Source organism: Homalodisca vitripennis, chromosome 4, assembly GCF_021130785.1.
Source record: "Homalodisca vitripennis isolate AUS2020 chromosome 4, UT_GWSS_2.1, whole genome shotgun sequence".
Lineage (NCBI taxonomy): Eukaryota > Metazoa > Arthropoda > Insecta > Hemiptera > Cicadellidae > Homalodisca > Homalodisca vitripennis.
Window position 1 is genome coordinate 76,103,106 of NC_060210.1, and position 281,343 is coordinate 76,384,448.

At 33.2% G+C, this 281,343-nt stretch overlaps 3 protein-coding genes across 8 annotated transcripts; 1 reads left to right on the plus strand and 2 right to left on the minus strand.

Annotated features, from left to right (window-relative positions):
• Positions 1-381: 381 nt before the first annotated feature.
• Positions 382-12,353, plus strand: LOC124359547 (1-acyl-sn-glycerol-3-phosphate acyltransferase alpha). Of its 2 annotated transcripts, XM_046812378.1 has the most exons (5): positions 382-866; positions 5,951-6,084; positions 6,791-6,972; positions 9,134-9,299; positions 12,164-12,353. In XM_046812378.1, the coding sequence occupies exons 1-5, from the start codon at positions 685-687 to the stop codon at positions 12,325-12,327; spliced, it is 828 nt and encodes a 275-aa protein (XP_046668334.1). In that variant the 5' UTR covers positions 382-684; the 3' UTR covers positions 12,328-12,353. The 2 variants fall into 2 exon arrangements, with proteins under 2 accessions (XP_046668334.1, XP_046668335.1); XM_046812379.1 differs by lacking the exon at positions 5,951-6,084 and having other exon boundaries at positions 712-866.
• A 5,416-nt stretch (positions 12,354-17,769) lies between these two features.
• Positions 17,770-129,607, minus strand: LOC124359548 (serine/threonine-protein kinase mig-15). 5 transcript variants are annotated; one of them, XM_046812382.1, is made up of 26 exons: positions 129,311-129,607; positions 119,511-119,576; positions 105,961-106,017; positions 104,662-104,706; positions 95,615-95,897; positions 94,132-94,281; positions 88,813-88,944; positions 86,722-86,880; positions 84,594-84,721; positions 84,299-84,425; positions 83,341-83,477; positions 79,351-79,371; positions 76,719-76,939; positions 76,259-76,302; positions 70,882-70,973; positions 69,624-70,208; positions 60,226-60,324; positions 57,212-57,268; positions 49,046-49,259; positions 48,733-48,953; positions 44,940-45,107; positions 37,100-37,249; positions 36,235-36,345; positions 32,787-32,975; positions 30,455-30,548; positions 17,770-20,600 (listed from the first exon to the last, which is right to left on the minus strand). In XM_046812382.1, the coding sequence occupies exons 1-25, from the start codon at positions 129,377-129,379 to the stop codon at positions 30,465-30,467; spliced, it is 3,609 nt and encodes a 1,202-aa protein (XP_046668338.1). In that variant the 5' UTR covers positions 129,380-129,607; the 3' UTR covers positions 17,770-20,600; positions 30,455-30,464. The 5 variants fall into 5 exon arrangements, with proteins under 5 accessions (XP_046668338.1, XP_046668337.1, XP_046668339.1 ...); XM_046812381.1 differs by having other exon boundaries at positions 69,624-70,202; positions 76,259-76,323; XM_046812383.1 differs by having other exon boundaries at positions 49,046-49,217; positions 76,259-76,323.
• Positions 129,608-199,085: 69,478 nt separating this feature from the next.
• Positions 199,086-209,385, minus strand: LOC124359549 (protein hunchback-like). Its single transcript, XM_046812385.1, has 4 exons — positions 209,274-209,385; positions 203,241-203,381; positions 202,489-203,114; positions 199,086-202,241 (listed from the first exon to the last, which is right to left on the minus strand). The coding sequence occupies exons 2-4, from the start codon at positions 203,376-203,378 to the stop codon at positions 200,645-200,647; spliced, it is 2,361 nt and encodes a 786-aa protein (XP_046668341.1). The 5' UTR covers positions 203,379-203,381; positions 209,274-209,385; the 3' UTR covers positions 199,086-200,644.
• Between the last annotated feature and the right edge of the window lie 71,958 nt (positions 209,386-281,343).

The following is a 281,343-nucleotide window of genomic DNA, read 5'->3' on the forward strand; positions in this document are numbered from 1 at the left end:
TCTCTCGAACTCTTTCACAGTTTTGTGTCTTCCAATATTCTTTCAAAACCCACTTTCGTTGATCGTTGGTCATGTAACCAGCCATGATGACAGAAGTGTAATAATAACAACAGTAACAATGAGAAAACATTGCCAGCTGTTAGTAGAAACGTATTACACAGCTGATCAGGTGGCTAACTTGGGTATTACCAACCAACTAAAACTGTATACCTACTTTTGCACCCCTCTGTATAAGATCAATTTTCCAGTTATTCCACATCTTAGCTATTTATAATTTAAATTTTATAACTTGAAATTAGTCAGTACATTGTAATTTTTTAGTGTTATAAACTATAATCAAGATTAGCAATGTTGGTAATATAAGCTAAAATCGCTTTATCGTTTCCACTTTGATGTGTATACATTATTACAAAATACGAATCCTGGACTTAAACTTGCGGTTCATTATTTAGACGCAAGCTGGCAACACTGCTTAGTACACAGTCAAAATGTCAGTGTAAATCAAATAATCAAAACAAAACCAAACACAGGACAGCAGATAACACACGGATTTTTGGCATAGTGACGAAATTTGTGCATAATTTAATTTATTCTACAAAAAACTCAGCTAGTAGTTTTAGAGTTCAATTTCTAGAGTTCTGTTTAAAATACTAAATGCACAAATAGTTTTCTGAAGAATCGGATATGTCATTAGTGGGAGAGAGTTTGACAATATTAATTTTTCTGATTGTTCCCGTTATGTATGAACTGAGCAGAGGGTTTAAATATTATTTTAAATTCTTCGTATATTATTTTATAATAATGTTAACATCTGTTGTAGTAATTCCAATTATGATGTGGAAACCAAAGGATGTCAAAAACCTCATGTAAGTCTGACATATAATTTTTTAGCATGATAATATTACAAATTTTATACCAAATGATAATTTTAAGAATACACCTTCTCCACGTACTACAACCAACCTTATTTGTGATACACTGTTTTAAGTTAGAACTCATTTAAAAAATCGGTATCAATTTACAATAACGTGACCATGGAAAGGTATGTTCATTTTTTTCCCCTGAAAACTACAATTTTTCCTGAAAACAATAGTGAAGAAAAAATTCGTCGGCAACGAAAATCAAAGGAGTTACGATTTTTTGAAAACTCTGTTTTTGACAGTATCTCTGGCAATTTTACTGAAATGATGCTGACAAGTACGTTAATTCTGTCAACGATGCCTGCCCGCTGCGCAGTGCTGCGCACTGCTTGCTCTTTTAGAAAAAAAATTAACTCGAGCTTGCAAAAGTCGAATCCCAGATCACGTGATGCCCCTGATCCTTAACCCTCCAAGTGTTGTTCGACAAAATTTTGTTGGTTATTTTCCATTTTTAACGCAATAATGCCCGAAAGGCATCAATATAATACAATAATATACTTTCCCCCCAGTTTATATGCACCTGTGATAATAATACTTGGCTATAAATGCCCAACCCATGAAAAAAAGTCCATTTTTCATGGTCACGGTATTGTAAATAAATACCAAAAAATCTAAGACTATAAAGCCTATATCTCTCCAAATACCTATAAGATCTTGGTAGCCTAGTATTGGTTATTTATGCTAGCTTGTCACAGGCTATCATCATCAACCGAAGAGTTGGCACTTATAAGTATATAATTAATCCTTTGGAGGTCTATAGGCATAGTATGGTAAATGCCGGTCACTCGAATGATCGATAATATCAAATCATGATTAGAACGATTTAATGCTATACTACACTGCTCAAACTTAGTATTAACAAAATTGTATTATTTTATATAATTTAAAATGGGTGTATTTCTCTGACATTAAAATATAACTTCACTATAATAAAATCTTAGGTATCAATTTACAATAACGTGATCATGGAAAGGTATGTTCATTTTTTTTTTCCTGAAAACAATAGTGAAGAAAATATTTGTCGGCAAGAAAATCAAAGGAGTTACGATTTTTTGAAATCCTCTGAAAACTCTGTTTTTGACAGTATCTCTGGCAACACTATCCATATTTGACAGTTTGGTATTACTCCGCGGCTCTCTCAAATAAAGAAGGGATGCCATTTTGAACTATTTTGTTCCTCCGTGTCTATTCTTAACCTCCTAGTTCAGTAGTGGTAATGGCACACCTTTGTGTTGGATGTTCATTAAGGAAGTGATAAGTTACTGAAATGATGCTGACTAGTACGTTAATCCTGTCAACGATGCCTGCCCGCTGCGCAGTTCTGTGCACTGCTTGCTCTTTTAGAAAAAAAATTAACTCGAGCTTGCAAAAGTCGAATCCCAGATCACGTGATGCCCCTGCTCCTTAATGCAATAATGCCGGAAAGGCATCAATATAATACAAATAATATACTTTCCCCCCCAGTTTATATGCACCTGTGATAATAATACTTGGCTATAAATGCCCAACCCATGAAAAAAAAGTCCATTTTCCATGGTCACGCTATTGTAAATAAATACCAATATTTCCATTCCTAGCCTCATTATTTGCATGAAATGGCCTCAGCTGTTACTGGTTACTGAGTAACCTAACCAGAAAGTTTGTTATGAAAACACCAAATCATTCAGCCCAGCTGTTATTGAAATAACAGTAGCCCAATAATAGGTTACCACTTAATTACCTGTTACTGAGACTAATACCGCCATCTGTAATGGTAGCACGTACAATGTTTATGTACACTACATGTTTTATTTGTGTCCGACATGTTTATCGTTCAAAATAGTATAAAGTAAGTAAATGTTACACTGTTTTGTTTATGTTTTATAATAACAAATAGCCCAGATTGTATTTTATTCACTATAATATTATTACTTTTTATACTGGAATTTGAAATACCTATAATATAAGTTAGTTATGTAGTTATATCGAAGATTCTTTACTTCTTTTTTGTTGATTTTAATATTATCGATCATTTGAGTATTGAACGCTTATTATACAGTAGCCCTTTTAAGTATGGGAGCAAAAAAAGTATAGTATTTACTTTGGCCATGTTACCTAAAACGATCCAAACCACTTTTAACCATTTCTTAAAACAGTACATATAATTTCATTTGAAGAAAAAATATTAGACAATGACAAACCATATATTGTAAAATACATGTAACATGTTTCTCATGGTTGAAATATGTTAGAACTATATCTTAAGTAGTCCATCGATATAGGGGAATAGGGATTCAGAGTTAGTATGTGGCGGAGGCGGGGCGGGAAGGATTTTAAAACAAAGAAGGAGAGGTATAAGAAGAGAGGGTAACGGTATTTCAACATTCACTTGAAATAAAAGAACAGGGGATTTTGTAGTTCTACATACCGTGATTGGGAGTAATTGAAGTGTTTTTCAGCTCACCTGTTTTTCATAATCTTGGCCACATTCTATACCTTTATGGTGAGGTTATTTATCACATTTTTCTTTCTTATTTTGGTCTTGTTTGCTATTGTACCACTTCTTTGGACATCTTGTGTTGATTTAATTTCTGCATAAATCCTGATTTGTTACATATTATTGCATAGTTAATTTTAAGAGGTAGGTGCTGTTCTTCCCCTTTTTCAATTTATGGTGTTAGTGTGATGTATATCTGCATATTCAATATACTGTACCATACTATAGTTTTGTGCCATGAGTGCACTTTAAAGTAGACTAACTTATTATTGTTGTGTCAGAATGGACATAAAAGATGTTTTTTATAGTTTGCAATGGGAATTTAAATTCTTTGTGTATTTCAAGTATGGCAGCCTGCATAGAATAATATGATTAAGTAAGTAATATTTTTTGTGCAATTTTTATATTTTACTGATTGGTCTTATCGTAAGGGATGTTTTTTATTCGCTGTGGGGCAGCACTGGAGGCGGCTAGAGGCATTACTGTCAGCCTGTTCAACTTCTAGTTCCTTTTATAAAGGAAAAGAAAAGAAAATTTCAAGCTGTATAAAACTTATTAACTAATTTTTGTTGTTGAATTCATTTTCCTTCACAAAGAACAAGAAATAATATAAAGTGGCTAAAGTAATTATTAGGCAAGCCTATTAGAAATAAGTGACAAAAATTGAATTAGGCCCTTTGTAGAGAATTGACTTTCTGAAAGTTACCAACCTACATATGAATAAAGATATAGAAGACAAAACGCAATATGTGGATCCAGTTCTTATATTGCTTAGTTTAATATATTTTATATCTAATATACTGAATAACACAAATACTATTGGTTCTTATCAATCATTAACAACTACATTAACTTAACATATATGTCTTTTGTCTCCAGGAGGATGCAAAAATGTTTTTTTTGTCTGTCCAAAAAACATGTCTAGAATGGAATAAGCTATAAAGTTGGAATTTTATATTCCTCAGCGAAACCTGTTACACAACACATGGTGTGGTGGAATTGTATTTTTTTCAAGTTAACCCAATAGTTCATGATGATAAGGAGTACTTAAGAAATTGTTTGAAGTAAAATCATAAATTCTGCAAAACGTAACATGAAAATCTTCCTAAAAACAATATAACCTCAAATCACAACTTATCTCCTGAAGTATATTTGAAAAATTAAATAGGTATTGTAATGGTGTATGGATTAACCCTTGATCGCTAACATCTGATTGATCGGACCGTTGAGGTTCATGTGAAAACAGCAAATGTTCAATTTAGAACAAAATTATTTTTAACTTTATTTAGTAGCTTATAGAGTTTGTTTTGAATGATTTAGATTTGTTTTGAACTAATAAGGACTACTTCTATCAATTTTAAAAGTTTGTAACACTGATGACCGGGACACTGCTGATTGTTTTAGTTATTATATAGTTTATACTTAATCATAAAAATTTATTGTCAATCTATTTAAAAAATATGTTCTATAATTTTGTAATAAATATAAGGTGTAACCACGTAATCAATAAAGAAAAAAAGAAAAATCTCATAGATAAAAATTTTTTTACACATTTTTTGGCCTAAAGTGATTATTTCTTGTAAATTTCATTTTTGATAGTGGACTTTTAATTTAAACACATAATGCACTTTTAATTTATGTTAATCAATACATAATTTAAAAGCTACAAAACAAAAAGAAATCTTTCAATTTACACTTGACATGTTAAGGCATACAAAGGGTTAATATAGCAAAACAAAATGCACATTTTTAGCATATTTTGGATTATTTTATTTAAAAAAAAACTGGTAAACATCTTATCAGATTCAGAAAACCTTACTTCACGTATGAGTCTTCTGCATGGTTTCCAGAGTGACAAGATATAGACATAGGGTGGTGGATTGGGGCACCTCCGATATACCATGGTACAGTCACAATGATGAGGAAAAAAGTGGGCTATATCAGCCACTGAAAAAAGTGGAGGTTTTGTCTTTTTACTCTCCATACTGTCGGATTTCTGTTATTGGTCTGACTTAGCTACATTACTGCATTTTCCCAACAAACAGTAAAAAATAACGCATATTTGTTTGTTATTTAATAAATTTCAAAGTCATACGATTAATTTGTTTTAAATATATTTTTTGTGTTGTTGGAATGTAAACAAGCTACACTGGAGACCCCAGTTTTTCATACTAATTTATAAAAGAAGTGACTTTAAACTAGTATTTCAATGACAAGAAAGTATGAAATATTATTTTTTTCTTCTCAACTACTTATAAATTGTGTTAAGTCGGAAGTTTTTACATTGTAGCAAATAAACTGAAATTTAAAATTGGAAAGAACTGCTCTTTAATTTATGTAAAAAAAAGGTAGATTTGGTAGGCTACTTAGTTACTATAAAAAAGACTTAATTATTTTTGCCCTGTACTACATCAATAATTATTAACGAATAGTGTTTTGAAAATTAACAGATAAATGTCATTTGTTCCAAGTTAAATTTTAAAAAATTAGGTGTTTTTTCTATCTAGCTTGTATAGAAAACGTGTTTCAAAATCTGAGTTTCTGAAATTTGTAGTTTAGCATCCATGTTATGCAAACATATTTCACGTATACTGGGCCTTCACTGGGAACTCCATGGAAAGGAGTATCTGGAGAAGGATGAAGCTTGTGTTATTGTGGCTAACCATCAGAGTTCTCTTGACATTCTGGGTAAGTTATACTCAATGTTTTCTATTATAAAATAACGATCTATTGTACAAAAAGAAACTATCTTTCTTTCAATCCTTTAAAATAGACTTTTATTTAACCAAGTCTGCATAAAATATCTAATAAATGATTTGGTGGTTTGTGAGGTGTAATTTATGTATGTATTTATTACAGCCCGCAAATCATCTGTTCTTAGTTGTCTGCTCCTGCCTCATTTGTTACATAAAGATTAGTATGTTACTTTAAATATTATTAATATTAAAAGAAAATGTAACTTATTTTAATAAATAAACTACTTTAAAAAGGCAAATGTCTTCTAGTAAGTATGGCATTTAGTTATCTTCAATTTTCAAAGAAAAATTATAAAATATTAACAATTATGAGACTGAGTACTCACTTATTCCCATCAAATGAAGCAAAGCGATCAGACGGGTCTTGTGACTTCATAGTGTCAGGACTTCGGCTGTCCTAAAGGCAGTACATGTCTGATGTTGCAGATATGTCAACATGTATTGCATGTGTCATGTTGCTAGTCCAGAAGGACCATTATTCACCACATTATTTAAAAGTTCAAAGTTTTATAACGGCATGATATGAGAAAAATGAAATACAAAAATGTTACACATTGGAAAACATTAAAATTTACCTTTATAATTATATGAAGAAGTAGTTGGACCGTTAAACTTAAAATATTATAAATGTTGTTCAGGTATGTTTGAGTTGTGGCCAGTGATGCGCAAGTGTACAGTTGTAGCCAAGAAAGAACTGTTCTACGCTTGGCCTTTTGGTCTAGCGGCTTGGCTCTGCGGTCTCATATTCATTGACAGGCTCAACTCGGAGACCTCAAGACAGGCAATTAATAGTTCAATTGACCAGTTGAAGAAAGATAAGGTAATTTTGTACTAATTGAAAGTCCATTAAAGCGTTATTAATTTGATTTCTAGTCATAAGTTCAAGATCATACAGATTGTAGTAAAACACTCATTTAAATAATATATCCTTCATAACTTTTATATAACAGAATGGTAAGTAATAAATATTCTTTACCTATCCTGACCAGTTTTTATTATGATCCTAGATTATTTTTTGTTTAAAGTGTAGTTAAAACCTTATATTTTTGTGTATACTATTTAAATACATATTGGTTGCTCAGTTCTGAATAACTTCTTTGCATTATTCTAGAAGTTGGTGCTAAGTTAGTGTTTGTTATTTGTATTAGTTTTAATTTCATTCTGTTGATTTATTAAGTTTATTTTATTTTATGCATGCTATTTTCTTTTCAGAAGGTCTCCCATAGCTGCTCACTTAGTCGGTCCCTTTCCTTCCTATTAGGGTAGGTATTACGTTACATTTTCTTTAAATTAAAACTAATGTATTGTTTTATTTTTTATATATTTTAAATTTTTTATGAGTTGTATAACTTGTAAAGGGAGTATAAATTAGACATCCTTGTTGTTTTCTTTGAAGATGCGAAAAATTTGACTCAACCCATAGTGGATCAAGTTATTTGAGTGTGTGCATCATACCACTTACAGTGGTATGCATTACCATTACCACTCCACTTACCATTAAAATAAAGTAAATTTTGGTTTAAAATATGTACACCTTTATATTATAAAATGTTACGAATATGTTTTTTTCTAAATTTAAGGAAAGTAACAAATGAGGTAATGTTACCAAGTAATAAATATTTTAAACTCAACCTACATGCTATCCAACTTGAACATGCTTGTGTGATCTGTAAGGTAATAATGTAACATTAAGAAATTATTATACCTATGGAAATAACTGTAGAACCAGTACACTATGAGAAAAGGTGGATTTACACATAGCCTGCCATCACCCTGCTGTGCCCTTTTAGTCGAATTAGTTATTTTGGATTTGCCATTTAGTTTACATGAGACAGTAGATTCACGATTTATACATAGCCTGCCATGCCCCTGCCTTGCCTCTTCGGTTTTCATCCGATCGCTTGCGAGGGCGATCCGTAGCAGGTAACCTGTTGGGCACCCAGGCGGCACTCAGCCGACGCCTTACCGGTTGTTTTGTCACTCTGACAGCCATTCGGCAATCTTTGGTTGTCATGGAAACAATCGAAGGAACCACGTGTTGCTCACTAAAGTTTATTCCTCGTTGGAGTTTGCACGTCTTTGTTTGCTTTGCTTGACATTTGTTAAGAAATGGATGAAAAACTAGTGATTTTGGTCCAGGGCTATCCAGCTCTCTATGACATTTCCCACAAACACTATGATAACATATGTGGAAAGAAATAGTGGCGTCACAAAACAAAATGGGTAACGTTAAAATACATTAAGTCCGTGTCCATTTTAACAACTGTGGCACGGCAGCGACCGGTCATCGGTTGTCAAAATTGCACGGCAGAGACATAGCACGGGTACAGCAGGCTATGTGTAAAAACCCACATAAACTGAGCTGCAAGGCTCAGCCACTGTGTGACGAGATATCTCATCAGTAGTCTAGAATTCCTAATTTAGTGAATAGTGAACATTTATTGTCTTAAAGCAATCAGTACTATCAACAAACTTAGGAATATTGTACAAACATGTATGTAATAAACATACTATTACACACTACATAGTAACAGTGTTCTAACACTTTCCACTGATTCGTAAAGAAGTCAATAAAACAAAATAATTTCATTTCATTTAAGAAGTGATAAAATTTTAATAAAATCCAAATTATTACAAAGTGATTGTAATGAATAGTTAAGATTTCATCCCCTATTAAACTGAAAGATCTTCTTGAGAAAAATAAAATATTTTTAAAAGTAAGGTAAAAATCTTTACTCTTACTCTTTATTTTGTGCATTTTTAAACAAAAGAAAATTTGACCCAGAGTTTTGAACATTTTCTTTATGAAAACCATAAACATAGCAATGTAGTTGGCAACTCCGTTATATGTATCACAATAGTAGGGATATAAAGGTGTTTCTAATAAATGAATTTAGAATATCTCGACTAATGGCATTTCAATTTACATGCAAAATTTAATTTAATTTAACGAGTTAATATTGTAGGATTGGTGTACACAGGTGAAGCTCTGGATATTCCCTGAGGGCACACGCAAAAATACTGGAGAAATCCACACGTTCAAGAAGGGAGCATTCCATGCAGCTGTGAGTGCCCAGATGCCCTTACTGCCCATCGTCTTCACGCAGTTCTACTTCATGGAGAGCAGCCAAAAACTGCTGGATGTTGGTCAGCAACATGTAGTACATTTATGTCATAGTTATTGTAGTGAATTTATTGTTAGGCATCTCTTCTGAATGGGATTAGGATAAATCTCCCAGTACAATTTTTAGAGTAGACAACAATCCAAAATTTTTATGTAACTGGTGTTGAACGTTACACATTTTTTTACAGTATATTTAGTTTAAGTGCATTAGTAAAAGATCTAAAATCTTTTATCCTTTGACACATAAACAAGGTATTCCAGAAATGACTTTAGTTATTCTGTTCCTGTATAAAGGACTGTACTATACAATTATACTCTCTCAGTAATCTGGTAGATATCGGACCAGTGTTTTGCTGGATTACTGAAAACACATTCTGGCACAGTAAACTTTATTATAGTTCAAAGCAAAATTTAGTACAGTACAGGTAAATAAAGTCTTTATTTCAAGTTGTTTCTGTACTAAAATGTCACTTGTGAAATGTCACAATATTTTCTTCTGCCCAGGTAATGAATTTAGCAAAAGAACCCATGATGCATTGTGTGATACTGTTTAACACTTATCATCCTCTACTATGGCATCATTTGTCAGAAACTGTTCATCACCAGTGAGCCACTTGCTTATGTCATCTGTTTTGGAGCATTCTTAGGTGTATCGACAACATCTTCTAACTGATTTATTTTTTTTTAATTTGCTGTTCTATTTGGTCTATTCTTTTTGTATGTTCTAACATTGAGGTTTATCCCAGCATTCATAAGTGAGTTAGGATTTGATCACATTGTTGTTTTTACCCAAAACTGATTACAGGAGGCTCTTCTTTTACTGCATTATATTTGCTTCAATGGCATTCTGGTTTATAGGTTTCCTGAGAGTTACTATTTTGGGAGGAAGGAACATTACATGGACAAGTTTTGAATTCCTCTTATCTGGGTGTCCAGGACAATTTTTGTGCTAATTTTTGTTTTTTGAGAAAGTTTTTACGGAGATGAAATACTTGATAAATTGATCATGACACCAGTTGATAAATATGGGCTTAAAGTCATCCACTTCTTTAGCTTTTGTAATTGACAGAATTACCCATTTAAGAAAGGTTAACATTCTTAAATGGGTTTTTGTGTGTATAATCAAGTCTGACCTGACATTTATTAGTTTTTGTCTAGGAGCGCTACCTTCAGCGTGAATACAAGGGTCACTGTGAAAATTCTGACATACTGGAAAGCAGTGCATTGTGTAATAATCTTCAGTACCTGACAGCAAGATGGGTTTATCAGTGTACTTGACTAAAAAAATTTTTTAGTAATCCACTGTCACTAAAAAAATAATGTTGATTGGTTGCGCAGTGTGATCCGCAAGGACAGACACTACACTTACGATTTAATGATTGGAAGTTCCCCAGGGATTAGATCCACAGCAGTGCGAATAGTATTGCACAAGTTTTAAGTCAGAAAAAATGTTTCGTGATGGGTACCTCACGATTTGAAAGATGAGCTAAAAGATGAGTGTGTGAGAATCAGTAATTGTCACTAGTAGTAAGACCCACATAGCATTTTATGACGTTCAAACTCCAGGAGAGTCGCGCATGGGCAATTGAAGACAAGCCATCCCCCAAAATTATCAAGAAATAACAATCTGTGACGAAAATGAATGTACATTGTTTTCCTCAGGAGTAGAAGACTGGTGAAGGCTAATAAGCTGGAGGGTCAAGGGACTATCACAGAAAGTTGGTACACTGAACAATGCTTGCCAGAAGTTCTTCAGGTCTTGAACATTAAGGATTTAGTTTTGCACTGCAGTAATGCCTCTTCTCACACTACTGTAAAAGCTTTTGGCCAAAAATGCATCAAAATGATAGAGCATCAATCAACTATTCTTCAATGTGAAGAAACAGTTGCACGGTCGTTGCTTTTCTTTGGAAGCCAAAATTGATGATGTGATTAATATATTGACTCCATTTAAAAGTTAAGGTACTGGGTGCTTCCAACAAGTGTAGATCCAATGTAAAAAGTGCATTGATGCTGGAGAAAATTACTTTGAACACACGTAACATTTGTTAAGTCTAGCACAAAAACTCTTCATATATCTTAAAAATTTTAGGTGACCTTGATATAAGTTTTTTTAGGTAAAAGCTGCCAATACAAATCACTCACAAGTGCAATTTAACAACCCCCACAATGCCACTTTTCTTTATTAAGATAACTAAAATGTATATAATTTTTGTATTGTTAAGATGAGTTATTCTGTTACATATGTACTACTTGATCAAATTTTAAAGCCTTTTTATTTATGAATATCAGAGTATAAATTTGTTGATGTGTACTATTGCCTCTTTCCATAATTAAGAAATTTCAGATTTTACTGTAACTATTGTATCTTAAACATATATCATTGTAGCTTTTATGTGAAAATGACTTAGGAGTTAAACAAGCAACCTTGATTGATGTGATATTGGCCATATGCAGTTCTTATGGCCTTCTTCTTTATGCAGTTCATGGATGATCATGGTAAAGTGAGCTTCTATTTTTCTTATCTGACGTTTTTGTCCCAAGCGATTTTAGACCCGTAAATCTCGTGCACTCTTGAGCATGTGCTAAGAGCAATCATTTATAACAACAGGCCTGGGTTAATCTATTTGATTGACTACTCAACATAACTGGGACCAGTTCTGGACATTCCACATCCATAAATATTACATTTGTAAATTATACTAGTTTAACACTTGGAATGTGGCAGTCGACCTTATGGTAATCTTATTATGTTTATATTATGTAGTGTCTGGGCTCTAATTGTTACAAACTTAAAACACATGCCATCATAAAAATAAATTGAATGACAATAGTCTGTTATTTAGCAGCCTTGAAGTGTGAGTATATTGTTGGATGCTATGTTTAGGTCGGATAGTGATGACAGTGCTTCCTCCTGTAAACACGGAAGGTCTAACAGCAGCTGACATTCCTCAACTAATGTCTAACACTCGAGCCTCCATGATCTCCACCTTCCAAGCCACCAGTAGTCATCTCAAGGCTCAGATGCTTGCTGACAAAAAGGCTAATTAGTACTCCTCTACATCTTCTGACTGGATTAGAAAAATTTATCCTAATTTTAAGGTTGAAAATCAGAAAAAAGAGTTTGTTTGGGATTTTTTAATGCCAATGACTCAAAGGTGCTAGACTTTGAGATCGATCTTGACTGTGTAACAAAATTCTACCTTTAACTACAAAATTTTGTATTATTACCATCCACCATATTTTATTTTGTCTGTATACTTTACTCTATTTCATATGACCCTTGGACAAGCCCACAATGATGGAGACAAAAAATGTCATTATTTATGTAGTTTCAAAAAATTTAAGATTATTCCAGTGTCATGATCAAGTGGCACAATACTTTAATCTTGGTATCATGTTATGAAATATGATGTACACATACACAGTATCAATTCAGTAACTGTTTTAATATTAATTTTATTTTATGGATCTGAAATTATGTTTATAGAAATAGCGATAATGTAATGTAATTTTAATACAATGTTAACTAAAATTATGAATATTCATTAAAGTTTACAATACTGTAAAATAAAAAATGTGTAAAGAAACTGATTTCATATTTATTTGTGTCCAATTTCTAATTTTCTTTGAATTACAGTAGAACCTTGTTTATTCAGATCAGTTTTACAAAGAGGATGGTTTTTTTGAATAATAAAAGTGAATTTCAATGTAATTTTTTTTAGACATTCATTGTTTAGGATAGTGTATAACAACACGCATAGATCAGACAAATTGATTGCGAGACCTGACATTGAATTTCTCGAAGGTCAAGTTAAGACACATAATGGTACGGACATGATTACAATTGTGTGACATTGCATACTAAGTCAGTAGTTGCATACCATAAGTAGGTGGACCAACATTAGGGACGGCACTATCTAGTAGGGTCATTTCATACCACTTCATTTAGATCTTATCAACCATGACTTTAGATATGGTTGAATTTTTTTTTTAATTTGCTTATTTGACCCTCCTACTAACCTTTGCCTAGTCTTAAAAAGTATCATATAGTTTCTATAGTTTTTTAAATTCAGCAAAATAGAGTTAAAATGGCATTTTTTAGTGTAACTTTCAGTTACGTTATTATACAGGGTGTCCAAAAAGTCCTGGGTCGGTTAAATATTTAAAATTGAGCTACAAAACCTTACACAAAGTTACTGGACATTAAAATCTATTTTATCACATATTCAGTGATCCGCTACTTCCTCAGGGGGGCGGCCCGCTAGGAGTTTTAGTCCTGTTTCCTCACGTTCCAAACAACCACTTTCTTGTAAGATCCTGTTCCTCAATTCTTCCAAATCCCGTGGTTTTCTTTTATACACTCTATCTTTAAGATAACCCCAGAAAAAGAAATCCAAATGAGTTAAGTCGGGGGAACGAGCGGGCCATTCAATGGCACCTCTCGTACATAGGTTGGTATGTATATCAAATAAAAGGTGTTTATTAGTAGAATACAGAGCCGCAAACCCGACCTCAAACGGATAACCGAGTCAAAAATGACAGCCGTTCTAAGATGGCTAGAGTTTGGGTCCAAAAAGTCCCGGGTCGGTTAAATATTTTTCAAAATATTTAAAATAGAGCTACAAAACCTTACACACAGTTACTGGACATAAAAATCTATTTTATCACATATTCAGTGATCAGCTATTTCCTCAGGGGGGCGGCCCGCTAGGAGTCAGAAGAAAATCTTAAATGTAAGCATAGGTTGATATGTATATCAAATAAAAGGTCTTTATTAGTAGAATACAGAGCCGCAAACCCAACCTCAAACGGATAACCTAGTCAAAAATTACAGCCGTTCAAAGATGGCTAGAGTTTGGGCCCAAAAAGTCCCGGGACGGTTAAATATTTTTCAAAATATTTAAAATAGAGCTACAAAACCTTACACACAGTTACTGGACATAAAAATCTATTTTATCACATATTCAGTGATCAGCTACTTCCTCAGGGGGGCGGCCCACTAAGGAGTTGTAGTCCTGTTTCCTCACGTTCCAAACAACCACTTTCTTGTAAGATCCTGTTCCTCAATTCTTCCAAATCCGGTGGTTTTCTTTTATACACTCTATCTTTAAGATAACCCCAGAAAAAGAAATCCAAATGAGTTAAGTCGGGGGAACGAGCGGGCCATTCAATGGCACCTCTCCTTGCGATCCATCTTTGAAGGAACATAACATTTAACCCTTTATAGGTTGCCTAAAATATGTTTAATTCCCTTAACGCTCACTGGTCGAAATATCGACCACTTGGAACACTTCCTTGTGCACACCCAAAAATGCATTCAGTTTCGTTTACGCACGGTGGTTGATATTTCAACCACTTTCAATTAAGGTAAGTTTGGCTCATACGGATGGGCGAATATAGTCCTTGTCAGCACTAGCCATTCTTGGAATTCCACCTGACATGTTGGGATATGAAATAGACGTGAACGGAACTTGTACTGCACTCTATCGAGATAAACAAAAAAAAGTGGCTCATTCTGCGACCAGCGTGCGTCTAGGAATAGTGACATCAGAGAAAATCCTGTTTGCTATTACGTTTTTAACTGCAGCTATGTAAAGATGAGATTTTAATACATTTAAATTATTTAGCATTGGTCGTGATATATGAGACTTTACATTATGCTTTGTTTTTAAATTATATTAGCCATATAGACTCTTAAAACAAATTAAATATCACACTAAAAGAATTTTGTCCTAAATTATGGTAATTTTATAATAATTATAAAAAGTTTATCTTTATAGATTTTGAATTGGTGTTATACACTTTTAATGTGGATATTCTCCTCTAGAAGACAAAGTTATCAGATAAGACGAATATCTTTGGGCATGCAAGTTATAAACAAAAAATAATGACTTTGCTTGAAAGTTTACATGACATTTTAGAGATAATTTTGTAGTATAAACAAATCATGTTATGGAATAGCCCAGAAATCAAGAAAATAATGGTTAAAAATCTTTTATTTTCTTTTAGAATCTGTCATAGTCAACTCATTTATTTTGTATAAGTATATTTCAACTGAAAATAGAAAAAAACCAATGACACAACTACTTTTTTGTGAAAAGCTGGCAGCAGAACTCATTGGGAATTTCCGTAGCAGAACACCAAAAGCTAATATCTCAGTAACTGCAAACAAAGTAACTGATAGAAAGGTAACGAATTTAGACCTTAATAATGTTGGAGAACATTTTACAATTCCCACTTCTTCTCGTAGATGTGCAAGATGTAATACGAAGGAAAAATGTAAGCGCACAAGTATTGGCTGTGAGAAATGTGATGCAGCCCTGTGTCTAGCCTGCTTCGCCCCATTCCACAAGCCCTGAGCTATAATTTATATTCATTACTTCTTTTTAAGATATTTAAGTTTTTAATTAGTTAGATTAAATATGTTTTTCATTTCCAAATGACTACGTATTGATTAGGCCTATAAATATTTTGTTTCTTCTGAATATGGTTAAATCAAAATATGTTTTGATTTAATATGTACAGTATAATTATTTGGAGTTAAGTAGATTCAGTTTTTTCTATGATAGTTTATATTATTATTAACTTGTAATTTTCTCTTAGCAAAAATTGTTAAAATGTAACATTGTTTACATTTAAAATTTATAATTTTTACCATTGAAATAAATACTTTTCGTTATAATAGTTAGTTTGAATTAAGCTTTTTTTTATATATATATATATATATATATATATATATATATATATATATATATATGTATATATTAATTTTTTTGCTTTAAATAATTAAGGTTTTATGATAATCTTGGTTTATATTGGTTTGGATTACTGTTTTGCTTTAATAATTGATGTTTTTTTTTATAACAATTATGTTTAAAATGAAACTAAGTTTCTGTTTAATGCGATTAACTTTTTGGGTTTAAATAAATAATGTTTATTCATTATTATTTGTACATTTTCAACCCTATTCATAAGTGGTTGAAATTTTAACCAGTGAGCATGAGGTATTATACATATACCTGAAAGGTCACTGGTCGAAATATCAACCATAGCCTAAAATATATCAAATAAAAGAAAGGATTTTTTAAATTATTTTTCCAAGTCTAGATACAACCCCAGTATTAAGTTAAATCAATAAAACATGTTAAATTTGCAAATTTTAGGGGTGTGCACAGAAAGAATTTCGGTGTGGTTGAAATTTCATATTATATTCAGTTTATATTATTATTAACTTGTAATTTTCTCTTAGCAAAAATTGTTAAAATGTAACATTGTTTACATTTAAAATTTATAATTTTTACCATTGAAATAAATACTTTTCGTTATAATAGTTAGTTTGAATTAAGCTGTTTTATATATATATATATATATATATATATATATATAAATTTTTTTGCTTTAAATAATTAAGGTTTTATGATAATCTTGGTTTATATTGGTTTGGATTACTGTTTTGCTTTAATAATTGATGTTTTTTTTTATAACAATTATGTTTAAAATGAAACTAAGTTTCTGTTTAATGCGATTAACTTTTTGGGTTTAAATAAATAATGTTTATTCATTATTATTTGTACATTTTCAACCCTATTCATAAGTGGTTGAAATTTTAACCAGTGAGCATGAGGTATTATACATATACCTGAAAGGTCACTGGTCGAAATATCAACCATAGCCTAAAATATATCAAATAAAAGAAAGGATTTTTTAAATTATTTTTCCAAGTCTAGATACAACCCCAGTATTAAGTTAAATCAATAAAACATGTTAAATTTGCAAATTTTAGGGGTGTGCACAGAAAGAATTTCGGTGTGGTTGAAATTTCAACCACCGTGCGTCTAGGGATTACATATAAAAATAAAGCGTGCACAGAGCAAATAATGAGGTGGTTGAAATATCGACCAGTGAGCGTTAAAGGGTTAAGTAATCCCTTACAATATTCCTGTAGTGCGCGGGTGCTCCGTCTTGTTGAAACCAGATTTGAACCATGTTTTCACCAACAATATTTCGAAGAGCTGGTATTGCGGAGTTGGGCGTTTCAACTGTTTCAGACTGAGTGAAATATAAGCCTAAATTTATAGAGCAAGCTTTGAAAACGTGGTTTATACTATAAAGAGAAAATGGCATACCATTGTCAGGCCTAATACTGCCAGGATAAAGCTAAAATATTAGTAGAGAATTAGGTTAAGAAGGAAAAGATTTTTGTGCAAGCTATGGATGGCTTGATATGTTTAATGGACACACTGATACAAATTTACCTCACCTTTGTTTCAGTTATATACAAATTGTTTTAATTTTTACTGATTGATAAATAAATATAGTTGTAAGGAGAGTTTATACAGTATCTTTTGTTAACACATTGATGGCGGCAGAATCACAGTGAGCGTACTCAAGACACTCAGTATAGAGTTGCCCGGAGTGAAAGTTTTGCTCCACTACAGCAAAGTTCTAATAGTTAAAAAGACATAACAAGGAAAATTAAGAAGACTACAATTCAGTTTCATATTTTAATAGGTATAAAAAGCAACAGTAAATTTATCATGACTAAATGTCCCTTAATGATGTCAATAATGGAAGTAACACAACATGTACAACTGTTTATATGCCATATGCAGTACTGCCACCTGTTCAAGAAACAGTTTACAGAAAGTGTGATAGATTTTTGTAAAATCTAAAGTACGAGTTGAATACAAAGCCAGTAAAATAATTAAGACTAGAACGTTTTGTTCCAAATATAATAAAGTTTGGATATTTTTAACTGATTCAGTCTATATATTGTTTCTCGGTGAAGCTAAGTAAATTATTAGACACCTGTTATTAAAAGTTAAATAATTAAGTTTCATACGTCCTTTTCATTTTAGGATTGAACACAATTTAACACAAACAGATAACATTTGGCAACTCTCGAAGTAAGATTTTGAGCATGAAACCGCGCACAGAAGCACAAAATGTTGTCGAGTCAATAACTAATTCTAAGTTAAATCTCTTGACTATAAAACCTAAAATAATTTACAAATTAAATATATAGTTAATACATTTAAACTATACTGGTATTATCAATTATAACGTAATGAGTATAGACAAAGTTGAAAATCTTTATACAAAAGATGAAGAACTGTACAAAAAAACTGTTGGAAATTACATATTTACAAAATTATTAATTTTGATTTAATGGGAAGGTATATAAAAGTTTTGTTTTCCAAAAACATGACATGTGGTTTAAAACCTATAGAAAAAAAGGAAAACTTGCTTTAAAGTCTTTCAAATAGTGGAATGAAGAGGCAAGATAGTTGCTTGGCAGTCTGAGCTTTAACATAACTACAAAAAATCAGACATAAAAATTAAAAAGCAAGGATAAATATGTCATGCATAAATATATTATTACTAACAATGATAAATGAATATGAGGATAACAAAACATACATTTGAAATTATATAGAAACTCTAAAGGATATTTACAGTAATAAGTAAATATATATTTGATGGAAAGACTAACATATTAAACAACAATGGCTAAAAACACAAACTTAGTAGTTTAACTAAAATTGACAAAAATTACTATTGGAGATTAAAAACTACTTTTGTGTTTTTAACCAATGCCCACAGTCCTTTATGAGTGGCATACCATTATAAATTTTTTGTTTTGTTTTTACATATCTGAATTATTATATTTGTTGTTGGAATATTGTTTGGAATCACTAAAATAATTGTAAATTTAATGTATTATTATATTTGTACGAGAGTAACACAGATTTGTCCAATTCATCCAGGTTATGACAAACAAAGCGTTATAAAACAAATAACGAAAAGTGATTCTATTCAATATCAATTTAGTAAAAAGTCACATTTAAATTACCAAACAAGATTCCAAAAACGAGAGATCTTAATCTATACAGCCATGTGTAAATGCTAAAAAAACTAAACAGCTATTTGTAAAATTGCACCATCAAAATCTGTGACAAGATTGAGTGCTACAGTTGTATCACAAAGGTAAGGTAATCAGAATGACAAGTATTTAGAAATGGCGTCCGAGTGGGTGGTGCTGACAAGTCTTGGTGTTAAAACAAAATGTTTACCTGAAAACAATCGGCATAATACGTCTTGACATATACTGAATACTTTTAACATTGAGATAGGGAAAAGCAGATTAGAGAAAAGAAAACAATCAATTATAAATATTGTTGATTGATATGAATATCCTTTGCACTTTGAGATTGCAATAAAATAGCAAAGCAACATAACACTCTTGAAGTATTTTGTAAAAAAAAACACTAAGAATGAATGTGATAGAAAAACTGAAATCTTAGATCCAATGGTTCATCGTAGCACTTTCACCAAAATATAAATAATGGCATATAAAAATGAGAAGAACCTTTTAGTTGTTGAGATCTTTACAAACTTAGAGAGTGCACTGAAATGTTCACAGTATATATTTTCATGACTACCTCATTATAAGTTATTTGCTTCATTAAACTAATCTGTGAAGTGTGAAATGAAGACAAACAAGAGAAACTGCTGAAAGCAATACAATGTTGATGTAACCTACTTATGGTCGGATTGAACAAATAGATGACAAGAATATTCAGCCACCTTACGTGACTCTACCGATGAACATTTCAGAACCAATCAATCATACTTTGACACCTTGACTATTCTTTAGCCATCAAGATCAAGGGTGTAATCTAGCAGTGTTGTGTCATTTACTTGATACAATACTTCCAATATTTATGAAGAATCATTAGAGTTTTATTGTTGGGAAAATAATTGTTATTAATACCAGTATTGTTACATTTTGCCTTAATTTGACATGGGAATGGGAAGTTTTATGCTATTTTATGTTTGTGTGTGTGTGTGTTTTTTGGGTGGTAAAGATGCTCAGTAAAAGTTACCTGAGAACAGAGATGATTGTATAATTTAATTAAATTGGATGCAATGTAACAATTATGAAAAACAAAGCAGTAAGAGATTGTAATAAGAACTGCTAAAAAGTAACAAATCTGGCACAGCAGTGCTGATAGAATTTTTTTAAGAAAACAAAATTTTAAACCGACTTTAACTTAATTCATTGATTATTCTGTGAGTTTATTCGTATGATACATTTTGAACTAGAGCCAGTAGGAAATAATCAGTTGTTGCCAAACAACCAATAAAGATAAGCTCAAGTGGTGAGTGGCCAATTGACTAGGATATGTTAAAACAGTTCATAGTGTATAACAAATTATTAACAAACAAAACACTTAACAAACACAGTACAAGACTTGATGGCGACTGCTTTGTTCTCGCACCACTGCAGATGACTGTCGTATTTCACTCGTCAAACTCACCTGTAACACACAACAAGTTGCATTTCTTACTTCATCACACTTTTTATAATATACTTCACACAATTCTCCAAATTATCAGTTTGTATAACATAATATTTTTACTTGGGTAATGTTTAGAGATTTAGATTTAACAGTTAATTTTGCACTGAAAATAAAAGATTAACTTACACTGAGTATAACAAGAAGTTAATTGTACATTTTATTTCTTTTAGTTACCGTACTTATTACGAGTGCCTGTCAGTATAGCGATGTCTGACATCAACCTCTCCCAAGCTGAAAAAAACTTGGTAACAGATTTGAAAGAAAATAGATTTTCTACTGTATAATAGCATAGGACACTTGGGGCTAAAAGTGTTAAGTGACATTAGCTCATGAAATAACTCGGATATTCTTGTGTCACATTCATTTCCATTTGACAGAAGGGTCTCTAATTTCTTACATTTAAACACCATGTCATTTCTGTTGAATAAAGCAGCTTTTCATGAATAAAGATTAATTGAACTTTTTGATATTCTGGTTTTAAGTTTTTTGAATCTTTCTTCTATAGCCATGCACCCAGTGTCTATAAGTCTTATGAGAGGTCAATAGGTCATTCATCATCGGCCTTACAAGGCTTCTTTATACTTTTAACTCACATTGTTTTGACTTTTGCTTTGACTTCTAACTTGCTCAGCCAACTCTTTGGCTTTAGAAATGTAAATGTCATTATCATGAACCTTCTTCACATGGAGCTGAGAGGGTTAACATTGTGTACGAGGCATGTTCAGAAAGTAAGTACCATAAAAAAAGTAAAAAATTTAGTTTCACCACAATTTTATTTCTACATGAAAGACTAAACTTTTAACTATTTTTCAATATAAGTTTCCACCGATGTTCAATTCCCGCCAACGAATGTAGCTACGATTCCACAACAGTTTTCACTTCAACGTCGGTTTCAATATGTTGGAAGCCCAGGTCGCGCTTTATGTGCAGGAATAAGTGGTAGTCAGTGCAAAGTAGAGCTGGCGAGTTATAGAGCGGGTGATCGAACTGCTCTCAACGAAATTGTTGAACCAATTTTTTAGTGTCACCAGCTATATGGTGCCGAGCATTGTCATGAAGAAACACAATTCCGTTACTGAGCATTCCTCTCAGTTTGTTTTGAATTGCCCGCCTTAGTTTTCTTAAGGTTTCGTAATACCTTGCTGCATTAATGGTTTCACCTCTTGGGAGAAAATCAATCAGCAAATCAATCTTGAATTTTTGTTTCTTCGGGGAATGCGTGTATTGCCACTTCATTGAATGCTGTTTGGATTTCGGTGTGACATGACGGAAGTTTTATCACCTGTCACATTTGTTTAAAAATTCTTCACCATCATCACTGTACCATATGAGAAAAGCCAAAGAACTTCTGAGTTTCTTAGTTTTGTGCACTTCAGTGAGCATTTAAGGAACCCAACGGAAACACAGCTTAAATAACCTAAGCGGTTGGTAACAATTGGGATTACTAATTGTCTTAAACATTTTTAACCTTCAGAGAAAACTGAAAACACAACGTAGAACAACTATAATCGCGTGAGTTGATAGCCAGTGAACAAGGACGACTAGTGTGCATGCGTGGAACACTGATTGCATCACTACAGCGTAGAATGAAATGGTATTTACTTTCTGAACATGCCTCGTACTTTAACTGCAGTAAATCTTAAAGGCGTCGTCTATGTTACTCTACAGAATATTTATCAAATAGAATCCCTAAACCAAAGTTTCATACTATGTTTACTATTATGTAATTAAGTTTGTTTACTCCAATTACAAAATATCAGTTTCCGCCTTCACACACAATTTTCAAAATTTAAATCCTTATAGTATTTAGTAAAAGCACTTATTATGTAATATAAATGATAGTCGTGTGAATTTTTTCTAACATATGTATGTAGGCATACACCAGGTACATATTATTATTCATAAAACAGTGACTGATGCTTCGTAGTGGTTTATATCGAATGGTTTTCTACTAAATATAGAACAAACTAAAAAATATACTGTTAAGCTTAAGACTAGTGGATGTGGATGATGAGGATTTTGTAAGTAAAGTAAAGTTTTTAGGGGTTTTCCTTGATAAAAAATTGAGTTGGGATTTTATAACTTCAAAATTGCCGAGAACACCTTGTTTAGCAAGACGTCTTGTGTTTTTTGCCCCTAAAAACTATGTAAGAACTGCTTATTTCTTCTACTTCCAGTTCAATATAAGATATGGTCTTATACTATGATGTAATTGAATTAGGAAAAATGAACTTTAAATTGCTCAAAAGCTGTAAGGATTATTTTAGGGTGAAATCCCTTAGACCACTGTAGGCTCCTTTTCGTAACTCAGGAAATATCTATACTAATCAAATTGTATAGTTTTGATTTGGTATTGTACATTGTGAAAAATCCAGGTGAATTAGACTTCAGATCCAACATTCATAACCACAATACCAGGAATCAAAATAATGTAGTACTTGAATTTAACCGTCTTAGTAAAACCATGAACAGTTACAAAGTAATTTCATTAAACATTTTCAATAAATTAATGCCATTGGTTGATAAATAACCTGACTTAAATTTTAGGAAGAAGCTTTATAGGTTACTGGTTAATGGTTTTTACAACCATCAAGAGTTTTATGAAGTTGGTCAAATTGCTTTTTGAGAATTGTTTACTCAAATGAGAATGTTTTTTGTCTCAACTCTTTACTAGTTGGTGTTTCCTTGTTATTTTAACCTTTCCAGCGTTATTGACGCGGATCCGCGGAGGGCCACTACAAGCTCAAAACGTCATTGCCGTGGATCCGCGTTTTTGCATTCTTTATTTTCTTACTGCTATGTTAGTTGAATATTTTGCTGCTAGATGGTTCTAGTAGTCATGCGACATACAGACGGGTTGCCCCGCCTCGAATTCTGTTACAATGGGAGTGGCATTTGCTTCTAATTGGCCAAACACTGTCTAGCGGGCGTGGCCCCACGGTATTCACAAAGTCATTGACGGGAGCTCCCGTCAAGGCATCTAGCCAGTTAGTTAGTGGGAAGCGTCCGGTACACGCATATGTATTTTGGTTATCGCTAATTTTCTGTTGTGTCCTATTCTTTTTAAAGTAAACTATTCGTATTATATACAGCAGTTTCCAGTATTTATTTAGTGTTTTTTACCATTATTCATGTGAATGGTGAATCCAGACGATTCGGAATTTAAAGATTCGGAAATTTTGAGCAATTACTTGGTCAACCCCAAACTTTTTCATATTTTACTACGGTCATAAGGATGTTATCAGAAAGCAAGAAACATAATTCAAGCCCCGCAAGGCTGTCCTACAGGTTGCCGAGCGATAAGAAGGTTCAAAGTCCACGCGATAACAGTGGCTTGCGGGAGACGCGCGGAATGTCAGTTGTGACAGCCCGCCACCAAATAAACACTCTTTGTCTACTTTTGTATTTTTCTAATTTTATTGGTTTGTAATATAGTATATGTTTATCTATAAAACTGTGTTTCATTCCCATACTTACTGAATAAATAAAAAAATATTGGTGACAACTACACTGCTATTCTACAATATTATCAAAAGTTAAAAATTAGCCTAGGAAATCCAAAAAGGGCTGAACAAATTTTATTCACCGTTAAATAACTCTATTTTGACATACAGAAACGAAAAAAAATTTAACTTTACACATTTGAAATTAAAAAAAATTGTAACTTTATCAAAGATCAGGTCTAATTTTTCATGACGCTTAAAGGGTTAATTAGTTTATAACCTCTAGTTGTTATTTAGTGGATATTATTATTAGTTTATTTATAAATATTTTATTAATTATTGAATTTTAGTTTTGTTGATTAATGCCATTGTTTTAAATCTTTTAATTGTCATTTAATTGAAGTAATTTATCTCATCTAATTGATGGAATTGTTTTAGCAACGCTTTTTACACCTTAACATACACCAAAGTATAGAAAAGAATGAATTTTAAATGTAATCGTTTATCTGTAATTTAGAGTTATAAGTATATCAAGACTTGGCGTTGTGCTGCAATACTGACATTGTTAATACGTGTAAAAAGTCTTATAACAATAAATTGATTGTATGATTATATATATATATATCGTATGGGGGACAAAGGCAGCTATCCATAAATAAATAAATTAAAAATTACAATTATTAAAAAGTACGTAAGAACAAAGTTCTTGAGTCATAAATTAAAAATAATATTAAAATCTCCCGTCACAAAGCTAAATCCAAATTACTGAGCCAGTTTAGAGACCCTGGCTCTAACAATATCAATCATTACATTGTATGATTGATATTGCGGTATTCATGGTTAGAGTTTAACCTTACTCTTATATCATGTTTTGCACATGTAAGCAGAGTGACCAGACACAGATTTCTAAAAGGAGGTTTTTGGGAGTTGAAAAGGAGGATATTAAAGCATAAAGGTGGACGGTATTAAATATCCTTATAAACCTTGCGAAAAACATTCACTAATACATTAATTAAAAAATGCACATTATAAATTAGCACTTTATTTGAGCATATTATAAAGCAAAATAAAAAACTCAAATTGGATTTGTTTTGACATAACAATAAAAAAGGAAATATTACTAAAAAATATATTGATGGAAAAGTATTATTTGAGGCTATTATTGTGTACGTGGTATAAGATTGAATTAATTATTGTTAGATTTTGTTTTCATTAATTTATAGAATTATATTAACAATACATTTTGTGACATTATTGGAATCAATTCATTGCATTGATTTATTATACTATTAGTAAGCTATATCAATAGACATATACATAAGATATTATCATTATATAACATGAAATATATAATGTATTTTAACAATATTAACACATAATACATAAATAGGAAATCAAGGGGTAGTAGCACCAGTGCAGTTGAACGGATAGAAGCAAAAGTGTGTCAGTGACACTATAAACAACTCAACATACAACTGAATCCAACAGCAGTTCACATGTCATGGCATTACGTGTGCACTGCAATTACTTTTAATGGTCTATCTTCGCTCTTCGGAAGAATTTTAATGTGATTATACTATTTTAGAACATTTAAGCGTTTGCCAAAAAGCCGGACATATTACATTTTTAAAAGCCCGGAAGACAGGAGGATATACATTAAGGACATGTCCTCCTAAAGTAAAACAATGTATTACTTTAAATTCACATACTGATTGCTTAAACATGTATTAGTCATACTATTAAATTGTAATTAAAATATTTGTAGGACTTTAAACTTCTATCATTGCTCACTTAACCTCAGAATAACAAATAATTATCTATGGTTTCCTTATAAACCCTTCTACGAGGGGGTACCCAAAAAAAACCGGAATTATTTTATAAAAATTATATATTATCAAATTTTTTACAATACGACCTTATCTCCTTCAAAATAATCTCCATTACAACTAATACACTTGTCCCAACGGTATTTCCATTGATCAAAACATTTTTTGTAGTCATCTTTAGAAATGGCTGCAAGCTCGAGCTTCGTTTTTTTCTTAACCTCTTCAACGCTGTCAAATCGTTGACCTTTCAAGCCTCTTTTCATGTGTGGAAATAAAAAAAAGTCGCATGGAGCGAGGTCAGGTGAGTAAGGTGCGTGGGGCAGCGGAACCATGCCGTTTTTGGCTAAAAACTGCCTAACTGAGATGGCTGTGTGTGCCGGTGCGTTGTCGTGGTGGAAGAACCAGTCTCCAGTCTGCCACAAATCGGGTCTTTTCTGGCGAACACTGTTGCGCAATCTTCTTAAAATATCCAAATAAAATGTTTGGTTGACAGTCTGACCTGGAGGAACAAACTCAGAATGAACAATGCCTTTAGCATCAAAAAAGCAAATCAACATGGTTTTGATGTTTGATTTGACTTGCCGACATTTTTTTGGACGAGGTGAAGATGGCGACTTCCATTGGCTTGACTGTTGCTTCGTTTCTGGGTCATAACCATAGCACCATGACTCATCACCATTGATTACCTTTTCCAGAAAATCGGGATCATTTTCGAGATGTTCTTTCAGAAGGCGGCAAGTTTCAACTCGATGTGCCTTTTGATGGTCAGTCAGAAGTCGAGGAACAAATTTGGCAGCAACCCTTTTCAGTCCTAAATCTCCTGTTAAAATTCGCTGAACCGAGCTCCAAGTTAACCCACTACTCTCTTATAGTTCCTCAATTGTCTGTCGACGGTCGGTGAGCACAAGTTCACGAATTTTCTCAACATTTTCGTCCGTTCGAGAGGTTGATGGACGTCCAGAACGAGGTTTGTCTTCAATCGACATGTCGCCATTTTTAAATTGAGCGAACCACTCGTAGACCTGAGTTTTCCCCATAGCATCATCTTTGTAAGCTGTATTCAACATTAAAATAGTTTCTGCAGCATTTTTACCAAGTAAAAAACAAAATTTCACAGCCGCACGTTGTTCACTTAAACTTGCCATGACAAAAAACGAAACAAGAACAAAACAGGGTTAGCGAAAACAGTCACTACGAACGAACAGAATGCACTAAGACAACGGAACTGGGGTCACTGAGCTCGCAATGGGATGCGCGACACGCGCCTAGCGGCAGGAATGTGTACTACACGCTGCCGGCTGCCAGCAATACAATTCCGGTTACTTTTGGGTACCCCCTCGTATTGACATATAGTCCCCCAACATTTATTTTTTATGAAAAAACTACAGTTTGAAATAGTAATAATCAGACCATATTTGACTATTTAAATTTTTATTCATACCATAATTGTATATTCTACTAATTTATACAGGGTGTATATTATGTCTGGAAACACCCAAATATATCCTTTAATAATTTAAATATAAATTTGAAACCTCTTACAATCGTGATAGAGATTGGGCATCTACTTTTTGGAACAATGTTTTGTTATGTCACACCAACGGGGGACGTCCTGCCGAGGGTATCGTGAATATTCTTAATGGAAGCCTATACCTTGTGATACATAATTTTAAAGGTAATAGCTTACTGAATTGAATGCCACAAACCGCATCTCAAAGGAATTATTCTATCAGAAAATAGAGCATTTTTAGTATTGAAAATTTACTGATGTTCAACAATGTAATTTTAAACATGGTTCTTGCCACAAAATGTGTTACAACTAATTTTTTTAGCATTTTTTTAAATGTTCAATTAAATAAAACAAAAATTTCATTTTAAGCTGGTTCTATTAGCACAAATTTGCCAGTTTTTATACAGTACAATTATGGAAATACTTATGTTATTGATTTCTTATTACAAATAAAAAATAATGTATGCTGTTAGAAAAGTCTTACAACAAACGTTTTACCTGCACTTGGTGTCAAAGCAATTGTTCGAACTGTGTTCCTTCTCTACGGTTTGACAATGAGCCAATCTTGTGTAAAATGATTTCGACAGAGTTGCCTAACATTTCTTCAGTTATCAAAGCAATCTCCTCTATAATCCTGTTTCTTAGGTCTTCCAAATTATGAGGCTTTCTTCTATAAACATTGGATTTTAAATGACCCCCCATAGGAAAATAATCGATTGGTGACAAATCCGAGAATCTTGGAGGCCATTCGATTTCTCCTCTTCGGCCAATCCATTTATGAGGAAACCTTAAATCCAAATACTCTCTTACCTGTCTCCCATAATGGGGTGGAGCACCATCCTGCTGAAAACCATACATTATCAAAGTATTCTCCTGATGCAATTTGAATAGCTGGGATTTATTTCATTTTGGAGCATATTGTAGTAAAAGTTCGGCATTTTAAATTTCCATTGATGAAAAAAGGGTCCAACAATTTTTGTTACCTAAAATTCCACACCATACTTTTTCAGTTTTTTGTGGTTGCTGTGAATGGGACTAGTAATCCAATGTGGGTTTTCACTAGCCCAGTAACGGCAATTGTGCCTGTTAACATTGCCATTTAGGAAAAAAGTTGCCTCATCAGAAAATAGTATGTTGGTCAGAAAATCTCTATTGTCATCACATTTGCGCATCACAAGTTCACAAAACTCAACTCTTCTGTCGTAATCAATCCTCACTTAACTGATGGACTAAATTGAACTTTAAATGGTTTGTATTTATTAATTTTCAAAATCTTACTCACAGACATAGGGTGCATATCATGTTGCTGTGCAGCTTTTCTGAGCGATGTATGTGGGTCTTCAATAAATGTTTGCAAAACATCTAGTGCATGTTCTTCATCTGTATCCTACCCGACTTTGGCCGATTACGTACACTCCCTGTCATTTCAAAAAACGCTCAATAGTTTTTTGATATTGTTGAAACACTTATGGGATTCCTTTCTGGGAAAGTGTCATTAAACAAATTACAAACTTCCCGATAAGATCTTTGACGATCCGCCATATCCTCGCATCATCAACAGAGTAATTCGTTCTCTTTCAGACAATTCCATTAAAATGCCAAATAAAAACTGAACTACTGTAATTAGATAACTTGTTGACAGCAATGCTTCAGAGACACTGATTAACTCGACAGGAATGATATGACCTTTGTCCATTTGTAATTCCCAAGCTTAGACCTGTCTAGTGAAAGCTCCATGCTCAACAAACTGAAACCTGTAGACCAGATGATTAATAACACAATAATGTTTTCTCATAGGCTAGTGAACCTTTGTCTCTTTAAACCTTCCTGCTGACTGGAAAACACCAAGTACAGATTCATAAGTAATCAGAGAAAGTTGACTCATAAGTTTTATTCATTGTAATAAAAACTGGTAAATTTGTACTAATGAAACCAGCTTAAAAATAAATTGTTTATTTTATTTTAATTGAACATTTTAAAAAATGCTAAAAAATTAGTGTAACACAATTTTTGTGGCAAGAACCATGTTAAAATTACATTGTTGAACATCAGTAAATTTTTCAATACTAAAAATGCTCTATTTTCTGATAGAATAATTCCTTTGAGATGCGGTTTGTGGCATTCAATTCAGTAAGCTATTACCTTTAAAATTATGTATCACAAGGTATAGGCTTCCATTAAGAATATTCACGATACCCTCGGCAGGACGTCCCCCGTTGGTGTGACATAACAAAACATTGTTCCAAAAAGTAGATGCCCAATCTCTATCACGAGATTGTAAGAGGTTTCAAATTTATATTTAAATTATTAAAGGATATATTTGGGTGTTTCCAGACATAATATACACCCTGTATACTGTTAGTTTATCCTTGCAGTGTTTGTGTTTGCATACAATAATTCTTACAGAAAATTACTTTTATGTGTTTAGAGAAATTTTCATTTTTATATTCCTTATTGGGAAATTTTTATACATTTTGGATTTTGTGACTCTGCAAAAATATTGCTTGAATAGAATTTTTATGCAAAATTTGAAAGCTTCTTTTATCTTGCATAATATTTTTTTAAGACTTATTTATTACCTTTATTATTATTTTAATTAACATTGTAGTAATCTATATTTTTTAGAAAGAGAACAATATGAATAAAGGATGTAACAATATACAATTAAATCTTGTAGGTGTTGGTGAAAAAACTAAGCTAGCAATGTGCTGAAAATGGGTGACCATTTACCATTGCATAAATCAAGTGTTAAAACTAAAATATTGATTAAGTTGATATAGCTCAATATTCTATAATCAAAAGTTTTAATATTGAAATTGTCAAACTTAAATCCATGCTCAATCTACAATGTATTTAATTTGAAGTACTATAAACTATTTGTAATTTAATTTATACATATAAATGTAATTTGTCTCACAGATTGTTGTTATTTAGTTACATGGCTATAATTACACCCGTAGTAAAGTATATTATATTCAAATCTGCATTGATAGCTTACTTATCATTTCTTGTAGTTGAGACAATAATACTTACAATCATGGTATCACCAGTTGGCCATACCAGGCTTGTTGAGAGTCATAAAATATATCTGGCAGGATGAGCCACCTTTTGCTGATGAGAAGAAAACCTGAAAACAGAAAAACACCTAAATGATTGTCTGTACAGTCAAAATTTTACAATAAAAAACTTGGCTGCAAGAAACGGAGGGGGGCAAGGGGATTGTAAGGCTCTTTTAGGGAATATAAATTCAAGACGATTAGGTGAGTCATACGATTACTTAAATTTAAGTCTAAAACTGATTTTATTATATTTAAGTAATTAATAGAAATACAATTCTATCTTAAAAATATTGCTATTTATTTCACATACATATATAACATAGTGACATGTAAGTTCTAACTAAAATCTTATCACTACAATAAGCCTTCAATATTAATATAGGAGGCGTGTTTAGAAAGTAAGTACAGTTTCATTCTACTGCCAGCGTAGCGCTGCAATCAGTGTTTCATGCACACTAGTCATCCTTGTTCACTGGCTATCAACTCACACCATTTTAGTTGGTCTTTGCTGTATTTTCAGCAAATAATTTGCTCTGAACGTTTAAAATGTTTAAGACAATTAGTGATCCCATCGATTGTGAGATTTGTTCTGTAATAAAATTTTTGAACGTATGGAATGTGAAAGCGGCTGAAATTTATTGTCAAGATGTTTATGGGGAAGAATTTTAAATTATTTAATGATGCGAAAGTGGTTTAGAATGTTCAATGGGGGTCGAACAAATGTGCATGATGAGAATCAAGAGCGGTTAGCCTTCTCTCGTCACCGATGATCTGGTAAGAGCATTTGACGAAAAAATCCAAGAGAAGAGACGTTTCATTATGACAAAGCTATCTGACGATTTCCAACAAATTTCACGCACTCTTTTGTACGAAATTGTTACGGACCACTGAGGTTACTTAATCTGTGTTCCCGACGGGTTTCCATAAATGCTCACTGAAGTGCACAAAACCAAGAAACTTGTGACAGGTGATGAAACTTAGGTCTGTCATGTCACACACCGAAATCCAAACAGCAGTCAATGGAGTGGCAACACACGCAATCCCCGAAGAAAAAAAAATTCAAGATGACAATGTTGGCACAAAATGTGCAGTCTTTGGGATCGGAAAGGTGTTTTGCTTATTGATTTTCTCCCAAGAGGTGAAACCATTAATGTGGCAAGCTATTGCAAAATCTTAAGAAAATTAAGGGGAGGGGGGCAATTCAAAACAAACAGAGAGGAATGCTCAGTAACGGAATTGTGTTGCTCCATGACAATGTTCGGCTCTATACCGCTGGTGACACTAAAAAATTAGTTTGACAATTTCGTTGGAAGCAGTTAGATCACCCTCCCTACAGCCCGGACTTTGCACCACCTGACTACCACTTGTTCCTGCACATGAAACGTGAGCTAGGTGGCCAACGCTTTGAAATCAACAATAAAGTGAAAAGTGTCATAGAGTCACGGTTACATTCATTGGTGGGAACCTTCTACGAAGAGGGTATAGACAAATTGATTACCTGCTACAAGTGTTCGAACATGAGTGAAAACTATGTTTAAAAATAGTTTAAGGTTGGGCTTTCATGTCGGAATAAAATTGTGTTGGAAAAAAATTCTTTTACTTGTTTTTTAAACGGTACTTACTTTTTGAATACGCCTCGTACCACAAAAAGTTAAAATACAGAAGTTTAAACTGATAAAATATATTTTTTAATATGTTTGATTCCTTGTTGTATCCTTTTATAAATGTTTCAAAAATAGAAGACAATAGAAGGAATTTAAAACATTGCCTGAATATTTTTGGGAAGTACTAGTGTAAAGACAATTTTACTACTCTTAATCCTGATTATAAAGTGAGGTTATCACACTCAGTATTACTACTCTACGTTGAGGGTGGTACTTAAACCATGCAAGGATTTATATGTTAAATTACTTTTTTAGTATTATGATATTTCTTATCTGTTGCATATTTTATGAAGGATACTTGTGAGATTCACTATGGAAAAGTTGAGAAAGCAACAGGTTTTATAATACTTAAACTTTATTTTGAAAATCCGGTAATTTATTTTGATTAAAAAACCTTACTGCTGTCATTTCAACGAAAGAAAAGCACCACATCAGACTGCGGTTGATCGCGTGATAACACATTTTAGGTGTTAGCGATCACATATCCTGTTCGCCAGCCATAACTTTCCCTTCCGGTTAAGTTTAATGTAGGGTCGGAGTAGGATGGATGTTGTCAATGCAGATTCAAAAAGGTACTAACTCTACAGTCCAACATTGCAATCAGTTCAAAAGTAAGTAATTCCAAAACTCGATATAACTTACCTTATCATTACGTTCACAAAGAAATTTAAGCCTTTGTGCTTTTTTGTGCATGAAAACTCCATCTAGATGTCCAGTCTCCACACTTCGTATTTCTATAGCCTTGTTACCCCAGCCCATGATTTGGCCAGTCCCGATGTATGCAACACTCGTGGGCATCTCACCCCATTGCAGTACTATGTTCTTAGACACCTGTTACATACAAATCAATAAAAAAAATAAAAATAGTTTTAGAAATTTCATACCTATATCTATTGAGACTAACATCAGTGTATGGCTACTTTGAAAGATGAACCATACAAAAATGTATATACAGTTTAACAAGTAATTTGGTTTAAAATAAAATATTTATCATATTAAATGGTATCAGAAGAGAAATGACAGCATCGTTATACATCAACTTGTTTCACAGGCATTAAAAAGAAATGTACAAGAAACAAATAACTCTTGATTTATGTCTATATAACTATTTTTGACATGTTTTTTACAATTTGCACTGCCTACAAAGAAATAAATTATTTTACATATGACATTTTATACAGCACTCATCTCTCTGTTACCATAAATATGGTATAAATCACTTAGAAATACAGGGGTGCTGAAAAGTCCCGGGACGGTCTAATAAATTTTGAACTAATTACAATATAAGAACCAAAATTTACATCAAGCTTTTGCTCATATAAAACTATTATTTTATGTATTTCACCATGATATCCTGCTTATGGGGGACGTCCCGCTAGGGGTTGGTGAAAATTCTTAAATAGAAGCATAGGTCGAGTCGTACATCAAATTAAAGCTCTTTTTAATTGAAACATTTTGGCGAAAACCTGACGTAAAACAGTTGACGCATTACAAAATGGCGGACACTCAAAGATTATAAAATACAGAATTTTTCAAATGCAAACATTCTGGTTGTTAGAGAAAACTGAGACACTTAATCTTTTATTTTACTTCTTTTACTTCAAATCACTTACCAAAACAGTTATAACAAATGTTCAAAGTGTTTGCCTTCAGTTTGATGACAATATCCCAATCGATTGTAGAACGCTGATATCGCATTGTTTATCTGGAAATTCCTTATCAGCAGGTAAGGTTATTACCTTCCTTATCTGGGAAAAGTATCATTAAACAGATGCCTTACCTCATCACATGATCTAATACGGTCACCAAACCCGCGCATCATTAATAAAGTTATTCTTTCTCTCTCGGAAAGCGCCATAGCAAAATAAACTAGCACTACTGAAACTACTTGCAAAATTAGGGCTTGAAGACTTCTAAGTGACTGAGTTGATAAAACAACTGTATCTGTCAGCTGGCAATTTCATTGTTGTCTTTTTGGTCTTGTTTGCTCCAGCTGATTACCTTCCAGATAAGGAATTTCCAGATAAACAATGCGATATCAGCGTTTTACAATCGATTGGGATATTGTCATCAAACTGAAGGCAAACACTTTGAACATTTGTTATAACTGTTTTGGTAAGTGATTTGAAGTAAAAGAAGTAAAATAAAAGATTAAGTGTCTCAGTTTTCTCTAACAACCAGAATGTTTGCATTTGAAAAATTCTGTATTTTATAATCTTTGAGTGTCTGCCATTTTGTAATGCGTCAACTGTTTTACGTCAGATTTTCGCCAAAATGTTTCAATTAAAAAGAGCTTTAATTTGATGTACGACTCGACCTATGCTTCTATTTATGAATTTTCACCAACCCCTAGCGGGACGTCCCCCATAAGCAGGATATCATGGTGAAATACATAAAATAATAGTTTTATATGAGCAAAAGCTTGATGTAAATTTTGGTTCTTATATTGTAATTAGTTCAAAAGCTATTAGACCGTCCCGGGACTTTTCAGCACCCCTGTATAATAACTTATATGTAGTATAGTCACTATAGTTATCTATATTAACTACATATAGTAGGTATGCCATGAGTAAGCGGCGAGGAACTGTACTTTTTTCTGGATGCTTTAATTGGTTAAGCTAAGAGTGCACCCTCTGTTGTGTATTACTCGATTTCTTCCAAAATTATTATAAGTTTAAATTTTGTAAGAAAGAAATTTTCAATAAAAACAACCAACTAGTCAATTCACTAGGTAAACTGGTAAATCAATCATATTTTTATTGCTTCCAAACAATTTTACATTGCACTTGCAAACGTCAATAAATAAGGCTTGCAGTTTACTATTCTAAGATTCATTAATTGCATGAATACATACATTAAATTAAATTCTCTCTCTCATTCATACATGACTTCAGTATCGGTACTTATTACTAAACTGTGTGACTTGAAATTTTATTTGTTTTAATTAAGTTGGTCAAATCTGTTTTTGATTGAATATCTGTTTAGTTTACAGTCACAGCCCTTTAAGATACCTGAAGACAGGAAAAAACAATTTTTTTAATAATTCAATAATGCATTATAAACATTATAGGAGGTAATTTTAGACAATTCTAGACCCAAGCAAAAAAGACTAGGCATATGAATTTTTTACTATATTTATGAATTAAGACTTTAAAAAATTGCATGTGTTTTAACCCCTTGCGGATCACTGACGAACTGGGCTCGCCACGCAGCGGCCGGGCGATGACGATCTCAGGTCGCAAAAGCGATCTGCTTTTAAGTTTCCCTCCAAATAGTTCTATTAGTGTATGATAGATCGGGCAATCGTCTTCACTTGTCAACTAAGAGTGTTTAATAACGGTCTATGTTTAGAGTTTTCAAAAGTTTCATAAATATTCTTCAGATCGCAGTTGTATGTCGAAGTTGAAAAATCATTCATATGAGTTTACTCTCTGCTTTTTAGCACTTCTGATTGGGTGTTTTCCTTAGTTGTTATTATAATACTTATGAGGTTAGTGACACAACTAATCGATGCAGACGTACATGTTGGCGGGTTTAGTCTAGACAATGGCCCGGATGTTGTAATCGCTTCGCCCGAGCCGCTTTATTTAGACTATGATTCAGACATCATCCCTGCCACCCCGGAACCTTGCTCGCGTGTTATCGTTCCTACATCACGGATACCCCAGCAGGCCCATGTTCCATCTGAACGAATACCTTAACAGATGAATTTTCTAGTATTCAACAGCGAACGATACGATGTGGCGCACCATTGCTGTTCGTGCGGCTGCTGTCGTAAATTAATTCGTGCCCGCTGGTGCCCGTGCACCAAAACAATACAATCCGCAATGGGTTAATGAATTTTACCAAACTCAAAGAGTAAATTGATAAAGAAAATATGGATAGAAACTCAAAGATGACTGTAAAAAAAGAATTTCAACTAAGTTTAAGAGCTTAGATGTCCGGTTCATTAAAAAAAAGGCACTTATAAGATAGTTTTATTCATTATTATTGTATACTCTGCATACTTGTTTTAGAGTTTTTTTTTGCTATTAATAAATTATTTAAAAAAAATGTAAAATGAATAATTTGAACAGAATCAAATGTTTACCTTTCCGTAAGTATTGACGTAGACACCTTCATTATCATAGCACAACAGCAGCTGCATACCATTGGAATTGGGCAGGGCCACTATACAGTGAGGTGAGATTGGCCCCTGAGTCTGCAACATAACAAATATTAGTTTCTCATAAGTGTTTTCTGCAAAATCAACAAATATTAGTTTCTCATAAGTGTTTTCTGCAAAATTTAACTGTGTAGCACTGTACTAGTGACAAAACTCAAAAATATTGACTGGGCTTTTCAATATCCTCACTGCGTTAGAAGTCAGAAGTGCTTTGCTTAGACTTTAAATGCAAATTTGGCTGCTAGAGAGCGTGCTGCACTAGACTGCCACATGGCAGCCAACTTTATTACTTTAGGGTCAAACCTGAATTCCTCATCAGAGGCATTTTGAGGAAAATATTATCATAAATATCTGTTACATAACAAAATTATTATTGTGTAAACAAAACCATAAGTTTATATGCTCAGTATTGTCACTTACTCAGCTGACATCTTGGTCAAATGAACTGTTCCCTCAAACATACTATTATTTACAGAATACGTAACTTTTAGATAGATTTAAACAATGTCCATCGATATGAGCAAAAATAGGCCAGACAGTAGAGAGATTTTTAGCTGGCATATTAAGTATTGACATTTTGTGAATTTTGACATTTTGTGAATTTTGACATTAAAGTTTGAAACAAACACCTTTTTCTAACAAGAAAAACTTAACTTTTAGTTTTGTCTATCTAGAGTTATGTAGATATTTAATAAAATGAGATCACCATGCAATATCACAACTTTTTGCAAGAAAACTTACTACAGTTATTATGTCACTTCTCCATATTTCAGTATAAGGTAGTACTCACATGTTTGGGAAGATAAATATCGTAGACTGAGGCTGAGTCCAGGTCAACCGCATGAAAACCATCAGCAGAACCATAGATGACTTTGAGGCGAGTTCCTTCCTCCACTGTTAAGTCTACTAGCAAGGGTCGGTATATCAACTCACCAAACGTCTGAATTACAAAATTACAGTTTAAATACAATTGAAACAAAAGCATAACATACCTCTATTTCAGACAGAAAGAGAAGGGTTGGATCTTGGTTACCAGAAGCGGTGTTAGAAATAAAACTACTTAAGTGTTCAGACTTACAAATTAGAAGGGGAGAACTGTCCCTCTTTTATCTTTTATACCAATCCCCTAGACTTTTGAGAGGATCTAAAAGAATAAGGATGAGAGTTGGTAGGGTACATAGTGAACAGTACAGATAAAAAATCTCTATGGTCACAAATACGATTGGATCTGCTACTCTATCACTAATGATTGAATTGAATATCAGACCATGTAGCTCTCCAACAGTCATAAATTTTCTTAAAACTATAAGTAAAATATAAAATATAAACTATAAAACATATCCTCTACCTTTATGTTATGTTTGGAAAACAAATAATTTGATGCTTGTAGTTTGTGATAGTTTAGTAATATACAGTGTTTACAGGAGCAGTTTCGTGTTTTAACCCTCATACTGGCAGACATTTTTTCCTCATATGGCAGGCCATTTTAACCCTTATAACGTCACAGACGGCGAATGGCGCATAGACAAACTATCTCCAAACGGCAAAGACGCGGTACGGCGCATCGACACAAAACTGCGTCTATAGCAAATTTAAGTTCCTTTTAAATCCGATCAATGTCACTAACGGTATGCGTCAACCATGTGTGTGGGTTATTGACCTATGTCAAGCGTCAAAATATAGCTGTCGCATTACATTGTTTGAAACAATAGACGCGGTGTCTAGACACTCTCCCCGCCACACGGCACAGACGCCGTACAGTGTGCGTGCTTTTGTTTGCAGTTTGGCTTCAGGTAGTGCGTGTCTAACCATCGCTGAGTCGGTTTCCTTCGTCGTGTTTTCTGTTTATATGGTTTTTATTTATTTTTAATTTTATTATATATAATTTATTTTAATTATATTTATATAATTGTCTGGTAATGTTTATAGTTTAGCTAATAAAGTTTTGTGTGCCTTTTATTTTGACCTTATTTATATCTACAATTTAATGTCCCATAAATATATGTACGTACAAGATAATTTTAAAATTTTTACTTTCTTAAGGTTGGGACACACATAACCGCACCGTGCCCGACACGTGAGTCGGCCGAGTATCGGTGCTGGCTCGGCTCGGTTACCGTGAGGCCACACATGTCCGTATGCAGTCAGAGCGCAACAATCACACTGTTTGTACTAGAACATGTTTCTTTTAGATTCGAAGTGACAGATACTTAAAAAATATTCGGAAGATTAAGTATTGCTTGAGATAATTGTTAATTTCATTGTTGTTATTTTTATTAATCGCTGTGGTGAATGTAATATTGCAATGCTACAGTAAAGCTTTGTACAATCAGCTAGTATGTAAAATTTGTAAATATCTTTATCTTGGTTATATTTTTTATCCCTATAATTCTTGTTCATTGTGTTTCATTGCAGTGAATTTTGGTCAAATACACTATAAACAGTATATTTGGTGTTTTTTGTATTAAACCCAAAAGCTATAGAGTTTGCCATGTTGCAAGCCTGTTTATAATAATTTGTAAAACATAGTAAATATTTGTAAAATATATACTGGAGAACATACAAAAAAACAGATTTTATCAAATGTTTTTCTTTTATAACTCCGGGACAAATAATTTATTGCCAGAATTAGTCAAAAATAGTAGAAACATAAATATATTTTCTAAAAAAATGAGAGTATGGTTGATCGGTCAAAATGATATTGAGTATATGTTTAAGATAATAAATTAGTGTATGATTAGTCTTGTCTGCTAAGTTATAATAATATTTAAATAGACACGTTAGAGCATTATAAAATAATTATTTATAATATAATATTTAATGCTACATGTGTAAAGCCTAATATTTGAATTAATTGTAAATCATGCATAAATCCTTTTTGTTTAATACAGCACACTAGTTATACTAAATTTAAACTTTGAAACGTAATATTACATTATTTACTACATAAGCTACAATAACTCATTTTTATCATTTTATTCTTGTTTGATTCCGCTATTTTTATTTTGTACCCTTTTTGTATATAGTATCCCCAACACAGGCACAGCCTCTTATGGGGTACCTAAATTTCCCTTATTTTGTAAATCTATTGGCCTAATTATTAGTTTAAAAAAAGAAAGAAAAATCTAAAAGGATGTAACCTACTTTTTTATATTTTATTACTCTAAGTAAATAAATTAGAAATAAAGTAAGTAGAAAACATTTTTTGTATTTGTTATTTACTGCTATTGTAAATACGTTATGTTATAGTATTATTTATTACTAAGCACTGGCAATAATATTTATTTGTAATATTCAGTTTGTTATTATGGGGAAATAAATGATTTATTATTATTATTTATTTTTAACATGGGTTTTTCTTGCTTGAAAATCTTATTGTAAATAAAATATTTTTATTTTTACTTTATTGAAGTGAAAAGAATACAAAAATAAAAATGTCATGGAAACATACTAAATATGACCCTTACAAAATACCGGAATAAATGTATCAAGTAACTTCAATACATCAAAGAAAAATATTTTCGCGCAAATAATAACATGCTTGTTATTTTTTAATTAATGAAAAATGTTTATAGATTTTTCATAATTCGAATTTAGTTGTTTAAAATCACTTAAGGTACAACATGGTTTTCAAATTTGTTGTAATAAGAAAATATGCACAATAAGAAAATGACTAGTTTACTCTAAGGTAAGAAAATATAATACTTTTAATAATAAATATGATTTTGTACGCGAACACAGGATGTAGGCTATACTAAATAGTTCACTAAAATAGAACGTGTAGACTACTTAAATAGTTTTAAAAAGAAGAACGCAACAGTAAACAACATATGATGCCGCTCGTAGACCGCACCGTGCCCGTCAAAATTCAAACTAAACATATCGGTGACGGTGCGGGCACGGTGCGGCCACGACGGTCTGGTGTCGGTGCGGACATGTGTGGACTTGCAGGTTGAAAACTGCGCAGCAATTCTTTCACCGTATGACGGCCAGCAAACGGCCGACTGACGTGTCGGGCGCGGTGCGGTTATGTGTGTCCCAACCTTTATACTTACCATAATTATAAAAAGTAAAAATAAAAATGAACTTTACACATTAAAATTTTTTTTTTAATATTGTGCCGTTTGCTGGAAGTCGTGAAAAGATATACTGACGTTATAAGGGTTAAAATGTTTTGAACCTGTACTTTAAACATTTTGTAAAATTAAATTTGTACTTTAATTTAATTTTGTGATATTAGTTTTGTACAATTTAATTTTGTGTGTAATACATTTTTTTTTTTATGTGGAAATATTTATGGTATAAGAACATTATGCATAAACCATAAAACAATTACACAATTTTTTAAAGTGGTGAGAATGCCCCTGGTAAAGTGTGATAATATTATAAATATTAGAATCTGAGATAGCCAATGTGTTCTTCATTTTATCTAGTTTTCTAGCTATTAGCTATAAAGCCTGTGTACAAGGATCTACCCAAACCAGATAGATCTGGTGAGAAAGTGCCTGTAAAGTCAATTACAGAACCCTAATGAATCTTTCAACAGCGTTATCGGGAAACGTGTCTCAAAAACTGAATTTGTTAGAATTTATACTCTGAAGTTCGGTGTTGCAGAAATTGTGAAATTTAGTTTTTCTTTAGGTGATTTGGGTTTACTGCAGTAGAAGTGCCCTCTTATCACTTGGCTAAATAGGATGGATCTTTTAGTGTTGTTAGGGTGACAACTGTTGAATTGAAGGTAATTTAGGTGGTTTAAAATGAACTCCAGTCTACAATAGGCCATTTTCCAGTTTAACGTTGACGTCTAGAAACACTATGTCTGTTTTGGAGGCTGTATGGGCAAACTGTACGGAACTGCATATGTTGAGGTTTACTAGAAAACATCACAGACTTCAATAACTGTTTTAAATCTACAAAAGTAAAATCATTATCAAAACACTGTAATTCCTCACAGTTAAGAAGATATGAACTAGCAAACCAATGGGTAACAAAATCAAGAAATCCTCTAAACCCAAATCTGAGATAAGTCCCTCCTTCCACTCCCTTCAGCAGATAAATATTTAATATAGTATTCAACACACTGTCAACAGTTATAAAGTAAAGTGTCAACAGTGTCTACAAAAAGTGAATTGGCAACATTGCTTCCCACATTGACTCTGCAAACCCAAGTGAACAGACAACTAGAATGTTCACTACTGGTTGAGAAAGATTGCAACAGATTGTAATAGAAAATTTCTTATAATGTGTAAAATATGTGTTCTTTCAATCAGTGGACCCTAGAAGATAGTTTTCAAGGTAAGTCTGCTGATTTTCCTATCAACTAGTAACAATAATTATGCACAAATTTATTATATTTTCAAAATATGAGTATAGAATCAAATATTTAGTATTTACTCAACATACAAAGGTTCTTGTTAGGTACAAATTTTAACAGTACACAAGTCAAGCTTATTTGATGGTATGAAAAGAACGGAAAAAGTTAAGCATATAAAACGGAACATCGCAATCAAGACATCCATGTCTTGTCCCGGCACCGCTGCTCGCCAACGCTGTTCTATCTGCACATATGACATACTCCCCTCGGCTTATCCTTCTTATACTGTATCAGGAATTGTGGTGGATAAATGCCAAGCAGTGAGTCTCAGAGGACATCTTAGCAAAAAAATTCATCCTTAACCCTTTGCACTCGAGAGTAAAATTTTTGGTCACTACCAAAAACTCGGGCCTCTATTGAACAAGTACTGGCGAAAACCTCGGAGCCCTTTTTATCAATTTTGTAAAGGTTTTGTTAAAAAGCTGCAACTTTTTTATTTTAGCAGATAGAGTTATAATTTTGGTTTTGTTTTATTTCTCATAAAATTCTATATTGTAAAAAAAATATATATTTGTAATTACCTTATTTTTAATACCTTTTTTAACTTATATAAACTATTATTATTTCTAGGTTCCGTGCATAATTGTAAACATGCACATAACATTTCATAAATTTACCTCTATAAACAACAATGTTGTAGGCAGTTTTGTAATTTCCGACAATTTCCCCAAATAGTGAGTTATTTGTCAAATGATTGAATATTTACATTTTTATACCTTTTTTTATGCCCGTAATACCGGTACTTTGAAATTATACCGACCACAACAGTATGAAGAACAGAAAAATATAAATTTATAGAAACAAACATGATAGAACGAAAAAACAACTCTTTAATTACAAAATTACAAACTTACAACGATTATCAATGGGGTCAGATTCCGTTATAACATTCCATCAATCAACAAGCATTTCCAGGTATTGTGATCGGTATTGTTGTCGCTGTTATCTTATCTTTCTCGAGAATCCCGATTACGGCAGGCAGCGCGGCATCACATGATTATTTAAGTTTTTTGCACGGTACATAATTGCCTTTCCATTACAATTCAATTTATATTTCTGATCAGCCCCTCTAGAATTTGATATTTTACTGATACGTACTATCTCGAGGGATGTTTTTCTTTCGTTGACATCAGCACGCTGATAGCTGGAGGCACTCGCATTTTGGGTGGCGGAGTGTGATCAAGAATAAAAACAAGTTTTGTGTGTTTAGTTTTAGTTTGGTAATGTTTGTTTTTGTTGAATTTTTGTGTTTGGAGAAATGTAGGGGTAAAACACGGAAGTACAACAAAGCGACGCACCAGCTGAACGGGCGGCGAGACTGCAATCACGTTATCTACTAGACCGCTCGACTTTGACCTCTGTCTGAGGATGGAGAGGGGTTTGCGATAAGACAATTTCTGTTTTATATTGACGAAATATTGTTCTACGCTAATCTAGTAATCAGTAGAAGCAAAATGTCAAATAACGATTCATGTCTGGGTGTGGTCAGTATAATCCCAAAGTACCGTAATACCTCCCTCACTTTCACTTTTGGCATCGTCAGATGATTCCAAATCTGATATGTTACTGACAAAAATATCACTCAGATCGTCAACATAACCTTATTGACTGAAATAACTTATCAGACTAAACAAAACAATGAAGAGATCAGCTGTTGAAGTTGGGATAAAATCAGCTGACGAAAAAAGGTGAAGTTGACAAACCTCTACAACACAATGTAAAACTGCAAAATCACCGCCATAGAGTATAAATGTTTCGATATTTCGGACGTCGGAGTGCAAAAAGTCTTTCTCATGCTATTTTACGTAATTAGTAATTACCCACATTTACAATCAGGTCAACCAGAAACATAAAAGTGAGGTTACAACCTGTATTCAGTGCACAAACAGAAATAGAATCAGCTAATTACTTGGAACAACTGATTGAATACTGTCATATGGTAGTAAATTAGCTCTGAAAGGAGCAACTGCAATCTAGTGGGGATGACGAAAACTACTTGAAAGCGTATCTTATTTATTCCGCCAGATCGTAGCGTATTCAGGTGAGAGATTATTCATCATGAAACATTATTGTAAAAACTGTTAAGCACTAACAAGGCTTTCCTGCAAGGCTATCGGGATTACTGTTAGTGGTACGTATGGTGCTCCCAAATTTACTAGTCAAGCTTTACTATTAAGGCTCTAATTAACCCAAAGATAACTTGTTTAATTTGACATCCAAGAAATGTGCGCTTGAGAAAAACCGTTCACAGACCAACAAAAGGAAGACTCGCCACAATACGATTAGTGGGCGGTGAGTATTAGAGCAATAACTTGAAAGTTTAATGTTTGTATTGCACATACGGAGAATGCTTGACACTGCCCACGACAGACATGAGCAGCATGGCGGTACCACACAGTGCCACTGATCTGCTGCCAATTCCAGACATTAAATGTTTCTTCTGCCACTCAGCCCTCAGCTCATTGCCATTGCTGTGCATTATATCGAATCCAAACGCCCCTTTCTCGGCTTTACTTGTAGCAAACCCACTATTTTCTTCTACAAAATTATCAGGTCTGGTAAAAATCCAACTAACATTCTTTTGTACTAAAAAAACTGGGTTACATTTCTAATCCTACCATCAAACAGTTACGGTAAAAACTGTACATTATAGGCCTACACAATCTATCCAAAAAGCTTCTTTTTAAAGTGCTATTTTCACTTAAGAATAAGAATTGGGCAACTTCATTTGTAGACCCATTTCGGTGAATGAATAAAACTTTAACGCAAGGAGGTTTCAAATGTTTTCTTGAATTCATAAGTTCTTACAAACAGAAAATTGCTTTTTAGATGATTTTCCCAGTTTTCTATAGTAAGATTTCTGGCTTACTATAGCTTTTTCCTGGTCCGTTACATTCCCAGTTGGGTGACCACCCTGTGGAATCAGCTCTTCATTCTATGAACCATCTATACTAAACTACAGCTGTAGTACTGAAATACAGCTGAAAGAAATACGTCATAGAGTATTGAGAGTAACACTTGACTTAAACACTTGACTTGGTTTTTAAAGGTATATCTCAGTTTGAGTGTTAACCAAATTCCAACAGATTATTTTGTTCTAAAGCTAAAAATGGAAGAAAGCAGGAATGCACTTTGTAGTAAACTTACATGGAATGTTATTGGTTTCTGACTGTAGAGTTACTTCAATAATAGAACAGTACAAGAGTTGACAAATCAGTTATTGACACAAGGTATAACAACACAATAAGCTACTCACCTTGAAGGCCATGAATTTGTGATACGGTTTTGGTGCCCAAGCATAGATTTCAATGCTGTCTTTGAGTGCAATGACAAGGAACTTGATACGTTCGTATTTGACTATGCGGAAGTGGACAGCACCTTGGAGGTCTCCCACATTAATCCAGCCATTACGCCTCTCAACTTGCTGCAAATATTAACAACAAATTATATAACTGTAAAATTGGCCTTATTATTTAACCCTTCCCAAGCAGTGAAAAAACCTCTGTATATGTAGTATATTTTCAGTTGTGCTATGTCTGAACGTGTTCGACACACTTGCTAATTTAGCAACATAAAGAAAAGTTATTGCAATATGTTTGGTATCAATCGGAAGATGATATTCTAATGTATAATTATCAATAGGTTTAATTGTCTGTTAAAAAATATATTGCGGTTAAAAGAAATACTAATTACAAGTTGCCATTAAAAACGGTCAAATGTACTTAACTTATTATTAAATGGTACATGCCATGAAGTCTTATTTATAGTAAATTCAATTTTTCACCAAATATTATACACTTGGTATCATTATTTTTAAGAAGACAAGACTTTTTATTAAACACTCTAATAAATGGTTATCTTTCTCAAACAAAAACACATATTAGCCTACTAACCTGTACTATCACGTTTTATAACTGTTACTTTTATAACCACTTTTGAATTTTTGTACTTATTGTTTTTGTGTTATTGCTTTATTATTTGTTATTCTTAGGTAAGATCATATATATATATATATATATATATATATATATATATATATATATATATATATATATATATATATATATATATATATATATATATATATACTTTTTTCTTATAAACTGTGTTACAAACAAAACAAAAATTGTATTATAATTTAACTTTTGGTTAGAAATCAAATAACTGAAATAAGCAAATTCAGTTTATTTTATTTTTTATTTCGACATTTACATTTTTATTTGTAGTTTTTTTTTTTATACTTCATGCTGTTTTCACAAATTTTATGTTAGCCAATTTTTAGTTATTACATAAAAATTAATAAAATATAGCACATAAGCCAAAAATTTATTTTTAACACTTAGAGTGCTAATCCCGTAATTTTACGGAACAGCGAAACTTCCGAAGAATGCTAATCCCGTAGTTTTACATGGTTGTCATTTCAATTGGTATTATATTACATTGTCCGTATTTAAACGGGTTTTGCTTACTCTACAATGTTATTTGGGTTTTTAGTAACACAATTAACCGCTAGAAAGCGTCAGATGTATTGAATGAGCTTAATGACAAAGCGACTTCGGTCGCATTGTTTACGTGCCGCTGACGTGACGTTCATTGCAGCCGGCAGTCGATGTCGCAATCATGGCTTATCGCAGCTTGAACGACGGTTGCGATCAGTGATGTATTAGATGAAGATAGTTTTATTGGTGTTGATAGTATTTTTGACGATTCTGACATCGATCCTGATTTCATGGAAGAAGATGAGACACATATTTCAGGTAAGAATAAGTCTATATAAACATCAGTCTAAAAGTTTGGTCATGTTATTGTTTTCGTGAATCAAACTATAATTTGTATTAAAATAAATTAACTTTATTCAACTAATATTCTATTTATATGAATAAAATGAAAACATACTCATATTTTACACGGTATATTATTATGTTACAGATGCTGAAAACAGTACTGACAGCGAAAGTGATGCTGACGCATCAACATGTCGGCATAGTTTTTTTGTCAAAAAACTACAAAACATAAAAACATGATTTGTATTATTCAAAGGACAGTTTATATTTGTAAATGGGTCATTGTAAATAATTGTATATATGTTTAGTTTAGTTTTTTAGATAAAAAAAACTGTCTCAAAAAATATTTTTTTTTTTCAAAAATATATGTTTTTCAAAAAAAGATTTTATGTGTAGTTTTTGAAAAAAAAAAACACTAACAATCCCACGTTAAAATAAAGACGAAAGTAAGCTGAATTAAGGCATGTAAATATTTTTCTTATATCTTAAATACTTTTTTTTAATAAATTTGTGAAAACCACCAAAAACGCCCAGCATTCTACAGAGTTGCATGTTATTTAGGGCCAGCACTTAAAGTGTTAAGGGTGTTTTAAAATATATTAATACAAAAATTGTTGTTTGTTTATAGTAATGAGTTTTTTATTACACATTAGCATTTTTACTAATTCACGGAATAAAGTTTTCATAAAATAACTTCTACTGCAAACATTCCAAAAACTGATACGAAACTAACTACATAATCTTATACTTTATTACATTTTGCTCATTTTGAATATGTTGAATATTTGTTAACATTTTTACTACCTCAAAGGGAAGCTAAAGTTTAAATTTTGTATCTCTTTTAAAAACTTTTTATCCATGAACAAATATTATTATAAATTTTATAGTACTGTAACTACATTTCCTGACAAAAAAGAACTGTGTACAGTAATAAATAATTTAAGTAGGTGTTCTATTTTCTACTGAGAGACTAAATAAAATACTTGCAAGGTGCTAAAAACAGCATGACCACTTTAAACTTATAACTCAGCACCAGACCTAGGGTTAAAATACTCTTGGAAAGTCATTATTTAACAATGCCAATTTTGGTTAATCGTCCAGCCCAATAATAAAGAACTTTTTCTATATAATTGTATGGTTTTAAATTACACATTAAAAAACAGTACACTTGTATAGAAATTTGGTCTTAATTGGATAACAAGTTTCAGTATTATGAATGTTTAGAGTAGCTGTTTGGTTGAAAAGCAAGAAAACCGGTACGTGTTTTTGTTTCTGTTGATATAAAAACATCTAAATTTTATTAATGTTATTGTATTAGCTGCGGACAACAGCTGATCGATACTATTACCCAATTTACTAATTGCTAAATGTGTCATTATTGTACTTTCTGTGCGAAAAATGTAGATAGATAAATAATTATTATAGTTTAAAATACAATACTATGTTCACAGTTCATATTTGATACAATATTCATTCTCTGAGAGTTTTTGGGATCACCGTTCCTATTGGCCAGATTTGCTTCAACGGTAACAAAACCATTTACAAATAATACAGACATTGGCATCAAATTCAAAATCTAGACCATAATTTAAGTATAAATAGAAATAGAATTTTTTGTATTGGGCCATCCCTAAAAGTCATGTCAAGTAGCAACTATTTGAATGATTATTTTTAGGTAGGATATTATTTGTGACCTTGCCAATTGATGTGCTAAACCTGGATCCATTGAACATTTCTTCAGTGCCAAACCTATTTCGGTTTAAAAAATTCAAACATATACACCTGCTACCTAAATACTATCATGTTTGATACAATTTTTTAAAGGATAGTAATTTTTTTTAATAGAAAAATAAGTATCAATATCTTATTCTAGGGGTTGTTGTGAGAAAAACTTGGTTATGGAGAAATTTTCTGGCAACACAACCATATCAGAACAGTTAAATATTTATAAAAGAATTTGAGGATAAATAAAAGGTTTTATATAAATGGAATAATAAATAAATAATATTAAAAATGAACAACACAGCCTAGGAGGTAATTTTATGGGCTGATCCATTATCATGAATGTTACTTTTGTCAGTTTAATACCCTGTAGAGATGAAAACTATAACTCATTGTTACATCATAACAATCCTAAAACTGCTGCATGTGATTACGATAATCGACAAAAGTGCTTTAATAGAGTTGTGAATGAATAAGAAATTATTAAAGTAAAATCATTCAATTATAATTAGTAGGCTAAAACACATGTGATAAACTTCTTACATCACTAACTCCATCCGTGCGCAGGATCTTGCTCTTCAGCCAGGACAGGTAGTAGACGCGTACCCTGTTCTTCTTGCCACTGACTGTGACTAGGATGTTCTGGCCTTCCAGTACCTCCATTTGCTGGAACCGTCGTCTGGAGATCAACTGATACACCTTCCCCTGCCCACTGCGGTCCAAAAGCATCAGCCCTGTCTCGGTACCGATCAGCAGGTTTACTCCTACACACAGTGGAAATTTATATACTGGCCTCATTGTAGCCAGGGTAATACGAAACTTTTATTATTACACTTGATAAGAAGACCAGACTGACCCCATAGTGCAGCACAGAGTATTTCAGAGTTGAAACGCTTCTTGTACTTGCGGATCTCGGGTGTGTCGGAGGCGAGGTCATGAGATGTTGGGGTGACATTGACATTGACGTGACTCTCTCGCCGCGAGCCACCGCCCGCACTGAACCCAAATGTCAGGAACGAACGCTGCTTCTGTAGGGAATAACCAGTAGGCTTATTGACAGCTTGACGGTACTGGAACAGAAGTGTGCACAAAACGTAAGATATTGTGTTATAAAGTAGTGAAAATGATCAAATTCCTTATAAAATCTACAACAGAGTTTCTTCACAATCTAAGAGAGAACATGTTTGGAAGGTACCAAGCACTGTTATTACAAAGAGAGATTGGCATGTATAAGCAGTGTGCTGTTTTCTCTATAGTACAAAAATATACATTAACATTTAAAAAATTTAATATGGATTCTTTGTCTAACTGATGGAAATAAAAATAAGACTATTGGTTTATCATTAACAAATGTGGTTTTAGCTTTATGTTTTGTTTCTGTTCATTTTAGAAGTTTAATATATTTAATAAAACATGTAATTTAAATAAGTATGTATTTATTGATATGTGTGTATGTTCTTGGATGTAACAGATAGTCTGAAAACTAAACTTATGAATCTTATTTACTTAAATCTTAAAATTATTATCTATTTTAAGAATCACCAGTATTGGTACCAGGTAAGGCATCTGGTAAAAATGCCACAATAAAATGAATAGGGTGAAAAATTACCTATTATATCATAAAAACCTTCCACCTTAACAACTTATACTTAATTTGTTAATATAATGCTTTGAACGTTTTGTGAAGAAAAGATATATTATGTTACCTGTACAAAAGCATCAAGTTACCAATGCAAGTTGCAAACATATTTAAAGGCTCCAAAATAAAATACTACAAATAAATATTAAAGCAAGTAAAAGCCTAAGGAAATATATGCTTCACGCTTTTATATTTTACTGAATCTTAAAAATGTCCAACTTCATAAATTGGGATACACTTTGCCAATTTCACATGATCAGCAGGTTTACATTACTTACTGGTACATTAGCTTATCGAAGTTACCCACAATACGGTTAAATAAAATTAGGCTTTTACTTGTTTCACATAACGTCCATGACCTCTTTTCCTACTTTTATGTTACAAGCAAGATAATATACACATTTTTAGGGTTCATAAACTCACCAGGGAATTTTATAAATAGATGCAATGGCCACAAGCAGTAATAAAGCCCTTCACATAATAAACAAAGCAAATTCCATGATTCAGCATATCAAGCAAAAGGGTTTTATCACAAAGTATTCCAGGTACCACTGTCTTTGTGATAAATGTATTCATTCTCCAGCATTCTAACAGTATACTATTCCAAACTAAAGTGTACAATAGAAAAGGTCACATGTGACCACACTGATCATTCCCATGACACACGGATCTGTTTCAGGGAATTTACCACACAGAAAAATACAGAGTGGGGAAAATCGTTAATAGTACCAAATTCTGCTTTGTTTTAAAGTGCAGTTTTAAAACCCTAAAGCGTACGGTTATACATGCAAAAACTTAGAAAAATAAAAGCACATACACTAAATACACAAAAATGTTGTGAAAAACCTTATTTGAAACCCAAGACCAAGAAGAGATGACAACAAATACCAAATCAACTAAATCACATGAAACATTTCACAGATACATGGAGAACCTGAGCACAACAAAGCCTATCACAGAAGCATATTATAAGAGGAAATGGAAGGTGCACCATCATGGGAAAGGATAGGGTAGAGAAAACTTTCAGTGTAAACTTCCTAAAATATTTTTTTATTTGATGTACGTACTTAAGGGTTGACAAGAAGAATTAAATTTAACATATTTATTGTATACAAGTATCTTAAGAAATTTTTCTTAAAAAGAAGGTATATTTTTAGAACTACCCTAATTCAAATTTAATGTTTTAATTATTTATTATAGGTTTTTTAGAAATATTTACCTATTGACAAGTTTTAAACTAACTCTTTAGTTCCATACTTATTACTAACCTTAGAGAATGCCAAGCACACAATGAGCTTGAGCACCCAGAGTTAGTCATTGCATGTCTTGTACAACTACACATATTTATTTCTGCACAGCTACCGCATGCAAAATCCATACTAAGATGGATATTCAACGAATTTATTTATATTAAATTTAACCTATTTGAATACCACTGGCATTTTCCCAAGTCATACGCTTAGTGCCAAGCTAGTTTTTGTATATTTGCAAGCTTTTGTGGAAAAAAAGCTGTTGTAAAATAATAAGACATATCATTAAAAATAAAATTTACTTTAAAAAATATAAAAATTTGTTTTTAAACAATTTTAATATATGTGGTACTTTTAAGACTTATTCCATGTGAAAAGCAATGAAAATCTGAACAAATTTCATATATTGTACCAATTTGTACTGACAAAAAAAGCATGTAAGGTGATTCAACCAAAGGTAACTCAAATAGAAGTGACTTCAAATTACAAAGATTCAGGAAAACCGTGATTGAAAAAAAGATACTCATTTGATTCTCATGATTTTTTAAATAAATTGCTAGAAGTAAAATGGAGAATAGCAGGTAAGTATTTTCATATATTTTTAAAATACTAAATTATAACTTTTGTTTATAATTAAAAAAAACTGCCTTTAATAAAATAAAATTTTTGAAGTAAATTTTGTTGTATATAATTTTTTTAAAGATTTTTTTTAGTTATACTACAATAAATGCAATGAAATTCTAAATAAAATTCATGTATTACATTCATGTTGACATTTTATAAATTTTAATTCATTTGTTAGAGTTTATTAATTACACAGTAATAGTGTAGTTTTCACAATACATCAAATAAAACATCAAGATAACAAAAATCGATATTAGTAAATGTAGAGACAAATAACTTGGTTATACTTCTTTTCTCTAGGTGTCAGCAACTTTGTAAAAACCAAAATAACTCTATTATACTTACACTGAAAACTCAAGTTTTTTGCTTGGACAAACTCAAATTGCTACTACATTACTTTTAAAAATAAATAGAGTAAAATACTGTGTAAGTAACTATTTTTATTTGTATTTACTCAAATGCTGTGTTACCGGAACACATAAACAACAAGCATGGCCATTATATAACACGATACTCATCCGCTACATCATATGACTGGAAGACAAAATCACCACATAGGTACATCAGTATTATTTGGAACCAACTGTTTTCCTTATCGGAGGCAAAAATAAACTCCTTTTATGTTCCCAGTACTTTCCTTGTTTCATAATGAATTGAAAAATACCCAATGAGTCATACTTCATGTCACCAAATCGCCTCCCAAATAAGCCTAGACGAGTGACCCTTCAAGTAGGCCTAGATGCACGATACACCTGTCACTTTCGAATAATTAATTGTTGTTCTTTTAGTTTTCATTGTCGATTTTTGTTTTTATTGATTGTCGTAATGATTTGTAAATTTCAAAATAGGTTAAATAAAATCTGTTTTCTTTAATACCTTAATTTATTTTGGTTTCCGATAAGCAAAACTCTTCCAAAAATAATTGCCTCCGGATAAGACCAAAGTACCCAAACAACATATGTTTCGCAAATCAAAGAGTATGGAAAACAACGCAAAACAAGAGTAAATAGCTCATCATATTACAATTTATAAATATTATGTAGTCTGATAATAGAAATAAGATTTCACTTCATTCATGGCTAATTACACTTCATTTTTATATATAAAACAGATTATCTACATTAGGACAGTACTTACATGGAAATGAGGTGAATTTATTCCTAGAATTCCAGGAAAAACGTTTGATTTATAACAAGATTTTTGTAATTTCCATAAAAATATTTGTATGAAATTAGGAATTTCAAGTATATTTTATTTAGTTAATTAGGAGATCTGTTGAAAATCATAGCCCATGGAGTGAAAAAATCAAAATATTGAAACTTTTAAAACCAAAAGATACTTACGACTAGTATCACACTATACTGAATGTCTCTAAACTACATTGCCGAACTTTAGGATATATTAGCTTAAAACAATATAAGAACTGTACACATCTTTTTTATTTTGTTTTCCATGTGTCTGTTTTTAAGAACATTCTTAGTATAGGATGGGCTAATTAACAATTATGTTACAATTTGGATTGAATATTTATTTTACTACAACCTAACTACTCCCAAAAATATATATACACACATATATTTTGTCACTAATGTAAAATAAAAATAACAGCTATTTAAAAAGTCATGTCAAAACTGATGTAAGATTTATTTGAATGAAAAATATGCTCACAAAAATAAAAACTTTAATTACCTTATATTTTATTAGTATTGGAGTATAATAACTTCTAAAACACATTTGTGATTGGACAAGAGCTAACCAATTTTTTCTTCTACTTAAAAAAAGAAACAAAGGCGAAATCAAATTACATACATTTTATACAGCATAGTTGTTTAGTGTTGTATTATAACATTTTTATTTTTGTGTGTAAATTTATACATTTACAAGCTAATTTTTATCAGATTTGTAACATATTTTTTTATTTACGTGTATTCTACATTGGTAGGCAACACCATGTCAACCTTATACATTTTAGGGTTTTACATTCACGGAAATATAAAACCAACACGTGTGGCCTTTTAAACAAGGTTGTACATATTATCCAATTAATTCAGTTTTGGATCAGAATGTACTTTAATGATTTAGATACTGTTCACCTATTACATAATATAATAAATGTGATAAAGAGACAAAGCGCACAACCAAGCGACTACAACATGCAACAGCCAATGGCCTGAGAGATACTTACAATTAGTGAGAGTGGGGTGGAGACTCGTAGTTAGTCAGCCGCAGCGGAAACACAGTTTCATTAGTAAACAGTAAGTCATCACGCAGTAGGCTGGCTACACCTAACCACCCTACCAAATACTCTGGGCTTCTGATTTAGTTCACTAGGAATAAATACATTTTAAAAACTTTAACGATAAAACCTTATGGTTCCGATTTCAATTTTAAGTTATACTACAGTTATGATTCTCAATTCTAAGTTTAATGCTATTACAAAAAACTGTATAGCAGCCCTATCTTTCCATACAAATGTTTTAGTCATTGAATAAGAACTAAATGCAATCTTATAATCAACATTTGAAATTGGCAGAAGCTATAAATCAAGATAAACTGTATAGCTGCTTGAATAGCACTATGTGATTAGTCTTACACAGTGTAATCTCTTCTTAAAAAAATCACAATGACAGAGTTCAAATGTGAAATTAGGACTTTGATCGCAAAGCAAAAAAATTATCAATAAAAGAATTGCTTTCCACCAAGGACTTAAAACCGTAAACAAACGTAAACATCATACCAATTAGATAAATCATCAAATAAAACCTGTTAGTTTCAGAATAATTACAAAATGCCACAGATTGAGGATCAATATAAATAAGAATTAAGTGAAATAAAAGTAAAACAATCCTATACCACAAATGGTAAAAAACACTTTAAGGAGGTTTATTTACAACTGTTCCTTTTTAAAAATGTATTTAAAACAGTGTAATCATATACAAAAATCAATGTTTTCAATGTAATTTACGTTATAACAGTAACTGAATGTGTTCTGTTCCGTTATTAAGATATTGCTTTCCTTTATTTATTATTGCTCAGGCAATGTTTATGTAAAAACATTTATAACTCAGTTTTGTAAGGTTAATGAGTAACAGGTATTTACTGTAGTTATGTACATTTTAACGTTTTCACTGTAGCTCTTTTACTGAATGAGACCAAAGTGTATTACTTAGTCACTGCAATGTAAGGTGTCTCCACCGTCAACATGTTAAATTAATGTAAATGTGTTTAGACTACTTTGTTTGTGATAAAACTTGCTTCCAAAATATTATTAAAACATCCATAAAATATATTTTTTTATAATTAAAACTTTAAGTACAATAAACGATAAAGGTAATCCGTTAGATAACTGCTGCATCATATCTGTTTGAATATGATTAATATTATCTTATATTAAATATTTATCACCAATCATTGTCCGAATTAATGAAGTGTTATGCTTTCATTTTCATGAAAACCCTGTCAACAACTATTGTTGAGGAATGCATTTTACTTGCCTTGTATAAACTATTTTCTTAGAAAGGAACCTTAGACACTCAAAAACCTCAAAAATTGTTTTACACATACCTAATAAATGACTATTAAAAATATAAGATCAATTGCATTAACAAGAGGTATTAGTTCCAACATTCTTACAATATTACAATTTGTAATAGTGAACTCTTTACTAGGCACAACCAAGGAACTGCTTAGAAGATGAAGAGTTCAGTTATTTGAATGCAGTGCAAAGCCAACTTTACTTCCAGCTTCTATTAACCTTTTCCACACTGCTGGTCAAACTATAAGGAAATTTCTGTTGGCAGCCATGAAAGTTGTACCCTGATGCTTGCCAATGTAATTATTTTCAGTTGTAAAGGTTTCTTTTTCTCTTGTCCCCATTATTATTACTGTTAAGTATTTATTTATTATTTTTATTTATTGATTATATATTCTATTATGTGTTATCTGATTAATATTTTAATTACTGTTCATCATATAATTAGTAGTTATATCCTTGTGGTTTATTTTTCTTAATTGTAATTCTTCTATTATTTTATTTTATTATATATACATAATGCAAAATATAGCACATTAATATTAATATGTTGGCCTTTTTCTACACACACACACACACACACACACACACACACACACACACACACACACACACACACACACACACACACACACACACACATGCACGCACGCGCACGCACACACACACACACACATATGTGTATTTTATATTTATATCATAAACATGGAATTTTTGTTTTATTTTTTTGGTTTGGTTGGCCATATACTGCTGTCATTTGAAATTGTTATACATCTTTTGTTGTGATCGTGGACTTTAAATATCTTGTTATAGCATGTTGAAGTTTGTTGTCAATTATAGTGTTGTTTAACTTAATTACACTAAGTTAATAGTAGCCGATACAAGCTCCATCTTCAACATTATACTGTAGTGTTCTTATTTATCATGTTTGAAACTGTTTGTAAAAAAGGTTTTCTGTTAACAAACAAATAAATAAAGGATCATCCCTTCTACGTTATGCTACCTAGATGGTTAACTGAATCAATGTTTACACTGTGTGGAGAGCTGTAAGCAACCAGAATGCTGGGAAAGATGAGTCAGGAAAAAGTAGCGTCAGAAGAAATAAATATCCAATTTTGTAGTTATGTGTATATTACTGCTAATATGAATGTTGTAGAATCGCCAACGAATAACCAGATTATCACTACTCAAGTTCTTATATATCATGACAGCCCAGAGTAGTGTACATGCCCTTACTTGTATTTTAAACATAAAATAGATATGATATATCTAATATAGGTGTAGCCAGCTTTGCTATATCTATATACAATAAACTGAATATTTCCAAATAGCTGAAATATTCACAGCAGTTGTACTCCTAGAGCATTCAAAAACAGAATAATTAAATTTAAATTAATTAAAAACAAAACATTAAAGCTCCTATTTACGCGAAGCAAAATATACAAATGCGGAATGCACTGGTATTTTAAAGCAGTATATAAAGCTTGAAATTCTGTAAAAGTATAGTAAATAAGCCTTGTTTGAATTAAATTCTTTTATAGTTAACAAGCACAATACAAACTTTGTTAGTTTTAGTGTTTAAAAAAAATCATATATCTATACTGATAACTCAACAAAACAAAATAGTCTGGGTATGTTTTAAATATAACTTTTTAAACCATTGACACAACTGCATGTATAATTTCATTCAACACTGACACACAAAACTATACAATAAATAGTAATAAAACATGAATCCCAAAGAACCAGATATTTCCCGACAGAAAAATGCAGCCAATCAAGCCGTTTTTACCAAGAAAAGATATTCAAATCATTAGAAACACAACATACATACCCTCACAGAAAATAATAGACAAAAATAATAATAAAAATTACCTTACTATCATTATGAACACTTGGATTTAAAATAAAATGTTGTTTCTGTTTATTGATGTAGAAAATGTAAGAGCCATGCTATTGTGATTGACAATGACATACCTCCTCGCTGGTAGACTTGTCCTGCCTCTGGTTAGGGGTGCCAGGAGACGACGAAGTCTAAAACATACAAACATCTAATCAGTTGCAATAATACAATTTTAAATTAAACACAATATTCATAATATGTATACATGGTTTCATATCAAATAATCAAGTATAACTATTAATCTATAGAATAAAACATCTAAATATAAACTAGTAAAAGAAACTAGTTTTAACCCTAGAACTGGTGGTGTCTCTGCTCCTGTACTGGCACCCTTTTTTAGCAGTTGATAAGAATTACATTGTTACATACCTCTCAAAATTCTTCGTATGAAAAACTTGCAAAAAATCCAAAATATACCAAAGAAGCACGATTTTATCCTTACCCCAAATATATATAGTTTTAGTGGCTTTACTTAAAAAAATGTTTACCTTTTTTGCAATTTTTTCACTTTAGCCCAAAATCCACTAAGAATGTATTTTTAGCCATTTGTGCAATTGCTTTATAACATTGAAATTCAACCTATATATGACTTATTAGATATATGTTTGTTTTCAGGAAAACGAAAGGAATAATAATACTCGCTTATTATTGTTGCTATGGTTTTTTATTCACAAAAAAATTAACCTTGAACAAGCCTGATAAGGATGCCAGTTCCAATTCAGCTAATAGTTCTCTCAAATCACTTGATTTGTTCCTAAAATTAAGTATGACTTTTAACCATATCACTATTAACCAAAACAAAATATGAACTAAAAATAAATCAATTAGACAAACACCAAAACACAACGACAGCAGACATAACTAATAAGATAATTAGTTTGTTACAGTCAAAACAGTTGCTCGCACAAGACGTTTCTTCTAACTATACAAAGAGGAATAAAGTTTGATTTATTGAATAATAATATACCGCAATCGATAGCACGATTATTCTGCCATCGATTGATATTCGATTTCAAACAGAAACAATTGAAAATACACAAATAATAACCGATTTCCAAAATGTCTGCTTACAGCCGTATATAGAGTAGTGCCTGTATCCGAGCGGCCTAACTACTGTATACACGGCAGTTGCCAGTTGGAGGGTTAAAACACTTACACATATATCAGGTGAAATCTATTTGGAGAATCTTAAAAGATGGATTTAATTATCATAAACAGTTTAAGAGAGCCTGTCCTCACTTAAACCTCTTAATTCGTTTCTACTCTTCAAAATGTATTAAAAGAGTAGAAATTTTGAAAACCAATTATCTAAATATAGCCCTAAAATTCAAGCACTCAAAAAATTTAGCTGTTATTCTCTCCAATTTGCAGACATTGGTTCACACAATTAGAGCTATTATATAATTTTTACATTTTTTTTAATCTTACCAAGTTGTTATCAAACAATTTTGAGTTAAATACAGCCCTGAGATTCAAGCACATGAACAATTTAGGTGTTATGTTTGCAGACATTCATTTACACAATTAGAGTTATTGTATAATTTTTACATTTTGCAAAAATTTGTCCGAGCTGTTATCAAAAAAATTTGAGTTATTTTCCATATTTATAACCCTAAACTGTGAATTGGCTATTAACACATATCTTCGTCAAATAGTTCAAACAGTATAGCAGGAGTCCCCAACCTACGGCCCACAAAAGCTAGCACACTCAAAAAATAATTTGATTTGATATTATATTTCCTTTTAAGCATTTTTATTGTTAGCTCATTCTCATTCCTACGAGTACTCATCTCTCACTTACGACTTCTTTTCTCAATAACTGTAAAACTAGATATAAACAAGTAGCGATCAACCACTGAGCGATAGATAGTAAGTGGTTAACTCGGACTGTAAATGTACAAGCAGGAAGCTCGACGCTGTTGTACTCTACCTCGAGTGTACCTAAGGCAGAACCAAAATAACCTCATCACGGCAATCTTGAGCCTTGTCAGTCATATTTCAGCGTTGGTTTCAATCACAACTATTGGGAGTGTAAGTTGATGTTTTGCGAAGAGCATTGTGATCGTGGACAGTGTCTTTTATATTTCTGTTTTATTGCTCATAACAATGGCTTCTTGTAAAAAAAAGGAAAGTTGACTTTGAGTGCCGTGCGTTTAAAAAACAGTGGACTCATGACTAATTTATGATCGATAACAATAATAAAGCGTTATGTCTTATTTGCAACATGACTGTCGCTGTTCTCAAAGAATTTACATGTCCGAAGACATTATGAAACAAAACACAAGAGCAAGTATTCCAATTTAATAGGCAAACTACGAGAGAACAAAATTACTTCTTTGAACAAATTTGCTTTCAAATCAAAGAAAAATTGTATCAAGCAATCTCAACAAAACGAGGCTGCTGTAAAAGCCAGTTTCAAAGCCAGCCATATTCTGACTATAGCTGGTAGACCTTTTACCGACAGCCAAATGGTGAAAGATTGCATCTTGGTAAGTGTGGAAGTAATCTCCCTTATAAACATTTACTGTTTAATGCTATTAGTTTGTTCACAAACACAGTAGCGCGCTGTACAAAATATCTTGGAAATAACGTTGTTGATTAGCTGAAAGACGTATACAAGGACTTTGAATTTGCTTTTGATGAATCAACTGATGTCACTGACAGCACAAGTTATTTTATTTGTTTGTGGTGTGAACAGTGATTTTAAGTTCAACTCGTGATTTATGACTGCATTATCCATCAACCAGCATTGTGTGGTAAACACATAGATGTAGCTGAAGTAATGAATGTAGTTGTAAAAACAGTTAACTTCATTAGATCAAATTCCCTCAAACACCACCAGTTCACAAATTTTCTTGCTGAAATTCACAATGCATACCCAGATGTTCCCTACCACTGTGAAGTTCGCTGGTTTAGCAGAGGCAAAATATTTCAGTGGTTTTTCGAACCTTGTGAAGGGGTTAATATTTTTAAGATTGTGTTACCTCAAAAGTACTAAAGATGCCCATGTTTAAAACGTTAAATTTATCTGCTTTTTAATTTGGCATTTCAATTTGACACTAAAAGAACGCAATAATATAATGCTAACCTGTGTAAGGAGGTCGGGCAAGACCGAGCTGGTGCGTGAGCCAGGGGTGGCGAGCTGGCCGGGTGACGGGTCTCCACGGTGGTGACGCTCTTCACGGTTCTGACAAGCACAAACACTGTTTTACTTCTATTTAATCATAATTTAATTAAAATTATTTAATAGTAATCATTCTACCACTGTTATTATTTAAAAGATATTCTTTTTTTGAGACATTCATTTTTACACCAACAAAATAACAATAACCCTCCAGAGAATGTGGATGATGCCACTGCTCAGTCGCTCAGTCTAAGTCTCTTTTGGTTCCATTTATATACATGAATTCTACCACAGTAAATGTCACTGGGACTAAAAATTGATTGATTTATAAAGTTATAATTGTCACAACCATGACAATGGTCTACAACGCAAACCTATCATCCACAGTGAAAGGTACATGGATGATATTTATACAAGGTATTTATACACTGTAACGTATTTATGGTACGGTGAAAGTAACAAGGGCCTATTTATAAACATGATTTTGGTATAGAGCAGTGAGATGATGTTAAGTGTTTGTTCTACTTCATGTTTTATCAAAAACTTTTTTTTTTCAGGAGCTCACAAAAAATTAAGCTCTCTACTAAACATGACACAATAAACAATATAAACAATATTATTCTATTGTTAATATTATTTTCAATGTACTTTGTGCCTTTCTATAACCTTAAATTAAAATTAAATAATAATATATTTGTATTATACTTATTAAATATTATTTAGAGACAATGCTATTTAGTCTGTAACTGAATTAGACTTTGTCAATTTTATAACAAATAAACAAAATTTATTATTATTACATAAAAAGAGTCTTATAAAACACCATCATTTACAGTCCTGCAGGGTTAAAAGGCATACATCAGTTTGTTGGGTTTTTATAACTGTTGTCTGTACAAAATATTATCCAAACTCAACTGAAGTAAAAAGTCTAATATTTTTAAACATACAATAGCCAACACTTGAATTATACAATTTTGACAGTACACCTATATTTAGACAAGTTGAAAAACAATCAAGTGATTAAGGTCCAAAACCTAACCCTTGTCTCCACCGGACACACCTACCACATGAACTGGCAACATTCATGCTCTAAAATACCACAAGTAAATTTATCAACATATTAACTGTTAATGAATTCAACCTTTCATTAATCAATTTTAAGTTTAAGACTTATTTTATCATGTTAAGTTAGAGCTCTCTTTAATAGCCTGAGATCCCACAGATATTAACCCTTCGTGGATAGATATGGATATATCTGCTAAAGACTGTGTAGTAGACGGTTTGTGGATATATCCATTTGAGGTTACATTCTTTGGTTTGCAGTTATATCGGTAAAACAAGAGCAAAATCATATAAAATCTATTTTGTATGTAAAATTGTCTAATCTGTATTTAGCAAAAATAATTTACATACAGTAAAATATGCATAAAACCTCTTGGAAATCAAACTTAATAATTATTTTGAAGGGAAATTTGTTTTGTGAATTAGCAACACTGCAGTCAATTGTCATGTATTTTTCTGCCATAAAACCATCAAAAATTAATTTTGTTCAAATTTACAATCACATACTGAGTTTTACATCAAAATATGTCAAAAAATCGTGTTTGTATAAAAACTTGTTGTCCCAAGCCTTGTTCAAGGAGGTTTAAATGATTTCAAATTCGGCAACAAAAAGTAAATTGTGCTATTACAGAATTTAATAATGCAAGTAATGGAACATACATACTCATTGTTGCTTGATAATCATAGTAGCAATAATCATGTACTTTCTATACAGTACTATCAAAAGACTAAAGAATGACGCAAGATTAAATCACTCCCTAAGAATCAACAAATTGAGACACCTTAACCCATTAGCATGCTAATTTTTAATGGTGTTATAGCACATACAAGTTGATATTTTTTGTGGTCTTTAGAAACAAAGTGCAGTAGCTTGAGTTCTATAAGAGATATAGTTACCAAATTACACTTTAAGTGTTTTAAAATTCATTATAAAAACAAATAAAGGATATTATTGCATACAAATGTATATACTATTATAAGGCCCAGTTTAAAATATACATTTCTATAATCTCGAAAAAATGTTTATTAGAAACAATATTATTCGTATTACTCACAATGACCTAGACGAATAATGACCTAGCTATTTAGCTTTCATTGCTATGGAACAAGCCATTTTACTCTATATTGACTACAGCTGTGAGTGTTTCCATGATCGTGAAAACAACGAAAATAAGCTAGCTACAATAAAAGATTGAATTATACTATGCGCAATTATGCCAACCATTAACATTAAATATATGATCGATAAGTTTAGGAAGAATTCACATGCTGCTGTTTAATGCTGCTACCTAACAAACAACAGTAAAAATTTTAGGTGAGATCATCTTATCATGGCATTATTGTTACCAAATCTTCCGGAGGTTAACACTTATCACAGCATGGTACAGGATTAAATTAAAAATCTGGTTTTAATCTCTTTATTAAGTCATAATAAAAGTAAGAAGTATAGTTTACTTTCCTGTTTTATTTTCATACATAAAATAGTCTGTGGCCACATAAATATAAAGTTGAATATTTAGTTTGAAAGCTCAAGGAGACTAAAAGGTGAGATAAAATGTTGAATAATCAATATGAGTCGCAATTCAAGTGTTGAGTATTGCAAATCATTAAAAATACAAAGCAAGGTTGGTATTAACATAGATCAATTCTTTATGTCCTACAATACTTTAAAAAGGAAAATCCTTAACAACTAAATTTTAGAAAACCAATTCTTTAAATAAACATTGAAACAGATGATTCTTAACTAAAAAGTTTACTAACTAAAGAACATACACATGCCACATCCAAAGCAAAGAAGAAGAGCAGACATGAGGAAGCTTGTGCAGAAGGGAAGATAATGATTATAACACAGAGAGCAGACATTAGCAGACACACAATATAAAACTAGGACATACCTGACCAAATACCAGTTAATTCGAATTTGATGAAGGCAAAAACAAATTTTTATCTATCTATAATCATTGTTCATATATTACGTAAATATTTACGTAGATACAAACAAAAAATATCAAGATCAAGATTATAAAATTAACTACAGCAAAAATAAACCAATGAAACATGCACTTAAGAGATACACTCCTTAGATCAGAAAATCCTTTGAATGAAAAACTAGGGTTTTTATAATACTAATGATCCTTTTGATATGGTTACCATTCAAATAAATGTGTTACATATGTTACTTGCTATATTACTAACAAGTGATATATTACAATTTCAACTAAGCCTTTTAATAATGCGTATTGATAGTTTTACTAGATGACCAAATACTTCAGTACTAAATATTCGTAAAGAAAAATCCTAAACTGAACAATTTAAAAAATAAAATGTTATTCAGAAAGATTCTGAGCCTAAAAATTGTAATCTTAGTTCATGGTTTATACGGTTCACAAAGCGTTGGAACACTGCTAAAAAATTAATTTCTTAACATATTTTGGCCTCTCCGTGGAGTCATCTTCAATCAACAGATGTTAAACATTTCCAGAAGTTAATTGTGTAAGCTCCATGTCTCTCCAGCCTACGTATGAAAGAAAGTGATAGAGGTAGACCATATGACATTCCTTACTCACAAATTGTACATTTACAATTCAATTTATGTTTGTCACCAGGCTGGATATCACATGGCCAAATATGACAGGTTTTACCTACTATATTTCATAATTATAAAAAATATATAAATTCTGAATTTCAGCTCAGTTTTGGTTAATTAATACCCTCATTCAATTATAAATACATACACCAAGTAAACTCTATTATAAAGAGTAACAACTGCACTACAATAATAAAACACATAACATTTTGGAATAATATTCTATTTTGTTACACTTGTTAACTGAATTGCTTTGCAAGTTTTGTTAACAGCTGTGTCCGTCTATGCTAGTGACAAAACAATTATACTTTTGTTTGTTATAAGTGTTAAGAGTAATTAAATTCTGCCATTTGCTACTTGATAGCATAGTGTGTTGCATTACATTTTAAAATTGGGTCATATATTTTCATACAGACTTCCATAATCAAGGTTCTATACAATGTAATTAATTCAATCCTTGATCAAAAATAACATAATATGTTGCATCTTGTGGGCAACCAATTTTTATTTTCTCAAAAATAATGTATTTTAAAAGATAACGCACTTCATTGTATCATATATGAAAATGGGAATGTTTAAAAAAAAACCTGCATTAGTTAAAAAAATAACAATTAAAATAAACATAACTTACCTCAACAAGATGAACACCTCAAAATGCTCTTTAAAAATCTTGGTGTTAAACATAACGCAAACACAGCATACAGTAGGTGAAAACATCTCATGCAAAAACCACTCATGCAGCTCGGAATGATCAGCAGTTGTACTGTATTTGTTGAACTCGTATGTTGACTTACGACGAAGAGAGATTGTATTTTAGCGACGGGGTTTCCTTGTTTGAATGTTAGTGACAAGTACAAACACAGAGCATACATTGTTAGTAAAACACTGATAGTTTGAAAAAAAGCAAAACGCAACAGAAATTAACATATTCACATAGCTATTGTTAAAAAACGTACATATTGCTAGACAATACACCAACAAATTAAAATAAATCAGTAGACATACTAATACAAAGTAATATCTTCGAAAATCATAATGTTTTATCAACAAAATTAAAATTAAAGAAAAATAGTATTCTTCATATTCACTAGGTCTTTATTGTTGTTGTAGAATGTACTAAATAAAGCCACAAACACTGATGTGTAAATTGTTTGTTATAACACGGGTATTTAAATGTTTGATTATATTTAGATTCAATTATAAAATTAAAACATTGGACAAGCAATGCCAGGAGGACAAACAAGGAAATAAATTTCAATATCAGAACAACATTTTGGTAACAAAGAATAAAATGCTCATATTTCTGGTTTTGGTGCTGTAACTTTTGAATTCATATTTATCACACTCCTGGTATCACTACTTATAATACATTCTTTTAATAAGTAATAAAAATAACACAAAGAAAAACAACTTATAAATCCTGTAAAACATCCACGATGTATTGGAAATCCCACATATTTATCCCAGATATAAAATTAAGCACATAAATTACATAATTGTTAGCTTATTTGAAAAGCTTCTCTGAGGCAAGTAACATAGATCTGAATGTTAAGCTATTACAAATATGTATTACTATACTTGTCTACACTATATCATAAAACTTTTAGATGGTTTGATGAATTACTGAGCACTTTTTTAATGTTTATTTGCAATAACGGTTTTTGAATGTTTTTTACCTAATAAATATCAATTACATAAACTCAGTGCTAATTATACCTCAATAAGAGCATTAAATGCCACTCATCCTAACGTTACCTGACCATATTTGATAATTGTTTATTTTAACTGAAAGATTTTACCTCTCAAACAATAAACTGTAAAATTAAGAAAACAATAATTAGAAAAAGAATTAATTTAATTAATACTTTGAGGGATTTTGACCATCAACAATGTTTTGATTTGTTTTAATGATTAGATTTTTTTTATAAAGATCTATCTAAATTCTATTTATAATTAAATTTGATGGAGTTTATGTTCAATTAGAAGGATTTGAAATTAATAAAAATTAATATTAAAAGAGCGATTGCGATCATTGAGGTACAGTAGATTTTGTTGATTGCTTGGTTTCTTGCTATAAGGCACAACTAAGTAACTGCAATCACAGAAGTGTGGTAATGTGTTACAGGCACTAAACATTTAAATAACATAAAATGCTGAAACAGCCAGCAAAAACAAAGTGAATGTGAGACAAAAACAAATTGTATTGTATAATAGCAGACAAAACAGTGCTCTGTTCCCATCACCGAACCTTGTCTAGCTCTATATCTATCCAAGCGGTCTAGTCTAACAGCAGTCTAGCAATAAGTACGTTTAATGTCCTTGTGCATTTTCAGACATGATACGAATTATTTCATGTTGAAATACAAATATATGTAATCAAATATATAACATATTATATCAAATATAATATATTCTGAGGTATTATCTTATCTTGATAAATATTGCTCTGCTTGCCATTTAATTAATGAAGAACAAGTATATTTATTAATTGATATTTTTATTCATTACATTTGTTAACAAAGTAACTTTATATTGTTGTAGTTAGTCACGGATACAGGTATGACAATAAGCTTTAATATCTTTGTCTCATGAAAGTCTAAAATAAATCAATCGGCTGTTTAATATGTAAAAAACTTTGCAACGTGGAGGAATCGAGTTGGTGTTAAAGTAGACAAGTGTATCTCATAGTACCTCCATTTCAAATGTATAGAAAAGGCATCAAAATAAAAACACAAAATAAGATATTAAACAACTAACAAAATATTAAGTAACTTTTGCATAACAAACTAATTATTAGAGATTACGAATAACAGTTGGGCAAGTATTGAATATGATCAAATAACCAGTCACAAGTTGTGTACAAATTTATATTAGTGGCAATAGCCTTTAATCGTAGAAAAATCCATATCTAAAAAACTTATTTCCATTTATATTTTTAAATATGAAGAGCATAGAAATTTCATAAAATAAAAAAATCTGAAAATATATTATTTGTCTACAGGCAATTTCCAGGCATTACACAGAAATATAACAGCATATATTAAGAATTAATTTTCAAAAACATTTGAGCAATTATCATTGTATATTATTATAAGTAACCTGAAATACCCAGTTTTAAACATTAGAAACTGTCCCTTTATGTTTCCATAACATGTTTAATTATTTAAGCATCAATGGGCTTAAATTGGTCTTCCCCATTGGGGAAGTTATTGTTATGGGCTGTTCTAGTTCTGAAAATTCCCGCTAGTATCGTTGTTATGGTCTTCATTGGTTCTTTTATTAAGAGGAAGATGCATTTTATTTAGTTTTTTTAATGGCAACACGGAATCGATCACCTGTTTGTTCAAGGGCTTTGTCATTGTGTTTGATTGTCAGCTACTACATGCGAGGTTAAGTGTGTTGATTGTTTTTGTTTAGATGAGAGATAATGCTTGTAAAAAACTGTGAGACTCTGTTGATGCTTTGTTATTAACAGTAATTGAGAATGCAATTCTGATATCAGTGATAGTGATGGAAGCGTGAATGACGTAAGTATTTCCAGTGCACGCTCAATAACTGTTTGCTGATTCACGGTTTGTGCGAGGATGAAGATTTTTAAGGTTATTTGGATTATTTTACAATGATACAGTATGTTTTATTATTTGTAAAGTAATTTTGTGTGCAGTGAATAAAAATATTTCAATTTCCTAGGAAACAAGAAAATTAAGTACTGTCAGGTCAGCTGTCCAGTAAAATCATAAAAAGATTTCTCATATTTTATTCTTGAGCGTATTATTTTAGATAAATGTATGAAAATGTTTATTTATGTAATAAACAGTTTCATATTTTAGGTAAAGCATGGTACAGTTAGTTAGTACTTAAAAAATAATAGATTATTGGCTTTCGACAATTTAAAAATTAATTTTTTTTAAATTAACAATTCCATTGCAAATATAGTATTTAATATGTTAAATTAAGACTACTGTAAAGACAGTGATAAAAAATTATTGCTCTATACTTTATGGATTTTGTTTTAGAAAGCTAAAATTTGAAAAAATTAAAATTAGTTCATATTAGTTTTAAAAATCTACCTGTTACACAGTATTGTTCTTATGGTGGCACTTTCTACAAATGTCTGCATAATTTCACTGAAAATGAGCTCCAGAGCCCAAAACTACCACCCATTACAAATTTATTGTTATATAATACCTATGCTATATAATGCAACTTGTTAAAATGATAACTGTCCAAACAAAGACCGAACCAGTTAAAATTTTTTACAAAACTTGATCTTACAAACATCTTGGCTAAGTTTATTGGCCAGCTTGATACGCCATTTTGTTTAAACATTTAAAACATTTTTAACTTTTATATATTTATATCATTGTTGAGTATTAGTATTATTACAAACAAGAAGTCTTGTGTTTAACATAATTGATTACAAATTAAAGAACCATCCTGAAATATTTGGATCCTTTGTTGTTGAACTACATTAAAATCATTCCCAAATATACATAATAAAATTAACGTGTAATGATAAAAATAAATATAATTTAGCTAACTCATAAAAGTAGATTGATCTTATTATTCCAGACGCTGCAATAAAAGGAAGGTGAACTGAACCTAAAATAAAAATTCTATTGAATTGACCTTTCCTACCATAGCTACGTTGTGAGGTATGTTTCTTAAATTTCATATCTTTCAGATTTTTTGTGACTCCTGTGTTTGGATAAAAAGTTATAACTTTAGCCATACATACGAATGTTTAATTTAATTCCTAAATGTAAAATGCATAAATAATAATAACATTTTCTAAAAATAGTTGTATTGAAAAACAGAACAAGTAACGAACAAATAACTTTATTTATAATGTAAAAAATGGATAAAACATCAATTCTAATTTCTTCTCACACAAATATAATAAAAAATTAGAATTAAATATTATTGGAATAATACAGTTCTTAATTTAATTTTAGTCAGAGTGATAGCTTGAATTGTTCTGTTTGATAGTTTTAATAAATTTTTTAAAATATTTAAAAAAATTATAGACCTCACGATTCTTGATTTGCATAACTGTTTTGTTTTATATTGATTTTTCTTATGTGAGATACATATGTAGCTTACAGTATTACTTTGCGTTCTATAAAAATATGTTATTTGGAATTAAATGTAAAAATAATTTATTAAATTAAAAATTAAGTTCATGTGACAGTAAAACTGACAATGCACAAGGACTTATTAAACTAAACGCTAACATTAAAATTATTAGTAACAGTTAACAATCCTATGTCCAATAATTCACAAACAAAGGTAAGGACAAGATGAAGGTTAATATTATCTTAATCATCATCTTGTTGGTTTTCTTCATAAATTAATTTTCTCAATCTGTGTTTGATACTTGAGCCTTGATTTGAATGTAACATCAAAATGATTTTAATTAGACCGATATCTCACTCTCTCAATTTCTTATATTATATTACATTTACAAAATCAAACTTCGCATTTAATTAAAAAAAATAATTTAAATACTTATAATTTATCTACTTAGGTCAAAATTTACAAGAAAGCTAAAAAAAAGAAGAAAAATATTACTTCAAGAAGTTAATAAATATACTATCTCTAAATAATGTTAATCATAACAAGATTTTTGTATCAGTGTTACAGAAAAATCAAGGCAAGGCACAAATATTTCTACCATTAAAAGTTTGAAGCACCCGCGTAACATCCGACTAACCTGTCTTTCTTCCGTATTGGATGGAGAATTTGCCACTTCAGTCTCCGTGATCGGTCGAGGGTTTCTCTTTCTCATCCTGTCAGCTTCTCTGGAAAACCTCATTTCAACATCAATTCTCCTGGCTTCAAGGTTCTCTCGTAGTTCTTGTCTTGACCTCTGCAGGACGATATCTCCCTCAGTCCGTTCTCGTCTAGGCCTTGTGGGCTGCCACTCCCCACCACCGCCACTACCGCTCAGGTTAAAGTCTGTCAGGATAGGCTCACTGGGTTTGGGACCAGAGTACTTATTGGCTAAACCGGCAACGTCCGAACCCCGCCTTGAACTTGAATTGAATGGGTTTTGACGAATGTTTTTAGTCTCTAAAAACACTGCTGAGTGTCTCACAGAAGGCACAAAGAAGTCTGAATTTTCTCTACGAAATACTCGAAAACCGTCAGAACCATTTCTCTTATGTCCACTATCGGAGCTCTTTTTGGTCTTTTCATCCTGTTTGGCCTCAGCATCCCCTTTCATACGATCGAGACGCTGCAATATGTGTGACAAATCCCACTTCTTGAGTAACGACTCTTCTTCCTGCTTCTGTTTCTAGTGCATACAGTAACAAGTGCATACAGATACAGGTAACACATACAAGCACGCACAAGCACACTAACAGACATCGGTGGTTAGCTGCTATGTACACATCGATTACGTTACATTAGTCAAATTATTTTACTGCGCTATGGGTTTGTTGAACTAATACTATTATTTTATCATTTAAATTAAACATGAACAACAAGAATGTCATTATATTGTTCAAATGAAATAACACAATTAAATCAGACACCAAGCACATAACTAATGAATTTTTATGTAATTTGCACAAAAAGCCATTGCACTTACTAAATGACAATGAATGTTAAGGCTGTGAATGTTAAGCTAATACATAAGCTGCACTATTGAAAGTGGTGAAAAGTTACAAATAATGTTCTTTTTCAAATAAAAAAAGCAAAAGAAACCCAATTGAACCAAAATCGACACAGATTATTACTGCAGTTAAGAACCACTTTAAATTCACTTACTTTATACTAAATACTGCATGTTCTACTTCTAATTTAGTTACTTGAGATGAAATGAAATTTGAAAATAAAGATCTAGAGACCACAACCGATGTAACCGAGTTAATGCCCTCGAAGCCAACCACCAAAGCCGTTCTGTTACAATAATGAACTAAGAAAGTGAGGACAGGGAGGATGTTGTAAGATGAGGGAGAACTTACCCTGCGCATGACCAGTGTGCGGTCTCCACTCTCTTCCTCGTCAGGAGTAGGAGGCAGTGGTCTGTTGGGAGCTCCACCACTTGTTACTGGACCTAACATATCATCATAGTGATACTAAGTGCTACAAACCCATTACCTAACTTTATCATTATTAAGATTAAATGGAATACTAATTAGTGCTATCCAGAATGTTTAACGAATAGTAAGAGCCATTTTTGAATGGTAAGGAACATTTAGTGTGAAGTAAAACAGAATTGTCGAGAATTTATGTATTTATAATTTCTTCATATGTAGTTCCTGACATTTTTATCAATTTATTATATTGAAAAAATCTTTAAAAATACCTTTATAAAAGTCACTGACCAAAAGATATACCAATGGTTAACTGCATTTTTGACATAATCATGATTGTCAGGTGGACACTCAGTCCGGTTGTCAGGTGGGAGTTGACATAATCATATAAGGTGGGTACTACAATGTACTGTTCCAAGCTAGACACATTTCCTGACCTGACCTGACCTGACCTTGGGTATTAGTGAGGATGAGAATTTGTCCAACTCAATATCCACCATTTTATGTTTTAAAATTACTTGATGCATGTTCTAAACATTTCATTACAACCACGCATTTTACAAATTTGGGGATATTTTCAACTGGTTTTATGATTCTTGTGCATAGGAAGCTGATGACAGATCCCACTTCTCACTCTGTATGACAGGTAATGAACGAGAAGACAAACAATAAATGCAACTGCTGGTGCTGATATGGTACCGGTACAAAGCTGAGATAAGAAAGCATTCTGCAAGTATGAAATGGTGATTGCCACGCTACTGCAGAAGCTAATCGAAAAGGTACTTATTTTTTATACAACCCTAGCAAAATAGTATCTATAAAAGAACTCATAAAAAAAGTTGAAATAATTTTGTTTAATGTTATTTATTGTCTAAAAACATAAATTTAGGTAGGCGGTATGGTTCTACAAATAGTTTGATGAACTAATTACATTTTTATTTGTGTTTGCTTTCCTTACACAACTTGAAATATACAGGGTGATTCGGTTAGTGTTACCGGCACTTTCTGAGCTGATTGTACTATAAAAAATAAAGAAAAAAGTTCATATAAACATGGGTCCGGAAATGCTTCCTTACTGGGTTATGGCCAATTGAAGATTTCACCAAAAATTGTGTGCAGGAGGTCAAATGATGATTTGCCGCGTGTTTATGAAGAGATATTTATAGGCGAATGCAACTTTTTCTAACGGATTTTTAGATGAGAAATTGAATAAAGTTCATCTCATAGCTGTATCTCATTTAGTTTTTTTGTTATACTACAAAAAACAGAAATAAAATAATTTTGAAAACACTTTTTTAAGGTTTAACGGACAATTATTTTGTTAAATAGGCATTGAAGACCCACATTTTTACAAAGAAACTTGCAGAAAATTTAATTCTGAATAAAATTATGTGCCACACGGCTATTAACAGCGAAGTATTAGTTTCTGGAATTTAATTTTACAACAAACATTCTACCAAGCAAGAAATACGTATTTAGTAAATAAACACCGTAATGTAATGATATAAGGTACACAAATAATTGATTAGCATACAATTGTAAATACGATTATAATAGATTAATGCTCAACTAAAAAACAATAATACTATTACTTTTTAGGACTATCCAAATGGTTACATCATGTACCTACATATCTTTGTCACGTTAGCTTTACAGAAGGTAAATTATGTTTTTATAAGTTGGTATCACAAATCAGCTGTTCAACAATACACTGCAATTTATTGAGGAATCCAAATTATTTGTTACCAATTCTGTACTAGTTTAATGAGTGCAATTTAATACAATTAATTTACTACTCGTTTGTTAGTGAAGTGTATTTTAAAGTAACTTACTATCACAAATGCAATGCCTTTGTTATTTACAACGGAAGAATATGCCGACATGGTATTTGTCTTAGGCGTTTGTGACGGAAATGCAACCGCTGCTACTGCAGAATACCGAAGACGATTTCCTAATCGCAGAGTTCCAAACCCAAAAACGATCAGTGGATCATTTCGTACCCTAAGAGTAACAGGTAAACTTCCTAGTATTAATAATTATCGGGATCGCCCTGCCCAGAATAATGTAGATATGGAAGAGGCTATAATCATGGCTACTGAACGCAGTCCTGGTGTCAGTACACGGCGTCTTTCTAGGCGATTCGCAGTGTCTCAGTCTGAAGTATGGAGAACTTTGCGCAAAAATAGCATGTTCCCTTACCATAAACAACAAGTTCAAAGTATTCAACCAACAGATCCTCCTCTTCGATTGGAATTTTGCAACTGGTTAATTAGAAACCGTCAACATCATAGAACCATTTTATTCACTGATGAAGCTCAATTTACCCAAGATGGCGTCAACAACCTTCACAATGAACACACTTGGGCAGAGGGAAATCCACATAGTACAATCGTGCGCAACTTTCAACACAGATTTAGTGTAAATGTATGGTGTGGACTCATTCATGATCGATTAATAGGACCATTCATTCTCCGAGGACATCTAAATTCCCGCATGTACCTAGAATTCCTTACAGAACAACTACCACTATTATTAGAAGATGTTCCATTAGCAGCAAGGTGCACTATTATTTATCAACATGATGGTGCCCCTGCCCACTTTTCCCATAATGTAACAATGCACTTAAACGAGCAGTTTCCCGGGCGATGGATTGGTCGCGGTGGACCACACACTTGGCCACCAAGATCACCAGATCTAACTCCATTAGATTTCTGTATATGGGGTTGGATGAAGAACCTGGTGTACCAGGAAAAAGTAAATACACGTGAAGAGTTAATAAATCGAATTGAAAATGCCGTCGCACAAATCAAAAACAATCGTGCAGCGTTGCGGAGGATAACTCGATCAATCAGAAAGCGAGCTGCTAAGTGTATTGAAGTACAAGGACTGATTTTTGAACACCTGTTATGAAAGTGGTACGTAGTATTATAAGCTTTAGATGAAAAACAATAATTTATTTAAAACTTAATTTAAATTGCATCCTAATAAATCTTATGTGTAGGCTACTCTATGTCATTAAAATGCGGTTTTCCTTTGCTTTGGAATTTCTTGCTTGGTAGAATGTTTGTTGTAAAATTAAATTCCAGAAACTAATACTTCGCTGTTAATAGCCGTGTGGCACATAATTTTATTCAGAATTAAATTTTCTGCAAGTTTCTTTGTAAAAATGTGGGTCTTCAATGCCTATTTAACAAAATAATTGTCCGTTAAACCTTAAAAAAGTGTTTTCAAAATTATTTTATTTCTGTTTTTTGTAGTATAACAAAAAAACTAAATGAGATACAGCTATGAGATGAACTTTATTCAATTTCTTATCTAAAAATCTGTTAGAAAAAGTTGCATTCGCCTATAAATATCTCTTCATAAACACGCGGCAAATCATCATTTGACCATCTGCACACAATTTTTGGTGAAATCTTCAATTGGCCATAACCCAGTAAGGAAGCATTTCCGGACCCATGTTTATATGAACTTTTTTCTTTATTTTTTATAGTACAATCAGCTCAGAAAGTGCCGGTAACACTAACCGAATCACCCTGTATACTGATGCTCATAATACATTTCCCTTCTCAAATAAACTAAATATGTACCCCTTAACTATACAAAGTATACACTAAAAAAAAGTATAAAACTAAATAGGTGTGAACAAGAAAATATATTTTAAAGTTTCCAGATATAGTGAACACTTTGAAAAATTACTAACATCAACAATTTAGGAAGGTGAAAGAAATGGAGTACAATAGAACTCTGAAAGGCTTATTTAAAAAATTGCATTTTGTAGCCTATTATAAATTAGAATAATATAGGATCAGGTGATCAAATGATTACTATGCTGATGACTAGTGTCCAGCTAAGATCACACTCACATTAACTTCATTAGGTCATGAATCATTTTTCAGTTTATTTTGGTTTGAAAATTCAATTTAATAATGATAATAATCTTGTATAATCCAACACAATTCTGGCTCTGTATGTGTCCGATTTTCGAGTCTACTGTTATCCTAAGTCAGCCATTAGTAACATAAAAATTCAGAGTAGAGTAACCAAGATAGTTGGATTTAAATACAAGTAGTTTATAAAATAATAAATAAACAATGGCAATTAATATGAACATGTGAAGCACTTCAAAGGTAACATTTCTGAAAAAACTTTGGTCAGCTCAGTCCTTGAATTAAATGTAACAAGATGAAAAGTTGTTTTAAAATAAACACTTTTTAGATTGCAACATTTTTTTCCAAAATGCAATTTGATTAATAATGGCTACCTCTAATGTATGCTATACTTTTAAACTAAAACTCTAGAAAGTGTACTTTTTAATTACAAAATGTTTTTTTGAAAAGTAACTCACGACCTCAGTTAAACATTTCTTAAATACAGTGAAAACTCATATCAGGCCCTGTGATATTTGACCTGGTAACATACAATATAACATTTTGTAACTGTAAGCTTTGCGGGCAAGGAATGGCACATATGTAGGCCAAAAAAAGGTAGAAAAAAGGTGAGGGAGGGGTGTGGGCTTAGATTTCCCTTTCATTTAAACAACCTCACCCAAAAATGTTTACTAGAAAATTTAGTTTACTATATATACCTAATTTGTTAGAATATTAGAATAAAATATATTGGCTCAAAAATGCTATTAATTTACCCTGGCATTTTCAAACAAGTTTGAACAATTATATTCAAACAAGTTTGCATAAAATAAATAATATAGAAGATTCCTTTAGTGTATTTACAAAACTATTTATATCTTCATATTTCTTATTAAATGGGGAAGTTTTATATATTTTTATTTCCTTCAAAACATTTTTTTGAAACTAAGTTTATTTCTCATGTGTAAATGATTTTTAGGGTTCTCATTTATTTTTATTTTGCTTTACATGAGAGTAATCTACATTTTCTGAAAAGAAAACATATGTAACACAATGTAAAATGAGAAAAAATCTTGTAAGTATTCACCATTGCACATATTTAGGGTTAAATTGTTATGGCCTCTTGCACAGCTATACTAAATTTAAAAAATTATAAAATCAATCTGTTCCAACACAACATTTTATTTTTAAGAACAGGGATGTATTTTTTAATGTATTATACTTAATAAAAGACGAGAAAATTATAAAGTAATGCCATATTATTTTGCAAATACTTTTTTAATAAAATAAATAGATCTAAATATCAACAAATCACCTCCCTTACAAGACCAAACAAACACAAACCAATTATTAAAAAATAATTAATATTTTCTTGAAACAATGTAAAAGTGTTAGACGTTAACTTTAGAATTACTAAATAGTACAGCTGTAATTACCTTTTGTCTCATGGATTAGTGCACTTTGGGCTGCGTCAACAGGCCTGTATGGGGAAAATTCCGGGCTGCATGTTAACATATATTGCACACTCAATAGAATTACATAAAATAAACATTATAAATTAACAAAACTTATTTAAATATTGATTTGATAAAAAGCATGCCATGTTATAAGAAGAGGACTATATCATTTTCATCCTATAAAGATTTTATTCTAAAGGTTAAATTAAGATCTAGAACTTACATTATTACTCATGCTATAGTTAATTTTCATACACAATATTTTTGCAAAAAGTTATCAACTAATCCTCCAAATACATGATTTCTTTAAAACATACTATTGTCTGCTGCAGTTATATTTTCTACGATTTTATCAGAGTGATTCTATATTGTAAAAGTGTGGCAATCACATGAAAACACTACAACACATGTTTGAATGAGAATTGTGAACAAAACTCACAGTGGCTTGGGAGGATCACTGGCCAGCAGAGTGCCATCATTGGCCTGTCTCCCTGGGCCCGCTCCACCCTCCTCCTCCTCCTCCTCGCTGTCATCACTGTCCGAATCCAATATACTGGTCGTTGGAGGCTTGGTGGCTCCGTTCTGTCGACTGCTTGCGACTGCTGGTGCCGCTGGCCGTACGCCTAATTCATTCAGCTGCGCTGCTAGCATGTCCAGATCCTGCAACCAAACAAATTAACTTTCACCCATGCAGTTCAAAAGGATGTAGAAACTGCTTGTTTTGTTCAAGCTGTGTCTAGTTGCTTCTTAACTGAGCGTATGACTCTTGTTCTAAAAATTTGTTGCTGATTTATATTCCTACAACCCTTTAGTTGTCCTATTATTTGTTTTAATAATGACCCATTTATTCCTTATTTTGGTATCAATTTTCATTTAGAAAACTGAAACATAAACAAAGACATTAATATAAAGACTTATTTGCGAATGTTGAGTTTAGCTCCAGTTCACCTTCCTCATTAAGTGCATTGTTTTGAATCAAGACACCTGACTACAAAATATAGTGAATATGCAATCTAGGTGAAGAGGTTCTCATTGTCTTATCAGGTGCACAACTGATGTCAGGTAATACACTTAGGAGGAATGTGAACTGGAACTAAACTCAACATTCACATTGAATCAACACTTCCTACCTTAGCTACGTTATGTATAGACTTATTCATTTAAATATTTAAAAATTATAAAGTTGATATTTACTTTGACATATAAACAGATGATAAAATCCACTTAAACTTCAACAACACTAATCTTGAGAATAGTTAATTTTCTTCATAGTAAATGAATGTATTATGAGAAGTCGGGAGGTCAAAAATCACTGTTTGGGTTTTTTATTAAAAATTGTTCTGTATTTAATATAAGACTATTTCCATCTAAATCCGTGAAGCAGTTATTTTATTACAACTGTTTTTGTAAATACTATACAGACTTTAATTGTAAGAGTTGCAGCGATGTGGACATCATACATTTTAAAATATTAGGTAATATATTAAAATAGTTGCAATCCATAGATATCCAAAATGTGAAAATCAACACCTTGACGCTTTTAAAACACAAAGATTCTTATAGCAATTGATTTTCTATATTAGAAATATGTCCTAAGAAAGATTCGATCATCAGCCATGCTACAGTTTTGTGGAAGTCAAGATGGATAGGTATCTATAAAAAAAGAGGTGAAAAAACAAGGATGATTAAATGTCCGTCTTTATGAAAATGGTCAACTTTAATTTTTATTATGTGCCTGACAATTAGTTTCAGTGTCAAATTATGATCTGATATTTTTAAGTATTTCTATCATTTCAGCACCTATCAAAACTAGCATGGGAGACAATATTTCTCAAGAGAAATTATCCATAAATTTTGTAAAAAACTAAAACCCTGGATTGTGCATGTATGCAATTCAATTGTATTCTTGGATTATTATATAAATACATACTATTGTATATATTTTTAATTTAATTTTATAAATCAAGTGAAAAATCACATTTTGAGTTTTTTACACATTTGGTAATAAAAATACTTCTTTTGACACAGTCTGAAAAAAGAAAAGCCTCATGTACTGATTTGTTATATGGACCAAATTGCAAATAAAGGTGCTTTACAAAGACATTACCTGATGTAGCTACACAACTATGTGCATATTAGTATGTTGCAATTTAAGTGCTTGGTATAAAGGCAAATTAATTCAAACAGCCCACGTTGTTTCCAGTAGTATACCTCAGTTTCAATGTTTATTACAGAAAATACAAACTCTCCTTCCTGACTAAAATTACAACCTAATGTATACATTACAAGAACTATAGGAATGTCAAGACATTATACATTAAAATAACAGAATAATCCAAAAGCGCTTCACTTTTGAATTAACACAAAATATCATTTCCCACTAAATTTATGTTAAAATTTAATACGATAAGATTGAGTAGTAAATTTAATATTTATTTTTACAAAATTGTCAAATTTACCACAGAATTACATTTTTTAATTCAAAGCAGCTCCTGATATTATTATTTACAAAAACATGCAAAATATTGTAAGTAAATTAAAAATATGTAATATTGTGTTTTTTTACAGTTTTTCAAAACAAAAATGTTTTAATAGAAATCAACACATTATTTATTTTATAAATAATATTTACAAATAAATTAGATATATTAACCTTTTTAATAGCAAAGGATCACTGTCAGTTATACTACTAAACATGCTGGAATCGCTAACATAAGCGTTACAATTTTAATATAGTACGCTTTTCATCGTACAGCATTCTGACTAATATGTTTATAATCCAAAAATCAACCTGGTTTCTTTCACTCTTTTTCTGCCTTTATTTCATTAGTTTTAATCTGCACACAATTCATTTTAAGAAAAACAGAACACTAAAATATTAGGGAGCAAAATACATTTTATTAATTGTATTTTTTTTGAATTGGCACCTTTTTAACCATCTAAAAAGTATGAAATGTAATGAATGGAAAAACTAATTAAATTGTAATATAAATTTGTATTTCAGCATAATTATAAAAACTAATTCCAAAATTATCAATTATATTAAAACAAAAATAACTTAAAACTCTTACCTCAGGTCTTCTTGGAGGCAGCTACAGGGGGGAACATGAAAAAAAAAACAACAGAAGGTGAACAAGCAGTGAAGAGATACAGAAGGAAAACTCGTGTCAAACAAAGGCTAAGGAGTTCTGGATTCAACAAAGGCATTTAAATTTATCGAAAACAATTATACTAGGATTACATGTATTTTTACTTCTTTAACACAATATGATGCGTCACCCAAAAACTTATGAGAAAGCCATGAATAAATGAATAAAGTATTTTAAAAATACAATATTAAAAATGTCAAAAATTGCAAGTGGCCACAGAAAACAACAGATTTTAAAAGACTTTTGATTCCTTACACTTATCGAATACCAAAATATTATTCCTGTCACACTGTGTTTTATCATCTTCACTGATTTTAAAAATATGTCAAAACGTATACAATCATACAATGTTTAATCTGTTGATAAGACATTTCTTAGCATATAGACAATATAGTAAAATGTTAGATGTCATAAAGGTAAAATCTGCAATAAGGACATCAAAGAATATGATTGGAATGTTTTGAATCATGAGCCGAAAATTGACCGCCTTTTTGGGTCTAAATATTTTATTTGCTCCCTTTACAAATGTTCTATTTAGCATGCTTATAGTACAGTACATTTTAATTACTGCAGCTCCAAGCAAAGGACTTGCTGTATTTCATAAAATACTATTCAAATTTTGATTTGTATATACAAATTCTAAAACACTTCAAAACTTAATGAGCCAAAAGGTTTCCTCTATTTTTACTTTGAAATAAAACAAAAACATGCGTATTCTTAAAATAAATTGCCTGTATATATTACTGAAAACATAAATTCCAAACAAAAATAATTTTAAAACACACATGAGACTGACATTCTCTGGTTTATGTTTTTAATTGTCCAGAAACACAAAATACTGCTTATTATTAGTGTGGTTTGCTACAGGTATGGCATGCTAACAGTAATTCTGTTACAATTATAACCTATGTTGAATCCAAAATAGAATTTCGAGTTAAGATGAGGAAAGGAGGTTATAGCAAAGAAGGTCAGCTTAACGCACTTTAAACAAAACAGTACAATAGAAATAAAACACTATTATAAAATTAAAAGGGTGGACTACATCAAACTACTTTTTCAAGACATAAAAACTACTTACAGTACCTAAACAAATCAATTGAAATGAACTATCCTTTAATAGTTACAAATAATGTGAAGACTTTTTAGTTTTAAAAAGTCTTCTTTTAAATAATATATAATGACTAATAAAACATACCTACATTCAAGAAGAACTTTTAACAATTTTATATAGCCCATAAAAACCCTCTTTAAAATGAGCTATCTCTCAGCTCTCTAGCACTTATAGAACTATAGTTATATCAGATTTTAAATTTAAGCGCACATTAAAAACCCTGCATTTTATGATTTTTGAAAATTTGTAACTAAACAACTATGAGGGATAGAATTTTTTCAAATTATATTTTAGTTCAGGATCACAGAGATTATAAATACACAAAGTTTCAACCAAATCTGAGATGGTCAGGTTGAGTGCATTGTTGGTTTGACATGGAATGACCCAGCCATGAAAATGGTTTTAGTAACAGCATTTTTTTGGAGAGGAATATTTTTTTCATATACTTTGTTTTACCTTGAATTAAAATCAATATACAGTAAAATCATTAACCAACCTCTGATCGTCCGAATTACCAACTACGCAGATCGCTTTGAGAAATAAATTTTATCACATAGCAGTGATTTGTTTTTCCCCATACTAAATGTCAGTGGCACATGTTGTTACCCAAACCACCTAGAGTACGGATCCAGGAGATGACGAAATTGTTAATGAACTGGATAGAGATCCATGAGTAAGTAAAGGATTTGCATGACTTCATACAATTAAAATGAATTAGGAGTGACAGACAGTTTAATTATTTAAAAACTCCTTACGGTCTAGACCAGACACAAGATATAAAGAAACAAACAACTGAGAAAAAACAAATATTTGTATTGAAATATTCAAACAGCTATGTTTTAATCACGACAAATATTTTCTCCAAAATGGTATAAAAGTACAATATGACTATGACTGAATAGATCTGAACTATCTTTGATCATTAAATATCTTAAATATTTGTAAACATTTTTTTATATTTTTACCTGAAAAATGTACAACATTTTCAGCTACCATAAAACCATCCGGATTGCTTCTGACTGCAATTCATTCAGATAATTGGGAATTCCACTGTATACATGTTTACAGATAAGCAGAATTTGTACGAATTTATTCATGAAAAAATTAATCAGTAAAATTAGATTCCTTAGTACAAATTCTCTGTTGAGTTATTGTGTTGCTATATACGGTAAGAATGGACATTGCATGACACTGACAAACGGCTCAGCACAGTGCAATTTGGATGAACATTAGCAGGGTCAACAGAAACACAAACCAACATGGCTGCATCTTGACAAAACACAAACCTTAGTAAAAGCAAATATGTATAACTAAACGCAATATGAAAAAAGATAAAGTTGAAAAAGCATGAATGTATATGGCAGAAAAAATACGTGGTTCACCGTGATTTGAACAATTGCTGCACAAACATACAAAACTTGACTAGTAACAAACAATATCATGGTACAGCCAAATCATAACTAAAAGAAGCCCAACAACCATGGCACCAAGAGCATTACAAGACTTTAGAAGGTAAATCAGTGTACAAACCGCTAGTAGACACATCTGACTAAATTTAATTTGAAACATGAGCTGTTATGAGGAAAGTTTCATCTGAAAGGGACTTTCCTGTGATCTAAACTTATTCAGTAATTATAAATATGTTTATTATTTTTCGTGCACCTGACACTATTATTTCAGAGACTGTCTATGAAAGAATGAAATGTTTCAAAATTACTTCCACTCTTGTTGCTACCTATAACCATTGTAGATCTTGCCATATATTTTAGCTATGGTGGCAGGCAAATTTTGGCTGATTTGTAAAAGTTTCTTTGGACTGCTTTGAGATATTTTGTTTTCATTCAAAGTATAAAAGGTTTTTTTAACATTGCAATGAAGAAATTACAGCATTTGGTTATGCTATGAAAGAGACTGAAATTCCTCATAAAATATATATAAGAAAATACTTTAGTGATAACATTTTTGTAAAACAAAACCCTTGGGATTCCTTAGTTCCTAGCAATATCTTTTTCCATAAATTGTTAGCCAATATTATGACAAGTATGTTTATAAGTAACAAACTGTAAATCATTTTATAGAAACATAAAATAGAAACTGCAAATTTATAAAACAAGATTTTTTACTGGCCAATAAATATAGAGTTTTACATATTACCTTAGCACTTATATAGTACAGCAAGTATGGGTAATATTTTTGATTGTCATTTACTAAAAAACTATACAAGTACAATTTTAAAATCCGTAAATTTACTAATTCTTCAGAAAAAATGTAATAACAAAATGGTTGTTGCACTTAAAATTGAGCTATTGCTGTTTACGCTTACTCGACTCAAGTAGGCTTCTGTTGCGAGTGAGTTGTTAACCATTTATAGACACAATAAAAATCTATCTTACTGTACTATTATCGCCCGTCATTATTATTTTTGGTCGAGGTGTAGTGATATACTGATTTGTTACTGCTTAATAGTGTTACAGTCTTGTGCTTTCATTGCATCATAACCTTACTACAACATAGTACAAAATTAAAACGAATATACAAGCAAAATTTTGTTTAACTTTTAATTTTGTGCATTGCATCAAAACCTGACCTGTATTTGTAATAAATATTATTATCATACCAAATTACAATGTCAATTAATTTCAGGTATTTATAATGAAAATACTTTAAGGCTTTATCACTCATCAATTTAGAATGTATAAAATTGTGTGTATACACAGTGTACTAGCAAACAAATTATTATTAATCTTTTTTTTTATTGATATTACTTGGCCTACTAAATTAGGAGTACAAGTATTTCTCACCATAGGCTTGAAGACATGCGAGTTGCGCTGCTGCTGAGATGGGGGTTGAGCTTGTGTGGGCGGAGTAGGTTTCTGTTGCCTATCCTCTCTTGGGGGTGGAGGGAGGGGCCGTGATGGTGGGTGAGGGTCAGGGACAACTGTTAAATAACATTTTGATTCAATGACAGATCGTCAGGTTATACTATTATATAATCTCAATAATTAAACCATCAAAACATAAAAAAGATATTTAGCTTTTAGAGGGTTGAAAACTCTTTGTTACTAATATTAAACATCAAATCCAGTGGCGACTCAATTGATGCTGGATATTGCATGTTTCAATATCACATGTACAATAATATAATACAATAGAGTTTTGTTGTTATTACTTTCGTCCTTGATATTTTTTTATTAAATATTTCACAAACATATTTAGAGAGTTAGAAGTCCAAAATTTGTTTATCAAAATCTCTTTGTCGTAGCCAATAGTCTAAATTTACTAGATACCATCCAAAGGTTTTAAATATTGTTTTATATTATTGAAATGTTTAGTGCATGTATATAAAAATATACTGTAACTGAGTATCACCTGATTATCATTAGACATAGAATTAAAAAAAAAATACAACAAATAACTTTCAGTCAAATTACATGCACTCAGTTTGAAATTTGTTACAGTACATGCCACTTAAACAACAATAGTGATTTATACACAACTGGAATTACACAAGTGAATATTGCTGATATTCAGTTTTATTCTATTAGAAATGGTCTGATAAGGAAAATATTAATTATAATTTGTTAGAAACGGAAAATTTTTGATCCAAAACAAAAGTTTTGATTCAGTTTTAGCATTACTGCATTACATAATTAATTATGTTGATCACTTAAACATAAGTTGCCATTCTGAGTTTTCAAATGCTAATTAGTAGTAGAGTTCACAACAATTCCAATATGGAGTGTGTATGTTTTCTCTCACCAATAAGTCGCTGAGGAGGTATGGGAGGTCGAGCAGGTGGCCCAGGCTCAGGGATCTCCTCCCTGTCGCCTTTGTCGCGGCCATGTTTGGTTTCCTTAGTCTCATTCTGTGTCAATGTTCTACCCTCCTGTACAAATTACCAAACAAAATTAAATTCAAATAAAATATTTTTGTATTTGGAACTAAATAGCAGTTCTAGGTGTTTTGTTGTATTTATTCAAACAATTGATTTTAATCGTGTTTAATGTAGATACCAGAAACTGTAAACAACTAGATATCATGAAAAGTTTATGACCTGTATCTGTTGAAAGTTCCTGCGTAACGTGTTGTCGCCGGGGGCCTGTACTATACTGCTGGGCTCTCCTGCTAGAGCTGGTTCCTCCTCCTCGTTCTCACTGCCACTGTACCGATAGTCCTCTCGTTCTATTACAGACGAGAAAATCATATGAAATCTTCAACCAACCCATCTTGTCTGTTTTAATCACAGACTTTAGATCAACAAAACGTTTGCTATCTTACAATATTTTATAGCACTGATAATGAAATGAGATAAACACACTAAGTACGAGTACTGTAAATACTACTGTGACCATATGGCTACACTGTATTGATTTCTACACTTTCAGCTTAGGAAATAATATAATATAATGTTCAATTTAAATCTTAACTCAATACACTGTTAACCCTTAAAGCGCCGTAAGCGCATATGCGCGCGAGGATCGACCTTGCTCTGAACGCCGTAAGCGCGTAGACGCGCAATATACTTGTTTTTACTATTTTGCACTGTTAGTTCAGAGTTTGTCCGCTAGACTGTGAGGGGTGTATGTTACAGTAGTGTACAGGGGCTGTGCCACATCACGTGACAATCTTTGTGTTTAACGATCGATACTGAACCGGTTTTTGTTGAACAGCTGGCAGTTTGGTAGTATTGCTCAACGCCGCAAGCGCATTTATGCGTACGTCACTGCCTCGCCGCGCGCCGGGCAGCTCTTGTGTTCTTCTTCATATCCTGTTGAAGCAGTGCGAATAGTTGATCGGTAAACTACTGTGTAGTTTTATGTGTTATATGACCATCTTTTTATGAAAGTTATATATTTATAAACTTTTGAAATAAACAGTTTCTTGAATGGCGATAAAAGTCTTTTTTTCCTCGTAGAAATATTTTTACTCCTTATATTTATAATTATGTATTTTAGCTCTTGTTCCGAAATTCTACATTTATGATTATTTTTTTTATTTAGGCTTGTTTTTACTCCAATAAGTGTTACAATATTTTATTTACTTCTATAAACATCTGAAAACCATTTTGTAATTATTATAAAAATAACACCCGTTAGAGGACTAAGAATTTGGAAAATATTTGGTTTTCAAATTTTTGACATGTAAATTTAATTTTTTTATTATAACTTTGTATTAAATATGAAATATACTTATTTTCTAGTTCTATTCTAGTACATATAAGCACGCAATGTCATCATCGATATACATAATAATAAAAGGAAACAGTAAGCATTGGGTAAAATTTATAAAGGAGCTGGAACGCTACATAGTAAATCATGTGTATTTTGGGCAATAAATATGATAAAAGATATTTTTTTGCAGTTTCTGTTTTATTTTGTTACCTAAAAAAAGAAATTAAAATTAGCGTTGAGAAAATCTAATTTTAATTTTTTATAATAAATGAGCGCTAATCCAGAGTTTAGCTGAAACTGTTTGGCGCTTTAAGGGTTAATATTGTAACCTGATGAGTACTGACGGTTATAACCGTCAACCTACCTAGATAATGATAAATTTGCTTTCTCTAGTAGTAGAATAAGCAAATTTATGATTAGTGGACTCCAGGAAGCGAAGAGAACAAAAGGGCAAAATAATGCAATACTTGTACCTTCTAGGTATTACTGAACATCTATTTTTAGAATTTTGACAGTAAGATAAGTTTTGAAACATGGGTACATGCAAAGTGCTCACATGCACAGTGCAAAGTGCTCTGTGTGTACATTTAGTGCACTCATAAGTAGTTTCTTTTCTTTTAAAATTACTCATATTGTATTTGAGCGCGCAAAGCAGTTTTGATTTTTTTTAATTGTAATTCTGTTACTAGGAGCCAGCACATGAGTGTATCAATGATCAATAAACCACAAGTACTGAAAATAACCTATAAATTGACTAGGCATGAGAAAATGACAGGACACTTAGCGGCAAAGCTGTGATTATATATTCTGTTGCTAGGAGCCAGAACCTTACAGCAATAAGTACTTTCAACGTATCACAGTCGAAATAATACTTAAAAAAGCCACTAAAAAATGTAAACAGCAGAAGAGAAAAAAAAATAAAAGATTGTCAGTACTAATAGAACCACTTTCAGCCACTCCTTGATACATTAAGCTACTACAGTGATGTCTCTGTGTGATATGATAACTAACCTTTTTCCTGCTTGCGCTTCTTGCAACGATCTATGTGATCCTTGAGCTGGATCCGGACATTGCGCTCGGTTGGTTGGTCCCGGATAAATGGATGCTTCAGAAGCTGCTCTGTGTACGGGCGCTGGTGGTAATCTTTCACGAGTACTGTCTCAATAAAGCCTGAAACACACATCTCTTATTAATATAAATAGTGTTATCCTTCTCAATGAGCATTTCCATATTTAACACTCTTAGTGCCAGAAAGTTTTCCAACGTTCTTATGAAAAATGGCTTGTTTTTTAAAAGGACATGCAAAGAATGCCAGGCCAATTATGCCATTTTGAACAGCTTTTTTAAGAAAATTCAATAATTCTGTTATACGTACAAACAAAAAATTGAGTTTGGGCCTATATAGTGCTTTCCAGAAAGTATACATAGAAAACTAGGAAATTAGGCATATTCTACACTCAATTATAAGTACACACACAAAAATTGAAGCACCTACCTTGAAAAACACAAAAGGTATAACGTTTTTCTTAAAACGTTGCAAAATTGGTATAAATATCAAATTTAACAGTAGGTTGGTATTTCACATGCAGAAACGTTTATCTACACTTGGTATGTTTATCAATGCTTGAAATAGTTTATAAAATAAATAACAAAAGCAATTCACACTACAAAGGTAATTTATTTACAATATATACATTTTTAAATAATTATATATATGTATGTGTGTGTGTGTATAATAAAATAACAAATACATACACACCAAACATGAACAAAATCAATAATTATGTTGCAAAATACAATACAAAATAATAGCTTGTAACCAAATAATTGCAATGACAAGCAATATAGAAGAAACCAGCTAAGTGAACATCATGACAACAATCTATAAAGTATAAATATTTTTTATCTATTTTATCTTGCCTGGATACATTATGTAAGATTGGATTGTATTTGGACGAAAATTATAATCATCCAATTAGAAAACCAGATGTGCTTCTAGGTCGTACGTCTGTACGGTTAGCATAAATCCATCGCGAATTTTGAATTTTCACGGGTTACGTATATTCGAATTTCGATTTTTTTGTGGCGTTATGTTGGTACATATGTCTCTCACTTATGTTGACAATTTCGGCCATTTTGAATGTTCAGTTAATTGTTGACAGCTGCTTTGCTTGCACGTGTTTTGGTTCGTCTTCGATTTTTACCTATTCAAAAATGGAACAAAGAACCTGTATCAAATTTTGTGTGAAAAACGAAATTAAGTGCGCGGATGCATTCCGAATGTTGACTGTAGCATACGGAGAAGCTACTTTGGACAAAAGCAACGTTTATCGGTGGTACACAATGTTTTCAGAAGGCCAAGAAGATGTGAACGACGAAGAGTGTGCCAGACACCCAAGAGCACTTCAAGAACAGACGAAAAAATTGATGAAGTGAAGAAAATAGTATTGGCCAATCGTCGAATCACCATTAGAGAAATTGCCGAGGACCTAGGCATATCGATTGGCTCGTGCCATTCGATTTTAATCAATAATTTGGGCATGAGACGGGTCGCCGCAAAATTCGTACCAAAATTGCTCAATTTCGATCAAAAACAGCATCGCATGAACATTGCTAATGAGATGTTGGAATCTGTCCGCGACGACCCGAATTTGCTCCAGAGGGTCATAACTGGTGACGAATCGTGGGTTTATGGTTATGACGTGGAAACCAAAGCTCAATCATCTCAATGGAAACTGCTGCACGAACCAAGACCGAAAAAAGCACGAAGAAAAAAGTATTTGCAGCTGGTAAATACCTTTGATAAAGAATTATACTAGCAGGTCTGGCTATTACAAAAATCGTACAAACACTGATAAGATTTCACATTACCCTGATAGCATGAATGCAGAAATACTAAATTCAACCTTTTTAAGTATTTGTATTTTATAAAATACAAATAAAACAAATTATAAATCCCATTAGCTAGAGACTACTGGTTTAATATTGTACCATTCAAAATTATATGTTACAAAAAGCCTTAAAAATCTTTACAGTAATCTAAACATATTTGCCAGGTTTATAGAGTATACAATTCATCAGAAACATTTGAAGTAGACTAACCATGAAATTTTTTGGCCCACTTCTTGGACTTGAGTCGTGGCGGAGGGTTGCGGGGGATGAGGAACAAAGCTCTCATGGGATGGAGATCACAGAGAGGTGGCTGTGACTCTGCCATCTCTAATGCTGTTATACCTGCACCACAAACAATTTGTTACCAAATTGGCAATTTCATATTTTACTACTTTCTACCAATGTTATTATCAAATATAATATTATAAAAACTTAACTGGTGGCATTGCCTAAAAGAGAAATGTATTTACTTGTTATTTTCTAATTTATTATACATACATATATAAAAGACTTCTTAAATATTTTGACCAACTTACATACTTTAATTTCCAGATTATTAAAGTTCTCTCACTAAACAAATTATTACTTCTGCAGTTTGCTGGTAAAAACGCTGAGCCTTAATACAAAAAAAGAACTGAGAGCTGTTTATTTATCTGAATTTTAAATGTTATCTTAAAAGCAGTGAAAAGAGCAACATGTACACATTTTCATCAAGAAGCTGTTATCCTTATCAGCCATGTCAATCATAACCCTGAACATGTTTACTCTTATGTCATGGATAACATTTTAAAAACCAAGAGTAAAAAGTGATGCATTATTAAATCATCATGAAGAATTTTGTAAACGATCTAATACGAAATTCTAACTTCTTAATCGATAAAATAGAGGTCAGAGTCGATAGCATTGATAGTTCTCTGTGCACTTAATTACATAAACACAATGAACATTGTCTTCTCCAGTGGAAGTGTAGGACAAGTTTACCTTCAATGTCCGTTTGCCTTTCTTTTTATCACATCTCCTCTACATGAATTTAGCATTTCAAAGATCTTGAATTGTGGGTTTTAAAGCAAAATAAAGACTTTAATGTTGGCTTTGCTACTTTAAAGAAAACATTTGAGAATCCCAAAGAATAAACAGCTCCTTGTCAGAAACAATCTGCCTCTTTTGGACAGGAGTAATAGAATCAAGCTGCAAAAGGCTTAGCACTTTCTTACCAGTAATGCTGCCAAAACACAGGAAAAGAATTGAAACTGCTATTTGAATATTAGTAACAATTCCAAGAACTTATCAACTTCACCTTGTGTGTATAATATACATCACCGAAGAACTAAAAGACATAAATAAGTTCTTTTTGAATAATTCTATAAATATCATTATAATTTTTTTTTACTTTTAAATATTTTAGCAACCATTCTGTGAATATTTAAAGCAAATTTTAAAATAAAAACAGAAGTTTGATACACATTAAAATAATTAAAGATATAATGCATACTAACTATGAGGGTGAAGATGGACATTTTAGTTTTCTCTTGTGACGACTCTAGTTTATTAATATATATCCATACAATTTATTTAGCGTTTCATAGGTTTATGATTAAGTTTGTATTTGATATTTATAAATTTTATAAAAAAATAAAGACAAAAATCAAATTTGAAGTTCATCTCCACCCAATACTTGGGGTCAACATGAACACTAGATATATTTTGCTCTGTACCACCATGTAGTATTGCTAGTATGTTCATGGTAGCCCCGTAATAAGTACTACACTTAAAATGAGTTTTACTACAAACTTACCAAATTCCAAGATCAGATTTTGGTCTTCAATATAAAAAATATTTTGCCACGTAAAATCAAATTTTGAGCACTTTTTTCTTAACTTAATCCAGTATTGTTAAACTTTCAAAGTCACAACTTATTGTTTGATCATCAAAAATTGTACTTCATACTTTTTACACCACAAAAATTGTGATATAACTCATAATCAAATGTCTATGGAAACACAGTCTGTAAATGGATCCACTTCAAGTTTTTCTTAAATTTAAAGAACGCTGTAAAATTTACTATTTAAATTACATATAGTACTCTAGTTCACAATTTCAAATACTCAGTCTAACATTTATTCTAGGCACTGGTAATAATGTTTTTTTCTCTGTGTAAAATGAGCCAACTTATAGAAAAGCTTATGTCTGAAGAGATAAAAAATATTAAATATTTATTGAACAACAGGCCGTAGCAGTTTCATTTTATATCTGCATCAGCATCAGGTACCACAGCAACATCCGCCATGTCACGTGATGATGGTCTCTACTCCTCTTTTTCAGTTTCATGAAGTTATTGAGTAGTCTTATTGGATGATGTAATTAATATTCTATAACTTTACCATCAAAGTACTTTTTGATTTTTTTTCCTTTAATAAAGAAAAGGTTTTGACAGTTTGATATAACTGTTATCTGTATAATGTGCATTACTGGTATGAATTTGTTTTATTTGGTTAATGCAACTGCTACAGTCAAGCCTACACATAATGGTAATAGAAGTATTTTGTTAATTAAATATTTTTTTCGAATAATGTAGCATCTAAAGTTTTATATTAATATTTAATACAAAATTAAGATTTCCTTTGGTAAATACTGTTTTGTATATGTTAATTTAATACGTACATCTTATATTGTTTTATAAAATGTTTCATATTTTTTTTATTGAATAATGAATTTTCGTTTTTTTGGCTACTTTGATTTTTCCAACAAAATGTTTGGCACAAGGTCAGGGAACTTGATATTTGTGGCTTTTTACTAAAATTGCTCAGCAACTAATAGGTGTGCCTTTGCATAAAATGTATAATAAAATAAAATAAGTTACTATAGAACCAGTTACGTTATCAATAAAAATTCCAATTTTATAACTTTATGTAGCTGTAATTCTTCCTTATTGTCAACTTTTTTTAATCCCCATTTTTTGAGGACTGTTAAGATGTTTAATGTAAACTCTGTTCATTTTGCTATTTATTTCCTGTATGTATTATTTAAGGCAAACGTTAGATTTTTTCATCTCACCTTCAGAAAGCATTTATAGAATATGGTTTCATTACTTTACATCTGATCAACATTTTGTAAAAACTAGGCAATTTGTTTTGAAGATGCTTTATCAATACATTAATGCAATATAAAATAAATTTAGTCGTAAAAATCAAAACTGTCTAATTCTTTAACTACTTGTTTTTAATAAACAAATCCAATAAGCCAAAATAAAAATGGGCATTTTCCCAAGCTTCTATTAAAATAAAAACAATTACTGATCAATTCTTTTCTTTACTTCTTAATGAAATTTCATATTACAACACTGTTACTTACTTAGTATTATTGAGTGCAAATGTGTCTGCAATTTGAGAAATTTAGCCAATGACTATGATCAATTGATGTATAAATATTTTTTTGGTATGGTATGCATACATACATGTGACGTGTATCAATCAATAAAAGTTTTAGAATTCAATAAGTAAAACAAAATTGGTTTGAACTGAATTAGTATATCAACCATTAAGTAAAATTATTCAACAACTGATGTAATAATGTACAACATATTACGTCTGTCGAGCAGACAGCAGCTATCTACTGCAAGTGTTGTGTTAAAATTTTACAATGCAAATACTTTTTGAATATGCAATTTGTGTTATTATAGTTACCTTAATTTCATGTTGATTGTAAATTTTATGTTTACGTATTGAAATATGAGCCAGAAGTATGAAATATGAGAACATTCAAATATAGTAAAATTAATATTAGAATTATTTATTTTCATAAACGTGTTTCGGCATTCTTAACCCTATAAGTGGCAAGCGCCGTCTGAGACGTATGACCTAGTTTGAACTATCGTATTCTCCATGAAATTTCCTATACATATCATATAGTATAGTGGTATTCATGTTAATGTTTGCTGGCTTAAATGAATCCAACAAGTTTTCGTTTGACCTGGTGGCAGACGAGAGAACAGCTGTCTACTCGTAGCGTCACTGTTTTGTTTGGCAACTTTGCGTACTGTTATTGTCAGTATATTATTGTTTATCGCGTTGTTTGTGTTACCGGTAAATTTTTAGGTTATTCATTCATCATGGAAAATTTTGGGGTACTTTGGGATTATGCCAACCACACCAGTATGAGGAACACAAACAAATAAATTAAAAAAAAAAAAAACATTATAGAACGAAAAAGCAACTCTTCAATTACAAAATTACAAACTTACAATGATTATTAATTGTTAATGGGTTTCCTGTGACGCACAGAATGCAGCAATATCAAGGATGAGTTGAGTGTAGTGGATTTCCGCCTTCAGCCGCAACTGCGGACCGCCACGCATATTTTATATTTAGGCAACTAGTCATGATCTTGTAAAAAACTAATGGCCCCCTCTTCGCTTCTGGGTAAATCCCAAATTCTCATAGTGGCACCCATCACTAATTTATCACACACACAGTAAAACACGGAAGTACAAAAAAGCAACGCACTCGACAGACACTTCGGCACGAAAGTACAAGAATGCGGCGCACCAGCTGAACGGGCGGCGAGATTCTGTAGTCACGTTATATACTAGACCGCTCGACTTTGACCTCTGTCTGAGGATGGGGAGGGGTTTGCGATAAGACAATTCCTGTTTTATATTTACGAAATATACTGTGCTATGACAAACTAAGCCACTATTATAGGCCCTACACTACTGGGAGGAAAAGGCAAGCCCCTTCTAGTGACTCGGAGTAAAAAATAAGTTTGTACATAGATTTAGTTTTTCCCGTCAAACTTGTTTGTTCTTGTAAATAGTAAAAAATGTATAGGAAGTAATTTGTTTAGAGTAAAATTGTGTATATTCTGTGAATTTGACATTATTTTGTAGCTCCAGTAGTTTCAAAGTGATGGACAGTAGAACTTAAAAATTATTTTTTCTAAAAGAAAATCTTTATACATCTACAATGATATTCATCTGAAAATAAAGGTTAGGAACCAATTAATATATTTATTCTTATTCTATAGTTCATAAGGAAAACAAAAATATATATTGTTGCTAGGTTATCACTTAGACAATATTTTCTAAAAATAAATTTAACGATCACGGCAATTTACCCGAAAACGGCCTGCCACTGAGACCACAAATGACCGCCACTTATAGGGTTAATTATTCTAGATGGTTTAGGTGCATAAAAATATTTTTTTGTATGTAGTTCACTTTTATTGTTGTTTTATACTCTTTTTTATACTTTTACCACTTGAGTTTATACTCTGTGTTGTGAAACATAATATTGTTCATTCAGTTTATTGTGCATGATTAAAATAATATTGTTCCTAAAAACATCCTTTTGTGATAATATAGTAATATACTCGGCATTGCTCTGTTTTATAGTATGTATATACAATAGTACATTTATCCTTTTTAAAATGAGATTAAAACATTCAAATTGTAATTTAATGAAGTTTTATGACTAAATCTCTTATAGAACTTAAGCTGATGCTAATACTAGTATGTCAATGGTGGAATCCAACCCAAGCTCCAGAGGTCACTCCTGTTGTCGTAGGTAGCGTCCGGGTTCTCATCACAAGCTATCACCTCGGGTGCCATCCAGTAAGGTGTACCAATGAAAGTGTTACGTCTACCTATCGTCCGATCTAGCTGGGCTGACACTCCAAAATCCACTGTAAAATAAAATTAAGTTTACTTTAAGTACTACTATTTTTTAAATATTTCATTTATCATGTTCAAACTGGAATGTTTTCACAAGATTAGTATAAAGGATATAAACTAAAAAATATTACACACCTTCTTAATAAAAACTGTAATTGCTAAAACTATTGAACAAAAATCCATTTAAAGCCATCAATGGTAAAATAAAATGTATTGTACATATTCTAAAAAATATAAAATCTGTAATTTTAAAATTGCTATGTTTTCTGTCCTGGAACACATTTTCCAGTAAATTGTAAGAAACCATTAATTTTCAAATGGTATGTACAGTAAAAAAATCAACTGTTAAAAAACATATACAATAAAACCTTAATAAGTTGTACCTAACGGTAAAGCAAAACTTCATGTGAAGCAGAAAAACAGCAAATTCTTAAAATAGACTATGTGAATGAATAATATGGTGCATAAATGTACTATTTACGTTGACAAATTTATAATCAAATTAATAAATAAGCTTATGGAGTAAATTATAAAAAAACGCCACTTGAGGTTACATTTACAATTGAAGTTTGACCTAATATTATTAGTCATATTAAATAGTCATCCTCTTTTACAGCTCTCCATGAACATAATATAAACCTGAGTCTATATTAAAAATGGATACTGGTTAGATATTGAAATATGAGCCAGAAATATGAAAAACAATAACATACAAATACAGTATCATTAATTTTTTTAGTATAAAAAATAGCAACTGAAAACTTTTTAAAAACATTTATTTTTCATGCACGTGTTTCAGTATTCTTAATTTTTCTAGTTGGGCTAAGTGTGTAACAAATATTTTTTTGTATGTAGTTAATATTTATTGTAGTTTTGACAATCACGGGGAGGGACTTTTACAACAATACACAGAAGAACACCCAGGAAAACTAAACTAATTTATTTCTTTACACGGAGAAATAAAGAAACCAGTTTACTCACAATTTTTATAACAATATTTGTAGCGTGTTCATTGCATTTTTATATATTATTCAAACATCAGCTGTTTGAGTGAATGAAATCCATAGTAAAAGTCTGGAAGCATAGAAAAAACATTTCACAAGCGAACACGTGCCGTCAAATGATCTCAAATTGCATATAAAAATCTGTTAAATTCGGTGTTCTCAAATGATAATGTTGGTAGTAAAAGTCGTAATTAGTCTAATTTGAAAATAAAATAAGTTCCAAAGTTTGATGTGTATTAAGATTTTTACAAGATAAATTATACACCTAAGATGTAAATATATTACTTAGAAATAAACTAGGTATGCTACTTAAAACTGAGTGAAGTAAAAATATACTGACCCAGTTTGACTTCAGCATTATCCGTGAGCAGCACATTCTGTCCCTTGATATCTCTGTGAATCACCTTGTTGCTGTGAAGGTATGACAGACCTCGTAGTATCTCCCGGCAGATGTACGCGATCCACTCCTCCTTCAGGGATTGACCTTTAGTGCTCTTCACCAAGTCAGTCACAGAGCCGGCGCCACAGTACTCCATGACTAGCCAGAGTTGATCATCCTTGCCTGGTGGTGACTTCTTGATAAAAGCACCGTAGTACGTCGCTATATTACGGTGGTTTGAATACTGTAACAAAATTGGATAATGTATAATCAAGCAAAGAATACAATTATTTTGTTATTCATTAATATTATGAACCCATTTAATTAAAAAAAATTATTGTTTATCTTATGGTTTGTGGTTTATTTAACTGATCGGTAAAATAAAACAGATATATACTAAAAGTTAAACTTAACATCATTTACACATACAATGCTTTATAAAAGATTGGAAAAAATTCAATAATTGAAAGAACAAAATTAGGAAAAATTTCCTATGAAAATATGTTCTACCGCCCCAGTTCGGTTAATATCTTACGTTTTACTTGAAAACTAATACCTAATGATTGTTAAAAGATAAGTATTGTAATGTTGATGGTTTGTATTGCATAACTAATGTTAGCAAACCATATTTTAAATTATTTTAAAATGGTTGTAATTTAAAACTTTAAAATCACATTATTTATGAAGAACAATCCAATAGTAAAGCACTGGAAATATACAACAAAAACAAAAAACAAACAAGTAAAAAACAGTATAAAGAAGGGAAAAACATTTGGTTGCTCATTTTTAGAGTTTATTTAAAATCATAATTGAATAATTACATTTTTACCGTTTAAGAGCAGTTACTTAAAATTTAGTTTTGTGATATGTAAGTTATATTTGATTACAAATCTCCGTCTCCATTTTCTGCTGATTACAATTGGTTTATAACACAAATAGCATTACAAAACATGTCTAATGGGCAACAGTTTTTGAAAGGCCTGTTATAAAAGCTTGGTAAACCTCATATAAAATAGAATAGAATATATTTATTTTGTTGACAATGTATATTTCATTGTATTGCAATATTCAATAATAATACCAATTTTTCACGTTATTTATCTTAAAAACTAAATCCATTCACTCAACTTTCCATACAGTTGCATGCAGGCACACATTCATACATACACAAACAAGCAAAATTCGTGGGATTAACCCCCAGGATTGAATGAATGAAAGAATGAATATTTATTTATTTCCTCATAGATACAAAGATCTCAACATACATGCAAAAACAGGAAATGATCTCCACATTGGCATAGCCTGTGTGTGGAGATCGAGATGCGATCAGCAGCATGAATATGTACTCATCGACATAAAAAGTAATGTAAATCTTTGTATGGAAAAACAACGTAATGACAACATGAAATGCAACTTTTGTATGCTCGTAATATAAGAAAAAACAAATACATCATAGCTACAACAAAGCAAGTGTTTGACAATAAGATTACAACCAGATAACAACAGCAGAAATGATAATGTGATAATGGATGATTAATAAATGATAACAAGAATATAAACTGAATTTATCCTAAATAAAAACGTGATATTGGTTAATTAGGAGGCTTGGAACCCCTCATACACTTATACACTCACACCACACATAACCATCATAATACTCACTCACTCACTCACTCACTCACTCACTCACTCACTCACTCACTCACTCACTCACTCACTCACTCACCCACCCACCCATCAGGTAATTTAGGCAATCAGGTAGGTGTAAATTAAGGCAATCTGGTAATTTAGGAAAAATTATATTTGCAATGTAGTATGAATTTGTGCAATTGATGGACTTCTCTAACTTCGGGGCAATAATCCCAGAGGACACTGCCAATCTGGTCGAGTAGCTATGGCTTACTTGATTAAAAATATGACTGTGGTTTTTGAACATATAGATTATAATATTTCTAACATATAAATGTCTAACGTTAAAAACCTTAAATTCATCAAATAACAATTCTGAAGGATAAAGACGATTTTTTTTAAGGCAGCTTTAATAATTGCTTTTTGGACGATTTCTAGTGGTAACAGCGAGCTCTTAAATGTCCCACCCCAAGCAATAATTCTGTACTGCAGAATAGATTGTACGAATGCGTAATAAACCATTTTTAGTAAATTAAATGTTAATATGTTACAAAGTTCAAAAAAAATAAAAATGTGTTTCCTCAACTTACTTGTTATATATTGGATATGAGCTGTCCATTTCAACCGATTATAAAAAAATACTCCTAAATACTTGTACTCAGATACACGCTCTACACATTCACATGACATACAGCCAGCCACTCCGTCACAAGTGTGAAGCCTCAGGTGTAAATTGTCCGGATCATGACCCGTCCGAAGTGCCACTACCATGCACTTGGTTTTTTTGACGTTGATAGTGAGTCCATATTGGTCAAACCAGCGCTTTACAGTGTTTAGACCACGCTCAGCCACCCTATACACCTCTGGCCAGCTGGACCCCTCGAAACAAAGAGCTGTGTCATCCGCAAATAAAAATATTTTACCATTTGCCATATTTATTTTACCTAAATTGTTTATATATATCAAGAATAATATAGGACCTAAAGTACTTCCTTGAATTACACTGTACTGTAAGGTCTTCCTCGAACTCAGCTCCCCCTGAATTGTGACCACCTGACTTCTGTCTCAGAAGTAGTCTTTAAACCAGTTCAAGGTTGTAACGTGAGCCCCCATGAAATTTAGTTTCTTAATTAATAAGTCCTGATTAATTGTGTCAAACGCTTTAGCCAAATCAATAAATACCAATAGAACCTTCCTGTTTTTGCCCACAGCATCATGTAACTCTTTAGTCAACAAATATAAAGCATCATTCAAATTCCTATCGCTCCTAAATCCAAATTGGTTTTGATAAATTATATTGTTGATTTTTAAATAATTCACAAGTTGGTTCTTAACACATTTCTCTAAGATTTTTGCAAGTACACTAGATAAAGTAATAGGTCTATAGATATTACTTTAATATAGCAACACCTACGCAAATATCATTCAAAGTGTGCTCCATGAACTCGCCAACTAAGTAAAAAGCACACCAAGCAGTGTTTCAATTAGGTATAAACATTTTTTGGATTGGTTTCTAAATTTAGTGTTTCAGGGAGACTCTTAATGAGTTTGATCCCAGCTTAAGAAGGTTTTATGCTGTCGGGTCAAAAGCGCTCACGAGTTCTTGTCTAGTATCTGTGTATATCACTGCCTGTGTCAATATACACTGAAATCAACAGTAAAATGAAGTTTCTAAAATGTACAAGGCTGGGTAAAGTTAGCAAGTTGAGATCCCTGAAGGTACTTTGATATTACTATCTGTTGTTCAATTTAGTAACGATTCGAACAGCTTTTTTTGCAGTCTGAATACTTTTTACAAGTTTGATATGGCACAATTTACATGCTGAGCACAATTGCATCACAGAGAAATTCCATAGGACAGGTATAGAAAAGATGCTCACTAAGTATCATGTCGTAATATTTACTCATGCACAACACTTTTTGGAAAATTAAAATAAACACTTATTGGAAACATTGGTTTTACTGTGCTTTATATTTACACCTTGTTGGCACATTAAAAATCTATCTATTTCAATGAGACTTGTAAAAAGTTGTTTAATTATATAAAATCATTAAAATAATTATGCCCATAATTCTTAATGCATCTTTATGAAACTTCGTATGGACATTATGTATGTGAATGCCAAAGTCGTTGTTGGGAACAATCAGAAAATGGAGAAAGGGTGGATTTAAAGGATTAAAACTTTTTCCTACACAACTACCATATACATCTTGTAGAAGGATTTTAATCAAAATTGGAATGGATGTTCTATGCAATTAATGTTTACCCAGTATGTGTTTTCAGCAGACTCATGAGATATGGGGTTGGGGTAGAGCTCTAGGATTAAAACCAATTTATAAATCTTTAAACTACGGTTCCTTGTAATTGGATGGGCTTCATCAGAATTTACGTGAATGTTTTATAGAAGGAACAATAACCAGAGATAACTCATAACTAGCTTTAGATTGAAGGAAACCAAAACTATTTTCTACACAATTACTACCGACACCTTGTGGTTGGATGTATTTCATTGGCATTAACAGTTTATATGATAAATCGTAACCAATGATTTTGTCAGTACCCTTTGAGAAAGTGGACAGAGTCCTAGCATCATAACGATTAAACTATTAACAATGTTTTAGTAAAAAATATCTATACTGTTTCGTCCTAAATGAAAGAAAAGATTCAACGGGAGTTACATATAATACATATTTAGTTATGAAAGGTGCTGGCCACATTGATAGCCGTACCCTGTTTAACATTTGTTGACTGCTGAAATAAGCCAAAACTGACACTTTTAATCAAAAAGATCAAAGTTTTGGATTCCTGACCTTGCTAACTATTTGCTTATATCTTTAGATAATTATCCTTCTGAAAAGTTATTTTGGTTTTACTAATATGTTATTCCTAAAGCAAGGGCTGTCGATTTATATTTCAATAATTATAGGTCTGAATCAGTTTCACACAAGCAGCGCCATCTAAGGACTATTTATGAAATCACTACAGTTGTTGTGTTGACACAAATTCAGTGTTTGTAGAAATCTACAAAAGTTGTAAATTTTTGCCAGTTGGTGAATGCAGATTGCAATGTCTATTAACAGTAATTTCTTTGCCAGTTTTGAAATGTGCGCTGTGATTCGATTTATGCCCTGTGTTTTGCAGTAATGAGTGAATTAAAGGTTTGAAAAGTCTGTCCAAACCAAAATAGTTTTAATAATCTCAGTGCTTTAAAACATAACCACTGGCTACCATTTTTTAAGGAGAAAAAAAGTTATTTCAGTTGATTTATTAGAACATGGATCAACAATTACAGCTGACATATGCTGCAAAACAATTACAAACAAAACTGAGACATGGGATCCAAAATCAAACAACAAAACAATCGTCCGGTTTAATTTTTAACTTCACGACAAAGCATGTCTCCACACTGATACCTCAATCAAAAAGCAAAAGATTTTTCTTTTTGATCACCTACAGAGTTGACCTTTTAACTGGTGACTAATTCTTCTCAAATTAATTTAAAAGAAGCAGGTGCTGCAGTATTATGAAAAGTTAAATGAATGGTGATTATGTATGAAAGTATGGTATAAATGTAGCAAACAAATACTACCAATACAACTTTTCAAATGGTAGAAAGAAACCTTAAAAGGTGGGTCACTTTTATGCATTCCAAAACTGAACTAATACTGTTGACACAACATAACAAAGATAACAGTAAATTTTGTTTAAGTTAGAAAGTTGGTTTATTCCTTTAAAAAGCTCGAAATGAATGTTTATAAAATATTTAAAAGAGTATTTATAAACAATGTAAAATGTGTGATACAAAGATATGGAATGACTAATCGAGTTGCGTGTGACCTTGGTGATAGGAAGTGGTTCCACACACATTGGTAGACAGTCAGACACTGATAACAATGGATGGGCAGGACACTAAGCACTCAACTGTGACTACCCTGCATCTCATCCATTCTTCTGATGAAACTTTGATCTTTTCTGTGTTTAGTCTTTAAAATAATTGTTCTGGTTTAGAATCTGCTAATGTTCAGCAATGGCTAACATTTACTGTTTACAAGTGAAGCTGTGTATACTTTGTTAGTCCTTTGCACTTTACACTGGACTGAGTTTAAAGGTCTAAATATAGATTGTTTGATCTGAGCTAATCAGTTACAGATACCAGGAGCTCAACTAACAGCATCTTGTAAATAAGTGTTTTCTGGCACTGCTAAACTTGTCCATTTCTTTCTTACAAACACCAATATAACTCAATTATAAACTTAAAACTCCTTCCACAAAAAAGAAGAAAATTACTGATATATAGAAGAATATAGGTATCCTCTTAAAAAATTAACATGTTATACTACTGAAGTGTTAAAAAAGGCACTTTAATAATACAGTCTACAAATTACTAATAGAGATACAATCCAAAAGTGATTTTCACTTTTCATAGCCATAATATTGTGTTAAAAGAGCTTGAATTAACACAACAACCCATCTCAAAACATTTCAGCATCGATAATTAACAACTTACACTAACAAAACTACTAAAGAAAACAAACATATTTAACTATGAAGTAGACACATACAAATATTATTTATTAAAATAATACAAGTGTTTATGTTTTAAGAAATTAGGTGTTTTTAACACCCATCAACATTATCTTGTTTTCTATACTTGTATTGAAATGTTGTATACTATTAACTTTTAATTTTGATTTTTTTAAGTCGCTTTTTAAAGTAATCTTCTGCAAACTTAACGAACCAACCAGCCCGATTAGTTAAATTGACTAACTAAAATAAGAGAGTTTACTAAATAAGAAAACTACACAGTTAGCTTACAGATCTGATACTTAATACCAATACATTGTTTTCTTAAATGAGGCTTGCCCGAGAAGAGTTTTCCTCAGCAAAACATGTTTTAAACTAATTATAATCCACAGTTCAATAGCTACAAACCCACAGAATTAACGATTAGAATAGTTATTAAACCTACACAAACACAAATTTCATAAATAAATATAAAATTGTGATGAATCATTAACTTGTTACCAAAACTTTATATTTATAAAAAGGTGCTATGCAAAGACTAAGATAAAATATATTGTCTGCACAGACTCAAGCAAAAAATCATACCTGGTAATTTTAGCCTTGACACTATATTTTGGAATAAAAATCTTAAAAAAAAATATTTTAAGAAATAATACTTCGATGCCAGTGATGTTTGGAATCCTGTGTGCCATTTCTTGGTTTTGCTTTTATAAGACTTTGACAAGTGTTGTGTGTTTTGAACGCAGTTCTAATTTTGTACTTTCTACCTTTCCTTCTAATTTTCTCCAATAATTCCAGCACATGGAATTGACATAAACGCAAATTTATCTCTATTCTGATGTACTGACACAGGAATGATTCTTCTGATTTGTTTGCACTTGTTAATACTGATTGAGGATATCCATTGCATCTAAACTCCTACTCAGCTTTTATAAATCCTCTTTTAACCTATCTCAATTTGAGCATAAGCTCTTTGCTCTACAAATAATTAATGTACCTTCTAGGCTTGGTCGGAGGGAAGAAACCTCTTCCACCAGTGGAGCTTCAATAGTTTACAGACAACTTTAAAACAAAAAGTAACAAAGGCACCGGAGATTCTTTCGTGATAAAATCCAAACTGGTTTGGGATTGCTATCAGGCCGTTTCCTCCCTTGCCAGAATCAACAATTTAACGTTTGTTGGGTTCCTGGTCATGAGGGGATTCTTGGGAACGAAAGAGCTGATGCCCTGGCCAACCAGGGCTCAGCGACAATTATGACGGGCCCTCAACCGTTCTGCGGTGTTCCAAGGTGTGAATCCTCTAGGGTTGTCTCGAAATGGATTCGCGCAGAGCACAAGAGAAGGTGGAGGTTGCATCCGGGTTTGAGAGTGAGTAGAATGGTATTACAGTCACCTTCTTCCAGGGTGGCTTCGGACCTTCTCTCATTAAACGGATCAATGTCTTCCAAGGTCATTGGTCTCATTACGGGGCATGGTCACCTGAGGAAGCATCTTCACAGAGTCGGCATCCTTCAGGAGGATCCGCTCTGTGGAAGGTATAATGAGCAGGAGGAGACTGCTGAGCACCTGCTCTTTGATTGCCCTGCAATAGCAAGAGAGCGGTATGCCATCTTTGGTACTTTGGACAGGGGTGGTGAATTTTCCCAGGAGGACTTGATAGGTTGTTTTTGGCGGTTTGTTGAACTGCTGAAGTTGTAGACTGGTGGGCCTCATGATGTGTTTCTGGGGTGCGCAAAAAAAGGTTGAGACCATGTCAGGAGCTGGTGGTCACTATGTGCCCTTATCCCACAGTCTTTCAGGCAGAAGTCACAGCCATTATGGAGTGTGCTTGTGGGAATCTTCGTCTGCGGTGTATGAGTAGGATGATTAGCATTTTTACAGATAGCCAGGCAGCAATGAAGGCGTTGGACTCTGTTTCGTTTAACTCCAAACTTGTCTGGGATTGCTATCATTGTTCTTCCCTTGCAAGAATCAACAATGAGACTGTTTGTTAGGTTCCTGGTCATGAGGGGATCTCTGGGAACGAAAGGGACTGGTGGATGCCCTGGCCAACTTGGGCTCAGTGTCCAATATGATGGGACCTCAACAGTTCTGTGGCATTTCTAGGTTTGAATCCTTTGGGGCTGTCTTGAATTGGTTGATGCTAAAAACGAGAGAAGGCGAAGGCTACATCCAGGTCTGAGAATGAGAAGAGTGATTCTACAGTCTCCTTCCCCTAGGGTAGCGTCTGACCTTCTCTCACTAAGTAGATCAGTGTCTTCTCGGGCTATGGGGCTGATTACAAGACACGGTCACCTGACGAAGCATTTTCACAGGTGGTATCCTTCGGGAAGATCCGCTATGTAAAATGTGTGACGAGCATGAGGAAACTTCTAAACTCCTACTCTTTGACTGTCCTGCAATAGCAAGAGAGCGGTATGCCATCTTTGGTAGTCTGGACAAGAGTGGCGAATTTCCCTCAGGAGAACCTGATCAGTTGTTTTCGGAGGTTTGTAGAACTGCTGGAACTGTAGACTGCTTGAACTCATAGTGAGCTTCCGGGTGCACAAAAGGCCCTTGGGGCTTAAGTACATGGTAACAGGCCGCGCAATAGATCAAGAAGGATACATAAAGTAATAAGTACATAAGTTTGAAATTTACCAAATAGAGCAACCAACAGATATATATTTTGTTTATTCCATATTATCAGTATATGAGTTTGAAATTTTGTTTGTTTGTTTATTGTGTTGAGGTTATAATTTTACTGTGGCTATAGCATGATTCGGATACTATTGCATGATGTATAATTAAATTTTTGTGTTTGAGAATTTATGAACTACTGGCTCACCACAAAGTCTTAAGTGTCTTAAATTACCTTCTTTAAGACGTTAATCTCCAGTTTAATCTCTTCTTCTTCATCCTGAAAAACAAATAAATGTTTAAAGTCTTTTCTGTAATAGCTATGGAAGTCCTAATCAAAGAATATAAAATATGAATATTAGTTATGGAAAATCAAACATGATGACACAATTTCATTATCAATTATAATAATAAATGTAAGAGGCATGGTAGGAGGAACAGAGGTCTGAAAATACATAAAAAAGTAGCTCATTTCTATAGTGAGTGACAAAAGACAAAAATAGTGAAATCTATTTACTGATCAGGTTACTAAACACTTCTGGACAGGCAGTTAATTGAATTTGCTGTAAACATAATAATTAAAACAAAATACTAAACATAGTTTATAAATGCCATTTCACCCTTCAATAATTTCTGTTTAATAGTGACATAAATTGTAAACATATTTCCATATCTTTTCTAAGAATACTAATGCATTTATATCAACTTATGTACATACTCATGAGATTTAAAAAAATCATCGCATTTTTTATCTTTAATATAAATATAGTTCTAATAAAGAAAACTGTTATTTAAAGCATGGAGGCTAATATAAGCTAAGACAAACTTCATTAATTATAGCCTATTAAATTAATGTACTTTGCTAGCATATCATAATTTAACAATCTATGAGGTGTATTTTCATAATCAAAACAAATCTATAGAACTCTTATTTGAAAAATATAAACTACTTTATTCTTTTAAAATTAATATTTTTTAGGTCGATCATAATCAAAACAAATCTATAGAACTCTTATTTGAAAAATATAAACTACTTTATTCTTTTAAAATTAATATTTTTTAGGTCGATATTGTTATATTATTGATACTATTACAATTCATATTATAATTGTTAGTAATTGTAGCACATTTAATTACATGCATCTCATCTTTGGTTATGAATTTTATTCATTTGACGTAACAAGCAAAGAATGATCTAATGAGTTAAGATTTATCGCAATTTGGAAATAAAACTGGATATATTAAAAATTTATATAATTATTTACATGGAATTGTATTAATTGTGAGTATTTTTTTAATATTTACAAGTAAACGTGTTGATAAGTAGTGTAAAAAAGTAATTCATAAAACAAGGTATTAATTATAAGCAATAGCCTCATTTCTGTTTCCAAAAATTAAAAACATGACTACTTTGATTGATTCATTACGAATATTATTATGAACAATCTATCATTATATTGCGTTCACAATTTACAACACATGCACATCTAGTCAGAAGTTTTTATTGATGTGTTAATTAAAAGTTATTACATACTTCAGTAACATCCATAACTTTGATGGCAGCCAGCTGTCCAGTCTTCGTGTGTCGACCCTATAAACAATAGATGCCATTACAAACATTGCATAACAAATTAGAACTAAGATAGTTTTTGGTATTTTATTTGGCTTCAGTAGATAAGGTGATGCAAAGAAGGAATTAAACATCATGCACAGAACCAAATAGAAAATAAGTTAGTTCATTAAACAGAATTTATAAGTATGCTGTAATCAATTAAAACAAAGAATGCTTTTGAGTCTGTTTTTTTTCTATTACAATAAATACCATGAGCTGAACTCATCTAGTCAGACATATTATGTTTATCAATGTTTACTATTTCTCCACGACAGTAATAGAGCTCATTACATAAAAAACATTTGATAATATCATTTTACAAGGACTCCTTTTTGAAAAAATGTGATCAAGCAATCCAGTAGAAAATGTTCAATCTAAAATTATTTACATAATTTTATTACAACATTTAGTAGTTTAGCGCTCTTAACTTTATTGAGTTCATAAATAGAATTATACTGAATTTAATGATAAGATCAATCTATTACGTAATTTTTTATAAACTAGTTTTCTGGTTTGTAAAAGTCTAATAGATTGATTAGATTAGTGACACCATATTATAATGGGACGTCAGGTTGCAAATTATGAAACAATAATGGATTTAAAAGAAACATAATTGTTGAAATGAGTACAAAATTAACCCGTTTATACCTAAATGCAGTTAACATTGAATCAAAGCTTCATTGACACACTTTATAAACTATTTAACTATATTGTTAAAGAGGTTGGTTACAAACACTATTGTGGAACTTTAATTTAATGCCCCCTTACTTGATACAGTTAGCGCCTAGGCAAATGCACATTAATTGGCAATAATCAGTAGAGCCCGAGGACATTCGCTAATTAGCCAATTATTGTGCCCTGCAGTGGAAACTAACATTAACATTCCAAGCTATCCTATACTTAGCAGGACTGTGGCCGACCTTCAAAATAAAAATATTGCTTGCATTAAACAGAATTAATGATAGCAAAAATATTAGGACCTCAACAATTAAGAGGATTCACAGTTACAAAGTATATTTCATGAAAATAATGTTCAAACCTATTCCATTATTATAAGCTTTTGACTTTTGAAAAGCTTAATAACTTTATTCATATAAACAATTTGTTACAGTTAATTTGTGGCTTTACAACAATTTTTAACAGCTACTTTTTTTTTAATTATGAAATTAAAAAGAAATTACTAAACACAAAGAGAAGAAGAGAAAATAAGGAGAAGAAATCTCTTCACAAGGGAGCTGGTCAAGAAAGCAGGCATTTAATTAATGTAACTGAGCCTGAGGCTGTTGTAGACAATGGGCGGTAATACAGAGAGAGAGAGAGAGAGAGAGATATACAGGCCCTCTGGCAACTCATCTGACCTTGGGAGATTCTCTTAACTGACTTACTGGACATTATATTCCTCTTTCCTGCTAGTTACTACACAAGCTAGCATATGAAACTTTTTAGTTTACTAGAAATAGTGAACTTTCAAACAATGTTACAATGATGGAGTTTAAGATGTTGGCCAAAAATTATTATAATAATGGATTGACGGTTTCTAACAATTAACTAATTATATATTTGTAATATTTATTGATAATCTGATGGGTAAATGTATAGGTACCAATATGACTGACTGAACATGGAACAGTCAGCAGCAGCCAAATGGTAACCTTATAAGTGCAAAGTCCTTGTTCAAGAAAGCTAGCACAGGCATTGTATGAAGGACTTGGCTATTAGCCAGGGCTTCCTCTTACACATCCTTCTTCGTATTGATTTCATGACTCTTATAATAAGTTACCACATCTAACAAAAGAGATGATTTTTTTACAATAAGCCTAATTATATTTCTTATTTGAAGATGAATTTTCATTACATGTGATAGAAAATAATTACATAAAATGGGATCATTTTAATTAATCCATAACAATAACATTGTTGAAGGGTTTACATTCAAAATCAGAACCTACTGGTATTTTATTTACTACAGTGAATTAGTTTATGTAATACACAAGTAATGGGACATTTGAAATTTCTTAATGTGTAAGGATAATAAAATGTTTTCTGATGTGATACAGAGATGGAGGTATGTTTAAATACTGACTCGTTGATGGCTGTGAAACTGGTCTGGCAAGATCTTGGCCAATAAGGTCATTACTCCTTCTGGTCACTGAAGCTATGACTAAAGTGTAAGTCTGCTGAAACCTATCATTGATAGTCAACCTGAATTTTGTTAAAACATAATTTAATTTTGCTACAATTAAATATTCTATTTCTTATTATTGTATATCCCAATACTTTAGGACAGTATTTTAATAATTATAATCTATCATATTTGTACATTGTACTTCAGAGAAGAGTGATAGGATTCTGTAGAAATAGTGACTGTGTGAGTGAATCAGACATCAATTAGTGTGGTTAGAGTGACAAGCCAGTTGAGCAATGATTATAAATAGAGGCCCTGAGTAGATTATAAGATCCAGTCAATGTTAATTGGGAAAGTTGAAACAGAACAGAGCATTTGTATCATTCCAAGAACAGCACACTAATATACGTCTTAATATTTGAATATCATAGCAAAATATTCTTGTTACATCCAATAGTAGTAGCCCATGCCAACTTCACATGTAATAAAACCTCCAACTGCACCATGGTCATTACCCATGGTTTACACTGTTTACAGTAATGGTTATTATTAATACTTATTATGCCTTGAGGTCAATGTCCTCTGTACTCCATTTCAAAGTGTTGGTAATGGAACTAAATAAATATGCAATTACTAATTTGTAATAGCCTACTATATTATATTAATACAATCAAGAGCCTATTAACCCTTTAAGTGCCAACGTCCGTATATACGGACGTCAGCAATTTGTGCATAGAGTGCCAACGTCCGTATATACGGACGCCGGCCGTTTGTGCATAAAGTGCCAACGTCCGTATATACGGACGTCTCGTTTTAGGTTTTTTTCTTGCCTTGTGTATCAACCAATCAGGTTATACTTTTCCTTGTTGTAAAGCGGAACATCTGTTTTACAATGAGGACATATCGATTTTTATTCGATATATCGAATGTTTATATCGGTAATTACATCTGAACGTCTGTGCTGTGAAGAGAAGCAGACAGCTGACAGCACTGTGCGTCTAATACCTCAGTTGGTTTTCATGGTTATGTTTGTTGTCAGTTTGCGTTTATTTTACTTAGACGTGTTTTCAATAGTTAATTTGTTTGTAATTGTTATTTTTTTCATTTGAAAATGAACAGAGAAACACCGAAATCGCCAGTAAGTTGAAGGGACAGTTAGGCAACTTCTTGAAGAGGATTATATAAGTGATGATTTCGTGTCTGATGTTGAAAAACATTGAGAGTGACGATAACAGCATTGATATTTTTTGCTGATGACACTGATGTTGACCCGGACTATGTCCCTGAAGATTCATTTGATCAACCCGGCCCTTCCCCACACCCGTATTAGGTAAATCCTAGACTAACACTTAGCCGCTTTACCCGACCCCCTGTGTCGTCATCTAGCGATGATGAGGCTGCTGATCCTAGGGCCTAGTCCTACTCCACCACAATCTAGGCCTAGGGGAAGACCTAGGAAAAGACCTAGGAATGTACCAACTGATCAATCCAGTTCTGAAAGTGACTCAGAGGATGGTTCTGGGTGGGTAAGATGTCGATGAAATAAATGACCAAGGATTCCCAAAAGCCATTTGCCTTCGGAGAGGTTCCTGGGATCAAACATGCACCCCCAAGAAACTCTTCTCCCATGACATACTGGCAATTATTTTTCACTGTAGGATTGTTAGATATTTTTGTAAAATACACAAAATCAATATGCAAAAAATTTTTTAGCCTACCATCAACAGTCCCTAAAACCCCACAGTCGTGCCAAAAACTGGAAACCCGTTAGCTTATTGGAAATTCAGGCTTTCATTGCTGTTTTGATAAATATGGGCCTAAAGAAACAACCAACAATTTATAGTTACTGGTGGACAAGCTCTTCGCAATACATACCATATTTTTCAAGGATGTTCAAACGAAACAGATTTCAGGCAATTTTACAGTTTTTTCCATATGGTTGACACAACTAATCTCGCTAAACCTGGCCAACCAAATTACAAATCCTTGTGCTAGATTCGACCCCTTAGTTGACCATGGAAACCGTTTATTCAAACATTATTTTACCCCTGATAAAAATATTTCTATTGATGAAAGCATCATTGCTTCTAAGGCTCACACACAACTTAGACAATACATGCCGAAAAAACACCACAGATGGGGTATTAAACTTTGGATGCTTTGTGACGCAATGACACACTATTGCTACAATTTTTTTGTTTACAGAGGATCGAAAGGAAGTGACAAAGACACTATTATGGAGAAAGGTTTAGGTTATTATGTTGTGGTGAAATTGTTGGAAATGGGAAATTTATTGAACAAGGGCTATCACATATTTATAGACAATTTTTTTCACCTCACTCAAACTTGCAAAGTATTTATATACAAAATGTACAGCCCTAACAGGAACTGTTCGTTCCAAACCGAAAAGGAATACCAAAAGATTTACTGCTAAAATTTTGAAGTAGGAAAAACTAAATATAAGAGGAAAGATCATATGCTGATGGTTGGGTTTAGAGAAAAGCAGTCGCAAAAAAAACAAGTGATTCTATTGTCTACAGATGACAAAGCAGGAAAAACTCAAAAAAACCAAGAGGCGCGGCACAACATTAGTTATTAGCAATAAACCAAACATAATCAGGAACTACAATGCATTCATGGGAGGTGTAGATGGCAATGAACCAAATGTTATGTTCCTATATGGATGACCGTAAGTCAATAAAGTACTGGAAAAAAGTTACCTTCAGTATTTTCAACCGTATTATTTTAAATGCATATATTTTATACAAGTTGAATACCGATAAACCATTGACCAGAATTTTATTTACTGTAAAATTAGTTGAAGAGTTATCGAAAGATTGGCTTCTACAGAAGGAAGGGAGAAATTTCACACCTCCTGAAACTCCAAGAACGGCCCAAGGTGGTGGTGGGTGGTGGTGACGCAAGCACACTGACCCCAGAGTCTTTTTTTGAAAAACTACCTCAAAAAAAAGAAAAAAAAAAACTGTTGTATATGCAGTAAAGCCAGTACGCAAGTTGGTGGCAAAAGGAAAAAAAGTACTTTTATTTGTAAAAAATGTAAAAAGGGGGTGCACCCTTTGTGCTACCCGTTGCACTCCTGCTAAAGCTTGCAGTTTTGAAACTTTTGTATATACTGTACATAGACCTGAAAATATATATATTAGATATTATTCTTCTCTAAAGTAACAATAAATATCACAACCAGCTGATAAAAAATATTTTTGGTTGCTACAGAAAAAAAAATTGTTTACATAGTGGCTCAGTGATTGTGAAAACCAAAAAAAACTTATGAAACGGAGACTTTTAAAAAAATAATTATAATTTCTATGTTTACGAATCAAATTGAGTGTGTGTTTTTTTTAATTGTTCACAAATAGATAGACTTTGATATAAAGTGATTTACAACTGTTCTGAGATTTTTTTTGTGAGGAGTTTTTCAGACCAAAGTTGGAAAAATTCGAAAAAAAAAAAATTTCTAAAGGTGAGTTTTTTCAAAAGTTATTATTTTTAGTTTTTTATCTAGCCTAATATTATATTTTATGAAACAGTATATTATCGTCAACAATATAAACCAAATTTGGAGTGATTTGGTCAAGAAAATAACTAAAATAATCATTATTTGACTAAAACGCTACAAAATATGATAATTAGGCCCGGCACTTCTAACATACACATATGAAAAATACCCTGGCACTCTATGCATGGCAAAAAATAAAGACCCTGGCACTGAAAGGGTTAAGGACAATAAACAGTATTAATTATGCTGACAAATCCACTTATTGATCTTGACAGAAAATGCTATGGGGATTATTTTTAACTATCGTGGTGCCTTCACTAACTCTTCTATACATGATAATCTTCCAGAGAGAAATGGTGATAAAAATGTAATTGTCTATGATACAGTTCTTACGAATGCTAAGCAATTTAACAATAAAACCACATGTAATTGCTTTCAAAAGCTATTGACAATGATGGTAGCTAAAAGAAATATAGTAAATAAAACGGTACTTTAAAAATAATAACTACATTACATGAAATGAAGAGCCACTGTAATGTAAAAAAATAAAATCGATGTATGAGAGTCAATTATACTACTACACATACAAAATAGTTATTAATCACATTACTGTACATTTACTTCAACAACATTAAAATAGTTTTAATGCTTTTGTGGTGGCTGAAAATTAAAGCTGTTTACTTAGTGGAAGAGGTATACCTAAATGATTTTAATTATATTGAATTTTAAATTATTTTTTTTTAAATTTTAAACTAGTTATAAAAATTTTTAAATTAGTTATAAAGAAATTTTAATTTAGTTATAAGAAACTAGTTATAATGAATAATATGACAAATGATGTAGCCTAATTCATGCCAACCCTGTGACATTGTTAACGCTTAGTGTGGGACAACAATAAACATTCTTGATTCTGTTTCTTTGAAATAAAGGATGGTTATAAAACATTTTCCTGTAATTTTTAAGTATTAGTATGTTGAAAGCGGAGGTCCTGTTTTCCTCTGCCCAAGTGACTGCAGTGGCAAAGTCACAGAGAGCCGTGTCCATGTTTCCTATGTGTGTAGCGGCCAGGGTAAAATTGTCTCCTCCCTTCTCCCCACTCTCCTCGTCATTGTTAGCTAGCACATCTGTAATAATCTCATCTTCTGTCATGATTTGACTCTACTCGTCTGCTCCTTCTAGCCAAGTATTTACAAAAGCTGTTGTTAGATCAAGTTTGTCCACTAGATGTTCAATCATTGCTTCTCTCGACTCATTTCATTGAACATCTACGCTATTTTGTTCTACGCAATTGTCAATAACTTCCAGTCATATTTTTATAAACTTGTAATAAATATAAAGAAGGCCACAAATTTGCCCATGGACATACAATTGTTTTTGTAAGAAGTTTTTTTCCCACATGTTAGCCAAATTAAAAAATCTTTCATGTTAGTCTCCTTCAAAGCTGTAATGACACTCTCTCCTTTCAACAAAACAATGTACAATAGGCTCTTCTTGTAATTGTTTTTCACAGTTCGAGTAACATTTTGGTCCATAGGTTGAAGTAACAGTTACATTTAGGAGTAAAAATAAAGTGACATTTTTACCATAGTTGGATTTTAGTTCTTCTTCATCGGGATGTCCTGGACAATATTGTCAAGCAATAAAATGGTTTTTTGAGGCAATTTCTGTGTCTCCACTGTTTTACAATGGAACAGATGTTTAATGAAACCATTCCGAAAAAATAGTTTTTGTCATCCATCCTTTAGTTTGATTAGCATAGGAAAACAGCAAATTCCAATGACAAGCATTTCCAACTTATGAGTGCCACTAGCATTAGAAAACGGCATAAAAGTGATTTTATTTTTTGCTAATTTGCGACCCTGGGTAGTAAATTTTGCCTTATAAACAAAGGTTTTTTCGGCAAAAGATGCCTGAACAAATTGCTCTCATCTGCATTGTATACCTGATTTTGGCCCAAACCCATTTAACTGTCAAAGTTAAAACAAATTTTTGAACAAAAGGCTCATCAGCCTCTACATCACTTAAGAGTTTTTCTTCAGTAAAAGTTTACAATCAGATTCCAAAGCGCCTTTTGAATTTATCCAACCACCTGACACTGGCACGGAAATCGTTGCTTTTCATGATTTTATGGTAAAAAACATTTTTCCTTTCTCATGAAAATTTTACCTCAAATAGGTGTGTACCGGTTTCTTTCTTGCCTGAACCAAGCATAAATACATCTTCTACTTGAGGAAACTCACTTGCTTTTTCAAAGTCTCATGCTGGAAGATGGTTCATTAGCTCCTCTTGAAGAATGATTCAATTTGTTCCTTTTTCTTCTTTATGTAATGAATTGTTGCATACCCAACAATGTATTCCTTTGACAAATGCATCCCTGCATTCTTTAATAAATATGTGCCATCTGACAACACTGAACTAGAAAATAAGTTTGAATATCCAGAATTTCTTGGTTTAATTGGCTTCTTTCTCTAACAGACTTAACAAATCATCTTAACATTTTGAACTCAAATCCTCAAGGAAAAGAAATCAAACAATATTGGATTTGCTAAGCATCATTAATAGTTTTCCAGTAAGCTTAAAATTGTAAAACAAACATTGGAAAACAAGAACTTAATACACTTTCCTAGCTGTCTTCAGTTAGCTGCAGAATTCAAAAGCAACAAACGATTTTTCAAGCTGCAGTTCTCAATCCAAGAAACATTTTATGAATTCAAAGCAAGATTCTACGAAATTTCAAATGTAGTCTACTGCTTTGTAATACTCTAGGGGCTACAATTGAAGACCAACCATGTGAACTACATTATGTATTATGTGATATGTAAACTGACATGTTTCTAATGTCAATGCAACAAAGGGCTCATAATTTTTTCATTTTACATCCCGGAGAGAATTTTTACTAAAAATGTCATCAATGTTTGGATGTACCTATTTATGTGAAAGTGTATTCTCTCATCCATGAAGTTTATAAAAAAAACAAATAGAAGCAAGCTTTCTGATGCTTCCCTGCTTCATCTCATGAGGTGGAATTTTGATTTCCGTTGATATAAATATTGATTGCAAAAATATTTTATTTGAATTATTTTTAATTGTGTAAAATAAACACTTTGATCAATAGAAATATCACAATAACTTTCATTTTATTTGATAACTTTACATATTCTCTTATTGCTGTTTTTAATTTAGAGTATTACCGGATGGCCCGCAATCAAATTCAAGGTTTCATTTTTGGCCCTTGATCCGCTTGTAAAATGGACACCCTTGTTCTAAACTATAAAATACTACTATTTAATATGTACTCATATCAGGTACAGCAACTTAATTTCAGTAGTAAAATACAACAAAAGTAATGTACCGATTTGTCCACACTTTGTTTTTAAATATACATATGTTTATACTGTTTATGCTTATAGATTTATACTTTTTTAGTAACAAAACTAACTATTAACTAATGAAGATAGCCGTTTATTAAGTTGTTAATCACAAGGACAGCACAATTTGGTGTGGCAGTTACACACATCTGAATAACATCATAATGTTGTTGAATCTAGTTGATTTTATAATTTAAAAATAGAAATAGTAGTACAGATGTCTTATTGTAATAAGTTTACTACAGTTAAAACTCTCAAATAAACCTGATTTGGTTAATTTAGTTCTAAACAAAACTAACTGCAATAACAAATATACTAAACTAATCATCAAGAAAAGTATTTTTTTGCCTTGTTTAACCCCTTTAACTCCGACATCCGATCAGATCGGATATACGAAATATGCTTTAAACTCCAACGTCCGACGAGATCGGATCCAGCTGGTCTCGCCAAAACCTCCGGATCCGATTATATCGGATGTTGGTTTTTAGTATATCACTGGCTTAGTAACAAACCAAAAGCTAAAATATTCGGTGTTATGACGTTATACGTGAATTGACGAGTAAAATGATGTATAGTTGCTTACTCTATGTCTGATTTTTGTGCCGGTGATCACGATTGGAAACAGCTGTCAGTCTACTTCTTGTTTCCAACGTTACGACTACGTATTGTCAACTTGTAGTGTTTGTAAACAAAGCGTGTGTGGATTATTCCTTCGTAATTGTGTTTTATTCGTTGAAAATGAGTGAAAGAAGACGAGTAATGTCTCCTGCTAGTGAGGAGCATTGCTGGAGGAGGAAAAAGGAGAAGGTCTAGGACTGCTTGTGTGAAGTGCAAGAGAGGCCTGCATGGGGGGTGTTTCTCAAGTCATTCGTGTTAAACAAAGTGTATCAAGACTGCGTGTAAATATTTTTTTGTAAATATAAGCCTAATTAGAAACTATATAGTACTCTTCTATTTATGTTTGTGTTGTGTTGTAACAAGAAAACTATGTTATGTGTTAGCTGCAAAATATCCTCAACAGAGTGATCAACTTGTGAACATCGACCAGAACCTGTGAAATTTTGAATATGTGAACTTATACAAATGTTGCTGTAACATCTATACCGTTCAATGTAGGACATTCAAATTTTGGTTGCATGTTTATAAATAAAAGTTCTTTTTATCAAAAATAGATTAAGGAGTTAAGTTAAAGTATAATATTAGTTTTACCATGTCAAACTTAAAAAAAAAATTTTTTATAAATTTTTTTTCTAAAAGAATAAAAAATATAAGAAACATATTTTATACCAAAATATATTTTTTTTATATTAATCCATTTCAAGTAAAGTACAACAAAACAAGAATCATCAGTCTACTACAATAAATAAAAAAGTTACAGAATTTAATGTGCAGCCATGTAAAATACGACATTTTTTCATGGAGTTTCTGGCATAACCTAGTAAATAAGAACCGGTTTTTCCACCATGTACCTTAAAAAAATCACGGAGTGAAAAGGGTTAAGCTTCACCAATTTGACATCTCAAAGATTAAAGTATTTATATAAACTCTAACTAACATAAAAACTTATGATTCTTATATTAAATTTCAATAATATACCATATAACACAAATACAATTGGATCTTGAACTAGCATAGCTTAACGGTACGACTGTTGCTCTTTAACAAGAAATCATATAGGTTTAATATCTGGGAGGTCTTTTAAATTTTTTTATGAGTTTGGACAGTTCCTTTTAAAAGGCTTAGATATCACTCCTAAAATACCACTAGAATAAAAGATTGAACTCCAAGAAAAATACTAAACAAATATTAATAAAATATACTAATAAATATTATACAATTTATGGTGTTATAGAACTTACTCTATATTTTAATACTTTAAAATATTTCAATAATTAATTTAATTTTGAAATATGATTGCATTGCTCAAAATATTTATTAACTTCTACTACATTGACTTATTAATCATACAGATATTACAGCATTTTACTGTACACTTTTTATAGTTTTTTATTTTAAAAGGCTTGAAAACCAGTGAACGGAAAGTTTATTTTTTTAAAGCCTATCTGCCTATAACATAAAATAATGAAGGTGTAAGGTACATAATAAAACAAAAACTACTATACTTTGCAATGCACAATGTTAGTTAGGTCTGTATGTTTAGTTACCTGGTATGTAAACACCAAGGTCTGATAGCAATTACATGTGCTAGCAGCAATATGACAAGTTAATTGACCATTTCCAGGGAAGGTGTGCAACAACCACAGCATTAACCACTCAATCATGCAGCAGAATATAGCGACAGATATCTAATCTCTTTTCAAAAACCATTAACAACGTACTTGTTTAGCAAAGTAAGCTGCAATTCTTATTTTATAAATCTAAAATTAGATTTAAATATTCATTTTTATTTATCTCCACTCAGAAGGATCACAAAACGTATAGTTTGAGTAAGGAAAATAATATGTTGGTTAATTTTTATACGAAACATTATTAATATTGTACTTTTGCATTTATTTCTTTTAGTACATATAAACTAGGTTATAAGACTGTTAGTTTACTTTAGTTTTTGCTAAAATATTCATTTATTTAAACATTACATCACATAACATCATACACCTTGGGGATAAGAAATTCTAAAAGTAGGTCTACACAATAGATCATAGATTTTTTTCCAATTACGACACTTGAAATGGCAACCAACAAAATATGTCCATTGAAATATATGCTGATTGTGGCAATCAACAGATTCTGTTAATTAGTATACTGAATACTTTTTGTTTCAAAATTTTATGTTTCAATCTAATATGAAAATCAAGAAACTATACACCACTGGAAAAATAATTTCTGTCATATACAAATTAAATAGTTCAGAATTGTGAATTTTATAAATTAGTTCTACGTTGGAATATTTTTATGGCAGTTACCAAGAGGAAACAGTGTCTTACAATTTAAATGATAAACAATATATTTTGGAACATTTTTATTTATACTAAAAGGAAGGTAGGTAGGAAAGGGTTTTGACGTTTACCTCGATTTGAGACCTGTTCATTGCTTTGTGAGCAGATACTAATTTGTTTAACTACTGAAAGTAAAGCCACTGTAAGCCCAGCCCGGTGTTGATTACCTTGTTTGTTTAGTGATATTGTCACCGATGTGAAACTGACCATAGATTCCATCCATAGAAAGAACAACTACTACCTGTACCAAGTTCCTAACTGTATCCTAACCTAGTTCATCAACTTAACCCGTACAAAATATATATTAATTTAATAATGTGAAGATAAATACTACAAATACAGATTTTAAATTAACAAAGTCTGCTTTTACCATAATAATCACTATTTGCAGCGGGTATTTTTGGGACTGTACTGATTTTACAAGACAAGTTCAGAGAAACCCTATAGATGATCCTGTACCTCAAAAACAAGCCAATTTTGATAAAACTTTGTACACAGAAGGAGGATCTGGAAGGGTGGATTGGATTTAAAGAGGTTGTAGCAAAATTTCTAGACAATAAAAAAGATCCTGACTACAAAAAATATCCTATAGTACAAAAAATGCTTAAAGCTTTCCAAGCTTTAGGTTGCCTGACGAGTTTAAAAGTACATTTCCTCAACTTTCTTTGAAATTTGTCTTTGGTTAAACTCGTAACTCATCAACCACTAATGGATGGGAAGAATTGTTTTTATGAGAGTAAAGTTTTCTATCATGCATAAGCAGGATGTAAATACCAAAACTTATATGCCAAAAATTTAATTTAACTACAATTTAGTTTGTTTTCAACTCTAGTAGTAAAACACATTCAATAAAAAATGTGCTCAAAATAATACAATTTCAAGTCGAGATTCTGCATCTGAGTTTAAAATATATTTTTAAAATAATTAAAAATAAATGAGACTTGTTACTAATCCTATAAAAAGTCCATTGGCTCAGTGACAAGGTGATTAGACAGTGTAGACAATGTCAAAGGTTAAGTAGAGATATTGCCTGACCTTACCACTTGATCTCTCTCTCTAGGCTCAGTTCCAGATTATTTCAAGTACAAATAAAATAAGGTTTTTTAAAATGTATTCAGTAACTGTAACCATTTACAAACTCATTGTGAATTATCATAGGAGTATATAATACTCTTAGGGAAAGTGTATTATATTGATCCTTCTTAAATAAAGATAAAGAATATATTTCATTAAAGAAATATTTTGAGTTTGTGTGCAGCCAGTTTAAAAGTATAGAGTTTTTAATGAGTTTTAATCTTAAATTTAAATCATTTTGTAACTCTGTGATCATACAGGTATCTTAGTGTTGGTCCCAGACACATCCCTTCACCTATTCTTTTCTCACTTATTTATTTCTCTCCATATACCTTTTATGTTGCAAGTAATTGTAGCAAAAACAGAAAAAATGTATATTTTGTAGTTCTTAGTATTAGACCAATAAAGAAAAAATGTATTTTGAAGCTTACCTTGTACACCTGTCCGTATGTCCCATTGCCAACCACTTCAATTAGTTCAAAAATTCCAGCAGGATCCTGAAAAATCCAGTTTTATTTCTTAGTTTTCATTAAGAATAGTCCTTATTCTTAACGTAGAGTACTGCTACATCAAATTTTCTTACAAAATTAAAGTAAATTATATATAATTAAAGTTAATTGATAGAATTTAAAATGTAATTTTTAAGTTATTCAAAACGCAAAATGAATTTGACTACAGTTACAAGTACTTACAAAATACATAAATTATGTTGCAACTTATTTTACAAAACAAATTTTTATTATTGTAAATTAGAAACATAAGGCACAAATTTGGTATAAACTTTTTTCATTCCCAAATCAGCAATTAAAATTTGCTGAACGGAGCTCCATATTCTACTTTAAATGTTCAATAGGCTGTAGGCAGTCTGTGAGTACAAAGTGTATCGATTGTTGGTCATATATAACAAGATTTGTCATGTTATCATTTTAAACAATTGAGGTGGTAGTTATTCAGTTCTCTGCAGAACTGGTGGCAGCATTTAAACCTGGTGAAAATGTTTGAGATTTATTTTACCTGGTTGAAACATTTTTTTTTTTTTATTTGTGACCAAACTATAAAATTTAAGTCTTTTTCAAGAACAACTTTATATTACAAAATAATAAAAATCATAAGACGAAGCCAAAATTTAATAAATTAAATTTATTTAACCCTAAAAGAGTTACGTGTCCATAAGTGACACATTTGGCCATTGGCCAACACCACATATGCTGCCCCCATTAACATACTTTTATGTTACTTAACTTTTCAAATAGTAGATATTATCCATTTGCAATAAAACTTATAAGGTTGTAAAGACGGAGAACCAAACTCCTTGCGTTAAAATAAGCTTTAATTAAAATAGTACATGGGTGCCTTAAACACTGTACCACTACAGTAAGATTGCATCCCAATTTTAGGCTTAAAAAAGGACTTGTGAATTAAAATTTATTATAGTATAGTTTTTATGAAGTTTTTATCTTCAATAATGAGTGAATTATACAACTTATAAGAAACTAATGTCACATTGTTTCCAGTAACCATGTCAACCAAAAATGTTTATATGTGAGTTATAGATTGATTTTCGTTAAAGTCAATTGATCGGAAGTGTACTATAACAATTTATTTTGAAAAAAAAGTTCTTCACGAACAATTTAGTATGATATTAGTTTAAAAATATAAAGTCTTTTTAGTGATTTTTTTCCCCCAGGGTAACATCTAGTAAAATCTTTACTTTTCGGCCAACTTTTGACATCCGGTACAATCGGACGTTGGCATTCAAAGAGTTAAAACATAAGTCATAAATAGTTAAATTGAGGTTTGAATTATAACATGCAGTCTTGCAAGCAGCTAAACCTCTAATTATAAATTTTTAACTATTTAAGTTTTGATTAATAGATGGTTTAAAGATTGAATCTATAGATAATTTAAATAAACATTTAAGTGCAGAGTTTTCAATGGTCCTATCACCCAGTACTGCCATGTTTATTTGTCACGCATAGAGCTGCTACACAGTCTGAATAAATGTAGCGCATTTCTCGTCCACCATCACTTCACAACATCTTTATTTACAAAATGCAGCCAAAATCTCCTGATTTGTCATATGAAATCGTGGTTAATAAATTGAGTCTAGATCCTGATCACCCTAATTCTCAGAAAAATGACACACTGCTGAATGCCAAACTTACAACAACGCATCTGGACAAATCTAAAAATGATAAAAAGTCATTATCATTATTATAAATAAATCCTGCCACACAGACTGAACCACAATCAAAATTTTTTGAATACAGTAACAACGGCAATAACGAAATTGCAAAAACTAGAAAACACAACATTCTATTTCTAACGTTCAGATAAAACTTCACATGTGTTTTCATGGTAGTTCCTTAGTTGACCATCAGAGTGTAGTAGTAATTGAATAGCACTACTGTGGATTTGCAGTAGTTCAAATAAACACTAGTAGGCTAGAGGCCAATGTGCATCATCTTACAGCACCCAGGTGTCATGTAGTAAAGGAGTGGTTTTACACGTGTTAACACGAGTGTGGCTGTTAAAGGATTAAGGTAGTTTTCACTGTCAAAATATGTAAAAGATCATCCAAATACGGGGCGGTAATTTCTCTACAATTACAGTATCTAATTAAATTGTTTAACCCATTACGGATCACTGACGAGCTGGGCTCGTCACGCAGCGGCCGGGCCTAACGGCGGCACGATGACGACCTCTGGTCGCAAAAGCGGTCTGCTTTTAAATTTCCCTCCAAATAGTTCTTTTAATGTCTGATAGATTGGGCGATCGTCTTCACTTGTCAACTAAGAGTGTTTAACAACGGTCTAGGTTTAGAGTTTTAAAAAGTATCCTACAGATCGCAGTTGTATGTCGAAGTTGAAAAATCATTCATGTTTACTCTCTGCTTTTTAGCGCTTCTAATTGGGTGTTTTCCTCAGTTGTTATTATAATACTTTTGAGGTTAGTGACACAACGAAAAGACGCAGACGTACATGTTGGGGGGTTTAGTCTAGACAATGGCCCGGATGTTGTAATTGCTTCGCCCGAGCTGCTTTATTTAGACTATGATTCAGACATCATCCCTGCCACCCCGGAACCTTGCTCGCGTGTTATCGTTCCTACATCACGGATACCCCAGCAGGCCCATGTTCTATCTGAACAAATACTTTCACAGCCGAATTTTCTAGTATACGATAGCGAGCGATACTGTGGTGCACCATTGCTGTTCGTGCGGCCGCTGACCGTAAATTAATTCGTGCCCGCGCGCCAAAACAATATGATCCGCAATGGGTTAATATTGAAGTATATTACAAAGCCAATTGATTTAATAACACGATCACAAGTATCAGAAAGACATAAAAAATAACAAATGAATGAAGGTGACATAGTAATCCTCTGTCCATATCTACTATTTGTTATCAAGAGATATAAGTACACAGTACATACATATGTATTATAGTCATAAAAAAGTTTAAATTAACCTTTACGAGCATATTTGGCAACACAACCTCAACCTCAGATCATATTGGACGATCTAGCATGGAATAGTACCAATTAGGGTATCAATTTACAATAACGTGACCATGGAAAGGTATGTTCATTTTTTTTTCCTGAAAACTACAATTTTTCCTGAAAACAATAATGAAGAAAAAATTCGTCAGCAACGAAAATAAAAAAAGTTACGATTTTTTGAAATCCTCTGAAAACTCTGTTTTTGACAGTACCTCTGGCAATTTTACTGAAATGATGCTGACTAGTACGTTAATCCTGTCAACGATGCCTGCCCGCTGCGCAGTGCTGCGCACTGCTTGCTCTTTTAGAAAAAAAATTAACTCGAGCTTGCAAAAGTCGAATCCCAGATCACGTGATGCCCCTGATCCTTAACCCTCCAAGTGTTGTTCGACAAAATTTTGTCGGTTATTTTCCATCTTTAACGCAATAATGCCCGAAAGGCATCAATATAATACAATAATATACTTTCCCCCCAGTTTATATGCACCTGTGATAATAATACTTGGCTATAAATGCCCAACCCAAGAAAAAAAGTCCATTTTTCATGGTCACGGTATTGTAAATAAATACCCCAATTAGAAATGTCCCTGGCCATTAGTGCAGACTTCCGTGGTGCCTTAGGCACTACTCCACAGCTCTAGCAAATAGAGAAAAACATTCCTTGACAGAGAATTATTAGGCTGTTACCTTCATTTACTACTTTTACTTATTATCATTAGTTTATTCAGTCCTTCCATCACCTGTAACTTGGTCGTTTGAATTGTTATTAAAAACCTACACTCTGTAATCACGAATGCCTTTAGCCATAAGTGTTGATATCAGGGTTTTAAGAACTTTTGATTTTGTCTCTCAATGCCATCTACAGGAAACAACAGTATGTATTGAGATTCAAAATCAAACTGTCACCTGCATCCATCCGTATATTGGTTTTCTTACAAAATCGGGCAGGTAATTGTTTTGAATGGCATGTAATTTAATTTTAATGTTAAAGGTTAACAACACGTAATATAGTTAGTTGACTATCACTATGTAAAATCCAACATCTCACTCTACTTGACTCAACATAAATGTTCCTCACGGTTTACACAAGACTGGTTTGGTAAGGGTTAACAACATGTAGTATAGTTAGTTGACTATCACTATATAAAATCCAACATCTCACTCTACTTGACTCAACATAAATGTTCCTCACGGTTTACACAAGACTGGTTTGGTAAGGGTTAACAACCATGTAGTATAGTTAGTTGACTATCACTATATAACATCCAACATCTCACTCTACTTGACTCAACATAAATGTTCCTCACGGTTTACACAAGACTGGTTTGGTAAGGGTTAACAACATGTAATATAGTTAGTTGACTATCACTATATAACATCCAACATCTCACTCTACTTGACACTATCCAGTTTTTCCTCAAAGCCTTTATGAGACTGGCACGGTAAGAGTTAACAAAACATGGTATAGTTAGTTAACAGTATAACACATAAAGTGCTAACATCTCACTCTACTTGACACTATCTAGATGTTCCTCACAGTATATACAAAATGTTGAAGTATAATAAGCAGCAACAACAAGAATTGAATCATTGATAATCTGATTATCTTATCTACAAAAGGATATAACACCAAAATTTCGGACTGAATTACGTTACAGGTATTTCAAATTATAGGGACGTAGTATGATAAGCAGCCATCAAGAAAATCAAATCATCGATATTTCGGATTATCTAAACTAACAAACCAAGATGACAGACCAAATTGTGTTACAGGTGTTTCATATTATTGAATAAATCAGCTGTGTTTTGCTATAAAAAAAGTAATAACTTAATAATGAGATCTATGTGTATTTATAACCCATTGACTAGCAATACAAATACAATAAACTCTCAGATACTGAATTAATCTTTCATTTTGTAATGAAAATCGTTGCGTGGATGCTTAGGGTCAATTAACACGTTGACGACAACGTGTACCCCATCAGATACACACGATCTTTAACAACTGGTGTCATGTACCGGATCAGATAAATGGGATCTTTCACAACTGGTGTTGTATACCCAATTGGTTACATACCAGGCTTTTGTAAAAGCGTTGTGCGGCCAATTGGGTACACATTGCTATGCATTTCATTACTGTTTTTATTGTTTGCCTGTCTTGGTGGTTTGTTAAATTTGATCCCCCGCTTAAATAAATACCTCAGACTATTATGTACTCCCTCAGGCTCATGATTGCTGAATTTTAAATGTAAATTCACTTTTTTAGGTACTCTTTGGAGTACAGGGGAAAAAATTAAAAATATATAATGAAATAATTGTTTTTGTGCAAAACCTACATACCTTTCTTGTATGTTATATATATATATATATATATATATATATATATATATATATATATATATATCATAGATAATTTTTACCTATCATTAATATATTAATTTTTAAGATATAAAACCAGCAGAACTATATTGTTGTTTGAAATATTTATTATTATGTAATTTAGTTCGATATTTTGTTTTAAGCATTTTTAGATAACTATGAATATTGAGAATTCGATACTCGTGAATATCGATGATTCAATTGTAGTGATGATGGCCCCCCACTTATTATTCCACAGCCAAAAACAACAAATATTGTGAAATTGTTAAAGTAAACATGTTCAAAATCATAGTTTTAATAAAATTTGGTAGCAGGAGGGTTAACGGTCGGAATAGTCAATCAAAATTTTAATGTTATTAACGTATACAGCACATTCCCTTAACAAAAATATATAAGGGTAGAAATGACAAATAACATAATTTTAAGGGCTATATTCATATATAACTAAGTTTGAAATATTTTGATGTTCTATTTGTGTGCTAGCCCTATGTGTCTCAATATTTGTGTACTTCAATGTTATCTGCGGCTGCGACTGATGTCGAAACTCTTGTCTGAGTGTACCGGGCCTGTGGTCCAGTGCTTCATTAGATATTGTGTAGGCCTACTGCAGTTCAGAGAGTGCGTGCCATTTATTAATAATGGATCAAACATCAACTAGCTCTACTAATTTTAACCTCCGTGAATTGGGGGATACTTTAATAAGTGGCCTACACTTGTTATTCGGTTGTGTTTGTTGAATTGTTCAATATATTATCCAATTTTGATATGAAAACATCATATACAAGAAGAGTTATAATAAATTACCGTAACAAGAAGAATCTCATTTATTACAATTTTAAAAACATAAATTTAACACTAAAATTACAAAACCAACTACGTCCTAGACTAAATATCAAATAAACCTTACAATATTTATAACATGACCAGCTTGATAGCAATGAGTACAGCTTCTGTGAAATGAAGAAAATAATTCTCCCCATGGGTTACCACTGAGCCAAATGTACATGTTGAAGCCACTTTCACTAATCTTGTCACTTGTGAGAAATATCTCACATATTTTCCTCATATTCATCGCCATTTTTAGTCTCAATATATTAGTTACTTCTTGACGTTTATTATTTACATTAAAACTGCTATAAGTAATAAGGTGGAAAAATTATATGTTACGTTAAATGAACTGTAATATCAAATTATACCTTCGGATAAAAACATCAAACAATTCATTACAACCAAATAACGAGTGTAGGCCGCTTATTCAAGTCTACCCATGAATTGAGTTTGTCAGAATGTTTAATCGAACAAGTTCAAAGTGTTTGTTTCAACAAAAATCAGATAGGATAATTGAGTTTTCAATAGAATATGGTATTTTTGTACTTATGTTTGTTCATCGTGCGGGTATGTGTTGTTTTTAAACTGGGAAACTTTCATGTTCAGTTGTAGAATAGTAGAAAGGTTTGTAAAAGTAAAGTAAGTGTTGTTGGCTCAGTTACCAGTGCCCATACAAACACAACTGAGAGAGACTGCCATAAGTGAGGGCAAATATAACGTTATTGTGTCCCATGGTGACCATTTTGTCAGGTACCTGGCAGAATTCCTTTTCAAGACTAAAATACCCCACCCACATACCAGGCTCCACAACTTTTTTCTTGCTGCTTCTAAGCTCTACCCGCCAGGTTAGTGTTTACTGTAATGGCCCATTCATATATTATATTAGGTTTTTTACTCTTTGATTAAATTTGTTTGCATTATTTTAAAATTTAAATTTCTTATCAGTCCCTCTAGAATTTGATATCTACGGGTCAGCCTAGCCTGCTCTGATAGTACAGAGATATTTGTGTCGAACCGATAACAACTAATTCATTTGCAGGTCTAAATTTACAGAAACATCTTTCATTTGGGTCAAACATCTCCCCATTTCAGTACGTTTGTTCATTTACATATCAAAAGATGGCGGATGATGTCATCACGAGGTTGAATCACAGTGATCATGTGACGATCCACATGGATGTACTTCAAGGAAATATTTCTCCGCACATGATTTACTGTTCTACAACTTTGTTATTTCTCATTTCCACCCAAAGAAGCCTTATATTGTTTTGTTCCAGAAGATAATAGTGATAGGTAACAAAAAATAGTTTTTTGTTGTCAGCTGTTAACATCACAATTACCGAAAACTTAAAACCTGATTTTGGTATTTATTTACAATAGCGTGACCATGGAAAATGGACTTTTTTCCTGGGGTTGGGCATTTATAGCCAAGTATTATTATCACAGGTGCATATAAACTGGGGGGAAAGTATATTATTGTATTATATTGATGCCTTTCGGGCATTATTGCATTAAAAATGGAAAATAACCGACAAAATTTTGTCGAACAACACTTGGAGGGTTAAGGAGCAGGGGCATCACGTGATCTGGGATTCGACTTTTGCAAGCTCGAGTTAATTTTTTTTCTAAAAGAGCAAGCAGTGCTCAGCACTGCGCAGCGGGCAGGCATCGTTGACAGGATTAACGTACTAGTCAGCATCATTTCAGCCAGAGGTACTGTCAAAAACAGAGTTTTCAGTGGATTTCAAAAAATCGTAACTCCTTTGATTTTCGTTGCCGACGAATTTTTTCTTCACTATTGTTTTCAGGAAAAATTGTAGTTTTCAGGGAAAAAAATGAACATACCTTTCCATGGTCACGTTATTGTAAATTGATACCCTGATTTTTAGTATAATTAGTGATTAATGTGTAGGCCCTAGTTAATTTAATTTAGACTTTCCATAAGTCAAGCCTAGACAACTTAATTATAGCTAAATATCTATTTTAAAACAGTCATATAATTAACATATATTCTATTGCAATTAACTAAATTAACCCTTTGCACTCCGCGGTCCGACATATCGGACATCGTAGTTAAGGCTAAAAACTCCGCGGTCCGAAATATCGGACATCGCAGTTTAGGCCATAAACTCCGACGTCCGATATGTCGGACCGTTGATAAGTCGCGTTTACTGGCTACATAAATGATCCAAATGCACCTAATTTGCGATATACGCAATCTGGGATAGTTATAGATTATAACGATGTACGGTAGTAAACTTTGATACTCTATGTTTTTTTTTTGTAATGAATAATGCAACATCACTTTCTATGACGTATCAGCTGAAGTCAGGATATCAGCTGGCTTGTGTATTGCTTTGTTCGCTGTGAGTTCGTGCTTTGTTTGCTGTGAGTTCGTGTTTCAGATAACCTCTTTTTCAGTGGATAAATCGTTTTCAATATAATTAGTGTTTTATATTGTTTATAAACAGTATAAAATAAGTGTTCAGTATGAGTGAGCTTTCGTCTGACGAGGAGGAAATGTCTCGGAAACGGGCTTCACCTGTTAGTGAAAACACGCTGATTAGGAATGTTGTTGCTAGTGGTATGGAATACATCGGCGATCTTAGTGATAGTTTAGTTTTGTTCTGTTTTATAACATTTTACTTTGCAATTTTTGCTGTGCAATACAAACAGTAATAAACGGTTTGTGTTGAGAAAACATTTTTAGATTTTATAACTTAGCTATTTTTACACATAAGTAAAATTCCATGAAAAAAGTAAAAATGCTATTTTTTTCATAATCAGTGTTATCTAAAATTTGTATTCTTTACTTTGCATTCATACAGAGCAAAAGTTGTATGATTTTTATCTTTCGTGCCAAAACATAGACAATATGCCAGTATATCACAGACATTTCACGATTTGTAGAATTTGACACCAATTGATAAAGTGCCCATAACTTTTTGGATTTTCGAGGTAAGTTCATAAAATTTTGAGTGTAGATACATAGTTAGATAAGAATTCCAAAAAATAATAACAGTTTATAGGGGGTCAATGTAATTTTAGTCAGTTATAAGAGCTGAAAGTGAAATTTTATAAATATTTTTACATAAATATATATAAAAAAATTAAAAAAAAAAAAACAAGATTTTTGGATCAGCATTTTTTATGTTCTTTTATATGCAGAAACTTATAACAAACAAAACAAAACAAAATTGTTGGCTTTATGTACTAAAAATAAAAAAGTTATGATTTTTTTATGAAACCCTTACACTTTTGATCAAATGGCATTGGAGTTTTTCGCTAGTACACTTGCAATAGCCACTGGAGTTTTTGGCAGTGACACAAAATTTCACTCCGGAGTGCAAAGGGTTAAAATGTAAGTAAAAATATCCCAGTGATTCTGTCCTATGGTCTTCAATAGACAAATTTGTGTCTGTTTATTGGACGGAATCAACTACTCTACAATTTCAAATACTTAAAATTTAATCCACTACAACTCACCCTTACATTTAAGTTTACATATCTACACCATATTTACCTTAAGAGCATTTAAGTCAATGTCATCTAAGGAACAATTTACACTAGGGGCTAAATTATTATGCGCCATCTTGAGCACAACACGGGGGAGCACTACAATTCACGATAAAACCCACTTAAACTAAAGTAAAAATTAACAATTAAGCCAAGGATAGATCGTCCCCTTGGCTTCTGTGCTACCTTCTCGCACTTAACATAATTGGTATTCACAATAACGTTTATACACTTGTCACTTTACTTCACATTCTTTGTCCACACCTAGTTATAAACTCTAGAACATGACGTCATCTAATCTCCATCCGATCACCTCGACAGAACACATTACAATTAGACATGATAGCCAACATAACAGTTGATTTGGTTCCCTCGAACACGTTCCATACTATAAAATAAGAAACAGCCGTCAACTTTTTAGGATTATAAAATGTTGTATTTCATATAGAAATTAGTGTAGATCTATGATTTATACTATGGTGATGTAATCTCAGGAAATTGGCCAGAAATACCTACATCAATGCTGTAACAAGGAGCACCGACATTGTATTGCAAAAGTTTGCCCCTAGATCGAACTTTTGGGCCTTTACATATGGCACACGTATCACACCACAAATTCACATCCATCCTGAATTTCACCCAGAAAACCCTCTTCCGCAAATACTCCTGCATCTTTTTGATTCCTCAAAGTGCACTTGACTTCCCTGCACAAACTTTCTGCAATACCTCTGTTACTGTGCTTATTGGCCAGTCATGGTGTAAAAATGTTTCTTATCATTTCTAACTGACTTTGTCAACATAAGACACTATTATCAATAATAGTTCCAATTGTCAATATCTACGCTTCAAGTCTAAACTAGAACACTATTGCGATCCTGTCATTGTGTCCCTAACACATCGGTAGTGCTAGGTATCGAATAGTTGTCTCTCTTAGATACCTCATCAAGCTTCCTTTATTCAAAATAGTCTACGCAAAACAGCATCGAACCATCCTTTTTTCACTAGAACGACAGGCGATGATCAAGAACAATTCGACTCCTTTATGACGTTCGGCATCTTCCTGTCTTCTAATAGCATTCCTACTTCTTAGCGTTTGGAAAGAGGCATCGGTATAAGCTTTTGACGAATCGGTGTTGGTGCGATGGTATGTAATGTCCATTTGACCAAACCTTTCGATGTGAATATGAAAAAAAAAATGAAAAATTCTTTATTTTTACAGGCAAAGTTAGGGCCGCATGACCCTTTCTTACACTTAACCTGTTGCAATGTAAAATTTAAAACATTAAATAAATATTATTTAAAAATAAAACAAAAAATAATAAAGATAATAAAATAAAGAAATAATTACATTTACACAAATTAGTGAAATTAATGTAATATTTTAACGTGTTGTAATTAAAATTTAACACATTAATAAATTAACCATCTCTACTATTCTTAAAACATATAATATAAATTTATATTTTTAATATACAAATAAATTAAAGTATTTATTGCTAAATGAACTTTTATCACACACAATCTCACATTCATCTCTCTGCCAATGTCACGCCCACAGCATCTCAGACCGGAACTGCCCCGGCTAACCGCTCAAGATACATATCTTTCAGTTTCGCCACAAACCGGGAACTGCTATCGATGGAAGTAATTGTTTGGGGAAGGGCATTCCACAACCTACAAGCCATTACATAGAATGACTTATCAAACACTGCAGTCCTGTGCTGAGGCATTCTCAAAATGTATGAGCCAGAGCGAGTGCTTCTTACACCTACATGAGACACAGATTTAAAATATTCAGAAAAATATCTTGGAAAACCAAATTTCAATATTGAATGAACTAGTTTTAGAATTTTGAAGGATCTTTGATCTTTTAATTTTAGAATATTTGACTGAATATAGTACAAATATTCTACTCTGCGTGCTGTGCTGCTCCCGTCTCACATCGTAAACGTAACGTATACAGTAGTTTTGAGTTCTTTGCAGCTTCTCACTAAGTACTATGGTCGTATCATTGATCACGGAGTTACAGTAATTGAAATGTAAGTACGAGTGATTTAGTCAAGAGCAGCTTGATATGTTCTGGTAAAAATCGTTGTAAACGTTTGAGTGAGTGAATAGATGCGAAACCCCGTTTACAAATCTCCGCAACAGCGTCAGTCCAAGTCAAAGTCGAGTTTATAGTCAAACCAAGATCCTTCACCTTGTCGTAGTATGGCAGGGTGTTACCATTTACAGTTAACGTTTCAATAGTATTGAAGTTTATTGAGTTTCGTAAACGAGAGTGACAAATAATGATTGGTTTCGTTTTTGCATGGTTTAGTCTCAGGCCATGATTTTTGGACCACATAACGATATTTGTAATGTCACTATTGATTTTAGTGATACATTTATTAATGGAGTCAATTTTAAAGTGTGAATAGATTTGCAGGTCATCAGCATACATGTGATATGAGCTATGTTTAAGTACAGAATGAAAATCGTTCACGTACAGTACAAATAATAAAGGACCAAGAATCGATCCCTGTGGCACCCCACAAGTAACAATTTCCCAGTCCGAAGTCATGTCATCCACTTTTACACACTGCCGTCTCCCTGACAGATAAGATCTCAGCCAAGTTAATACATGACTAGAAAACCCTATTAGCCTTAGTTTAGCTAGCAATACTTTATGGTTTACGCTGTCGAAAGCTTTTGAAAAATCGAAAAGAGTGAGAATTGTGCCCTGTCTGTAATATACTACTAATTACGTAGCATCCGACGAGCAATAATATATTTGTTGGTGATACAACCTTTCTTTATACAACTTGATATTGAATTATTTGTTTTGCTCACTCAAATTGTTGTAGAGCACTTGTAACAATATACAAAAATAAAATAATTGATGATCCATTAAAAGTGGCAATTCCTTTTAGTGATTTCTTTTCAACTGTTGCTGGACCAAGCAGTTCTTTGAATCAGAATATCCCCTGCGGGGACTTATTGACTAGATCGGCCTCGTCCATGTTTCTTCGTCGTGTGAGCGAGGTAGAGGTGGCCCGTATCATGCAGGATCTCAAACCAAAGAAGTCTTGTGACATTAATTGAATGTCTGTGTGGTTAATCGAAAGTGTTTCAAGCACATTTTGACACCACTCACAAAAGTAATCATTCTCTCGTTTGCACAGGGTGTATATACGTCCGCACTGGAGATATCCACTGTGATCCCAATTTACAAAAAAGACGATCCTTGAACCTCAAGCAACTATCGTCCAATTTTCATTCTCCCAGTTCTTAGCATAGTTCTTGAAAAAGCTTTCCTCAATCAACTTGAACAATTCCTTGACCGCTTCGAAATTCTCTGTCCTGAACATTTCGGGTTAAGGAAAAACAAATCGACAATCGATGCCGTAACTGAACTTATTCATAATGTTGTCGATGGCCTGGAGAGAAGATAAAGAGTGATGAGCATATTTCTCGACCTCTCTAAATCTTTTGACTGTGTGCATCATGCGGCATTGCTGCACCAGTTATGGACTAGAGGTATTAGGGGTTTGCCGTACGATTGGCTCTCGTCGTATCTTAAAGATAGAGAACAATGTGTACGGATTGCAAATGCTCTGTCTAACAGGGTCAAGATGGTGTCCCTCATGGATCAATATTAGGGCCAGTTCTCTTCCTTATTTATGTCAACAAGTTGAATACATCAATCCAGAATGGAAAGGTGATTAAATATGCTGATGACACGACTCTGTATTAAATCGAAATCTAAAAATGATCTTGAAGTGAAATCATGTAATTAAATTCATGCATTGAATATTTCTCAAGACTCGATTTGGAAACAAACTGCTCAAAATCAAACTTAATACATTTTTGCCTTCGGCATCGACAAGAACAAGAGTATAGTCCCGCGGTAACGACGGACGATGTTCTCTTAGAAGAGGCCGAATCCGTTAAGTTCCTTGGAATGTACCTTGACCGAGGGCTGTCATAGGACTTTCACATTTACTGCATCTGTTCCGAGGTCGCTTTTGGCATTTATGTTTTGCGTAATCTTGCAAAATTCTGTTCTATTAATGTATTACAAATGGCCTAGTGTTTCCTAATACATCCATATTTGTCTTACTGTTTGAGACTGTGGAGCAGCCTCTTTCTAAATACAAATTCGAAAGAGTATTTAGAACTCAAACGAAAGCTGTCAGAATTCTTTACAAATTGAATTCAGAGTCGTGCAAATATGCCGTCAGAGAGCTTGGATTGTTAACTTTACCCTGTCTCTATAGTCTCGATGTCATTCTATACTGCCAACCCAAATGCGACTTGGTCCAGGCAATGACGTCCACCAATACGAGACAAGAGGTAGGGACAACTTTCGTATTGTACAACATAGAACGACGGCATTTGAACACTTCCCGTCCTAAGTTAGTGTGAAACTGATAAACAAGCTGACTGAAGGAATTAAACATCTCAGTGATTCTAAACGATTCAAATCTCGATTAAAATACCTCCTGGTGTCAAAGGCGTTTTACTCCGTTGAAGAGTTCATGTTGAGTTACTGGGATGAAAATTATTGAAAACAAGAATAAAATAAAAACCCCAGTTGTGTTACACCATTGAATAGCTATAACTGCAATAGAATTAATGCCCATGAATATAACTATGAATGTACCTGACGCATGCATGCAATCTTGTAATTGTTAACGCAATATAGACTATTATTATTATTATAACGTATAAGTTAGTCTTCGCTTTCTCTTAAATTCAAGCTATAGGGGTAATAAAGGTATTTTGCCGGCAAATTTACTTGCAAACACATTTCCAGTTCATCTATATTGTCCCACTTTTAATAACAAATTGAAATGGATTATACAGGTTGTTTCTTTTGTGGAAATATAAAACAAATTCGCCGCATACTGCTCCTTAGAATTAAGGCATAACCGCATATAATAATAATTTACAATCAGTGAAATTTCCTAATCGGACACATACAACTATTTCGCGGCAAGTATCAATTCTATGTACATATTCAGTATCGTACTCCTCATCGATACACAAAAACCCCTTGCGCCTTCAAATTGTTTCTCAGCCCTTAATCCCTAGAACTGGCTAAAGACTCGTGGCGAGTCCATTGTATGTGTCCCCCTCGTGGCGAGTTTTTTTTATCAAGGTTTTATTAATATCGTATTTATTGGCATTCGATCACAGCTTATGAAGGAATCTATACACCTTTATATTCAGAAATAAATACTGAGTATTTTGGTATAAGATTCTTGAGGTTTACATAAAACAACGTTTTAGCACATTACAAACATTGGTAAGAATCACAATCAGTATTGCGGCATCGCCAATGACGAACATTTCATATAGTACGTCATATTCTGGTATCATTATTGAAGTTAGATACTTCTGAATTTTTATGTTGGCACTACGGCTCTCTAGCTACAAATGCAATTAATGTAGTCATTTGTTTTCTGCTGGTAGTGGTTTGTCATTCAAGCTGTGTATTTTATGCTACGGGATAGTTTAGCTAGTTTTTATTTTTGTAAAAGACTCATGTGCGAGTCTTTTACTATTTCGCTGTTTACTGGAAACGTATAACATATTTTTTTGAAGTTATTTTATTAAGTAAAACTAAAATAAATTCTACATTATATAATATTATAATCTTACAGTTAAGTGTTTGTTTTATATTTTATATGTGATGTATGTAAATGTAAGTTATTTTTATTTAAAATGTAAGTTGAGAGCAAACATTGCAAACAAAGTATGTAAATATATTAATTTTAAAGCCTATAAATGTAGTTAACTTTCCATTAAGTGAAAATTAATCTTAAACTTAATCTAAATTCGAAATACGCATCAATATTAGCGGTTGTTGCAAGGTATATGTCTCACAGTGGTAACAAAGACATTTTATTCTCAAAATTGGAACTTTTATTAACCCTTTTAATGCCGACGTGCGCCGTGAGCGCTCGTCACTGTTTATTCGAGAAATGCCGACGTGCGCCGCGAGCGCACGTCATTAGGTTTTACCACGGATACTAGACTCCGTGGGTTTTACGAAAAATGCCGACGTGCGCTGGGGGCGCTCGTCCGGTTTTTGTTATATTGTAGTTTTATTTATTGACCAAATGCCACTAAACTTTGCATACTGTATCTAGACACTACTACTATTGATACAAACTCAACATGTGATGATGTTATCAGCTGTTTCCAACCTCATTTACGTCCAATCATTCAGTGAGCGTCTTTGGTTGCTGTGGTAATACGTTGTTGCTAGGTTATGCTTTAATGGGAATTATTCGTGCTTTTCTTTTGTTTATTTCAGTTTGCTTATATTATTATTAGTTTTGTGATTATTGTAAATAGATTTGACCATGAGTAAAAGAGGGGGATTCATACTTTGTGCTTCGGCAAACACAAGTGTTAAAAAATTTTAAATTATGTACCCTATATTGTAAATAATTAATTTTATGTAAACTACTTTCTTTATTATTTCAACAAACAATTTTATACATTGGGGTAAACAACACGTGTAAATAAAGTGATTTTGAATGAAACTGACCAAAATATGTCTTACTGAATTTTACTGTAAAATGTGGACTTTACAAGGTTTTCGATAAAATGCTGTAACTTCACTATTTTTCAAGGCAAGTTCTTCACACATTTGGTGTGTGTGTTAACAATTAAATATAGTACGATTGCCAGTAACTTATTTTTAGTTAAGGCTAATAATAAAGGTACCTTTATATGTTCAAACTAAATTTTTTTAGTTTTTGTTTTTTTATTTTTTGTTTTTTACAAATATAAATTATATAAATTTGTAAAAATTTTAATAATCATTTGTTTTAAACACTCCACATAATTTCCTTCAATAAATAAAAAATGTATACATTTTTAAAAAATAGTTGTCAAATTATGGAAAAAGGGTCTGGCATTCTTCGCATGTACTTTTTGAAAACAGGTTGGCATTTTTCGCATGGTCACTGAAAAAATGTCTGGCATTAAAAGGGTTAATACACTCAACTAATTGCAATCACGACTTCATCTTGATGGGTTATTTCAACATTGACGCTTTGGACAGTGTTCATCCATCCACTTCTCGACTTTCCGATCTATTAAGGTATTTTAATCGATTTTGGGTTGAGTAACATTTTTAATATAATATTCACAATCTTTCAAGATACCTTTTCTGAAGATGGAAAAACAACAAAAAAACAAAAAGCGTTACTTCATGAGAAATTAAAGACATTTGAAGTAGTCATTTTGAGCCATTTTATAATCCGACCCAATGGAAAACAGCTAATGATAAGGATTCCAAATTTTTACTGTAAATATATGATCGAAGAGATTGACATATTTTTTACATAAAAAAATCACTATGTTTAAAATGTTACGGAAAAATTATTAATATAATATGTTTTGGAATTAAAAATATGTTACCTCCTCTGGAACAACTATATCTAAAATTTGGCGTTTTTAAATTGTAAAAAATGTATTCATATGTAATATATGTTTGGATTTACAGTCTGCTTCCTGCCGCAGCGGCGCACTCGATCAATAAATTAGTTCCTCTCATCAGTTTAACAGCAATGCTAATCTCACCGAGTTTTGACAATAGACAATAGACAAACTTCTTTATTAGCATATTCATCAAGAACAGTAATAGAGTCAGAAATTAGATAAACTTGTTTTGGAAAAATAATTTTTGAGTCCGATGATGCATCACATTTGAGAGCGATTGTTGAGTTCCAGTTGAGGCCTCCAGTGTTGGTTCAAGAATTCGTCAATGGTGTAGAAAGGCTGTCCAACAAGCAAGTCATGGAGTGCTTTTTTAAAAGGGTTACCCTGAAGCTCTCTTAATGGTTGTGGTAGATGGTTCCATAGCTTTCGCCCAATGTAGGTTGGTTTCTCCTCGAAAAGTGCTGTGCGGTGTATGGGTAAAGTGTAGCTTGTTGCATAACGTGTGTTGTAGTGATGAAGGTTCTTTCCAGTTTTGAGATTCTTCTGGTGTGCATACATGATAACTTCTTGGATGTATAGCGCAGTAACAGTCATTATCTGGAGTGTCTGGAAGGCATGTCTGCAGCTCTGCCTTGGTTCTAAGTCAGCCAAAACTCGGATGGCTTTTTTCTGTAGGGTAAGAACTCTATTAAGGTTTCCAACTGAGGAGCCACCCCAAACCGCAAGTCCATACCTCAAGTGAGTTTCTACTAATGAGTAGTAAGCTGTTTTGGCTGATTCCAAGTTGCTGATCCATTTAATGCGTCGAACAACATATATTCCAGATGCTAATTTTTTGCAGACATTGTTCACTTGCTCAGTCCAGGTTAGGTTTCTGTCCAGAATGACTCCAAGAAATTTTACATGATTTTCAACTGTTACATTGGCGATGCTGGGAGTAGTGTCTCTTTTCTTACTGAAATTAATTTGTATTGTTTTTTGTGGGTTTATAGCCAGGTCATTTGTTTTACAATAATTCAGAGCCTTGTTTAGAGAGGCTGTAGCAGCTGCACAAACACCTTCTGCAGTGAGATTCCTTATCAGGAGTGTTGTGTCGTCTGCGTACATTACACATGATGTATTATTATCTTGGGTATGTGTTGGGAAATCATTTACAAATAGAATAAAGAGGACAGGGCCCAGTACAGACCCTTGTGGAACTCCTCGGAGAATAGGAAGTGGTTTTGACTGGTGTGTTTTTGTAATTCCAAGTGTGGTTGTCTGTACCTCAACTACTTGGGTTCGTCCTGATAGGTAGCTTGCAAACCATTTATTTGCTGTGTCTGTGATTCCCAGTAATGTTAGTTTCCTTAAGATGAGGTCATGTCCCAAACAGTCGAATGCCTTACTATAATCGAGAAGAAGTGCGGAGATGTATTGTCCTTTGTCTATTTGGTCAATAATGTCTTCAATTAGGCTGATTATGGCAGAAATGGTAGATTTTCCCTTTGAGAATCCATGCTGGCAGTCGTTGATTAAATTTAGCTTCTTGAGGTGTGTCATAAGTCTGATGAGGACAACTTTTTCAATAATCTTTGAAAATGTAGAAATCAGGGAGATAGGACGATAATTTTGCACATTATTTGTAGATCCTTTTTTGTGCTTCGGGTATACTTTCGACAACTTTAGTGCAGAGGGAAACTGGCCTAGGCTGAATGATTTGTTTATTATACTTACAAGAGGTGGAGTCAGTTCTTTTCTGCAGTATTTGACAAGCTTAGATGAGTATTCATCCATTCCACTTGACTGTTTTGATTTAAGGGAGTTTATAACATCCCTGACCTCGTCATTGTTTGTTGGTGTAAGAATTAAGGACTCTTGGCAGATTATTTCTGTTCGAAGGTCAGGTGCATTTATGTCATGGTTCCCTATGACCTGTCTATTCTTTTTCAGCGTCAGCTCGGCTACATTAGTAAAATAAGTATTAAAATGTTCAGCTATTTCCTGAGGGCTATCAGTCTCTCTGTTATTAATTTTAATATGCATTTGTGGATATTTATTTATTTATATATTTGCTTCTGTTAAGCTGAGCACATTTATTTAATTACATTGTGAATGAAGATATATGTATATAATGTTATACTAATACATTTTAAAAAACGAAACCATTGAAATCATCACCAGAGGAGTAAATTACAGTGGATTGCATGAACTTCAACGCGTAATAACAAGAGAACATTGCGTGACACGGGATATATAGTTTAAAAGTTTGCATTCTTTTTTCGGTAACGTAAAAGAACAAAAAAACTATAGTTTTCTCTGATGGCATAAACAATTTTTTAAACCACTACCCTAGTTGGAATCAGGTTCGAAGAGTTAACCATTTAATTAATATCTATCTATAAATGTAAAAAATTTATATGAGGAAATTTAGGATAAACCTATATCAATAATTGATCAATCAACGAGGCATTGCATTTCACTTAGAATGTAGGATTATTTTATAATTTGGCTCAAAGTAAAACGGTTGAATATAAGGATAGATGTTTTATGGGGTGTTTGCGAAAGACACATTCAGACAAGGAATGGGCGTATGTTTTATTTTAAAATAACTAATTTCTTAAGCAATAACTGTATTAATAAATATGACGTTTTCTAAAAAATATGATTTCCCTAATTCATAGAAAATCATAAAAAGTGTCACTTCCTAAAGGTGTAAGAGTTACACAACTAATACTATTAAAGCCTTAACTCACATACGTACTTAATACATTTTTATTTTCAGCCCTTTTTGTTTGAATCTGGATACACAATTTCCAACATTTTCTATACAATTCCTGTAAAGTGATCATACACATGTTTTACTATATCACTTCTCAGAGAGTTATTATACATAACTCTTATGATTTCAAAATAGCGGTTATTGAAAAGTGTTAGAAGTATGCAATAAAATTGAAACGTTATTAAATTTAAAATAACAGCACGTGTGAAATCTACCTTTCTTCCAACTATCTAAATGATAAATTTGACTTCTTGACGTAGTTTAAAATTGTGTTTTGACTGTCGTCATTGTGCGTGCGTGCGTGCGTGTTTGTGTGTGTGTGTGTGATGAATTCATCTCGTAAAGAACTCATCGCTATTTCTTAATCATCTTGAAACGTACAAAGATTAAAATACGCATATAAATTGTTTCTTTCGAATTGATTATTGACTATGGTCGATGGCAGATTTTAAAGTATAACAGGATTTCGATGCTTTTAACTATTCAGGTGTCTAGACACTGACTTAAACTTCATATTTTATAGAATACATGTACATGAAATTCCATTTTCTTGATTTTGCACAACCGTTTTAGTCGCCATCTTGAAACCTTTTATTGGTTGAGAAGCTAGACTTTATTGGTGGATAAAGTATCCGAGTAATATGTAAGTATTGTCCCAGTTCCAATTATCGTTTGAAATGGATAGGAATTATGATATTTCTTTACTATTTCCGCAATGTTACTGTATATTATTCAACACAGCATAGTTTTAATTCTACTATTTACCGATATATACATTAATACTACAGTTTTTTTTTATTACATAATAATTGAAAATATAATTATAATTCCACTTTATTGACATTGTTAAGCTTTACAGCTGTTGGCCGTTAGAAATTTTGAAAAAGAACGGTTATGTCTCTGTATCAGTGTTTTATTTTGTTAAGTTGGCAAAATCAATTTTAGCAACATTTTGCTATCTCACATTCCTTTGCCAATCAAGGTTTTTGTTAACAAACTTTAAAGCTATACGTTGAACCTTATAACCTAATACACAACCAGACGTATGCATATTTATTGGCGTATAAATAAACTTCAGAATGTTATGAAGACAGCAATATCAAATACTTAATAGATTGAGTATAAAACATCTTTGTACTACATTTCTAAAAGAACTTTTGCAAAACATAAAATAGTGCTCAATAACTCTTTTATTCAACCAAAGTAACACAATTGCATGCATTGGTCATGTCAGATAACTTCTTACAACAGATTACAATCGTCAATCAAATAACTAAAACGACTTGAACTCTTGATATTTTAAAACTACCAGATTGTTCAATAAGCCGTCAGTCAGGAATTCACGGAAGCTTAAATACATTTATCGGAGAGAAATAACTTAAGCCTTTTTCTAAATTTTAAATGATTTGACTCTGTTTTGAGGTGCATAGGGAGTTTGTTAAACAGATTAATTTCATTGTAACGGAGATTTTTTTTTGAAGAAAGCTGTGTGATGTGCAGGGTCCTGAAGGTTGTTAGAATTTCTTAAATTATACTGATGGTTACGAGGAATTTTGAAATGTTCAATGTATTGAGTTAAAAAAGATAAATTTTCGTAAATATAAAGACATGGAAAAGTAAAAATATTGGAAGACTTAAAAATCGGTTTACAAGATCGACGCCTGTTAATTGAAAAAAATACTCTGCTCTTTTTGTAGACGGAACAGAAAGAGTATCCTTTTGTTCTCACATCCCCACATGGGCAGAGCATAGACGAGATGCGGGTAGATGAGTCCGTAATATACAGAAATTGAGAAATAAGAACATTATATAGTGCACAATTTATATAGTGCCCTGCTACAATATAAATTGTGAGGTCTAGGGTTCGGGAGGATTGACAGAAACAGAGGTGAAGACAGGTGGAACACAGATAAAACTATTTATCGGTACCACCTGGAGTGGATGGGGAATGGATCAGCGGACTGTGTTAACGCATGGACGGCATAACACAGGAAATGTTGACGCTTATGTGATCTAGTGGTCAGATTGTGCGATACTGCTATAGGGACAACCTTCAGATCGTTCAGTCTTAAACTGATAGTGAAGTCACACACACGAGTGACGCCTACTGCAGCATCGGCGATTGACAACATTATCACGAATCTTCCAAATGTCACAGTGTATGTGGTTAACACGGTAATATCAGACTATTGTTGCCAAGAAGCCATAATAAGTTGATAAAAGCTTGAAAGTTAGCCGAAAAATTTCAAAAACAATAAAAGACACACATATGGCCAGAAAATGTCGCTCTCTTCAACAAATTCCTCTCAAAAAGAACTTGACTTTAATAAAGTCTTATGATAACGTAGAGCAGCATTTTAAAATTTTTAATGATTGTCAAAATTTCCACCTTACCATATATCTGCTGTTGTACTGAAAAGGTTACAGTTTGCCCGAAAATGATATGTTTATTTCTTTTTTCTCATTTGTTTCCTTAAATTGTAGTCAGAGAGCGAATGGTTTGTTGATTCGTTTTAGTGCCCGTCCGTCCGTTTGTATTTCATCATCTACTGTAAATATGTCATATTATAATTTCAGCATACAGCAATCAAATTTTGTATCCTGTACAAAACGTGCACATATTTACACAATGTTGATCATTACATTGAAGTTGAAAGTTGCTTAAATATTTCACTGCCGTCATATGTAATAAGAATTAGGTAATACTATTGTAATACAGTCATTGCAATTTGCATCAATTAATTATAATTAAATCATCAAATCAGACTCATTTGACTGAAAATATTCGTTTTCGGATTATATATACTAATACTTTATCTATAGAAGCTAATTATGTTGTTTAATATTTTTAGCAGGTGATTATCAGCTGATTAAATATTAACAATTCCGACCATTTCTATTTTGAAATCCTTATGAGAGTGTTTGTGGGAGGTATTTCTATTCAGTATTTCTAAATAAAGAGATACTCTATTTTTTACATACAAGCAAAATTCATGCTAAATTTCGTCTAGATCTATCTGTTCTCAAGGTTTAATTTAATTGAGCATCAAGCACCCAAACATCACCACAAATTTTCTCATATATAAATTATTAATAATATAATAATAATTTAATTTTCAAGTAATATTTGGTAATTTTTTTAACTTCACCTACTGTGAAAAAAGCTCCTGATTGTGAAAATGTTTAAAAAAATCCTAATCATTTAGAATAGTTTCAAGATTTTATACCATCATCAGTAAGTAATTCCGACCGGTTAATATCATTCTTCAACGAGTGCGCGATTTTCTGAGCGCCTTCAGAATTATACTAGCAATATCAGACTATGTGTTAAGATTGCCTGCTATAGATTTACAGGCTGTAATCTCATGTTCCATTTTTCAACCAGTTGCTAAATAAATTCACGAATTATTTTTGTACAATGAAAATAATTAATTATTCTTAGTAATGTACAACTTAAGCTTTTAAAAATGTATCATTACTCAAAGTCGTTGTAACAGTCAAAATAATTTCGAATTTTTTCTTAAAGGCATAATATAAAGAGTGTTATTCGTGAATAAATTGTATCTGACTGATTTTATTACAAGACTACAAGTTTAACATATCACAATCTTTCAGAAGAGCAAATATTTTACTTTACCCTTTCTTGAAAAACAAAAAAGAGAAGTGTGTAGATGATATGTATTTTTTTTAATTATCTATTTATAATTTATAAATATAAATAATATAGAGTATTATGCATAAAGTAAGATATGATTATTACTTACTTGTGTACATTTTACATCACATCTAGTCATTTCGACGTTCCACTACACAAAACTTCAGATTTTGTTTATTAGCCAGTAGAAGTGATCTTAAAAATTACAGAAGTTACGGTAATAAATCCGATGATTATAAAAAAGTGAACCTTTTATATGAGCATGTGACAATAATACAATTTACTGTGTAACAACAGAAATTAATTCAATATGCTACTTTTGAGAGCGAAAACTTTATATTACGTTCTATGAAAGACAAGATACTGAAAATATTATACGTAACTAAATTTATATTAAATTAAATAACATTTTCATTAATGCATAAATCAATCCATGTTCCAATAAAAAGGAAATGCATGCTTGAATCAAGGGAAATGTTAATGAAAAAGTATTACAAATAAAAACATTACTGTCTGAGACAAATTATAGCATTTTAATTGATATAAACAATTTTAAACATAAGCATATATCAACTCGTATTTTTATATAAAACTATTTATTGGAAAAAAGACAGTTCAGTTCTGATTCTACACGATTTTAATGCGTAAATTTAAAATGTTCAACCACCATGTAGCCAGCTAGCAAGCTAGCACAGAGACCTTACAAAAGGAATCTAAATGTTAGTAAAACAGTGAGTATGCCAGTTAAAAAAACAGTAACATATGCGTAATAGTCGGTTAAATTATTCTCAAGATTAACAAAATACTGTTATTGTTTAATAAATACTGCACCATATTGTTTAAACATTTATTAAACATAAATGGTTTCAACGTGCTTCCTTTAGTTACAGATTTACTGAATAATTCAGAGGTTGTCCCGCCAGTTGCTGGTGACAAGATGTGATTTATGTATGTCTGTAGGCACGATGACTGTCGAACGAGTTGACTAGAGAGTTGAAATTTGGTATATTACCTTTACATCGGGTTGAAAGTGGTATACCCGTCCATTACGATTCTCAATTCCCGTATTCAAAAAAGGGACTCATCTGTTTACATTGGTCTTACGGGTAACAATGCTGGCAACGAGATAAACACAAAATATAACCTTCAAATTCATTAATTAATACACAGAGTGTATTGTGAAGATTAATCGTATAACACTTGTCAGTAATGTATTAACACATGTGATAAAGTTTTCTCGTATTCTCTTTTAAGCCTAAGCTCTTAGGCTATACTGGCTTGTTTAAATCACTGTGGCCATTATTTTGATTTTGAACCCGTGATCTCACTTGGTTGGATTGATTGGTTTCATAATAAACTATAAGACTTTTTTTGTTAAACTGCAATGTTATCTTCATAACAAGGTAAACGTTAGATTTTTTACTGTGTTTACTAACTAGGATTACTGAAGAAGACTGGGCTGAATGTATAGCAGTTCAACATATTCTATTGTATTAAACACAAATTCTGGTTTATGTAGTAGAAACAGTATTACAACTTCGGTTAAGCTTTATCAATAAACTAAAAATCCAACAGTGTACAAAAGTTTGGTTAGAAACGGAGTAAAGATGAAAATTCTGATGTGTCAATAATCTTGCTTAATGTAACCATCTAATTGTGACAGGATCAGCTGATATCACCACAGTCACCCCGTATTAGGAAGATAGTCAAGCAAGTAAGCAGAACTTCTGCTCTCACGTCTTGATCTTTGTGGATCGTTTGGAATTACAATTTCTTGTTCAAATTATTGCTGCAGAGGCAGTTAGTATAACCTGTTTCTTCAACAGTAGGTATCACTTGTTCTGGTACCATTGTTTCTAGCAGTTCACAGTGCTTATCAAATTATAGGTAATAATATTGAATAATTCTTTAATGTTTAGAACAGTTCCGTGTGTATGTCGAGAGACACATCAGATTCTCTGCCATAAGGAATTTCGAAAATGGAGTAATCAGAAACCGCTTAAATCAGATTCACTTCTACAAACAAAGGGTCGTATTTTTATCTCTGGTTAACTTTTTTCAATAGGACGGCTCCAGACTTTGACAACCAAGATGGCATACAAATCTTATTAGATATCTAAGCGTTCATGCAGTGTAGCATTCGTCGAAGATATCTTGTATATCTTATAAATGGAGGGTGATGTCCAGGACACATTTCCTTCGTTTTTAATCCATATTGTTCGATTTAGGGCTAACACCTCAGTATTCTATATGATTCCATTGAACCTTTAGCATTGATAACTTCCTTGTGGATGTATGGAATGGTTGTGCTAGTAGCACATTTAATGAAAGGTTTTCAATTAATAATTCATAAATTATGAATCTCTGTATAAATGATTGTAAGCAGGTGTACCAAACAATGAGAAAAATTCTCGAGATGTCTGATGAAAGTACATTTTGATTTTATCATGTTTTATATTTTGCTTGCATGTCTTTGGCCAAGCATGAATGGCTTATTCTTTACTTTTTACTGTATGTGAATGATACATACCTTTGCTCATGAAGCACTTTGATGTTCCGAATGCCCTAAAGATTCCACTATAGAGTACGCTTCCTTTCCAACAAATGGATTGCGCTGATAAAATTAATTTCCTTGAATAGAAAGTAACGGTTGGACCCATAGGCGTATCCAGGGGAGGATTAGGGATTTAATCCCCCACCCCCTGTCCATAAAACATTGTAAGGCTTATTTTAACTAACGTTTAATTGAAAATATAGTCGTAGTCGGTTTTATTACACAAATAGTCAAGTTTTGTTTCTATTTGTGTTGATATTTTAACTATAAACTGATAGACGTTACAAAACAAGACTCAATTTATTAGGGGTTGACAAATACGACTGTCGTCTTTGAATCTCTTTGAATGTGACTTTATAATCATCTTTATAATAGTCTTAACATCGTTCCTATGGCTTTCACTGTTGACGTAAGTCATGTATTAACGAATTTTGTCTCCACGGTACTCCTCATGGTCATAGGCGGCAGCTTGGAAACGTCTCACCATCTTCCTAATTAGTACACAGTTGCTGCTGATCACTCTTGTGCTGGAGCCATACGTTCATTGCCTCTGTGGAGGGATAGAGGATTGGGTTTGGAGTATTGAATTTTACTCATTTTTTGTACAATTACTGACCGCGTGGGTAGCAACTTTGTTCTAATTAGGAATGTGGCGAGACGTCTCCAAACTGCCGTGTAGACGAGACCCAGTCAATGTGTCATATATGTTGTTATGTGTTTACATATATCTTTATATTTAATTTTGCTGGCTATATAACACGTGCCATGTAATCTTGAATAAAGTCGCTGTGGTCGGTGATCCTATCGATTCAACAAATGAGAAACATCCACGATTCTGCCAACTAATGTCCCATGGCCTTAGACATTTTTTATTGCATATTATTCTTCGTTTAATTCTAAACAGGAAAATACAATAGTTTACGCAAAACATAATAATATCATGAAATTAGACTAAATGTTGATATTGGTCACTTGGTATCTTGTTTACACAATCATGTTAAACCATAATACTCAACGCCAAATTCCAATTTTGATTGTTTCCAAACTAATGACTACTACATTTAAATGTATAAACAATTTTGGCAAATTTACACCTCGATAATATCTAATGCACACTTTGAACTAAATAGTTGCTGTATATATACGTTACAATAGCCCTACTTGTAAACAAATCTATAGCTAGATGTACTTGCGCTGATACGGATAGTCTGAAGCATTTTACAGATCATATCAACCAGGCCCGTGCGCATGGGGGGTTTTGGGGGTTCAAACCCCCCCTTGAAGATTGGGATATATCATATTGTTTCCATATATCAGTTTAATTGTGATATTGAAAAAGTTTTTACTTTGTTTAAAGAATGAGTTACAAATGTATTAAAAGTATGTAGTTTTACAATTTTATAATAAACTAATTTCCCATACGTATTAATTTTTAATCTATAACTTATTTAAGTTTCATCTTTTTTATTTCATAAAATAAGTATAGAACCCCCCCCCTAAATAACATTCTGCGCACGGCCCTGATATCAACATTTCTATCTGTCGTTTGGTGTAATGTACTCGATCATCTTATGTGGAGTACAGGAATATCTCAAGTAAAATGTAAATGATGTCTTAATGACCAATTTTTGTTTAATTTTACGAGTAAATCCTTATGTTAACCTAAATTGTGATACAACTTAACAAATTTTGCTCCATATAGCTGTACATTAAATGTTCAAATATTTGTTTAAATCAAAATATTTTACACACTGATTGGAACAATTTTACCGCGTTAGAAATTCAAAGCACTGCAAAAGGAATTTAGGCATTGTCCCATTCGAATACAAATATTATTAATTTAAACTGTAATCTTTGTTTATCTTTTTTACATACGAATACACGTGACACATTACATTAACTAATGTTTGAGCAATCGTGCCTGAAGTTAATGTTACTATGAAGACAAAATTTTTAAATTTGAACCATATTTACGGTTTTTAGTTGTTTTCAAATACATCATGGTTAAGCAACAGTTAACTCTAATGTGAATTAATATAAACTTTACTTGGGTTATCATTAAGCAGAGACTTGTTCTGTGTAGGAGCCTCAAAGAACAATCAGCACTTCACCTATCATTCAGTGTCATGTGAGAAATTCAGAAAACCGTTAGTTGTCCCCCGAGGCGTCTGAGAAATCCGAATATTTAAAGGTGTGAAGCGAGCGCAGGAGTTGGGTCAATCAGGGCACTGATATCACATTCACACGGGATTAGGACTACTTACGCGGTCCACCCACAGATGTCGCAGTATTTTGGTTTCTTTTGTTGGCAACAATGGATTGACCACTTCCTGTTCCTCCCACCCGCAGTGTTATCCCTGGACATCTGCCATTTAACCATTTACCCATTGTGTTTCTGTGTGAAATGGTTAGTTTTCCGATCCAGCTGCAGGATTCAATCATTGGCATGCAATCGGTACAGTACAGCACAGCGGGTGTGCGTCAAGAAAATATTTGTAGCACAATACACAGTGAATTGGTGGTGTAATGTTTTAGGATTTATTGATTAGATACTTCATCAATTAATAATAGAGAGAAATGTATCTATTATATTTTTGTGTGACTAAAGACCACATTATCAGATAAATTTACACTTCACAAGTGACCCATTCACAATAAATAAAATGCATTCGTCCACAATATAGATGTCTCCTGTTATCATCCAACAGGTTGACGAGTAAACTAAATAAAATTGGTGGAATCAGCACACTTTTAATATGTTGAGCCTAAAGGCGCTTAAGTATTTATTACTATTAGGATACAATTTATTTGTTTATTAAACAATTAACAACTGTATTAATTAGGTAGTTAAATAAATGTATCACGTGGACTTTTCTAATCAGACAAAACAAATTAACTCTAAAATTCAAAATATATATTTATTTTACTCTCATAAAGTGTATAATCTTAGCTATGTCACTAAAACACTATTTCATGTGCGATTTGGTGATGAAAGTGTTGCCTTAAACAATTTTTTAAAGTAAAATTTAACTAACTTTTGAAATTTATCATTTACTATTTATAAAACTATGCGTTAATCGTTTAAAAATAATGGATTTAATTTATTGATGCACAATTAAATAAATAGTAAATAAGAAACTGAATACGTATAAACTTAGTAATGAAAGTTTAAATGAGAAACTACAAAAATAATGTAACTGTAAGTGAAGTGACTCAACATACTTGCTACTAGAAGACATGAGTTTACATAATAAACTGTGCTTTACACTTAAATCTTCAAATAGTGATCTAAAACGTTGATAGAGTAATCAGAACATGGTGGATTTGGAAAAACTACGGTCAGAAAAATGGCACATAGTCTTTACACTTATTCCGGATGACGACGCCTCAATTGTAGTTTAGCAACTTAAAGAGTAGATAACTTACTATTACTGGGTAAATGTAAGGGTCGGCTACTATACTAACAACCACCTTGACTTTATAACCAATTTGGGATATTATTTCCCATTTACAAGATATTATTAATATGCATTCTAAGGCACTTCAGTCTTCAGTCTTTTTATACAATTATTTGTCATTAAAAAGTATAAACTTTACTAGAAAAACTAAGAAACGATTGAGCAATCCAAAAGTGTTTGAGGTACTCAAGGTCATTTTACCAAAACTGACTTGTCGAATAGCGTATTAGTATTTGTAGCATTTGAAACAATTTTACATTTATATTTAAAAGAAAAACAAAAATAATCGTGTTAATAGATTGAGAAAATGTATGTTTTTAGTATAAAGACAAACTAGAAGTTTTATTAGTTTTATCCAGTGCGAATGAAGCCCATGTCTTAGATATAAGACACTAAACTTTGACAACTACGCTATTGTTGCCACTGCTTGCCGAGAGGTCTCGGTACCTATGTGTTGTATGGGAACATAAAGACAAGTGAAATCGGTTTTTCATTGATTTCCAGCCGCCACTGCACGAGAACTATAGACATGAGAAAATAGTCCATAACGAACTTTATAGACATCCACAAGTAGCTGAGAGGCTTGTTGCTGTGGTAGGGGGAGGGGGTAACACATCAGCAGGTGTTGGGTCGCGGCACGAGCCTTATAATTACCCCGGTATTGGTAGCGGCGCCTGTGGCCACGCATCTGGCTGATATATTGGCCAAACACGTCATTTTTTGCTCCGATTAAGGAAAATTAAAAACAAAATTGGGTCAACCAAGGTGAACAGAAAGAATGATAAGGAGGTTTAGTCTCTCCTCATTAACGAATATTTGGTTAAACGCGTTTGCTACGTTATAAAAATGCTGTAGATACATAACGTATTCAATTACAAGTCCGATAATATAAAAAGTTAGCACAGTTGTAAATACTTTTAATGAAACAGTGAATTAGTACCACTCATCTAGAAGTTTTTTATATTATAAAAAAGTCACTCCTTACTAAATCTACTTCTAAACATTTCCTCCACTCAACCCCACAAGCATAATTGTCATAATAGCCTATGGTCTAGCGATCTGAGTGACAAGTATATAGGTCATCTACCAAGAATCCACGTATTTAGCAACTTATGATTTGAATGCTGTAAATGAAAGCACTCATAGAACATTTGGAGAGGAGTGTTGTGTTACAGATAATTCGACAAGAGGTCTTCAAGCAATATCGGGATTTACTCTTGAAGAAATAAATATGCCTGATCTTTTCAGGCATTTGAGAAAATAAATAGCCCAACCAACTGATCATATATAATTGATACATGAAAGCTAAACGCTGTTGACAGGTGCATTTGACTCCTGCCTCTGTGCTAGTTTCGTAAATTGACATTGTGATTAAACTGAGTCTTATCGCTGAATAAATTCTATTTCTAATATTGGTGATATTTACTAATTAAAGAAAACTTCAAGCTATAGACACTTTGGATAGGGTATTTTTATTAGCTTGCGTACTTTTTGTTTGTTGTAAGAATAAATTTGTTATTAGGGCCTATTATCGTCCTCAACTTTTTAATTAAATCATAATTCAGAGTGACTATTCAGAGTAACACCAGTCCTTTTTGAGAAATGTCTTTTGCTAGTAATAATCGGACTATGTAAACAGCAGCAATATTGTTTCAACCAAATAAATATCATTATTGAGACATCGATTATACTTGACATGCCACATAGAGAATATACGGAGCCAACGTCATTAGTTTCGTGATAATTAAACGAAAAGTAGTAACAAATTTAGTACATCGGTTTCTTATCTCATGACGATCAAGGGGAGGAGAAACCATTGGACAGTTACAATAACATCTTTTATCAAGTGTATTAATTGTGCAAGTAGAAATATTATGTGATAAATTCCTTTCCTCCATTTCATCATGCTGTCGACGGCGGTCACAGCGTAATAAAATGAAGATCACCGGACACGTACATACACCACTATCTTTTGTGTGATATGAGCAGATTATAATCAAATTAATTATCTTTTCATTCTTTCTTTCATTTTTTAAAAAAGGAGTAGCCGATCCGATCCCCTTTTAAGCCTTAATCTGCCCGTCCTCATGGGCCACTGGCCTGTGCGAGGATCGTATAAAACAGAATATGGGGGAGGGAGAGTCGATACAGTAGAAGGTTGATGATACTGATAAAAAGTGCAAGGGGCACAGACAGAATTCGATAGACCACTCGGCCATCGGCACTCCCGATTACATATACACACATACACACACACACACACACACACACACACACACACACACACACACACACACACACACACACACACACACACACACACGCACGCACGCACGCACGCACGCGCACACACACACACACACACACACACACACACACACACACACACACACATATATATACATTTGTATATGTAAATAAAAAATTTATTTGCTATACCTGTGAGGGGCAAGAAAGTTACAAATCCTGAGAAAACATTAGACACTTACGTCGTACCCAAATGATAAAAACAATTGAAATCCCTCATTTAAACTTCATAAACTAATGTAGAAAATGCAATAACAATCAAAACCTTAGGTGTACGAGAGGTGTAGTTATTTTAACTTTTCGTTGGATTCAGGATTGCTATACCACTTGTCTTATGGAATTACCGAAAAACCTGTCCCTTTCGGCAACATACTCAGAAGGATCCATACTCAAGGGTTCCACTCTAGACCAAGGCATACATGAAGACCTTTCAATTTGTATTCTACTTAAATATAACAAATCACGGAAATTCTCAATCGGTTATCTGCTGTATTGTAACGACAACAATAATTATTATATTATACTGTACGAGTGTAACATATGCGGTATCATCGTACCGTCAGAAAGTAAAGAACTTCTACCCGAATCGGTTTTTATGGATGATTTCGATAAGGATAACAATAATTGTGCATAGTTTTATTTGTAGACAGCCTTACCATTTATAACGGAACAGTCATCATATCCACTACAAAACTCATTACTCCAAAACGCTGTTAAAATTTCAATAAAGTGGCCAATGTCTAATTAGCAATGTTATCTGTTAGTTTCTTGTAATATTTCAATTTAATGAATGGCAGAGATGTACGGTCGATATTATATTGTTATATTTATTTATTTGTTCAATGCTTATAATAAAAAAAATATTTGATAGCGTACTGTTGACATAGTCAAAAAAGAAGTCAGGTATATAAATGTACTGTTCCACAATGGATTATATTACCCATCTGAGAACATGAAATATAATTCTTTCAGGCTACACTGCTATACCAAATCATTGAATTGATTCACTTCCCGTCTCTCCAATGCATTACTTCAATACGTTACAACTCGTATTGAATCAGCACGAGTATGTGGATTCATGAGAATCAGGTGAACTTAGACGATTCCGATGATTGTGCAAAGATGGAAATGAACAACAGAAACAATAATTCTGACGGTTGGTACCCATACCGGAATAGAATTACAGCACACCGTTTCTTGCGTATAGTATTTTATTATTTAAATATAATCTGAGTTCACTTCTCTCTCAATCTAACATACGCCTGTAAGAACATTTATTAATAAAAAGTGTTTGAAGAAAAACTTCGGAGATGATCTCTTATAACAAGGAACTTACAATTATTTTAATTTTCTGTTCAGATTTCTTGTTATGCCCCTCATCCGAGTACATGCTTACATCAAAGCTGACTTCACATCTGCGATGAACCAATTGACATAACTGTTCCTCATATATTACACAACAGAACGTCGCCATTTTGTCGAGCTGGGGAGATTTTTTCTATCGAGAGGGGTGTACTTTATTCTCTCCCCTCGCTTTTTTCTGGTTGCCAAGGGAACGTGTGCGCCACGCGCGTCGGTCTCGCCTCTCCACACCGCGCCGCCAACTTACGTTTTTTGCTTTCTTCCGACAAATAAAACGCCTATTTATTATTGGGCATATTCAGTCAATACAACTCAACAACAGAATTTTTTTTATATACAATTTTGTATCATGATATTTCTATTTATAGAAGTTACTTAACCATTATTTATGTTTAAATTTTGTGAATTATTACAGTGTAATCAATTAAATCTCAATGTTTTAATAGTAGTAAGCTTCATGGATGTCATATAATAATATTACGTCTAATAATAATGATCGTGTTTACCATTTTATTAATAAGGATTTGAAATTTTACTAGATTCTACATTCTGTATTCATTATGATAAAACGAAAGCAATATTTGGACAAACTTAACAGTACCAAATGCCCTTCCATGCAAAAAATGCTAAAAGACGCTAACAAAATCAGTATTTCCAATTATCTAAAGAACTTTATTTTACGATTTGACTAACAACCATGCAATTTCGCGAATGTTATGGCGTATAATAAACTCTTCTACTGTAATTTGTGATGACGAACATGTTAGAAGACAAGTATTTTTTTCTAGATAAAACAGACAAGTAATCTGCGGCTATTTGTTATTTCCTATTTATCTATGATCGGATGAGTTTAATTTATACAATTTTCATTCTGTGTATTTTTTATATCAATCGTGTAGATAAAGCACTTTTTCATTGCATTTCCCTTTTTTCTGTGACCAATAAAACTGTTAGATTGTATATAACAATATTCCAATGTTTTTAAGTATTGCTTTTCATTTTCCTTTTCAAGTTACTTTTAAACAGGTTGGTAAGGTTAGAACTATGTATCTTATGTATCTGCATTTATCTGTCTTCTGTGCTTATATCACAAGCATTACATTTCTTTAATTTATGACAAATATTTTCATGTTTTTAGTTAACCCGTTGTAGGAGCAAGCTTAATTTATTATCCCTTTAAACGATAAGCGATGTTTTTCTATGCGGTGCTCTTGTCTCACTATATTTGTTCAGAAGAAAGATATGCGGCGGTACCGGAATGCGCCAGTGCTTATATCTTATATATTTAGTGATGAGAACCATGGTTTTAAATAGATCATGCGATATTAGTCTATAATAAAAAAAAAATTATGACATGGAACTGCCGAAACTTAACAACACCGGATTAAACTGAACACAATGACAATAAATCTAAAATCGTACTGGAGTCAACAAATTTTAGTCATGAAACATTAAGTATGTTGTATACGGATGCATTGTCTTAAGCTTTACTTGCTTTTTTGGCTGAACATTAGCGAAGGATATCACTTGGGTAGTGGTGGGGGGGGGGGGTGAAAAATGTCTTTTCTGTCTGTATGTCTGTCTGTCTGTATGTCCCCACGATATCTCGATAACGAGCTGATCTATAGACTTGAACTTTTGTATCAGCTTAATTTGTATTTTAAAAACAACGAGTTCAGTGATGATGCACGTCACTACTGAGATTTGACTGAGTGTTAGCGAACATTTTTACATTAGTCGGCAACGAGAAAGATATAGAATAAAAATATTTGTAAATAGAGTTGTGTACACTCATTTGACATTTTAACATATGATATTTGGTAGATTGGTTGCTGTCTTTCGTTGCAATCTATCGGGTCCTTCCATACTACATTGTATCAGTTTATTCCTATAGAGACAAGACAGAGGATGGTACATGTCCATCCGTCGAATTTGGCTGAGTAAAGATCAGGGTGATGTCGTGAATGAATTGAGCTATGAACTTGAAAGTTTGTACTGTGTCACTAAGGTTACTGGAAAAATTCCTCTTCTGCATGTTTGTCCATCTGCCTGTGTTTCTTTTTTCCACTGGCTACGCAAGAACAAATTGAAATATATAATTGTATTTTGGTATATTTTGTTTATCTGCCACTAAGGGTCCTGGCGAAATTTCTCTTCTGTACGTTTGTCTATAACTGTGTGTAATGTTGCATTTAATTTGTAACTTACATTTTTCTACATAAACAAGAATCAGATCGATGGAGATGCATGTCTTTCCATCAGACGTGCTGAGCGCCATCGAAGTGTATCACTCAGTAGTCTGGCAAAATTTTTTCTGTCTGGTTTTCTATTCACAGGACACCTCGAGTATGAAATTAATTATAGACTTGAAATGTTGCATACAACTTCTGCGACGTGTGTTACGTGTCACGTGGTGTGGCGTACTTCTTCCTTGTATTTGATTTATAGTATTTGATATAGTAATGAGACATTCTGCTATACATTGTTGTATTTGCTCCCAATTTGTACCCTGGACCCCACTGAACTTTTGAATCACACATGAGCCGTTTCATAATTTTTAGGAAAGTTGTGTTGGGCGCGCGCCCTTTATTGACTCTCCTCTATAAATACGCCCTCGCCAGCCAGCCACCCTCTCTACACCCCGTGGCTCGTGGGCTGGGCATCCTCCAGCACCTGCACCCTCACGTGGCGTCAGCGTCAGAGGGTACATATTCTGTACAAGCAACAGTAAACTCTGAAGAACTACAGCACCTGAATAACGAGTTTGTGTGTTTTATTATACAAATACAGACACTCTCTTTCAATTTTGTAAGCAAGTTAATGTTCATTTTATTGAACAATATGCCCTTGTGTGGTATTGCTTTGATACAAATGATTAGATTGTTTAATTTATTTATACTATTTCGTAATGTTTGTCATTCACTTGCCTCAGGAAGATGTTGGTTTATGAGCTTCGAAACTAATATTTTATAGTTTTTTACACCGACAATAGAAAATGTACTAACATGAAATTCCTTTAAAACGAAATTACGTAAATATACACTATTTTGAAGAGTTTTATTTTCATATGAATATTGCTCAACAAATGGTCTGATTGTGGTGTCGCTGATCATTTAATATTGCACACAATTCCTGGGTTAGCACTGACGAGGAATCGGCTACAACGTGTTGACATTCTCACAGTTGATAGCTACCAGTTTGAGGAATCATGATTTCCTTCCATTTAGATTCTTTGAAGTCTAATGTATTTTAGGGACTAGTAAAGGTCTTGTAACACACTTTTCACAATGTCTTACTAACACCAAATGTACTATAAAAAAAGAAAGAAAGAAATACATTTATTTCCAGCCATAAGCAACACATTGAACATCTATAGTAACTATGCATAGAAATGAGATCCTCGCATGGGTCGTAACCTGTGCGCGAGAATCGAGTCCAATCAGTCCACATTCAGTAACTAAGTGATACATTAAAAATTAGCAGCAATTTTACACATTCTCTGTTTAAAGTGGAAATAACAGAAGCAATATATGTGGCCGCACAGACTGTGGCTCTAACTATAGCAAGGTACAAATATGTATTAAAACTGCAAACCATATGGGGCATAAATCGTTTGCCCTGCGTAACTCATTTCCAAATAGCAAACGATTGATTTCATAAATAAACAGACACAATCACAAGGTTTACCTAGTACCACCTAATTTGCGAATACACCCATCCTTTCTAGAGGTCCCACACATGCCAACTCACACACACACACCACACACACACACACACACACACACACACACACACACACACACACACACACACACACACGCACACGCACACGCACACGCACACACGCACACGCACACGCACACGCACACGCACACGCACACGCACACGCACACGCACACGCACACGCACACGCACACGCACACGCACACGCACACGCACACGCACACGCACACGCACACGCACACGCACACGCACACGCACACGCACACGCACACGCACACGCACACGCACACGCACACGCACACGCACACGCACACGCACACGCACACGCACACGCACACGCACACGCACACGCACACGCACACGCACACACGCACACGCACACGCACACGGCACACGCACACGCAACACACACACACACACACACACACACACACACACACACACACACACACACACACACAGGGGACTGACTTGGCCATACAAAACCACATTCAGTGCATAGCAGAATCTGTTGACAGGAATAAAATTCACTGCAGCTGTCTACCTTGATTTTCAGAAGGCTTTTGACCTGGTCGAGATAGACATACTCATGAAAAGATTTGAAACCTATGGTATAGCTGGAAATGCATTGGCTTGGTTAAATTCTTTTTGCAGGAAAAGAAAGCAACTTGTAAAAGTGAACAAATATGTTAGCAATACATTAGAGTTGAGGCACGGAGTGGCTCAGGGCGGTGTTCTAGGACCAATAATGTTTAATATATTCATAAATGAGCTGCTGAAAAATTAAATTAAACTCAAAGATTTTTGCTTATGCAGATGACACTGCAGTGGTATGCTCTGCATACAATAAAAGTAGGTTAAGACATCTAATATCAAGTGATCTTGAAAAGCATTTTCGCAATGGTTGTCAAACAATAAGCTCCTAATAAATGTTAGTAAATCAAAATGTATACTCTTTTTTGATAGGAAATATATCTTGTGAATCTCTGCAAAAAGAAAATAAGTTTTATTGTCATAAACACCAATGTATCTATGGTTGCAACTGTGATGTAATAGAAATAGTGGATAATGTAAAATACTTAGGTCTAACTATTGATAGAGATCTAAAATGGAATGTCTTTATAAACACCATTAAGCACTAAACTAAGAAAAATTAATTATGCTATATATCATATGAGAGGTTTTTTGAAACCCAATCTGCTAAGACAACTATATACCTCTTGGTTTGAAGGCACTTTGCAGTATGGAATAATCCACTATGGAGGTACCTACGAGTCTATTTTAATACCAATAAAAAATTCACAAAGATTTGCTGTGAGAAATATTTATAATTTAAAGAAATATGATAGAATTTCACATTTATTTAAGGAAGACAACATTTTAACTTTTAATCAACTTTATGTTTATCATTGTTTTAAATTACATCTATAAATTCTTAGACAGTTTCGACATTAAAAAAAATGTAGTTAATACAATATCATCGCAAGTAAAGCAAATTTCAATGCCAAAACTACACAAGGAGTTGGTAAGAAAAGCAATTCACTTATACAGCCATTAAACATTTCAATGCATTCATAATGAACTATGGTGACAGTCTATTGTATGAATCCAAACCAAAATTTAAGATGAAAAGTAGAGAATATGTCAAAAACCTAAATTCTTAATAATTTTATTTTTATTGTTGTGTCACATTAAATATAGTTTATCTCATAGTTTAAAAATTGTTATGTTTTAAGTTTGTTATCAATGTCTGTTGTTAAGCTGTTATTGTTGAAATTGTTTGTTAGATCTATATTGCTGCTGCATTTGTTATTGTTATGTATGTGTATGTATATATATTTTATATTAAATCCTGTTATTGTTGGAATTATTGTTAAAATAACTTAATATATTTGTAACAGTTGATTAATTTTTGTATTTAATCATGTACTACTGATATGTGTGTATATGTATATAATATTTATGGGTATGTATATGTATATATATGTATATATATATATATATATGTATATATATATGTGAATGTGTGTATATAATCTGCCTAATTAGTCCTTATGTTTGTTAAGTTTTTTACTATTATTTGGTTTTGTTTGATTTGTGTAATAGTTTATATACTTATAATATCTAAAAAACGTTGAAAACATGCAAATTATTTAAATTTAAGTTCACCCTTCTGCCAAAAGAGACTGAATAGGCTTTAAATGTACTTTGCCAACTGTATGTAAAATGTATATATATAATGCCAATATATTAAAAAAAGAACTTGTTTTCCTTTTCCACACGTGCTTTGTGTAGCACATGGAATTGTATTTTTTTTGTAAACTTGCTGATAAATAAAGATTTTTGTGAACTGTGAACTGTGAACACACACACACACACACACACGCACACACACACAAGCGCAATCACATGCACGCAAACAGGCACACACACACAAAACAGGCTGACACAGACAAACAGACACCCACACACAAAACCGAGATACGTAAGTACCCCGGCATTTAAATTGCCCTGTAAGTGGACTTAAAGAGATTATCTATCCCTGTTCTACCTAATTCTACTAGCCAATTATTAACTTTTTTCTTATATGAATAGTAACTGCATGGACCGGGAGTTTTCATTTGGTGGGGTAATTTTGAGAAAACAATATTATAATACTATATAATAAGTGTCTGTAAAATTTATAGATTTATTGATTCTTGGTGTTATAATACCCGACTCGGGTATCTGTGTTCTTGTAACGTATGGGTGGTTGGTTTTTTTGAAAATATTTTCTTGATTTTTAAAAATATACAAGATTATTGTTCTTACATATAACTGAGTTATATTAAAAACCTTGAACTCATTAAATAATAATTCAGATGATAATCAAATCATTGATTCTATCGATAATCATTGATTGTTTAACTATATAAACAATAAGTAATTTCTCTTAACTGTCACGTGCAAAGATACGGGTTTTGATATGATAAACTTACCATATAACTACTTTACCAAACTCATTGGCGCGTTTATTTAAATGGTAAATAATGTACTAAACATGTAATCTCACTTATATGTAAAATACAACTTACAGTTAAAAGTCTTTGAAGATGACAGCTAAAAGTTCCCAGACTAAACAATGACGATCGTACAGTATGATATGAACAGACCTGTTAAAAATACTCCGAACGTACAGTGCAGAGCGGAATTTTATGAAACTAAACCAGAGCGAGAGATCGTACAGTATGATATGAACAGGCCTGTTAAAAATACTACGAACGTACAGTGCAGAGCGGAATTTTATGAAACTAAACCAGAGCGAAATATCGTACAGTATGATATGAACAGGCCTGTTAAAAATACTACGAACGTACAGTGCAGAGCGGAATTTTATGAAACTAAACCAGAGCGAGAGATCGTACAGTATGATATGAACAGACCTGTTAGAAATACTCCGAACGTACAGTGCAGAGCGGAATTTTATGAAACTAAACCAGAGCGAGAGATCGTACAGTATGATATGAACAGGCCTGTTAAAAATACTACGAACGTACAGTGCAGAGCGGAATTTTATGAAACTAAACCAGAGCGAGAGATCGTACAGTATGATATGAACAGGCCTGTTAAAAATACTACGAACGTACAGTGCAGAGCGGAATTTTATGAAACTAAACCAGAGCGAGAGATCGTACAGTATGATATGAACAGGCCTGTTAAAAATACTACGAACGTACAGTGCAGAGCGGAATTTTATGAAACTAAACCAGAGCGAGAGATCGTACAGTATGATATGAACAGACCTGTTAGAAATACTCCGAACGTACAGTGCAGAGCGGAATTTTATGAAACTAAACCAGAGCGAGAGATCGTACAGTATGATATGAACAGGCCTGTTAAAAATACTACGAACGTACAGTGCAGAGCGGAATTTTATGAAACTAAACCAGAGCGAGAGATCGTACAGTATGATATGAACAGGCCTGTTAGAAATACTACGAACGTACAGTGCAGAGCGGAATTTTATGAAACTAAACCAGAGCGAGAGATCGTACAGTATGATATGAACAGACCTGTTAGAAATACTCCGAACGTACAGTGCAGAGCGGAATTTTATGAAACTAAACCAGAGCGAGAGATCGTACAGTATGATATGAACAGGCCTGTTAAAAATACTACGAACGTACAGTGCAGAGCGGAAATTTTATGAAACTAAACCAGAGCGAGAGATCGTACAGTATGATATGAACAGGCCTGTTAGAAATACTACGAACGTACAGTGCAGAGCGGAATTTTATGAAACTAAACCAGAGCGAGAGATCGTACAGTATGATATGAACAGGCCTGTTAAAAATACTACGAACGTACAGTGCAGAGCGGAATTTTATGAAACTAAACCAGAGCGAGAGATCGTACAGTATGATATGAACAGGCCTGTTAAAAATACTACGAACGTACAGTGCAGAGCGGAATTTTATGAAACTAAACCAGAGCGAGAGATCGTACAGTATGATATGAACAGACCTGTTAGAAATACTCCGAACGTACAGTGCAGAGCGGAATTTTATGAAACTAAACCAGAGCGAGAGATCGTACAGTATGATATGAACAGACCTGTTAAAAATACTACGAACGTACAGTGCAGAGCGGAATTTTATGAAACTAAACCAGAGCGAGAGATCGTACAGTATGATATGAACAGACCTGTTAGAAATACTCCGAACGTACAGTGCAGAGCGGAATTTTATGAAACTAAACCAGAGCGAGAGATCGTACAGTATGATATGAACAGGCCTGTTAAAAATACTCCGAACGTACAGTGCAGAGCGGAATTTTATGAAACTAAACCAGAGCGAGAGATCGTACAGTATGATATGAACAGACCTGTTAAAAATACTCCGAACGTACAGTGCAGAGCGGAATTTTATGAAACTAAACCAGAGCGAGAGATCGTACAGTATGATATGAACAGACCTGTTAGAAATACTCCGAACGTACAGTGCAGAGCGGAATTTTATGAAACTAAACCAGAGCGAGAGATCGTACAGTATGATATGAACAGGCCTGTTAAAAATACTCCGAACGCACAGTGCAGAGCGGAATTTTATGAAACTAAACCAGAGCGAGAGATCGTACAGTATGATATGAACAGACCTGTTAAAAATACTCCGAACGTACAGTGCAGAGCGGAATTTTATGAAACTAAACCAGAGCGAGAGATCGTACAGTATGATATGAACAGGCCTGTTAAAAATACTCCGAACGCACAGTGCAGAGCGGAATTTTATGAAACTAAACCAGAGCGAAATATCGTACAGTATGATATGAACAGACCTGTTAAAAATACTCCGAACGTACAGTGCAGAGCGGAATTTTATGAAACTAAACCAGAGCGAGAGATCGTACAGTATGAGGTGGGTAGCACTACTCCAAATATACACAATATATATATGGTTCAAACCAGTAACGGGACGTGGGCATTATCGTATTGATTCAAAAGACGCTAGACCTTTCCAGTATTGTCCAACTTGTCGTATTTCCAAATATTTTTCATTTTCAAAACAAATTCTATATCAACTACCCAAAATGTCGATGTGTTATGATGATAGATTGTGTCGGCTCGTATATCTCTGTTGTGAGGCATTCAGCGATATGTGGGTTTGTAAACAGCGCCGGGCCGAGCCCTGGGCTGAGACAGAGATCAGTCCGCTGATAACGAGGTGTCTGCTGGCCTCCTCACATCTAGATATTCCGCTAAATAAAGCCGTTTCACGCCTGTCTGTCTCACACAGTGACGCCTTCATCCGTGAGCGGGAGGTGAGGAATAATAGTCTCAAATGATATAGTATTGCATTTTTATGTTGGAAATGGTTTATTCAACATTGAATTAATGTTATGATTAGCTTACATTCCTCTCAATCATCAACCAAGTCACCAAATCTAACATTACGATTTGGAAGAGTTTTAATTAACTTCCACAAGACCCTGTTGCTGAATGTGAAAAAAGGTTTTCTGCATGAGTTCCTTATGTTGCGATACTATAGGAAAACGTATTCCACCCGCTTTAAAAAATCGTGAGGTTTTTATGAGATAATGTTTCCATGTGTGTGCGTGTGCGTGCGTGCGTGTGTGTGTGTGTGTGTGTGTGTGTGTGTGTGTGTGTGTTTTCCAAGAATATTGTTACTGACTGAATTTAATATTTAACCACAACCATGAGTTCCATAATTTTGCTTTACATTAAACTAATACTGCACATTACATAAAATTATATCTACAATGTCTTTTAATACAGTTAGAAGTCCGAAATAGTTAGCCTATATGAAGAGCTAAACCTTCTTAATTAATTATTCTCGCCTTGTAACTAACTACTCATCAACAATCTCAGTCTAGTGAAGTAGTAATCCTCACACTGACTGACCCCGAAGTTCATGCTGGGAAGGAATATAATAAAACCATTATCTTCAAAATTATTAATATCTGTTCACGTTATTATTTTGCACGAGAGCCGTAATCTGGTGGATTTCAACACGTCACTCCCAACCGTATCTCAATACAATGTGATGAAGCAAATGCACTTAAGATAAATTAAGCCTTTGCAAGTCACAATTTCGCCAGTGTTGTGCACCCGACACAAAAGGTTTTGCATCCATCAGCTTTTGATAAAACAAATCGATAACGCCCAGTACTTTACTCAAAGTTTAAAACTATCTTTAATCTATCGCTTTCTAATAATATCTCTCTATCTATTACTAGATACGTAAAACACACTTTTAGATAATTTCCTTTATCTATGTCACATATTAGGTACAGCATTTGATGAGATTTCCTTACTTTAAAAATATGTTTTTCAATTTACTCCACCGAGTTTTTTTTAATTGTATTAATGCATTTTTCCAGCAATTCGTATTCAATGTAATTAATTTGGTCTTCTTACCACAGTAATGTTTAAATTTAAATTTCAAACAGATTATATCAGTTTTAATATTTTAATGAAATAGTCAATGTTTTCATGACCTGATATACTCAAAATTCTAATAAACATTTATACCAATCACTGTTTTACATATGATTTGAGCCAACGTATAACAGATGTATGTTAGTATAAATGGTCTCTTCAAATATAATATATAATGTTTAATATCTGTGTAGACTACAAAACTTAAAGAATCTTAATTCCATTATAAAAATGTACATTTACGTTAACCAAAGACTGTATGTAAATATAATTTCAGTAAGCTGTAACCGTTGTATTGTAATCATTCCACACATTAAATGATTAACCTGTGCGTATCATTTCGCACGTGCCATAATGGCATATGAAATGTAGCAATACATGTAAATTCCTAAATAAATAAAGGTTTTTTGAACTTGAACTAAAGTTACGTAAAACACTATTTGAACAATAGTGTAGGTGAGTCGAAACCATTTAATTCAAAATTTAATACATTCCCAACTATTTTTTACTAGTTGCCCCTTGTTTAATTCAGACACGTTAGTTTCTTAAATTTCCAGTTGGGCTTTTGATAATTTTGGCCATTTCCCGAGGTTTCTCTTCCTACTGTTATACTAACCATTTCATTAGGCATCACAGAGGTTGACAAATCTTGTAATCTCTGTAACAGTTGCTATTAGTATTATCGTGTTCGTTACTACTCAGATTGTTTGCTGTTGTAACGAATTGATAGTAATGAACATTTAATACAAAAAACCATTTAAACCCAGAAGTTCTAGTGAGATATTCGCTACTAATGAGCTACGTCCTGCCAATGGTGGTTCGTAGCCTAGTCGTCAGACAGCGTTGTATATAGTGTTCCAGTAAGACTTGTCTCATTCATTCAATCTTTACTGTGGTTAAACACTGGCTTCGACTGCAAACAGTGAACGCAAAATACATATTCGAAGACTTTCGTTAGTCGCTACGTTGAACTGGAGGATGTTGGTGTATTGTCTTTGTGAATTACTTTAATTGAACTCTTTCCAATTATTTAAGCCCACCTTCACGGTTGTTCTTCTCCCTGAGGTAAACCATGATCGGTTGGTAGGAGACCCTTTCCATGAAATAAAAGGTAGCCTATATACATGTTGTTATACAACCACTAGCGCCCAGAACACTGTGGAAGTAGTTTCGATATACAAAAAGTCATGAAGACGTAAGAGGAGATCTTGGCCGTTGGTCGATGAATGGAGACGCCAAGTAGCCTATAACTCACTGTCCCCACACAAAGGGCCTAAGTTCGGTTATTTTAGGGCTATTTCACCTCGGAGAGGGGAGGGAAAAAATCTTACAAAAAATCCCTCCGTGGTCCGAGTGCAACAATAATTCTGGTGTCCGAGTTAAGGGCAGCAGAGCACCTGGTAGCAGGGCAGCTGCCGCGGTCCACGGCACGGGGCGGGGCAATTATAGGCAAAACAAAACTGGGACAGCCGCACGTGCTGTACCTCATTGGTTAGTGGCGTGTCCTGTGTAATGGTGAATGACAAGGTTTAATTTGTAAATAAAATTCAGTGAATATTTTATCTTGATATAAAATGGATAAAACGGGAAATACTGTTTTCGATCATTAAAAAATAGAAATTATTTCAAGTTTAAATGAAGTAATGGTGTTTCAGATACAAAGTAAGTTTGTTTCTTTACTTCTTAACTATCTGCTAATCAATTATCAATCATACGATCGTCTGCCGCAGGTATTCTTTTCCTCCCTAATGAACACGAACACCTTAACATCCATAATAAAAACTTAAGTCTACCCGATCATGTATTATGTAATGTTAGTTGTATTTACTGATGTAATTAATATTAAAATCATTACTTGTATTTTATCTTGGAACATAACGGTATTAAAATCAACAAAGCTTTTTCCAAAAGTACTAGAAAAAAACAAACATTAAAAAATATCAATACTCAAACGTAATCATGTAGCAGATATTTGTCACATTTTAGCGGACCGCAAGACGAAGCGGCAGCTGCTCTCGGATTAAGATCAAGGAACAAATTTCCCTTTTTGAAAACAGCCTGGCAGCGATCCTTCTCGCCCGCTCTCCATGAATATCTTGTGGCCACTGACAAATACTGTCCCCCAGTAAAAAAATCTATTGTGGTGGCGGGGGAAGGGAAGGGGGCTGTCAAAACGTTGATGGATCACCCCATGTTTTTGTATTTGCGGAGGAGGTTTTTTGTATTACTTGCTCGTTAGACGGCTTCAAATGCTTCTTGGAACGGAAATGAGGGATTGACTTTATCGGTTAGAGAAGTAAGTCTGTACTAAATTATATAAATGCGGCAATAATAAACTAAAAATAACAATACTCAAATGTGCAAAAAGTAGATACATTGGCACGAAAGAGTGTACTATTCTTAAGAAACATAATTATGCTCTCCTGGATTACTGGATTAGGGTTGGGAATGTGTACTATACGGATTAAGTAAGTGAGAGCCGAGGGGTGATTAGTGAAGAATGGAAAAGAAAGACGAAGGGTTGTGGTGTTTTCGGTTGAACTGTTCAGGCGTAATGTCTTGTGGCCAACCATCAGTTGACAGGGCTGAGGTGAGAGGCGCCCGGCTAGCTTCCTTGACTGCGAGTATAATGAGGACTTCCCCACGGCTTTTATCCTTTTATCCTTTTTATCCTTTTCTTAAGGAAGAATGGCATTGTTCAAATCTACCATTGTTAGAAATGAAGGCATTCTCTGTGATATTAATAACTAATGCTGTAGTGCAATGCCCTAACCCTCTCAGTGAGGCCTACTAGGTGGTCCTCCACTTGCCATCATCTACCCTCATCAAAAACTACCGAACAAGTAATTATTATTATTTATACTATTGAAATTAATTATATTATTAACCGCATACTAACTAACGATATTAAAGATGCGAAAATTAAATAAGCGTTTCTCCTTAACAAGAAAAATTAAAACTATAGATTTTTAAAATCGTACGACCATACGAGTAATATTTTAACTCGTATAGTCGAAAATTAAAACTATACGAGTAATAAAATTAGTACGTATTTATAAAGTACACTAAAAAAATAAAACTTTATACTTATCTTATTGATATGGTACGACAGCCCCTTATTAGATACATCAACAACAAAAACTACTTATCAAGTAATTTTTATTATATTTAATATTGAAATGAAGTATAAGCTGTAAAAATATGTAGAACCGTTCATAATAAACAAATATCTCGTCTACAACACGAAAATAAATAGAAGATCAGCCAAAAGAATTAGAATAATATGGGAAATAGTTTATTTATATGGCATGTAAGTGCACTGCCAAAGGACACAAGTTCTGATAGATTCATGTGACATGTACATAATCTTGTTTCAGTCAGGTCTCGATTACTTACCCTTGTCAGTTATTCCACACGGAAACCATACTTCACACATAATTAGTTCCTTGAATCGTGACCTGTCGTGAATACCGTCATTAATATATTTTTAAATTAGTTGATAAATTAAGCTCCTTTAATAATTCCGTAATTATGTCTTAATCATTACATTAATTTTAAATGAAAAATGTCTTATTTTTTAAATTTCTCCTCTAGTCCGTCGTAGCGAGTAGAATGTTGTTATCAGCTAATTAACAAATAAACTCTGGCTTTGTTATTGAATTAGGTAATGTAAAACACATATTTCTCAAATACTACGGTCATGACCTATACACTTTGTGGGGAAGGTACTAACTATTATTTTGTCCAACTATAAATTATTATTTTAGTGTCGAATTATCTGCCTCGCCAGGCAGTAGATTTCTCTTCTATTTTGGCAGCCGAAGTGGGTTGCTCGACAGGTTCGTTGTCTTTGGCTCATCAGGTTTGTCAGCAAGTATGTCTGATCGTTCACTTCCTCTGGCTTGAAGTCTCCACTCTCGTTCCTTTCGCCTAACCTGGTCCCTCCCTTTCCATTTCATCGGCCACCCTCTCCCTCCTACTCAGACTCGCCATTTTTGGCACCTACGCCTTGACGAATCTTGGAAATTGAAGAAGTTATTCGGTTACAAATATACTTAATTAAATGTATTAAAGTACGTGTTTCTAGTGTTTTTGTAACGTCCTCGAGTAGATTTAATGCTGCTATGGAATATTTTCTTTACAATCTTTCCAACACACAAAAAACGGCTAAAGTCGCGATGGGACTGGATGATGGATCGTCGAGGTTTCATCCGCTAGTAGCAGCGGCATGACTTGCGAGTTCTAACCTTTGCGACTGCGGGTGTAGTAAGTGTGTTGTCGCCCGAAGGAGGTTCCGGACCATTTCTCTAGAGTTGCCATGACCAGCGTTATTTTCGAATACAATACCTACATTATTGAAAGTACATTTAGATTTCACAAACACTTTTCTATGGAGTTTTTGCTGATCCTGTTCGGTAAATAAGAAAAGATTGTAACAAAAAACATCTCTACAATATGCGAAATAAATGATTTTTCAATGACACGGTGTCTAAACTTTGTTCATTGATGAGTACGATAGCCAGTATTTCAGAAAGGAGATGTTAGATTATAATACTGACATTGTTTTAACAAAAATCATAATGAGTTTTAGCCTAATAGCACATGAAAGTGATAGCCTACGAACGGAGATGCAATTGGCATTGTATACGCACACAAACCTGGACTTTTGAAAACGATAGAGAAATTTCACCTGATAATTCGATCGTCAGCAGCGAGTTTTGGCAGAAGTCTAAATGGGTGGTTACTGAAAGGGTTAAAAATGTAAAACGATAATTTCTCTTTCTGATCATATATTTCTTAGGATGACACTCTCTTCGATACAGACACTAAAGATCGCCACTTTCAGCATAGTAGCTGGTCCAGATATGTTAGCTGACACTGCTTTACTTTTATTTACGTGTGACTCTTGGTTCTAATTGTGCCCATTTAAAAAATGTGCTCTGAGAAAAGAAATTATCGTTTTATATTTTTATTGTTTTGTCACCTTCTCGTTTCAACAAAACTTAGTATTATAAATGTTGTATTTTATTAATCAATGAAATTAATTTTATTTATGAATAATGTTTAACTAAAGCTTTTTTTGTAGCAAACTCGTGTAGAAGTATACAGAAGATAAATGAAGAAATATTTTGTAAATATAATTTTTTGTAGCAATTTGGGGCAAAATGCTATCCTTTACAAATGTAGTTTTTTCATGTCATCCGGATAAAAACCTATATTAATACCTCGAATAAGGGATGACAGATTTCTAAATATTTTGAAATACAATAAAGAGAACATATTGATGATGCCTGAGGTAATTCAAAGTCGAAATGAGAGCCACGAGGTGGTCCACCTAGGGTCCATCTGCTGGAAGACGAAGTGTAGGTAGGCCCTGTTTTGATTCTCTTCAGCCGGCCTGACAAAGACGCACGCGCAACGTTCACTCAATGACCACGGAATCAAAAAGAAGCTAAGCCTCTCAGCATCCGGTTTTTTGACCGGCCTAGGCCCCGGGGGCTCGGCGGCCGCTACTTGGAGTAAATGAATAAGATGAGGAAAAAACGGAGAGGGTGGACAAGCTGTGGTGTGCGCCGGTGTGTGGGGGGGAGGGGGTGATACTATCGCGGGTATCCGGATAATGGGGACAGTTGGACGTGAAATCCGATGGAACCCGATGTAGAGATAGACGTGGACGGCTGTTACATGTAGCCACATCCATACCGGGTTTATATTCAGTTAAAACTTCCAGGGGAAAATGTTGTGGTGGTGACATAAGAGTATTATTCTCAGGTGGCTTAGTCTCTACAACAAACCATTGTACAAAGTATTGAGCATTATTAAATGGTTGAAATATAGGTAACCTATTTACACGTATAACGACCATATGAAACATAGATTAACATGCTGTACATGTAATATTGTATTGCATTGTATAATACTCTATGGTACGAACGAACTACTCAGATGATCGAATAAGTAGTAATATGAGAGTGATGGAATGGAGATTCACCAAATTTAAAGTCACTAATAAAAATATTTACTTGTAAATGTTCGATCGCATCTTATGGATTTTATGGTTTTCATAAAACTGGTATATTATTAGAAATGTAGCCTCGAAAAGAGTTACATGAAGTAACTGATGATGGATTTTTTAAATTCGAAATGTACAAGTGTTAAAATTTTTATTATTGTTAACTGATTATTACGTTTTAATAACAAATTAGTGTCAAACCGATGTTTAAATTACGTAATTTCTAGAATATAAAATAAAAAGTACGTATTACTTTTTCTTAGTTTCAATTAAATGAACATACATCCCATCAGCTTTTTAACTAATTAATATAATGTTCCCTCTTGGAGCGCTCAAGCAAGCGGTTGTATAGTAATGTTAGCCAAGTATGTAACCTCTTTCTTCTGATTGCTCACTTAAGAACATATCTTGAGGGACACAATCTCGTAGATAATGTGTGTACACTATGCAGTTTGCATATGATACCCGATATCTCAATGTTGAAGAGTTATGAATAGCAATGGATGATGAATTAAACAAATAAATAAATAAACACGAGATCGAGTCGGACATCTTGTTCGGCACAGTTTAAAATTCATTATTTTAAACATTCATCGAGCAGTTCCAAAGTAAAACTCTTTATGAAAATTGATGACTGTACCAGAAACAAATAATCATAATCAAAGAAATATGTTTTTTAAACTGTTCTGATATAATAAGCGTAATAATTAGAGCGTTTATAATTAAATTCTATAAAGTATATTGTATAAAAGTTTACTTTGTATAATCTTTAGTTTTAATAGTTTCCGTATTGAACAAAAATTGCCACCCTCAGTTCAATTTGACGGGTTTGTTCATATTGTATTGTTTAATGTTTTTTATAACGAGATCAATAAATTTATCAGTAATCAAATTGGAGATATGCACTATGAGACCTTTTGTTATTGTCAAGAAAGATAAGAAGAGAAGAGAAAGAAAGAAAGAAATTCGATATTTAGATAGCTATAAAAGCCACATAATAGCGTCATATATCTTGTCAATTAACCTTGTTAATATTTGACATACAGATTCACATAGAAGTCTACTTAAAGTTAGTAATAATAAATGAAAACCTTATAGACAGGCGATTATAAACCTAAAGTTGTTGAAACAAAATACCCTCAACGCTGTAGTGGCAACCCTAAAAGTTCTTGTAATTGCCTCTAAAACACAAGAAACTACCTTAAATCTTCAGCGAATTCGGCAGTCTAGAACCATTGCATAGTAAATGTTAATCATAGAAAGTAGTTTTAAATTTTGGAATTGTCGTATGGTTTGTTGTACGGATATTGGATTAGTCTGGAGATTCCGGAATAGGTGCATGTTTTTTTTTACAAAGAGAACTAACGCTACTTAGTTAAGTTACCTAATACACAATGACTTCATTACAAGCGATTTTCCTGGTTATGATAATGGCTATCGTATAGTAAATACTCGAATTTATGTAGTGTAACGAAACTTGATTAACCAACAAATGTTATACGAATTAGCTTCGGTACTTTATGCATTGAGTATGTTAATAAAGGAAAAGAGCGTTCAAAATGAAAATCAGTGAGGCGTGTCTTTTAATACAATCTTTATTTTGTCATTAGAAATGATGAGTAGAAATGATTGGTTTAATGAATAGTGATTATGCGTTTAAATATTTAATAAGTGTATTTAATTTTCCATCATGTTTGAAATTATTAATATGATAAATTATTAATGAAGAATTAACATTTTTATTAAATTTTCATTTACAGAAACTGGGAATGTCATTAAATTCCCTAATATAATATAATCCATTACAGGAGCAGCCTGACGAGCAAAAACAGTTCGCTTTTGTTCAGCTGTTAGTTTTTGTTCTGCTCATCGCGCATAAAGAACCCCCGTTGCATCATAACCACTCAACAAAACGCACGGAAATGTTTTTATAAACCACTTAAAGGGTCGTCGACCCGGAAGGCCTTAGGGGAGATAAAATAGCGACGATTTGTTTACAAGGTGCCGAAGGTATAAAAAGCCTATTAGGGGAGTTTTTTGGCGAAGGGTTGTAATCGGATCTGCCACGCGCGGCTTTTTTATATCGAACCACCGCGCCGCGCCTCGATCTTGCAGTGGGGGGGGGGGACGTGACATTGTAATTAGCGCCTGGGTAAAAAAACCAACATGGCCGTGAAAAGGGGTAGGGAGCAGTTTAGAATGGCGCCTTCCTGGCGCTCATACTTACATGTTCAGTATATTTCAACACATCAAGTTTAACTCATAAAAACAACGTCAAGCTTCAAAACATCTATGAGGTCTTATTGTTGGTCCCAGAATTTGTGGAATATGTCTTATTTTAACAGTATTATTAATGAACATTCAACACTTTCGAGGTTATCTTGTAGAACATTTACGTTATGAGTATCTTTTTGATGAAATTAGGATAAGAGTTCAAATTGAATATTTCAAATAGCGTAATAATATTGCAAAAATTAAAATTCTTTGTATGCGCATTAAATATACTGTATATTTAAAGTGATATGTAGTTCTACGACTAAAATTACGACCATAACATTTTTAAGTTTAACATTGACCTTATGGGTCTACCAGTACAGCCATTGACTAAATTTACACTTCTGTATTAGTTAAAAATAAAATCAATCTACAATTAAAAACAGTAACGCATATCTTAATGTTTATCTTTTTCTACGATGTAAGGTACGTTTACGAATTGTGTTATCACTTTAAAATTTAACATTCCTAATATTGTAATTAATAATATTTTATTAACATTTTCCGAGATATATCACACAACGGAAAAGTATATACAGTGATTTCAATAAGGGTAATACCCAATTCCTATGTTAATGAAAATAAAATGTTAAACAAAGGTACCTGTAAATTTATTAGTTGAATTGAATCTCAGACATACACCGCATATTAATGCACAACTTAAGAATGTACATTGTATTTCTTTCTGTAGGTCCCCATTCATGTGGGAAGACATTACGTCCATTTTCAGGTCGACGAATACTGAGATAAAGTTGTAAAACTGGATTTCAAAAGAAAACCAGATTTATTGCGTGTGTTGAATGATTTTAAAGAATTCGCTTTGATTCAAGATCTAAGAAGTGTTATTGTAAAGTCTGCGGAAGTGACGGGGGCATGTGGTCAGGTACGGTGGGGCTGGAAGCTGAAAGCAAAGTCCCGCGGGAACTCGGACTCCTGAGGGAGCAACAGCAAAGACGCCGCCAGGAAGTCCAGTCTCCTCTGGTCACTGTCCTGTGTGAGGAGCGTGCCGCCGCCGACAGTCACAACATCTACACTCTGCTGCCAAATGTCACGGCCCACTAACCAAAACTTCCTGTTCCCTAAATGATTTTAATGGTACGCAGTTAAGATCAGAATAATAAAATTAGTTTTGTCTGTTGGCTGTAAACTGACAATTTGATAGTGAACTTCATTTAACACGGTTAAGTAACAGGTGTTTGTTACGCTTTTGAGCATTTGTATGGTAAAAATACAAATATATGTCAAATATAAATTCAATATATGGTGGTACTATTAATAATAAATATTTAAAATTCGTTTCCAGGCTCTCTTTTAAAGACAGATAAATGTTAATAATAAATTACAATAAATAATTTTGATCCATTTATGTTTTTTTTCGGATCCTAAGTAATTTTACACAGAACAAAATTTCCATTACTTCTTAGTTTGATTTTAATTATGTAGTCTCACATCATAAGACAATCAGCTTCGGCAAAAATCGCTCTATTCCACCACGCTTTTAAAATAAAATAAATTTTTAACTATAGAATCAACTGTATTAATAAAGCTATGTCAAAACACTTCCATTTTAATTGACGAAATTGGGATGTTATTCTAAGATTTCTGAATACAAAATACCATTGGAATTTCTTTTAGGGATCATCATGGGTGGTGTATTGGGTCTTCATTTAAATAGTTGTGTAGTCAAGCGAAAGAAGTGTAAGATAACGGAACACATAAAATAATAACTACTCGCGGATCAAAAAAGTTTAGACACCGGAGATTAAAAGTTAACAACAAACTAACCAGTAGAACTAACAACATCCGCCACGTGCCCAGGGCGGTGTCTCGGCTGTCGGGCGGTTTGCGCGTTTAAACGAGCAGGCGCTGTGGAAATTAATAAAAGCTGCTCAGTTAAATCGATGTTGAAAATTAAATGTTTTAAATAGTGGTTTACGAGACCGTGGTGGTTTAAATAGAGCAGCTAAACGAGACCGACGCCGACGTTTTTGAGCCGTGTGGTCAATAATAAAAGTGTAGATAGTAATTTAATAGCAACTTTTTCATATCGTTCTAAACTTTTATTATAAAAATAGTACAAATGTAGTATTGTTTGAGAATTTAGTGCTAACCGTATCAAAAGTTTCTGAGTTATGAATAATTTTTAAAGTTGTTTTCATGGTAAAGTGCCAAAACCAGCAACTTTTTTTCTTACCGATTAACTTGAATTTATTGTTTATGAATAATTTGATTTATACACCTAAAACTTTATATATCTGAACTTAGAAATAAAAAAGATAAATCATAATATAACTCCTGTTATTGTAGCTCCATTATTTAGATCCAACAGTATACTTAAATAATAATGTTATTTCTTCTTCTTCAAACAAAATATGTTGCACTTTCAAATTTTAAGTAATCATAAAATATCTATGCGCGTAGTTTTTCATATCAGTAATATCATAAAATACAATATTTATTGACCCAGTAGACTACTTTGATTGTATGTCCTTATGACACAAACTTGAACAAAGAGAGTAAGTAACAAATGGACACATATTTCAACGGTTCGAAACTATGAATTATGTTAGGGCTCTTAAAAGCTGAACAAGCATGAATGAGATTCCTAACATGCTCATCTAAATTAAATTAAAATATTATCTGACACTTAGGCTAGTTTATAGTACAAGCTATGAGTACGTCATACTAAGTGTCGAGTAACATGGCTTTACTAAGATTACACTAAAAATTTCAAATTTATAGCTCTTTTAAGTCTTGAGACGTCTTACAGTACAGACAGACGATCATAACAAAGAAAATTTGACATCCTCGGTAGACTAAAGGGTTATTGTGTAAGCCTTATTGCACATTGAGGTTGTAATGCTGTAACGACGCTTAGCTAATAAATCCTATGGGTGGACGATTACCAAAATTGAACTCATTCTTCTCTATTTAGAAGTAAAGATTCATGCAAAGTTTGATGTTATTTTTCTCGAGGTATCTTGCCTCATGATTCATTCACAATTTGGTCATTACGTTGGCTTTCATAGCAGTGTTAAAATAATAACAGTCTACTCATCAATTGAACTAGTGATAATGCAGTATTTGAGTAATTAAACTACACCTGTCACTGTTACATGGTTGAGCTCACTTTGTTTACAAATTTATTATTCTGCACTTTTCTCGTTATCATCATGGTTACTTATAAGACTAATGGTAAAAATGTTCGCTAATGCTCAGCCAGAATGGAGTATCATACACCATTACCGAACTCCATGTTGCCTATTTAGAAAATAGAAATGAAGCGTTTCTTAAAACTTTAAGTGTATAGATCAGTTTGTTTTCGAGATATCGTGTGGACAGACAAACATACAAAAATGAATATTTTCCAGCCCTTCAAGTGATAGGCTTCGCTAACGCTCAGACAATAAGTAAAACACATAAGGGTGTTTGAAAACCCGTAATAATAAACTTTTAGCGTAGTTATCTTATAAATTGTCAGGACCCGATTGTGTACTCACAAAAATTCTGAGTTCTGAATGGGCTTTATATTAAAGTCTCTCAAGGGATACAGTAGATTGGAATTCAATTAAGGAATCAAGGATAATGGATGGGAAATGAGATGTTGGATTCCAAATCCAAAATTACTTTTTAAATTTTGTCTTGAGGCTGGGCCAACAACATTTACTCTATACGTTTGATAACTATAGAATTATAAAACCCAAATCCTTATCTGATCTCTACTCCGAGAGCTCTTATGGCATTTAACTGCGTCAGATTCATTATGTTCCATAATAATTTTATTTTTTATACATAATAAAATGGATTTGCCATTATCACAGTGGATTTACAAAAAGGAATTGGCAGATCACGTGGACGCCCCCGAAACAGGAACGGCGAGTGTGCAAACGTAAGGAAGCATTGCGTGCGGGCATGGACTCTAGCTGATCTGAAGGCACCCAACTCTTCGTCGAACATTTACGAGTATGTAGTTGTATGATTTGAAGCGTGTACTAGAGTTGTTATAATACAAAAATATTCACAAAAGTAACATAGTAGCTTTGTGGTGAGGCTCAGTACAAAAATACACGTTGCGTAGCCTAAATATATGTATTGTCTGAGCGTTAGCGAAGCCTCTTACTTGAGAGGCAGGAAAAAATTCAATTTCTGTCTGTCTGCCGCACGACATCTCGAAAAAAGAACTGAGCTCGAGAATGAAATGAGCTTTAGATTTGAAATGTTGCCAGCAGCCTCAGCGAAGCCTGATAGTGTGGCGTACTCCTAACTTATCCCATGTTGGAGCATTCGAATATGCGTTTTATCTTCAATCGGAAAACTGTCACATTTTTAATTGTTTCAGTTACGTTTTCACTGTGACGTTTTTTCTCTCCCGCCAACGTTTGGACTGTAGTAGAACATCGGATACATTTTTGACTGACAGTATGGCGGGACACTAATTAATTTACAACTGCGGGTTGGATTTACCGATGTTCTTGACGGCTATGAGGAATGATGTCTGTCATTACAGGCGAGGCGAGGAGTGTGGGGAGCCATGGGGGACTGGGGAGCACTGGGAGCAGACACGGTAACGAGCTGCCTTGACCCGGCGTGTGCGGACCGTGCTCTACCAGGCACGTGAGCTCGAAAAACACAGCTGTGACTCTCCCCCTCACCACTATCACATCCGACGTCTGGACCGTTTCGTGATGGGCCTTTATAGGTTCGCATTTAAGATAATTTGATATTAAAAATTCAAAATTAAATGTTTGTCCTTGAACATTTCACAAATCGGCCCAACTGATGATATTTACATACTGTACCAAGAATTATGCATTATATTAAATGTAAAAAGAATTGTCCTAATATTAATTTTACTTATTACACACGTTCAATATTTAGACTCAAGAAATATCAAACTCACATTCCAGTTGATTTTACCTATTAGCTTTTGAAATACATTCGGACCAAGGTTATGTGGTGACATTACCAGGTTTCAACAGAAAACACTTCATGAGCAACATAAATCCATACATGAAGCTTCAATAATTTACCACCCCCGGGCGAAATGGAAGTTTCTTTGTTCATCCCCTACCGTCAGAAGGATCCCATTAGCGAAAGCAATCCCACCGATTGATGGCGGAAATAATAATCGGGTGATGCAGAGACTACGTTGGAGATTAGAGTTGAGGTAATGTCCTAGGCACGCGACGTTGCCCACACGGAGAACATTGACCGCTGCTGACCAGTGCGGGCGAGTAGTGAGTCATCCTGCAGTCCTGCATGTAGTTAATTGGCGAGAGCGGGGGGAGCTAGACGTTCTGAAAAAATAAGTTATATATAAAAACCAAGCTGATTTAAAAGAAAATCTGAAGTCATCAACTTTATGTTGATCAAAATTCTATAGTTGATTTTTGTAAAATAAGGTCCCGAAGGTGTATATACTATAGGTAATACCAAAAATTATGTTGTAATTCTACATTACTATAAAATAAATATTCGGATATGTGCCAAGCTATAATCTTAGTGATATCACTTTATGAACATCAGCGTAAGTATAGTCAAAAATAAAGCACAATATTATCCACAATCCTTGTGCTGTTACTATAATTTTTTTTGCTTTTATTACAATATAGGTACGGTTAAGACGGAGCCTTTAAAGTTTAATCAGACACCGTAAGTAATAGTAACTTAAAATAATGCAACATGGTAGATTATGTGTATTTGTGTTTTTTAAACACTCTGTAGTTACTTAATGTATGCCGCAAGTTAACAAATATATGGATTGTAATAGAGAAATATATAAAAGAGGTGAGAAAATTTGGGATCTGTAGGATAATGTTTTATCGTATACTGATCATACATACAGGACATTACGCGGAACCTTCAGTAACGAAATTTATGTTTGAAATTTTTGTCAAAGATGAAGAGGCGTACATTGAAAAAATGCGTACGACTAAAACTATAAAATATATCCGACTTAAACTTAACGCATGAGCTGTAGTATGTGCAGAAACCTTTTTCTTGCCCGGTTACCAGAGTCTGTTATGGTTTAGAAACATCTTGGTATCCAGATAAATGCCCGATGATCCTATTGAAAGCAACGAAATTGTGGTGTTGAAATACACAAATAAACATGGGAACTTTTAGTAATTATTCTCATAATACAGTTGCAAAATTTTTCTTTCCAGTTTAAGGTAACCAATAATTTTTTACTCTAAACACAAAATGTTTCGATTTTTTCATAGAAAGAAAAGATGGGATACAGAAAGCACATTTTCAGAAGTCACGTTGGGTGTGTTAAGGAAAATGTGGTATACATAACAACAATAAAAGATCACAATCGTTAACAATTCAAGAAAGTGCTGATCATGTTCAAGTGATGAAGAAATACAAACAGTTACTATCAGATTACATAACACATGAAAACACGACATCTGTAGTATGTGGAAGGTCAGTAAGTGAAGGTTTTATGTTGTGCGGTGATGATGTTTTCATGTTTTATTTTTTTCTGGACTATCTACACTAGCGCGTAGATTCGTGCAGTTCTTTAAATAAATTTTTAGTTTTAGACATATGACTTTGTTGCTTGGCGCTCACGTTTTAAATTATTTATTGCCGTTTAAATTCATCCTCTAGGGTTCTCACCTGAAGAAGAGACCAACTATGAGTTCTAGAAACGTCATACTTTAAGGTGAAATTTTCTTGAAAATCTTGTGAAATATGTTAACTTTGAACCAAATTTAATTAAATATTTTTAGATTTGATCTCAACGTATATAATAATAAATTATTAACAATTCAACAAAAAAATAATTAAAAATGGAATAATATAAACATTGGAATAGGGTTTTAATATATTTTCGTCGTTTGTAAAATCAGATTGTTCTAAGTGTTAAGATATATACTGTGAAACCAATATGATTATGGACTAACAATCTAGTTATAAAGTTAACTTTAGAAATACACAAGTAATGTCCAAAAGACATACTAAGCTTCTGAAGGAAACAGGATTTTTCCGGACATTTGCCATCGTTCAGTGAAACAAGAAATCAGTAACACTACGTTTAGAGATCTGCAATCTGATCTCTTCTTCAGGTAAAGAACTTTTTTATTAAGTGCATGTTTTTAGAGTTAGTGAAGTAGACAAACAACATGGTGGTTGTGATTCCTGACTTAGGCATGCCACAATGCTTTGGTATGATTTGTTTATTTGAACCTAGTTTGTAATTATGTATTAGATTAGTTCTTTACCTGAAGAAGAGATCAGAATGCAGATCTCGAAACGTAGTGTTACTGATTTCTTGTTTCACTGAACGATGGAAAATGTCCGGAAAATCCTGTTTCCTTCACAAGCCTTCCATCGTCAAAAATAACCTTCAAACAAAGAACTAAGCTTCCGTTTCAATAACATTCATACGGTATACAACTTTTAAAGTCTACAATATTTTAAGAATATTCTGGAACTATAAGTGTTATAATTAATTGTGTTCATGAATATTTCAAGTAATCGTCCTGAACGGTAATTAAACGCTTGGTTGTATTTCTTACAGTGGGCGAGAGAAGCCCTTTTTAAACGTGTGACTAAGCGCTGCCAAGCGTCACCGTTGTCTAACATATCACTTGTGTGTATCGTCCTTTAGGCAAGATAGAAAAGGTCCAAGTGTCATATTAAAAAGCTTCGGTTATCGTTTGCTACCTGTACATTATTAGCAGAGAACAATGTTATTTGTCTTTCGGTTTAAGATTATATGTCTAGATAGGACGGGCAAACCCTGCCTAGATGAGTAAATAAGATAACATGCAACAGAAGGGAATAGTTACACGCACACTTGTTTTCTCGAGAGAGTTTGTTTAAATAGCGTTTAAAGTCCAAGAATTTAAGTGAAGCATTTTATTTTTTACTACACTCGTAAAATTAGATGCCCAGATCGGTTGTTGATGACACAGAAGAAGGTAGAAAGTATGTTACTGACAGATTTAGTGCATATAATATTATACTGTGAATCGACTGCTGTTAGTCCCTGGTGAGGTCAACTTGTGTTTAACTCCTTTACAGTTTGGTCTTAATTTTACTTTTATAACAAAATATGTAATTGCAAACGTTATTCTTTATAACACCTTTAGTTTTTTCTAATGTTCTGCTGTATTATTTATTTAATGGACGGGCTTACCCGTTACCCAACCCTGTTTTAGTGATAGTCTATTCCACCTGATTCGTTATTACCTAGAATTATGAACTTTGGTTCGTATGTACTTAATGATGCCTAACCCTCTGATGTACATATGGTGCACAGTGTGTTCGTCTGTACTTAATGATGCCTAACCTCTGATGTACATGGTGCACAGTGTGTTCGTCTGTACTTAATGATGCCTAAACCTCTGATGTACATGGTGCATAGTGTGTTCGTCTGTACTTAATGATGCCTAACCCTCTGATGTACATATGGTGCACAGTGTGTTCGTCTGTACTTAATGATGCCTAACCTCTGATGTACATGGTGCACAGTGTGTTCGTCTGTACTTAATGATGCCTAAACCTCTGATGTACATGGTGCATAGTGTGTTCGTCTGTACTTAATGATGCCTAACCTCTGATGTACATGGTGCACAGTGTGTTTGTCTGTACTTAATGATGCCTAACCTCTGATGTACATGGTGCACAGTGTGTTCGTCTGTACTTAATGATGCCTAACCTCTGATGTACATGGTGCACAGTGTGTTCGTCTGTACTTAATGATGCCTAACCTCTCATGTACATGGTGCACAGTGTCATTGTCTGTACTAGGACGTGTGATGTAACGTCTTATTGAGGGTCCCAAACTTTAGTGTTACGTAACATCGCAGGAATGTTACGTAACATGTGACGAACCAAATGGAAGTGTTCAGTGCAGTTATGTGTCTATTGAAGTCCATCAGCTTTCAGTCAAGGTGCAGCGAGAAAGAATGGATTACATGGATGGGTCCTCCTCCTAAAGTCCATAACTGATCTAAAGGAAGATTGTACACGTCTTAATATCCAGGAGGGAATGTTCTGTGATACTCTTGCATATGGTGGTCTTCAAATGGACCTGGAGCATCGAGATGACATATGTGCGCTAATAGGGATTTCACCTAATAACATTATATTGATCTCAAGTATGACTAAGAAAATCTTACTTTCTAAGTATTCGTACCCGATTAGGCTACCGTTGTTTAAGGGGAGCAGGTCAATGAAAATTAAAAAAAATTAGAAAATTTTTTATTGCATTTTTTAATAGTTTAAAGTGTGTATTTTAAAAATATGTAAGTATTAATGCTCAAATAAATTTATAAATTACCAAAAAAAAATTCACAAAACAAAAAGATGTTCACTAGTTTTTTTGCAGCAGTTCGTAAGATGTTGGCTGACACAATCATATATATCATGTGTGTTAGTTATAAGTATGTTATGGCTTTGCTCTGTTGGTCAACCTGGTACTGACAACTGGGAATACAGATGACAGAAAGAATATTGCTTTATTTGTTTTGATATGCTTAGGAGGTTATGTTATATGTGTTTGTGTCGGAATAATTGTGTTTTACTAAAAAGTGTTGCACTTTATTCATAGTTAGTGTAGATTAGGAGTGTGTATTGTTTCTTGAAGTGTTTTACAACTTCTTATAACCATGCCAAGAGCAAAGGTTAGTTTACAAAACTAAATCTAAACGTGAGTTTAGAGGAAACAAGTACCGTAAGTTGGACTCTAAATCTAGGCCTACCCAAACAGATTCTGCTAGCCCTAGCCCTAGGCCTACTACTAATGCAAACATTAGCTCTGCTTCTAAAAAACTGCCCTTTGATAAATATGACAATTTATGAAGGGAACTGGAAATGGGTAGTGTTATTTTGGATCTTAGTTTATTTAGTGAGCAATTAAAAAAAAATTTGTAAAAAGTAAATTTTGCGATAGCGAAGACTGCATAGAACTTTGTACTACGGATAAGAAAAAGATTTGGATTGGCTGGTGAATATTGAACTGAAATGTTGTGTTTGTTTGGAATCAACTAATTTTTACAACTCTAAAAAAAATGAGAATGGAAAATATGAGGTAAACTTGAAATTTATTTACGGCATGAGAACGATCGGAAAAGGTATCAGTGCAGGTAACATTCTGTGTTCATTATTAGACTTACCTTTACCACCTCAAAAAATAGGACCTTGTAGTAACATAATATATCAGGCTGTTGAAAATTGTGCTAGTGAAAGTATGAAGCAGGCAATTGAGGAAGCTGTGTCTGTAAATGAGTGTGAAGAAACGTCAAAAAGAGATTTGACGGTTTGTTTAGATGGGTCTTGGCAAAGGAGGGGACACAAGTCACTGAATGGGGTTGTCAGCGTAACATCATTAGATACTGGCAAGGTGTTGGATGTTTCCATAATGTCCAAATACTGTCAAATCTACACTGTACATGAAAATAAAAAAAAAAAATAGTACCTGATCATATATGTTCCAAAAACTACGAAGGGTCAAGTGGCGGCATGGAAGTTGCGGGTGCCCTAGATGTTTTTCCGAAAGTCCAGAGATCGAAATGTACGGTATGTACGATACTTAGGAGATGGTGACAGCAATGGTTTTAAAAAAGGTGGTTGACGATAAGCCATATGGAGATGAAGTAGAAGTAAGAAAACTGGAATGCGTCAATCATGTCAAGAAGAGAATGGGGAGCAGACTAAGGGAATTGAAGAAACGGTTGGGAAAAACAAAACTAAAAGATAATAGAGCAATAGGGGGCAAGAAATAGGCTAACAAATAATGACATAGACAAGCTGCAAGAATATTATGGCCTAGCTATAAAAAAGAGGTGGATCAGATCTTCAACAAATGGTTAAAAATGTGTGGGCAACTTATTTCCCCACAAAATATCGAATGATGACACTCCGCAACATGGCCTATGTCCAAAGGGGCCGGAAGTCGTGGTGCGGTTATAATAAAGCCGAAGCCCTACATCAGACTTTCAGCCATAAGTCACACAATTTGCCATATGAAGTGATGGTACAGATCAAAACAAATTTATAGAGATTTAGCCAATCCGGATCTTCTAAAAAAAATGCCTTGACCAAAAGACTCAAAACCAGAACGAAAAGTTTCAACAATGCCGTCTTGGTCTAAGGTGCCTAAAAATGTTTTTGTAAGGCTAAACACTCTAAAACTTGGCATATATGATGCAGTTTTAACTTTTTAATAATGGATTCACCAGCAAATTGGATGTGTATAACAAGCTAGGAATCAAACTGAGCGAGAAGTCTGTTGCCGCATTGCGAAATTTTTTATACAATACGATTGTAGAAAAGGCAGAAAAATCTGCTTTAGACATGACCAAGGAGGCTAGAGTTGCTAGGAGGAAAAGAAAACTTGCATTAGAAGAGGAAAATGAAGACCCAGATGACCCTGAGTACGGAGCTGGGATGTTTTAGCAGCAAAAGTTTAGTTTAGCAGTCATTTTTGCCTTTACCGGACATTTCCCGGAAACTTGGTTTTTTTCATATAAAGGTACATGTATCTCAAAAACTATAATTGCTAGAGAATTGAAATTTGGTATGCATATAGAAACAGTGCAATTCCAAATGGTGTTGCATCTTTTATCATTCTATCTAAAAAAACAAATGAGAAAAAAAAAATTTTTGTATAAAAAAAATATTTTTTTTACACACCAATATTTAAAAATTCCTAAAAAAAATTTTTTTTAAAAGATTTTTTTACTAAAGTTGCAAGAGATGTTTATAAAGGAGTACTCTTTGCCTACAAAAAATTTGAAGGTTGTAACTTACTTAGTTTTGACAATACATGTACCTAAAGTTTGTAAATTTAACATGCGCGGGATAGGAACGACCCGCTCCCCCTTAAATCCACAAAGATCTAAGCCTGACACTAGGTGGATAAAGAGGTGGCCTGCCTCCCAAACTGCCCGAGCAAAATAATAAAACACTGTGAGAAATAGGAGCAATATTGCACATTTAAAATAAAATAGGTGACCAAAAACGGAAAGCAAAAGTTTTAACTTGCTTTGTGTTAAGAATCGGCTTAGTGGCCTCTTTACATATCTTCATGTTCGATGTGGTCTTACATATCATTGAAGCAGAGTTACCGGTGAGATATTTCCGATTACCTCCCACCAATCCACACTGCGTCTGGACCAGTTGAAAGAGAAAGCTTAATGCCGAAACTGTGACACACTGTTTTATCATGAGAGTATTAGTTATGACACGATCTTTGTCACCCTTAATTTAAAATCACTATATTTCAATATAACAACAAGAATTAGTTTAGTATTAAAAGGTTGTACTATGTAATTTAGTTTGAATAGCATTAATAAACACTCTAATTCACCAGCAAGCGTTAAAAAATAAATGTACATAAACAATAATTAATTACATTTCTGTAATTTTGTGCGTAAGACTTCCACGAAACTATCCGCCAACATTAAGACAAAGTCGAATTGTTGTACCTTCGCATACATCTATATTTTCATATTAAAAAAGTGAATATATAGAAACAAACTCAATTACGCAAATAAAAATGTTTTCACCTATTTTTATCTAAACATTAAATTAAATATTTTCGTAATTAGGTCAAAATATGATTAGACAGTTGATGATTGTTTTTAAATAAAAAACAGAAGTATTTCAAATGGAAACATTTCTATCGATAGTGATTGATTTGGATGTAGATTTCACATTTTTAATTAGTCACGCCTAAGACAAAAAATACACGTTATGCTAGTTGTAAATATGTAATAAATTTTAGTAAATTGATAGCCCCGCAAGCATATTTAGATCTAAATTTAGCAAATCAATAAATACATCTCTGTTTAAGACATCCGAATATAATATATGGGAAGTGGATGGTGACTGTCACCAGAGACCAGGCGACGTTACAAGTAAATGTTGAACCTTACCCCAATCAAACCCATATTCGATCAGTTGTCGGCCAGTGATGGCGGATAGCCTGCCCCAAGGCCACGAGAGGGAAGGGTAGCTGACCATGAGTCACCACCAATATTCCGCCCACCGCGGATATTTTTTCCACCCTAGCCACCCCTTCTCTAGGGAAGAAAACAAATGAAACCCTATATTCTGGTATTGGAATCGATTGTGTGGAGCTCAAGAAACGAGGGGTGAGCGTTACTTCCTTTAATGTAGGGGTGGCAACTTTTGTTGCATGTGGCACAACGAGGGGAGGAAATACACTCTTTCACAAATCTTGGCCTTAAACCTCTCCAGGAGCACAAGGCCTATACTGGCAAATATAAGACCTCGGTATGTGTGTTAAGAACTCTGTAAAAAATGTATAAATTACCCTGGCCAAATTTCGCTCCCTAGGAAAACTTCGATTATATTGTGTAGGGGAATGAACTTAAAACTACATATTGCTAATGTTGGTTAAGATAATAATCAAATACTTTTATCTTGGACGAGAGTAGGCGCAAGGATTTACTGGTGGCGAGAGAAAAGAAGAGACCTGGCCCGTGCCGGCGCACAGCTGTGTACTAGTGTTGCCGCGCGGTAATTTAAGGCGCTTCACCCCACAGCCAACCCTGCGAATTGTTTATCCTAGCAATGGAACAGTGAAACAATAATGGAATTACGAAACAAGGCGCGGCAACATACGAGTAGTAGCGCCTGCAAATTTCAGATAGGCCAGAATCCAGGTCTCTTCTTTTCTCTCGCCATCAGTAGCTATTGTACATTTACTGCGTAATTATGATACATGTAGTTAAAATATTATATCTACAATACATTTAGTTAAATTCAATTTTTATCATTTAGTTTTTAACAACCTAAAAGATATTTTTTATACCACCTCAAAATGTACAAAAGTAATATTGCCAAATTGACGAACATGTAAATTAACTATTATAGCCTATATATTTTTTGATTCTATAACATTACTTAAAACTAAACAATGTGTATTTTATGTAGTAAAAATTTAATGTTGATATTAGTATGGAAATTAAAAAGTATATCTCATTCGACGTGTGTAGGTATCAAATTAAATATATTTTCTTCCTGGTACGGAAAATGGTTTTGGTACTTGAAAATGCTAAATTGACCTATTATCAGGCAAAAAATGTATGGTGTATATGCGGTCATTATATTGACAGTTATTAATTATAGGCCTACTTGAACAAGTAGCAAACGGAAGAAATTACTTTCATATAAATTTATACCTATAAATGGTACAATTTATGACTCCCGGTAATGTTAAAAATAGTTTTCTTTTACACAAAACGTTTTGAAACATACGCCCCTGAATGAAGTATCAAGGCAACCAAAATAAATTCACAGACAAAACTAGATAGGAATTCCAATTATTTAGCGCCCTTAAATACTCAAACTACTATCCGCTGCACACAAAACAAAAACTTTGCAACGATTTCCAGTCTGGAACGGTTAAACACAGCGAGACTTGGATTGTATTTTACAAATTAATTTGATAAATGAAAAACCGTTTTCAACTTTAAAAGACAACTTTTAAGCCTCCCAGCCTTTGAACATAAGCATTATTGAACGAACCGTGTCATCCTAAACATATAAAACATATTAACCATTAAAATTAAATTGTTGGGACACACATTTTAGCAAAGCGAACCCGTTAGCGTATTTATTTATTTCATTGTTTGTTCTATTTTGTATTATTATTCATTCGTATTAATTATTCACTGTTTAACTTTTCTTCTGTATTGTTAAATTAATGTTATGGTATTGTTAATGGTTAGGATTCTTTCGCATATTACATTCTATAATTATTTTTTTCTATATTTATCTACTTTTCTAATTGCTTTATTCAAACTGTAAAAATTAAGACTCCAGTCGGGATGTAATAAAATAAACTATCCATTTATATAATTTTATTTTACTATCAAGTTATAAATGAATAAAACATTTTCCAATATAACTTTTATTTAAAAGTTATATTGGAAAATGTTTTATTCATTTATACCAGTGATAGTAAAATAAACCTTTTTCCAATGCTCCAAGATTCTACATTTATGTAATGTCCAATAAGCAGTTATATTTGAAATTGTTGTGCGTTCATAAATGATAAACAAACAGTTTTATCACGGAAAAACAATGGTTTCGCAAAATACGATTATGCATTTTAGGGTGATTTTACTAGCAAGTAGTAGCAATTCAGATCTTCGTAAACCTCAGCAAACCCCCATCTTACTCCATATAGGCTTCGTGGGAATTGAATACAATAATGATTGGTTGTATTATTTTCTTGTTAAAAATAAATTTTTCGTTTTATTATGATAATATGTGTGAATAAGTGTACAGGTAAACAAACTCTGGATAGATAAGTAGAAGCCATAGTAGTGACCACGGCCGTGCTTGCCGCAGGAACAATGGTCTCCGTAATGGCGATGGCGGTGGCGAGCGAGGGTGGCGTGGGAGCGACCACTGGTCACCGAGAGGGCAGTTGTTTGTAATGTCCAGCCGACTCGGCCTACGGTCATGTTGTGTGTGACTCATGGCCGGCTGTGCTGAACCTACCTTGTGACTCATACGATTAACTGCAATATTCGAAAGAGAAAGGATGCTATAACTGTATCTACGCATACTGATTACTACGATCCTTTTACAATCAATTTATTGATTACTTTCTGTAACGAACGTGTAATAAGAGAAGAAATATAAATATGCAATCGTTACCGATGATTATCTTTACAACACACAGTTTGAGAGTATTCAAAAACTATTTCATATGTATGTGTTCTGAGGAACTATACATGTTAGGCTGATCGTGTATACTGACCCGAGCATTGCTGGAGAGTAAGGCAACAGACCAAATTCTACGAGATTTACCATGTAAATGTAATTGTTTCATCTCCAGTACCTCCTTTGAAGTTTTATAATGTGTCATCTAAATTAGACATTATAAATTTAAATAATACTGGGTTTTATATCAATTATCGTCACTTACTACTTACTAAAGCACTTTTGTCAAAACGTTCGTGTACAAAAGTATACATCATTTAAATGTCAAATAAATTCGAATCATAAAAATGCTAATGAATAAAACATTAAATAATAAAAACCTCTTTATTTTCTAGTCCTTTCAGTTCCTGTTTACATAGTTCTCTCTTGCACGTAACCTAACAGTGACGTAATTTGTTACTATTCTCGAAATATAATATAAAAATGAAACAATTAAGCATGACAAAATAACTAATTCTTAACAACTTCAAGGAGACTTACAAATGATAATTTATAAATTAAACAATGAGAAAAAATTATACAAAACTTTGGTTATCAGTATTGGTTATTTGATATTGAAAGATATCGACTAAATATCTTGGATTTGTAACAGATTTTAATCGTACAAGCCCCATTTCTGCCTTAAAAGTGCATCGTCTTCGGCGTAAAGTTGGAGAGTTCCAAAGTTACAAGTGGAGAAGGTTAATTACTAAAATCAGCATGAAATTGGTAATTTTCCATAATGAATTTGTTGAAAACGAACGTTGAATAGCTGCATGCAGAATGGTTTGCATGATACCGTAATAGAAATTACCAAATCAGTGTTTTTATATATCGAGCTATTTGGTAAAACAATACCACTAAACAATTGGCTTTTTTCTAACTAATATGAGAGCCGTTTCCTAGCTACTTCCAGTCCAGCACGGTTTATAATCGAAGATGATCAATAGGAGCGACATGGAGTATGGTAATAGATTTCCACCGACATAAATAAAAGCCTAACACAAGCAGATAAGGCTACGTGTTTTTGTAGTACTAAAGACAAAATAAATAGACCTATCTTCACAACTTGTTAGTTTTTTATGTGGAACGTTTACATAAAAAATAAACAGACGCATGATTATTCAGATTATTTTTTAGTCATCAGAGAACCAACATTCCGACAGTAAGTAGAATGTAACTGTATAATATTCATGGACCTATCTTCACAACTTGTTAGTTTTTTATGTGGAACGTTTACATACAAAATAAACAGACGCATGATTATTCAGATTATTTTTTAGTCATCAGAGAACCAACATTCCGACAGTAAGTAGAATGTAACTTTATAATATTCATGGAGCAGCATATTATATAATATCAGAGAACCAACATTCCGACAGTAGGTAGAATGTAACTGTATAATATTCATGGAGCAGCATATTATATAATATCAGAGAACCAACATTCCGACAGTAAGTAGAATGTAACTGTATAATATTCATGGAGCAGCATATTATATAATATCAGAGAACCAACATTCCGACAGTAAGTAGAATGTAACTGTATAATATTCATGGAGCAGCATATTATATAATATAACGTATGAAACTCGTATTTTAATGTATTTCGTTTATGTTTTAACCCACTCCTCGTATCATCGATTGTACTTTCGCACGCTTGACCTTCTATTTCATACAAAATATAACAGTAACGTAGACAAGTAGGGTGTTATGGGTATTTCAATTGCCCTTCCACATGGAGGACCTCAGTGTAAAATCGAGAAAAACATATAAACGTGAAAATCCCTACTATTGCAATCATTGAGTTTTGCTAAGGATTTATATTGTGCATATGTAAAATTACCGTTAACCCCACCTCCCTCAAACACTTTTAAAAATACTTGTCTACCTCACTGAAGTTTTTCCTAAATCCGATTACCATTTTAGATTGTATAAATACACAACCTAATTATATATTATTTGGGTAGAGAATTGTCCCTTTGATGACGGAATCGACCGTGATACACCAGTTCTGGTGGAACTGAAAGTAAAAAGTGTATCAAAAATGTATATGGCCAAATTCACCAACACATACATATGTATCCAGCTCACCACGAAGATGACAATTTCGTTGCCTACATCTGCTAAAGGGTTACATCGGGGAAAGATTATATGATTTTACTATCACAATTGAAGCTGAAATTCAGGTATGTTACGATTTTGTGCTAGATTGAATAAAACCAACCATCAGACGTTTCTATTTTGTGCAAAGAACGTCAGTATACGTGAAAGTGTCAGTGTCTCTGCGATAGATTATATTACTGGCAATTCAATACATCAAGTTTATATGAAACAAACTCCTCCATTAGAAAATCGTTTTAAGATTCGTCTTACAGTTAGTTGTATATGTCAACACTAGCATTTGTTAGAATAAGAACGAAAGTAACGAAACAGTAGACTATTGTATTGCAGGGCAAGTTATGCATCAGCCGAGCATTTGCAGGTTATAATCTCCCTGCTCAGTACACTTTTACTGTGACAGAAATATAACAGGTATACCTCATCATTCTAAAAACTATTAGTATGTTCATGATAAACCGAATTTTCGTTTAATTACACGTCCTTGGTCTTATTAAACTGTTTTGAACAAGAATCCAATGTGAGTTTAAAGTTGAAAATAAGTTATCTCACTTATTACAAAAAAGTATAAGCGTACATATAGGCCTAGTTATTCTAATGAGAGTACCAAAAGACCAAAACATCTCTAAAAAGCGAACTATGTTGATGCAAATCTTTTAAAACAGAATGTTATAAATATAGTGAAATCCTAATAAATTATATATTTCACTACCGCTTAAAATTCGCTATAAATGCAAGTTTGCCTTTAACACAAGTTCATATTGTAAGACGTGTTATTAAATAACTCTAACAATTCTTAAAGCAATAGTCAGGCGTGCATGTGACGCATGTAGCCTAAGTCATAAGTCGGGCTATGCAAAGATTAGTCAAAGTATCAGTACTACCTAAGTGAACTGTTTAGCAACGTATCACTAAGCTTCCTAAACACTATACTTAGATTTAATTTTTAATTCGACTATATTTAATTTTATGAGTTAAACTAGCAGTTACCCGCGGCACCTCACGACATCATAGGTCTGCCCGTATTTAGACAGTGCTTACTTTGTGCTCACGAACTGAGTGGCATGATTTGGAGAGAAAATTTTTAAATTTTATTTTTCATATTCATTAATATTTAAAAAGCCTTATAATAAGTTGTGTTAAATTACTCAACTCATGTCATGTTACGAGCTTGCCTGAATTAGGGCGGCATGTAGGCCTACCTACGTAACGCATATAGGTTTGTGTATATCAACAGATATTGCTCTACAGGGAATACCGCTCTACTACTCTTGGATAAATAATTATGTATATCCGAGTTTGAACCGCGAACAAACTAGTAAAGCTACAATAACGTGAGTTATACTCAAATTTAGCTTTTTTATTTCTGTATTATGTATAAGGAAAATCATATACAAATGATAAATTCTACTTTTTATTTTGATTAAAATGACAAAAGATACCGGTTTTGGTGCGCTTTGAACTAGCAATGACAGGTTTAGAGTTAATTGCTCACTAAAAAGCGGTTTACAAATATTTACACTAATTACAATTAATAAATTTTATCCGTTTGAGCATTAGTGATTTGTGTTGAATCATACATAACAAACATTCTAAGTTTTGACTGACGATTTTGCCAGAAGCAAACTAGAAGAAAACTGTACCTACTTAAGTAAGCTAAAGGCATTTCTTTTAATTTAAAGAGCCTTTTCACACCCAACAAGCTTTTCACTGTAATTATTTTTATTGTTGTCTACAATCGTGTGAATATAAACAGGCTTAGTTATTAAGTACATCTTATTATTTCCATGTTAATTATGTACACTTTTTAACTAACAGTGGATTATTGAAGAAATGTCATTATATTTATAGAACACAAAGAAGTAAAAATATGTTAAATCATAGTTTGGTCCACATAAAGATGTGTGAGATGTAAATTAATGTATGTGTTACTGTAGGCCTACGGGACTGGATGGTGGATGATGAAAAGGGGGAGGCGGTGAACGTCTAAATGCACAGGGGTGCACAATTAATAAATACGGACATGCTCATGAGCATATCCTTTTTTAATAATATACCAAAAGCTCCCGTAATAAGTGATGTTACTGGAAGATATTCTCCATATCTCCTGGTCCAGCTTCGAATAATTGGCCTTAAATAACATCATTTTGAGACTCTCCAATATTGTAGAGTACTTTTTTAAAGTAACAATGAAATAAATTGAATGTCAGAGTAAAATTGCAGTATATGTGATAGAATAGCTCCAACAATTTAAGTAATGCTTCAAATATTTTGGGAAGTATAAAGGAATAATAAAGTCGAAGTCCATAGTTTTTCTTTAATGAAAGCACTTATAATGCAATATTATGATGTGCCATATCATTAATTTAAAGGCATGTATCAAATAACTAATAAGGATATAACTCATTGTTTATGGTTAAGAGAATACAAAGTTGAAAACAAAGTTTAGCATATTTATACATTGTTAAACAGCTGATCGTAAAACCTTACAAGTTTACCAACCCTACAATTATTGGAATAAAAAAATTCCTTTTATTAAAAAAAAAGAATTGAGCATTTTGTAACAGCTGGATCCAATAATTGCAGTGCATTATCAAAGGATCAAGGAAGTTTACCAACAATTCGACTAATGGAATAAAATTTCTCTTCAAAAGACCATACAAAAAACGGAGTTTTATTATTTATTTGCAGAAAACCACAAGCAAAGTATATAATAAATAGTATTATTGAATTAGGGAAAAAATCGAATGTCTTTTAATTAATTAAAAAATGGGTCATTGCATTAAAAAAATTGACTCGAACTCTACACCCTATGTTTGCTTATGTTAAACCATTTTTCATTAAAATATTTAAAAACTTGAATCAATTTCATGTAAACAAAAACGTTACAATATAGGTACTAACAAGAGGACTGTGCCAGTTTGGAAGTTTTTGAACCAAACCCGTTTTTTTAAGCGCAGCGAATGATTGACGCAACCATTAATTAATGACACAGCTTAACAACATTGATTTGTTAGTCATGTTATTGCGCACAACTTTGTCCATTTAATCTTTGCTGTATATCTTATGGTTTCCAAGATCGTGTACGTAAAGTTTGAAATATACAATATACAATTTTACTATATAATCATGTACATTTTAAATTTAACATAATTATAAAATGTTAAGGCGATATCACGTGATCATTTCAATTGTATTCTTTGTAAAACTTCTCAGGAGTTAAGAGATTGTATGTTCAAAAAATAACCATGGTTTGTGAATTTGGCACTAGCGGACTAGACTGTGAAATCGAATCAACACTGCATCCAGTGATTAAATCCGGTACAAAAAATCCCACTGCAGTAACGAGGGGCGGCAGTCAGGAAAGAGAGAGAACAGCCAATGGGAGCGCGAGGCAGGAACAAGTTATAAAAAGAGCCGCCATCGAGTTGATAAAAAAAGCAGCGCGCCGCACGGAGAGCGCCGACGGCCTATAATAAGCATGTAAAGCAGCCGTGAGGCGGCCGGAGGGGAGGGCGGGAAGGGTTAGGTTAGGGTGGATCAATATTGGGCCGTCGTCAGTTGGGCCCTCCATCCTGGCACTTGTACTGCGTAATCTGATATCGCCATATACGTGATTGCCACTCGGAAACAACTGGGACGTTTATGGCGGAGACAGGATGTTAACACCAGAATCGTGTTTTAGATCACTGAATACATTTCTAACGATTGTGGTAAATTCTCCATATTTTCTCTCCCTATCATTGAAGAGATTCAATTTTTGGGATGATAGGTATACCTACAACTAGAAGTGACGGCATTCGAAATTCTTGAATTCACCATGTACTTACGTGGGACTGAGCGTGCTGGCTCCACATTCTGAAATCTAGTGGTGTCAGTTGTTGATTTTAACTTTTTTGCATGAGTACATTTTTAAGTTCCTAACTTTTCTTTTGCTCAAAGGAACCGCAATTCGAATCACATTTTATTTGTACATTACTTTGCTTTTTAAGATTACTAGTTTACGGTATTCTTAGTATGAAGTGGGGTACTTATTTATAAGGTTTCGCCGTCTTAATTTTTATTTGCAAGCGTGCATCTAAATAAACTAATACACGGTAGTATCGAAGACATATGTTAACAAGACATTTAATTTCTTCAAGGGGTTATGTGTACTTGCAACTTAGTTTGTTGTTCTTTGACCTTTAGACCCCAAAATCAATAGAGGATCAAGAGGGACATTTGTGGCACGTTTCAAGTCTAGAACCTTTCTATCAAGAGTTGTCACACAGACAGACAATCACATGGTCTTTAAAAGGACCTCTGTCGGATCCTTAATAAACATTTCCTGAAAACAACTTAAATTATTGAAATAGTCTTAGGGATAGTTTTCTAAAGATGTGCACAAATACGATACTTTAGATACGTCCAGACACCATCAATTACTGTACGTTTGAATTCTAGTGACGCGTTGACTGCAGCAAACGCCTTGCAGCTCAGAGGTGTTACTCGGTATATGACTAGCAGTGTAGATGTTGAATTGTTTTTGTGCTGTTCTGTTGGAAGTGAAAAGTGTCTTAGTCTTTTGTTTTCATTTATACACGTGAAACAGGTTATTTCTTCTCAACTATGGTTTACACACAAGTGACTGAGGTTCTTGTGAATTTCAGTAAAGCTTTCGCCCTCTTGTACCATCCAATATTTTACGCAAATAGCACAAGCTATAACCATTGGTTTTAGCGATAATTACTCATCGTGGGTCAATTCGTATTTCTGTGATAGAAGGTAATGTTTATAAAGCGCTGGCGATGATCTTTAAACACATCTTTGAATTTGTGGAATACCCCGAGAATATGAACTTGAACATAGAAGTATGTACACAAACTGTCACAAAATATCACTTATTTGCTAATTCCTCCAGCAAAATAATCACATAACACTAGTTTTTGGGGAATGCCAAAGGTTTAAGCACTCATGTCCAGAAAATACATTAACAAGACTTATTTAAAAAATGAAGAATTTGGTTTACAATACACTTAAAACGCATTAATTCATCACACATAAAAGTTCTTCGTTACAAAAAACATGTTTATATTATTACTTATACCATTCAAAGTCGAGAATAGCAACATATTAAAAGGATAACGTGTACAACCATCATATAAAAGTATTTTTAATCTGATGTCTTTGTGAATAACCAAAAGCTTGATGATGGGCATAGAATAGTTATAATTATTATGTTTAATAGAGTATGCACTCATGGTAATTATAGTTGGGTCTTCTAGCACAGACCTAATGAAACCAGTTTAACGACTTCTTATACTTGACTCTACCACCATGCTATGATGACTAGTCTTTGCGGTGCAGGGACAGGAAGACTTGTAATCTTGGATATATTAATATTTTTCCAATATTTTAAATTTCAATAAAACGTGCATTTATAAAAATGTACGTATGATTTAGGTTTTCAAAAGGAATGGATTAAACTGTAATTTAGGTCTAGACTGCACACAGTGCAGCTTACACAACAATATAGCACTACAAGATTGATATGTTTACTACTATTTTTAAGATAGTTTAAACAAGATTATATGAAATCTTCCGACCAACGATTCCAATCGTGTTATCGTTATCGAGTCACAGCCACACACGGAGCATATATTAATGTATTTATGGTTTTTTGCTTGGCACGCTTCCCCCACCTAGTGACGTTCCTGAAGAGAGGGGATGTATGCATTCAGAGTACAAAACAGTCACCCTTAGAGCAGGAGCTGGACTCCCCTAGCCACGCGCCAGATGAAAAAACTCCCCAGCACTAAAACATCCCATTACATTTGCATTGCATATTGGCCAAGTCGCCCCACGTTGTCACTTGACGTAGCGCTGCGTCTAGTTGGGCGATGGACTCCTCATTCTAAAAAACTGTGTTCTATTAGCACTCGTATTTTGTGATACATCAGTAACCTAATTTAAAAAAAGTAGATTAGTTAAGTATTTCTGCTTCCAGGGTTATTATTATCGATAGGCAACACAGTGGGCATGAAGCAGGCGAACACTACTTACCACCTATTTGCAAAGGGAATGTCCATTAGAGATTTATTTAAATACTAGCAGTTTCCCGCGGCTTCACACGCAATTTCCTGTTGAAAAACAACACATTCACGTATTCTTTTACTATCACATTCGAAACATTCCTGAGATAATTGATAGTTATTCCTTCGTGAGCCTCTTGGGCGCATTATGAAGGTATGTCATATTTCCTGCCTCTATCTTTCATGGTTTTCCGCTAGATGTTGATAAGTTATTCAATACAATTAATTTATATGGATGAAACTAATTAGGTTATAAAGAATCAAATTCGGTCTGTTAAAATTAATTTTTCTGTCTAAGATATTTCTAGTATTATTGTGGAGTTTGCCTTGGCTCCGATCAAGACAATGTATCAACGAAAACCGATTTCGATCATAAAACGTCTTCTTTTGTCTCTTTTCATTTACCTTCCATCTAACCAAATTCGATTACGTTATGTGCAAACATTCACAGCTTTGTACAATGAGGTGGCTTATAACCTCCTAAGACCCAAGGGAAAAATTAAAATGTTTAAGCAAAAACCTGATGTTCTTTTAAAAGTACAAATATTTCTACTTCGGTAAGACCCAGGGATTTTTCCACATTTTTCAAGTTAAAACCTAATGTCCGTTTAGAAGGACAGAGTTTTAGGGAATTTTTTTACCAAGAAGGAAATATTTGTATGTTAGATGTTGGCAACTCTGCTGACTTGTTGTTGTTTTAGGTTGTCAGTCATCACATGTGTGTTCAGTTAGCTGGCTAGTTTAGCCATAAACATAACCTCCAGAAAGATGGCTTCACCAAGGAAGCGGAGGCTTTATTTTTAACATCATTGTAAGTATTAAAAAATATTGATTGTTAATATTTTCTCATTAGAAACTTGCAGTATAATATATATAGCTAGTATATAAAAATTGAAACCCATTGAAAATCTACTGGAAAAGACTGGTTTTTATCATTAAAAAGATGTGTCCTTATAAAAGTACATTGGGTTTTAAACTCTTTTTATCTCAAAAGTGGATTGTCCTAATATAAGGACACCAGGCTTAAGTGACTACACATTTCATATAGATGTGTTTCCTGTAATTGTTGACACTTTTTAGGAAAATAGACAATTTTTAATAAATTTACCTGTTTTACACATTTATTTAGTTAATTTAATTTCAAAAAAGGATGAACATTTAGGCCTATGAAGTTTTCGCTCTTATTTAAAGTTACAAAAAACTGTTTTACAGCCATGGATAACATAATTTAATTGTTCCAGTAAACAATGCAGAAATTATGAACACCATCAACCAGCTTGATGACTCCGACATGGATGTTTCGGAGGATGATGACCAAGATACTGATTTGGTGAGGGACATCCAAAACCAACCAGTAATAGATCTATTGGATGGTTCGTAGGTGGTCAAAGACAGAAAAAAGTACATTACAGTGCCTCAGCCTCAAGTGATAAAGGCGTACAATACACATATGGGAGGTGTTGATATGTCAGACCGTATGCTATCATATTGTTCTTCCAGACAACGGACAAGGAAGTGGACCACTAGAACAATAATGCACCTGTTTGATTTAGCCATATCCAATTCCTGGCTTTGCTACCGAGAAGACAAGATCAAGTCAAACATACCATTAAAAAAAGTGGCACAACTAAGAAAGTACAAGATGGATTACGGAGAGTATTTAATTGAATCAAACTCTATTCTTAGTGACAGTGAAGATTCAGAGTACCTCACAGATGAAGAGGTTACACCTGGAAGAAATCCCAAGGAATTCCAAGTGTGAGATTTAGGACACATGGGTACCACTTACCTGAAATTACGCCAGGAGTACAGCAGAGATGCAACAACTCCAAATGTTCAAAGAAAACATCGGTAATCTGTACCAAATGTAAGGTCCATTTATGTTTAGTAGCACAAAGGAACTGTTTTTTTTTTTTTTTAACTTTCAACAATGTTAAGCCCTTCTTAACTTATAAACAACTAGTGTAACTATGTGTTTAAAGAAAACATCAGAGACGTGTACAAGTGTAAGGTCCATTATTTTTAATAGCACAAAGAAACAGGAACCATATTTTAATTTAAAAAAATATTAAGCCTTTTTTAACTAAATTGAATTTTTAACTGTTTGATTAAACTAAAATGAAATAAAGGTAAGTTTAAAAAAATAATGTCTCTTGATTTCACTACCCTGTATTTTACCCAATGAAGGACTTGGGGTGTACTTTTAAAAGGACTATACAAAATTGTATAAATATATCAAATATACTGTTACATTTTGTTTTTATAGTGTCTAAGTAGGTTATTGAATAAGAAATTATTAAAAAAAAACTTATTCCAAAGTTCAAAATTTCCCTGGGTTTTACTTGAGTACAAAATGTTGTCCTTCTTGCAGGACATTGGGTCTTAGTGACTTAAAGGTGTACATTGAACTTGGGTTTTACTTAAGTACAAATTAATGTCCTTTTAAAAGTACGCCAGGCCTTAAGAGGTTATAACAACGTTTAATAGTGTTTTCATTTCATTAGATAGTTTATTGATCATTGGTGCAATCTAAATTTAAAGTTAGGCGATAACTTCTTCTATGTAATCTGCATTACACTACTGATCAAGCAATTTTACAATAATAATTTTCTAAATTTTAAATGTAAACAAATGTTTCTGTCTCTTTGATGAACTTCAGCTGAAAGTATTCACAGCTGTTAAGTATCAGTTCACTTTGTAATACGTGTTATAGCGCAAAGTTGCAATTTTTAGGTCTGCATAATATTTTTTATTACAAGTCTACAACCTTCTAATATAACTTGCCTGAATATAGAAAAGGTAGGAAAACTATTGGTACAAAATTAAAACATGTTTGTAATCGGGCACGAATAAAAACGCCTGAAGATAAAAATGTGACATTTTAATATTATCTTGCAAAGTTTTTTATTAATTTAACATAGAGAAATTATTTTTTTGAATTCAAATATTTTTAGAAATTTACATAAGTTTTAATATTATGAAATATTAAAAAAATTACGCACTGAAGCTATTACTGCATTTTTATCTTCTGCAGATTTTATTTAGACCACGTGAATTGATGCAATTCGCTTCTTTTTCTGTATTAAGGGACGTTATCTTAAAGGGTTATGAATTTAACTTTTAAATATTTTTCCATGCCAAAATCTATTCTACCATCTTAAGTTACCTTTCATAAAAAAATAGAATAGATGATTTCATTCCACGATTGAAAAATACTTTTTGAATAAGTTTAGATTGATCTAAACTTCTCTCAGACTTTAGAAATATTATTATTGTATCAATATTTTTTATCTAAATTCAAATACTTCAAATAATGATAATTTTATGCATAAAAAACTTTAAAATAACATTCAGTACTATTTATTTATGCATTCCCTCAATTTAAAAGAGCTTAGGGAAATCAGAAACAACAAATAAGGTTTACATCGAAATGACTTTATTTTTGACTAATAAATAGCAAACCACATCAAAACGTACAAAACTACAAAAATATTATTCATCTGTAATAAAATATACTATATTACAATATAATATTCTAATTATAAAAATCAAATTGCACACATCAATTATTTACAAATATTTCACAAAAATAAAGCACTAATCAAATGAAAGGTAAACAAGCAATTAGAAAACATTTGATTAATATATTTAGACCTATGTGTAGGAAAATGCATACATTAAGACCGTGCTCTGCATTAAATAGCTTTTCCAGAAACCTAAATTCACTGAAAATGCTGTTATAAAGCATAAGTAATTATTTACAGATATGTTCTCCTACTGACTTTATTCTACATTAGTTATGTCTAATCAGTACATCACATTATTATTATCAAATATCTTTTGATTGTGTGCTCAAACCTTTCATAATCAGAGAAAATAATGCACTTTTTATTTACATTAAATATATTTATATATATTATATAGCCGATATAACACTAAAATCTTTGGATCAAGCATTGGCTCAAGATTGAAAAAACCCGTACCTTTCCGAAAAAAGTGGTCTAAATGACCACACATCTAAATAAACACAATGATCTACACCATGTACTCATACAATTGTAAAATGCATAAATAATCACAATAAATAAAAAATGTACTTACTTACATGACCTGACTAGATCAATAGCAGTACTCTAAACTTAGTAAGATACAGGATACTAATAAAAAAATACTGAATCACGTTTAAAAACTATTATTAATTTCAGTTTTCTTGCTTTAAAATACTTTAAATTTATATTATAATTCCTACAAGCATTTTACATTTTGAATTTTAAAGTTCACATTACTTTTTATCGATTTGAAGTTAATTAAATATATGTTATTTATAGAAATTAGATACACTAATAAAAATGCAGTATACAATGCAAAGAAAAATATCCTGCCCAATTTCAACGTTTTAATAAAACATCGCGTGTGCAAAAGTACACGCGCATGTTAAAACAATACTTGGGACGGAAAAAAAGAATAAATAACCCCGCCGACTTCAGGCGATGATTGTACTGCACAGCAAATCTGATCTTTATTAGATGTCGCCTAAGTCTCAGGGACTTAACTTTCTATTTTTAGTTTGTCAGGTATTGTCATATAATACCCTGAGACTTAGGCAACGATTTCTGTACACGAAACGAGTCACATAATCTCGACCGTCACCTGGCAGTGAGGGGGTTATTTTGATTACTTTACAAACACAAATAAACCATTGCCATCATAATAACATGTATTACAAAAACCTTCCACCATATTTACATTTAAAATACATATCTGACAATAGTCTTCTACATTTTATTCGAAATAAAATTATTTCGGCAAAAAAATCTCGTTACAGATTTTATTCTTTGAGTGAGACCTTGGCAATAAAATACACATTATTTTAAAATAAAACATTTGATATAGCAAAAATCTATCTGTTAAATATAACTCTATATTCACAAAGCCTATGTATAAAGGTCATCGATCCAGTGAAAGTGTTGTAATTAATTATGTGCAACACGGGTGAGATGGAGTAAAAACTGTACTTTGTCAGTCGTCTGGTGGCCACACATGTTGCAGGTGAACGGGTTCTGATATCCGTGATAACCCATGTGCATCGTGTACATCACAACATCTCCGAACAGGATATCACAGTAGGGGCAGTCGTACACTTCCTTTACATTCTTCCACCTCTCCTTGCGTTCTTCAGAGACATTTGACTTGTACTCTCCACTGGCTGGTTCACAAAAGTTGACATTAGGAGATGACGGACTCTTGCTTTCAGAAATTTCAGGTTCGGCCGTTTTATTAGTAGCGACTTCTTCATCAGTACTCTTTTTCGGTTGCTCCGGCGAGAAATCAAACCTGAGCTGTTTAGGGCTCGGTTCACAATCTTCTTCATCAGAGCTGATTTGCTGCAGCCGCTGTGCTATCCTCTCCAACTTGAAAGCCTTCCCTTTTCTTCTGCTCTTGGTAGTTGATGATTGCTCCGTGGGGAGATCACTTGGAACCTTCTTACCTCGTTCTTGTTCTGGTTCTTGTCGGCTCAAGTCTAGAGGAGCTCCCGCGGTGGCTCTCGGTGAATTCTCTTCAACATTCTCGACTTTTACAGGACTCTCAGGAGAATAAGAAGTCCTTGCGACGATTTCCTGCTGCGTAGTTATCACTCTCGTAAGATATTCTTTTACGCCTTCTTGATTGTTGTTCATTGCAGATTGCTGGACATTGTTGAGTGCAGTGTTGTATAAACTGTTCTCAGGTTCGGTTTTGGGTTGAACTGGTTCTTCATACATGATGGAAGGGTGGCTTGCCAACGGAAGGAGTGGATTTCTATGGAAGGTGTTCATTAGGGTATTGTAGGTATAGGGTATGGTTTGACTAGGAAGGAACCCGTAAGGACTTGAAAACATGGGATGCAGTGATGACATGGCGGGTTGTTGAGGTTGTTGAGGCATTTCCTCCGTCTTCTTGGGGCGTTTTGGTCCTCTCCTCGTTCCATAGACATCGACTATCGGAAGAGGATTTGGTGAGCCATCCGGATTCAGCACCATTGCAGGATTGTGGTTGTACTTTCGCAAGTGCAGTTTCAGGCTATGACAATATTTGGTCGCATAAATACAATCGGCACAACGAAACTGGTAGATGTTGCTGTGAGACTTGAGATGAGAGTTGAGCATGGACTTATTGACGCATGAGTAAGAGCACTTGTCACACTTGAAGGGCTTGGATCCAAAGTGGTTTCGCAGGTGATACTCGAGATGATGCTTGTATTCTGTGACGAAGGGACACTTGGGACAGGTGAGCAGCCGCTCCGGCTTGATGTGTCCTCGAGTGTGCTCCCAGAATTCCAGCTTGGTGACGGTGCTGAACTCACATTGCTTGCAGCGATAGGTCTTCACCTTACCTTGTGAGTTGACCTTGGGTGTAGTAACTCCCTCGTCCTCGTCAGCCCAGGGTGTCTCATCTTCCGGTCCCAGCTGGGTGCCATGCTCTTCTTTTAAGTGTTCCCTCAACTTGGTGTGGTTCTCGGCAGTGAAATCACAGAGGTGACAGCTTACCTGTTCACCATGCTCACTCATCAGGTGGTTGTTGAAAGCACTTCTGTAATTAAAAAATAAATTGTTAAAACAGTATATAACTAGTAGATCATTCTAAACATTTTGGAAAATTTTATTTTATTATTAAAACAATTACTATTTCTTTGAAAATATTGCTTGAGTTTCAAATGTTACAATATTAGTCTTGTTTTATCAATATATTTATAAGTTTACAACAATCGACAAAAATTATTATCTCCCATAAAGGTTGTTTCTACTGATCATTATATTTTGAATAATGGTGGTTTTACCTTATAGTTGTGGAATATTGGCAGAGCGGACATTGAAGAGGTTTCTCTCCATTGACGGGCTGCTCTGTCGGCACAGGACCCATCATGCCCCGTCTTTGCAAGGCCATCTGCAGTCCTCTTAGGGGATCCTCATAGTACATATCAATGTCAGCTGAAGAGGCAGAGGAGACACTGTTGTCATCGGTGGGTTTCAGCTGCTGGGGGACTACACTAGTTGACGGGGAAGGCTGCTGGGGAGAGTTGTGCACACGTGGACTGTGTGGAGACGTGACTCCGGACGCCAGATAGCCGAGAGCTGTCTGCTGTTGTGGGGACGGTGGCTGTGGGGACGTGCGGCTGCAGGGAGAACTCCTCTGTCGGGGGCTCGGCGGAGTCGCTGGCGCGGACTGAGATTGAGCCAGTAGACCGAGGGTAGTCTGGTGGGGAGTCTCGATGACGGGTCGGGCCAGGATACCGAGGGTAGCATTGGTCTGGTGATCCTCCCTGTCCACGTGACCGGAGTCGTCAGACCGAGCCTCGCTGTGGTACGACTGCGGTGAAGTGTTCTGTACACTGCCGTCACTGTTGTAGTGGCTCGGAGAGATTCCGGAGTCATTGTTTACAGAGCTTTCCTCTGGCTCTTGTTTCTGAAAGAGAATTTAAATCAGAATGTTTCTTGGGGGTTGTTATAGTTTGTTATGGGGCTCTTATAATAACATTTATTGGAAACATCGTCTGATTTAACACAGTGCTAAACCTGTTAAAGCACTCACCAAGGGATGATGCCAGGGGTGCGAGGGGTCCATGAGGTAGGTGGGATACATCGCAGGGCGAGGCGTGTGCAGCACCCCCTGAGGTAGACACGTTGTGGAACCCATCTTATCTTGACTGTATTCCGCAGACAAAATCATCGTCTGTAACAATCAATATTGTTTTCATACAGTTTAGTTTTTATTTCCATAAAAAATTCCCATATATATAATTTCAATAAACATTGAATCGCAATAATTTTGAATAATATAAAATACCGAGAGTGGTAACTATATGTCTCTTTGTAGGCTGTAAGATTAAATCCCACAGTCAATTTTAATCACAGACTGTTTGACCTGATATAAATAAAAATATATAGTTTAAAAACATATTAGGCGTAAATGAAAACCTATAATAATGAAAATGTATCATTGCATCAACGGTTTAATGAAAACGCTTGCCTTACAACATTAATTATATAGTTTCATTTCATAATCGTGTAACATTTATCACTGTAATATAGTATATTTAATATTTGTGCAAACGGTTTCTTGTTGTATTTAGCAACTGAAAGGCTTTTAGGTAATGCAATCGATTTTGGAGTCGGAAGATATTTTTAAATTAAATTTATAGCTCTTTAAGGTAACGCCTCGGATAAAAAAAGTTTAAAAGGGTTCTGATTATTCCAAGTTATGTCAAAGGCCTATGAATTCAGCATAAACAATTATCCAAACCCAAAATCAATAGCATAACTCTAAACGATAGTTTAAAATAGGACATTGAAAGTCCACACTTTAAATTTTACAGAAGTCTTGTGCAGTCTGACATCAAATTATCTTATGATAATAGTAAAATAATAATAGTTAGAATTATTAAAAATGGTTTTAGTCCTAAAAACTATGGTTTTTTGTTTATGGATGTGAATTATTGTTATTACATTAACATAACGCACGCAGGAGACTTCACTAACCACTGGTTGGTAAAGGCGGTTATAACTATTTCTCTCTCAAAACTTCGTTTAAATCGTTACTAGTTTGTTCTTCTTTATACCACATTAAACAAACTGTCCTATTTTAAACTATCGTTTAGAGTTATGCTATTGATTTTGGGTTTGGATAATTGTTTATGCTGAATTCATAGGCCTTTGACATAACTTGGAATAATCAGAACCCTTTTAAACTTTTTTTATCCGAGGCGTTACCTTAAAGAGCTATAAATTTAATTTAAAAATATCTTCCGACTCCAAAATCGATTGCATTACCTAAAAGCCTTTCAGTTGCTAAATACAACAAGAAACCGTTTGCACAAATATTAAATATACTATATTACAGTGATAAATGTTACACGATTATGAAATGAAACTATATAATTAATGTTGTAAGGCAAGCGTTTTCATTAAACCGTTGATGCAATGATACATTTTCATTATTATAGGTTTTCATTTACGCCTAATATGTTTTTAAACTATATATTTTTATTTATATCAGGTCAAACAGTCTGTGATTAAAATTGACTGTGGGATTTAATCTTACAGCCTACAAAGAGACATATAGTTACCACTCTCGGTATTTTATATTATTCAAAATTATTATTAGTTATAATCACCTGGAATATTTGAAACAAATAACACACATTAGCATCTGTTGGTTCTTAACACACATTAGCATCTGTTGGTTCTAAAATACTATTGACCCATTCTGAATGCGCAGAGTTCTCGGTAATTTATTGGAACAAGGCATCACCGCAAGGAGTTCCACAAGGAGAGAAAAGCCTGCTTTATCTATTTTTACACCGCCTAAAATTTCCACACAGGCGTGTGTCAGCGGGCCCATCTACATAACGGTGTGCTGTCGAGTCGTCGGATGTGTATTTATGACCGGCATTGTTCCTCTAGAGAGAAGTCGCAGTCAACCCTTTCAGGCCCACACCAGACACTGGCCAGGCCGCCCCGCATCTTTTGTCACAGGCTCAAGTTTTGTCCTTTATTTCTGGACAAACATACAACTGTCCTTACAACCCATCATAACAACGTGGCCTTGACTCCATTTGTGAGATCCAATTTTACTGTAACGTTATTTGTTTTTGTTGCTATACTATTTAGAATTGTTATTTTAGAGAATTTACATTAGATAACAATGATGCGCAGGTTAGGCATGCAATTTTGCTATTCTTTGATATTCTATAATTTATTATAAAAACGTGTTCTAGTTCATTTTCTTGAGTAAAAAGTTTCATTTTTAGTTCTTCTTTTCAGTTGCAGTTTAAAAATAGAACACAAAGAGAAAAGAAAGTCCACTTTCGAGGGGAAAGCATGTGCATAACAAAGAGGTTCACGCAATTCTTTAAGTTTTTTGTAGTGGCCGCCCAGGAAATGGTCAGAACGGTGACCGACTGACCGATTTCCAGGCCTAAAACACTTTGTCAAGGGTTTTTTTGCCGATCCGTCGGTCGGCTGTTGCGTAAAGCGTAAAATTGCCCTTTGAAGGGCCATCCAAATCAGACAAGTAGCATGTTACAATGGGAAGTATGCTTGACGGATGCCTTTCTCTGGTTGTCAGTTTCCCTTCCGTTTGTCAAACTTCATAATGTATCAAGAGTCTACGTACGCCCCGCATTAATGTGCGCCATTCAGGTCGTACTCACGACATTACTATACCAACCTTGCGGAGTTATCTTTGCAGCATTACCATCATAAACATAGGACTGTAACACTATCAGTTTTACTTGAACGTTTAGTTAAGAACACGTATCTTCTGTATCTTGAATCAAAAAGTATAGTTTAATTGTATGAAATTAATTAATTGGAAAGAGGTTAATTACATGTATTGTGCCTTATAACCGTTTTCGTCGTTTTGTTATACAAATCAGTGACAAATTGTGTTAAAAAATTATAGTATCGTTGAACGATGGCAGATGTCCGAAAAGCCTCTGATATTTCATAATCTTTCTATCATAAAAACGAACGTCATAAAAAGAACATATAGTTTTCCTCAGTCCAGTGAAATTAATTTAAATTCTTCAAGTTTTGGGGTTTGGTGTAAAAATCTGTAATAGTCCTGATAAAAGTACAGTTACGGTACGTTATCATCAGAATTGTGTTGGTAACAGCACAATAAGTAAGTAAACATTTAGTGCATTAATGAAGTTTATAATGACAATTTACTGTAAAAAAACTTGATAATCGAAATTATGGAATTTATTGTTCACAATTGCAAGGGGAGTGTAATTTACAAACAACTGTTAGATTAATTATTTTAGTGTTACTAAATGATAGAGGTTCCAAAAACGCCATTCCCACATGATTGTCAGTGTCCCAGACCCTCGTTTACTGATGAGCATCGATAGAACACCGTACTGTAGTGAAATATAATATTTTAGAACAAAACTTCAAACCTAAAATATTTTATACTTGATTGTCAAGTAATAACAAATGAAAAATCCAATATACAAAAATATGTCGTCAACAACTATTTCGTGTGCGCGCACTTGGAAACTGTGTTATATAAGTTTTAGAATTTGGTATAGCTGCATCGTTGCCATCTTGTACTAATTTGAAATCAGATAATAAACAAATTAATTATTGTAACTGACATAAACGTTTGCTGCTTTTCCGTTGGCCAGCAGAAAGAAGTTCGTATGACGACAGGTTTGGTGTAAAATCATCTATATCTAAAAGATAATGCTTGGTTTACCTATACACATCACGACTATATGCGTGTTCGGTGAGAAACAGTCCAAGGTGCGAGAGGAAAACTGACAATGACAAACACTTGTCTACACTGAGAACTGACCTACCACAAGGTCTCCGAGAGTGAGCCGGCACTATCTAGGGTACACACACGCGTCGCCGTCCGACCTTTTGGAACCACGGTGGGCGCGTAATGACACCGATAACAACGTTTTTTCAACCAACGATAACATATTTAATATTCTTTTTACCAATTACGACTACACTCAAGTGGCGAAATCCACGTGTACTTTATTTGGCTTTATCACGCGGTGGTATACCGATTCACGCAGCGCCTAGCGTGGCTGCGCCTTGTACAGTATAACAACCGCCGAGTTGTATTGTTCTTGCGAACAGATAGCGCGTCCTGCCCTTGAGGCGGTTCGGTTTCCAGGTTCCATAAATGAGGAACTACCCCTTGTAAAGATCTACTTTAACTTCTGAATTATAGTTGTGTATTTGCGGAGTTAGGTTTATAATTGTTTAGAAATTACAATACTCTACCATTAATTACCAATTAATTAATTGACGATAGTAATGATCATGCATGGTATTTTTTAAGCGGCAGTTGCCGTTTACATGCAAACAGAATGCACAAATATAATTGAACTTGAACTGTGCAAATTGACAAAAAATACGCAATGATCAATAAAGTAAGTGAAATCAACAAGGCTTGGTAAGTAAAACATAGATTACACTAATAACAACTGATTTAAGATAAGATTTTTACTATTTTTATAATTTACATAACCATTTTATATTTATTCCTTATTTTTAAATATCGGTTACAAATGATATATTATACAACACTGCGGGAAGACAATTCAATTGTATAAGGTAACTATTTATTACCTTTAGAACCGCTTCGCTATTATGCTATTTTGAACTTAACACAAGTTATAAGGAAGGCTTAAATGTAGCTACACCAACCATACTTGAAACAACATTAACGAAATAAAACTGAACTGAACTAAATGTCAATTCTTGGCAATTTACAGATCTAACAATACCAGGATGATAATAAGATTAAAACTGAGATGGGTGGGGAATACGATAATGCTGGCTCGTTAACCGTAGTCATCTTGCTCCACATCTTTGTGAACTATAATCGCAACAATTGAACATGTGATTGTTCATTATCTCAATAGCGATTGGTAGATCCTTAGATGATACTAGATGTATTCTTGAGACACAAAACCTGTGCTTAATTTATAATAATTAATGCACATTTTCAGAGAGGAGTAAACTCGACAAGCTAGAGTTCAGATACGATGTACGATTTTAGCAATGAAAACAAAATATAGACCATAAAACAAACAAATATGGTGTAATTTCTCTTTTCACTCTCTCCACCACATATATTTAGCGTTATAACACAATATCATACAATTATCTATTACAACATCCATACTATTCATATTATTATAGATCTAATATCCATCTTAAAGCCTATTTGGTGTATACATAATATACATAGTGTATATAATTGTTTTATTGTAAGTATCCATTTTTGTTTTATTTTTAAAGTGATTCAAGTTACAACAATTATTAAGAATCATAACAGGTAAATGTACTTTTGCAACATTTACATCTATTGTCCGCAAAATTGATTTCAAATGTAATGTTCATATATCAATAATACATATCATTACTGTATATATAAATTTATTTTATACATTCAAAATTGAAAAAAATATCGTCATAGGAACAGGAACTAAGCATTTCAAATTTTATTATCCATGTTTTATAAATGATAACGAAGCTGATAAGATAATGTATATTTTAACAGTTCTTAACTACTACATATCGTAACATTTTATAACAAGACAAATATTTACTATTATAAATCAATATACAGAAGATTTCAGTTACGTGTCTTTATTGAACAAACATATTTCATAATATATTCAAAATTGAAAATGTTGCTTAAATTGTACGAAAGCCTAAGAAAGAAACCCAGTACTTTTGTAACAGAAGGATGACAATAATTCCGCTTCCAGGTAAAGGCGTGTATTTTATTTATATTAAGCAGTTATCAGTTTATTTACAAGCACAATATCAAGATAAAACTCTATTTAAAAACTGTAAAGAGGTTGTTACAGTTAATTTTAAAAATTGTGCGTAACATTACACTTGTCATCAAGCTGTCAAATTTCCTCCACAAGGTAATTGGTGTAAAAAGTAAATAAATTAAAATTGTTAACATTTTTAAGAACTGATATGCAATTTTTAATTTATTACTCTGAGGAAACCTCTATTTTACATTAACTATATCTAAACAACGAATTGATCAGTAATAATTTATGTACTAAAGACTGAGTGTACTCACACAAGGAGGTTAATATCCGGAAGGGGTAGGTGGCGGCGGACGCTAAACACCGGGCACTTCCATACACACACTCGGGTCAGACCTTCGTCAGTAACTGAGCGACTGAGTGAAGGGAGAGAACAGGGGAGACTACCTACCCCAACCCCTCACTCACCCCTTCACAGCCCCTGCCCCCACCACCGCGCCCCGCCTCACTTCTTACTACAACTCCACTTCACGTTATTTCCGACACGAAGAGTCTCAGACCGCTATTTTCAGCCTCCAGTCAGATTTGAGGGCAATTTTTTAACTTGCCTCGGGGGACATCTTGGCAGACCGAAGTGTAACACAGCCCCGTAGGGGGGGGGGAGGTAGGGCGCGCCAACTGGAATTAGCATGTCGGAACAAAACTCGATAGTAGAAACTCCCAAAAAACTACTTAACATCTTATAAAACCATCTGGACATCAAACAAATATACCAATCGATAAACTTATAAAATTGAAAAATGGTCATATACCATTACAAAAACCGCTGCTATTGGTGTAGCTTGTAAAATTGTTTGATATTTCAAATTCGGGATTGATATAGATTGGAACTGATAACATGAGTTATCTTTACGCATGAAACCTGGAGAACGAACTGACTGGATCTTGTATATAAAGCTTTATTTCTTATCTGAGAAAAAATGGAGTCGATGACAGAGCTTTAGCGGAATATTTTAAACTGATCTTATTGTAACCATGGTGGCAACCTGAAATTATCAGAAAAAGTTGATTTTTTCAGAAACCGTCCTTTTTTATGAACGACTATTGTCTGCAAGACATCTCATGACACAGTAGACTTGAAATTGTGTATGCAACCTCAGCGAAACCTTTTACGCAACCCCAGGTGTGGCCTACTCATACCACGTAAATTTATATATTTAAATACAAATTTGTACTCAAATTTAATGTTTTAATGGCATTTTTATGATTTTGTCCATTTTTAAGGTTTGTTGGAATCGGCTACTTTGAAAAAAGATTAATTATATGGCACTTAGTGCATTCATTCTTACTTTACAGTATAAGATTGCTATATCCGTTAACAATAATTGCAACCCTGAGTTCCGCCGAGTTATTATTCGTAACACGTTTTTTAACACTCCCGTCTTATTTTTAGTTGAGCAGTCTATATAAACAAAAAATATTGAATCATTGTATGCAACCCAAACCTCAGGATATTAATAACAGAAGTTGTCTGAGAATTGTAAACGTTACCTATCATTTGATTAAAACAATAGCACTTCTGTATCTCTGACCTAAGAGCTATAATGCTCTTTCAGGGAATATTAGTCATAAGAAAGGCTTGGTAGTTTTAAACGTAACGAAATGAACACCTTATGATACATGAAAAAGTATTCATAAAATAATTGTTTAGTAGCCACAGGAATGAATATTACTGCAATTTTAATGAATAGTATTTTATAATGTAAGTACGACTAGGTTCTGCTAAATTATATTATCTATATTAACTATAGATTTGTTATGAATTAATCAGTGGAAGCTGGTATGCATTTACAGTTCCAAAATCCACGTAAATGTTATGTTCCAAAGTATTATTGTACTTCTCATAATGATGTATTTAAAAATATAAGACATGTACACCGATTATATCAGGCATGAACTCAAATAACATGGGAACCAAACTTTTACTGACTACTTAATTTTGTGTAATACATTAACGAGTATACCACATTTAATTAGTTTATTTACATATCTATATAATCATATTGAATTTGAGAGTTTAATACAGACATATAAATTATGGAATACACATATATCCAATACAAAAATGCACTTTAGTGATATTTATAGTTTACCTCTTCCCACCGAAGCAACCTAACCGGTATACCGAGAAATGGGAATCCCAAACAGGAGGGATCAGAGTCCAACGCAGACAATGGAACGGTCATCAGCGTTGTTTGCAGAAGATTAAACAATTCTTCGGCGGAAGTAGAAAATAAGGGGCTCATAAAGACCGGATATGAGCAAAGAAATCATTAGGCCCATTCATGAGTCATACGCGCTCGTCCAGGGATCCACTTTAGTAGTAATGAGTAACATGATAAGGTTGTCTGATAATTTTTCTACACTTAAAGCTTGTTATTATAATCGATTCTGATATATAGTAACAATAACAGCCAGCACTCATAAAAATTCCATGATCGTTACACATAAATGCTATAAGATGTATGTATCTTAGTTAATTATACTGTTACTTACATATGTTAGTAACTATTTAGTACAATGCAGGTCTTTGAAACAATAAAACATCAAGACGGTGGCAGTGAAATATCTTAACAAATTAAAACGTAAACCTATAATAAATTGCAATTTTTTTTAGCAAATATTTAACTAAATAATATTTAACATACACGAGTCACATGCTGGATGGAGTGTAAAGTTCAAATTTAAAATGTGTTTTTGGTTGTTTAAACCAAATTTAGTTTACTAGATGAGTTGGCCCAGAATACGTGGTGGAAATGAGTAGGCTTTATGTAGTTGTTAAAAGTATTCGATGTTGTTTTATTTTATCGCAAATAATATTACATAGCTGTTTCATAACCAATTTATAATCTAAATGTTTGAACCTTTAAAGTGTAAAATCAAGATGCACACGCATGACATAGTACTTTGATGTTTTATATTCTATGATTTTACGAGATATGTTGCATACAAATAATTTTGAGACGTGAAACCTCACTAATCTTGTATGATGGTACAATCACTGCAAGCATTAATTTGACGAGATGTGGAGAAGATAAAAATTATATTTAGTGTTATAAAAGCAATTAATAATGCTCATTAATGAATGGATGACAAAACGCCTGATATAAAATCCTTGAACTGTGCTCTTCACCCATTATTTACACTGCGTATACACATGTTATGTTATATCTGTATTCTAACGCTAATTTTGTGTTTTCAGACCTTTTAGATATTAATGATTCTTTTCTTGTTGGATGTTAACATCCTTAATTATATCTCATAGTAACAAGTACCTAGTACTATAAGCAGTTATAATATAGGCCTAATACAATATAACTGTATATTGTAAAAGGTATTTAAAATTGATTTGATTTACTTTTATTTAATTAATTTACGCCTATTTCGTACAATATCAGATTACGATAGATTATAGTGAAACAAATGTACCAACATAAAATGTAATTCATTAATATCAGTGACTGCTAATTTACCAAATACTTATTTCGAGCTCAGCGGCTACTTAGGACTCTCCCTTAATTTTAATTGAATATTATCGTAACAATAGTTAAATAACATGTTATTGTACAAGTAATTAGCGATGCAGTACGGTAGTGGCAACCCAATCATCCAAACATATACACGACTATTTTAAGAAATGAATTAACATTCCTATGTCCCTATCTACTAATGCCAATTTGATAACGCTCAGCCTAATCCTGTAAAGGTGCGTACACCGATACTCTATGCTGCTAATTTGGGAGTTAATATATATATAAAATATCACGTCCATAGCGTAAGTTATTCGCGAGTAGGTTCAACTGAGATTATTTGCCAGATTTCAAGTTTATAGCTTAAACTTTGTACAAACAGTATTTTTATAAAGTTTGTTTGAGTTCGTTAGCCAGTCTTAACCAATAACACTTTTCCAGATGGCGGTTATCCGCATTTGGGCAAACCTTTTCCGGGTATTTTACAAGACAAATCAAAATTGACACACCATAAAATTGTTGAGTAATCCTGTACAAAATGTGTGCCTACTTTTTCGATAACTTCAGGTTTCAAGATGGTGGCAGTTTCAATTTATAGAAGTATATAATTAATTGAACCGTTATAAATAAATATGTTTACAAACATAACTTCGGATTAATTGCAACTAAATCAAGTACACATTTTTATACAAAAATTATTCTGTTGTAAAAGTGTTTGTTTAGTAAGGCTTCAAAATTGTGGACTGTTCGAATGGGTTGCAATTATATTAATACGCCAATAGTGTTATGTGAATCAAACGTCCAAACTAATAATGAATTTCCAGTTTGACATTTAGAGATGACAACCTCATGTGACATCTACTTTTCCTCCGACTGAACCGGAAGGGATATTTTACTTTTATTTCGTCACACGTTGATGTGAAAATCGCCCCGATTATAAAGGCGAGGAATTAAAACTCATTAGTAAGTAATCCAAATATTGCTTTATTTGCTATGTGAAAACAAAACAAAATCAGTCTTGTTAAACTTAAGCTTGATCGGTTTTATATTTTCGTAATAAAAAAAACTATAACAGGCAAATTATATCCTTGATTTTATAATATCCCTTGCCTGCTTCATACTCATACATCTCAATAAAATGAGGTATTACCATCTTGAACTCTGGAACGTAAATGTCTTTTTTTTAAATTCAATGATAGTAATATCCACCAACCGCTCCGAAATTTATATTCTTGATGTCTCACTATAAAATATGCTTTGATAGCACGAGCCATTTTGTAGCGTTTTCCTTGTACAGTAAGTGGACTATATTTAAAATGTATAGTTCCAAATTACAAAACTGCTTGATGAGTAACCAAATCAAATTGAGTAATGAGTAAAAGATCCAATTCAGGGAAATTCTTGTATCCGTATTGCCGCTACTCACATTGCAGGAGTAAAAACGTGATCATAGCTAAAACTACCTGACTTTCACCCTTGATTACGAACCATTCTGCGGTTTCATAATTAAGACTACCCCTGTCTAAATAAATGTATAAATCTTGTGGGAGTTTAAATTACCGGCAGTACAATACATTCATAAAATACATCGTATAATTTATATTTGATTTTGAAAATTATTGGGATTTATGATAGGAGTTCAGATAAGATACGTTTTGACCAACAATTTATGGCTTTATAATTTACTGTACTCTAACATTTACATGAAATTAAAATGTTAGGTTATATTCTCAAAATTTCATTTTTAAATACTGTTATAGCTTAAGTCTAATTTTAAACTTAGTTTTAAAACGTCAAAATAATCTGCGTTTGTTTAGGTACCACTCTTTTCCATCCGTGGATCAACCGCTGCTGTTTTCCCCACCTTCGACATTACAAAGTTCATATCGTACTCAAGATTTTGCATTCCTAGATTTTGCGACTAAACCAAAAGTAACTTTATTCTCAATCGCTTTGTTAGTTGAATAAATTCGACCGAACAATATCAACTAAACATATTTTTCTTTTATTTATAAAGAAAACTAAGGCCCTCTGCGTCAAGGTTAGTATTAAAATTATTGACTACTTGGCAATTGGTTCAAAATGAATTTTATAGTTAACTCTTTAATGTAAAGATGGAACCAATATTTGTAAATGGAACCAAAGGTATTTAAAGTTGGGTTTTGCATCGAGCTTAAAATTACTCATATCACATTTCTCGAATAAAGAAAACCTTAAAAGATACATAATTCAAGAAGAGTCTACCTGTCCCAAAGTAGGAGATCCTACAGGGGGAATTACAACTGTATGAGTAACTTTTCGATTTTCCTTTGCTATTTCGTTCCTCTCCCTTTGTTGTTTCAATGAAAATGTATAAATATATGTAAAGCACCATGTGCTTCCCTGAGGGATTACAGTTTGACTAAATAACGAATTATATCATGTGGTGTGATTGGGTAACGCATAGTATTACAGTAGTTCATCCGGTATAAAATTTGTACATTTTCTAAAAATAGTCAGGAATATTTTGGAGTAGTAGTTATATTAAAATAATGTTCTACTACAGTAATAAAAAATACATTAAAATATTATTTAATTATTTAAAATTATTACAGCCATAATTTAAGTGTGTTTTGCCCATGACGTCAACAACCATGGTCGGTGCTTTATCTTCATAGATCGGTCGCACAACGCATTACTTTTTCTGTAGTTATTTAAATTTTCTAGTTCATCCCTATACTTTCTTTACTTTTCAAATGTTTGTACTTTCTTTGTTTGAAGGTTATTTTTGACGATGAAAAGATTGTGAAGGAAACAGGATGTTTCCGGACATTTGCCATCGTTCAGTGAAATAAGAAATCAGTAACACTACGTTTCGAGATCTGCGATCTGACCTCTTCTTCAGGTAAATAACTAACCTAATACATAATTACAAACTAGGTTAAAATAAACAAATAATACCAAACGAACGATGTTTGTACTTGTGTTACATTATGCCTTACGGGTTTATTATATGTGAAGAAGAAGATAGATCCCAATTTTCGAAACGGACTGTTCTACTTTCGCAACATATAGCAAATGTTCGAAATTCTGCTATCTTTTTATAGACTGTATAACATTTACATACAGTCTACAGGTTTAAAAAGATCGTAGTTTAATAACCATAACATATAAAGTACCCAAGCTTGTTGATATCCAGCTCTTTCAAGTATGTACAGAAACAAAAGTATGCAGGTTTTTATGCCTTCTCCAGAGAAAACGTCATTTTGAATTTTCCATACCGAAAACATGGTATTTTGGCATATTTTAAAGTATCCTATTTTCTAGATTGTTGATTTTGGAACATTATGTTGTAATCTTGGAATGAGACTTCAAACATTGAGAGCAATTAAAATGTAAAACTGTTATCTTTTACCCTTACAGCCTAAATATATAAGGTACTAGCTGTTTCCCGCGGCTTCGCACGCGTCTCTTAAGCTTTGCCCGTGCATTTCTTTGCCTTCAAATAGTGTTTGGATATTTTAATATACGTAACTACTGTGTTGTAATTGCAGTTTATAATGTGCAGGCGCTTTGATAACTTTTATATCTTGCAGTACAGCCTGGTGGTTAGTTACATCAATGGGCATTGCGTATAAACCTTCTACATAGAAAAATACAAATTTTCATAGTGATCGGTCCAATAGTTTCTGAGTCTATAAAGGACAAACACACAAACATTCATTTTTATATATTATGATTGCAGAAACAGTTTAAACAAAATTTGTCGTTTCTCTTAAGCTTACTCTATGCTTTAAAACTATAAGTGTAAAGAAATTTATATATAAATATATTTTTTGTCGCATTATATATGTTTACAAAGAACAGCTGATTAAAAATTTGAAAAGACTCTTTCACTTAATAACATATGTTTGCTGCAATGCATTTCTTACGGGTATTTCTGTAACCAGTGGGGCGGAATCCTGAATCGGGAAAGGGATAAAAAGTATCCTATAACCTTCTACAGATCAAGACGAACAAATTAAAAAAAAAATTAGGCGAATCCGTCCAGCCGTTTGTGAGTGATGCTGTTACACACGAACAGTTTCATTTATATATATATATATAGATATGAGTATTAATATGATATATGGACCAAATTAAATTGAAATTTCCTAGTGTGACCAACATCGTAGGTTTATTTTAAAACAGTGTTGCGTACACACTAGGTCTCGGTCATCAGGGATGTTTACTGTTCTTTATTAGCGTCTGTCCGGCCCGGCCATGTTGTTGTTTGTCACTTTAATGTGTGTTGTTAGTTTTTAACATCAATTGGTCCAGTGATTACCATCAACCAGTCAACAGAAACTCGCCCCGAACCTTCACTTCTTTCACTTCTCTCTTACCACGATCGTATCAATTAAACCGATTATGCACAACACGTTTCACCACAGGCTGTTTATTGAGATAGATGTACTTTTTCTCAGAAGTGTGAAGCAGCACACACGTCTAGTTTTCAAATACACCGATTATGCACTTCACGTTTAACCTCACGCTGTTATTGAGATAGATGTACTTTTTCTCAGAAGTGTGAAGCAGCACACACGTCTACGTTTCAATTAAACCGATTATGCACAACACTTTTAACCTCACGCTGTTATTGAGATAGATGTACTTTTTCTCAGAAGTGTGAAGCAGCACACAAGTCTACGTTTCAAATAAACCGATTATGCACTTCACGTTTAACCTCACGCTGTTATTAAGATAGATGTACTTTTCCTCAGAAGTGTGAAGCAGCACACACGTCTACGTTTCAATTAAACCGATTATGCGCTACACGTTTCACCACAGGCTGTTTATTGAGATAGATGTACTTTTTCTCAGAAGTGTGAAGCAGCACACACGTCTACGTTTCAATTAAACCGATTATGCACAACACGTTTCACCACAGGCTGTTTATTGAGATAGACGTACTTTTTCACAGAAGTGTGAAGCAGCACACAAGTCTACGTGTCAATTAAACCGATTATGCACTCCACGTTTAACCTCATGCTGCTATTGAGATAGATGTAGTTTATCTCAGTAGTGTGAAGCAGCAAGTGTGAAGATACTAGTCTATGTATCTATTAACGCGATTATGCACTTCACTTTGAAGCACGTCATTGGCGTTGAAACTAATTAGTATTACAATTCCATATTGTTTAAAAACATGTCACATCCCTGCTATTTCATTAATGTTTACGTATAGTATAAATACTGATATAATGGGATTTGGACATCAATTATTAAATAGCGAGAATGTCAGTTATTTTCTTATACTCGTATAATGGTTCATTACTGATTTTGGAATTAAATATTTAAGAACTTCGACTCACAGGCCTGGGCACATTACATACATTTAAAAGACTATAAACAAACTTTAAGCATTCGACCATTTTACAGAAGGATAAATGAACAGTAGATCTTTTTGTATATAAAAAATGGGGACGCAATGGTTCTTTGGTTGGCCGGCCATCTTGTAAGAGTATTTTTTTATTTCTTTAGTACACTCACTCACAACTCTAATCCATTGCATAGATCTTAGTTCGAGTCCATTTCTCTCATATGCAAAGTCCTGTAGTTAAGTTTTACAAGGTGTGATCAATAAAGTTTAGGAGTAATACATTTTTTTTAGTGAAAAACAAGACCGATTAAAAGGGGAGAGGGATTTTGTTAACATGACAATACAGTCTGTTATGTTTGCATATGGCTTTACAAAAATTGTAAGGTGTTATGTGGTGTTTATATGTGAGTTCATGTAATAGGTACTCATACAGCTAACGGTTTGTTGCTCAATTATTTTTTACGAACTCTAAACGTTCTGTTGTCGAGTTACGTTATATAAACGGAAACGTACAGTTTCAAAATGGCAGTACGAGACTGTGCAGAGTAGCTGTAAGACTTCTGAAGCATATTTTTTATCCTAGTGTTTATTGATGGTCCTGTACCAGACATGTGCCTACCCCAGTTTTCGCCCCTGCTCCCTAGTTTCCGGGTAGAGCACGAGCCTGTGTCTCATTAGCATTAACCTCCACCTCCGCGCCCGTGCTGGCTGTCACGTGACGGACTGTGCCTTGTCTCTCGCGTCGTGGCCCACTGCATAAATCTCTCCGGCAAGAAACCAGACATTTACTGCCACATACGCCTAAGACCCGCGCCCACTTCGATAAGTATAAACGTGTTACTCCAATAGAATGTGTTCAAGTGCTTTATCCTAGAATGTGTTTCGAAATATTACTTATAATGCGCTGAAAAACAGTGCAATACTTAATAAAACGGTCGCTTTTTCTTTTTAAATTTTAAAGGCGTGAGTAATCTATTCCATTAAAAGATTATACACGTCATATACCTTAGCTTACTTATTTTTTAGCTTACTCTATTGCTACTCTTTAGCTACATACGTAAAGGTCAACATCTTATTAATTTCCAAGGACTTCTTTTATGCCAATCTTTTTATTAGTCATACTTTTGTTCTTTCTAGAATACCGTAGACAGTTATTTTCGTAGCGGCATCAACTGGGATTACAAAAGAGCTAACGTGGTATAATATTATCCATAGGCTATTAAATATAGTTCAACTTACAATTTTCAGTTCATTTACGATTTATGATAGCCTAATAATATGATGGAGTCTTTCTCAACAAAAAAATTGAAATGCTTATGTGTATTTATTTTTGTCTATCTGTAACTTACATGCAACTAAAAATATAAAGGTTTGTCTGTCAGTCAGAGTGTCTATATACTATACAAAAATCCTCATTGTTCTCTCGAAACTAAGTTACTGCTTGGTTAATTTATTCGGATATAAGAGTTTTTTTAACAACAGCTAATATTAGACAATTAAAAAAACAATCTAAATTTATCAATGTGTTTAATTTGTTTTAATAACCATAATTTGTTTAAATTTCAAGTCATAGCTACATAACTCAAAACAAATATCAGATCACAATAAAAAATGTAAGTGAAACATCAATAATAAATTATCAAGGTCTAAATATTTAACTCTTTGCATCTTGAAATTAAATTAGCTACATATGTAATAATACTTAGTAGAAAAGTAATATGTTGTGTGATCGAAAAGACTTTATGGCATACAATCTCTCTGCATTATTTGAATATGGTTTAACATCCACTAGCTTTTGTAATATTTTTTTTATTACTGTTATTTATTATTTTATAATTAACGTACAAGAAAAATTGTAATATTCGATTGTGTAAAAATAAAGAAAGTTAGATTATTAAAGTTCTATGTAAATTTGTGATAAACTTATTAATATATTAAAAACGAATGTCTCTGTACCGTGCTGAATTAGACAAATTGTGGGCCCCAATAACATAGAACATTGTCATTTTTTACATTATTAAAAGTTAATAGGTCATATTATATATTACACTAGTTTTATTGTATACGGAATTTATAAATATCATAAAGAAGCACAATTTGTATGTTTAAAGTAAGACAAAACACCTTGTATTACTTTTTGCAGGGTCGTATCGGAGAGATTGAATGAAACCCGGACCTTATTGTCCAGCCGGCCATCGCTGTTGTGTCAATAGAAAAACAAACTTGTAGTAGGCCTACACGGAGAACTCCCATCTTGTCGGACTAATGGCCTACCGAGCGAACCTCTTGTCTCAGGTTTATGTTGATACTACCATCGAGGTACGCAACATCACTGTCCTGATACTCTCCAGACATAAACAAGGGTTCCAGGAATTTAGCTGTTATTTTGTAGTCTCTTAATGTAGTTTCCCAAGCATCTATCTATATTTTATCTAAAACTAAAATTGGTTTTACGATTTTATGTTTTAAAATATTATTAAAAGGACGTATATATTATTTCATTAAATAAATATTTAATGTGCTTACATTTTATTAAAAAATGTAAAATCATTGAAAAATTGTAAATGCAAAATATAATAAATCTATTATAAATAAATATGACACAACAATATGCATAATTTCAAAATACGGAAGAATCTATGTAGCTTTAATTTTTCAAATACATCAATCTGCATTTTAACTCAAAATAAGGTAGGTGGTTGTGAAAAAATGAATGAATTATGACATTTATTTCATAACCATACATACAACAGAAATTTTTAACGTTAAAAAAAGTATTTACTAAAACAAAATTAAATACTTAAAACCTAGGACCCAGCAACATATAGATACAAAACTGCTTTACAGATGTTGTATGGATGTTAAAATATTGCATTTGCATCTTTTTTACCTTTCAATCGAATAGTGTTTTACAAAATGTTTGTGATGATGCACCAATAATTTGTCAAACTAAATTTGATTCCCAGATTCTTTGTCAGCTTTGTCCTTCAAGTAGTATTTCACAATGGCAGTTGTGGGCAGTTGGTCAGTCTGCCACCCCTGCGACAAAACAAGAGACCGCGGGGGTTGAGATGTGGGATCCTGAAATTGATTTGGATAGCAATTGTGACCCTCCCTCGCCCCCGCGGCTGACCATTGTCCAGTGGCCATCTTGTCCGAGAAATTCAATAATATCCGTTGAAGAACTACAATTTTATGGAAGTAAATGGTGGAGGCACGTGCGTACTTATTTGTGCCCGTCTGTCCGCCCGTTGTTTGTGGCACGCGTGACTCATGCTCGTTCATTTCCCTAAGGGTCTCTGTACACTTTATTGCCACTTACTGTTGTTTATAGATCTCCCCATTTCTTGAAAACGCGAGGGCGGTGGGGAAATGACAGTGGAGGATAACTAATGGTTGTGATTACGATTGGGAAATTCATATCGCTGCCCCTTTGTGAAAGAATTTACAGTGTTTCTCTGAATTAACAAAATAGTTTTGGGATTCACAGCTAACTGTTATGAAAACAGGAAAGAGAACTAAGTGAGCAGTAATGGGCTTGACCTGTAGTCTGATTCATAACAGGTTATTTAGTTAATCTTCCATAAACAAACCAATACATATATATGTATGTATATGTATATGTATATATATATATATATATATATGTATATATATATATATATATATATATATATATATATATATATATATATATATATGAGCTGACTCATTGATTTGATAATAAAAATTATTATTCTGTGAAATAGGACGATTAGATGAAAACATATTGTGAATTGTATATGAAATATGTATGTATTTATTTGCATACAAATCTAATATCTTTAATTTCTTATGTTATATGAATATGTTTAACCCTTTCCATATTTTTTTTTGTATGCTATAATTACATTTTAATACTGTGCTATTCTAAAGTACAGTTAGAAATACTACACCAGTGTTGGGGAGAATCCGTTTCAATGAGAACCTTCTTTAGGTTATGTCAGATACAATTCACGTTGAATCAGTAATTGAATAAAAGAGACATTTATTTTGTAAGAAGTCGACAAAACACATACAAATAAATTGTTAATTTTTGTGTAAGTTTTGTTTAATTTAATATGATGACTAACATGCATAATATAAACTAGCGTCCTACGTTTCCTTTAGTTACATTTGTTGTCTATATTGTGACTTGAAGACGAAGCCAATCAGAATTTAATGTTTACATGATATTAAGAACGTGAGTGAAGCTATTGATTTAATTACACACATTATCATACAAAATATAACAGCATGACGGTTATTAGTTTTATTAATGATCACATATCGCTTTCATGCCTTTTAAACCCAATTCTTGGGAAAATCGCGAAAATATAAATAACTACGAAACTGTGAAGAGTTGGATAACCATATAGGATTCCTATACTCTCCTATAAGATATACTCAAAAGTAAACCATGTAATGATAGATATAGCTCTCGAATCGATTTAATTCCAAGCAATGGTGAGATCATACTAAAATCTCAGCAACCATATGGACTTAATATTCGCTCAATTATTGTATTATACTCGACGTCTAAGCTACTTATTTAGGAAATGTATCAAAACATAAAATTTTTTATATTAATTTCATTTGGAATCAAAAACCTGTCACAAATTGTGGAAAATGTTCAAAACTTTTAGAATTTGGTTATTAGGTGTTTTTTTTTTGTTATAAAAAGTGTTTAATTCTCATATTGTATAATTTAAAATCTGTTTTAATAAATCCAAAACAATTTTACAAATAATTGTTTTTTTTTCTACCAAATGTGTTTATATTAAACTTTTGATCGTGGGATGTGTTGGCTCTGGAGGTCATGTTAGATAAAAGTATGTAGAAATGTTGAGTATTGTAGAGGAAGTGATACTGTGAGGAAAATAAAAATAGTCCAATATGCTTATACACAATATACCTGAAAGAATCGCAGTTCACACATTTTTTATGTTGTTTTCTCCTCAAAGGGAATACTATTTCTTCCTCCGACGAAATCTTTCCAATTGCAAGTAAACAGACAAAGAGACATTATTGGTCTTGTAATCCCATATGAAAACATCAGCTGTTGCATGTTGATATAGGCAGGAGAAGTCTGACATACGTACGACTCTCGCTGTGTGAGTATCGGGCCTTAGTAGCTACATTACAGATATTTAAAAATATATTTAAAGTATTGTTGTGAAATGTTTGATTCTTCTAGAATAGTATTACATTTTAAGTATTTTTGTTTAACAACTAATGAAAGAGAACTCAAGGAGGGAAATATAATACAAACTAGCGGATTCGCATACAATTTCATGTGTTTAGCACCTATATGAACACTTCCGGTTCGAGTGAATTATATTTCCGATACCAATGTTGAGCTTTCCATCTACTGTGATCAAGATAATATGTTCAAAAGTGTATATTTACGGCCATTGTAATTTACCCCGGCTTAATATATTTTGTTTAATAGTCGATTTAGCCTTACTCAGCTCTGAGAATACTACTTCTATCAAAAGACAACTAAGATAGTTTCCATAACTCTTTAAATGTATAGTAAAATCTATACTACTTTGTCTTTTATATCTGCACTGCTAGTAGTTACCCGCTCTTTTGTACGTAATTTAGTTGGCGTTGCATGTGTGTGACCACTGCTTGTTCGAGTGAATTATATTTCCCACGACAATGTTGCGTTTGCCTTGTTGTCATGATCAAGAAAATATGTCAAAAAGTGTACATGTATGACCATTGTAATTAACGTAGTATTTTTTTTTCCGTATTTGATTTTCCTTCTTTCAAATAAAAACATGTATATATATCGGGAAAATAATTCTATCGTAAAAAGTAAGGGCTCTGTGGTGTAATGGTACCCGGCAAGTGACAGTTCCGGGTTCAAATCCCGGCGGAGCAAATACTTTTTGTGATTGAATGTTTATTGAAATTTAATTCAGCTATTGCCATTTATACAAATTTAATGTAAATATATATATATATATATATATATATATATATATATATATATATATATATCCCAGATCAGAAAGTCTACTTCTGTCAGAAGACAACTAATTTGTGTTTTATAAAAGACTTTATAGTGAAAGAGTTAGATAGTAACTTTGTGCTTTATGTCTTATACTTAATATTTGCTAAAACTACAGTCAAAAGTGCATTAACAAACATATATTTTAAATTGTAAAATATTTTGAGTTGGAATTGGTCAGTTGCTTCAAAGGGAGTCTTCGTAGTCACCACCTTATGTTTTAGGTCGTTTTCTAAGGTAGATGAGTACTTACCTACTTGCTGAAATATAAAACTGATTGGAACAATCTTTATACAAAACAATTAATTACATTTCACAGGCTCTTTTAATTAACATTTCACAACTTTTGAGATCAAGATGGGATTTTTAATTGCTTCAGAGTCTGGTGAAGATATCCCGGTTGATGTTTTAAATAAGAAATAAGCCTATTTCATCCCTGGAACCCTAAGAATGTTTATACAAAACAGTTGATTACATTTCACAACTTTTGAGAACAAGATGGGATTTTTAACTGCTTTAGAGTCTGGTGAAGATATCCCGGTTGATGTTTTAATTAAGAATAAGCCTATTTCATCCCTGGAACCCTAAGAATGTTTAATACAAAACAGTTGATTACATTTCACAACTTTTGAGATCAAGATGGGATTTTTAATTGCTTCAGAGTCTGGTGAAGATATCCCGGTTGATGTTTTAAATAAGAATAAGCCTATTTCATCCCTGGAACCCTAAGAATGTTTATACAAAACAGTTGATTACATTTCACAGGCTCTTTTAATTAACATTTCACAACTTTTGAGATCAAGATGGGATTTTTAATTGCTTTTAGAGTCTGGTGAAGATATCCCGGTTGATGTTTTAAATAAGAATAAGCCTATTTCATCCCTGGAACCCTAAGAATGTTTATACAAAAACAGTTGATTACATTTCACAGGCTCTTTTAATTAACATTTCACAACTTTTGAGATCAAGATGGGATTTTTAACTGCTTTAGAGTCTGTGTGAAGATATCCCGGTTGATGTTTTAAATAAGAATAAGCCTATTTCATCCCTGGAACCCTAAGAATGTTTATACAAAAACAGTTTGATTACATTTCACAGGCTCTTTTAATTAACATTTCACAACTTTTGAGATCAAGATGGGATTTTTTACTGCTTTAGAGTCTGGTGAAGATATCTCGGTTTGATGTTTTAAATAAGAATAAGCCTATTTCATCCCTGGAACCCTAAGAATGTTTATACAAAACAGTTGATTACATTTCACAGGCTCTTTTTAATTAACATTTCACAACTTTTGAGATCAAGATGGGATTTTTAACTGCTTTAGAGTCTGGTGTGAAGATATCCCGGTTGATGTTTTAAATAAGAATAAGCCTATTTCATCCCTGGAACCCTAAGAATGTTTATACAAAACAGTTGATTACATTTCACAGGCTCTTTTAATTAACATTTCACAACTTTTGAGATCAAGATGGGATTTTTAAACTGCTTTTAGAGTCTGGTGAAGATATCCCGGTTGATGTTTTAAATAAGAATAAGCCTATTTCATCCCTGGAACCCTAAGAATGTTTATACAAAAACAGTTGATTACATTTCACAACTTTTGAGATCAAGATGGGATTTTTAACTGCTTTAGAGTCTGGGTGAAGATATCCCGGTTGATGTTTTAAATAAGAATAAGCCTATTTCATCCCTGGAACCCTAAGAATGTTTATACAAAACAGTTGATTACATTTCACAAACTTTTGAGATCAAGATGGGATTTTTAACTGCTTTAGAGTCTGGTGAAGATATCCCGGTTGATGTTTTAAATAAGAATAAGCCTATTTCATCCTGGAACCCTAAGAATGTTTATACAAAACAGTTGATTACATTTCACAACTTTTGAGATCAAGATGGGATTTTTAACTGCTTTAGAGTCTGGTGAAGATATCCGGTTGATGTTTTAAATAAGAATAAGCCTATTTCATCCCTGGAACCCTAAGAATGTTTATACAAAACAGTTGATTACATTTCACAGGCTCTTTTAATTAACATTTCACAACTTTTGAGATCAAGATGGGATTTTTAATTGCTTTAGAGTCTGGTGAAGATATCCCGGTTGATGTTTTTAAATAAGAATAAGCCTATTTCATCCCTGGAACCCTAAGAATGTTTATACAAAACAGTTGATTACATTTCACAGGCTCTTTTAATTAACATTTCACAACTTTTGAGATCAAGATGGGATTTTTAACTGCTTTAGAGTCTGGTGAAGATATCCCGGTTGATGTTTTAAATAAGAATAAGCCTATTTCATCCCTGGAACCCTAAGAATGTTTATACAAAACAGTTGATTACATTTCACAGGCTCTTTTAATTAACATTTCACAACTTTTGAGATCAAGATGGATTTTTTACTGCTTTTAGAGTCTGGTGAAGATATCTCGGTTGATGTTTTAAATAAGAATAAGCCTATTTCATCCCTGGAACCCTAAGAATGTTTATACAAAACAGTTGATTACATTTCACAGGCTCTTTTAATTAACATTTCACAACTTTTGAGATCAAAGATGGGATTTTTAAACTGCTTTAGAGTCTGGTGAAGATATCCCGGTTGATGTTTTAAATAAGAATAAGCCTATTTCATCCCTGGAACCCTAAGAATGTTTATACAAAACAGTTGATTACATTTCACAACTTTTGAGATCAAGATGGGATTTTTAACTGCTTTAGAGTCTGGTGAAGATATCCCGGTTGATGTTTTAAATAAGAATAAGCCTATTTCATCCCTGGAACCCTAAGAATGTTTATACAAAACAGTTGATTACATTTCACAACTTTTTGAGATCAAGATGGGATTTTTAACTGCTTTAGAGTCTGGTGAAGATATCCCGGTTGATGTTTTAAATAAGAATAAGCCTATTTCATCCCTGGAACCCTAAGAATGTTTATACAAAACAGTTGATTACATTTCACAACTTTTTGAGATCAAGATGGGATTTTTAACTGCTTTATAGTCTGGTGAAGATATCCCGGTTGATGTTTTAAATAAGAATAAGCCTATTTCATCCCTGGAACCCTAAGAATGTTTATACAAAACAGTTGATTACATTCAACAACTTTTGAGATCAAGATGGGATTTTTAACTGCTTTAGAGTCTGGTGAAGATATCCCGGTTGATGTTTTAAATAAGAATAAGCCTATTTCATCCCTGGAACCCTAAGAATGTTTATACAAAACAGTTGATTACATTTCACAACTTTTGAGATCAAGATGGGATTTTTAACTGCTTTAGAGTCTGGTGAAGATATCCCGGTTGATGTTTTAAATAAGAATAAGCCTATTTCATCCCTGGAACCCTAAGAATGTTTATACAAAACAGTTGATTACATTTCACAGGCTCTTTTAATTAACATTTCACAACTTTTGAGATCAAGATGGGATTTTTTAATTGCTTTAGAGTCTGGTGAAGATATCCCGGTTGATGTTTTAAATAAGAATAAGCCTATTTCATCCCTGGAACCCTAAGAATGTTTTATACAAAACAGTTTGATTACATTTTCACAGGCTCTTTTAATTAACATTTCACAACTTTTGAGATCAAGATGGGATTTTTAACTGCTTTAGAGTCTGGTGAAGATATCCCGGTTGATGTTTTAAATAAGAATAAGCCTATTTCATCCCTGGAACCCTAAGAATGTTTATACAAAACAGTTGATTACATTTCACAGGCTCTTTTAATTAACATTTCACAACTTTTGAGATCAAGATGGGATTTTTTACTGCTTTAGAGTCTGGTGAAGATATCTCGGTTGATGTTTTTAAATAAGAATAAGCCTATTTCATCCCTGGAACCCTAAGAATGTTTATTACAATACAGTTGATTACATTTCACAGGCTCTTTTAATTAACATTTCACAACTTTTGAGATCAAGATGGGATTTTTAACTGCTTTAGAGTCTGGTGAAGATATCCGGTTGATGTTTTAAATAAGAATAAGCCTATTTCATCCCTGGAACCCTAAGAATGTTTATACAAAACAGTTGATTACATTTCACAGGCTCTTTTAATTAACATTTCACAACTTTTGAGATCAAGATGGGATTTTTAACTGCTTTAGAGTCTGGTGAAGATATCCCGGTTGATGTTTTAAATAAGGAATAAGCCTATTTCATCCCTGGAACCCTAAGAATGTTTATACAAAACAGTTGATTACAATTTCACAACTTTTGAGATCAAGATGGGATTTTTAACTGCTTTAGAGTCTGGTGAAGATATCCCGGTTGATGTTTTAAATAAGAATAAGCCTATTTCATCCCTGGAACCCTAAGAATGTCTATGTATTTTCAGTACAATCCTTGAGTAGTTTACATGTAAAAACAAAACCAACAAACAAAGGCACTTTCGCATTTATAATATTATTAGGATTTATTGTAACAACGATAAGAATATTTTATTCTTTTGAACAATCATATTTTACGTTAAATACTGTAATATAATATTCAAAAATAATAATTTAATTAATTCTTTAAATGTAGATTCACATTTTTGTAAACTGTTGATTCCATTGCTACATATGATGTTCTGTCCACTAAACCTTATTGTAGGTCAGTAAATGCAGTCGCTTATAAAAAGTTATTCCGCTTTTTCATGTATTTATTTCATTACTTGACATTGTCCACGCCTGTCAAAACTGTAATACTTGTTAGGTAACTGGAATACTCACGTTTAGGCGTTGAAACAAGATCTTCCCTTAATAATTCTTTATTTCAATTTATAATTTAATATCTGAATGTATTGAAATCATCATGAGTGAGTGGTATGGCAATAAGCAACGGACTCCAAAGGGGAATATTATAATAAATACTTGTTTAAGAGCTGTAGTAAAATGCCCTTGAGTTTTTCACCTTAAGAACGATGTTAAACCTTATGCAGTTTTACGCCCTTTTATTTTTAGTTGTATGTGAGGGGTTTCATTTTAAATATACAATTAATACGCATCCAAACTCTTTTTAGTTTTTTTCGATAATTTCTTTGTTGATTTAGAAAAAAAAATCTCACACTTTGTATAACTTAAAAAAGGATAAACTTAAGCAGTATTTGGATGCTTACTATTTATATCTTTAAAGTAAGAAATCTCCCATAACGCTATACTAAAAAAATAAGGGCCTGAATTGCATGAGGTTTATCATTCTTCTTAAGGGGAAAACTCCATTGTTTCACAAGACACAATTTTACTTGTCTGGCAGAGCGCAATATCATGATTACGTAGCACTTTACAATTAGTCTAATCATAAAAATCTTTGACATGTTGGCTTCATAACTGTAGAAGAATAAATCTATAAATCCTTCACAACAATGAAGGATATTTGTTCATTTGTTTGTTATTTTTAATCCTTGAACAACGCTACTAAAAATTGTCATCCTTTTCCATAGTTTATTTAATTTAATTATAATATAAAATGTAAATCTTGTACACGAATAGTGTGGCAACTTTACTCGTGCGGTGATACTTTCATTGCATTACATTTTTCAACCCCATAGGACGTTTTTGTACAATCTGACCCTGATATTGACACGTAGAGTGATTTACCTGCTGTTCTTTTCAGCGACATCCATGGTTTCAGCCTCGACCCCTGGCCGTAATCTGGCCAGAACAGCGGCGGGGTCGGTCAGCTTTGTTTACGGTGTATCGCAGACAGATGCGTGAAGGGTTTGCGGACCCAGCTGGCACCAAAAACAGACTGACCATTAATCCAAAATGTCAAAGGTTGGGGTCACTCCGCACTGGACACACTTCCACCGCCCTCTGGCCAGACCGCCCTTTTGATTTTCCCATGTGACCCCTCCCCTTTTTGTTCCATTAGAAATAAAATTAAACTTGACATTTGGCCCTAAATCAGGATTCGACATTGTGTGAAAATGTGTATTTGCACCATATAAAGCTCAAAATGTATTGAATTGATCTCGACAAACTCCCCTGCCTCAGGGGCGAAGAAACCTTCTATGCGAAAACCACAGCTTTGTCATCATATTATATTGTTATAAAAAATACTGTTTTAAAAATCTATTCTAGACAAATTTTATCTATAATGCAGATAGCCTTAAACATTAAAGTAACTAAGGCAAGAAATGGTGTTGGAGAGTAAAGTAGTTTGCCTTCAAAAATTACCTAGATTGAGGAATAGGATCAAAAATGAAATAAATATGTTTTGTAGAAAACTATAGGTCTTTATATCCTGTGTACTCTCAACATTTATTATTTTTCATTCTATTAATTACAACTCAAAGAGTCGTATTACATGAAGAATTGTTGGTTTCCTTACACGTTGACATTTAGGCTATTATATGTACTATTGAACATAAAAACACCTGAATAGTAAAAAATTAAATTATTCGAATTTAGCTATTACAATCCGAAGGGTGGAACAGCCCTATTTCTCTGGATCATTAGTCAGTTCCCATCCCTGTGACCCTCAGAAGAGTTGCGGCCATGGACAAAGCCCAGTGGTCAGAGGCCAGCTGCCTTCCTTTGTTATCTGTGACTTTTTGGATCAACGGTCAAGCGCTTTGCCCTAACCTCTCAATAGGTGATAAATCACTGACCCCGGTTTATTTTACGCCAAATGGGGCGAAAACGCCGTGCGAACTTCCGGGTGTGAACGCTGAGGCGCCTCCCGCAAGGCGCGGCTCACGTGAACTCGAACCAACGGACTTCAGTGGTTTCGTCTGGAACTTAAAAAATACATCACACGAAAACATTGAATAGTCAGCATGGAGCTGAGGTCAAAGGGCGACCCGTTTTACCGCGAATTTATGAAGTAAAATTCATGTTATTAAAAACATTTTTCTATAGGTTTAGTAGACTGTAACTAGAAGGTAACTAACATAAGATATTGAAACATAAAACTCCCTGGTACCAAATATTACAACAAGTTACCATACTTTTAACATGAAAGTAAGAAACAAATTATATTATCCTATGTAGAACAGTTCGAGATCTCTTTCATGCTGTAAACATTCCTATGTGACGAAGTCTATGTAGTTTTCAATTAATTATGGAACCGTTCATCAACGAGCAATCATGACTAATAGGAAAGTTCCGTATTTCAAGACAATACGCAATATTATTGGAGATTTTGTAATAAGTTAATAAGTAACTACAACCAAGGTTTTCGACGATTCCCGCTACTGGTTATGAAAGTACCCTAGTGAGAGCAAATGAAAACTCTTCATCACAGCTTTAAAGGTATTAAAGCTGTAGCTTTATTTTTAGATAGAAAAATAATTTGGAAAGTGGAAAGCTTTCTAACCTACTTATAATAAAAATTGTTTTGAGCTAAGAATACATTTTTTGAAGACATCATATAACGATTTCAGAGTTAGTTTTCAATATTAGCAAATAAAAATAATTTCATCAATAGGAGAGTCAGTTTCTCTGCAAAAAGTGGAAAATATTAAAAAATTATCTATTATAAAATTTAAATTTAAACATCTAAACGACAATAATCTTTAAGGGCGGCCTTGTTTCATATCTTGTTTCACACAAAAACAACGATTTTTAAACGTTTAAGCTTTACGGAGTTCAGTCTTCGACCATGTAGTTTTTGTATGTGCTTTGGTATGAAGGCAAAATCTTTAAAACATGTAACAATTAATTGTTTTAGATGCGTACCATAATTTCCATTTAAAGATGTAAAATAATAACTGTTTTATTAGCTTTAGATCTTCTAATTAACTGTAAATTATAATGGGAATAAGTGCCATGAATTTTTGAAATATTTTGTCTGGGGGAGCGGTACAAACTAGAACAATCACAATATGAATGTTTAACTTAAACACGATTTGAACAGTTTTCAATGCGAATTGTTTAAACCCTCATCCTGTGTTATTGCGGGTCTAGTGAATGAAAAAAAAAACACTTTGCGGAATTTAATTTGTACGAAATATTGCATTTTGCATAATAAGATGTGCACCGTTAATACGTTTCCAGATAGCACCGTTATAAGACGTGTCAGGTAGGCCTACTATAACACTGGCAATCAGTGGTGATACTAGTTTAGATATTTGCATTTAAACAATGCTTTTTGCTGATGTTTACCTGCACAAGAGAAAAGGATACCAGGTAATAATACTGTAACGCACAGTAAGTGACTCATAATTTGACCAAGAATATTGTGATAGCAAACAATAAACAGAACTCAATGTTGTGTGACGCACGTTCTGGGATTTCCTTTCATAACGGTAACAATACACGGGATATTATGAGAACTCAGATACAAGCAAACAGGCCACTAGAATAAACGTAGCATTTTATAACTGTTCAGAAGTAGTTCCTTGCCAAAAACTTCCTGGTCCTAACTATAACCCCTGTAGCAGCAGTTCCCTCAGGCGCGTCATTATGTTGCGTCTAAGATGCGAAAGCAGGTGCTTGACAAGCACAAGATGCACAAGGCGTTGAATTGGCATCCATTAATTTCCGGAGTGCTTGTCTACTGCGTGAGTTGTATTTTAAGGAACGATAATTCAAGTTGTGCGAAACATACCCCAATAAATAAACTGTCTAAGAAAGTCAGGGGAAATAAAATTTCAGTCCAGAAATGTTGACTTTGTTGACTTGACAACTTGTTTGAATACTCTGTATGTATATATGTTAAAAAAATACGATTTTTAAAACAGCTAAGCACTGGTTAATTCATTATGAAAATATTTAAGCTATTTTTGTATTACCAAAATGAGATTTGCTCTATGGTCGGTTGAATAGGCTAATAGTGAAAAAGGAGAATATATATATTCAACTCTTTGAGTTGTAATTAATAGTTGTTGAATGAAAAATAATAAATGTTGAGAGTACACAACAACTTTCAAGTTAACTTAACTACGTAAATGAATGTAGACGAAATCCTAATCATTATGTTCATTGTCTAGATAAAAAATTCTAGGAAGGCATTTTTGTCAATAATAATTGACAGATTTTTTAAAATATTTTTAATGTCACTGGAATTAGTCATTTATTGACAATGATTCCGAATAATATTAAATGTGCTTGTTTTCTAAGGTGTAATAAAAAAATAGACTGAATAATTCAGAAAAAATAAAAACATTCCAAAATGTTTCTATTATTTTACATTCAATAGGCATGACTTATACACATACATTTGGTCGCCATTAGACGTATTAAAGACAGTCCAAAATAATATTTAGATATATAATCAAGTGCAATTATGGAAAAAATGGAAAAAGTATCGATGTATTACGTCGATAAAGGTGTCAAAAGAATTGTAATTCTGAAAACTAATTTTAATTCTTTGTTCAATATTGGAAAACTAATTAATTATATGGTTAGGCAAAGATAAAAAAGAGTATAAATATGCCGCTGTAATTAATAAATAAAAGCAAATGTATAAATTTTGTTTTTATTTGATCATAGTAGTGTTCTAATCTAATGGAATTTCGAATAACGAAAAATTTGTTTTCTATACTTCAAGAAGTTGAAATAGTCACTCTTGTGCCTGTAAATAACTAGGATTTCACAATTTCACGATACAGTTATGAAAAGAATTTGGCCCGTGACAAAATGTCTGAAATAACCGAGAGAGTACATGACAGCCGATGTACGATAGCCGCTTTCCCCGCACTGGCTCGCACTGGTTGGCCTCATTCCGATAAAACCCCAGCTAATGCTCTAACGGACTTCGTCAGGTATTTTTGCGCAAGAACCCGTTACTTTACATCCCATTAGTGGGCCCTTCAAGTTATTTTAGCCACTCCGTACTCGAATCCTCTGATGTCTCTTCATTTGATAAATTTTAAATTCATAATTAATTTTTAAATTAATTTCATAAATTTATTCTAAAAATGCGTTTTGAAACCAGTATGAATGTTTTCGTGGCTGTCTTAGTAAATTAAATATTAGTAATATCCATCCTTAGTAAATTAAATATTAGTAATATCCATCCATAAATATTTGTTTGTATAGCCTTACCACAACATTTTAGAAACTTTCACAGAAAATGCCCTAAAACTCTTTTCGTTGTATACACGGATGAATAATTTAGTTTAACAAATTGACTGCATCAAACACTTCAGTGTGTACAGGACTGTTACACCAGCAATGAAGATGTAGATGACCTGTCACTATTTTAAGAAACACATTTTGAACAATATCAAAGAGATACGAGTATTGTATATATCTACAAGCTGCTTGAAGATAAAAAACATTGAATATAAAATTATTACAACTGACAACAAACCAACCTAGAACTAGCAGTACATAAAATGTAATTTGGCGTTTAACTAACTTAATTTAAAAATCGATTATTAAAAAAAATTTACTAGTAAAAATAAAGTGAAATTAATTGAAAGTAAGGCCACTCAGCGTCTAGCTCATTTTATTCAATGATAAGGTGTAAAATCACTCACATTGAAATGCCTAAGATAGCTTGTTTAGATCTTCTCCTCTCTCTACAAAAAATTAATAACAAAAACCAAAATTACAGGTTTCATAGATGCACATGTTATGAGATTCTTGGATTCCTAACCTTCATTGTATTTTCTCCCCAAGAGTTTTTCTCCGAGGCAGTCATTTTTTAGCACGCCGCCCCGCCCCGTGCTGCCGTGTCCATAGCAACGATATTTATCACGTCCTGCTCTCGGCCGCAGATATGGATTTTTAGGGGCTGTTTTTTGGGAAGGGAGCAGAGCTGTATTGATCTGCGGTGATAGATTGGTGCGACATTCCCTCGCTCCCATGCCGCGCCACGCCGCGCCGCCCACGGCATCATTGAGCAACATTTCCGCTTTAAGTGTCTCGCGAGGAGAATACATACTTTACTACCTTATGTTATCTGCAAATGCTTGTGGACGAAGTTACTCTGGAATCCAGATGTAAAGGTGGACACATGTATGCGACACGTTGTTGGAATATAAGTCTAATTTTAGTACAACTTAATCAATATAGCATTTTTTTTAAAGTGACTTAAAAACAAAAATGTTGAACTAGTAAATTTTTCTCCAAGTATGCATCCGGTAGTTATCAATACTTGAAATATAAAACTTTTAAAGTTCTCATAATTTTGTTTTGGCCACAATGTTTTAATATGTACATACTGTGTGTGCACTTAACGATAAATAAATAACTGAGAAATATTTCGAGCAACTAAATATTGAGTTGCTAAGAAATTATTTAAATTTACAGGGTGTTTTCTCAGGCGGATGGTAAATGCTCAGTGTACAGTAAGAGATCAATTTATTACTAACAATAGAACGTGTTTTAAATTTGGAACGCATTAGTTTAGGACCGATGCCATCCCAAGACGGTTTTGTTGGAGTTAATTCTAAATTACAACATCTAAATAATTAATAACGATAATGGGTTTAGAAATTAACCCAGAATCTGACAATGTTAAACCAGCGATAACCTCAGGTCTGGAGGTCGTAAGGGCAGGCCGCCCTGTCTATTTCAGTATATAAGGGATGTCACTGGATTACCCTAAGTCTCGACACATGCCCAAAGGGTAGCACTCCGCTATATGTCAAAATGTGTCTATTTTTTACCACTGCCGCGGCCGCTCACTTCCTGGGGCGCGACCCCGCCGGACAACCCAGCCGGATGTAGCGCGCCTGTCGCCAATTTCTGGACGCATCTGCTCGATTTTCAAGAATTCCGATCGTGCCTCTCGAGGGATGTTTCTCGTTTAGGTATTGTGGAAGTCGTAATTGGCAGATTAGTTGCACAAAGTTGATCGTGTGAATCATAATTTATTCGTATCGTGTCTAAAACTACCCACTAAAAACATTACAAGACGAACCTAGTGTATCAGTCTTCCTATACTAACAGTGTTCATCTTCGAGTCGTCTTAGTTTTTGACTATGAAATACTAGTCGTTCCCTAAAATAAATGTTTTTGCATATAAATCCTTTTTTGGACTCCATGTTAGCAATTCTTTTTTATCAAAGAGATCATGACAAGACTTCCCCATTTTTCTAAAGGTCTTTCGTTCATTACCTAAGGTAACTGACTAGACTGGGGACGAGACTGGAGACAGAGTCTGGCCGACAGCCGACAACACTCCAGGCGACAGAGTCGATACGGTACGTTCCACTGAACATGAAAACTTTACATCTGTTAAGGCATAAAGCATTTCTGAAGAGGGGATATTTTTAAACGAAAAAGTAGTAAGTATTATATTTGTCTTGATGATAGTAATTTGTTGGTTTTGTCACGAAGAAAAAACATATTGTTTAATAACTTTTCAATGTTAATTTCTGGGATGGAAATTCATCACTCTAAAACATTCCTAGCTGATACGAATTGTTTGAAGCTATAGATTTTACAAATGTATTTTTGTAAAAACCGTAATTTTTCTGAAAGTTTATTATTAACTATGGGTGATTTGGACAGGATTAGGGACAGTTTCCGTATTTATACGTGGCAATGGAAAGTAAGAAACTTTAATAAACTTATAAGTTTAGAAGTCGAAAAAATTTCACCAACGTACGTAGTGATCTCGAAACACTTACAATCATAAAAATTCAGTGGTACATCTGTTGTTGTTGGGTTTTTTATTACTATCCTTACGATGAGACAGGTTTTTCATTATTGACCTTTATATTTTCAGTTATTGAATTTTAAAGTCAGTGTGTACGTCACCTTTAAATAGTTCACTTTTTAAAAGCTTAAAGTATGCTTTTATATGTGACGCCTAAGGAAGACAGGCTTCGAATGCAAGTATACAAAGGAATTTACAAGGTTTACATGGTAATGAACGTTTTTGTAATAAAAATATATGGCAATCTTGTTAAGTTGTCACTTAACTCGCAAGAACTAAGGTCAGGTGTTCGGTTTTTCCCAAAGACCAGACCACCATATGGCAGAGAGCCAAACTGTTTTACCTGGAAAGGGTAAAAACTCGCCCTTCTGAAGAAAGGGTCAGTTTTTCTGTTTCCTCGCTGGACAGGCATTTGAATAAACAAAACAATCCAAGGTCCCCAGTCCAGTCGTGTGAAAGGACCAGATTTACAACAGTTAGACGCCAAAGAGTTTTGCTCTAGCTCTGTTCATTTGTTTGTATTTTACCGTGAAATGTCCAGTCTTCCCGCTAGAGGTGAACCAAACAACCGTGCGAGGCCATGGTGCCAAGAGCGGGACGAGATAACTGTAAAGCCAGTTACTTATTTTATTGATTGCGAGAACCAAGATTGCTTGATATATTTATATTTGTTGTTCTGTCTGGATCGTATTTTAATCAATAATTACTTATGATTTCTATTCGTGGATATAGTTATATCTCAAACCCTTACGGCACATCTTCAGGAATAATATTTCCTTTATAACAGGCTACTTTAATTCCTGTGTTGATACACTGCTACCACTATTGCAGCAGTAAAAGTAGTACTACTGTCCTAGCACTATTTCGTACTGGTCTTACTGATATTCACATCTCAAATTATGATTTTCACTAAATCATACAAAGTCTTGCTTTCAGTTTTATACAACAATATGATTTAGTTTATATTATCGCTTAAGTATTTCTTTTAGGTAAAGTTTTCTTAAGGTTATTGTTGAAAGGATAGCATGATTATACAGTATTAGCCATAATAAACAGTACTGAAACTGAATCGGCTGTAGTTGCCTTCTCGATAAGCTGAATCAACTGTCGACTGTTGCCACTGCTTCGTGCTCATTACTACTTTCTTATTTGAGGTTAGTTTTTGCTAACATGGTGCTAACAACGGTAGAGACAGTTTTTATCGTAGAGCATTATTTTCGCTCATACGGAATTGGACGTGCGGATGGGCCAAGCTTGTCATACACTGCATTACGTTTTCAGGAACATTTCCACTAAAACACGCCTAGTAATGCTGTGATTCTTAGTCTTGTTGAAAAATTTCGAAGAAGAGGTAGTGTTTTGACACAGCAAAAGGGCTTTTCATGTCGCCCAACTACTGTCTGTACTGTTACAGTATGTGTTGCAGTCACCAAAAAGAAACCTAATGACCAAAACTATATAGGGCCATTCCTGATTAGTTTGTAAGTGATCTCAAGAGATTTTGTCGTACACGAAACCTGCCGTTAAATTCACAGTGGTTCTAGCAAGATGGCGCAACCAGTCACACTGTCGTTAACAACATTGCTTTCCTCCAAAAAGGCCTTTGGCAACCGTCTTATCTCCCTTATAACAAACTTTCCTTACCCAGCCAACTCCCCCGATCGTACAACACCGGACGCTTACGTCTGGGGAATGTTGAAAGAAAACATTTTCCGCAAGGACCCACCAGACCATCGTTTAACTCAAAGAAAAAATAACCATGTGTATTAGAAGAATGAAACCACCACTATTCATAAAAATTATGCAAAACCTACAAGAACGGTACGAGTGTTTCCTCAAACTGAACGGGCATCATATTGAACATGTTAATATCCAATATTAACCGATTTAGCTTCCTTTGACTTGTATTTTTTTGTAAAATGTATATGTAATGTTACTGTGTTTACCGTAATAAAATATTACCATTTCAGTACTGTTTATTTTGGTTAATACTGTATTAGAGACTTTCGAAACTACTTTTTGAAAAACACAAAATATGGGGATTTATGCTGTAGTAATTGGATTATAACGTGCATTTCACTTGCCATCGTTTTGTTGCTAAAGCCTACTCCAATAATACCAGTAGTAGCCTATATATCGATAACAGTTGAATTAGTATAAATGTGCTGTGCTGGATTTGGACATAAACATTCTTAGACATACAGCCAGACGGAACGTTGTAAAAAAAGTGTGAAGATAGTTAATTTGAAGTCAAGAGGACTTCCGCAGAGACTGATTAGCATCTAGTGATTAATGTCCTGTCCGTCTGTCTGTCCGTGAGGACTAACAGGGGCGCAGTTCACACGTTGCCGGGGGTGTGATGTCAGAGCTGTGTATTGTAACACTCCCAGCGAATCTGATTCAGACGTTTCAAACCCGTACAATTTATGACGTTATACAGGGTGGCGCAAAAGTCACTGGACAGTTGGTTAAAAGAAGAAAAAATAACAGCAAGACGTAGTACAATAGTTTTCGTTCGTGATGTTGGTATTACTAAATATTGGTAATTATGCCTTTTTTAAGTTGGCAATACAATGCAATGAAACACACAACGATCGAACTAGTGAGTTCATCTGTGACACGTGTTTAAAGCTGACACGTGTCAAAAACTTTCAACACGATGGTGCTCCACCACATTACGCCACTACCGTTCGCGATTATATAAACGAACGTTTCCAAAGAAAAGTTATTGGTCGAAGGGCAGATATTGACATGCCCCCACGTTCACCAGATATCACACCAATGGATTCTTTCCTATGGGGAGTAGTCAAGGATTCTGTTTATTCTCGAAAACCTCATACTATTGACGAACTGAAAGACTACATACATGACGCATTTTATGATTTGGACAATGATCCCACACTATGCCGTAGAGTATGTAACAGTATTCCAGAAAGACTTCAAAGATGTATTAATGAAGACGAAAAACAATTTGAATATAAAAAATAATTGTAAGTATTTTTTGTAATAAAACATAATTTCAAATAAATCTAGTCTTGTTTTAACCAACTGTCCAGTGACTTTTGCGCCACCCTGTGTATGATAGTACCTACTTTAGTTTTCTGCAGCTGATGTAAAATAAAAATTGGCACACCTTTCCACACTTTATGTAGATCGGCCAAAACAAAACAAAAATCAGAAATTCATAAATGTTATAACAACTAGCCCCCCTCCAGCCCATCTGTTAAGATAGTCAGTCGGTTTTAGTTTCGATAATAATTATCTATGTTTTAGAATTATTCTATGTTTCAATGCTACAGATCCAAGACAGGAAACATAATTTGTTACCATGCCACGGGGAATTGTGGTAGGAATTGTGGATTATTCCGTAACCAAGTCCAAGAAAAACTTGATACAAGTAAAGAAACGTATTTGCGATGATTTTTTATTTCAGGAATTCTTTATAAATTAAGTATAATTTAAGAAATTAGGCGTTTTAAGTAAAATAATACTTAAGGAGATTATAATTTTTATACATAAATCTTCATTTACTTCACCGATCTTTCATTTTACTGTATGATGAAATGCTGTAAAATTACTGATGAATTATCTTATCTTTATCTTCAGCTGTTTTAGTTTTGTCTTGATCGCGAGATGCTTCCAATTATTACTAAAACTTTTCTTGTAGAATTATAACCAATTTTGTCTGTTATTCTCTTCAAAATAGCACCACATGAGCTATTAACTATATGACGTATCTTAATGTGCTCTAACTAAAAAAATGATCACACAATGAAAAAGTGATTGCAGCCACTTAATTACAAATATAAATTATAGATAGATGAAAGTATTCCATCTTTCAAACTTCTACTAATTAATTCAGAAAGTGTGATTTAGTAAATTTGTAGTTATTAAAAATGTAACCAAAAATACTTAATTGTGGAAATGCCTTTCGACTTAGGACAGGTACAGAATATCTTATCTTAATCTTTTAAGTGTAGCACATTTGTTACTCTGCCACTTTCAACGTTTTGACAAAGGCATCAGATGTCATTGACTGGGCCGTGACGTAAGAGGTTATTTATAGACGGCTTAACGCCCAACAATAGTTCTATATTGGGAATAAGTTGAGGTTAAGTACGATGTAGTATATTTTAGCTTAAAAGCGCCTATTCAAATATGCATAGTCATATTATTAAAAAGTTTAGTTAAATATAAGGTCTGTACAAAAATGAATCGGTGATTGTCCGACTTTATAACTAATTAATATTAGTAACAAACGATCTCTATAGTTAATTACCCTTATTTCAAGTGTGACGTCACGAGATACAAAGTCGCCAAAATCTCACAGGTAAATTAATTTGAAAAATCTTAACAAGTGGTATCGAAGGTATTTATATAAATACCTAATATATATTAGAGAATTTGCAGTGTGGTTGGAAGACATTTCGCCCTAAATTACAATTTTTAATGCTTACTAATTATGATACGATACTTTTTAATTTTAATTTCAAGCCCCAATATATATGAATTTATTGGCTGAAGATGTTGTATATACATTCTTTCCCTTACTTATTTTAAGTTGACAAACACGGGTACCTATGATTTTAATCTCCTGCCGTTTCACCCCCTTTCTTGAATTCCCGAAAAGCACGCCATTGTTCTGCTTGAATATGTACACGTACATTTTACAACAGTGTGTAATCAACATATTTAATTCTACTGTAGATTATTGAGTTATTCTCGACCGTTTTTATTGCCCAAAAACCGTATCATACTTACATATAAGGCTTTTAGTTATACTATAACTATGAACATTAACTATCGTTTTTACATTTTAGTCAATTAAAATATTTATACGGGATGTAAAAAGTCTCGTGCAGGCTTTATAATAACAGAAATATTTCAGATAAAGCAATAAAAACTTGGTACACACATTACTTACTGCACCTATAATTGTACATATTGAACTTACTACCATATTTTTGTCATGTCGGGGGGTGGCCCGCAGGGAGTCAAAAGGAAATCTTAAATGAGAGCATAGGTCGAGTAGTACATAAAACTGAAGGTCTTTATTTGTAGAGTACAATGCCACAAATCCAAACGTTTACTCAAACGACTACTCAAACGATTCACTCTTTAAAATTCACTCTAAAATTATGTTGGTTTAAAGTTTGAAACTTTTTAAAATGTGGGTCCTGTTCTAGATGGTTTAATATTCTTGTCTTGGCGTAAGTTGTGAAAGTTAAACTTAGTAAATGAATACTAGACATATGAAATAGTTTTTAAGGTAGTTACTGACTCTTAACATCCAATGCAGGATGGTCTATAAGGGGTTCGGCAAAAAAATTTAACGTAAGCATAGCTCAAGATGTACATTGTTTTAAAGTGTAATGTAAGAAGTACATCAAGCAAAGGTCAAAGCCCAACCTAAAAATAAGGATTTTCTATTTTAATAACTGATATCAGGTTTTTCCTGGATCTACATCGTAAAATGTTTTATACTTTAAATCAGCGTGAGGTTTTAAAGAGTGAACCCTATGAGGTCGGATTTGCGGCATTGTACTCTACTCAGTGGCGTAGCTACCTTGGGTGGCACCCGGTGCGGAAGTTGGTGGTTTCACCCCATCGAAAATAAAAAGCAATAAATTTTATATAATAAAGGCCATGGATATAATATATGTTTTTCTTTTTATTATCTATCACTATAGAATAATACACGTTTAACAATTCACGCCAACCAAACATAACACACTTCACGAAACAAATGAGAAATGTTGCAAATAAAATCACTTTTTTATTGCCAGGACATTATCACATGTATAGCAATAGTCAAGATTATAATATCTAAAATTTAAAGCTTAAAATTTAAAATTTAGAGCTTTCGCCTCAAACCACATTCAAACATGCAAATCTTCAGCCACTCCACATTCATCCAGCCAATATTCCCATTTCCAGCGCCGGTAGTCAGTTTGCTAATTGTGCTAGTTGCAACTGAAACGTCAAATATCGCGAGTATGGGGGGGAATTCCCCTCGACAGCGTCAGGCTCTTTTGCGGGAATCCTCGAATTATACATAGAGCTGAGCTTGTGCTAGTGGAGGAATCACCGAAAAAGAAATTTTTGTGCTAGCGATTTATTTTTTGTTTCTTTGTACATTGTTATTGAAGTTGGGTGTTACGGGGTGGGTGTCACCCCAAAAAAGGTGACACCCGGTGCGGCCCGCCCCCGCCGCCCCCCTTTGCTACGCCACTGATTCTACTAATAAAGACTACTCGACCTATGCTCTTGTTTAGGATTTTCTTCTGGTTTCTTGTGGGCCATCTCTTGACATGACCAAAATAATAGTAGTTAATTTGAAAAGTAGATTTATAGGTGCAGTAATGATGCAGTATTAAGTTTTATTTCTTTACCTGTAATCGTTCGGGAGTTAACAAGATAGTGTGGGACTTTTTACACCCTGTATAACGGAGGCACTCGTAAAATAACACAACTAGATCAAACAGATACTGTATATAGCCAGCTTAGATTCAATATTCTGTATATTGAAGATGACTCTTCACATTAAGCTCGAATTGTTTCAAGATTTTGATTGCGTTTGTGATGTTTTCATGCGCATTGAACCGGAAATCTTAGATAGTGGCCATGATACCGGACGCGCAAGCCTAACGATTAAGAACGCTGTGTTCTGTTTGCTTCTTGAAGTTTCATGAATAGCTCTAAAGCTAAAATTGTGATGTTATTGTTTGCTATACGAATATCTTCAAATGCACCCAACACAGGTGTGGTGGAAAAAAGAGCTTGGCTTCATATGCGATTCCTAGAAGTATGAATGAATGAGAGCCCCAAGGGCGGCCGCGCCACTGCCACTTCTTTGTCGCCGCATTCCTCGCTGTTTTGTGGCGGGCGAGGGCAAGGGTGGCCGGCACGGCGACCTAATTTCTGAACGGATTGTACAAAAAACGGGCAAGATGGACAAAACAGCTGCAGGACCATCGGTCAACGGACGTTGTGCCTGTTTGTGGATTCATTTCAAAGTTTCCTTAGGAAACGTAACGATGAAAAGGTTAGTTATTAATTTTAAAAAATCACATTTTATACAAAAAAAAGAAACCCATTAGTTCTATAATATACAGGTGTTCCGTAACTCTCTGGACAGATGTATATCACAATATCGCTCAGATCAAGACAAATGCATCTTGGTTTTGGCGCCCATGGATGCTTAGTTTCCCATATGCCTGACTGTTTGGGTAATTTATTAAAAAACTAATATCTTAAAAAGTACCAAATTTGAGCCAAATATTTTGTGGTAACAAGGCCAGTTACTACTAAACATAATATGATATTATCTTTAATAATTCCTTAATGGCAACCATTCAATTCTTTAACTTTTAATATCTTAAAAACCAGCAATTTTATTAATGAACTACAAGAACAACATTCTTTAGTACATTTTTTTAAATTTAACGACACCAAAACTATTTAAATCAAATAGTACATAACCGAATCAGAGACAATTACTGTAGCAAGTCATAGCCTACACTGATGTTCTAAGATAATAGCCAACAAAACAAAATGGAATAAATGACGGCTCAAGAATATCTTATGCCCCAAATATGAGCTGAAATGTTCGCTCCACGAGCAAGAACAGTAAAAAAGAGCGGATGCCAACGCAAACGTGATTTTGTACTGTGTATATAAGAATTTATTGAAACCTATCTAAGTATTTTCAGTTTTAATGGGATTTTTAGATAGTGGAACCTGCCAAATCTGTTGCAGGCCCTTGCTGGTTGTCAGCAATCCGCTACGTCTTCCTGACCGACCGCGACCGCACCAACTGTGCCTTTTTACACTCCACCCTCGGGCAGTGACAAAAGATGTCCGGTGGCTGTTTCGAATTATCACCACCCCACAGACTTGGTCCGCGTAATTTATGGCAGGCCTAGTAAAAAAGTTGCGCCGAAATGCGAGCGGGGGTGTCCCTCAAGGCCCGATACTTTGTAATCCTCTAAACATCTGGTAGCGTTTACTTTTTTCTCCGTATTTCATTTGTGACAAAGGCCACATTACGTCCAAAACATTAATTTGGGACTCCTCACTAATGTCCTTTTTTTAATAAAAGTCTTCTTTAAAATCGAGGAATTTCCACCATTTCAGTCAGTTCTATAGTTTGGTTTTTATGGTTCATTGAGAAGAAGTTTAAGTTAAAATGGTTTTAATTTTTATTTTTAACGTTAAAGATGTTTTTAATGAGCTTTGCTTGATGAGCTTCATGAGAGTTAGGATTATTTTCAATTTGAAGTATACACCATATCGGTCTTAATTTGTCTTTCCCCCTGGAATTTTACAGTATAATATTATTCTTCTTACTCGATAAGTAAACCGTTGAACCTTTGGTCCTGAGGTTGTATTAGAAAGAGCGTGTTAGCCCTAACTTCTCCTGGTAAAATAAGACTACCTTTTTACTTAATTTAATAAGAGAAATCTAGTTCAATGAATATTTATTTGTTTTACTTGAGATACGAAATTGTAAATTTGGCACTTTTGTAAATATTTATTATTACATTATTTCAGATACAGTAAATATAATGATAATTCATAATAAATGTTGAGATGAATAGTTCAAAAGGGTTTGTGTAAGTAATGGTCTTTTCAAACTGAGGGAGCGTTAAGTTTTAATAAAAGCTTGAATTTGTAATAGCATACATGCATCATGCTCACATGTGTAAAAGAAGCGAATGGTTGGCTCAATTCTAATGTGAAGCAGAAGTCTTCTTATTAAGTGATGGTAGAACAGACTTAGGTCTAACTGTACTTGTTCTCTATTTAAAAGAAATGTGTAATTTCGCCTAAGAAAGCGAGGCATAATAATCGGCTATAGTATAATAATCTTTGCTGAGAACTGAATGTATTATCACCCCGAGGTCACAACCAAGTGTGGGCATACCATTTTACATGCTAACTAATCACCAAGTAGAGAAAGGCAAACAGGCATTCATGAACTAGTTCACATGTTGTGGCCTTAAAAATTATCAACGATAAAAACATATAAACATATGCCTACTCAAACAATACATAGAGTTAGTGACTAATATATGTACACCTGGTTAATATTTTCTTTACCACTCTTCTGTTCAATATAACTGGTCTTTTCGTCAGTAATGATAAATAAATCATGATGATCGTCAACACTTACTGTACACTACTGTAATGTCAATGTACAAGAAACCACGAGCCACCAATGTATTTACAAACGTGTATGATGGATCACTAATAGTCCGGAACACGATAACAAAATGTTGATTTGGAATCTTGTTTTGGTTTAGCTGATTTCTATGTTGTTTGGTGAGATGTCGCTGAAGGAAGGTTGGTGAGGTAAGGATCGGCTGGCCGAGCCACGAGGGGACGGGATTGATCGAGTCGTGAGATACATAAAACATGTACTGTTGGGGAGAAATAGCCAAGGAGGGGTAAAATACAACTTGTCAATGTATCAGCGCTGGCTGCTCCGCCCTCCTACCTCACAGCACTTTCTCTCGCCCTCTTCAATTATTGCTGGGAGAATAGTGAGCGATTGGAAACAAAACGAACTTCAGTCATACTCGCATTTGTTCCATATCCATAAGTGTATAACACCGCTTGTAAGTACAACGGTCGCGGTTATACCCAACTGGTGTTAGTTAACCTGCTCATGGAAAGTAAGTTTTCCCGGGTCCTGCAGGAAGTTATTGGAAAAAATAATATTGTGGTAATATTATATCTCAGTGTTCATATCAACATTAATAATTGCAGTAAATTCCAGTGGTATAGTATTTCATAGGAATAGTACTGACGAAGAGAATTATTATGGATGACAGATTGAAAAGAGTTAAGTTTACAAAATTAACTTCTCCTTTAATACATAAAGTAAGGGAAAATGTTATTCCTGAGATAATGTGAAACCAAGCAGTATGACGATGTACGGCGGTAAAATACATCGTTTCCGATCCTATTACCATCATACCGAGTATTAATTCTCCCTCCACCCCCGCCCACCAGACTGCCTGTTTGGTCAGCGCAAGATGCTGACATGGACATTCAACTTGCCATGTGGACGTCTAGGGAGCTATTGCCTTATCACTGGGGCAGATACTGCAGCAATAACACTTACCGTCGACGCCCCTCCCCCCCCTCAACGCTACACTGGGGCTGTCCGAGTTTTCTTCCTTAAATCCACATAAGGCATTACATTGTGACGTCGAAAATATTTTTCTTGCCATTTTCAATGATAATTACCAAATCAAAATTTCACTTTATGATGATCTGTAGAAGAAAATAGAGATACAACTCAATTACTACATACATGCCTTTCAAAATGACATACTTTTAATATTGGCTTATAAAATAATTATGATAAGTTTATTACTAAATACTTTTTTAACAAAGAAACAAAATTAGTATTTTAAAATCGCAAATTTGATTATTTTATTGCAATTAAATTCCAGACGAAATTGATGTAGGATGGCGGTATTCTGATTGCCAAAGAATAAACTTTTCTATTTCCCGTGCATTAATTAGGTTGAAATTTTTTACTAAAGAATGAACTCTTATATTTTATTTGCAATTCAATTCCTGTGCTGAGAGTAGACATGAGTGAAGACTACACAACTTTTCTCAAATCAATTATGAAACAATATCATTAGGCTTATAGGAAATCTTTTGGCTATTAATTAAAATAACAATGAACGATATACAAAAATCACTATTTACTTCTCAATGAACTATTGTGTACGTAATGTAATAGCTAGCTGGTCCTATGCAATAATTCATGGACCATAAGATCGTATAATTAACTAAATTAAAAATGTAAGTTAAGCATGTTGTAATTTTTAACATTTTTTATCTAAAATTTTTTATATCTTTAAGATTATACTCAGTTATAATCAATTTTATTTTTATTTTAATATGAAGGTATTATAAGAAAAGAAATCCTGTAAATTAGAAAATATATTGTATTCAATATTGGTATTGACTTAATGTAGTTATATCAATAAAATGTTTGTTATTAGTCTCGTATCGAACAGTTTAGGTATCCGAGTTCGAAAGAGGTTTTAGAATTATATAAACACGAGCTATAAATTACTATTAAATTCTCGACCTCTCGGTTCAACCATTCGGAATTGGCGCCGCCATGGAGCTCTTGAAGTTTTTCTATTGGGCGTGTAGCTTTTAAACGACTATTTAAAAAGGATTTATTTTCCACAGATTTAATTGAAAGGGTTTTGTTATTTTACCGAGGCCACGACTAGTCGTATAAACACGCAAACTGCTAGACTGTACAGGACTATGTTGCCTCCCTCGGCAGTCTGGCGGTTTGTGCATTGACGGGGGTGAACCTGCTGAAGAAGTGGGCGCTGCTTATCTAAATAAATCACTTCACAATTTGAGGGAATGATTGATTGGAGAGGCAGAATGTCACTGCCTCAGTTGCAAGAGGAAGGTTAGCTTATGAATGTCTAATCCTGAGTCGTTCTCTGACTGATATTCACCTGCATTATCACCGAACTCATGGTGATTGCAACAAAATCATGACGGTGTACGATATACAGTCTATGCGCAACAACAGCCTCGAAGATGGAACTCATGAGCCTGATAACTGTTGTAAAAGAGGTGACCGAAGAGCTGATGTCATTTAGACTCAAACAGTAAGCGGGGTTCTGTGTCGTGGTTTGCGTGCTCCGAAAGTAGCTAGGGATAGAGCTGCTTCTATTCCTCATAAGCCAAAAAAAATCGTATTCCACCGTGAAAAATTACTTGGTGCGGGATTTCGTCGTTTGAGAGCGCAGATGAGTGTGGGCAACAAGCCTCCTGGCTTCTTATGGAAACACGACTAGAGTTGTTCGAAGTAGCTTAGGATATTGATGCGACCATTGGATTTGCATTGGCTGTGGATAATAATGTATTTTGTCTTTGGTCTGGTTACTAAACAGGGGTTATGTTGCAGCGATCATTCTATAATTACTTTTCTATCGTATTAAATCATTATTAATCTTTGTTTCCATTAACATCGCTGAGGAAACAACGCAGTTTTATAACGGAGGCAAACGACCGACGCCGAATTTGTCAACAAGGCTTAATAAATCAATGGAAAGGAATGATTAGAAATTAATAATGGCTACAAATGTTGATTTGTCATTTTATTAAATTGATTGTGTGTTTTATTTGCTGTTATTATTTTCAGTGAATGAAAGGGCCTTATACTGCCTAATCCGCCGTAGTAGAGAAATGACAGATACATACAAATTCTAATTATGAAGAATATTTCATTGTCATATTGCACCTTGAGCGCTCCTGTGTGTAGTTGATTTCTAACTGTAATGACGTTGGCGGCCATTTACAGCATAAAATTGGTTGTAATCGGATGGATACTCGAATAGACAGAAACTGGAATTTAGTTTCCTTGCACTGACTCAAACTGAAATATGATTGTAATCGGCTAGTACTCGAGATAAACAACTTCAGTTTTTATCTATCAAATCAATGGCGGTTTTGTTTAAATGAGTCAAACGAATAAGTACGATGTGAGGAAAATATTGTTTTATATTTTATACGTTTTACACTTTTATGCTTTTTCAGATTTTAGTTAAAACTAGGACGTGTGCTTGTACAATCCAAATATTGATTTCCAGCTACAACTTTGGTTCCTAAATATTGTTATCGGAGCATGAAAGTGTATTTATCGTATTGTAAACACTGTTGGAGTTGAATAAAACTCGGTTCGTTTTGAAAAGTTATCCCCCTCTACCGCCGAAGTGTACCGCCTCCCCACACCCCCGCGGCCCTCGCGACACTTCAATCTGATCGATTCCGTCCCCAAATAACGACAATAAAAAACCTCCCCCGTTGGCGGCCATTGGCCCAACCCCTTGTATCGGGCTTTTAATTAAAATGGTCCGTAGTTGAATAATACATGGCTCGGTAGCCCTCCCCGTCGTCTGCCACCCAGAATAATATATATATCGGTGGCTTTTTGTAGCTTTAAGAATAAAACTAGACCAATACTTTTCTTATGGCATCTATTGTGCTGATTTTAGCATTCACGTTTCTATTTTACATTAGATAAATCGTTAAAGAGTTAAACAAAAGGAAGAATGATAAAGGATTATAATACTCTATTTTTAAAGAGTGTATACGAGTATTATACATATCGTAATGTACCGTGACGGTAACTGCCCCCCTCCCACCAATACCTAGTCACTACGTTCTCTATCTCTTCAAAGATCAGTACAGTTTATGATGAAAGGTCTGAATAAGGTTAAAATGAGGACTACCTCCTTATATATTTAAATTTAAGGTGTAAGCCCATTGCCTTACCAATTGAATTTAAGACAGATTTTTATGATTTAAAAAAACCAATAGAAATCAATTTATCATACTCATCAGACAAAATTCACATACGTTTTTAATGTTGTGAATATATTCCAAAACTATTAAGTTGTAGAAAGAGTTAGCACTTGGAAATACGATGTTTTATTTCTTTAGCCCAATTTTTTCTATTAAATTAAGACTACATTTACATCACAGCGTATTAGTTAGACTTTCTACTAAGTGAAGAAACGCTTTAACATTTCGTTATTTTCAAAAGTATTTAAAACAAAAAATATTAGATAATCATAAATTTCAAAAAATTAAATAGTTTTACTGTACATTGTTTTAACCCAACATTAGTGCCGCAAATCGACCTGCAAAAGTCAAAACTAAACTGAGATAACTAACACAATTGCAGATCGTTACTTCCTATTTAAACTAAAAAAGTGTATTTGAAACAGGCCCATAATTGAAAATCCTAAACTTAAAGTAACTAATATCACTCTATCTGCCTTAAGGAAGTTTCTCAACAAGAAATTCACAATATCCATAGTGACGTGGCATTTATTAATCGTCAAAGGTTTGTTTCCATTTTGTGGAAGGAGTTTCACCATTTCAAGCTAAATTAATCTATTAATTGTGTTTTCAGTAAATAACTTAAGGGAGACCGATTGATTGGTAACTACACCAAGACATTTACGTTGACGTCACGAGCTTATGCTTCACAAAAACATGATCATTATTCCAATACGAATGTTATGACGATTATCTATACAATGCACGATCGTGTAGATCCAGAATTAAGTAAGGTAACTTCGTAACTAAACACAATGGGATTTATGAAATTTCGTTCTAGTCATTTTTGTTTAGAACATCAAAAATAAAATCATTACTCTATGAACTAAATAAAAAACACTCAACAAGATGATTTCCACCTTAGTAAACTGAGCGGGATAAAATACTTACCAATGACCAATTTCCCATAGAGACCTGATTTACTATTTTGAAAAACTGTTCATGTTTTCGATAGTTTCTTCACGTGCCTGCGAGTTTTTTTTTGTTAATGACGTAGGCCTACAAGTATCCTTAAACTTTCTCATTGATAAATGTTACTTCATTGAAAGTGATATTTGGGGAACATGGCGATAAACATGTTGCATTGAAAGTACTGCATTTTGTAAGTCACAGCACAAACCAATTTTTATTTGCAAATGTTATTATGCTTACTACTTTTATAAAAGCGTTAGCTATAGTATTCCTATGGAACCAACGATTATTGGACAATTTAATCAATTAATACACAAACTTAGTTACTGTTTCATTTAGCATTTAATTAATCAACTTTACGAATGTTAATATATATACATAAAACAAAGTCGGGTTAGCTGTACCATTTATAATTCAAGAATGTCTGTAGCGATTATAATGATCTCTGATTTGTTGGATTCGTCACTGTCCCGAATAGCAGAATATCGATTAAAATATCGTAATCTTTCTTGGACACAATCAGGTATCTAGGAAAGGAAATATATAAAGAGAAAAGGTTATAATACTAGTCAAATTATTAAGATTATCAGGATTGATCGTTAACACGTTTACTGCGGCAGATGCCCTAGTGCTTAGAGCCGCAGTGGAGTTGTTCATTTCTTCTAAAATAGAACTGATTTAGTTGTTAGAATTCTGAAATTGAGAAGGAACAGGATTTCTTTCCGGACATTTGCCTCTTCTGCCTGAAGAAGAATCAAATTGCAGATCTCGAAACGTAGTGTTACTGATTTTTTTTTTGTTTCACTGAACGATGACAAATATCCGGAAAACATCGTGTTTCCTTCACAATCCTTCCATCTGAAAAAATCTGAAATTGACTCGTAGAATATGTGTACAGTAGGTCCCTAAAGCATCCTTAAACCCTTAACCGATCAGATATTTATAAAGGACCCGACAGGACCTTTACTCATGTAATTGTCTGAACGTTTATACGCACATATGTGCGATAGCTATTAATGGAAAAACCTTGTGGCCTGCAACTTAGCCCATAAGTTCTTCTTGGTGCAATGAAGAACTGTATTGACTTTGGGGCAATAGGGAAATTAAATTTAAATTAGAGGTATATTCTGATATTTGCACATAAGTATATTGTGTAAACATGAGACGACGAGAACAACGTGAAATAAAATTGTAATTGAACTGATTAAGATTACATGTAATTTTTTTAAAGTGACAATGTAATATGAAGTTCCTTCGGTGAATTCTGGTTGCTAAGACTTTCGTTGTATCCTCTCTGGTCCTTCCATACTCTCGTTGTATCAGTTTATTATTTCCTGATGTAACTATCTTGTATTTGGTAAACCACGTTTATTTTGGTGGAATGCTCTACTGATGTAGACAGCAGATACAACAGTAGAACGTGTGTCAGACGTGTTTACGTGACTAGTTACTAGTTAGCTACTACAGTCACGTCGTGCGGTCATCGACCTAGCCCTCACCATTCATTGAGGATTGTACCTGTCTAGCCACGGCCGGGGCTGATACAATCTACCTGGAGACACGCTTAGTGCTCAGTGCTCACTCATCTGAGATAATATTACGCCAGGTTTTCTTTTTAGGTAGAAATATCTAAATTTATATTTTTGGTCTATTTTTAGAACTACATTCAGCACTTGTGTATTTGTTGTTCATGATTTTTATAGTTATAGCAGATCAGTGCTTGATATAATATACAGAGTAGAAACTAATCACCTTCCATACACACACACACACACACACACACACACACACACACACACACACACACACACACACACACACACACACACACACACACACACACACACACACACACACACACACACACACACACACACACACACACACACACACACACACACACACACACACACACACACACACACACACACATATATGTATATGAATGTATATATGTACAATCAGGGTTTTGTATTCTTTTATTTGATCAGTATTTATATATATATATATATATATATATATATATATATATATATATATATATATATATATATATATATATATATGTATATGAATGTATTATATAAATACTGATCAAATGAAAGAATACAAAACCCTGATTGGCTGAGCGTTAGCGAAGCCCATCACTCGAGGGGCTAGAAAATTATCATTTCCGTCTGTCTTTCTATCTCTCTGAATTTTCACACGATATCTCAAAAAGAACTGACCAATTAATAGACTTGAAATATTGTATAAAGCTGAGTTCGATGATGGTGCATGTCTCTCCATGGGAGTTGCCGAGCGTTAGCAATTATTTTTACATTGATCTTATGGGTAACTATGATGTAAACGGGAAACAGTTTAATAAATAAAATCATAAACAAAATTAGTATAATTTTATCCATAGAGTAAAAAAAATAATACAGTGTATAAATGAATGTTAAAAGTAGGGACAGGATTTGATTTCACCGCACCCTTGTGTTGGAGTACGCTTCTTACCTCACCGAACTTTTATTATTTGAACATCGCTATGAAACATAACGTACTGAACAAAACCGTGAATGTATCATGTAAAAAGATACCTTGAGATATATTTAATTTGTACAGTTTATTGCATGAAATTTCATTTTCACATACTTTTAGATCAGAATAAGTTCTATGGTGGTGAATGTATAGCCATGGGATTTGACTTAGCGTATTTGAAACCATTTCTGTAAGTCTGTCTGCCCTAGACCGTCTCAAGAATTAAATGAACTAAGGGCTTGAAAATTTCAGTGCAATATCAGCTAAACCTGTTACTTGGTATGTGCCGTAAACCTACTCCTACCTAATATAGCTTTGAAGGTACTATCTTATATTTAGAACTTTAAATTCGAATACATATGTTCTATAAATACACTAGACAGAAATATATGTTCCATTAATTATGTAGACACAATATGCATATATTTTGCTGACGTTATTTTACGTTATTTTGTATAGTCTGGCTTTACTAGTCCATATATCATTTCTTAAAAAATAAACGTAATGTGTCATCTTTTCAAATTATTGTTCATAGTAACATGTCAGAATAACAAATAACATAAAGTATAAATAATATAAGGCTTTATATTAAAACATTTTATAATATTTAATTAAATAGGTGCAACAATTGCAGTAACACTTGAAATAATTTAGGCCATTGTTGAGGAATACTAAGTCAGTGATCTTGTGGAAGTACTTATGATGTAGTATGATAAAGCCCTATGACAATATTGAATAGGAAGTAGACATGTTTAAGGTACATATTATATCAGAGTTCATCGTTAAGGGGTTCACAAAGTAAATAAAATTACTATTAACTCTAGATTCAAGTTTAGTGAGTAAAGAATCATTTCAGATTAGAATCAAGTATATTTTACATCCCTTAGTTGAGTTCGCCTTATCACGATCAAAAATGTATGTACCTACTCCGTTTGAGAAGCCTACTTTAGTCAAAAAGTGTCTACTTTCGGTCCTTGTAGTGTTCTTCCAGTCTAAGTTATTCCGGTTGAGAGTATAAGGCAAACGTGTGTCCTATTTCATCATTGTAGGACATCGGAAAATGGGTTAAACAAAAACATAGTTCTTCTATGGGTTTGAACCTCTTTTCAACCACTGTGGCTGGTCGATTTTCAATATATTTTTTCACGATTTCTTTCATATTATTTTTATATGTTTGTTAAGAACATAAGACCCGTGTGTGTCAAATTTCATCTCTCTAGGACATGGAGAAGTTAAAAAATATAGTTCTTCAACGAGTTTACAACCCCATTTCAACCCCTATAGATGTTTAATCTGTATGAAAATGTATGAAAACCTAAATAGTTTTTCTGTTTAGGTCATATAAGGCATACGTGCGCCAAATTTAAATTTTCTGAAACCTGGAAGTTGGGGAATTAGGACTGAGTGAAGGTTTTGACCAGCCGGGGCGACGAAGATATTTTCAACGTGTGTGAACCATAATCTTCAGATGGAATATGTGTGTGGATATCTTCAGATAGACTTCAGATTACAAGAGTTACGTCTATGGCAGTGTCAGATTACAGACGCTGAACAAATGGAGGGTGAATTTGAATTAGAGTATTTGTTTTTTATAAAATAAAATAAACATTATTGCATCGCCTTAAACAGATTTTCTTAAAAATTGGTACAAACCTTTTTTTTGAATTGTGTTAACCCGTAATAACCTTGAACATTTGAAGACGGTACAAAGTTCAGTACTCATATAGAGTGTTCATTTCCCTCTTTTATTATCTGAGCTGATACAGTGTAAGCTAGCTAGGATATCAAGTGCTAAAATGAGTCCGTTAACTAGAATCCGATTGGAGGAGAAGGATTTAGAAATGTCTATTTACAACACCTTGGTTTTTTAAATTAGATTCCCGGTTGAGAATGTTTTAATTTCTTTAAAATATTAAAATGTTTGTTAGCCTTTTTGTATTTTTTCTATATCAAATAGTTCTTGCTACGGTTTAAAATAAATGTTAAATACTTCAACCACACTCCTAAAGATTTTAATGTAAAGATAATGTCAAATTTACATGTTTTCTCGATTTCATAAACGCTTTGGGAATTTAGTCAATAAGAATAATATTCGAATATAATATTAACACTTCATATAAGATTGCCTTCAAACAAGTATTTTTGTCTACATTCACAAGGCGTGAGCTACGAATTTAAGGGCACTTCGAATTATATTACGCATTACACAAGTTCTACTTAATATAGGATATTTCTTTTATTGTTAGATTGGGCCCTTATCTAGTTCCTATCATGGGATCTTAGTTAAAATAACATGGTTATAGTTTTATAACAAATAAGAGAAAAAACTGTTTTTAAAATCAAGTTTTATTTTTTTTATTTTGGAGTGTAAGAATATTTCCATAGTAGCTCGCATTGGCAGTAGAAAATATTTGCTTGAGATATCTTGAACGGTTTTCTTGTGATTTAAAAATGTAATTTCTCAGTATCCGTACAAAACGTACTGGATAAAAACAACCCTAAAATAAAATAACCTATCTTATAAACCTCCTGCACTATATGTGGGGTTTTCTCCCCAGATGTATATATTTTCCAAACTCCTTTCCACTAATTCTTATTTTCATTTCCAAGTCGGTAATATCCTTTTCAAAACGTAACTGTGGGGGAAAGGTTGATTCAATGTGAATGTTGAGTTCTACTTTCTCCTTCCTCTCAGCACAGCGTCTCACACAGACTTGACTGAAGTTCGCGTCCGCCTGAAGAAATCTAAAACGCGTTAGCGACGAAGAAGCGTTTTGACATCAAAGACGCCTATACTACAAAATTAAGTGTAATCTATATGAAGAGGTGTTCGAATTGTCCGATCAAGAGTACAATTGAGTGCACAACGTTGTTTTAAACACGATTACAAAGCACGACGGAGCATCCAAGTTTTCTACACATAACAGAGCTATGGTGGGAAGGGTTTATCAATGCGAATGTTCAGTTCTAAAAGGTGAAAGGAGCTGAACTCAACACTTGCATTGATAAACCCTTCCCACCATATCTATGACGTGTGAAGCATTACAACAGTTTTACATTTAAAAATACTCTGATAACAAAAATCTTTAATGTGCAATTTTTAGCATATAATGCTGTATGTTTATTTTTTCCACTTTAGATTTATATTGTATAAACAACAACCACAGCGAGGTACAATATTAAAAAACTTACAGAATCTCATTTAGGAAACACCCTGTGTACTCTAAATGTTCGCGCATAACTGCATCTTAACAATTATTTGTACGATATTTTTTCTTTACTCTCATGACTACTACAATATTTTAGACTAAAAGGAAAGCTCTGCGAGTCATAGCTAAACAATAAAACTCTTGGCATCCTTTATCTCATACTTTTCGATTTCTCTTTGATATAAAAAGAGATATATTGTATTGTTCTTACAATATATGCAAGTAAGTGTTTCTATAATCTTATACCTAGAGAATATCCATCTTTGCTATATATGCTTGAAAACGGAGTTTAGTTTATCAACAGATTAAAAAAACCTACATTATGTGTGAACTAAATTTTCGTATTAAGGAGAATATAACTTATAGCGTACGCATAGAAATGGTCTAAGTTTTATTCTCTGAATAATGCTGAATTCAATTTAAAAATGTGCAACTTCCAGTGGATTTAAATCGGCACGTGCCCGTCTGCTGAGTTTACAAAAGAACACAAATTTTATAAAATATTATAAAAATGCATATGTCTAAAAGCCGGAAAATTCCGAACTTAGTAACCCTCTGGAGACTACATGATGAAATAAACTGTTACAAATAGGCTTTACCTCATCATACCACATCCTCAGTGATCTTAGCCGTGTTACGTAATAGCAATGTATGTTATATAATAAACGTGTTTTAATTTTGCAACTAAGACTAATGATACTTTGGGGTCACCAATGCACATTTTAATCATCATATTTAGTTGACAACAAGACAAACAATGTTTTAAGACTCGGTCAACAGGTCCTTCTTAAAATGTATACGCCTGTCTATTTTGTCCGTCTGTGCGATAACTTTTAATTAAAATATTATACATAGGCCTACTTGAAACTTGGTACATAGGTCCCTCTTGGTAATTGCAATGATTTTGGCATTAAAAGATCAGAGGGCATCAAAGTTACAGCCAGTTATGTCTGAAGTTAATTTAGTCAGGACATGTAACCACCACAATACTGAAGATTTTCAGTATTAAAAAAGATCATTTTGACGGAGCATGTGAGAAACCGATAATTTATTTACCCATACGTGAAAAAATAGTAACAGCCAGTTTGGTGAAAATTTTCGATACGTTCAGTATGTTACGATACTTTCGTTGCGTCTGTTTTTTAATGTCTGTAGTGGTTTTATAAAGGTTTTCTACATAGATACATCAGTGTCGCATGTTATGCAGACGTAAGTATCTTCACGTGTGTGCAACAATTTATAAAATTAATATTTGTAAATTCTTTACCATTCACAGCCGGCTGTAGGAAGATGGCCAACAGTTTTATTCCATAAACATGTTTAAGATATGCGCCATACAAACCCAAACACTTTTGGGGTTTTTGCCAATCATAATAACTGAAATATTTTGCTAAAAGGCATACACAGTATCAAATTGAAAGCGATATAGCCTATTTTAAGAGAGGTGACATAAAAAACGAATTTGTTTTGAAACGCCATCGCATTATTGGAACCCCTAAAAACTCCCCTTGACACGCCAGCAGTGCCTAATGAATAGCTGCAACAAGTGAAACACCCTAGCAATAATAAAAAACACCCCAGTGTTGAAAAACCGGGCGGGGTTAAAGAGCGAACAAGCTTATTATTCACCTGACCCCAAGGGTTGAAGGGGGGATAATAATAAACACGCGAGTGAGTAAAAAACACGCGAAACAGGTGGGGTGGCGCGAGGAGCTCAGGGGTGCAGGGCGACCCTCTTTACTTCCTAAATAAGAATGTCAATTAGACAAGCTCTACCCCTGCTGATCCAATATTTTTTATTGCATATTCTTGCATATAATATGTATATTTTTTACCAGCTTGTAAAAAACATAATTTGCTCTTACTTTGTATACTAGTCCGAAAAGCCAGCCAGACATTTGTGTTGATAAAATTTCTATCCCCTTCAATCTAACTACTGTTATCAGTAACATTTTTTTTATTGGTTACTTCATATCACTCAGTAGAGAATTTGTTTATTCCAGTAAAATATGAATATGGGTGTTAAGGAATATATGAGACTCTTGGATATGTTTTCATAAAATAACATTATATACTCTTGAACGAAAGAGCTTTTTAGCAATATGAAATACGTTTATTATAAATCTACAACCTATTGAAAATTAATAGGAATTTCGTGAGTCTAACGCCCAAAAGAGCTTGTTTTACGTTAACTTACTACAGAAATGGATACATTTCAGCCTGAGTGATCTGATAGCAACGATTATAGTCTTGAGTAGGGGGTGTAATGTCTTTTGATTGCACTTTGTGTTTAGAAACATGATTTTCATTCAACTGTTCACCTAATAGAGTTTTTTTTTCTTTTTTTTAACTTTTTACATTCTGTTTCTTCATCTTTACCTCGATTCCAAATTTAAAAACATCATAATACAGGTATGAATTGATTTTTAATGCATAAATTCTTGGTATTACAGCTGTACTATTTTACTAGGGTCTACTAATTTTTAAATATATGTTTGGTCGCATTTATAAAATGCCTTTGTTTATTCCTTGAGGAAATGTAGCTATTGGAAGCAGAACTTAAAAAACTGTTGAAGGCAAGAATATTAATTTGTACAGCATGTATATGAAACACGACTGGACGGAATAACAGTCAAATATCCTCCAGTTATGTTTTATAAAAATGTGAAACTTTCTTCAATTATATCTTATTAAAAGAATTTAGTGTATCTTAAGTCGCAACTGATTAATCATTAATGATGGTAAGGATGTAATCTTTATTACTCTCTGAATCTATAACTTAGGTGTGGAATTTCTCAATCATACAATCAATCGTTCTTATTTAGGCATGGTTACAAAATTGCCTTATTACTTTCGACTAGAGATCCCATAATGTTCGTGGAGTGGTAAAACATATTTTCTGCTTGTCTTTTAATTACTTTCTTTTTATTGTCTCCAGGGAAATATTATCTTAAAGGCCTATGACTTAAAAAAATCGTATAACTCCAACAAAGGCCTAACAGGCGTACCCTCAAGTACACGCAGAAAAAAGAAAACATATGACCTAAACGAATAAGAAGTATGTAATGTTTTAGCAGTCAGATATTTTCTTAACTAAAAAACCTTTCCCTTGAGAACGAATATAGGTAGACAAGACCATAGGTAGCCTGTAAGTTTTGTGCCCTCCAAAAAAATTAGGTTATAAAACTCGTTCATCACACTTTTTTGTAACTAAATTGTCGGGAATGCTCTACGACCCGGAAATCAAAGTGTTCTTTAATATAAAAGCCGCGCCGAACGGCCACACGTGCGTGCCCGTACTACCATAAACTGCCTACCTGCTACTTTTTACGTCACGGACGAAAGTGGCACTTCACTGGCCTTTCCTTAGTGAAGGGTAGTTCGTTTTAGAAACTGCTCGTGTGACGCAAAAATGGATTATTTTCGAACGTTCGACACACTTGTTCAGCAGAACAAGAACTCACCTCTCCAAATAGACATGTACTGCCTACTTTCAGTCTACTATTGTGCTAAAGCAGAAAATATACACACATTCGATAATTCATTCACCAAAAATTCACCCCAAACTTTAGTGAAATGGCTCAAGGAAGGCTGTTTCAGCGGTCCTGATCCTTGGAAGAAGTGATACATTTTTTTTTTTTTTTATATCCGAACCCAATGTGTTGGCACTCGTTAATGCTGGCTATACAGGAGAGAGAGAGAGAGAGAGAGAGAGAGAGAGAGAGAGAGAGAGAGAGAGAGAGAGAGAGAGAGAGGGGGGGGAGAGGGAGGGAGAGAGAGAGAGAGTTGTTGATTATTTCGTTTGGAGGACACGTTTTCTCAGAAAGATAACTAAATTATACAGTTTAATTTATTTATAAATAAACCATGTCAAATACAAATAAAAATTTTATTATTACTTCCAAATAATTATTAATCCTTTCAAGAGATTCGGTTTCCTCTAACAACTACTCCTACATAAAATTCATTTTTACCTAATCCCGTTCAGTGCCCTATCTGTTTCAGCAATGATCGGGCTGAGTGATCATCTTCAAATAGCACATTTGGATGATATAAATTAAAAGATTCGCGATCAGATGGATGGACTTTGGAGATTTTACATTTAATGACGAGAGAAAGTTATTACTGCACATAAAGTGTTCAGTTTCTAAAACAGCATCTTATTAATACGATTAAAAATTGTTTCTAGCGGCTCTTTGTTACAAACAAGAATGTCCAACGTTAACGTTTCGGGAATAAGAGCCCTCGCTCTCCGGAGTTGTAACTTTCTGTTTTAAACTCGTCGCACTGGTTAAACATAATTGCATCCTTAAAAAGTAAAATATGGCCATAATAACAAAATACATATTTTAAACTAACTAACGTTATGTTTTAGGCCTTTGTATACGAAATCCAACAGTTAATTATGTACAATTAACAACTATAGCAGTCATCATATCAGAAAATTATTTGTTGTTAGTAATATGCAAAAATATTTTTACAACATTAAGTATTCTTAGTATCACTTCTGTACTTAAGAGGTATAAAAGTACAGCTCGTACACAAGCACATGTACTGTTTCATTAAAGATTTTTCATAAAATCCTCGCGAGACATTCTTCGGCGCTAAAAAAGTAACTTTTTAAAGTCTATAGTATACGGATAAAATCAATTATTCGGCCAACTCATATTTTTATAACTGGCTCTGACGTTGACGTAGCAAGATATATGTTAAAATTATGGCTAACAGTCCAATTTTCTTTGATATAATACTTACCTCAACTTATTTTTATGGTTTCTGTATTGTTTACATGTATGAGATCTTAAACGATATCGTTAATTATTTTCTGAAATGAGTATTACTGAAATGCCATTTCATTTTATGTTATCTTAACAAGCCATATTTTTATCAAAAACCAGTATTGTTGCAAGCGTTCAAATATGTAGTATTGTATTGATTTGTGTACCATCATTGAAATATCATGTGGGTATGTAATACCTACAAATTACTCTATTTGCTACCAGGACGTTATAGTGTGTATTCAAACCTACTAACACTACTATAAATCGTACATATGTTTTTATATTATCAGTGAAAAATTAGACTTTTCACTATATAGACTGAAATCTGCAAGTTTCGTTAGGACTTTCTTACAAAAAGAGCTGTGGCACCAAAAGTATTTGTTAATATATAATATTAACAATACTGAAAATAACCCATAAGTATTTAAATACTATTGCTGTACGAGTATTAAATCTTTAAAACTTCCTCCAATTTTTATTTCTCTGTTCATTATAAATGTTAATCTATTGATCAGACTTCAAGATTTGAGAGAAATCATAATCGCTTAACTTGACGTTGCTATAAACATTAAAATGATCTCACTACTCAATATAATTGTATTATATTTGTTTTGTAAATAAAAGTAGAAATATTTGTCCTTATTCAACACCAAATTTATGATAGGCCTTATTTGTATGTATACTGTTGAGTTGTCAGTTCTTGGCATATACCGTAACTGTCATATTAGTAATGTAACTACTACGTCGAATACCATGCTTGAAGCTCTTCTAGTTCTCAGAAACTAAGCTTTATATTACTACAGTATTATGTAATTTACCGCATAAACATGAGAGCTGTTGTGTGCTCTAGTGGTAATATTCTTGTTTTCTATTTATTTGTCAATTATAACGTTCTTCTTGCATGTTGAGTTCATGAGGCTTTGTTACTTTTCTGTTTTGTTTATTGTTATTGTTATTTAGATGTAATATTCTATTTATTGTTATTGCTGTTTATGAAGTGTTTATTTATATACTATTTCTCTATATATTTATAAGTGATAGATAAAATGTACAATACTTAGAATGTATAAATTGGTATGTATTGGTTGTAGTGTTAGGGATACTATTTGGAATACTAATATGGAAGTAGGCACACATAAAATGAAAAATAGTTGAATTACTGAGTAGGTAAAATGCCCACACACGCCATTTTTGGTTTCTGGGTTATTTTTGCATGTCATGATATTGTATATATCCGAATAAAGGATTTCCGACTTCTGACTTCTGACCGTACCTTATAAATTTATAATAAAGTATAAGGTTGAAATATATATATATATTTTTTTTAATTTCTAATGGGGGGAAAACAATAAACCTACTATGAGAAATTCCAGCGGTCCATACTCTAGTTGGAAATTCAAATACAATAAAATCAATTCAAATAAAAGTAAGTATTCAATTATTGTATTATATTCATTGTTTACAATAAAATTGCCGTAGCTGCTTATCATTCAGAATAAGTGACCGCTGGAATTTCATACAATAGATTTATTGTTTCCCCTTATTAGAAACTTAAACAATTAATTTATAAATTCACATTTTAATTTTCACACCTTATTATAATTGTATTGATTGTGTTCGTCGCTAGAAAAATTGTTTCAATTCAAATTGTTATTACCTTAGTTATTTATCTAGTTAGTTAATAACTATTAACTATCAATACTAGTTACATCATTAGTTAACTCTGAATTAAACCCTAATCCGTGGAGCATCCTATCAAACGGATTTTTTAAATATTAATTCTGACTATTTAAATTGTTAATTAATTTTAAAAGTTGATAGATTTTAAGCATAATTTTGAATTGATTGAGGAATTATTAAATAATTAGCAGTCCACATAAAGAAACAATTCAATTAAAAACTTCGTAGTATGTACAAAAGATATTTTTATTCTGCTATCAATATGGCTTGTTATTTTTACCCTAAAAATATAGGAAGTTGTTTGTAAATAAAAACTCCAGATAGTAATACTCCAGATTGTAATATCTGTCCATCCCTGGAGATGTCTCTCCCACGCATCTGTCCCACGCCTCGATTTTTGTGACCAAACCCTTCTAACCGGACGCGGACTTTTTGCCAACAAAGCCTCCCCATATGGACGAGAGGGTAGGTGGGGGGATTACTGGACAACAATGGGGCGACAGCTGATCGCAAAAACAGCTGAGAAAAAACATGTTTTTAAAATATCCCATTTCTCAACCCTTTGCTACGGGCAGGGCTATAAAATGGCGGCACGTCAAAGAGTTGTCGCGCAAAAACGTGTCATCAGTCTTCATTTTATTGGAACAAAAACCGATGAGTACTCCCAAACAAATTGGGAGTTTTTAGAGCATTGCTTTTATGCAACAAAAACTTGTTCGGGATGATATTTACAACAGAAGACGTTTTGAAAAGCAAAAACCGTAGCGGTTCGTCAAGAGTGAGATGTTCAGTTTCTCTAAAGGCGCGTTTCCACTGAGGCAACAATATGCGTCATGTAGCATTCTACAAGTGTCGTTCTGTTGCTATATGTGTACCGTGCGTCTTCATACTTTGTTGCAAGTAGTTTGTTGCCCAATAAATATGTCGCCAGTTGTCACTCGCTACTTGTCGCCGTTACTTGTAGCAAGGCCCAGAACATTTCAAGTCGTGCAACATTTTTCTGTCAGTAGTGTGCGTCACGTCTTCAGAAGCAGTGATAGCTGCTGCTTATTTGATCCTCGCAAATGGCAGAAGAAGAAGTAGGAAGAAGCCTAGGCGGTGGATCAGAGATTTATTTGTTAAAAGCGGTGACAATCGCAAGGAATTTTTTGAAAAACTCCTTTCAAATGATGGTAGTTTGTTTAAAAATTTCACACGTATGAATAGGCAGGATTTTGACTACTTAATCGAAAAGGTCACTCCTTTGGTGAAAAAAGCAGACACCAACTGTCGGGATGCGATACCGGTTCAAGTGAGAGTATTGTTGACTTTACGGTACCTAGCTACTGGTGATAGTTATGCATCTCTTCAGAATTTCAATCCCAAGTATTGGTAGCATAAATTATTAAGATAATACAGTTTTATTATATATAAACATTATTATGTAACAAATAATTAGTTGATGATATCGGGAACATAGTGACGTAAATTCAATCAAAGTTTATAGAAATTAAATGTCACATAATGTATAAAAATAACAAGGTCTAAAAAAATTAGGTTTAAATATTTAAAGGTGGAATATGAACTCTATTGTTATGAAAAATACCTAGATAATTTAAAAAATATATACTTGTTAAATCACTGTTGACCTACAAATGTATGTGTATGTAAAGACACTCTGTTCCTAATCCTAAATTTAATTAACTTACCTCAGAGTTCTCTGCTGTTGAAAATGTTTCTCTTGGGATGTCAACATCTAACAAAAATGTCAGGAGATTGTACGCAAACCATTTCTATTTTTTCGGAGATGATCCACTCTTCGGTTTAGTGATTCTTTTATGTTCCCGATGAAAAGCAGATCTCAAATTTTTTACTTTCTTTTTTAAATCAGTAACTGAACAGTCGTACTTGATAGCTAGTTGTTTTAATTTGTCACATTTAATATTTCTATCTTTATAAAACACACTTCTGTTGTCCCATAGCTCTGGTGTATTATGGTAGTCTTCAATAAATAATGTAGTTTTTTTATTACTCCACTCCATGTCGCCCGTCTACTGCCGCACTCATCCACCTCTGCCTGGATAATGGCAACAGCGTGCGACACACTGTATTTTTGTAGCACAGTGTGGCATTCGTCTGGCGACACGTCGCAACAAGTAGTGTGCGTCAGTGCCGCATGCTACATGTCGCAGCGTGTTGCCTGACTTGAAATACACCGTGCTACATGCGACAGTGCCGCATGCCACATGTCGCCTACAAGTTGCCTCAGTGGAAACGCGCCTTAAGGAATTGGCCTTTAGGTTTCTTAGTGAATATTTATTCTAACGCAGCAGTATTATATACAAAAAGCATTTATATTGTTTTTTGCCTATAACGCAGTGTTCTGATCACCCATACCTATATATATATATATATATATATATATATATATATATATATATATATATATATATATATATCAACTGTTGACATTTATGTGAAAAGATATGGATCTCAGATATTTGGCATAGACACAAAAAGAGCGCTTAATTTAAAAATTAGTTGTATGCATGAGCATAAGATTTAAGACACATTCATAATACTTTATGAAGTAAGTACAGAATGATATTAATTAGATTATTATTGTAATTTTGAAATATAAAGATATATTCAACATGTGCTTGGTATGCCATGTTGCAAAAGCACGCTGTATCTTCCCCACTCCCATTACATTACTTATGAATACATATAGGATTGTTAAGTGTAGAATTTACTCTTTCAATGTCAACTACTAAAGTACGGTTGTGAAACTTCAGTAGTACTTTCAATTCGTTTTTAATAAGAAACATGATTGTTTTTACCTTTTGATAGTAGTATTAAGCGATGGTGGAAGTCTAGAGATTCACCTGATCTTGGCACAATCAGTTTAGTTAGTGTTAGTGTTAGTTAGTGTTAGTGTTAGTTATATTTAAATTTACAGTTTAATTGAAAGCTGTACTGTTTTTCTTTGTCATCGGCATGAAAACAGGAAATAACCGTTTGTAAATTTATTGGTTTATACATTGATTATACATGCAGAAATAAACAGGCATTTGCCACCTGTTATTGTAACTATTATATAGATTGTTTGTGGTTAACTTTCTAATTCGGATATATGGTCCGAGGGTAGTAATGGTTGTCTTTTAGTGTCCTGTGTGACCGCAGTGTCCTGTGTGACCGCGATAACCATAGAGAAAAGTCTAGGAGTTCCAGATCATATGAGACATGTTCGTCTTTCAAGTTTTGAATCAAGTGATCTGCTATTATGTACTGGTGACGTCAACATTTTAGATTTTCCGACGACGACTTTGACAAGTTTTTACTGAATGTGTAGGGCCCAAATGACGTGGAGCTGTGCGTTTTCACACTTAGCTTGTGTGTAATACTTTTTCTCAGGAGTTGCGTGCTTTGACCTCAGTTTGTTTGAATTACAGATGTCAAAATTATTGTATCGGTCGGTTACGTAAGAACAACAGTAGAGGGTCGGGCGGTGAGGTGTTGGCTTATGACACTAACAACAATCCATCTCCCTTCTCCCCAAAATATCACCTTTCTTATCTACATTAATTTTAATATCTTAAACAAATATTTTACTTTTTTGTAATATATTAAAATAATGATTTATTATGTGGTTTGTTCACATCTACAAGTAACCTCGAAGTATAATGTTTCTTCTCACATATTCTCTTTCTTAGGAAATACATTATTATTTTTAATTTGACTCTCCCACAATAACGTTATAAAATCGAATGGGTGTAATACAAAAGTAAATTTAAAATATTAAATTGATTCTTATTCTTGCCGTGTAAAAGATTGAGGCGTAGCGTTAAAATTTGTTAATTCGACCAGCTGATGGATGTACAGTTGTTCAGTATTGTACATTAATACACTCTAACGTCGATGACGTCAGTGGTATTACAAAAGTTGACCATATCTGATTAAAGAAGTAAACATTACCAGAATTTTATGTAATGAAAAACAGAATGGCGTCATTTTTTCCGCTACATAAATGGTGACTTAATAATATTATATAAGGGACCACAATTAAGTTATGTCAATGTTTATGTTTCTGTATGTTATTTTTCTCAAGTCTGAAACTTTACTTCTTCAAGTCTCTTGATTTAGGTCTAAAAGAAAATCAAACAATTTTATGTTATTATAGTGGGAACAATATTAGACTGCTCAGCAACTATATACACGATCACTGCTTGATAGATACGTAAATGCATGAGCATGAGGTAATATTGAAATAACTTTAAAATCAGTGCTAATTAAAAAGAATAAAATATCACACATTATAATATAGTGTACACAATTCAATGAACCGTGTTAAGTTTAGCTGTGAAGACTGCTAAGAATAGACTGAATGTCTCTGATGCAGAACCGTTGTATATTCTCCTGTCCTGGCAACCATAAATTACTAACCACTGACTTTGAGCGACTCTCCACTAACGAGGTAGTTCTAGAAAGTGAAAGTCGCTTACAATACAAAACCCAAAATCGTAGACTTTGGTTCTCGCATGACTAATTCCAACCCTTTAAACACACCACTGTAGTAGTATCTACTCACCCGCAAAATGTGTTCCTTAACGAGAATAATTTTAGAACTGGAATCAAAGGCTGTTCGTTTTACATGCTGCAGTCAGGATCTTCCCAAGCAGTCGTTTACTGGGAATTTATAAATACTCACAACAATTCGAACAGAAGGCTATTGTGAGTTACATCGTTGATCATATTAGTTACACAACTCGTATAACTAATATAATCAAAGGTTACATCTATTATACTCATACTAGTATAGTTAGCTGGTAAGAATTCACGATTCTTTCTTATCTTCCATTACACTTTGGGGTGTTCATGGAAAGAGGCTGAGCCTCCATCAACTCCCCCCCTCCCCCTCTGGCTACTTCTCTGATTCTAATAAATGAGAATAGAAGCTTGGCTCAAACGCAAAAATGTTTACTTATCATTCAAAACAACGCTTCTAAAGTACTAATAAAAATTATATACGAGAAGAAAAGGATTAATTGAATACCAAATGAAGTCAATTCAAACGAAAATCTCACGTAAATATAGTTACGTATTAGTTGGACATTCTTGGGAAGCCTTTGTGAGGCTGGTTAATAATTGTTAACCACTTGCATAAACTGGATGAAAGTGTGCTCTCCAGACAGTAGTGCTTCTCTTCCACAAAGTTTATCTACAAGCAGGTTGGTTTTACGGGACAGGTTCAACGTCTTCAAGCCAAAAAACAAATTGTATTATCCTTTAAAGCTGTTTATTTTAGGCTCCTTAAGTCACCTGTAATTTTTATTTAGATTAAAATCGCTTTAGAGCTAATTACAGGTACGAAATTGTGTTTAAATTAGGTTTGTTCATACAGATTATTTTAGTTATTTGTAAAATTTACTACAGTTGATAATGTCGGTGGTTCTAATTGTAGCAAATCGATTGTTAAAGTCGATAGCAAAAACCGAGTCCGGTTAAATAGTACTCTATCCAATTGAGGGTAGATTCGAATCCTCGAAGCGTAGTATTGTATAAATGTTAGTTTGTTGTTTCAAAAGTTTCATATATATTTAAGCCAGGTGAGATTTATTGCTTAAACACTTGTGGAATTCTTGGTTATTGTATTCTAAAAAACAAATAATTGAAAATCGTGTTGTAGTGAGTGATCTTGTAAAAATTTAGGTTTTTTTTGTAAAATCCTGCACGTCTAGTTGTATACATATTCGCTACGCTTTTGTGGAAACTGTAGTTTCTTAATAAAACCCAATCTTACAACAGCACGCTTTTATTTTAAACAAGACTTTCAACATGGTGAAATAGAAGATAATCAAGGGGTAAAGATTTTACAATAAAACATTTGAGTCAACTTTTAAATATTCTTCCTCGCAATTAAAATTAAACTATATTAGATGTACATTAAAAGAAGCACCCAAGCAGATATGTTTGTTTCCTTTTCTTTATTTCTGCCACACAATAGAAAGTTGTTACTTAATATTTTTAAAGTAGACCATGAACAGTTGTTTGTTTTTCGAGTTTCGCGGACACTGCCTCTATTTGCTATAAATTTCCTTGATTTATTAAGAATGTACTTTTTAGGCTAAATAAAAAAGAATATTGTAAAAATCGACATAAATTACATCTAACTTATAAATATGTATTGCATTTTAATTTGAGTACCTTATATAAATACGACATTTCTATAACGTGGTAAATAGTAACATGGAGTTTTACAACCTTTTTGAAACTTCTCTGAAACGTTCCATTAAATTATACAATGTAGATATTTCCACTGATTTTGTCGATTGAGAAATATATAAAACGTTCAAAACATTGATCGTAAGATCAAATAGAAAAGTAAGGCATCAATGTATTATAATAAGGCATCAAAAGTAAGTGCATAATGAATTATTTCTGTTCTTGTGCAAATTCGATTGAACCCCCATGTCAACCAACAATGATTTAACTTACAGGAAATATAAATCTGGAACGGTGATGCAATATTGTTGTAGAATGCTAAATATCCTAATAACAGTAATTAAATTGAAATGTGAATAGGGTTTCTAATACACAATCATTTTAATTAGATTTATGTTATAAACAATAATATAAGTGTATTAATTCCAGTCATGTGTACAGTTTTATAGTTAATTCTAATATGATTTCAGTTTTCCACGTTTGATCGAGACTTGAAAACAAAATTGTGTCATATGTTAACATCACAAGTTTCAATTAATTATAGTTTCATTCGATATCCTCAACTCAATCACAATAACATCACATGGATATGATATTATACCATATCAGCCACTAACCACAGTACAGTATACTGACACCAAGAACTAGTTCGTCAGGTTGGGTCCCAAACGCATTTTTTTCTCACGGGTGTGGTAAGGCTGCCAGGTCTCCACTTTCAACCCTATTTTACAAAGACTTCACTAAATATTCGTCTCGTTCTTTGAACAGTTCGTGGAAAACATCCGTCTAGCCTTTCTCCGAGCCATAAATACACAACTCCAGTTGGCCATCATAACAGTGCAATGATTTATCCCTGTTATACCCTTACTTTTACATTCCTCTGAAAATATTACGTACACAGTATAATACCGTAATAGAAAGTCCAACGGTATCGCCCCGTTAAGTGGATTCAGTTTCTCCATCACAAAGAAACTTGCTGTAAACTTCATTTTAATGCAGGATAAAACTACTCTACCGACAGTGTATTACTCTGAGAAACTTGCTGTAAACTTTATTTTAATGCAGGATAAAACTATACCAACAGTGTATTACTCTGAGAAAGAAACTTGCTGTAAACTTCATTTTAATGCAGGATAAAACTACTCTACCGACAGTGTATTACTCTGAGAAACTTGCTGTAAACTTCATTTTAATGCAGGATAAAACTACTCTACCGACAGTGTATTACTCTGAGAAACTTGCTGTAAACTTCATTTTAATGCAGGATAAAACTACTCTACCGACAGTGTATTACTCTGAGAAACTTGCTGTAAACTTCATTTTAGTGCAGGATAAAACTACTCTACCGACAGTGTATTACTCTGAGAAACTTGCTGTAAACTTCATTTTAGTGCAGGATAAAACTACTCTACCGACAGTGTATTACTCTACCGACAGTGTATTACTCTACCGACAGTGTATTGCTCTACCGACAGTGTATTACTCTACCGACAGTGTATTACTCTACCGACAGTGTATTACTCTACCGACAGTGTATTACTCTACCGACAGTGTACTGCTCTACCGACAGTGTATTGCTCTACCGGCAGTGTATTACTCTAGCGGCAGTGTATTGCTCTACCGACAGTGTATTACTCTACCGACAGTGTATTGCTCTACCGACAGTGTATTGCTCTACCGACAGTGTATTGCTCTACCGACAGTGTATTGCTCTACCGACAGTGTATTACTCTACCGACAGTGTATTGCTCTACCGACAGTGTATTGCTCTACCGACAGTGTATTACTCTACCGACAGTGTATTACTCTACCGACAGTGTATTACTCTACCGACAGTGTATTGCTCTACCGACAGTGTATTACTCTACCGACAGTGTATTACTCTATCGACAGTGTATTGCTCTACCGACAGTGTATTACTCTACCGACAGTGTATTACTACTCTACCGACAGTGTATTACTCTGAGAAACTTGCTGTAAACTTCATTTTAATGCAGGATAAAACTACTCTACCGACAGTGTATTACTCTACCGACAGTGTATTGCTCTACCGACAGTGTATTACTCTACCGACAGTGTATTACTCTACCGACAGTGTATTACTCTACCGACAGTGTATTACTCTACCGACAGTGTATTGCTCTACCGACAGTGTATTACTCTACCGACAGTGTATTACTCTACCGACAGTGTATTACTCTACCGACAGTGTATTACTCTACCGACAGTGTATTACTCTACCGACAGTGTATTGCTCTACCGACAGTGTATTACTCTACCGACAGTGTATTACTCTACCGACAGTGTATTACTCTACCGACAGTGTATTACTCTACCGACAGTGTATTACTCTACCGACAGTGTATTACTCTACCGACAGTGTATTACTCTACCGACAGTGTATTACTCTACCGACAGTGTATTGCTCTACCGACAGTGTATTACTCTACCGACAGTGTATTACTCTACCGACAGTGTATTGCTCTACCGACAGTGTATTACTCTACCGACAGTGTATTACTCTACCGACAGTGTATTGCTCTACCGACAGTGTATTACTCTACCGACAGTGTATTGCTCTATCGACAGTGTATTACTCTACCGACAGTGTATTACTCTACCGACAGTGTATTGCTCTACCGACAGTGTATTGCTCTACCGACAGTGTATTGCTCTACCGACAGTGTATTACTCTACCGACAGTGTATTGCTCTACCGACAGTGTATTACTCTACCGACAGTGTATTGCTCTACCGACAGTGTATTGCTCTACCGACAGTGTATTACTCTACCGACAGTGTATTGCTCTACCGACAGTGTATTGCTCTACCGACAGTGTATTACTCTACCGACAGTGTATTACTCTACCGACAGTGTATTGCTCTACCGACAGTGTATTACTCTACCGACAGTGTATTACTCTATCGACAGTGTATTGCTCTACCGACAGTGTATTACTCTACCGACAGTGTATTACTCTACCGACAGTGTATTACTCTACCGACAGTGTATTACTCTGAGAAACCGGGTTATTCGTATAATAAAGTTATCATGGTCACAACAATTAACTGTATAAAACTGTATCCTTGTAATGAACACGAATAGTCAACCTAAATGGTGTATTAAATAGTTAGAATGAGGTTTTTTGTCGCCCCGCTAGTTCCCAATAGGTCTCCACAGTTATCAATCAACACTGTTATTGTTGTAAACTGAATATTACACATCTGGAATAACAGAATCGTTTTAAAAACATGTGCAGAATATAATAATAAGAATCTGGCAGCGCTAATCAGTTTTATCCTTCTTTTTTATGTAATAAAAATACTACAAAACTTGTTACAAAAGTTCTTTGACACAGTCAACCTAAATGGGGTATTAAATAGTTAGAATGGGTTTTTTCTTGTCGCCTACTAGTTCCCAATAGGTCTCCACAGTTATCAATCAACACTGTTATTGTTGTAAACTGAATATTACACATCTGGAATAACAGAATCGTTTTAAAAACATGTGCAGAATATAATAATAAGAATCTGGCAGCGCTAATCAGTTTTATCCTTCTTTTATATGTAATAAAAATACTACAAAACTTGTTACAAAAGTTCTTTGACACAGTCAACCTAAATGGGGTATTAAATAGTTAGAATGGTTTTTTCTTGTCGCCTACTAGTTCCCAAAAGGTCTCCACAGTTATCAATCAACACTGTTATTGTTGTAAACTGAATATTACACATCTGGAATAACAGAATCGTTTTAAAAACATGTGCAGAATATAATAATAAGAATCTGGCAGCGCTAATCAGTTTTATCCTTCTTTTTTATGTAATAAAAATACTACAAAACTTGTTACAAAAGTTCTTTGACACAGTCAACCTAAATGGGGTATTAAATAGTTAGAGTGGGTGTTTTCTTGTCGCCTACTAGTTCCCAATAGGTCTCCACAGTTATCAATCAACACTGTTATTGTTGTAAACTGAATATTACACATCTGGAATAACAGAATCGTTTTAAAAACATGTGCAGAATATAATAATAAGAATATGGCAGCGCTAATCAGTTTTATCCTTCTTTTATATGTAATAAAAATACTACAAAACTTGTTACAAAAGTTCTTTGACACAGTCAACCTAAATGGGGTATTAAATAGTTAGAATGGTTTTTTCTTGTCGCCTACTAGTTCCCAAAAGGTCTCCACAGTTATCAATCAACACTGTTATTGTTGTAAACTGAATATTACACATCTGGAATAACAGAATCGTTTTAAAAACATGTGCAGAATATAATAATAAGAATCTGGCAGCGCTAATCAGTTTCATCTTTCCTTTATATGTATTAAAAATACTTCAAAACTTGTAACAAAAGTTTTTTTGAAAAATTGTAACAGTTTATCATATTTATTTATTTTAAAGTTTATTAAAGAAAGAATTGATGTTTGGTGGGCTGGAATTGATCTAAATATTAAATTCCAGCGATGGTCCATAAAAACGCAATCTATAAAGTGGATGGAATCTGATAATCTTAATATATAATATTAAATCACATTGAATGTCTTAATTAATACTGATAGTCGTACGTTTTGTAAAATTACGTAAATTATAACTGTCATTACACATTATTAATAATGTTTTTACTATCACAAAACAGATCAATTCTTTTTTATGTATTTTAGACGACGAGTTGTCGTAAAATAAAACAGGATCTGTCATTAGTCATCATGATATGTTTACAATATACTTTCAAACTACTAATGAACATCACTTCCGACACAGTTGGAAGTAGGGTACCTAGATTTTATACGTCGCTGTCACCTGGAAACATCTAACTGAATATGAACTGATTGTTTTGAAGGTCAATTCGTGCAGAGTTGTCGAACACAACTCTGGAATGGTTAGTTTGTTAATACATCAATTTGAATATTTTGAAGTTCCACCAAAAAACCCTAATATATCAAATAGTTATGAGCAAAAAAGTGGCTTTTAAAAATAAATAGTACTTTAAACATTTTATTCCTGCTGTGCACGAAATTATGACTTAGTTTAAAATGTCGCATGGATGTAAAAGCCCACCGTTTTAGACTTACTTGAATAATCTTTATTGTGAAATCACAATTATTAAATAAAGGCCACAATTAAAAATGTTGTCCAACTGACTTAATGGTCACTAATTATTCAAGGATTTCATACCAAGTTTTTAGTCCTGATTTTGCGTAGTCATCGTGTAACTTGCAGTACTGCTTTGTTAGAGCATACTTTTCTAACCTGTGTACTGATCGCATTTTGAAACCACTCGAGAATAAAGCAGGTATAACAACAAAGATCGTTTTAATCGACCTGAACATTCTTAACCTATTCATCTTTAATGTAAGATATAACTAACTATTTCCATTTCTTTAAATGGTCCCTATTTCAAAATTTGATGAAATATACAACCGAATGTATAAAAGCAAGTTTTTTTCAATAATCTGGAAAAATTATAAAACTGATTAGAACTTTAACAATTAAATTACAAGGTAGTTCACATTACATAGACAGTTTAAAGTTAACAACCGTTGGTGTTTGTAAACAGTATTTATATCGGCTATAATAAATTATAGTCCACATCTTATTTTTTAGTGTTTAAACATATATCTGAGTTTAACATTTCTCTGTTTAGTCCGGCATTTAGGTAAATTTTTGGGAGGTACCTGGACACAATTCCAAGTTAATGAAATTGAGTGGTATTGTTTTGGGATGAATAAAAATGTAGTTTACGAGTTTTCCACCAAATTACCTTGTGGAGTCTTCAGAAGGTCTTTTTCGGACATTATCGGTTTATTGCTTATAACTCGAAAATTACCAAAATGTTGAAGAGCGTTAAATTTACTAAACAATTTGCTGGTAAAACATATTTTTAGTATGTAGGTGCCGGGTACAGCCCTCTAAATTTAGGCAAAATTTCTTTACATGTCAAAATTCACTACAAAATGAAGTCTTTCGAGGTAGCAGGATCGTTCATTGTTTGGGACAGATGGTGGCAGTAGAAATACGAATTATCGACAGATTAACTACTGTACATGGGATTTCCATCACCATAAATCTGGAAATTTGCTTAAAAATCCAGAAGGTCTCCCTAATCCAGTCCAACGGTCGTGAACATAAGTTAGATCTTCTACAATTATTCTTTGGAACCGCACAGTAGACAGGCCACTTGGAAAAGCTTGCATCAAGATTGGACTGCAGAGTACGACGGAGGATAGAGGTCACTGTGAATTTTGGCTCCTATCATCTCTAAGCGGACTGCAGAGAACGGGATAAAAAGGTCAGGGCACTTGCTTTAAATAAGTTGAAATGAGATATAATCCTAATTGCTGCCATGCAGAAGCTGGGTGTACCTTAGATGAGACAAACGCCCCTTGGTATGAGAGCCTGTTACACTTTCCGACAGTCCCTAGCCAAAGCTAGTTAGTGCGTTAACTGCCAGACCCAACCAAATGATTCTACAGGGTTTCTTTTATTAGGACAATAGGACCTGGTTTTTCTGTTTCCATAGGTGTCTTAAACTCTCATTGCTTACTTTTATACCGGTTCTAGTCCGGAATTTCACTTATGTCAAACCTGAATGAGATCTTCTACAGAGCCATACTAAAAGTTGGAATAGCCTTTCCAGATAACACAAGAAGACCATTACTTTTTACATTGATTTCTTTTACAAGCATGTTAAAAACTAATAGACCAGGTAAAATTTGTTTAGTTGGAGGAGTGAAAATTCCATGTGTATTTACAAGTATGTTATGTTATTAGGCTCGTGTCAAGGCAAGTTCAAGAAAATATATTAACGTAAAAAGGCAGGACAGAGCAACCCATCCTCACCTCAAGTCGCCCAAGGTGTGTTGTCCAATGACCAGTTCCGAGTGAAGGGTTGGCTCCCAGGCCAGGTGTAGGACAATCTTCAGTCTGCACATTGCGTCAACAACCGCCCCTGGCCGTGAGAAGGAACAGTCGTCTGCCACCCAACCACTTATAACTTGCCTTTCGTTTGACAATAAATTCAACTAAGTCGTTCTGACCGTACAGTTTTAGCTGCTCAGGTTGCGGACTTCTTCAAAATTAGGCTCTTAGTTGAGTTGAATCTGAAAGGAGAGTCTAAGTCCTTTAATTGTGAAGTAGCCATAAACTAATGTACGAAAAGTAATAGTTCCTTGCTATTAGTTAACAAACAGTTTTCTTCCAAACTTGGCTCCAACATTTAATTGACTTTAAACATTTATATTCTGTCAGATGATTATCAAAATGCTACAAATATCACTAATTAAAATTACTGTACTCAGTTATAAAAGTTTTTATTTCAAAGTGCTATTTAGATTCGAAATCAAAGTGAATGTTTATAAAATATGACAGTAGATCAAACTTGTAAAGATATTTATGTTTTTTTTTTTATAAGTGAATAAAATGAATACAGCTTAGATTCTAAAAATTGTTACTTAGGAAATGCTTTTGTCGTAAATGAGACAGTTTTAATAATAAGATTTTTTCAAATGAACAAAGAGCAAGTATGAAATAGTACCAAATTCAAGCTCAGATTACGTGAGCACTTGTACAGATTATCTTTAACTTTGGTACTAGTAACATATTTATGATAACTTAATCTAAACCTACGAATATCGCGTAATAAAAAGTCGTAGATGATGACACAGTGTCTTCCTTCTCGCCGACATTGGTTCCTTTTGAGAGGCAGAAAACAAGAACAGATCGTCATAATGACATGTAAATTTTACAGTAAGTCATATAAAGATTATTCTTTCTAATATTGTTGTTTTTTTAGATCCCCAGTATAAAAAACTCTTCCAAAAATAATGGCCTATGGATAAAGTACCGTTTAAAGAGGAGCATTTAGAGGCCCTTAGTAGTTGAGGAATGAAACAGTTTTTATAAGAGCTAATGAAATAATTCGAATTTCTGTGCCACATTCCGTGATATTTAATTGAATGTCTCCATCAATTTCAGTAACACTTAAACTATGTTAAGCCATTATGGAGGAAGTCGGACCCCATAGCTGAAATTAGACACATCATTTCAGGAGGAGGATTAAAGGAAGAGCAAGAGAAGATAAACGCGCCTATACATCCACCAGTGCCTACCGACGTTAGCGATGTTATTTCTTACATAATAATGATAAACTATCACGAACATCATCCCTTAAGCATCTAATCTCCTACACTCATTCTGTTGTTTACTCAAGAAATCTTCTAAATTAAAATTTACTGAGAAATGTGCTCAAGCATTCCAGAAAAAAATCAACAATGATAAAGTGCTGGTCAAATACTCTCCTAAGTTGGAATTAGACTGCGATGCTAGTCCGTACGTTATGTTAGTCATAATAGTGATGTTACGATTAAATCTATTGCATTTGTGGTGCTTACTTTGATGACAATTGAACAAAAATAGTTCATTGACTGATGATACTACAACGATATTTTGGTATGTGACGAAATTGTATCAATATTACATTTATAAGGTTTGAAATGTATATTGATTGCAGATAATGAACTCCAGCAATCCATGTATTATCCAAATAAAAATCTGCCATCTAATACAACCATGATTTTGACGACTAATTTGCATTCTGAATTATACACGCTGGAACTAATTTAAACTTTGAAAACAGAACCTGTCAATCTTAAGAGAAACAAGAGTTTGTTGTTGGACGGCATGCAAGTTTTCTACAGATAGTACATTGCAGCAGATACGAGTAGATAAAAAGTTTGGAAAAGTGTAAGGAGATTTGAACGTCTTCATTATCTAGTAATATCAGATTAAATCATGTTATTCTGATAAAAAACCTTCAATGCGAATATATACTGAGTTATTTAAGCATCATAATACATATGGCGTTATGTGGTATCTGTCGAAATAAAAATGCTCAAAAACATGTGAACCAGTTGAAGTACTCTGTGTGCAATATAGATCAACACGAGGGTGTACTGTATAAGGAACCGAAGAAGAAGATTAAAATAGTAAGATTGCATCGTCTACCAGTTAAAATGCTTCCATCGCTTTCATTATCTGAACCACGAATTCAACTTGAGGACAATTCTATATATTCCAAACATTTACCTCCATTCAGACGACCAGATTATTCAAACTTCAATCTCAAATTAGGCGACGAATCAATTCTGAGAGAGAGAGAGACGTTAGGCCGAAGTCCTTTTCCCGCCACTACTTCAGCAGAAGTAGAAGACTAATGTAACGAGACATTTTCATTTATCATTTTAGTATTCTTCCTGTTCTATTGATCCTTTACATTTCTTCACCTCCAACCCGATGAATTTAGGATCATTGGTTCTTAACTATTTTTTAAATAGACTCTATCAGGTTTTAATTTATTAGCTTTTTCAGAGATGTCTGCACTTTGTAGGCTATTAATTCATGTATTTTTATGGCTCTTTCCTAAACAGGAACGTCCTGCATCGAACCGATCGTCCGTACAACCTTCTGTCGTACAGCCTACATAGAAGCTACTTTATTCTTTCCGTCCTTATTCTTATACTCTCTGTGTTCATATCACTTAGCACAGTGTAAAAAACTGAGCTACGCTTTTGTTACAGTGTTCCACAAAGTGCCAGAATCCTTGGCACTTTTAATACTTCGCTAGGTCTACATTCTTTTGCCCTACAGCGTCACTATTCTATATACACTCTCTCCTTTCCAGTCGTATGTTCCTTATCCTTCCGAACACTTCATACTAGATGTACTTTCTTCAGTAGTTCGTCCTCCTCTCACAACCTTGTATTTATGATTTACTTCAAATCCTTCATTCGCAATTTTACCTCGCCCCCAGTTACATTCTTTTAAATATCCCAAACTTTATTTCTTTTTCCTTAAGCTGCGCGCACATTCGCAAAATCATTATTACCGGTTACATCCTCGCCGATTCTGTTGCTGTAATCCCAGTTTCCTTGAGTGCGGTGTTTTGCTGTAACTTCTCTGTCTCTCGTCTTCTTCTTCCATTTCCGTTTTTATACCATTCACCCTTCTCACTTTTAGTCCCAAATCCACAGGTTTCACAACCCTTTTAAGTGTTTACCTCTTCTTTACCTTTTCGATCTTGACGGGTCATGATCAGTTTAGGTACTGAGGGTTGAATGGCCTCATCAATACTTCTTATTCCTTGCCACAGAAAACTCAACTTAAAATAAATAATTTGTAGTTAGTGCTTGCCGAACATGGGACTCCCTTCCTAACCACATTATGACGGTTGCGAGTCGAAACCAGATGACAGCCTTGCTGAAAGCTCAATCGTTAGAAAAGATAACAGCAATGAGTTAGTTGAGATTGGTCTTGAAGGACGGGTGGAGTGATAATGCATGTGTGTAGGAACGAGTTATATTATATTTTAAAGAGACCCTTTTCACATAATTTTGTTTTCTTTCAAATAAAAGATATTACTTGATTTAATAAAAGTATTATTATATCGGTGTTGATAGTAAAACAGGGCCTTATGGCCCTAAATTCGCACTTTTGTACAGAATGATGCAAATCTTGTCTTGTACCGGCCCTTTAAATCCTGTCACCCTTGGTACTCTAAATCCTGTTTTAATTCGCCTATTGCGGCTTCCGCGTATGAATTCCATCTAGATGCCAGATGCCATACTCTTCTAGGTTACTTCTCTTACTGTTGTCTCACATCTCTTTCTTCAACTCACCTTGGCCCCTTGCCGAACCCTTTTCTCTATTGCCTTGATAACTTTCTTACATATCGTTTCCATAAAACTTTCCAGCTGTTCTTTGAAATTGTCCACCGCACTGTGGTCTGATTTAGCTATTTCGAAACAGAACACAGTGTCATTTCGGTGTACAGTATTCCAAATGATAATTTATCTATTTATTTCAACGGTACAACACCAATTTTACAAATATTACTAGTAGATGGAAAAATCAATAAAGCATGCAAATCACTTATGTAAATAGACAATTAATATAATAATAAATACACAATATCAAGCTATAACAACATGCATAATCAACGAGAACAATCATAAAATAAGTAGTATGGATAATTAAAAAAACAAAAAACAATTTGAATGAATAACAATGAAATAGAAAATTAGTAACATGTAACAGTGATGAAGATTTTAAAAACCTAATAACAAATAAATAAGAGGAAACATCAAAACATCGTCAATATTTGAAAGGATGACCAGAATAACATGGCAACAACAGTAAAGATCCGAATGAAACCAACAATAGATAATAAGTATGCAATAAAACAAAACAATATTAAGGTATTTTAATAGACAGGAACCAATATTATAAAACATATACTGTACACTAAAAAATAATAAAAGGAAATATCATGGTAACTACGTAGCTCATGCGCCACGCATCACTTCCAATCTGTTAGGAAACCAATAGCATCCGTCCGAAAAGAAGAATTCCCGAAGAAATTGACGGAGGAAGAAGCCGCTTCGCCAGTCCTCAGGAATCTGGATATTCCGTGGTTTTGAGTGTAATTTGTTGGCTGGAAACGCCTACTGAAAACTGACTTCGAGCGAGTCTCTCTCGACACAGTGAAAGTCACAAATCCCAGCAGGTCAGGACAGTCTATATCGCCGCATTACATGATATCTTGTTCTATGATATCTTCAGCTCTCGGCATTTTTAATTCTCCTGTTGGACTCTCTGTTTGAGGATTTTATGTATTTATTACCCATTTAACAAAATTATTTTACATCAAACGTAAACAACGGGGCTTCGTACTTCATGAAATATATTTAATTCAGAATGCCTAGAAAAATGCTTAAATTACAGGTCTGAAACTTATTTTTTAGCTTTTTACTACACATGAAACGACAAAGTTTGAGACTAACTTACGTCTACAGAAGTTCAGTGTCTCTATTTCATTATTTGCCCAACATACCAAAATATTTCGTTTCCTGAAACGTCCTAACAACACTTATTTGGACCTATGTTATATAACATTTTTCATTATTTATATTTGTGGAATGGGGTAGAAGTAGTGGAGAACATGATTTTTTAATCTGATATACCCATATTTTAATATAACATCGTTATATATTTCCTCTTCTTATACGTATTACACGTGGTATACAAGTACTCGCATGATTCACACTCATTCTGTATAAAAATAAAATATACTTTTTCTATAGTATATCGATTCTGAGGATCTCGTATTTGGAGGATCTAATATTCACAATACGAAATTGAGCTTTGTGTTACTGTAGTGTATGTCGCGTTGTATGTAGT

What these genes read in the sequence shown, in the direction of transcription:
- LOC124359547 (XM_046812378.1), top strand. Translation starts at nt 685, where the DNA reads ATGTCATTAGTGGGAGAGAGTTTGACAATATTAATTTTTCTGATTGTT. An exon ending in GAGTTCTCTTGACATTCTGG is followed by an intron (nt 6,085 to 6,790) that starts GTAAGTTATACT and finishes AATGTTGTTCAG; the next exon opens with GTATGTTTGAGTTGTGGCCA. An exon ending in CCAAAAACTGCTGGATGTTG is followed by an intron (nt 9,300 to 12,163) that starts GTCAGCAACATG and finishes TGCTATGTTTAG; the next exon opens with GTCGGATAGTGATGACAGTG.
- LOC124359549 (XM_046812385.1), bottom strand. Translation starts at nt 203,378, where the DNA reads ATGATTTTGTCTGCGGAATACAGTCAAGATAAGATGGGTTCCACAACG. An exon ending in ACCCCTGGCATCATCCCTTG is followed by an intron (nt 203,115 to 203,240) that starts GTGAGTGCTTTA and finishes ATTCTCTTTCAG; the next exon opens with AAACAAGAGCCAGAGGAAAG. An exon ending in CAATATTCCACAACTATAAG is followed by an intron (nt 202,242 to 202,488) that starts GTAAAACCACCA and finishes TTTTAATTACAG; the next exon opens with AAGTGCTTTCAACAACCACC.
- LOC124359548 (XM_046812380.1), bottom strand. Translation starts at nt 129,379, where the DNA reads ATGGCGCATAATAATTTAGCCCCTAGTGTAAATTGTTCCTTAGATGAC. An exon ending in AAGTTATGGATGTTACTGAA is followed by an intron (nt 104,707 to 105,960) that starts GTATGTAATAAC and finishes TTTGTTTTTCAG; the next exon opens with GATGAAGAAGAAGAGATTAA. An exon ending in CGCATGTCTTCAAGCCTATG is followed by an intron (nt 79,372 to 83,340) that starts GTGAGAAATACT and finishes TCCCCCCTGTAG; the next exon opens with CTGCCTCCAAGAAGACCTGA.